The sequence below is a fragment of the Leptidea sinapis genome, chromosome 4 (assembly GCF_905404315.1).
Source record: "Leptidea sinapis chromosome 4, ilLepSina1.1, whole genome shotgun sequence".
NCBI lineage: Eukaryota > Metazoa > Arthropoda > Insecta > Lepidoptera > Pieridae > Leptidea > Leptidea sinapis.
In genome coordinates, this window is record NC_066268.1 from 12240932 (window position 1) to 12454182 (window position 213251).

The window sequence follows — 213251 nt, forward strand, 5'->3', positions numbered from 1 at the left end:
AATTTACGTTATTGGCAAAAAGTAAACGCTATTGCCAAAAGAAGAAAAAAAAAAAAATTACGTGCGACCGATCTTAAGTTTCCCGCCCTTTCCCAACTGACATTTATGATTTTCTATCAGAATTCGGAGCGGATGGGGGATTACAGGGTTATCAGTTATCACGATTAACCATAGAACAATAATAAACCTAACTATATAAAAAAGAACTCATGAGTACATAATTTTATGGATATAAAAATAAATAAATACTCTAATCAAATAAAAAGATATATGATCAGTCAAAACCACTCGAGTGCCTAACGTTTTATAAACAATACCTATTCTATTCTATTCTTCCTACTATGGCTCCTGTGGAAGGTATACCACAAGTTTGCCAATGTCACGTTAAGGTAGACCACCAAGCTTAGAGTATTCTTTTACTAATTTTAATGGTATTGATCGGTGCTTAAGATTGAAACAAGTTTTATTTTCTTATACCTGAAACAAATATACATGCTGTTAGGACTATAGACAAACACAAATATAATTACTTAAATTATTTGATATAAGTACTTAGTGCTATTTACAACTTAATCTTATTTATTTTAATATATTTACACAAAATATATACAAAAGGAGTGAAAACTAGGGAGAGGAGACATTTAAAGGAAGTTGGGCGGGGAATTTCAGGAGGTATAAAATTGTATAAAGAAGGTTGTGTTAAAGGGCAATTGAAGAATAAATGATCCACGTTTCCCTCATCTAGACCACATTCACACAAGGAATTGTCCCTAATTCTTATTTTAGCCAAAAATACTGGGGTACAAGCATGATTAAAACGTAGACGACAAATAGTTGAAATCACTGACTTGTTGGGAATTTTAAATTTCGAGAACCAAGGTTTCTGAGGAATTACGGGTTGTAGATCTCCATAAAATTTGCCTTTAGAGTTTTTGGAAACTTGCCAAATGCTGGACCAATTCTCATGCAATGTGGGTTTCAGGATGGTGCGCAAGTCATGGGAGAAAATTTTTGAGTATTGGAGGGAACCTGTTGCAATAGCTGTCTTCGCACAGGCATCTGCATTTTCGTTCCAAGAATGCCTGAATGACCTGGAATCCATGCTAAAACGATGTTAATATTGAGGTCATAGTATTCTTTCAAAGATTCCCTTATTTTAAATATAATTGGAAAATGACTTTTAGACCTAAATGGATTTGACAGTATTGATTGAAGGCAACTTTTGGAGTCTGAAAGAATAATAGAGTTGTTCATGCCATGAGCCTTAACAAATAAAATTGCTTCAAGAATGGCAATTGATTCCCCAGTGAAAACAGAAGTGATAGATGGGCAGCTGTAACTGAGTATAATTCTTGTTGAAGGAATCCATGCTGCAGCACCAACAGGGCTCATGTCTGTTTTTGAAGCATCAGTGTAGATTTTATGCCAATTTTGAAAATCAGAGTACATTATCTGAGAAAAAGTTTTATTGGCTTCTATGGAAAACTTATCTATACCTAAGTTTAAAATTACAGATGGTTGGAAAGTGAGTGCACTAAAAGGCATAGTAAATAGAGGCAATTTAGAATATTGGAAGAGGGGGTAAGAGAGGTGAGAGAATAATAAGTAACTGTGGAGAATGCAGGGTCTTTTGTCTTCAGGAATATTATTATTATTGTATAAAGCAAATAGTTGGTCTAATTTTGGAAGCAAGGGATGTCCACAACATTCAGCTAATTTGAGAAAAAATTTATTGGCAAGAAATTGACGGCGAAGTGAAAGGGGGGGTTCCAGACACTCTACTTGCATGGCATTAATCGGGCTAGATTTCATGGCTCCTAATATTATGAGCAAGCATTTAGCCTGAATTTTGTCCAGTTTATTCAGACCTGCTTTATTTCCTGGGATCAAAAACATAGTGCCGTAATCCATGTGGCTGCGAATGATTGCATTGTACAATAATTTTTGGGTGAAGGGGTGAGCTCCCCACCAGACACCAGATACAGAGCGCAGGATATTAATGTTTTTCTCACATTTCTGTGAGACATAATCAAAGTGCTTTATGCCTGATAATTTTTGATCTAACCAAATCCCTAGAAATTTAACATTGGTAACAACAGGTAACTCAACATTATAAATTTTAATTTTAATATGAGGAAAAAGTCTTTTATTTGTAAATAAAACTACTTTGCTTTTAGCAGTTAATAGTGACAACCCATGTTGCATTAAATAATCAGCAAGATATTCAAGTGCACTATTTAACTGATTGGATGAATCCTGTATGGACTTGTTGGAAGTATACAGAACAATATCATCTGCATATTGCAGTATTTGGCAGAAGGGGGATACAGAGCTATTGAGGTCATATGTATACAGATTGTAGAGAAGGGGACTAAGGACTGAGCCTTGAGGTAAGCCTTTCCAAACTGACTTAGGAGGGAGGTAAGAGGATGGACCTTTGATAGTGATTGTTCTTTCCATTAACATATTACATATGAAACGAGATAGCTTCACGGGGATACTCAGCTGGTTGAGTTTACTCCTGAGTAGAGGAAGTGATACGTTATCATATGCAGATTCTATGTCAAGGAAAACTCCCAAAAGGTGTTCTTTACTGAGGAGTGCTATTCTTATGTCAGTTGTAAGGATGCCTAAGCTATCTAGGCAACTCTTGCCCTTTCTGAAACCATATTGAGAGTTGGAAAGGAGATTATTGTTTTCAACAAACCACTCAAGTCTGTGTTTTATCATGATTTCAGAAACTTTTGCAAGAGTAGAAGAGAGGGCAATTGGTCTATAACTTGTGGCTTCAGATGGATTCTGACCAGGTTTAAGAATTGGTATTATTACTTGATTTTTCCAGGGTGGAGGGATGACCCCAAAATCAAAAAGGTTATTTATAATATCTAGGTAATATTTCTTGGATGTAGTTGATGAGTTTTTGATGAAAGAATAGGGGATTCCATCTGCTCCAGGAGCAGAATCAGCTAGACCGTCTAAAGCGAGAAGGAGTTCAGAAAAAGAGAAAGGAGACTCTAAACTATGAGTAGAGGCAAGAGGGCCTGGAGGGGATGGAAAATAGTCCATGTTTGGAGCTGAAGGGGGGGACATTCTATCTGAAAAGTATTCAAGCCACAAAGATGAATCCACACTTAAATCAAGCTCTTGAGCACAAAATGAACCTCTAAATTTTTTAATTTGTTTCCAAACCATTGAGGATGAAGTGCTTGGAGACAAATTTTGGCAAAAGTTAATCCATCCTTGCTTTTTCTTTTTTTTAAATAAATATATAGCTTTAGCTGCAACTTTTTTACAGTGAATAAAGTTAGAAAGTGACATGTTTCTGTTATAATTTTTTTCCGCTAACTTCCTTTCTTTGGCAGCAGCAGTGCACTCAGCATCCCACCAAGGAGTTGAAATTTTATTTAAAATAGGTTTCTTCAAAGGGAAGTTATTGTCAGCACAAGTAATCATAGCGGTTGTAAATTTCATATAGTTATCTACTACATTAAGATGGTTAGTGACTGGCAACTCTGCAATTTTTTTATCTAGAAAAGAAGAGTAATAAGGCCAATTTGCATCTACTAATTTATATTTAAAGGATGAGGAAGGGTTTTCGGGGGGAATTACTTTGTCAGGGATAGATATGGTTATAGGGAAATGGTCACTGCCATAGGAATTTTGTAAAATGTTCCAAGAAAGGAGAGGAGCCAGACATGGAGAACACAAGGTGAGGTCAACTGCACTTTTGGGATTTTGAGAAGGTGAAATCCTGCGGGTAGGAGAGCCATCATTGATAATACACAGATCACACTCATCAAATATGTCAGAGAGAGGGCAAAATAATCACTGTGGCTTGAGCCCCATGAAGTGTGATGAGCATAAAAGTCTCCCATAATTATAATAGGAGGGGGAATAGATGAAATTAAAAAGAGGATATCAGCAATCATGGTTGACTGAGGTTGAGGTACATAGATTGAGACAAGAGAGATGTTCATAACCTTTGCTGCAACAATATTTATACCTGGATGAGGACTAGGAAGGGTAATCGAGGAGAAGGGAAGGGTGCGTCTTATTAATAAGGCGCAACCCGCACCAACACTTTCTGCTCGATCATCTCTAAGGCATACATAGCCGGGGACCCTGAAGTGTGAACCAGGGACCAGCCATGTCTCAGAGATGGCGATGGCAGAAGGAAGGTATTTATTTATGAGATGTGTAAGACTGGGTTTTTTAGGACGTAGGCTTCTGGTGTTCCATTGCAGAATGGACACTGGGGCCATGGTTATTGACTAAGGACAGAATTTGTGAAAGTTGATGGGCAACGTTGGACGGTAAGCTTAGACTGTTTTTAGTTATCAGGGATAGAATGATGGACAGGAGAGCCTCCAAGAGGTAATCATCCTGCGCTGATGATGAAAAATTGGATTGATGGGATAGTGCAGAACCATTCGGGAAGGATGAAGGAACATCGGCAATGATGGCCTGATGAGCAGCACGATCATAGGACTTACTTAAAATGGGTCTGGAGCGTGAAGGGAGTGTTACAGTTTTCCTGTAACTGACAGTAGGAAAAATGGATGGCTGAGTGGTATGAGCTGGTTGAGAGGAAGAGGGGGGTAATTCATTATGGGGTAATGAGGGATTAAGGAGAATTTCAGAGTAAGGCTTTACTGATTTCGGGCAACGGTTTGCTGCCTCCTCATAAGATAAGTTTTCCTGAGACATGATTGCTTTAATGGATTTTTGTCTACCATGATCAGGACAAGCTTTGTTGGTGGCAAAATGTTGACCTGAGCAATTTATACAAGAAGCATCTTTATCAGTAACCTCACACGTATCACCAGTATGGGATTGGGCACATTTGAAGCACCTTGGCTTAGATCTACATACTGTTTTTATATGGCCAAAGCGGCAACAGTTCTGGCATTGGATAGTAGGGAACAGGTATGTTTCTATGGGGAGGGAATTGTGGAAGAGGAAGATTTTTCCCGGAAGCAATTGGCCTTGAAATGTTAATAGAATGGTTTGGGTTGGTACCCAAGTCACTCTACCCTCCTCAATTACTTTCCTATTGAGTCTGCGAGCCTTTAAAATCTTTCCACAACCAGTGGGAAGATCAACCGACTCCACAAACTCATTCATAGACAGGTCCACTGGGACTTGACGAACGATACCCATCTTAGTGATGTTATAGTTGGGAATTGTTGCGGTATATTTATTAGCAGCTAAAAGTGGGTTATCAAGAAAACTGTTGGCATCTTTGGCTGTTTTAAATACTACTGAAATTTTATTTCTACCTACTTTTTTTATTCCGTCAGGGCAAATATTAGCAATTTTGTGCCTGTGGAGAAGCTGGCCGAATTTAATTGGCTTTATAGTGAGACCTGAGGCAGGGTCTTCTTCCGTGCGGGAGACGTGGATCAAAAAAGGTCCTTTATCAAATGTTGTATACTGTTTGATACCAATTATTAACGATGGATCACTATATACATTTTGGATAGAGGCAAAAGCCATGTCCGTATCGATAATTGTTTTTTTAGGCACTGCGTTTCCTGAAGAACTATCTTCTAGCCGTCGTTTCGAGCCGGTTAGAGCAGGAATATCCGGTGGATCCGGAGGTTCCGGAGGAGAGATCTCCATAGTGTAGAAGTTAGTTGCTGTTAGTTAGGTTAGATGTATTATGAACTAATATCTATATTAAAATGTTAAGACCACTCACCAAAATAAATGTATAATAACAGAAAAGAAAACTGCTGCAATCAATTTTACAATAGGCTGCAGTAGGTAAAGCCTTTTTAAAAAAAAGTGGTAACGAAAACTCGACTCACGCGTGATAGCTACCCGTCAAAAACAATACCTAAAGTTTAATCCCAAATATTTTTAATTTGACAGTACTCCAACAACAGTTTTACAATGAACTAGAAAACTATAACACACTCATTTGAATGCTGCGTCAAAAAATACAGCTGACAGTATACGGGTTTGCGTTTCGTTTTAAATAGTAACCAACTTAACTGGCTATAAAAGAATCACACATAAGTAGAGTGTAACGAACCCCCGCTTTATTTAAGGCGCCAGTTTTTGTCTGATCGTCTATTTTTTCGTGCTTTACAATTTTCAAATAGCCCCTTGATAACCTAATTAAATACTCTCACGGATCTCATTAAATCATCAAGTTATTGGAATAACAAGCCACTCCCTTGTTTGGTAAAAATTTATTTGAGGTATAAATCGATTCATTACCCGATACATCGGTCTCCAAAGCTTGATTTATTTAAATGTAAATATGAAGCCTTATCTACGATTCCGACTGTTCATTATCTTGCAAATATTGAAAAATATAATGCCAATAATTATTTTAATTCTGTTGTTAAAGAAAACTGGCCAGGATGGCATCATATTTATACCGATGCGTCAAAACAAAAGTCAGAAGATTTTGTAGGAGTAGGAGTTTATCATGCCCAATAATAAAATAATAATAAATAATATTGTCCAAAAAATAAAATGCCCATCTAACACGTCAGTTTTTACTGCTGAATGTCTTGGCATCGCCAAAGCATAAGAATGTTTTAGTTTGTAAACTTCATAATAGTTTAATTATATGTGATTCCAAGAGTGCTTTACAGGCTCTTTTGCGATTTCCCTTCAAATCAAAATAATTTTTTCCTATTATAGCAGACATTAGAAGTAAACTTTGAGCGTTCAACAAAATGTCTTTCAGTCACTTTTGTCTGGATACCTAGCCACTGTGGCATAATAGGCAACGAAACAGCCGATACACTTGCAAATGAAGCTGTGGTGTGTGGTGACAAATTCCCCTTTAAATATATATACTCAGGATTTAGCTGTTCTTTCTGGTCTTTATCTCAGGGCCTCCTGGGCTAAAGTCTGGGCAGAAAGTTGCCAATTTGAAGGCAAAAATTATTGCGAAATTCAACAAATAATTCCTAACAAGTCATGGTTCTCTGTCATTAAACATGATAAAATCATTACCACCATATTGATAAGAATGCGCCTAGGACACACCACTTGTCCGGCCCACCTTGCAAGGTTTCATATTATAGATAGTCCACAATGTGAATGCGGACATGACTTTGGGGATCTGGATCACTTATTCTTTTCCTGTCCAAAATATGACCGAACTTCCTTTTTAGATAGTTTGATTTCCATCCGTGTCCCTTTCCCCAGTTCTATAAAAAACCCTCCTGAGTTCTGTTTATCCTATATTGTATAGTATACTTTCTAGATATATTTATAGCAATAATATTAAATTGTAAATAATGTATCATCTATTATATATATAAATAATCGTATATTTTGTTTTGTATATATTTATTTACCTTAACCATATCAAATTTCTCGTGTTGTACATTTTTGTAACGTGATTCGTTTCCCTACCTTAAAATAAATAAAAGCACTGTGAAGTAAAACATACAAGAAAATTTGCAATGTGAATCGATGAAAGAAAACTTGAAGCTGGCGGATGCATGGAATGTGCGAGCCAAAGTCTTCAAAAAGGAGTGAAATTAAAAAAAAATATTTCAAGTGTCAAATCTCAATGAATTGGGGAAATACCTACCTAATTTGTTTATAAAGGCATTGGAAATTGGAATCATACAGTCCAAATTGAAAACAAAGGTTTATGGTATGCTGCACATAATGTTCCTATTGGAACCACGCCTTGGTTTTGTAAAGGTATTACTTACCAAATATATAATAGAAAGTTTTACACCATTCTTTCACGGCTCCGTTTTGGACACTGTCGTTTAAATTATCACCTCTTTCGTCTCAAAATGGTACCAGCGTTCGGAACCGTACGATAATTATCGTACACATACGATAATTTTGTGCCTACGTACGATGTACGATAGCATATTATTATCGTACGCAGATTGTACGATAATTTCTATCATGATGCAAAATTTGAGAATTTATATTATTTCACTCATGCGTTGATAGTCTAAATCGCAGTAGCATGATTTTATTTTGTCCAATAAAATCTTGGGAAAATACCGGGAAATACAAGTTCTCTATTCCTATTGGTCCTTACGATCCGCTCTACTAAGTTTCACCACTGCCGATACTGTAACTTTATCCAGCGCCTGCTGTACACGCTTTCTTATTGGTTAGTATAGCATCTACCAATGCGAACAAGAGAATATAAGTTCGATATTTCGATTATGTTCACACTTCATATGTATCGTATATTTTGTGTAGAAAAGTTGGCAGTTATTTCGTTATATTATTATGATTATATGTCTGTATTCGCTCTGACAAACGGAATTATTCAAATTAAGTGAAGAAAGAAGTAATTTTCAAAAAGATAAAATATAGAGTACTTGCATGCATATCAATATTACAATTTATATGATTTATTTATCTATAATAGACATTATCCTAAAAAATACGATAATTTCGATCCATGTACGATAATTTTACGCCCCTGGTACGATAGTCAGTCCACTTCAAGTTGCTAACGCTGAATGGTACTAGGTCCACATTGTGATCACTGTAACTCCAAAGCAGAGCAAACTCTATGCCACTTATTCTTCGATTGCTCATCCTTTAACATTCAGCGCCTTGTGTTAATGGATGAGCTAATTGAAATATATGGTAATCCTGATTTGGTACCGCGGTCCATCCAGGCTCTGATTGTAAATAGTTCGACATATAAACCTTTGTTTAAATTTATTATTAATACAGTTGGACAAATTTAGCTTGTACATAAATTATATTTCATGTAATAATTATTATATAAAATCTTAAATTTAATATTATAAGTTATATTAAGTTTGTATATTTTTTTATGCCAATATTTATGTTGTATCAATATATTTTTTGTTCTATGATATTTTTTATGTAACTTTAATGTACAATTGTTCAGAATGTTCAGGTTAAATTCTGTCAGTGTTGACAAATGATTAAGGATATGACTATCGGATTTGACTTATAGCATTATATGGCTATTCCAAAATGACTAATGAAAGACATGTATTTGAGGTATTTCTTAAATTTAGTAATTATACTAATGAAATTAGTATCTAACGGACTATACTGAAATAATACTAATGACTTAAACTAATCTATTTACCTATGTAAAATAATACTAATGACTTAAAACTAATCTATTTCACCTATGTAATATAAAACTGATGACTAGGCAGCATGGTCTCTGATCTTAGCCTGTTCTTTGTGGAACAAATAAAAAAATATTAATAATAATTTGTTTATTGATTTTTCCAATAAATTGTAATGATAACATGTTCTTATATATTTTGAACACATACTGATATTGTATACACATACATATGAATTTGAGCTATAATTTTCCATGAATTTGTAAACTATCACAATAAATATAGAAATCCTCAAAACAATAATTATAATCAAAGGAGAATTTACTTTATTCAGTTTCAAATTGAACTCTGGCTTTTGTTGTTATCTTATACTGTTAATGTTTAATTTTTGGAATAATTATAACACATTAACAATGGTAGTGTTGTAAGTGAATAAATTTGTTAAACATAGAAGGTATGTTGAATAATTCAATCTCGGGAGCAAACATGCCAAGCATCGGAAACATCAATCAAGGATCAAATCAATATGTTAATAACCCTTTGCAAAGCCCTCAATTGCAGTCCACATCATCACAAGGTTCACCTGTACAGCATAGTCCTGTAAGCCAATCACAAGTTTCTAATAAAAATAACCAAAGTGGTGATCAAGGGTGGGTCATTTCTTCATATATAATTTAGAAGTAAGTTCCTATACACATCATAGCGACTGCACATACTGCTATAAATTGTATTTGAGATGTCTTATAAAAATGTTGTCTAGTTTCCCGCAGCTATAGCTACTGTAATCCTATTATGATATTTGTATATAACATATATTTTTTGTTAAAAATGTGTTTTAGTTTGTTACTGCAGTATATACACTCAAAGTTTTTTTTTTAATTTTCAGCCTCTAACTAGACCAAGGTTGCAAGAGTTACATGGTCACAATTCAGTAGCTTAACCACTGGCATTTGTAGCATCTCTGTAATTAAAACATTAGCCCAGTACCGCTAGATCTCGTATTTAACAGTCGGTATTATAAGATATTCGTTGATCTAAGTTGATTTTGTAAACCTTGGAGGAGCATTGACTATTGCGGTGCCCACATTATGTTGCTGGCTACACTCCAAAGTTGAATACCATTAGTCCATATCGGTTTTAATATTAAATTGTATAACAATAATTTGTTATCAACGGACAACATTCAGTTACATCCCCATAAGCCATTGCATATTCCGTATTTAAAGTTCACCTTGTTTCTTTTCATTTTTATATGATGTTTCCAGGTCAGGCGCCTGTGTAGATAGATTCCTATATACTTAATGCACATGGTTTGTAGGTCGGATATAGTTGCCAAGTTAAACGCACAGGCAGTTACCCCTTCTCAGAGCAATTGGCAGCTCTGTAGTCACCATTTGCAGAGCCAATTCTAAGTTTCATCTAACTGATGCTGCAGTTTATTACTGGCAATCCCAGGTTCCACATTGACAGATGGAAATGCTATATTAACAGCATATGTCAACTGTAATACCATAGGCTTCTAAGTCACAGGTGAAATTATTGTATAGCACGGGGCCCAGAACGGAGCCTTGTGTCCATCACAGACATTCTGTGACATACAAAGATAAAAGAAGGAATAATGAGTGTGGCAGTTCATTCTTTAATTTAACCACTGGCCCCTTATGCTAAGCTCGGTTGAACAACTGTTGGATGTCGAGAGATGGTGACTTATAAAGAGGGTGAACACACATTTTTTTTTAAGGTACCCATGTAGTATTAGCCTGAAAAATTATGATTATTTGTTGTTTTTGCAATAGTTAAATCTCAATGATCTCTGTCTAAAATTGAGGGTCTTATCACTGAGTGTTATTGGGATATAACCTGATGACACAGTTTGCCATTTGCATAGAGAACTCTAAAAAAAATTTTATTTCCTACCTAAATGTAGTTGAACATCCTTTAACTCCTCAGTAGACACATGTCTGTGTTTAGCAAGACAGCAAGATGCATTTACTGCAACATCCAAAAAGTTATCAGCTAATTCCAGCAAAACTTCTTCAACCTCCTCATCTAGTTGTACTGTTGGGTCAACTTCTCGGACTAACTCTTGCAACCTTGGCCTGGTTAGAGGCTGAAAATTTAAAAAAAACTTTGAGTGTATATACTGCAGTAACAAACTAAAACACGTTTTTAATAAAAAATATATGTTATATACAAATATCATAATAGGATTACAGTGGCTATAGCTGCGGGAAACTGGACAACATTTTTATAAGACATCTCAATTACAATTTATAGCAGTATGTGCAGTAGCTATGATGTGTATAGGAACTTACTTCTAAATTATATATGAAGAAATGACCCACCTGTGACCCTTGATCACCACTTTGGTTATTTTTATTAGAAACTTGTGATTGGCTTACAGGATTATGCTGTACAGGTGAACCTTGTGATGATGTGGACTGTAATTGAGGGCTTTGCAAAGGGTTATTAACATATTGAATTGATCCTTGATTGATGTTTCCGATGCTTGGCATGTTTGCTCCCGAGATTGAATTATTCGACATACCTTCTAGGTTTAACAAATTTATTCACTTACAACACTACCGTTGTTAATGCTTTATAATTATTCAAAAAAAATTAAACATTAACAGTATAAGATAACAACAAAAGCCAGAGTTCAATTTGAAACTGAATAAAGTACATTCTCCTCTGATTATAATTATTGTTTTGAGGATTTCTATATTTATTGTGATAGTTTACAAAATTATGGGAAATTAAAGCTCAAATTCATATGTATGTGTATACAATATCAGTACGTGTTCAAAATATATAAGAATGTTATCATTACAATTTATTGGAAAAATCAATAAACAAGTTATTTCCCCAATTCATTGATATTTGACACTTGAATTTTTTTTTTAATTTCACTCCTTTTTGGAGACTTTGGCTCGCACATTCCATCCACCCGCCAGCTTCAAGTTTTCTTTCATCGATTCACATTGCAAATTTTCTTGTATGTTTTACTTCACAGTGCTTTTATTTATTTTAAGGTAGGGAAACGAATCACGTTACAAAAATGTACAACACGAGAATTTTGATATTTGATATGGTTAAGATAAATGTTAAGGTAAATAAATATATACAAAAAAAATAGATGAATACATTATTTACAATTTAATATTATTGCTATAAATATATCTAGAAAGTATACTATACAATATAGGATAAACAGAACTCAGGAGGGTTTTTTATAGAACTGGGGAAAGGGACACGGATGGAAATCAAACTATCTAAAAAGGAAGTTCGGTCATATTTTGGACAGGAAAAGAATAAGTGATCCAGATCCCCAAAGTCATGTCCGCATTCACATTGTGGACTATCTATAATACCCTTGCAAGCCATACCCACCTTGCAAGGTGGGCCGGACAAGTGGTGTGTCCTAGGCGCATTTTTATCAATATGGTGGTAATGATTTTATCAAGTTTAATGAGAGAGAACCATGACTTGTTAGGAATTATTTGTTGAATTTCGCAATAATTTTTGCCTTCAAATTGGCCACTTTCTGCCCAGACTTTAGCCCAGGAGGCCCTGAGATAAAGACCAGAAAGAATAGCTAAATCCTGAGTATATATTTTAAAGGGGAATTTGTCACCACACACCACAGCTTCATTTGCAAGTGTATCGGCTGTTTCGTTGCCTATTATGCCACAGTGGCTAGGTATCCAGACAAAAGTGACTGAAAGACATTTTGTTGAACACTCAAAGTTTACTTCAAATGTCTGCTATAATAGGAAAAAACTATTTTGATTTGAAGGGAAATCGCAAAAGAGCCTGTAAAGCACTCTTGGAATCACATATAATTAAACTATTATGAAGTTTACAAAGTAAAACATATTCTAATGCTTTGGCGATGCCAAGACATTCAGCAGTAAAAACTGATGTGTTAGATGGGCATTTTATTTTTTGGTCAATATTATATTGGGCATGATAAACTCTTACTCCTACAAAATCTTCTGACTTTTGTTTTGACGCATCGGTATAAATATGATGCCATCCTGGCCAGTTTTCTGTAACAACAGAATTAAAATAATTATTGGCATTATATTTTTAAATATTTGCAAGATAATGAACAGTCGGAATCGTAGAGAAGGCTTCATATTTACATTTAAATAAATCAAGCTTTGGAGACTGATGTATCGGGTAATGAATCGATTTATACCTCAAATAACTTTAACCCAGTATAATATTAAAATACCGTACAACGTTGCATCTATAATCGATATGTTCAACAATCCAGAAACCCTTAAAAATGGCAGTACTTCAAAATATTCTTCAATGGAACTATAGAAGCGCAGTTTCTAAAAAATCTGAAATAATATACTTAATAAACAAGTATAAGGCTTGTTTATTTGCACTCTCTGTGACTTGGCTTAAGCCAGGCTCCCCTTTTAAAATCCACGGATTTTCTTGCTTAAGAGATGATAGGTCTGATGGGTATGGTGGTGCCGCTTTACTTATCAGAAACACTATCTCTTTCTATCCTCTCTCAATTCCTACCTATAGTAATATTTCTATAATGTAGTTTCTATATATATTCCTTCCGCTTCTTCTTCAGCTCTTCACTACTTTAACAGTCTTATCACACGTCTTCCTCGTCCTTTTATAACCATAGGAGATTTCAACTCCCATCATATTTTTTGGGGATGTTCTATCTCTACATATTGTGGTGAAATGTTGTTAGACATACTTGATTCTCATAATATTTGTATACTTAATTCTGGTGCTCCTACCAGACGCACAGGACCAAATGAAAATATTAGTGCAATAGATCTTTCTCTTTCTTCGCCAAGTTTAGCTTCATGTATGGCATACGTTATCAAGTTCATATGGAAGTGAACATTTCCCAATTGTTGTTTCATTTCCGACTAATGATTCGCGTTACTTACAAAATTCTTACAGAAAGCCACGTTTGAAATATAAACTCAAAAATGAAAAATAATGGGATAAATTTAAAAGTGCCGTATACATTAATATTTCGAAGTTACCCAATTTATCGCATGGAGTTAATGATTGTAGCAATGCATTTCCAAGTGCACTTACTACAAGCTGCAGATGAAACATTCCCTTTGAAAAAGTCACCTAGTCGCCATATCCCTTCTCCACCTTGGTGGGATAAAGAATGTACTAAAATAGTTAAATTAAGAAAAGAGGCTGAGAATCGGTACAATAGAGACACGTCAGACGAGAACTTAAGCGCCGTGTCTAATGCTATATCAAGTGCACGCAAACTACTAAAAGAAAAAAAAATGCAGGGATGGAAAAAATTTTGCCTATCCATTTCTCCTCATGTTAATCCATCTATTGTTTGGCAAAATATAAGACGATTTAGAAATGGTATCAGTGATAATCGTATTATATCATTAGCTCCAAATTTAAGCGAAGCATTTCTGGATCGTCTAGCTCCCCCTTCAGTTCCGGAACACAACCATTTTTTAAAGTAATATTGCTTCGTACATCTTCCAAAACCAATGTATCATTAATTCTACCTTCACTATGCAAGAACTACAAAGTGCTTTAACTTCGATCAAAGACTCTGCCCCAGGTGAAGATGGTATTCCATATTCTTTTTTAGCAAACCTTAATGAAGCTTCTCTTCAGTATTACTTGGATTTAATTAATAAAATAATTCTATCGGGCAATGTTCCGCCTTCTTGGAAATCGCAAATTATTGTTCACATTCTTAAACCAGATAAGCCACCGAATCTAGCATCATCATATCGCCCAATAGCATTATCACCTCTAATCGCAATATTTGCTGAGAATTTGGTAAAAAATCGTCTTGAATGCTTCATTGCAAATCGTGGAATACTACCCGAATCACAGTTTGAATTCAGGAAAGGTAGGAGCACTTTGGATAGTGTGGGTACTTTTACGACAGATATACGATTGGCTTTTACACGTAATGAATCAGCTATTGCAGTCTTTTTAGACTTGCAATCAGCTTATGATAATGTCAATCTGCATATTCTTCAATATAAAATGAATAAGTTTGCTATTCCAGATATTCTAACTAACTTTATTATAAACCTTCTGTCAGGTAGAACAATAAAACTTGACCAACAACGGGATCAAAGTAGACTTGTGTGGAAAGGACTTCCACAAGGATCTGTACTCAGTCCGATACGTTTTAACCTATATACTCATGACTTGGAATCTTCACTTCCGAGCTCTATTAACATGATTTAATATGCTGATGATTTAGTAATATAAGCTGTTTGCGCCAGGGAATTTAAAGTGGACTGTATTAATAAAAAGGGCGGTACTCAGGTGAACAGAACAGGAATCATTGGAGTAAAGAGAATAGCCGGTACTCACCTCTTCTGCAAGATCCTGGGTTCTTCTATATTCGCCTGAGTGTGCTGGCGAACCACAAAATATATATCGCGGGACACTTAACGAAGAAATCACTACGATCTCACGGCAGCAAATCAACAGGAATACGAGGATTTCCTGGATTTATACTTAAATGTTGCGGGAGCTCAACCTTCGCGTGCTGTTACTTTACGGAATGTGTGTTTCGCCATACGACCATAGATGTCGCGGCTCGCGGTTTTTTCTTAACTTGTACCGGCTAAGTTGCTAGGATAAAGGTGTAAAGGAAAAGGTTGTGTGATATTTGGACAACTGGCGTTACCATTTCACCCCCCTTTGATGGGTCACCATTAAAAACCCTTCATAAGATAAGATACCTGAGACATGATAGAAGTTGTCAGCCGGAATGTTTTCCGTAATCTGAACAATGCGGTTGGCGACAAATGTTTGCCACTTATGCGGTGAGCTTTTAGTCCAGTATAACGCTACCTTAGAGTCGGTAAAGGCGTATACATCAATCGGACCATAATTGGAATAACTGTCGAGGACAGCGCGGTGTAACTTAACCATTAAAACCATAGCACATAGTTCTAAACGTGCAATTGTGACGGGTTTTGTCGGGCTGACTTTAGATTTAGCACATACTAATCGAACAGTATTGCCTGATGACGCGTTAACATGAGCGTAGATCACTGACCCATAAGCCCGTTCACTAGCGTCAGAAAATCCTAAGAGTGTAACTTTACAACCAATAAATACACCAAAATGTCGCGGTACGCGGAAGTCATTAAGAGACGGCAACTCTAAACAGAATTGTTTCCACTGTTTTATAATATAAGAAGGCAGTTCATCATCCCATTGGAGCCCGAGCTGCCAAAGTTATTTTATCAATAACTTGGCGTTTACAATGGTGGGAGCAACGAAACCCATTATATCCCTTAGGCGGGCACCTGACGACAAGATGGAGCGCTTAGTACACTTCTCATCTGCGGCGGGAGTGGTAACTTTAAAATAGAAAGCATCATCAACGTAATGCCAATGCAAGCCTAATATATTGTGTTGCATGGCTTTGTCAAATTCAACATCACAGGGAATTTTATGAGTGTCAGGAATATGTTTTAAGACAGTTTGACTGTTACTATTCCATTTGATGAGATCCCACTGTGCGCCCTTGAACAAGTAAATAAGTTGACGTGCAGTAGCGACTGCTTCTCGTTCAGTGGGAACCGAGAATGCGTGATCATCCATATATTGAGATGAAAGCGCTATAGCACTCGCGAGCGGGTATTTTTCTCCGTCGTCTTCTATGAGTTGCTTTACTGTACGCAACGCATGGTACGAGGACGACGCTAAGCCGAAACAAACTCTTTGAAAATAATATAAGTGCAACGGTTCGTCAGGATGAAAGCGGTATAAAAAACATTGATAGCGGCGGTCAGATTCGCGCATACCTACCTGCAAGAACTGTAGGCGGCAGTCTGTCGTCATAGCAACGGCATGAAAACGAAAATTCAAAATAATTTTTATTAAGTCGCCTTGCAAGTTCGGCCCTGTATGCAGTATATCATTAAGCGATATCTTACTTCCAGTAGTAGGGGTGGAGGCGTCCATAACAATACGTAAACGAGTGGATATTTTGTCTTCACGGACTACACAAAAATGCGGAATAACGTAAATCGGATCGTGAATATCATAGCGCGGTGCGGGTGCGATGTAATTTCTCGTGATATACTCTCGTATAACATCATCATAAGCCAATCTTAATTTCGGCGATCCTTCTAATTTTCTTTCGAGACACAGAAAGCGCCTACGTGTGATATCGAAAGAGTCACCAAGTGTGTACACATCCCCTTTGAACGGAAGGGCAACTATGTATCTCCCACTACAGGGATCGCGGGTTGTGGTTTCTTTATAAAATATTTCGCATTCAACATCTTCTGGGTGTTGAATGGGCGGCGTGGAGGGAGAATCTTCAAGCTCCCAGAATCGCTTGACTAAGGAGTCAATAGCGACAGGCTCTTGAGCAGCACAACAAGTCAGAACATGTTGTGAATGATATGTAGATATTGTAGGTACGGAACCCATTAACACGTACCCTAAAAACGTGCGGAACGCGGAAGGTCCCGGTGAGCCACGGGGTGCGGATATTATTTCTTTATAGAAATAAATGCGGGTATATAGAAGCACCTATTAAGGCGTCAATATTATTAGATACTCCGAAGGACTCGTCAGCCAGCGGTAATTGCGATAAGCGTGATAACACGGACTGGTCTATCGCAGCGGTAGGTAAGAGATCGGTAATCTGATCAACAACGAGCGGTGAAAAATCAAAATAAATGTTGTTGTCAAAGCGGGAATAAAACCTTAAATTAATAAGCGAATTATGAATTATTTTTTGTACGCCACCGAACCCTTTCACAACAATACGTTCGGTGCTTAGCGGTTGATGCGTGATGAACTGACATTGCGATCCGGAGTCTAAAAGTATTCTATTGACTTGCGGTTTATTATTAATATCGTAAACAATAACTTGAGCGGTTGGTAATAATACAGCGGTGTTTGTTTTCTGAAATTTCTCGCACATAGTGCAACATTGTTACGCACGGCGATATGCTCGTCACCACGGGTGTCCGAATGTCGCGGTGATGGCTGTGATGGTGATATTTCTCTGGTAAAATGTATGATGGTTTGATTTACAAACGCGAGATGATGTACGAGAAGAACAATTACTAACGCGGTGGCTAAGACTTAAGCAGTTTATATAAGCCCGGTTTTCTTTCATTAATTTCAATCGCTCCTGAGGAGACATTTTATTGAGCTCCTGCCATTTGAATAAATGTTGATGAGTAATGTTCTTACACAAACATTTGCGGGAAGCAGCGGCAGTATTGAGATACGTTTGATAAGTCGGGGCGGTGTTATTGGAACGGCGGTTATTATTATTACTTCGCGAAGTACTAACAATCGCCGTAGTACCTTGCGAACGTTCCAACACTTTAACGCGGGACTGTATAAATTCGACCAACCTATCAAAGCTAGTCATCTCGGATCCACACTGGGTCTCGAATACACGCAACGTCTCAAAATCTAGCCTTTTACATGCAATATGTACTAATATTAAATCACTGAGATTTTCTAACTTTAAGTTTTGCAATTACAAAATTATCATTAAATGAATAAAAGTTAAACGCGGAACCTGATTTTATTGCTTTAAATCCTAACATTTGATTTATATAAGCAGAGACGAGCAACCTCTTGTCGTCGTACTTGTCTGTTAGGGTTTTCAAGATTATGTTATAATTCTCAGCGCTCGGAGAAATACTCGAGATCACACTAAGAACCTTTGATGACAGTTTTCCTAACAAATAATATAGCCTTTCAGTATCTGATAAACACGGATTGTCATGCACGGTAGCCTTGAAACTATAATAAAACAAAGGAAAGTCGCGAATATCACCCGAGAAGTTTGGTAATTCTATAGGCGCTAACTTAGGTCTAGACTTATGTATAACGTTCATTAGAACGCGACGCGACGCTCGATTGCACTGTGTATTGAGTCTGTAATCGTTTAACGCGACTATATAAAGATTCAAATGCTACTAGACTACTATAGTCAGGCTTTGCGGATGGCGTTAAATATAATAAGCGGGCGTTATATTTCTTTAACGTTTGTTTATACTCATTACGAAGTTCGTCAATATTCGCGGATTCATCTAGGAATCTTTCCCTAGCGGCGGTATCAATATCAATACTTTTCTGTGATAAATCGTATATATTTTGTACTATTTGAAAGCTTGCTTCGCGTTCAGCTTGTAGCATGACCAATTCCGAATCCATCTCGCCTTCGGAATCCGAAGATATACGAGGATCTTTCTTAGGTGGCATTGTTTATAATCTAAAATAATACAAATCAAATTTGAAGGTAGTTCTAATAATGAGAATGCGACGAAATTAAATATGTCGCTTTCAATCTGTGTTTGCTCTCGACTCCCTTACTCGGGTGGATTATAATGCATGACACTTCAAATGAATGAATTTTGTGCCATGTGTATGCAAATTGCAATTAGGTATTATTTGATATCAATTTATGTAATTACTATTTAATTAGATTAACAATAAACTATATAATATTATGCGGGGTTACGTGCTACTAATTAACACGGCGGGAAGTTAAATATACTATTGCAAACACGTTTGCACGCAGTTGTAACTTTTAAAGAAATCTATGGATATTTAATCAAATTAACTTATTTAAATCACTAATTGAGACCTTATTAATGTACTCAATAGGGCGGTTATAATGTTTTATGCGGAATAATTGCCGATAACTGGCTGTAACGCGGTATGATTTAATGCAGTAGGTACATAACCTTAACTATAAAATTCTAAAAGCCTCAAATCGGGCTCGAAGAACCACAAATATGGTTGCGCCAGGGAATTTAAAGTGGACTGTATTAATAAAAAGGGCGGTACTCAGGTGAACAGAACAGGAATCATTGGAGTAAAGGGAATAGCCGGTACTCACCTCTTCTGCAAGATCCTGGGTTCTTCTTTATTCGCCTGAGTGTGCTGGCGAACCACAATATATATATCGTGGGACACTTAACGAAGAAATCACTAAGATGTCACGGCGGCATTTGCCGGATTTTTCAGATTTCTTATTCGTATTCAACAGGAATACGAGGATTTCCTGAATTTATACTTAAATGTTGCGGGAGCTCAACCTTCGCGTGCGGTTACTTGACGGAATGTGTGTTTCGCCATACGACCATAGATGTCACGGCTCGCGGTTTTTTCTTATCTTGTACCGGCTAAGTTGCTAGGATAAAGGTGTAAGGGGTAAAGGAAAAGGTTGTGCGTTATTTGGACAACTGGCGTTACCAATAAGCCATGGGTAACACATTTAGTTCATTATGTAGCCAAATATCAAATTCCTTAGATTGTTTAAAACTTTGGATGAATGAAAATGGTCTCAGCATTTCACCTCTTAAAAGTCCGGTAGTTATCTTCACGCGTCATCGTTTACATCCTCCAATTTTCATATTTTAAGATAATCGTCGAATACCAACTAATAACCATGTCAAGTTTTTGGCAGTGGTTTTAGATTCAAAATTGACAAAAATGGCTCATTGTGAATACGTAGTTACTAAATGTGAAAAGCTTCTTAATTTAATGCAATGCCTCTCTGGTGTTTGGTGGGGTGCACATCCGTTTTCCCTGAAGCTACTTTACAAGGCTACAAGTACGGAGTATCCTTGATTACGGAACCTTCTTGTTAAAACCCTGTAATTTACCAGGTCTAAGGCAACTAGATTCTATCCAATCAAAAGCTATGAGAATAATAACTGGAGCCATGAAATCTAGTTCTTTGAATGCATAACAAGTAGAGTGTAACGAACCCGCGCTTTATTTAAGGCGCCAGTTTTTGTCTGATCGTCTATTTTTTCGTGTTTTATAATTTTCAAATAGCCCCTTGATAACCAAATTAAATACTCTCACGGATCTCATTGAATCATCAAGTTATTGGAATAACAAGCCACTCCCTTGTTTGGTAAAAAGTTATTTGAGGTATAAATCGATTCATTACCCGATACATCGGTCTCCAAAGCATGATTTATTTAAATGTAAATATGAAGCCTTATCTACGATTCCGACTGTTCATTATCTTGCAAATATTGAAAAATATAATGCCAATAATTATTTTAATTCTGTTGTTAAAGAAAACTGGCCAGGATGGCATCACATTTATACCGATGCGTCAAAACAAAAGTCAGAAGATTTTGTAGGAGTAGGAGTTTATCATGCCCAATATAATATTGTCCAAAAAATAAAATGCCCATCTAACACGTCAGTTTTTACTGCTGAATGTCTTGGCATCGCCAAAGCATTAGAATATGTTTTACTTTGTAAACTTCATAATAGTTTAGTTATATGTGATTCCAAGAGTGCTTTACAGGCTCTTTTGCGATTTCCCTTCAAATCAAAATCATTTTTTCCTATTATAGCAGACATTAGAAGTAAACTTTGAGTGTTCAACAAAATGTCTTTCAGTCACTTTTGTCTGGATACCTAGCCACTGTGGCATAATAGGCAACGAAACAGCCGATACACTTGCAATTGAAGCTGTAGTGTGTGGTGATAAATTCCCCTTTAAAATATATACTCAGGATTTAGCTGTTCTTTCTGGTCTTTATCTCAGGGCCTCCTGGGGTAAAGTCTGGGCAAAAAGTGGCCAATTTAAAGGCAAAAATTATTGCGAAATTCAACAAATAATTCCTAACAAGTTCATGGTTCTCTGTCATAAACTTGATAAAATCATTACCACCATATTGATAAGAATGCGCCTAGGACACACCACTTGTCCAGCCCACCTTGCAAGGTTTCATATTATAGATAGTCCACAATGTGAATGCGGACATGACTTTGGGGATCTGGATCACTTATTCTTTTACTGTCCAAAATATGACCGAACTTCCTTTTTAGATAGTTTGATTTCCATCCGTGTCCCTTTCCCCACTTCTATAAAAACCCTCCTGAGTTCTGTTTATATTGTATAGTATACTTTCTAGATATATTTATAGCAATAATATTAAATTGTAAATAATGTATTCATCTATTTTTTTTTGTATATATTTATTTACCTTAACATTTATCTTAACCATATCAAATATCAAAATTCTCGTGTTGTACATTTTTGTAACGTGATTCGTTTCCCTACCTTAAAATAAATAAAAACACTGTGAAGTAAAACATACAAGAACATTTGCAATGTGAATCGATGAAAGAAAACTTGAAGCTGGCGGGTGCATGGAATTACCAGTGGGAGGCTCCTTTGCACGGGATGCCGGCTAGATTATAGGTACCACAATGGCGCCTATTTCTGCCGTGAAGCAGTAATGTGTAAGCATTACTGTGTTTCGGTCTGAAGGGCGCCGTAGCTAGTGTAATTACTGGGCCTATGAGACTTAACATCTTATGTCTCAAGGTGACGAGCGCAATTGTAGTGCCGCTCAGTTTTTGGGTTTTTCAAGAATCCTGAAAGGCACTGCATTGTAATGGGCAGGGCGTATCAATTACCTTCAGTTGAGCGTCCTGTTCGTCTCGTTCCGTATTGGCATAAAAAAAAATGGAATGTGCGAGCCAAAGTCTCTAAATAGGAGTGAAATTAAAAAAAAAATTTCAAGTGTCAAATCTCAATGAATTGGGGAAATAATTTGTTTATTGATTTTTCCAATAAATTGTAATGATAACATTGTCTTATATATTTTGAACACGTACTGATATTGTATACACATACATATGAATTTGAGCTTTAATTTCCCATAATTTTGTAAACTCAAAACAATAATTATAATCAAAGGAGAATTTACTTTATTCAGTTTCAAATTGAACTCTGGCTTTTGTTGTTATCTTATACTGTTAAATTAAACATTAACAGTATACTGTTAATGTTTTTGGAATAATTATAAAGCATTAACAACGGTAGTGTTGTAAGTGAATAAATTAGTGAAACATAGAAGGTATGTCGAATAATTCAATCTCGGGAGCAAACATGCCAAGCATCGGAAACATAAATCAAGGATCAATTCAATACGCTAATAACCCTTTGCAAAGCCCTCAATTACAGTCGACATCATTACAAGGTTCACCTGTACAGCATAGCCCTGTAAGCCAATCACAAGTTTCTAATAAAAATAACCAAAGTGGTGATCAAGGGTCACAGGTGGGTCATTTCTTCATATATAATTTAGAAGTAAGATCCTATACACATCATAGCGACTGCAGATACTGCTATAAATTGATGAGAGTCTGTCGGAGATGTCTTATTAAAATGTTGTCTAGTTTCCCGCAGCTATAGCCACTATTACAGTGCAGTTATAGCCTATTTTGTTATTTGTATATAACATTTTTTATTAAAAATGTGTTTTAGTTTGTTACTGCAGTATATACACAAGTTTTTTTTTAAATTTTCAGCCTCTAACCAGACCAAGGTTGCAAGAGTTAGTCCGAGAAGTTGACCCAACAGTACAACTAGATGAGGAGGTTGAAGAAGTTTTGCTGGAATTAGCTGATGACTTTTTGGATGTTGCAGTAAATGCATCTTGCTGTCTTGCTAAACACAGACATGCGTCTACTGTGGAGTTAAAGGATGTTCAACTACATTTAGGTAGGAAATATAATTTTTTTTTAGAGTTCTCTCTGCAAATGGCAAACTGTGTCATCAGGTTATATCTCAATAACACTGAGTGATAAGACCGTCAATTTTAGACAGAGATCATTGAGATTCAACTATTGCAAAAACAACAAATAATCATAGTTTTTCAGTTTAATACTACATGGGTACCTTAAAAAAATGTGTGTTCACCCTCCCTATAAGTCACCAGCTCTCAACATCCAACAGGTGTTCAACCTAGTTTAGGATAAGGGGCTAATGGTTAAATTGAAAAATGAACTGCCACACTCATTATTCCTTCTTTCATCTTCGTATGTCACAGAACGCCTGTGATGGACACAAGATGATGCAAGATCAGAGTTACACAAAATTCAAGCTGGAATACCACAAGGCTCGGTTCTGGGACCAGTGCTATAATTATTTCATCTGTAACTTACGAGTAGCCCATGGAATTACATTTGCAAAATATGCTGACAATATAGCATTTGGGCACCGCAATAGTCAACGCTCCTCCATGGTTAACAAAATCAACTTAGATCCATGAATATCTTATAATACCGACTGCTAAATCCGAGATCTAGCGGTACCATGCTAATGTTTTAATTACAGAGATGCTACAAATGCCAGTGGTTAAGCTACTGAAACATTACCACATATTATAAGAAGGAGGCACGGCATTGGACGTTTCACTGTAACGTCATAGTTCCTTCAAATTTTGCTCATGGTCTTGGTGACCAATAGCAGAAACAATTAATCAAAAAAAAAAACCGGTAGGCGATATGACAGATAACTTATCAAGGAGTTTGTTTATCGTCAGTTTAAAACAAAATATAAATTGTAAACTAATATTATTAATTTGTTCAGTATAAATTATTAATTTTTGTTTACAATTCAAGTAAAATTTAAATAAAATCATTATTTCGAACTAACAAAGTAATCTTCTAACAGTTTCTTCTCGCAAGGGGAACCTAAACTCATAATAGACCGTCTCGCGACTACAATCTACATTGAAGTTGGAGGTGACAGTAAATCACGATATAATTACAGTTCACGTTAAATACGTCGATTCCTATCCGCTAACGGACTCCTGACTCAACTCTGCGCGAGGGGCAGAGCATGGTGGCTTATTGTTATGTTAAGAAGTTGTTTAAATTATCCGGACTTTCCCTGTATCCCAAGTTACCCTGATGTACCTTATTATATTCTGGTAATAAGATAAAAAAGGGGTTTTTTGTAACGAATTTTAATACAAATTACTCAAAATTCACAGACAAGCTCAGAACTAAATTATTAATTCTAAACTTAAATACATCGATTCGTTAAGCTTCTAAGAATAATGATAAAACGACAAATTAATATTCGAATAAAAATTGGGCAGAGTAATGCCCTTACTTTTTTTTTAATGGACAAAGGAGGACAAGTGAGCGTACGGGTCACCTGGTGTTAAATCACTGCCGCCCACAGTCTCTTGCAACACCAGAGGAATCACAGGAGCGATGCCGGCCTTTAAGGAAGGTGTACGCGCTTTTTTTTCAAGGTACCCATGTCGTATCGTCCCGGAAACACCGCACAAGGAAGCTCATTCCACAGCTTTGTAGTACGTGGAAGAAAGCTCCTTGAAAACCGCACTGTGGAGGACCGACACACATCCAGATGGTGGGGATGATATCCTAACTTGTGGCATGTGCGAAGGTGGAATTCAGCGGCAAGAATCAGATTACACAGCTCTTCGGAACACTCCCCGTGATAAATGCGGTAGAAGACACACAATGAAGCGACGTCGCTACGCAACGCCAAGTGATCCAGCCGTTCACAGAGCACTGGGTCCCCGACAATTCGAGCTGCTCTACGTTGGACGCGGTCAAATGGATCGAGCTGATACTGGGGTGCGGCAGACCAGAGATGACAGCAATACTCCATGTGTGGCCGGACCTGTGCTTTGTAGAGCGTTAGAATGGACCGGCTTGAAGTATTGCTGTGCTCCATTGATGACGCCCAGCTTCTTTGAAGCCAATTTGGCTTTTCTCTCCAGATGGCCGCGGAGAATTCCGATACTAGACTTGAGTCTTCTGGGGGTTAAATTGGACAAGGTTCAATTTACCCCATTCCGCGACCTTCTCGAGAGAGGACTCGATAGAAGACACATGTTTCTCCCGGCACTGGTCGACGATTTCCCGAGAGTGACCTGCATGGCCCGTGTATATGCATCACCAGTGCTGTCGTCTGCATAGCAATGTATGTTGGAGATGTCCAACATAACATTGATATGCAGAAGAGACAGTGTCGGAGATAGCAGACAGCCTTGGGGCACTCCAGCGTTCACAGGCTTGGGATTCAGCAATAACCGTCGATAACGACCTGTATGCTGCGCCCAGTGAGGAAGCTGGAGTTCCACTTGCAAAAGCTCTCGGGAAGCCTAAATGATGGAAGTTTTGAGAGAAGCGCCTTATGCCATACACAATCAAAGGTATTCGCTATATCCGGGCTAACTGCCAGGCCTTCCCCCTTGCTTTCGATAGCCGCCGTATAGAAACAGTGCCTTTTATAGTCATCTTCACCGTTGACACTTGTCACTTTCTATAGTATAATGGAATATATAATTGCAGAAAGACAATGGAATATGTGGATACCTGGATTCGGTAACGACGAGCTGCGGCCATACAAAAGAGCAGCGGTCACCGAAGCTCACAAACAGCGAATGGCTCTTATCCGGAAGACTATGAAAAAATATTAAATAAGCATTCTTAATATTGTTTTGTTTTAGTTCTATTTCATTATTTAACACAAAAAAATCATCAAAAGCCGTTTAGGAGGTAAATCAATTGTGAAACTTAACCATTGTCGAGTCCACCTGAAGACACACACCAATCTCAAATTCACTGGAACACATAAAAAATCATCAAAATCGGTCCAGCCGTTTAATAGGTAGTTCAATTGTGAATCTAAACCATTCTTGGATCCACCTGAAGACACACGGAAAGTTTCATTAAAATTGGTCCAGCCGTTTAGGAGGAGTTCAGTTACAACAGACGCACAAAAGAAATATATGTAATAAGATATATGGATGGAATTGAGAATCTAAACCAATCTCAAATTCACTGGAACACACAAAAAATAACCAAAATCGGTCCAGCCGCTTAGGACGTAGTTCAATTGTGAATCTAAACCATGTTTGAATCCACTTGAAGAAACATAGAAAGTTTCATCAAAATCGGTCTAGCCGTTTAGGAGTTCAGTTACAACAGATGCACAAAAGAAATATATATATTAAGATTTTCAGGGACCATACAGTCTTTGACAAATGATGTACATGATCTAGTTAAAATTAATATCGACAATGAGTCCCATGCAGGTAAGTTAAGAAAGTTTTTAAAGTATAGACAACTTATACATAGTTTCATCACAACTTTGACAATTATCTGAAAAGAGTACAATATTTTTCATGTACGAGGGAGCACTGAAAATTTCGGGAATCAAGGAAGTGACACAACATTACTATTTAAAAATGTATTTATTGCTTTTCGAAGTATTCTCCGCGAAATTTGACACATTTTTCCATACGATGGAACTAATCATTGAAGCAACCATTCCATTCGGAAGTTGGGGTCTCCAAAATGGCCGTTTTGTAGGCGTCCACAGCTTCTTCAGGTGATGAAAATCTCTGACCACGCAATTTATTCTCTATTTTAGGGAAAGTATAGAAACTTAGGTCGGGGCTGTACGGCGGATGGTTCTAATAATTCTGTTTTCTTGCTCTAAAAACTTTTGTTCTGTGCGCGGTGTGAGAACTCGCATTGTCGTGATGGAGGATGATGCGACGGTTGCAGTTCTCTATACGGAGATCAGAAACGACCTGTGGCAAACAAATGCTAGCATACCATTCTGCATTAACCGTTCTTTGTCCCTCAAGAGGAATAGTCGCAACATGGTCGGTTTTGGAGACAAACGTGGCCACCATTTTTTTTGCAACACTCCGTGAACAAACAATTTTTGTTGGCTTTAACTCATTTTCGAACACCCAAACTCGTGACTGGTTTTTTGTTTCAGGTTCGTACGCATATATCCAGGATTCGTCACCTGATACGATGTTGTATACAGCATTTGAGGATCCTGCGTGGAATCTTTCGAGAGTTCGGACGCACCATGTAACGTGAGCCGCTTTTTGCTCTTCACAGAGCAAATGCGGTACCCATCGGGAAAACAACTTTTTTTACACCTAATTGTTCATGCAAGATTATTTGTATTTGACTCATGCCAATATCTAAAGTTGCCTGAATTTCGCGGTATGTCACATGTCGATCTTCCTCAATCAGATTTCGCACAGCATCAACGTTTTCTTTGGTGACTGCAGTTTTTGGACGACCTTGACGGTGATCATCACTGAGCTTGACACATTCACGTTGAAATTCAGCAAACCAGCGATAAATTGTGGTTTTGGATGGGCGTTCATCACCAAGTGCAGAAATCATCCGGTCAACACACTGTTTTTGTGTTAAACCACTTCGAAAGTCATAATAAATCATCGCTCTAAAATTTTCTCAAGTCAATTCCATTTTCTCAACGACTAAACAAGTTTGAAAAGATCTTTTGACAAGACCGAGAATCTTTTTTTAAATAAAAAAATGGTATTCGATTTTTAAAACCATGGAGTTTTCAATTAAAAAGATTTTAATATGACAGGAACAGTGGAAATATTCCATTCCCGATACTTTTAGTGCAGCCTTCGTATCTTAAATTTTATCAGTTGAAAGATGAAATATATCAACATCTAAAAGAGTGCTGATGTACCTACTATTGTTGTATGACACATATCTATGGAAAATATTGCGGCAACGAGATGATTTGCTTGGAACTCTAATGTTTATTTTATTTATCAGGGAGGGTGAGTCGACAATGTTATTTAATATTTTATATTATGGTGTCTAAATATCTACGCCGACTGTTGAGTGATGGGATATTATGACGTTTGGCAGAAACATGAGAGTCTTTGAATACATTTCCCGTGCGGTAATCAACTTGTTTCAATAATTTATTGAACTTTCTCAAGTGTAGTAACGTAAACCTGATAATGCGGGCTACACACAACTGAACCGAATTCGAGTATGTTTCTTACGTATAAAAAATATAGTATTTTAAGAGTAGAAGGCTGAGTGAAAAATTTTGTGATACGAAATATTATGCCGAGTTGTTTAAACGCTTTTTTAATAATATTATTAATGTCTACCTAGATTATAATCGAAGATTATCTTATTCTGTTTCCTTGTGAATGAGATAACATGACATATTTAAAGGTTAAGGTAGAGGTGAAATGAAATGAAAATGAAAAAAATGAAATATATCATTATTGCACACCACAATAATTAAACATAAGAAAAATCGAGACTACAAAAAGCAATAGGCGGCCTTATCGCTTAAGAGCGATTTCTACCAGGCAACCTGTTATGAAGTAGTTTTAGTTGTAAAGATAACAGAAGGTGGTGTTATTGATATGCATATAATTTAAACATACACATACAGTAAATAATTCGAAGAAAAGAACTAGAAATGAATTTGTCACAGTAAAAAATAATAATGATGGAGCATTGTTTTGAAAGATTGGAGAGTTTGAGCCTTTCTGATTTCAGAGGGAAGGAAATTCCATAGGTTAACAGCTTGCACAGCAAATGAATTGTTGAAAAAGGAAGTTTTATGAACAGGTGTATAAAGCAAGAGATTATAGACAGACCGAAGATATAGTTGGTGAGAACTTAATGCTGAAAATTTTTCCTTGAGATATATAGGAGTTTTAGGATCAAATAGGACACGATAGAGAAGTATAAGTATATGGGAATTTCTACGCAAGCGGATAGGGAGCCATTTGAGCTTTTTGCGAAATTCAGACACGTGATCATACTTACGTAGTCCAAATATAAAACGAATACACATGTTCTGCAATCGTTCAAGCTTATCCAACTGGAGTTCGGTTAAATCGACATATGAAATGTCAGCGTAGTCAAGAATGGACAGGAGAAGGGATTGAGCGAGTAAAGTTTTCGTGGGGATAGGAATAAAGTTTTGGAGTTTTTTTAATGAGTGAGAGGCAGCATAGAGCTTCCTACTAACTTATTTTAACTGATGGTGCCAAGACAAATTATGATCAATGAATACGCCCAAGCTCTTGACAGAGCAGCTAAAAGGAATAAGAGTTCCACCTACACAAATGGGAGGTAGATTACCCCACTCAATTTTATGGGTTAGTTGTGAGCTACCAACAATAATACATTGAGTTTTCGACGGATTCACTTTTATACCATGGGCAGTACTCCATTTCACGATTGTAGTTAAGTCTTTGTTAGTGTTTTTAATAGCTAAAGGCAGACCCTCGAGAAAAGATTGTGAGTATATCTGGAGATCGCCTGCAAATATGATACCAGGAAGTTAAATTTTTAGTTATAGAGTTAATAAAAATTGCAAAAAGAAGAGGACACAGTACACCGCCTTGTGGAACCTCCAGCGGAAAGGTTAGACCAGGTCGAAGTGTTATCATCAATCTTAGTCCTTTGCCGACGCCCACGTAAATAGCTTCGAAACCACCCTATCACTGTTGGAGATACGTTAATGGAACTTAACATGCCCAGCAAAATATCAAAGTCAACAGTGCAGAAGGCATTACTGAAGTCAAGTAGTGTAAGTATTGTGAGCTGTTACTTATCCATGCCAGATCGGATATCATCGGTAAGTTTTATAAGCGCAGTAGTTGTACTATGTCCTGGACGAAAACCAGATTAGAGAGGGTTAAGAGTACTGTGCTTATTAATAAATATAGAGAATTGTTGATGGACTAAGCGTTCAAGAACCTTGGAAGGAAAGTTAGTATAGATATGGGGCGATAGTCAGAAAGATTATGTGGTTTAGAAATTTTTGGTATTGGAATAACATGAGCGTCTTTCCAGGCTACAGACAATTGGCCAGACGTTATGGAAAAATTAAGAATATGAGAGATAATAGGAACTAGGATATCTATGATAGGAAGGATCATATTACGACTAATGCAATCACTACCAACGGCCTTAGATGTATCAGTGAAGGGAGAGAAGTTGAACGGTGGAAAATCAGGGGTTAGGATTAAGCTTTATTGAGCTTAAAAGCTCAAACGCTTTAATCCCTTTCCTTTATTATTTTAACATTAATGTTATTGTCAAGAAAAGATGAATTTTGAGAGAAATGTTGATTAAGTTGTTCAATATTTAGATTATTGGAAATTGTTTGCTGTTGCTTCCCAACTCCTAGCGTTCTTAGGAATTTCCAAACCTTACTGGTTTCGCCGTTCTCAACAGACGAGTAGATGTGGCGTCGCTGCGCGTCCCTGCACATTGTATTGCAACGATTCTTTAGTCTTATATACTTTTCCCGGTTAAGATCAGAGTCATTCTGCTTATAAATAGATTTAGCTCGATTTTTAGAAGTTTGCAGTTTTTTAATATCATCAGTAAGCCAAGGAGCAGGTAAATGCTTTATCTTCACGGGTTTAACTGGCGCATGCTTATCATACAGCTGTAATAGCAAAGAATTAAAAAGATCAACTTTATCATTGATACTATTAGAATTAAAAATGAAATCCCAATCAATAGTTTGTGCGTCTATAGAAAGACGTTGCATATCCATCCCAGAAAAATTCCGCTGCATCAGTATTTGGAGTTTACGTTTAGGGGGGCGTACTTTATAGGAGAGAAAAATGAGATCATGGTAGAAAAAAGCATCCGCAGAGGATTGCCCATACGAGTTTACATACTCGGGCTTAGAGACTATGATGAGGTCAAGAAGGGATGGAGTGGAGTGAGGAAAGAAGTGGGTGGCTGTAAGAGAAAGGATATGGAGATTATAGGAATCAGTAACGGACAAAACCTTTTTTAAACGATGGTGATCTTTAAGAAGACAGGTATTAAAATCACCCATCAAAATCAAGTGATCATATAGTGGTACAAATTTCTCGAGGATATGATCAAAGGAAGTGAAGTAATCGACATTAAGTGATGGACTGTAGAATACTCCAAGAAGGATTTTTGTATGTGAAAGGGTAACTTCAACAAGTAGATACTCAACTTCATTCTGTGACAAGGAATCACTAGAAGAACTTATGATTGTAAACCGAAGTGTGAGATCGAAGATAGATTGCAACGCGACCACCAACTCTACCCATACGATCGTTGCGAAGGAGGTGGTAGCCTGGAAAGTAGTAAGAGGAAGAAGGGAGGCTGGGAGATGATTTGTTGTGCAATAATCATTTAATTTATCTAGATCATATTGTAAATGCTGACAGTCAACTAAGTTTGTAATAATTTCAAAATCTTTGTGTCATCATCGTAAAGCAAATGACAAGATTCATTAAAAACGTGATCAATATCGTTTATATAGAGAGAAAAGTATAGGACCCAAATGGGAGCCCTGAGGAACTCCGGAGTAATATTAAGAAAATTTTCATTTTGCACAAATTTATACGTACTGTGTAGTATTAGTTAACTGGGTCAAGGGTTCAATGAACTTGAATATTTCAATAGTGTCATAAGACGGCCTTGCCGCCAGTGGCGGTTTTCTTTGGCAGCGTACACGTGCCTGCGGTGTCTCTTTGACGGTCGCAAGCAACGATAAGCTCGAAATTCGTACGCGCGGAGTAGTGTAAAGATATATTTTTATTTATTTATTTATTTTATTTTATTAGGAAAACAAACAGTATTACATGACATAAATAGGTTACAAAAAATGTACATCTATTAACCATTTACAGTTTTCGCATATAAGAGACTATAAGCGTGTTACAAATAATTAACAAAAATACAATAAAAAGATCAAAAAGTAATACAATAAAAGTATATAGATATAAATACACGAAGACAAATTGAATGGATATTATAGTATTCAGGTATTTAGCAATCAAGAGAATACACACTCATCCAACGCCTCGTCAATGTACCTCTTAACGCGTTTGGTGACGTATTGAATATATCGAAATCTGGCAAGTCTACTGATATCTGATTTATTCCTTGTGGACACCTTATAAAATATGAACGTTGCCTGTAATTCGTACTGCAATGAGGAACGTATATAGTACATTTTGTCCTGGTGTAGTTATTGGGCGCTTTGATACCAATTTGTGATGTTAATTTAGAAGAGTCTATCTTAGAGTGAAGTAACTTAGAGTAAAAAACAGTATCAGCTATTTGACGTCTTATTTGTAATGGAAGTATGTGATGCCTTTTACATCTTATTATATAATCTGCATCATATGTATTACACTTATATTGTAAATATCTTAAAAAACTTGTTTGAATTTTTTCAAGTCTATTAATGTGAACTTCATATTGAGGGTTCCAAACCTGAGAACAATATTCAAGGGTGCTTCGAACATATGAACAGTATAGTATTTTTATGAGTTTTATGCTAGAGAATTGAGAACATATCCGTTTGATGAAACCAGAAGATTTCTTGGCCTTTTTAACTATGGTATCGATGTGTTTTTCATATGTAAGTTTACTGTCATGTGTAACACCGAGGTCTCTAATTGCATTAACAAATTAAGAACAACGCCCTTTATTTTATATTTGTATTCTATATTATACTTACGAGAAAAAGTAATGGAATGACATTTTAACGCGTTTAGGTCTAGTTTATTAAGAATACAGTATGCCTCAAATCTTTCTAAATCCGCTTGAAGAAGCTGACAATCTGAATCTCTGGTGATATTTGAGAATATTTTCATATCATCAGCATACAGTAAAAAATTGGATGTTTCAAAGCAACCGTCTACATCATTAATAAATATATTAAATAATAGAGGGCCTAGTAATGAGCCTTGTGGCACTCCAGAACATACAGTAATCCAAGAAGAGGCATAGCCTTTTACAACAACTTGTTGAGACCTATTTTCAATGTAAGAGGTGAACCATCTGAATAGATTTCCATGTATTCCAGTAAATTGAAGTTTCTGTAATAGTATGCAGTGATCAATTCGGTCAAATGCTTTACTAAAATCGGTGAAAACAGTATCTACTTGTCCACCTCCGTCCATACCTGCAGTCGTGTAATCAATAAATGATAACAGATTAGTGGTGGTCGACCGATTCTGCATGAAACCATGTTGTTCAGGTATGAACGTAGATTTTAGAGAGCTGTAAACCTGAGTGTGAATAATACGTTCAAAGATTTTGGCAAATATACATAGCTTGGAGATAGGCCTGTAATTTTTAATGTCATTTTTATTTCCATTTTTGTATACAGGAGTAACGAAAGCGGATTTCCAAATTTTAGGTACTATACCTTCATTAATTGATCTGATAAAGAGTATTGTCAATGGTTTAACAAGGCTATTGGAACAAGAGGATATAAATAATGGGTCGATATGATCTGGTCCTGATCCTTTTGTAAGATCAACTGACTTAAGGTATTTCCTAACTGTAGAATCATCAATATATACGGTGCTGATAGTGCTGCTATAAACAGAAGGACAGTGATTAACTGTATGTGAGCTTTGATGAGGCTGTGACGTGGGAATGAGGAAATTAGACTGAAAGTATTGAGAAAAGAGATTACATATTTTAACACCTGTATCAGCTACATGACCCTCTAATGTTAATGTGGATGGTAGGGAATTGGAGCCTTTTTTATTTGATTTTACGTAGGACCAAAATAGTTTAGGATTTGCAGCAATAGAAGTTTCCATAGTTTTAATGTAATTCCTATGACATTCATCCTCCAATTCCTTAGCTCTTTTCCGTAGGATAGAAAAGGAAACATAATCATCGGTATTGCCATATGTGTAATATTTATTTATATATTTAAATTTTTCTTTAAGTATTTTTTTCAGAAGTATAGTGTACCACGGTGGAAAAGATTTCGTATTTATATATTTTTTCGGTATATAGTTATTAATTAAGTTATATAAGTGATTATAGAAACAGTCCACAGCTTCATCCAAGGTCCCACAATTTAGACATACATCCCAATCGATCTCTCTAAGTGACGAATTGATATTTACATAATCACCTGATCGGTACAGATATTTAAACCTAGGGCTAACCTTAAGTAAATCAGTTTCACTAGGAGTTAATGATATAAAGAGAGACTTGTGATGAGCATCTTCCGGTACTAAGGGGTCTAGACAGGTTTTAACGGATAAGGTATTATTACTTAGAATCCAATCTAGTACTCGGTTGTTGATATTATAAAAAGAATTGAACTGCCGCAAGCTTGCTTCTAGTAAAATATCAAAAAAATATATTTGCGCGTCTCCCTTAATACCTGTGGGATCGGGGTGATCATCATTATGGTACGTAGTCCATTGGATATCTTTCATATTGAAGTCCCCCGCAATAATAAAAATGTCATCAGGACAGATATCAACTACTAAGGATAGTTTATCTGTAAAATTTGATAGCTGAGAATTAAAATTGTAGCCAAGATGTTCATCACATAAATAAAGTACACAGAAATGTATTTTGGTCATACCACTCTTAGATTTTATCATCACCGTGACCCACAAGTCTTCGGCAGATGAATTCCATTCAGGCTGAACGACAGCTGTTAATTCACAGCGAACTGCAATTAAAACACCTCCTCCGTATAATTCCTTAGTAGCTGAGTAATTTCTGTCTCGTCTCCATACTGTATAGCGATCATCAAATAATTCGCTATCGCTAATACTCTCTAACAACCAAGTTTCCGTAATAAGTACGATATCATAATTACTTAAAAAAAGGTTCCGTTTAAAAGCACTTGCTTTAGTTCGAAGCCCCCTTGTGTTCTGATAATAAATTTTTAAATTATTAATAGCCATTTGATATTAATAATTTGAAGCACAATTATTACATCTAAGCTTAAGAAACCTACACCCTTTAAAGAACATTTTATAACATTAGTGACTACAGTTTCCAATAAAAAAATTATGATAATAAAATAAGCAATAGGAGTAAGTAAAGGTATTATTGAGCAATACACGTCCTTTAAGAAATTTACAAACGACAATTCACAGTCAATATTCAGAATACGTCTTGAAAATGGGATAAAATATTGATGAATGCAAATATTTAAGCATATAATATATCTGAGAAAATATAAAATAACAAAAATGTATTTGAATAATGCAAAGGTGTAGAAGTTAGTTACTATTATACAAAGATAGTTAATTGGTAATTCAAAAGTACGCACAAATTTAATTATTATAATATAAAGAACAGCACTATCTAAGTAAGATGCAAGCGATAATAGTCCCGAACTATGCAAAGCGCTCGCAAAAATGTGCCATAAAACAACGCTGTGTACAGCGAAACGGTGTGATAAATGCGTGTTACCTGATTGACTTACGTGCCGGATCCGTCTGCACACATCACTTCGACCGGTCTTGCGATAACAAGAACAAAGGACATCGGATCTGTATGCATTTTTCAAGCTTCTTGCAGTGAAATATAAGTGTGTACTAAATATCGTAAAGAAAAAACAAATTAATAAGTGTAATACTAAATACATAAAGTTATTATAAAGAAATACGATATTAATTATTAAATAATTTTCCCTAAATCCTTTTCTTCTTTGATAAAAAACACGGGAGATGTATCGGACTTTCGGGCCATTATCTTACAATGTCTAACCCATATATAACGAAAGTTCTTCTCCTTTGCTAACAATTTTGCTTTACTGAGTAGATTTTTATAAAATGGAGTCAAGTGGTCGTTAAGGTAGAAGTTACCTGGATTGTCTTTGTAACCAAGATCCGATAGCTTGTTTGCTTTTAGTTTACGAGCTGAGGCGATAAGCTCTTCTTTCTTATACCGGTTATTAAACGCAATTAAGATCGGTTTCTCAGTGTTGGGTGACCGGGTCGGTAAACGTGCGATATAGTTGATTTCACTTCTTTCCAAAGGTATGTTGCACAACAGGCCAATCTTTTCCGCTATATCGTATAAATGTTCGTTTCTCTTAAGTGGTATGCCCCGTATCTCCACGTTATTCGCCCTTGCAAACTGATCACGATCATGTAGCTCCTTTGTAAGTCTAACCACCGCCTCCTTTAATGTTGGAACCTCACGAACCACACTCTCAACGTTCACTATTCTGGACTCCAAGCCCTTGATAGTTCCAGAGAAGTCACCGATCAATTGGTGTGCCAGTTCTAATGAGTCCTTTAAGTTATTAACGTCATCTCTGATGGACTTAATATCCACCGCTAAAGAGGACAACGGTGCCAGTTTAACCATAATATTGTTTAGTTGTTCTTGCATACTGTCCAGTTGAGTGGGCTTAGGCGAGCTTCCACCTTTGCAATATGTGCACCTCCATGCAGCTCGACGCTCTGGTCCAAGTTTGCGGTACCCGGTCTCCGATATACCCGCACAGCTATAATCGAAATTACGCTTGCATCCCGCACACTGTACTCCGTCATTTAAATCTTTTTTACAAGTATCACACTTCATCACTTCGACAAAAACTTAAAAATGTTTGTAATAAGAGTATAAATTATAAACAAAATGGTATTGAAGATGAGTTAATGATTGCATAAACAAAGTGATTAACAGAGGAATTGCGACACTATTATTGTATAAATAAGGTTCAGTTTAAGTACACTTCTTAGGACACCGACAATTGTACTTATTAATTGAAGTTCTAGCTAACTAGCGTAGCAAGTAAAAAGTAATTGTATTTGATAATTTAACTTTTAGCTATTAAAATTAATAAATGCAATTAGAGAAATAGACACTTATACCTAGTTAAGGTACTTGACTTTGTGTATGTGTAAATTGTGTTTTTAAGTTAGTTGTTATTGTTATTATTCTGTGAATTTGACATTTATTTTTCGGGACAACATTGTACGGTGATGTAACTTGTGTATTCATCAAGAATGTGGTGGACATTTAGAAAATTTGAAAATTTACGTTTCCATTATTATTCTAATGCGCAATATTCAATTTAAAGTTCAGTTCAGAGAGGTATCCCGAAATAAAAAAGTGTTCCTATAAATGAACATAGTGAATTTAAATTACGTCGCAAATTATCAAACGAATCAAAGGTAAAGCCGACAACTTGCCGCCTTCGCACATCGTTCCGGGGTCAAGGTAAGTTGTCTATATAGACTGTTAAATTTTACTACATTTATTTGAATATTTATTTTGTTTGAAAATTTCACTTTTTCAATTTAAAGTTTTTAATTATATAATTAATTTTGCGATGGTTCTGTGGACTAGTATTCCTTTTATTTTTATTTATTTCATAGGTATGCAGACCATACTGTATATAAATCTCGAATGTTTGTTTGTTCATAATTCTAGTAAGTATCTGATTTCTATATTTTTTTCAAATTATAATTGCTATTATTTATGAATTTATTTAAAAATACATAAATAACAGTATTATTTTTATAATTTGATTTAAAAAATATTAATTTTTTAGTTAAGGTAGGGTTAGCTATTTATATTTAGGTGATTTGCGTGAAGTAAAACAAATACTGTAAGGATGAATTATTCATTTATTATTAATGTTATAATGAAATATTTTTAATCCCCAGAATGAGCTTGATGGAAATATTTCTTACATGGATCAACGCATAATGCAATATTACAAATTTCACATACGTATTTTGAACACTTTTCTTGGTTGCGCGTACTGCAGAATCTGCAACGTTTGAACGTCGTCAATTTTAAAAAATGTTGTCCTCGCCGACTCAACCTTATCCCGTCAGGCACTCCAAAAGCTCCGCCTTTCTTATTTTTGAACAGCACTGGATCTTGTTTTTTTAGTGATAGATGTGCTGACTTCAGACTTCTCGCCAATCGCAATCTAAAATCCCGGTGTATATTTTGTCGGGTTTCATAATTGTACCAAATAATCCTAAACCAAGATTTTTTATTAGACCTGCGACCAATGCTATAGGAGCTGCGGAAGTTATCGAAATGATCTACTCCACCCATGTGTCTGGTGTATTCTGCAATTGCAGATGGGCACATCATGTCCTGTTTTGTCCGTCCTTTTGGGTTCTTTGGATTATTTCAGTCCTTTTAAGATCTACTGCAGTGGTAATTACATAAACGTCTTTTTGTGTCTCCATTTTATAACCACTGAAGGAGGGCAAACGCGGATGTAAATTCACCTGGTGCGAATTTATTTTCTTTGATCTGTTGTCGCTCTTCCGGAGTTCGAACTTTTTGAATAGCCAAATTCTGGGGAGGACCTTTACGCTGCATCCGAACAGTTGCAATCGCGAAAAGTCCTCTGTTTTAAAGGCATTCCATGAGAGCTACGGATGAAAAAAAATTGTCAAATACCAATAGTGTATTTCTTGGTAGCCCTTGACTTAATTTGTTTATGACTCTATAACCCAGCCCTTCTTCGGTGGGTTCCATATCTTTGCCTACGTATATGTCGCTTTGATAGACATACCCAGTGTCAGAATCACAACGGAATCATGCTTTGAACACCCGTTTTATTTGGCATATATTGTTTTTTGCTATCACGTCCCTTGAATTTAATCATGCTTTCGTCTATAGACTGCTTTTGTGAATTGGTTGCATTCTCCTGAAACGTCCTGTTTAGTATGGTCAGCATAGGTCTTATCTTTTGTAGTTTATCGTGATATCTGTGATTACGGGGTAAATGAGTTGTAATATCACATGCGTGTATGTTCTCCTGAAGTTTTTTGAATCGTTTGCAAGTCATGGTACTACTAATTTCAACATTGTTGTAAAACGGATCAGAATTCCAATATAGTTCAATATCTGGCAATGGGTTTAGGCCCATGAGAATAATTATTATAACAAGAAATGCTATAACTTCATTTACGTTAGTGTCCTTCCAAAATTTGCTCCGCTTTACTGCTGCATATTTATTTGTATACAATACAATCATTTCAAAAAGTTCTTCTGGAAATATGTTATTGAAATAATGAATAGGAGTACTTCTATGATCATATTCTTTAGTCACTTCTAAACCTTTGCTGAACTGAGGTTCCGCCCCATTTTCTGCATTGGTGGTCCATATTCTGTTTCGGGATTGTAACTGAGAATATGTTGGAAATACAAAAATATCACGCACTGCTAAATCAGCATTAGCAGACAAAGAAGGCAACATTTCCTCATCAGCAACAGGAGCAAGGATTTGAGAAGGAGTGGCAGAAGCACGGGCTTGAGAAGGACCATGTAAAGGCGGCGGCATCTCTTCATCGGCGGCAGAAACAAGGGCTTGAGAAGGACCAGGTAAAGGCGGCGGCATGTCTTCATCGGCGGCAGAAGCAAGGGCTTGAGAAGGACCAGGTAAAGGCAGCGGCATCTCTTCATCACCGGCAGAAGTAAGGGCTTGAGAAGGACCAGGTAAAGGCGGCGGCATCTCTTCATCGGCGGCAGAAGCAAGGGCTTGAGAAGGACCAGGTAAAGGCGGCGGCATCTTTTCATCGGCGGCAGAAGCAAGGGCTTGACAAGGACCAGGTAAAGGCAGCGGCATCTCTTCATCAACGGCAGAAGCACGGGCTTGAGAAGGACCAGGTGAAGGAGGTGGCATCTCTTTATCAGTACCTTCCAATATACGTAACAATTGGGCGGATGACATACCTTGCATGTCGTCCAACAACATATCTATTGATTTGTGTACATAATCTGAAGTTGCACATTCTTCATCCTCTTCATCATCTTTTCCAGGATATCTTCTATTTCGTTATCTCTAAGCGACGGCAGCCAATGTTGAAAAAAAATAAAGGTGCTCATTTCTGGGTTTCTAGAGAATAGATTTTGCAATAGAATCCCGATTTTAGTATAATTTGTGTAAAATAAATCTTAATCATGGGTAGTTTTCAGTAAAAAAAAAATATTTTGGAAATCACAAACTCCGTCGGGTGAAAAGTCTAGTATAAAAAAGTTGGTAATTTGAACAGGCAATGGATATATTATAGCCCACAAAATAATACGACCCAACAGGCTGTGGTCACATGTTGATGTTCCCCACATTATTTGCCTTATTTAGACAATTTAGCAAGAAATCAACTAGAAATAATGTAAACCTTGATAGAAAAACTCAAAATCTGTAATGTATCAAAAAATTGCACGACTTATCTTTCTTTGTTTCGCCATAATCTAAATAAAACTTGCACAGTCACAAAAAAAGAATGCCGTAACAGACAGTCAAACCTCAAACGGCTGTCAGTGTCAAATACTTTCGGATACACTGAGTTTGCAAAATCGGAACCACAGAGTAAATATTTATGATCAAATTATGATAGATTATGGGCTTTCCGCTACCAAAACCTGGCTACGGCATCGAAAAATCTGTGTGGGAAGCATTCGTCCGCAGCCTGTTAAAGGGTTAAAATAATGCTATCCACTAAAACAATATTGTCATGTATGTGTTTAGGTTGTCTATGCGCCACGAATTAAAAAGTAATTATAGAAATGTCAATCGTCCATGACAGTTGGAGAATAGACTTGTTTGTTGATTGAGCGTTGTCAATTTTACTATGGCTCCTGATCTAGAAATCCTGAAGGTGTACCTGAGGTCTACATATACAACAAACTGACGAGGAGTCGTGATCGAATCGGCATCTTGTGCGAACAGAATTGGTGACAATGTCGGTTGGCAAGATGGACGCGTTCGATCGGCACAAGGACAATTGGTCGACCTATATCGATAGACTGGAGCAGTAAACGACGTGAAAGACGAACGAAAAGTACCGTTACTGATCACGGTAATGGGAGCTGAAAGCTATGATCTACTGGTGACACTATGTACCCCGACTAAACCATCACAGAAAACGTACTCAGAGTTAGTGACGCTCATGCAGGATCATCTGCAGCCTCGGCCGAGCGTGTTAGCAGAAATATATAAGTTTCGGCAACGTAAACAATCTAAAGTCGAAAGTATAGCCGATTTCATAGCGGATTTGCAGAAATTGACAAACTATTGTGAGTTTGGTACGTGGCTGGAGCAAAGTTTACGTGACCAGTTTGTCTGCGGGCTCTATAGCGAGAGCATACGATTACGGGTGTTTACGGAAACAGATTTAAAATTTTCAAAAGCCAAGGATTTGGCAATTGCGATGGAGGCGGCGGAAACAAACGCGGCAGCTGTAGAAAATCGCGGCAGAAGTGACAACATCACCCCGTGCTTCGTGATGAGCAGTGCCTGTAAGAGAGGCCAAGGTTTTAGAAAATGGCCAGAGCAGACGAGAAACGAAGTAAATGGTGCGAGCCTGAGCGAACAACAAAGAAAAAAGGTGTCGTCGGGACCAGCGGATAACAGCCAGCGACCAGGTCAAGGACATACGAAGTGCCGGGCGTGCGGAGGCGGACACGCATCAGAATCGTGTAAATTTCGGTTATATGTGTGCCGTGTTTGTAATCGAGAAGGACACTTGTAGAAAATGTGCCCCAAGCTGACGAACATTACGGAACATAACTATGTGGAGGATGAGTATTCGGAGGAGGAAAAAATATATGATATAGAGGTAAATCTTTCCTTTGTAAAAAATGATAACCTCAGTAAATATAAACCATTTCTAATGACAGTCAATGTTAACAGAAAAGATATTTGTATGGAGGTTGACACGGGTAGTACGATATCTTGCATTAGTTCAGATGTGTATCATAAATACTTTGCAAACTGTGAATTAATACCTAGTAATTTAAGATTAAGGTATTATACAGAGTAGACTGTACTTACACTAGGTAAAATTAAGGCTCTTATTAACTACCAGGGCAAGTTAACTTCACTGGATTTGTATGTTATTGCTAATGGTAAGAGAAATTTACTTGGCAGGCAGTGGCTAGCAGAATTGGAGATAAAGTTGTCTACAGAACTGGAAGTACCAGAAGCGATCAATTATGTTAAAATGACAGAAAATTTTAACATATCCAATTTCAGTTCCAGGTTTAAAGAGGTGTTTGCGGATGGTTTGGGAAGATACAACGGCGGGCTGGTGTCATTGCAGGTACGGCCGGACGCGCGTCCCACTTATCTGCGCGCACGCCCGGCACACGCTTCTCGAGTGCTAAATAGCGCTGAAAAGGTTTACTCGCAAATTGAAAAAGAGGCACTTTCAATAGTGTATGGGGTAAAAAAATTCATTAATACTTGTACGGTCGCAAATTTGTTCTGAGGACCGATCACAAGCCGTTGGTAACAATATTCGGTGACAAGACTGGAATTCCAGTGATGGCGGCCAGTAGGATGCAAAGATGGGCCATCATATTAGGTGGATATCAGTATGATATCGAGTATGTACATACATCAAAGAATGGAGCGGACGCCCTGTCGCGGTTACCACCGCACAGACCGGCCAGTCAGTCACAACAGCAGGAAGAAGTAACATATTTAAATTTTGTACAGGATTTCTTACCAATTACCAGTCAAGAGGTAAGGAAAGCAACAGAAAAGGATACAGTTTTAAGACAAGTTTTAACAAATATTAAGGCTGGTTGGTCATTATATTGTCAACAGGATGAATTGAAACCGTTTTTCGCGCTTAGGCAGGAGCTGTATGTAGAAGGCGGTTGCATCATGTGGGGCTATCGTATGATTATTCCACAAATATTGAGATCAACTATATTGAAAGAACTGCACAGCAGCCATCAGATATTGACCGGGATATAGAATCAGTCAGTCTATTGTGTATGGTTTGTGCAGCGGAGGGCTCAGCGCCTCCACGAGTAACATCTCAGCCCTGGCCATTCTGTTCGGAGCCTTGGTCTAGACTCAATATAGACTTTTTGGGCCCCTATGAAGGCAAAACCTTTTTTGTTCTGATTGACTCCACAACGAAATGGATCGAAGCTTTTTTGATGGCTAGGACAACGGCATCCGCAGTTATCAAGATATTGCGAGAGACTTGCCAGGTTTGGATTGCGAAAAGAAGTCGTCTCTGATAACGGCCCGCTGTTCACAAGTCAAGAGATGGATTATTTCATGAAATTAAATGGAATACTACATACCTTTACACCACCATACCATCCAGCATCGAATGGAGCCGCGGAAGGGGCAGTCAAATTATGTAAGAATGCTATTAAAAAGGCGATCAGAGAAAAGAAAGACGTAGAGGAAACGTTGCAAACTTTCCTTCTAAATTATCGTATCTGCGAACACAGCACTACGGGAGAAACGCCCGCCATGGTCTTACAAATACGCCCCCTTCGGTCGAGGTTGGACTTGTTGAGACCGCACAGTTTAGTAGAAAGAAAAGTGCAGCACAGTCAAAGGAAACAAATCGAATCAGCAAGAGGAAATCAGGCAAAACAGATGATAGAAGGCGACCCCGTATGGATGCAGGAATTTAGCGGAAGGGATAAGTAGGTACCCGAGATGATCTCTAAAGTGACAGGATCTCGAAATTTTCTAGTGACTAGGGAAAACGGTACCACATGTAGTAGGCATTTAGACATATACTGTATTCCAAATGAAGTTCCGTCAGACGACAGACCGGAGGTCTGTCGCCCTCGCGCTCTCCGCGCGCCGCCCGCCCGCGTCCGCAGCCCGACCCCGCCCGAGGTGACACTAGCCCCCGTTCCCATTGTCTCGAAGCGCATAAGGAAACCGTGCGTTACGGTTTCGAATCTGATTAATTAATCGTGGATTGTTATATATGATACACTATTATGTAGTTATAAGTTTATTTTGTTTGTTACTAAAACTAGTTAATGCTTAATAAATGGTCCACTCCTACTAAGCAGATGATGATCATATGTGATCTTACAGAGATAACTTTAGAGCTCGGCGAAACAGTATTTAAATAAATATTATACATAAGTATTAGTTAAGAAGGGGGATGTCATGTATGTGTTTAGGTTGTCTATGCGCCACGAATTAAAAAGTAATTATAGAAATGTCAATCGTCCATGACAGTTGGAGAATAGACTTGTTTGTTGATTGTGCGTTGTCAATTTTATTGTGGCTCCTGATCGAGAAATCCTGAAGGTGTACCTGAGGTCTACATACACAACAAACTGAAGATGAACCATAAAATCCATAGAAAAAACAACTACAATACTATAAAATAAAATGAGAAATATTAGACTACCTTACAGTCAATCAAATTATTAGGACAATATGATGTAGTTACAATAATTATTGTAATTTTTGGAGTCGGTGTCAGCTAAGGTAGGTTCGTAACTACCTACATACATATTTATAAGTGAGATGGCTTGTGTCGCACTTGTGCGACGTGCCGAGGTGAGACCGGTAAAATTATTCACTTAGTTGAATAAATAATAACTACATCTTCAAAGAACTGTTTGTTTACATTTTATGTTATTATTTGTGTCGCATCTAAGTAGATTGAAGAAATTCTCGCATGCTTATTTAGTTCCCATGAATCTTTTGGTCCTGTTGCTTTTATCCATTTTTTTTAGGATCTAAGGAAACCTTAAATAGATAATTCTTCATTGCCAATGTTCTAAATAAACAAAATTGACATATGACATTTCATTGCAGTCTGATGGATGAATATGAACGTAGTGTTTAAATTCTCTTTGGATGAATATTTCAAGTGTCAAATCTCAACGAGCTAAGGAAATAATTTGTTTTTTCAATAAATTTTAATAATAACATATCGTCTTCAATATATTTTGAACACGTACTGATAAGATGTACATATGAATTTGAGTTGAAATATCCCATAATTTTGTAAACTATCACAATAAAATTGAATTTCTCATAATAATAATTATAATCAAAGAAGAATTTACTTTATTCAGTTTCAAATTGAACTCTGAGCCTTTCTTGTTACCTTATACGGTTAGTGTTTAAATTTTTTGTTATAATTATAAAGCATTAACAACGGTGGTATTGTAATTTAATAAATTACTTATACAAAGAAGATATGCCGATTAAATCGATCTCGGCAAGGAAACGACGACAACGAAGACGAGCAAACATGCCAAGCAACGAAACAAGCAAAGAAGAAGGTTCACCTGCACAGCATAGCCCTGTGAGCCAATCACAAGTTTCTAATAAAAATAACCAAAGTGGAGATCAAGGATCACAGGTGGGTCATTTCTATATATATATATATATATTTAGAAGTAAGTTCCTATACACATCATAGAGACTGCAAATACTGCTATAAATTGTATTTGAAATGTCTTATAAAAATGTTGTGTCTAGTTTCCCGCAGCTATATCCACTGTAATCATATTATATTTGTATATAAAATATATTTTTTTTAAAAATGTTTTTTGTTACTGCAGTATATACACTCAAAGAATTTTACTTTTTTAATTTTTAGCCTTTAACCAGCGCAAAGTTGCAAGAGTTAGTCCGAGAAGTTGACCCAACAGTACAACTAGATGAAGAGGTTGAGGAAGTTTTGCTTAATTTAGCTGATGACTTTATGCATGCTGTGGTAAATGCAGCTTGCTCTGTTGCTAAGAAGAGACAAGCATCTGCTGTGGAGTTAAAGGATGTTCTACAACAATTATGTAAGAAATACAATTATTTTTTAGGGTTCTGTATCTAAATGAAAATCTGTGTTATCAGGTTATATCTCAATAATACTGAGTGATAAGGGCCTAAATTTTTGACAGAGACTATTGAGATTTAACTATTGCAAAAACAACAAATAATCATAATATTTCAGGTTAATACTATATGGGTACCTTAAAAAAATGTGTGTTCATCTTTCTAAAAGTCACCTATCTCTCAACATCCAACAGGTGTTCGACCGTGTTTGGCCTAAGGGGCCAACTTAAATAATTAACTGCCACGCTCATTATACCATTTATTATCTTTGTACCTCACAGGTTTTCATTATACAGAGTAGTTTTGTGAGAAGGGCCAAGTCGGAAACTACGAGTCTTAGAGAAAAGTCGTGAAAGGAGTCATGCCCTCGATTTATGAGAAAACAATATCTGACTATTTAGTTTTTTTAATTTCTTGAACTTTTGATGGAAATCGACCTGAATGATTTTTCAAAAAAATTACATCCTGTATTATTGAAGCAATGGACTCTGTTGCTGATAAGGATCAAACTTAGAAAAAATATGTATCGAGCGGTACCGGGTGTAACACAAAGACTGTCTTGAACAACATCCTAATGTTTTACTTACAGAGATGCTACAAAAGCCAGTGGTTAAGCTACTGAAACGTGACCACAATTATAAGATTGAGGGGCGGCATTGACCGCTCCACTCTAACGTCATAGATCCTTCAACAATTCCGCTTATGGTCTTGGTGACCGATTGCAGAAAGACCGTCGCGAGACTACATTGAAGTCGGAGTCGAAAGTCAATTACGATATAATCACAGTCCACGTTAAATACGTGGATGCCGCTTCGTTAGCTGAGTCCTGACTCGAGGGGCAGAGCAAGGTGGCCTATTGCTATGTTTAGAAGTTTTTTAAATTATCCGGACTTACCCTGTCTAATCCAGGGGCTTGCATTCAATATATGCCAAGGAATAGCCTACCTACCATATTTAGAGTCTAATTAATATACCTACACTAGATTCCAAGATAATTCAGATAAATTTAGTTCTTTTATTCTATAATCGAAATTCTATTGAACACCCAACCAGTAAGTTTTTCGTTACGCGATATACTAAATACGTAAAGTAGGCAGTTCCGATAATGCTTACTGAGGGCTAGTAGAATACGTTCACTTTCTATAACAAAATTTATTTGTCAAGGTAATACAACCACAGCAAAAAATATACAATTACTATGTATATTGTTCTTAAATATGACCATCGCAATTTGTCATCTTTAACACATCCGGGGTAGGCAAGATTATGACACTTCGAAATGACAACCGCAGCTGTCACGAAATAAACCAATGAAAGAAATTATACCTACATTATGATTTATGAGTCATATTTCGTCGGGCGCCGTACGTAACACACGGATTGTTAAAGTATCGAGTTATAACAATTATATTTAAATAGTTACCTTGTGATTTAGTGGCTTAAACTTTGAAATTATTAAAGGAAGTGTTAGTTCTGTGTAATTAACAAATAAACAGTGTAAATAAAAGTTTATAACAAGTATTTTACATCGAATAGACATTATTATTTCAATTATAATTTTACGAATACCCTCAATATTCACGCTAAAGTTAATTTTTGGACTTGGCGCGTAGTTATTATATTTAGTTGCCGTCCAGTGATATTTATTCATTCTTATTATCACCACTCGTTTTTATATAAAGTTTTAAACAACATGCTAGATTCACCCAATATCCTGAGCAAAATAACATTAAACATACCGAGATTAGGGTCAAGAAGCAAACACAAACTTTTCTATCTACCCACCGTAAGAACTAACGTTGGCAGCAACGCGCCACTATATCGTGTCTGTCATTCATTAAATAATATTTTGGAGACATCCGGGGCTGATCCACTATGCGATAGCCTCATAGCATTTGAACGTAAGGTATTGCAACTATAGTATAGTGATTCTTTAATTACTTACATCATATTTTTTTATTACCATATATATATTTTTTTACTATCATATTTTTTATATACTGTATAAGTCTCTGTGTTATATAAGTGCCCAATAGAAATGATTCTCATTTATGTTGTGTGCACCTGTAATTGACTCATACACTGGAACTATTTATGTGCAATATTTAAGTTTAAGAGTGTATTGTGTATGTGTTGTTGGAGCACCTTTAAATAAATAAATGAGTAATTATTATTACGTGTCTCGTTCGCTTAGTGTCCGAGTTTCAACCTTATTGCGCTCCCATAAGAGTTTTGACGTGATTCATGATTGTGAGATATAAAATATGACATTTCCGGAAATAAAAATATATTGTTTACTAATCAACAATGACAGCGCCATTTTTAAGTTGTTGTGTTTTCTTCATTCGTGTACTTATACGGGCGTGAATAATTAAGCTAATTACATTAGTTATTAGTTTTGTGTTGATTTGTTTATTGTTAATTATATTTAGTGTTTATATTGGAAAAAGAAGTTGCTGTTTGTTTTGTGTTTAAAATAGGTAACTAGTAAGGAATTAAAACATAATGGAGGAATTCCAGTGCCTGGATTGTGGCGAAAAAACGTTTTGTTTACATAAATTAGGTATGTATCCTTTTGCACAATTTTCGTTCGTAGATAAAATAAAAATTGTTTCTCTTTATAGACCAATGCAAAAATATTAGTTTAACTCAACAAAAAGGTAAAATTATCAATTTATTGATCCCCTGCTGTTTATTTTCTACAACGAAAACTGTGTGGAATGATACTGGTTACGGTGACTTGCATAATTTGACAAAATTGCTAAAAAACACGATCAATCTGACAGAACGGCAGAATAATGTTGGTAAGTGAACTTATATTTATCCTTATACCTAACAGGAACAATTTTTTTTATATTTTCGAGTGCCTACCGCGCTGGAAAACCAATGCACGTCCCTGCCTGTATCCCAAGTTACCCTGATGCATCTTATTATATTCTAGGAAATAAGAGTTTTTTTTTGTATGAAATTTTAATACAACCTACTAAAAATTCACAAACAAGCTAAGAACAAAATAATTAACTCTAAAATTAAATGCATCGATTCGTTAAGCTTCTAATAATAATAATACAGCCACAAATTAATATTCGGATAAAAATTGGGCAGTGTAATGCCCTAACCGCCTAACGGTTAGGGCCTAACTCGTCATTGGTTGCGGCAGAAATGTCGACACCATGCCAGGGAGACGGCGCCTTTTATAGTCATCTTCACCCTCGACACCTGTCACTTTCTACAGTATAATGGAATATATAATTGCAGAAATACAATCGAATGTGTGGATACCTGGATTCGGTAACGACGAGCTGCGGCCATACAAAAGAGCAGCGGTCACCGAAGCTCAAAACAGCGAATTGTGAATGAATCCGGTAGACCATGAAAAAATATTAAATAAACATTCATAATATTCTTTTCGTTTTACTTCTATTTCATTACTTATATGTATAAATGCCAACTAAACTTATGTACCTACCAAGTAGGATAACTACAGCATTATTTTGACGCATCGGTATAAATATGATGCCATCCTGGCCAGTTTTATTTAACAACGGAATTAAAATAATTATTGGCATTAAATTTTTCAATATTTGCAAGATAATGAACAGTCGGAATCGTAAATAAGGCTTCATATTTACATTTAAATAAATCAAGCTTTGGAGACCGATGTATCGGGTAATGAATCGATTTATACCTCAAATAACTTTTTACCAAACAAGGGAGTGGCTTGTTATTCCAATAACTTGATGATTCAATGAGATCCGTGAGAGTATTTAATTTGGTTATCAAGGGGCTTTTTGAAAATTAGAAAAACTCGAAAAAATAGACGATCAGACAAAAACTGGCGCCTTAAATAAAGCGGGGGTTCGTTACACTCTACTTGTAAGGACTAGATTTCATGGCTCCAGTTATTATTCTCATAGCTTTTGATTTGATAGAATCTAGTTTTCTTAGACCTATAAATTACAGGGTTCTAACAAGAAGGTTCCGTAATCAAGGATACTCCGTACTGTAGCATTGTAAAGTAGCTTCAGGGAAAACGGATGTGCACCCCACCAAACACCAGAGAGGCATCTCATTAAATTAAGAAGCTTTTCACATTTAGTAACTACGTATTCACAATGAGCCATTTCTGTCAATTTTGAATCTAAAACCATTGCCAAAAACTTGACATGGTTATTAGTTGGTATTCGACGATTATCTTAAAATATGGAAATTGTATGATGTAAACGTTGACGCGTGAAGATAACTACCGAACTTTTAAGAGATGAAATGCTGAGACCATTTTCATCCATCCAAAGTTTTAAATATTCTAAGGAATTTGATATTCGGCTACATAATGAACTAAATGTGTTATATTACTAAATCATCAGCATATTGAAGCATGTTAATAGAGTTCGGAAGTGAAGATTCCAAGTCATGAGTATATAGGTTAAAACGTATCGGACTAAGTACAGATCCTTGTCGAAGTCCTTTCCACACAAGTCTACTTTGATCCCGTTGTTGGTCAAGTTTTATTGTTCTACCTGACAGAAGGTTTATAATAAAGTTAGTTAGAATATCTGGAATAGCAAGTTTATTCATTTTATATTGAAGAATATGCTTGACATTATCATAAGCTGATTGCAAGTCTAAAAAGACTGCAATAGCATCAGCTATTGCAGTCTTTTTTGACTTGCGACGATTGGCTTTTACACGTAATGAATCATCATTACGTGTAAAAGCCAATCGTATATCTGTCGTAAAAGTACCCACACTATCCAAAGTGCTCCTACCTTTCTTGAATCCAAACTGTGATTCGGGTAGTATTCCACGATTTTCAATGAACCATTCCAGACGATTTTTTACCAAATTCTAAGCAAATTTTGCGATTACAGGTGATAATGCTATTGGGCGATATGATGTAGCATCATCATTCGGTGACTTGTCTGGTTTAAGAATGTGAACAATAATTTGCGATTTCCAAGAAGGCGGAACATTGCCCGATACCATTATTTTATTAATTAAATCCAAGTAATACTGAAGAGAAGCTTCACTAAGGTTTGCTAAAAAAGAATATGGAATACCATCTTCACCTGGGGCAGAGTCTTTGATCGAAGCTAAAGCACTTTGTAGTTCTTGCATAGTGAAGGTAGAATTAATGATACATTGGTTTTGGAAGATGTACGAAGCAATATTACTTTAAAAAAAGGTTGTGTTCCGGAACTGAAGGGCGAGCTATACGATCCAGAAGTGTTTCGCTTAAATTTGGAGCTAATGATATAATACGATTATCACTGATACCATTTCTAAATCGTTTTATATTTTGCCAAACAATAGATGGATTAACATGAGGAGAAATGGATAGGCAATTTTTTTTCCATCCCTGCATTTTTTTTTCTTTTAGTAGTTTGCGTGCACTTGATATAGCATCAGACACGGCGCTTAAGTTCTCGTCTGACATGTCTTTATTGTACCGTTTCTCAGCCTCTTTTCTTAATTTAACTATTTCAGTACATTCTTTATTCCACCAAGGTGGAGTAAGGGATACGGCGACTAGGTGACTTTTTCAAAGAGAATGTTTCATCTGCAGCTTAAAGTAGTGCACTTGTAAATGCATTGCTAAAATCATTAACTCCATGCGATAAATTGGGTAAATTCGAAATATTAAGGTCTACGGCACTTTTAAATTTATCCCATAATTTTTCATTTTTGAGTTTATATTTCAAACGTGGCTTTCTGTAAGAATTTTGTAAGTAACGCGAATCATTAGTCGGAAATGAAACAACAATTGGGAAATGATCACTTCCATATGAGCTTGATAACGTATGCCATACATGAAGTTAAACTTGGCGAAGAAAGAGAAAGATCTATTGCACTAATATTTTCGTTTGGTTATGTGCGTCTGGTAGGAGCACCAGAATAAAGTATACAAATATTATGAGAATCAAGTATGTCTAACAACATTTCACCACAATATGTAGAGATAGAACATCCCCAAGAAATATGATGGGAGTTGAAATCTCCTATGGTTATAAAAGGACGAGGAAGACGTGCGATAAGACTGTTAAAGTAGTGAAGAGGTGAAGAAGAAGCGGAAGAAATATATACATAAACTACACAAATATTATTGATCTGTGCTGCTACCACGGAAAAATTACTATAGGTAGGAAGTGAGAGAGGATAGAAAGAGATAGTGTTTCTGATAAGTAAAGCGGCACCACCATGCCCATCAGACCTATCATCTCTTAAGCAAGAAAATTCGTGGATTTTAAAAGGGGAGCCTGGCTTAAGCCAAGTCTCAGAGAGTGCAAATAAACATGCCTTATACTTGTTTATTAAGTATATTACTTCAGATTTTTTAGAAACTGCACTTCTATAGTTCCATTGTAGAATTTTTTGAAGTACTGCCATTTTTAAGGGTTTCTGGATTGTTGAACATATCGATTATAGATGCAACGTTGTACGGTATTTTAATATTATACTGGGTTAATGTCTGAATGAGAATTTGAATGATATCTGATATTGGACAGTCATCTTGGGCTACAGGAGTGTGAAATTTTTTGATTATATTTTGATAAGCCTCTTGGTCATAACCATTATTTGATTTAGGGGGTGTACGACGATTTCTAAAGATAGTTTTCCTATACTTATGAACTATTTGGCTGTGACTGATGATCTAAATAAAAGCTATGAGAATAATAACTGGAGCGATGAAATCTAGTCCTTTGAATGCATTACAAGTAGAGTGTAACGAACCCCCGCTTTATTTAAGGCGCCAGTTTTTGTCTGATCGTCTATTTTTTCGTGTTTTACAATTTTCAAATAACCAAATTAAATACTCTCTCGGATCTCATTGAATCATCAAGTTATTGGAATAACAAGCCACTCCCTTGTTTGGTAAAAAGTTATTTGAGGTATAAATCGATTCATTACCCGATACATCGGTCTCCAAAGCTTGATTTATTTAAATGTAAATATGAAGCCTTATCTACGATTCCGACTGTTCATTATCTTGCAAATATTGAAAAATATAATGCCAATAATTATTTTAATTCTGTTGTTAAATAAAACTGGCCAGGATGGCATCATATTTATACCGATGCGTCAAAACAAAAGTCAGAAGATTTTGTAGGAGTAAGAGTTTATCATGCCCAATATAATATTGACCAAAAAATAAAATGCCCATCTAACACGTCAGTTTTTACTGCTGAATGTCTTGGCATCGCCAAAGCATTAGAATATGTTTTACTTTGTAAACTTCATAATAGTTTAGTTATATGTGATTCCAAGAGTGCTTTACAGGCTCTTTTGCGATTTCCCTTCAAATCAAAATCATTTTTTCCTATTATAGCAGACATTAGAAGTAAACTTTGAGTGTTCAACAAAATGTCTTTCAGTCACTTTTGTCTGGATACCTAGCCACTGTGGCATTATAGGCAACGAAACAGCCGATACACTTGCAATGAAGCTGTGGTGTGTGGTGACAAATTCCCTTTAAAATATATACTCAGGATTTGGCTGTTCTTTATCTCAGGGACTCCTGGGGTAAAGTCTGGGCAGAAAGTGGCCAATTTTAAGGCAAAAATTATTGCGAAATTCAACAAATAATTCCTAACAAGTCATGGTTCTCTCTTATTAAACTTGATAAAATCATTACCACCATATTGATAAGAATGCGCCTAGGACACACCACTTGTCCGGCCCACCTTGCAAGGTTTCATATTATAGATAGTCCACAATGTGAATGCGGACATGACTTTGGGGATCTGGATCACTTATTCTTTTCCTGTCCAAAATATGACCGAACTTCCTTTTTAGATAGATATTTGATTTCCATCCGTGTCCCTTTCCCCACTTCTATAAAAACCCTCCTGAGTTCTGTTTAGTCTATATTGTATATTGTACATTTCTAGATATATTTATAGCAATAATATTAAATTGTAAATAGTGTATTCATCTATTTTTTTTGTATATATTTATTTACCTTAACATTTATCTTAACCATATCAAAATTCTCGTGTTGTACATTTTTGTAACATGATTCGTTTCCCTACCTTAAAATAAATAAAAACACTGTGAAGTAAAACATACAAGAAAATTTGCAATGTGAATCGATGAAAGAAAACTTGAAGCTGGCGGATGCATGGAATGTGCGAGCCAGTCTCCAAAAAGGAGTGAAATTAAAAAAAATATTGTGTGTAAAAATAAAGTGTCAAATCCCAATGAATTGGGGAAATAATTTGTACTGATTTTTCCAATAAATTGTAATGATATCATTGTATTATATATTTTGAACACGTACTGATATTGTATACACATACATATGAATTTGAGCTTTAATTGTCCATAATTTTGTAAACTATCACAATAAATATAGAAATCCTCAAAACAATAATTATAATCAAAGGAGAATTTACTTTATTCAGTTTTAAATTGAACTCTGGCTTTTGTTGTATACTGTTAATGTTTTTTTTTTTTGAATAATTATAAAGCATTAACAACGGTAGTGTTGTAAGTGAATAAATTAGTTAAACATAGAAGGTATGTCGAATAATTCAATCTAGGGAGCAAACATGCCAAGCATCGGAAACATCAATCAAGGATCAATTCAATACGTTAATAACCCTTTGCAAAGCCCTCAGTTGCAGTCGACATCATTACAAGGTTCACCTGTACAGCATAGCCCTGTAAGCCAATCACAAGTTTCTAATAAAAATAACCAAAGTGGTGATCAAGCGTCACAGGTGGGTCATTTCTTTATATATAATTTAGAAGTAAGATCCTATACACATCATAGCGACTGCAGATACTGCTATAAATTGTATTAGAGATGTCTTATTAAAATGTTGTTTAGTTTCCCGCAGCTATAGCCACTATTACAGTGCAGTTAGAGCCTATTATGATATTTGTATATGTCATATATTATTTATTAAAAATGTGTTTTAGTTTGACTAGATGAGGAGGTTGAAGAAGTTTTGCTGGAATTAGCTGATGACTTTTTGGATGTTGCAGTAAATGCATCTTGCTGTCTTGCTAAACACAGACTTGCGTCTACTGTGGAGTTAAAGGATGTTCAACTACATTTAGGTAGGAAATATAATTTTTTTTAGGGTTCTCTATGCAAATGGCAAACTGTGTCATCAGGTTATATCTCAAAAACACTGAGTGATATTATATATATTATATTGATATATTATATACATATTATATTATATTGATAAGACCATCAATTTTAGACAGAGATCATTGAGATTTATCTATTGCAAAAACAACAAATAATCATAATTTTTCAGTTTAATACTACATGGGTACCTTAAAAAAATGTGTGTACAACCTCTCTATAAGTCACCAGCTCTCGACATCCAACAGGTGTTCAACCTAGTTTAGGATAAGGGGCTAATGGTTAAATTGAAAAATGAACTGCCACACTCATTATTCCTTCTTTTATCTTCGTATGTCACAGAACGCCTGTGATGGACACAAGATGATGCAAGATCAGAGTTACACAAAATTCAAGCTGGAATACCACAAGGCTCGGTTCTGGGACCAGTGCTATAATAATTTCATCTGTAACTTACGAGTAGCCCATGGAATTACATTTGCAAAATATGCTGACAATATAGCATTTGGGCACCGCAATAGTCAACGCTCCTCCATGGTTAACAAAATCAACTTAGATCCATGAATATCTTATAATACCGACTGCTAAATCCGAGATCTAGCGGTACCATGCTAATGTTTTAATTGCAGAGATGCTACAAATGCCAGTGGTTAAGCTACTGAAACATTACCACATATTATAAGAAGGAGGCACGGCATTGGCCGCTTCACTGTAACGTCATAGTTCCTTCAAATTTTGCTTATGGTCTTGGTGACCAATAGCAGAAACAATTAATCAAAAAAAAAACCGGTAGGCGATATGACAGATAACTTATCAAGGAGTTTGTTTATCGTCCGTTTAAAACAAAATATAAATTGTAAACTAATATTATTAATTTGTTCAGTATAAATTATTAATTTTTGTTTACAATTCAAGTAAAATTCAAATAAAATCATTATTTCGAACTAACAAAGTAATCTTCTAACAGTTTCTTCTCGCAAGGGGAACCTAAACTCATAATAGACCGTCTCGCGACTACAATCTACATTGAAGTCGGAGGTGACAGTAAATCACGATATAATTACAGTTCACGTTAAATACGTCGATTCCTCTCCGCTAACGGACTCCTGACTCAACTCTGCGCGAGGGGCAGAGCATGGTGGCTTATCATTATGTTAAGAAGTTGTTTAAATTATCCGGACTTTCCCTGTATCCCAAGTTACCCTGATGTACCTTATTATATTCTGGTAATAAGATAAAAAAGGGGTTTTTTGTAATGAATTTTAATACAACCTACTCAAAATTCACAGACAAGCTCAGAACTAAATTATTAATTCTAAACTTAAACACATCGATTCGTTATGCTTCTAAGAATAATGATCAAACGACAAATTAATATTCGAATAAAAATTGGGCAGAGTAATGCCCTAACCTTTTTTTTTAATGGAAAAGGAGGACAAACGAGCGTACGGGTCACCTGGTGTTAATTGATCACCGCCGCCCACAGTCTCTTGCAACACCAGAGGAATAACAGGAGCGATGCCGGCCTTTAAGGAAGGTGTACGCGCTTTTTTTGAAGGTACCAATGTCGTATCGTCCCGGAAACACCGCACAAGGAAGCTCATTCCACAGCTTTGTAGTACGTGGAAGAAAGCTCCTTGAAAACCGCACTGTGGAGGACCGACACACATCCAGGTGGTGGGGATGATATCCTAAATTGTGGCGTGTCGTGCGAAGGTGGAATTCGGCGGCAGGAATCAGATTAAACAGCTCTTCGGAACACTCCCCGTGATAAATGCGGTAGAAGACACACAATGAAGCGACGTCGCTACGCAACGCCAAGTGATCCAGCCGTTCACAGAGCACTGGGTCCCCGACAATTCGAGCTGCTCTGCGTTGGACGCGGTCAAATGGATCGAGCTGATACTGGGGTGCGCCAGACCAGAGATGACAGCAATACTCCATGTGTGGCCGGACCTGCGCTTTGTAGAGCGTTAGAATGTGGGCCGGCTTGAAGTATTGCCGTGCTCTATTGATGACGCCCAGCTTCTTTGAAGCCAATTTGGCTTTTCTCTCCAGATGGCCGCGGAGAATTCCGATACTAGACTTGAGTCTTCTGTTAGGTATAGAAACAGCGCCTTTTATAGTCATCTTCACCGTTGACACTTGTCACTTTCTATAGTATAATGGAATATATAATTGCAGAAAGACAATGGAATATGTGGATACCTGGATTCGGTAACGACGAGCTGCGGCCATACAAAAGAGCAGCGGTCACCGAAGCTCACAAACAGCGAATGGCTCTTATCCGGAAGACTATGAAAAAATATTAAATAAGCATACTTAATATTGTTTTGTTTTAGTTCCATTTCATTATTTATAACACAAAAAAATCATCAAATGAAATCATTTATTAATAACACCATGTTACAAGTCAAAAAGCAAAAATAGGTCAATTTAAAATTCAAATTATCATTTTACATAGGTAGGGAAGTCCTACCTCACAATAATACAGTACTATGTAATTATAAATTGTTATGTGTATAAAGAAAATAAATATTTTTTACGTATTGTAAAATAAGTTTTACCTAGTCAAATAACTGGCATCTTGTAGAACTCCTCAACTGAGTAAAACGTATGTTCGAGAAGCCATTTTCGGAGTTGTGTCTTAAACAACGTTGTGGAAGTTGCATCTTTCTTGATCGAGTTCGGCAGCCTGTTATATACAGATGGACCCATTATGTATACTGATCTCTCCGATTTACGCAGCTTATGGTCTGGTGTGACCAGTAAATGTGCGAGATTGTTGCTGCGTAAAGATCTAGATGTATTAACACCTTTCTGTCGGAAGAGGTTTATATTATTATACGTGTAGTGCTATTTGATACATCAGCTCGCAAGGTAGAGGTATGATTTTAAGTTGTCTAAACAGCTCTCTACAAGAAACATCGTCCGAGACGCCCACAATGGCGCGCACGGCTCGTTTCTGCATGACAGACTCGCCCAACGTCCGCGGCCCGCGCCCAGAACTCCGCACCCAGAACTCCGCACCGTAGGCGAGATTGCTGTGGACGGTAGCGTGATAGCACTATCACGCTGCGAGATGCGGTGCTGGCGAGCCGGCGTAATGCAAAGCAAGCACGACCAAGTCTAGAGCAGAGCTCATCAATGTGGACGTCCCAGGTGAGGCTACTATCTAAATAAAATCCGAGCAATTTTGTTGATTGTACCATCTCTAGTGGGGCATCGCCCGCGGTGACTGTGATATGCGGCGGTGGTGTACCATTTAGATAGAAGGACATAAAGCAAGTTTTATCTCTATTCAGAGCGAGTCGGAACCACTGCTCAAGTTTTTGAACAACTGAGTTTAGCCTCTGCTGCAACTCGTATGTTGTCGGTGCGGTGACAATAGTGGCGACGTCGTCTGACGACATAAAAACCTCTGCGTCGCCGACCGCCTCGGGCAAGTCGTTTAACAGAAGGCTGAACAGAGTGTTGGACAGACAAGAGCCCTGGGGGACTCCGAGGGTCGTGACCATCTCAGATGACCTTAAACTCCCGTTTTGCCCTACAACAGTCTGAGATCTCTTGGGCAAGAGTGGTTTTGGATGGGCCTTCATCACCAAATGCAGAAATCATCCGGTCAACACACGGTTTTTGTGTTAAACTTCGAAAGTCATAATAAATCATCGCTCTAAAATTTTCTCAAGTCAATTCCATTTTCTCAATGACTAAACAAGTTTGAAAAGATCTTGTGACAAGACCGAGAATCTTTTTTTAAATAAATAAATGGTATTCGATTTTTAAAATCAAGAAGTTTTTAATTAAAAAGATTTTAATATGACAGGAACAGTGGAAATATTCCATTCCCGATACTTTTAGTGCAGCCCTCGTATCTTAAATTTACCAGTTGAAAGATGAAATATATCAACATCTAAAAGAGTGCTGATGTACTATTGTTGTATGACACATATCTATGGAAAATATTGCGGCAACGAGATTATTTGCTTGGAACTCTAAAGCTTATTTTATTTATCAGGGAGGGTGAGTCGACAATGTTATTTAATATTTTATATTATGGTGTCTACGCCGACTGTTGAGTGATGGGATATTATGACGTTTGGTAGAAACATGAGAGTCTTTGAATACATTTCCCGATTTAATCAACTTGTTTCAATAATTTATTGAACTTTCTCAAGTCTAGTAACGCAAACCTGATAATGCGGGCTACAAACAAATTATTTCCCCAATTCATTGGGATTTGACACTTGAAATATTTTTTTTTAAATTTCACTCCTTTTTGGAGACTGGCTCGCACATTCCATGCATCCGCCAGCTTCAAGTTTTCTTTCATCGATTCACATTGCAAATTTTCTTGTATGTTTTACTTCACAGTGTTTTTATTTATTTTAAGGTAGGGAAACGAATCACGTTACAAAAATGTACAACACGAGAATTTTGATATTTGATATGGTTAAGATAAATGTTAAGGTAAATAAATATGTACAAAAAAAATAGATGAATACATTATTTACAATTTAATATTATTGCTATAAATATATCTAGAAATGTACAATATACAATATAGGCTAAACAGAACTCGGGAGGGTTTTTATAGAAGTGGGGAAAGGGACACGGATGGAAATCAAACTATCTAAAAAGGAAGTTCGGTCATATTTTGGACAGGAAAAAAATAAGTGATCCAGATCCCCAAAGTCATGTCCGCATTCACATTGTGGACTATCTATAATATGAAACCTTGCAAGGTGGGCCGGACAAGTGGTGTGTCCTAGGCGCATTCTTATCAATATGGTGGTAATGATTTTATCAAGTTGAATGACAGAGAACCATGACTTGTTAGGAATTATTTGTTGAATTTCGCAATAATTTTTGTTTTTAAATTGGCCACTTTTTGCCCATACTTTACCCCAGGAGGCCCTGAGATAAAGACCAGAAAGAACAGCTAAATCCTGAGTATATATTTTAAAGGGGAATTTGTCACCACACACTACAGCTTCATTTGCAAGTGTATCGGCTGTTTCGTTGCCTATTATGCCACAGTGGCTAGGTATCCAGACAAAAGTGACTGAAAGACATTTTGTTGAACACTTAAAGTTTACTTCTAATGTCTGCTATAATAGGAAAAAAATATTTTGATTTGAAGGGAAATCGCAAAAGAGCCTGTAAAGCACTCTTGGAATCACATATAATTAAACTATTATGAAGTTTACAAAGTAAAACATATTCTAATGCTTTGGCGATGCCAAGACATTCAGCAGTAAAAACTGACGTGTTAGATGGGCATTTTATTTTTTGGTCAATATTATATTGGGCATGATAAACTCTTACTCCTACAAAATCTTCTGACTTTTGTTTTGACGCATCGGTATAAATATGATGCCATCCTGGCCAGTTTTCTTTAACAACAGAATTAAAATAATTATTGGCATTATATTTTTCAATATTTGCAAGATAATGAACAGTCGGAATCGTAGATAAGGCTTCATATTTACATTTAAATAAATCAAGCTTTGGAGACCGATGTATCGGGTAATGAATCGATTTATACCTCAAATAACTTTTTACCAAACAAGGGAGTGGCTTGTTATTCCAATAACTTGATGATTCAATGAGATCCGAGAGAGTATTTAATTTGGTTATTTGAAAATTGTAAAACACGAAAAAATAGACGATCAGACAAAAACTGGCGCCTTAAATAAAGCGGGGGTTCGTTACACTCTACTTGTAATGCATTGAAAGGACTAGATTTCATGGCTCCAGTTATTATTCTCATAGCTTTGGATTGGATCATCAGTCACAGCCAAATAGTTCATATAGGAAAACAATCCTTAGAAATCGTCGTACACCCCCTAAATCAAATAATGGTTATGATCAAGAGGCTTATCAAAATATAATCAAAAAAATTCACACTCCTGTAGCCCAAGATGGCTGTGCATTGGAAAATACTTCCAAATTGACTATATCAGATAATATCATTCAAATAATAAAAAATAATAACCCAGTATAATATTAAAATACCGTACAACATGGCATCTATAATCGATATGTTCAACAATCCAGAAACCCTTAAAAATGGCAGTACTTCAAAAAATTCTACAATGGAACTATAGAAGTGCAGTTTCTAAAAAATCTGAAATAATATACTTAATAAACAAGTATAAGGCATGTTTATTTGCACTCTCTGAGACTTGGCTTAAGCCAGGCTCCCCTTTTAAAATCCACGGATTTTCTTGCTTAAGAGATGATAGGTCTGATGGGCATGGTGGTGCCGCTTTACTTATCAGAAACACTATCTCTTTCTATCCTCTCTCACTTCCTACCTATAGTAATTTTTCCGTGGTAGCAGCACAGATCAATAATATTTGTGTAGTTTATGTATATATTTCTTCCGCTTCTTCTTCACCTCTTCACTACTTTAACAGTCTTATCGCACGTCTTCCTCGTCCTTTTATAACCATAGGAGATTTCAACTCCCATCATATTTCTTGGGGATGTTCTATCTCTACATATTGTGGTGAAATGTTGTTAGACATACTTGATTCTCATAATATTTGTATACTTTATTCTGGTGCTCCTACCAGACGCACATAACCAAACGAAAATATTAGTGCAATAGATCTTTCTCTTTCTTCGCCAAGTTTGACTTCATGTATGGCATACGTTATCAAGCTCATATGGAAGTGATCATTTCCCAATTGTTGTTTCATTTCCGACTAATGATTCGCGTTACTTACAAAATTCTTACAGAAAGCCACGTTTGAAATATAAACTCAAAAATGAAAAATTATGGGATAAATTTAAAAGTGCCGTAGACCTTAATATTTCGAATTTACCCAATTTATCGCATGGAGTTAATGATTTTAGCAATGCATTTACAAGTGCACTACTTTAAGCTGCAGATGAAACATTCTCTTTGAAAAAGTCACCTAGTCGCCGTATCCCTTACTCCACCTTGGTGGGATAAAGAATGTACTAAAATAGTTAAATTAAGAAAAGAAGCTGAGAATCGGTACAATAGAGACACGTCAGACGAGAACTTAAGCGCCGTGTCTGATGCTATATCAAGTGCACGCAAACTACTAAAAGAAAAAAAAATGCAGGGATGGAAAAAATTTTGCCTATCCATTTCTCCTCATGTTAATCCATCTATTGTTTGGCAAAATATAAGACGATTTAGAAATGGTATCAGTGATAATCGTATTATATCATTAGCTCCAAATTTAAGCGAAACATTTCTGGATCGTCTAGCTCCCCCTTCAGTTCCGGAACACAACCTTTTTTTAAAGTAATATTGTTTCGTACATCTTCCAAAACCAATGTATCATTAATTCTACCTTCACTATGCAAGAACTACAAAGTGCTTTAACTTCGATCAAAGACTCTGCCCCAGGTGAAGATGGTATTCCATATTTCTTTTTTAGCACACCTTCGTGAAGCTTCTCTTCAGTATTACTTGGATTTAATTAATAAAATAATTCTATCGGGCAATGTTCCGCCTTCTTGGAAATCGCAAATTATTGTTCACATTCTTAAACCAGACAAGCCACCGAATCTAGCATCATCATATCGCCCAATAGCATTATCACCTGTAATCGCAAAATTTGCTGAGAATTTGGTAAAAAATCGTCTTGAATGCTTCATTGCAAATCGTGGAATACTACCCGAATCACAGTTTGGATTCAGGAAATGTAGGAGCACTTTGGATACTGTGGGTACTTTTACGACAGATATACGATTGGCGTTTACACGTAATGAATCAGCTATTGCAGTCTTTTTAGACTTGCAATCAGCTTATGATAATGTCAATCTGCATATTCTTCAATATAAACTGAATAAACTTGCTATTCCAGATATTCTAACTTTATTAAAAACCTTCTGTCAGGTAGAACAATAAAACTTGACCACCAACGGGATCAAAGTAGACTTGTGTGGAAAGGACTTCCACAAGGATCTGTACTTAGTCCGATACGTTTTAACCTATATACTCATGACTTGGAATCTTCACTTCCGAACTCTATTAACATGCTTCAATATGCTGATGATTTAGTAATATAAGACATGGGTAACACATTTAGTTCATTATGTAGCCGAATATCAAATTCCTTAGAATGTTTAAAACTTTGGATGGATGAAAATGGTCTCAGCATTTCACCTCTTAAAAGTTCGGTAGTTATCTTCACGCATCAACGTTTACATCACACAATTTCCATATTTTAAGATAATCGTCGAATACCAACTAATAACCATGTCAAGTTTTAGGCAATGGTTTTAGATTCAAAATTGACAGAAATGGCTCATTGTGAATACGTAATTACCAAATGTGAAAAGCTTCTTAATTTAATGAGATGCCTCTCTGGTGTTTGGTGGGATGCACATCCGTTTTCCCTGAAGCTACTTAACAATGCTACAGTACGGAGTATCCTTGATTACGGAACCTTCTTGTTAGAACCCTGTAATTTAGCAGGTCTAAGAAAACTAGATTCTATCCAATCAAAAGCTATGAGAATAATAACTGGAGCCATGAAATCTAGTCCTTTGAATGCATTACAAGTAGAGTGTAACGAACCCCCGCTTTATTTAAGGCGCCAGTTTTTGTCTGATCGTCTATTTTTTCGAGTTTTTCTACTTTTCAAAAAGCCCCTTGATAACCAAATTAAATACTCTCACGGATCTCATTGAATCATCAAGTTATTGGAATAACAAGCCACTCCCTTGTTTGGTAAAAAGTTATTTGAGGTATAAATCGATTCATTACCCGATACATCGGTCTCCAAAGCTTGATTTATTTAAATGTAAATATGAAGCCTTATTTACGATTCCGACTGTTCATTATCTTGCAAATATTGAAAAATTTAATGCCAATAATTATTTTAATTCCGTTGTTAAATAAAACTGGCCAGGATGGCATCATATTTATACCGATGCGTCAAAATAATGCTGTAGTTATCCTACTTGGTAGGTACATAAGTTTAGTTGGCATTTATACATATAAGTAATGAAATAGAAGTAAAACGAAAAGAATATTATGAATGTTTATTTAATATTTTTTCATGGTCTACCGGATTCATTCACAATTCGCTGTTTTGAGCTTCGGTGACCGCTGCTCTTTTGTATGGCCGCAGCTCGTCGTTACCGAATCCAGGTATCCACACATTCGATTGTATTTCTGCAATTATATATTCCATTATACTGTAGAAAGTGACAGGTGTCGAGGGTGAAGATGACTATAAAAGGCGCCGTCTCCCTGGCATGGTGTCGACATTTCTGCCGCAACCAATGACGAGTTAGGCCCTAACCGTTAGGCGGTTAGGGCATTACACTGCCCAATTTTTATCCGAATATTAATTTGTGGCTGTATTATTATTATTAGAAGCTTAACGAATCGATGCTTTTAATTTTAGAGTTAATTATTTTGTTCTTAGCTTGTTTGTGAATTTTTAGTAGGTTGTATTAAAATTTCATACAAAAAAAACTCTTATTTCCTAGAATATAATAAGGTGCATCAGGGTAACTTGGGATACAGGCAGGGACGTGCATTAGATTTCCAGCGCGGTAGGCACTCGAAAATATAAAAAAAAATAGTTCCTGTTAGGTATAAGGATAAATATAAGTTCACTTACCAACATTTTTCTGCCGTTCTGTCAGATTCATCGTGTTTTTTAGAAATTTTGTCAAATTATGCAAGTCACCGTAACCAGTATCATTCCACACAGTTTTCGTTGCAGAAAATAAACAGCAGGGGAAGCAGATCAATAAATTGGAATGGCGGCATCTAGCTAGCCAAGTGTATTTTTCGTAATACTTGGTATTGAAATATCTTATAATTTTACCTTTTTGTTGAGTTAAACTAATATTTTTGCATTGGTCTATAAAGAGAAACAATTTTTTTTTTATCTACGAACGAAAATTGTGCAAAAGGATAGATACCTAATGTATGTAAACAAAAAGTATTTTCGCCACAATCTAGACACTGGAATTCCTCCATTATGTTTTAATTCCTTACTAGTTACCTATTTTAAACACAAAACAAACAGCAACTTCTTTTTCCAATATAAACACTAAATATAAATAACAATAAACAAATCAACACAAAACTAATAACTAATGTAATTAGCTTAATTATTCACGCCCGTATAAGTACACGAATGACGAAAACACAACAACTAAAAAAATGGCGCTGTCATTGTTGATAAGTAATCAATATATTTTTTTTTCCGGAAATGTCATATTTTATATCTCACAATCATGAATCACGTCATGTGCGATGTCAAAACTCATATGGGAGCGCAATAAGGTTGAAACTCGGACACTAAGCGAACGAGACACGTCATAATAATTACTCATAAATCATAATGTACGTATAATTTCAGTCGTTGGTTTATTTCGTGACAGCTGCGGTTGTCATTTCGAAGTGTCATAAGCCTGCCTTACCCCGGATGTGTTAAAGATGTCAAATTGCGATGTTCATATTTAAGAACGATATACATAGTAATTGTATATTTTTTGCTGTGGTCGTATTACCTTGACAAATAAATTTTGTTATAGAAAGTGAACGTATTCTACTAGCCCTCAGTAAGCATTATCGGAACTGCCTACTTTACGTATTTAGTATATCGCGTAACGAAAAACTTACTGGTTGGGTGTTCAATAGAAGTTCGATTATAGAATAAAAGAACTAAATTTATCTGAATTATCTTGGAATCTAGTGTAGGTATATTAATAAGACTCTAAATATGGTAGGTAGGCTATTCCCATTGGCATACATTGAATGCAAGCCTCTGGATACAGGGTAAGTCAAGATAATTTAAAAAACTTCTAAACAGCGATAGGCCACCTTGCTCTGCCCCTCGAGAAGGGACTCAGCTAGCGAAGCGACGTATTTAACGTGGACTGTGATTATATCGTAATTCACTTTCGACTTCGACTTCAATGTAGATTGTAGTCTCGCGACGGTCTTTCTTCAATCGGTCACCAAGATCATAAGCGGAATTGTTGAAGGAACTATGACGTTAGAGTTGAGCGGCAAATGCTGTGCCTCATTTTTATAATTGTGGTCATGTTTCAGTAACTTAACCACTGGCATTTGTAGCATCTCTGTAATTAAAACATTAGGATGTTGTTCAAGAGGGTCTTTGTGTTACACCCAGTACCGCTCAATACATTTCTTTGATCCTTATCAGCAACAGAGTCCATTGGTTCAATAATGGATGTAATGTTTTTGAAAAATCATTCTGGTCAATTTCCGTCAAAAGTTCAAGAAATTTATAAAAACTAAATAGTCAGATATTGTTTTCTCATAAATCGAGGGCATGACTCCTTTCACGACTTTTCTCTAAGACTTGTAGTTTCCGACTTGGCCATCACCTCCCTTCTAAAAAAACCACACTGTATAATGAAAACCTGTGAGGTGTTCTGTGAGGTAAAAAGATAATAAATGGTATAATGAGTGTGGCAGTTAATTATTTAATTTAATTGTTGGCCCCTTAGGCCAAACACAGTCGAACACCTGTTGGATGTTGAGAGATAGGTGACTTTTAGAAAGGTGAACACACATTTTTTAAGGTACCCATATAGTATTAACCTGAAATATTATGATTATTTGTTGTTTTTGCAATAGTTAAATCTCAATAGTCTCTGTCAAAAATTTAGGCCCTTATCACTCAGTGTTATTGAGATATAACCTGATAACACAGATTGTCATTTAGATACAGAACCCTAAAAAATAATTGTATTTCTTACATAATTGTTGTAGAACATCCTTTAACTCCACAGCAGATGCTTGTCTCTTCTTAGCAACAGAGCAAGATCCATGTACTACAGCATGCATAAAGTCATCAGCTAAATTAAGCAAAACTTCCTCAACCTCTCCATCTATTTGTACTGTTGGGTCAACTTCTCGGACTAACTCTTGCAACTTTGCTCTGGTTAAAGGCTAAAAATTAAAAAAACAACTAAAATTCTTTGAGTGTATATACTGCAGTAATGAAAACACATTTTTAATAAAATTATATGTTATATACAAATATAATATGATTACAGTGGATATAGCTGCGGGAAACTAGACACAACATTTTTATAAGAAATTTCAAATACAATTTATAGCACTATGTGCAGTCTCTATGATGTGTATAGGAACTTACTTCTAAATATATATATAGAAATGACCCACCTGTGATCCTTGATCTCCACTTTGGTTATTTTTATTAGAAACTTGTGATTGGCTTACAGTGCTATGCTGTGCAGGTGAACCTTCTTCTTTGCTCGTCTTCGTTGTCGTCGTTTGCTTGCCGAGATCGATTTATTCGGCATATCTTCTTTGTATAAGTAATTTATTCAATTACAATACTACCGTTGTTAATACTTTATAAATATAACAAAAAATTTAAACACAAACCGTATAAGGTAACAACAAAAGCTCAGAGTTCAATTTGAAACTGAATAAAGTAAATTCTTCTTTGATTATAATTATTGTTTTGAGAAATTCAATTTTATTGTGATAGTTTACAAAATTATGGGATATTACAACTCAAATTCATATGTACACTATATCAGTACGTGTTCAAAATATATTTAAGACAATATGTTATTATCAAAATTTATTGAAAAAACAAACTATTTCCACAACTCTTTGATGATTTGACACTTGAAAAATTCATCCATCAGACTGCAATGAAATGTCATATGTAATTTTTTTTATTTAGAACATTGGCAATGAAGAATTATCTATTTTAGGTTTCCATTAGATCCAATACTAAAAAAAATGGATAAAAGCAACAGGTCGAACAGATTTATGGTAACCAAATAAGAATTTCTTCAGTCTTCTTTGGTGCGGCACATAATAACATAAAATGTAAACAAACAGATGTTTGAAGGTGCAGTTAAAATTTATTCACCTCGTCACAAGTGCGACACAAGCACATCTCACCTATAACTATGTATGTAGTTACAAATCTACCTTAGCTGACACCGACTCCAAAATTTACAGTAATTATTGTAACTACATCATATTGTCGTAATAATTTGATTGACTATAAGGTAGTCTAATAATTATCATTTTATTTTACTTAGGAGTACTCTAAAAATATTTTTTTAGATACGATTATTAATATGTAGAAGAAAACGCAATATTTTTTTACTTCCTAGTGCCTTTTATATTGTTATATTGTTTTTTAAAGATTATTTTGAAGTCGGTTGTTTTTAGATTTTTAGTGAATCTTAGGAACACCAACTTATTCGTCGGAATAATATACCAAGACCTACTAAATATGCTTCCCATATGAGACAGCGCTGTTTTAATGAAACCAACGAAGTCAGGGAGATTCGCCTATCTCAATAGAGGAAATCTTCCTCGAGGACAATTTCAAATGAACCTGCGAATAACACAAAAATAGATAGTACGTTACGTTATGGTGCAAAGCAGCAACGATACATAAGCGCATTGCAATATGATAGACAGTTAAAAACTCTGCCACAGATAAGGAGTAAAGTAAGCCGTTCAGGGGTTCCATTATATTAATAGCAATATATATATAGCAATCTCCTGCACATACAGTAAAATAAGCGACAACCATAATTTAAACACTATAAATAATTACAAGCTTATATTGCCGCTTAATAGGCTCTGTAAAATAAATAATTCTTTTGCATGCAATGGTATTAACTTTTACAATAAAATGCCAAAAAATGTATATGAATTATCAATAAATAAATCTCTAATTAAGTGCAAACTTATCTCGAAGGCTTATTACAGTATTGAAGATTACGTAAACGATAGTACAATTTGGAATTGAATAGTATTGTAGTTGTTTTTTTATGGATTTTGTATTGTTTTACGGAGATAAATTACAACCTTCTACTGTCAGTAATTAGCTGCCAATAATCTGAAGCTGTCCCAATATACCTGATAAGTCATTGTTATCGCGTTATATTGGGACGCGTGAATTGCAATTTCCATACAAACTTCTATCGGTGGTAAGCTATACGTCGTCCCATTGACAGACAGTGTGTACGGATTTAACTTAATGTAACTTATCGACGGTAACTCACCTTGAGTGTCGGAACTCACTTTTGATGGATACCATAATGAGAACTTAATCAAACTCTTGTGAAAATCCCTTGAAGTTTATCCTTTCGAATAAAAATAATAATCAAAATGGGTTGGCGTGATATTGAATTAATCGTCGCACACATACTTAACGCAAATTTAAGACTGAAATGGGTTTCTCGTGGATGCCATCGTCAGAACTAGACCAAATTAAAATGCGACCAGACCACACGGGAAGCACCAGCTCTCAAATAAAAAAGGGGACCAAAATAATTGGTTCACCCAGACGAAAGTTCAAATACAGATGCCTCTGTCTGAGACCCTGACATAGATAGCTGTGCCCTTGGGTTTGACTCCGCTGCTAGCGGCACTCCAAGTTTATGATATTTTGTTTTTGTATCTATCTCATAATAACGCAACACATAGTTTTTATACATATTTTTAAAACTTAAATTTATGAAAGAAAATAATTAGATTTGAATAGTGTTAGAAATAATAAATAACACAATACATTACCTGATCATTACTGAGTTCTGACTGTTGTATATTATAATAGGCAGTGATAAGTGTTTTTATGAAATTATTTTTATTTATTATGGTCCTATAATAAATAAATAATTATCATTATATTGTTTTCATATGCTTAATTCCGTGAGGGGCAATTTTAGTCATACTACTAATATGACAACACCTAAAACTACTGTCAAAACTATTGCTATCGAAAAGGGGTCACGGGGAACACTTCTATAGTGTCAATATTTTAAGCCATTAAACATTTTTTTTTGGTTCTGTAACCCCATAAACAACAAAACAGTGTGATAAGTATGACATTGATTTGTCAAATGTCAAGAACATGTGCCTAAAATTGTATTTGTAAACAAAAGTTTTATTACGGACCTACTCTTGCAGTTTGATTGTAATAGTAAATTGTAGTTATAAATTAAAATGAATCTTCTACCTAAAAGCCATAAAGAGTTCAGTGATAAAGATTATTGGAATAAGTTTTTCAAGAAACGTGGAAACAAAGCATTTGAATGGTAGGTTAACGGTATTTTTTTTCCCTCAACGGTTGACGATTTAACTAATTTTATTATTCAGGTATGGGGAATATCTGGAATTAAGTGAACATTTACACAAGTACATCAAATCAGCTGATAATGTTTTGATAACTGGTTGTGGTAACTCAAGTCTTAGTGCAGACCTTTACGATATTGGATATAAAAACATAACAAACATTGACGTATCAGAAGTAGTAATAAGGCAGATGAATGCTATAAACTGCAGTAGACACACTATGAAGTTTACCTGCATGGATGCCACAGACATGTCATTTAATAATGAAGAGTTTAGTGTAGTTCTTGATAAAGGTACATTAGATGCATTGATGCCAGATGAATCAGAAGATACTTTAGCCAGGATAGATAAATATTTTAGTGAAATAAAAAGGGTTCTGAAATTGGGTGGTCGGTTTGTTTGTATATCACTTCTACAGAATCACATATTGCGTAAATTGGTTGAGGTTTTAAGTGATAAATCATGGATGCTCAGAATAGTCAGATGCCATGAAGCGGAGCAGAAGAATCTGGAAAATGGTGATGGAATGTCACTACCCGTGTTTGTTGTTATTGCCACAAAGTTTCGTGAAATGCCAAAGCTGGTAAGGGTTACTTGCAACTTACTATTAAAAATAATGCATCAAGTTTGAAAAAATGCCTACCATATTTATTAAACAACTTGCCAGAGGATATCCAACTAGAAACCATTAACAGCCATTCCCAATATTCAGTCTATCTCTGGTTGTGGCCTAGTAGAGATATCTCTGATATAGAGAATCATAACTATTGTTGACTTTTCTGTCCCAATAAAGTTATTAAAAGTCACTCACCTTATCCATACACACTCTCCAATGGGAGGACATATAGCTTACCATCTACCACAACAGAAGTTTGTATATAGAAATTTGTAATTCATCCGTCCCAATATATAGCGATAAGAATGACTTATTGGGTATATTGGGAGAGCTTCAGATTATTGTCAGTAGAAGGTAGTAATTTATCTCTATCTATAGATAGTATATTGGGAAAGGCTGTAAGAGAACATTAACTTTAGAAATATTTATTACCAACACTGCCTTAAAATTAGATTTTTTACTATATTGTTATTGATATCTTTTTGATTACACTCATATAAAATTAATGTTCATAATATAAGCAACAATGTATTACAAGAGACTAGCTACTGCAGACAAGCTGTCCATATAGTTTTGTTGGGCTATTTTCAGCTTAAGATTATTTCTGTAAATGATTAAAAATATAAATAAATAAAATAAAGTGAATTAAATATGTTGCCCTAAATTTTATATTATTACATTTTATTTGTTTTCATATCAGTTATTTTTTTTACAGCTACTTGAAGTTTGCTTGGCAGGTGACAGATTGATTAGACTGGAAACTAAAGAGGAATTACTAGAAAGTGTTAAATCATTGCAGGATACAGCATTCATCACTAATGGTCTTGCCAGAACTAACATAGATGGTGATGATGAGGTAATAAAAATATATTTATATACCTTGTCTTGCTATTAATATTGTTACTAGGAAAATAACTTTTTTTTCTACAATATGAACTGTTTACAGTTGCAGTGCCCAAAAGTTTGTATAAAAATGAAATAGCATTAAAACTATAAAGCTGATTCAAATCGATCTCCATATTAGTCTTTAAACATAGGGGCTGTAAATTGCATCTACAACAGTTACAAATTGAAAGACTTGTTCTCCCTTGAATAATGCTTCACAACCGATCATGTGGTATGTTATATGAAACTATAATATAATTGTATATTCCTTGAAATGATCATGGAGTTTACAGTTATATAATAGATTGGGCAAAGATGACAGTCAGTCTTCAGCTCTAAATTAAATCAGAAACAATTGTTTTCATACACGCTTGAGTGGATAGTCTTGCTGAAAAAAAAACAATTTTGGTAATGGACCATGGCTGAACAAACTTCTACCACACAGCATAATTGTTGCTCACATGCTGTGTCAAAATTCCACTAATTGTATTTCCTATTATGTGGTAAAAGCCATTGTTAGAAAGTTTTGCTCTGAACGTTTAAATTCTATTGATTTGCGAAGAAATGAAATACTGTTTAGTATTTATTATATCCAAGGGCAGATTGTTTAAGACCAATAAACACACATCACAGTATTTACTTAAACTGTGATGTGTGTATTTTATTTTATTTATTTGAAGAGGGTAGCTATTTGATGAGTCATAGTAACACCACATCCAGTATTGAACATATTGTGTTTGCCACTTATAGCTTGTTCTCAAGCCCTGCCGCCTTTACGAACCGCAGTGTCTTCTTAACGCTAGTATTAAAAACAGCATCTGGTGTAGTCGCCTATGATGGTGTTATGCTTATGCATTAACAGGCTGCAATTGCAGAGATGAAGAGGCATTTCATCAGTGTCAAGGCAGAATCTGCAAGTGTGTATTTTGGCATGAGGGAATTTGAAAATCCTACATTTACCTCAATATTTACTTAGTTAAAAATTTATATGTGTATGTCTTCACATTTTTAATGAAATAAGGTAAGAATTTCTTTAATTAAGAATAAATTTAACAATTTGTTCAGGTGTCCATAGATCTGATGACCCCTGGTGAAGACAATCCTCGCTACACTCTGTATGTACTTGATCAGAAGAAATTTTACACAGTCAATAAATATGCAGTCTTCATTGTGCCGCAAGGAAGGTTAGATCTGAAATGTGTTTTCGAAAAATATCATTTTTTTCTTCAAAGATTCACATTTTATGTTCCCCATCAAAAAAAGAAATATGCCTAAATATCTTTTGTTTTACATGTTATATAAAAGTAGGTACATCATTGAATACAGCATGGCTGGTTAAACACTAATAATTCAAATACAGTAATAATAATAATAGTGATACACTTTTACACAAATTACCTCCTGTTCGACCCATTTAAATAATTTCATGTTCATAAATCTCATTTATCTTCCCTCTCTTTCCCGCAAACGCACTATTATATATATATCCGCTTCATTTCTCATGGGACTGAAGATACACGAACACGCGTCGTCGACTAGTTGATTAAACCGATCATTCGATGCCCATCGCCCAATCACCTTTTGGTCGCCAAGGCATACGCAAGTGACATTCGCATCGCACGGCAAATCGTACCCACCTAAATCAACGCACCTCGTGGGTCCTCGACCGCTCGGACAAAATTGCCGCATCACCGCATTTACTTGAGATAGTATGAGATTATGGTAGTAGTGATTCAACTAATATATAGGTACCTATAGTGAGTATGAGGGAACAGTTCCCGGGCAAGAGACGATGAGATTTCATATGCGCACGAGCATACCATCTGCAACCCCTGTGATATTCCAGGTTAGTACACTTGCTCCTTTCGTTATTCCTTAACTCATCCCGCAATCTACAGTCTATTATAAATTATTGCAACAACAGCTGATCCTAGAACCAGATCACCCACCCCCAAATAGGCATAGACTGTGTTATGGGTGCAAGACAATGATATATCTTTATATGCAGGGTGTCCCAGAAAGAATGGATAATCCTTGAAGCCCCCGCACGGGACAGCTCTCCAGCGCTCAGAAAAAAATATCTAAAAGAAATAATTCCAAGTGATACCCAAAATATATTTTTTTTAGAAACACATACATTTTTTTTACTTTACTTCACATTCATGTGCACAGCTGGTACTAGCTGACCCAGCAAACGTTGTATTGCCGATATTAAAATCGCGATGCAAAAGTAGCTGTTGATCGTAGATGGGTGAAAATTTGAAGTTGTATGTATTTTTTAATGCTGACTCATAATCAAACAAATTAAAAAAAAAATGTGTGGACCACCCTTAACATTTAGGGGGATCCATAGAGCGTACTCAGACTTTAGGTACGAACTTAGCTGAGTTTAACCTTAGCATAATCTTGGACTTCGTTTTTATCATAGGTTTTTACTTTTTATAGTCATTTAGCAGCTGATATTATAATGAGCTTAAGCTAAGACCAGGGGCGGGCATCCATATAGGCAATTGGGGAATGCCTACCTAAATTAATAAATACCACTAGTATTAGAGTTCACTTAGTTTCGTTATTCTATAATCAAACTTCTGTTGAGTATTTTACCAGTGGGAGGCTCCTTTGCACAAGATGCCGGCTAGATCAACGGCGCCTATTTCTGCCGTGAAGCAGTAATGTGTAACAATTACTGTGTTCCGTTCTGAAGGGCGCCGTAGCTAGTGAAATTACTGGGCAAATGAGACTTAACATCTTATGTCTCAAGGTGACGAGCGCAATTGTACCTAGTGCCTCTCAGAATTTTTGGGCTTTTCAAGAATCGTGAGCGGCACTGCATTGTAATGGGCAGGGCGTATCAATTACCATCAGCTGTGCGTCCTGCTCGTCTCGTCCCGTATTTTCATAAAAAAAAGAATACCCACTCAGTAAGTTTTAGCTGACGCTAAATACCTACTTAAAACCATTGCCTCGCGAGGTAACGTTAACCTTTTCGCACTATGTGTGCAATATCTCCGGAAACTATATACGAAGCACAAACAACTTCAATACTTTGACCTCAAACACTAGCGCTGTCGGACTAAAGCGCAACCACAACTAGTTAGATAGATAGAATAGAAAACCAATGTACCAGTGGGAGGCTCCTTTGCACAGGAAGCCGGCTAGATTATGGGTACCACAACGGCGCCTATTTCTGCCGTGAAGAGTAATGTGTAAACATTACTGTGTTTTGGTTTGAAGGGCGCCGAAGCTAGTGAAATTACTGGGTAAATGAGACTTAACATCTTATGCCTCAAGGTGACGAGCGCAATTGTAGTGCCGCTCAGAATTTTTGGGTTTTTCAAGAATCCTGAGCGGCAATGCATTGTACTGGGTGGGGCGTATCAATTACCATCAGATGGGCGTCATGCTCGTCTCGTCCCTAATTTTCATAAAAAAAAAACGCCCCTAGCTAAGACAGCCCAATGCAAAAGACAAGTTCGCGTTTTATCACACTCAGTTAAGTACCACCGCTCTTCGACAACACTTCCCTAAAAGCCTCGCCTAGTATCGGAATACTGGGTCTCGAAATCTCGAGCGATTGCCAATTCCGTGGCCATCTGGAGGGCAAAGCCAAATTGGCTTCAAAGAAACTGGGCGTCATTAATAGAGCACGGCAATACTTCAAGCCGGCCCACATTCTAGCGCTGTACAAAGCGCAGGTCCGGCCACACATGGAGTATTGCTGTCATCTCTGGTCTGGCGCACCCCAGTATCAGCTCGATCCATTTGACCGCGTGCAACGCAGAGCAGCTCGAATTGTCGGGGACCCAGTGCTCTGTGAAGGGCTGGATCACTTGGCGTTGCGTAGAGACGTCGCTTCATTGTGTGTCTTCTACCGTATTTATCACGGGGAGTGTTCCGAAGAGCTGTTTAACCTGGTTCCTGCCGCCGAATTCCACCTTCGCACGACACGCCACAAGTTAGGATATCATCCCCACCATCTGGATGTGTGTCGGTCGTCCACAGTGCGGTTTTCAAGGAGTTTTCTTCCACGCACTGCAAAGCTGTGGAATGAGCTTCCTTGTGCGTTGTTTCCGAGACGATACGACATGGGTACCTTCAAAAAAAGCGCGTACACCTTCCTTAAAGGCCGGCAACGCTCCTGTGAGTCCTCTGGTGTTGCAAGAGAGTATGGGCGGCGGTGATCACTTAATAACAGGTGACCCGTACGCTCGTTAGTCCTCCTATTCCATAAAAAAAAAGTACGCTTTTTACATCTCAGCCTTAGAATCACTTGCTACGCTCGTAACTCAATTATAGAGTCGAATTCCATTCCAATTTATTGCAATTCCATACATTCCTTAAATATAACCTTTGGAGTAAATACTATAATTGTACAAGGCAGTATTATGGACACTCAGTTTGGGTGGCGCAATTTAGTCTGAACAGCATTTTGTAGAAGGGAGACCCATATTTTTATTTATTAGTCGTTTGAGTCGTTTAGGAAATCATTAATGGCATAGTAGCACTTTTCTAATAAAAAGTTTTTAATATTTTAATAACTTCATTTTTGTTATCTATGCTTCGAATTTTGTCTGGTAGATTATTATATATTTATATAGACATTACGTAAGGACTCGAGGTATGTAGTACTAATTTTGATTGCGGGAGGTTTAATTTATTTGTATATCTTTCGGGAAATTTCTTGGCATGCTCGGGATTAAAACTCGGCACTCGCAACAAAAATTAACTTTGCTCTCTGGTTGAACAAACAACTATTGAAATAGTCTAGATCGATAAAATTATAGAAGGACTTTACATGTAGGTACATTAATGTACCTACATTGCGTAACGATCAATCTCCTTGGATGAGTGCCCGACTAGGATATCCGTGGAGTGGTTTTGTGGTGAATTAAGTATTTACAGTGCGGCACCTATGGAATAACAGGCTAGCTTGAAACTTTATGATAGTAAAACTATAAAATCGCTAAAAAAGAGTGGAGTCGATTTATCCTTTTTTTAATCTGATAATGATGGATGGACATGTCAAGGTGCTCTTAATCGCATATATTTAAAATTGTTTAAAACGGTACAGGCGTTACTTAACCACGTGGTAAATTCTCTCATGTATAGGTAACCGTAACCGTAAACGACATAGCAAGAGCGCTAAATCGTCCATAAGCAATTTCCGTAATGCATAAGCAACTGCCCTATATTTTTTTAATTTGTGATATGTTTCAATATTTTTTTTTTGGTCAAGAAGAGTACCAAGTTTGATTTTTCTCTAACTTTACTGTTTAATAATAAGTCTGGTTTAGTATTTTTTTCACTATACAATAAATATTTTATAAATCGTGTGTCCTCCCTGTAAAATATAATTTTGATGATATTGTTAAGATACCATTAACTTTCACCGTAGGCCGAGACCGATATAGACGATGCTTAATTTCTAATAATCCCAACATAATAATGATAATGCTATTTGTATAATATGTATCTACAACGTTTTGAATATCTGCTTCGACACAACTGTAAAAATCAATTTAATAATATTATCCGCTCAACAGTTTTCTCTGTTCCAACATGCGTATCCCGCCCATATCCAACTACGTCATATATGTGGAGGTGTGACCATCAAAACAATATGTTTACATCAGTGGCCCGTTTCATTCGAAACGTTGTCTGTAAAGTGAACTGCAGTTTTCCTGGATGAGCAATATTTTAAAGGAATTTTATTTTATTTGCTGACTTGTGATTGAGGTAAAACTTTGCATGATATATCCGTGAATAGATTGTGGGGTTCGTTACCAGGTGTGCCATACGACGTTCAGAATTCAATTATTAGTAAATCTCCTTTGGTGAGAAATAAGAATAAGTGAGAAATTATCAAATTGCAAGTTAAGTCAAGGATCAACATGTTTGTTATGTGATCAATACGTTGTGTATCAGAAAAAAAGCTGTGTAACTTCATATCTTTCCTTGTGCGGTGTTTCCGGGACGATACGACATGGGTACCTTCAAAAAAAGCGCGTATACCTTCCTTAAAGGCCGGCAACGCTCTTGTGATTCCTCTGGTGTTGCAAGAAAATGTGGGCGGCAGTGATCACTTAACACCAGGTGACCCGAAGGCTCGTTTGTCCTCCTATTCCATAAAAAAAAATATCTACGTGTGTCTCAGTAAGTTAATATTTGGAGCTTTCAGAAAAGTAAATAATAGCAATTTGTTTACTGTTAGCATGTAATAAATAATACCAGACGACGCATCCGTAGATCCCACGACCCTTTGGTAAACCAAAATTGGTGCAGTAAACTGTACTTACGTACTTTCCTATTCAAATTTCGAGAACGATCTAATTTCAGACATTTTTATTAAGCACTAGGTGACTCGGCAGACGTCATACTGCCTCAATCTATAAACAAAAGACTTAAAATTTTGTATAAAATAAACTTAAAATAAATAAAATAAGAAGAAGAATCCTATTTTTATTAAAACAAATAAAAAACATGCTCGGTATGAATGGTATGATCTCGATTTTTCCTGAAATACTTGTTGTTAAATTTCAAATAATATTGTTTGCGTTCTGAGATTTAATCTATACTAATATATAAAGCTGCAGTGTTTGTTTGTTTGAACGCGCTAATCTCTGGTACTACTGGTCCGATTTGAATGATTCTTTCAGTGTTGGGTACTCCATTTATCGAGGAAGGCTATAGGCTATGTTTTTTTTTTCAAAATTAGGGATCCGTAATAAAATTGCTATTTTGTAACACAAGGTGTAAAATCGAAAACCTATTTTTGCGTGAGCTGCAAAAACTATTGACAATAGAACAAAATGATGTACAGGCTATAATATAGGCAATATTTTATTACTTATAAAACTATCGCGTGAATTATACTTTATATGGCAAAACAACGTTTGCCGGGTCAGCTAGTTTGTTATAAAATTTAAGATTTATCATAAAATAAATTATACATAAAAGTAATCTGATAGAAAGTTAACACAGTTGTTAATCTACCAACTATAGTTACCTAAAATTAAGTTTATATTTTACCTCCTGATAAAGGTAGAAATCATAATTAGTTATTAAATTTAAATATTTTTTTAATTTGATTTCTGAACGACGGGGGACACAACAAATGAAAAATCAAAGTCGTTGTTTTTATTTAATTACGAGTATTTTCATATATATTCCTTTTAAACCTTCTCTGGACCTCCACAAATAATTCAAGACCAAAATTATCCAAATCGGTTTAGCCGTTCTCGAGTTTTAGCGAAACTAACGAACAGCAATTCATTTTTATATATATAGATAATAAAACACTTATTACTCAAAAGGAATTTTATCTGGTAGATACAATTATATTAATTTATTTATCATATACGGGCGAACCCTCTTTACAAAATTAAAACTATGAAAGTGATACAATATTTACTTAACTAATTAATAATAATATTTAACTAACTAATCAACACATCTTACTTTCTAATTATAAACAGACATGGTTTTAGTGTGTCTGGCCACAGGTAGTAATTCTATTATATATTTATCTCGTAATAAATGATGGATACTAAAAAAAAGTAATAATAATTATTTATTATATTAAAATAAACATTATCAATGACTGACTAAGTAGTAAATTAGAATAGTCCACATTTAACCGTTGGTAGCAAACTAATAATGTTTGTTTTGCTACCAACAGAGTTTCCGTTTTCAGAATAAAAATAAATCGGGAGTTATTATCTATACTTCTATACTATCACTACTAATATTATAAAATGGAAAGATATGATTGTTTGTTTGTTTGCATTGAATAGGCTCCGCAACTACTGAACCGATTTGAATAACTCTTTCACAGTTGGTAAGCTACATTATCCCCGAGTGTTAAAGGTATATTACATTTTCAAAAAATTAGGGAATCCTACTAAAAGTCCAGTAATGTAACCCAAGCTGCTTATTATGCATATGCACATTCTAGATTATCATATGGAATATTAATATGGGAAACTGTAGTGAAATAAAAGATATATTTATTCAACAGAAAAAAATGTATCAGAATTTTAGAAAATATTCAGCAGATGGATTCATGTAGACCATATTTTATTAAACACAAAATTTTAACTCTTACTTCAATTTACATCCTAGAAGCATGTAAGTTTGTTAAAAAACATTCGGACGTATACTCAACACTACCAAATAACAAGCGAAATAATAGAAATTTAAACAAATTAAAAATTCCCCAAACAAGTATGTCATTAGTGTCATCGAGCCCTCACCACATGGCAATAAACATTTATAATCACATCCCAAACGAAATTAAAAATAAAGAGAAGCCTTCTCTATTTAAAAGACATCTTAAAATTTTTTTAGTTTCAAAATGCTTCTACGATGTACCCGAATTTTTTAATTACAAGTGTGAGAATTAGTTACAATATAGTATAAGAATGTATAAGACTTATTTATTTTATGTATAAGTCGTTGCTGTGCCCTTGCAGGGCGTCACATATATGTCTACCCATTAATGTACCAACCATCCTACTGTAAAATGTGACTTGCAATAAAATATTTTGATTTGATTTGATTTGAAGGTGTAAAAATATGTACGCGAACGACGTCGCGGGGTATCAGCTAGTAATTAATAAATAGGGAGATGCTATTTTTATTTGAGTGTTTATGAGATATGAAGATACGCGAAAGTTGTTATATTTAGCCACACCCACGAGAACCTATTTCAGCAACAAACATTAATATTTTGCAGCTTCGAAATAACAAATGTATTTGGCAGATATAAATGCGTGTTTACTAAAGCAACAGTGAACTGCATCGCTAGCCTCATTTCAGGCCGTAAATGTCTGTGAATTTTAATTTACACAAGAACATTAATTTATATGTTAAACAAGCTCAAAACTATTTATTCGACGAAATATAAATAGTTGTATGACTACTATTCATTGAGAGTTGAACAAGGCAAAAATAATTTTATAACGAGGCGGTACTCGAACGGTTAGCTCAGTTGGTTAGAGCACCGGCACGCAACGCCGTAGGTCGTGGGTTCGAATCCGGCATCGTTCATAAAAAAAAAATTGTTTTTCAAATTTTATTTGTGTACTATTCATAGAGTTTCGTTTCCATATGGTAATCAATGGAAAGTATCACTAATCCAAATTTTATTTTTTATTTTATTTTATTTGGGAAACTTACAGCCATTTTTACAAAATTTTACACAACAAATAGATTACTTAATGCTAATTACAAGCTTCCACATATGTTTTTAAATTTGTTAAGTTCAGATTAATATATATAACACAAACAAACGGAAGGGCAGCCTTAGTAATAGTTGAAAAATATATTGAAGTAGGCGTTACTTTGCGGAAATCCATAATTATCCAAATGTTTTTAGTTTTCTTTACTTTTAATTCCGACAATATTCGTCTTAAAACAATTTGACACGTGCTTTGCCTCTACACGATGCATCCTCAGGAGATGTTGACTCGCACCTAGACTCAAGGTCCACCCTAAAATAAAGTTTAAATTGCAATTAGAATCAAACCATTATCTAAACTTTTTGGATGAGTCTCGTGCCCGAGTGCCAAATATTCATAAATATTATTATTATTATAATATAATAAGTAGGCGTTAGTTTGTAGAAATCCATAGATTTCTGCAAAGTAACGCCTACTACAATACATTATTCAACTATTACTCAGGCTGCCCGATTCCGATTTCATGTATTATGAATATCACGCCGGTCGCCGAGCATTGAATGTTGGCAAGAGTTAAAGTACTACATAGGAACTTAAATAAAGATTAAAGCAATCTCAACCTTGACATACCTGGGTGAATCAACTATTTTACCCACACTTTGCTGTCCCCAACCAATGTCTTATTAAAATACGCTTAATTATTATATTAACATACATAATGAGTATACCTATAGTATCCCAGATTATTCGGCACAATGGGAACTTGGTTATGTTCTCGAAAATATATAATTTCCATGAAAATTTATGGTAACTCAGTACACAAAAAACTGGCACCATACAAAATATCCCTGTCCTAAGAGCACATTCACCATTGAACTTTCATTCTAAATTAACTTATACGTCTGATTTCCGGTTAATTTTAATTATACAAAAAGACATTAAGTAACGTTTTAATGTGTTCATAACAAAATAGAGATGGACTACATTACATTTTTATAAAAAAATCTCTAAGCCGTGTCCCTTACTCGAATAATTTTACCTACGTATGCTGAGTTACATTTGTAAATTTTACCCGGAAACACTTAGATGGCACAATTTGCCGTAGGTAATTTCATTTGTGTGTGCTTTTGCCCGCATGGTGCGGCGGTGTCCTTTGTCGATAGAGTCGTCGAGTCGCTAGTCCGCGAAAAACGTTAGCAGGGTGTGCGTGTCTTTTTGTGTCGCCTGCTGAGTGACCGCGATTTCTCGATGTAAGTTTATTATTTGTTTAATATAATCAGATGTATTTGTAGTACCTATCACATGGTTTCGATTAAAGCTAACGTTTAATACCATAATCAAATTATTATGTGCTCTTCTCATAAAAATACGCCGATTGTCTGCGGAGTTACTTGTATACTGAGTTACATTGGTGGTAACTCCATAGAGAATCTTGGTAACTCCTAAGACATTTACGTACTTAGAGAGACTGGCTTGTAGCACATTAAGTAAAATTGATTTTATTTTGTAAATTTTGAGAAAGCTATTTGCATTATCAACTAATATAGGTACAAAGTACCTATCTACCTACACCATGTCAGCTAGATTTGATGAGTCAAATGTACACCATTTAATTTTTAATGAATAATGATATCTTTAATCCTTTGTTTGATTATTAACTGAAAATTAGTAAAAAACTAACTTAAACTATTTTAGTAATTAAAACTAAAAAGATCAAAAAAGGCGATACAGGGAAAGACTCAAAAAGAACCCCGAAAAATACGAAGAGGCTAAAGGAAAACACCGTGAGCACTATTAGACATAGACATAGACATATTTTATTTCACATCATCATCACACAATTTAATTTACAAAGTTTTATTATACACCTTAAAGTAAAACATAACAATATCGCTTAAAGTTAAATAATATTTGTGAACATAATTATATATTTTACAATAGAATCGATAATGATGCGAAAATGGACACCGCTCAGCGTATGCTGTAGCAAATGCTACAGCGCTGGTTTTCAGCGTAGCCCATTACGAGACAAACTCGCGCTGTGGTTTAGAAACGTTTAAAATTTTTTAATTACTTACAGCATAACACATACTTACTTAAAACTGAAAACCTACCCAAATACCTTATACGTAGAAAAACCAACATTAAAGAATAAAGAAAGACAAAAATTACCAATATAAAAGATACAAAATATGCAAAACTTGATAAAAAAATATAGTACACAACAAAAAATACAAACGCTGCGATTACAATATAAAATTAAAATAAAATGAAGCCAGTTCAGAAAATATATATATTATATTATATATATATATATTCAGTTTACCTAAGATAAGTGGGGACTATTTTGCCACCTATTTGTAAATCTATTACAAAGTTCAAAATTACAAAGGCTCACAAAAGACCTAACCAAAACAAAAGAAGCAAGCAAACGTCATCTGGAAATTGAGACAAAGAGCATAAAGAAAGAATAGGAAGAATTTACAATCAGTCTTGGATAAGAAACCACCTAGTTCCCCGGTATGCGAAATCAATCTCTTCAATGATTCACCAGCAGTATCTACGGCATCAAAAGCATCCCGACAAGGTGGACGAAAGAAAGTAAGAAAATATATAAGTAAAGTGTACAGAGAGCGAAGTATAAGAAAAGACTGAATAGAAACAAAATAACAGAAAGGGAATCTAAGGATTAGAAAGAAAATAAAAAGTATAAGCTATTGACAAATTCGATTAAAGAGCGATATGAAATATAATTAAGAGCTAGAAGGAAAAAGGATTGTTTAAGAGACTTTTTAAAAGTGCTGACATAGAAAAATGTAGATAAAAGACACAGTTACTAAGGGAAACATTGGGAATAAACAGACAGTACGACGAAACGAGACTTCACCCTGACGTGCTTAAGAAAAAAATTCATCAGTTTTTCCTACGTGATGATGTCTCCAGAGATACAGATGGGAAAAAGAAACAGTACGAAACCGCGAGAAAGCACAGTAGAGGAGTGGACTCAATGCGAAAACTATACAGAGACTTTAAACAAGAAAACCTTGACATTGCTTGCTCATATTATTATTTTGGAAATCTTTTGGCGAAGCCTTTGTCCAGCAGTGGACGTCTTCCGGCTGATGATGATGATTATTATTATTATTTTACAAAAAAGCGACCGTTTTACGGCAAAAGTGCATCAGTTGATGCTAGAAAAACGTGCTTTTGTAAAACACACGCAACAATCACGTACAAGGCTCAGGCATTGAAAAAACAAGGTGTCCTCAAACTTAACGATTTGGATGCAATAATCAAAAGCACAGTTTGTAGTGACCATTCTAAGGATTGTATGTACAATATTTGTGAGACATGCAAAGGCAAAGAGAGAGAGAGATGTTAAAGAAAAAGTAACCGGTATTGTAAAGTACAGTGAATGAATAAGAATGGAAGAAAATTATGAAAAAGATGGGAAAAATTTAAGTCAATGAAGAATATGAAAGAAGACCAATGTGCCGATGCTGCGCGCTTATTGCAAAGATTTCAGGAAGATAGTATCGGCTTTAAGAAACATATCATTAACATTTAAATCCAGTTTCTCAATTTTTGCAAGTGCCTAAATGATCTACAAAGCTAATGAGTGCGCATTTGTACTCAACACCTATAAAAGAAGACGGCGAAGTAAAAGTCATGTTCCTACGGGTGGTAAGTGACGATGCAAAGACGTCCAGAATTGATACGAATGATATTAGCTATGTCGGATATGAAGACATTATAAAAATCTTTCCAACTCCGGCCTTTTTAGGAAAAGGGCAATGTAAATTTGAAACAACGATTGATGTTTTCGAAATGTGATGTAATATCTGAAATTATTGTTATTGTTGATTTGTTATGATTATTGTAATATTTTATCCCATATTATTGAGTTTAGTTTTTTCATTTATGTGTCGTCCATTAGTTAAACCAATAGCCTAATACTATGTCTCAGACGTAACCCAAATTTGTCTTTGGAGTTACTATTGTCTCCAATATAAATTTTTTATATCCGATCATAATAATCTATTTTTTTCTATTACATTTTTGAACTTACCAGTCCGTCATTCTAACAATTAGCAAGCTTTCATACATAATTCATTTGCATTTGTAACGTTTATGTATTAAGTTTTATTAAGAAATATTTGTAATTATTTGTCTAAAGGTAACGCAAGAGACCAATGTCTATTAGGTTTTTACTTTAACTTAAGAATAATACGTAGACAGATTATGCCAAATTGTTTGATTATGCATCCCAGGGTAAATAAACAAAAAAGATTAATAGTTTAGTGTTTCATTTACTGTTTTTGTAACATTGAATGCATGTAACTCAGGTGACAGTTTTTGAGAGTTTGAGTCGTCGTTTTCTCAAAAAACTATCTAAAATATAAATACACGTCGCTGCTCTTCAAGGCTATTTAAGTAGATGATATTTCTGATATCCTAAGCAAATCAGAATAGGGGAATATTAATGTGATTTTTTTTTCAAAACAATATCTCTGACCTGTCATTTGTGTGGGTAAAATAGTTGATTCACCCACCTAGCAGTTTTGTAAACAACTTGTTTATTCTTTCTAGTTGTTTATTGTAACATTTTCTGACGTCATTAGAGAATAATCCTTCCCGGTATATATAAAGACGCATTTCATACATAGGGTCATTCAGTAATTGAGCGCTAAAGTGAACATTCAGTGCGTTATTTCAGATTGGGAATGGAGCGACCGCCCTCAGGCTATTAAATAAGAAGTTTAAGAATAATAAGGCTATTAAGTACAATTTTACTTTGTAAATATATTTTTTTGATGAAAAAAAAGCCCATTCTGGGCGCAACAAACTCTGCGGTCTCAGGTCAGAGGCATTCTTTTTGGAATGGGTGGTAGTTGTTTTGAATTTCAATAAGTGATGTCACATCCTGTTTTGAATAAAATTATTTGAATTTAAATTTGATAGCTATTGCAAGTAATACAACTATAAGATAAAAAAATATATTTTTGATGGCCAGTACCTCTTACTGATACCTAGTTAGAAGTATATTACTGACTATTGCGATGTGTAATAAATTATTTGCGAAGTCTCGATACAGAATTCCCTACTAAAGTTACGCTTCGAACTGGCCTTAATTGTTATGCTATATATAGAATTGTACTTAAAACTTCTATATCTACATCTTTTCATGCAAATTAAACCTTACCTGCATTAACGGAAGGTTCAATTGAGAAGGTTATTCATAAAAGCTTCGAGCAATGTGATACGCTCTTCGCTCGACACAATCACTTAAAGTGATATAAATAATTATTAATAACCGAAAACAAGAAACTTCGACCATTTTGTTTGTGCTCACTGAAGCTTGTCCGTTCAATACCTTTGCAGAGGACATTATGATTGATGACTTATTAATATAATGGCAAATAATAAAAAACCAATATGGCTGTCATGTATATTTTTTGTTTTACAAAAAGAGGTCAAAAGTCGTGTTATATCTGGTACGAGCCCTTCATGCGTGTTCGATTCGTATACTTGATCTTTCTTATATTTCCGCCTGTCTATGTTCCCAAGTATTATCTGTCTGTATATTAGTCTGATATATATAATCTATCTCAGGATAATGTTTATAGATAATTTGTATGGATTTGAAGTGTACTGAACCTAGGGGCATATGGTTAAAATATCATGAAATGAAAGCCTCGTGAGATTTTATTTTATGAAGAGTCAAGACAATTTTATTTTTGTATTACTATCTTTTACTTCTTATGATAATACATATCGGCATAGCCACTAGTAAAACGTGTTTCTATAAAGTTGTTACATAAGCAACAGACAATGATTGCCACGTGAACTAATGTGTTATAATGAGTGATCTATCCTATGCTGAAAAGAGGCTTATCCTTTCCAGAGAATCCGAGTGGCTATTTGGTACACCAACTGGCCGGCGGCAATTGCAAGATTCGGCAAAGTACGGCCGTTTGGTGATCGCAATCCTCAGGCGTGGTCACCACTTCGGCAGTCTTGACGCTGTGAAGGAGGAGCTAGCGCACTCAGCTAAGATGCTGATACCCCATAACTTCACTGGACAGGTACCTACACATATAAATGTTCAAAGTTAATAAGATATGTTACATTACTAAGATTACATTATATTTAAACTATCTTTACGGGGAAGGGTACCAAGAATACTGGCACCATTTCTACGTTGGATATCTAGACTGATCCGTTGGCCGAAATAGCTGCCAGTGCATGGGTTTCCCCTATTGAGGCAAGTAAATAGTACTTTGTACATTCTCTGTGCCTTTAGGCCCCACGGGCCAAGTTTCTCGACACCAAACAGCACAAAGATGTTCATTGGGACCAACATTTTGGCGACGCTTGCTGTCTTCGGCAGTCGAAGCAGCAGCTCCAGCACCAAGTGAAATAATTTGGACTTGACAAGCAGTCAGAGTCGGCGCAAGTTGCGTCCCACACCAGCACCCTTGCCCAACTTGTAAATTGAACATCAAAATCGTCTATAAGATATCCCTCACACCTGAGAAGAATGGGCGCACAAAATCATCAAATTTTGTTACGATAAAATTTATTCATTACATACATAACCTGGGGACGGCCGTTCCAATCCGATCTGTGGTATCATTAAGAAAGTCAGTTATGTTATAGTAACCTTTAATCACATCAACGTATTTAACAATTCTTTTGAATTTCGCATCACATATTGTGTTTGGAATATTCAGGGGATTGCGTTGTAAAACGTACGTGGGTCATGCATATTTGCTGTTTAATTACAAGACTAAGCTTTTTCTATCTAAGATGATATAATAAATAATATTGCAATATTGCTTATGTATTTTGTGTCTATTTTCTATATGAAATACCTTAACACATTGTTTCATGTGGGGAGTGAAGAGACTTTAAAGAAAGGTTTGTCGAAACATGAATGCCAAAACAAAAAATTTTAATAATTCAAGTTGATTGTTTGCATATAAATAAAGTCAGACAAAACAGCTAATCACTGTTTATACTATTTTATTGAAAAGAGTGGCCGTTGGGTATCTTGTATGTTCTTCTCACGAGCTCTACTTTTTCCGAACACACGGTAGATTCAGTAATTGAATAAGAAATATTTATAGTGACGATTTAAAAGCGTTTAGATTAAGCCTAATTGAATAAAGTTTATTTGACTTTGTTATAATTTTCAGATTCCATTCCTGTCTCTGGGCAGCGACGTGGGAAAACGTGTGAAGGTATACGAGGGCACGTCGAAAGTGTCCGGTGACTTCGTGATCGAGGACGTGGACATCGATGGAGTCACCTACAGGCGGCTGGTGTTCTTGGATAATCAGTTCCTTGTGCAGTCCGAGGCTAAACTTAAAACAGGTGCGTAAAGAGGGTACTTGCCAAAAGTAAATACATCTTGCCTTAGGGTTGATGACTCACTGTAATATCTGGCCAAGTGCTAAGTATAAGTAGCTGATAAATACTTATTACAAACATAGCAATGAAGCAAAGTCGAGTAGACTACGAATACCTATTCTCTCAATGCAAAAAAAAAACAGTATCAATCTGTACCGTTGTGTGTAGCGAAATAAAGCTCTGGAGATGTGGTGCTGGAAGAGAATGCTGGGAGTTTCATGGACCGAGTTTCGCACCAACGTCTCCATTCTCCAAGAACTTGGCATAAAACAACGCCTTTCGGTGTTAATACAGAGTCGCAGACTTAAGTTCTTCGAACACTTCTCCCGTTGCGAGAGATTTCATCGAGCGCCTTGTCGTGCAAGGCAAAGTGGAGGGCACCAGAGGGCGAGGAAGGTCGCCCATGCGATGGACTGGCAAAATTAAATCTGCTGTGGGAGGTCCATTGAACGAGTATACCAGACTGTCGGCCAGCAGGGAAAAGCGGCGAATGCTGGTGGGGCGAATCACATCTGCCCCAGAATATGTCACTACCTGAACTGAACTGAACACGACCGCTCTGCCGAGAGTGTCACGAAGAAGAAGAAGAAATGGCCATTATTTTTACTTAACGAAAAATCGGTGAGCATATTCTGGTGAATAATCACAATAGTTAAGCAGCTTAAACCGATATTTGTTGTGTTTCTGAGTCGTGACAGCGCACAGAGTTTTGTTGAAAGAGATATATGTGTCTATCATTGTGGCCATTTTTCCACCAGTTACATTATCGCGGTCATTACTGGTATCAGTCGCCATTGCTGGGAAAGCGTTTCCCAGCTTGAAAACGATTTTTGATGTTACTGAGCTGTCTACCCTTTTCGGGCGTATAATGGCGGAGACTTCCCGTAGGCAATACTCAGCATTCAATTCTTCTTTTATTTGTGTAGACGTATGTCGGAGAGAAATTGACAGAAGTTATGTGCCTGAGACTAAAGACAGTAAGAAACATTGCACAAAGATTATCTGTTTAACGTTCAAAATGAAAATGGCTTGGACATTACAAATGACGTCGGAACAAACGACGAAAGACCAAAGTAGTAAAGGAACTGGGACGCCAATCATAAGAAACGTAATCGAGACGGTCCTCATAAGAATTGGAGCGATTGTCAAACAACAGCTGCGTGTCCTAAATGGCTTAATTTTATAATAGTAAATCTGTCACAAGATGTGAAACCATCTTTAAGTATTTACTGACGAGTGCTGTAAAATGTCTTGTATCTTTTTATACGACGATAAGAGTCTCGTTCTTCGTGTAGGTCGTTCAGCTGTTGGTAATTGATACGCCTTGCCCATAACAATGCAGTGCCGCTCATGATTCTTGGAAAACAAACAATTTGAGCGTGTTCCTACAATTGCGCTCGTCACCTTAAGACATAAGATGATAAATCTCATTTGCCAAGTAATTTCACTAGTTACGGCGCCCTTCAGGCCGAAAGGCTATAGTACCCACAATCTAGTCGGCATTCGGTGCAGTCTTACTATACGCTTGTTCCTTGGACTTCTCTATTATTTTTATGCCCCGGAGGAGCATCTTCTTTTTTTTATGAAAATAAGGGACGAGACGAGTAGGACGTTCAGCTGATGGTAATTGATACGCCCTGCCCATAACAATGCATTGCTCAGGATTCTTGAAAAACAAAAAATTCTGAGCGTAGCCTACAATAATTGCGCTCGTCACCTTGAGACATAAGATGTTTAGTCTCATTTCTCCAGTAATTTCACTAGCTACGCCGCTCTTCAGACCAAAACACAATAGTATCCATAATCTTGTCGGCATTCTGTGCAAAGTCTTACTATACCCTTGTTCTTCCCTATTCTTTTTATGCCCCGGGGAAGCATAGGGAAAAATCTTCTTGTAATTTTGTCATATTAAATGATTGAAACGTTATGCTTTCCAGTGAAACGTAAGGGTAAAACTAGAGCCGTGGTAGACTTCGGCCACATATCGCAGTACCATACGTTCATGTGTGTGGGTGTGGAGCTAGGGGGGGCCCGTGTGGCAGTCTTGGGTGTGGGGGGAGGGGGGCTCTGCATGTTCCTAAAGAAGTGCTACCCGCTAGCGCAGATAACGGCGGTAGACCTAGACCCCACTATGTTGGAAATCGCTAGAAAACATTTTGAGATGGAAGTGGATGAGAAATGTGTTGTACTTATCAAAGATGCGCTGGATTTCCTGAAGGAAGGTGCTGAGAGAGGTGAGTTGGTAATATAAGTGCCCACAGGAGTTTCATAATTCGCTTTTGGGATTAAATATACAAATTAAATTTGTACCAAAATTCATGGATGATGCGGGACTCGAACCCGCGCCTTTCGGGTTCCGCCAAAGCGCTCTTACCGACTGAGCCAACCGAATGACGCATCGAGCAAAATTTTGGCATATCTTGTTCAACTCTCAGGTTATGGCTCGATCTACTTTACAGTTGATAAAAATAAGTGCAATTCACTGGGACTCTCACAGTCATGTCCCAATCTCAACTGTCACATCTCAAGCTGCTCAACCCCAACAATTTTCTAAAAATTGTTGGGGTTGAGCAGGTTATCAACTGTAAAGTAGATTCAATAGATGGATCCTGATAGTTGAACAAGACATAATAAGATTTACGAAGGATATGTCACTCGAACGGTTGGCCCAGTTGGAAGAGTTTTCGCACGGAACCGAAGAGGTCGTGGGTTCGAGTCCGGCATCGTTCATAAATTTTGGTTACAAATTTAATTTAAGTAACCCCAGATAATAATAATAAATAGATAAGTGACGGATATCACTTAAAAAATAACATATATCGAAAAACATCTCCATATCTATATGTCATATAGATATGGAGATGTTTTTCGATAGCAAGTGGTGATGGAGCTGGTCGTGTTCCAGGGTCACAGTACGACGCAGTGTTGTGCGACGTGGACAGCAAGGAGTGCGGGGCCGGGCTGTCCTGTCCGCCGAAAGGATTCCTGACGCCCGCCGCGCTCGAGCACACCAGTGCGCTGCTCTCTGAACGAGGTGAGACATATTCTCCGTGACAGCTGCAACCTTTTAGAAGTTAAAACTTCTTTTCGCATACACACATAGATAATATGTTAGGCTGATCCGTCACGCTCTGAGGTGAATGGCTGGATCGGTTGAACTCAGGAGCGGTGAGTGTACCCGAGTGAGAAAGATACAGTCAGCTGCTCTTCGCTGCTGAACGGTGAAAGGCTCGATCGGGTGAACTCAGCCGAGTGTAACCGAGCGAGAAAGATACAGTCAGCTGCTCTTCTCCCTAACGTACGTAACACATACCCCGGCATGAGGCAAAAATTGTGCTCAAATTAAATTGAATTGTTACTCTTTGGAACTGATCGATATTATGTATCTATTATTAAATATTTGATACTCGAGGTGATCACGTACTGTACCCTCGTTTTTCGATGTCAAAACATAATTAGTTAATTATTATTTCAGGACACTTCATTCTCAACTTGGTATGTAGGGACACAACACTACGGGACTCCATACTGGAGACTTTGAAAGGTCATTTCAAACACATTGCGTCCTCCAAGCTCTACGAAGATGTAAATGAGATTATATTTGCCACAAACAGTGGAGAGTACACGATTGACATTCTGGAAGCAGCGGCCAAGTCATTGAATGCGGAGGCTAGAGGAAGAAACCTTGTCAACGCTAAGTGTGTGGATTTGAAGGACTTTTTGCAATCTGTTAATATTATTTCGTAATGTTAATATATGTATGTTTTAATTATATAAGTTTTATTATAAATATACAAATGTTTATTGTAGTCTTATTATTACTATACATCCACTAAACCAAAATGTTATGGACAAAAATAACATACAACATAATAATTATGATTTAAGCGTTAAATCTGTGATTTTAAATTATTATAATAGAATATAGTTATAAGAAAGCAAATTTCGTTCTCCTGAGTTCAATATCTATTAATATCAGTTCTATCAATACAATTGTTGAGTTTGAGATCCTTTTTCTTATGGAAGAGAAGGGCAAACGAGCGTACGGGTCACCTGATGTTAAGTGATCACCGCCGCCCTCATTCTCACAGGATTATAACCGGCGTTTTAGAAACGAGTACGCCTTTTTTTAAGGTACTCATGTCGTATCGTCCAAAAAACACCGCACAAGAAAGCTCATTTCAAACCTTGGTCGTACGTGGAAGAAAGTTCTTGGAAAACTGCACTGTAGACGCACGCCACACATCCAGATGGTGGGGATGATATCCTAATTTGCGGCGTGTCGTGCAATAGTAGAATTCGGTGGCAGGAACCAGGTCAAACAGCTCTTTGAAACACTCCCCGAGATAAATGCAATGGAAGACACCTTGAGCCGAAGCCTCTCATCGCAAACGCTAGGTGATCTAGCCGTTCACAGAGGACTGGATCACCGACGATTCGAGCAGCTTTGCGTTGCATGCGGTCAAATGGATCGAGCTGATACTTGGGTTGCTATATTTCATATTCTAGAATTTTGGCCGACTTGAAATGTTGCTCCTTTTATGACACCTAGATTCTTCGAAGCCAATTTGGCTTTGCCTTCAATTCTCCCCAAAAATAATTGTGATGCAAGTGTTTTTTATAAACCCACTTGAATAAAAATATTTGATCTTGACTTTTGGATTCAAATTTTCAAAAGTCGTCACAAGGGGCAATATCTCTCCCAGGTTGTTAGAATAAGTCATGCAACTACAATTTTAGGATGCATTACACAATCAGCATTACCAAATAGCAAATGAAACAACATATTAAAATAAAACGCATTTAATGCCACATTGTATCCAACACTCGATCACTGAACATACACAATTTTAATAATAATTGCAATGGTACTATTATTTCATTTGAAAAATCATAACAATATCATTAGGCATCTTAATTTATCACAATTGGCACCTACACAGCTCTAACATAATCTATATAATAATTTAAAATGATAACACATTAAAATATAACATTCACAATTAAATAAATTACAATAGCCGAATACTTAAAATAAGCAAAAAGATTACAATTTAAATACATAGTATAAAGTCTTTAAAATACTTTTTTAAGAATATTTTTTATGCTTTTCTTCTTTTTGCCACCATTTTCTGTGAAATGTGGGCCATTCTGCGATAGCTCTGTTGAGTTTGACCAAAGACTGCCAGTAGGAGATTCTGATGCAGCCTTCTTACTTATTTTCCCGTTATAGATAGGTTGTAAGGTACTCATCACAGGACTTGGATTGCTTCTTAAACTTTGTCTGTTAAAAGTTCTCAAGAAAGCTGGTGATGACAGACGTCTCGTCTTCAGAGTCTTGTTTTTCAAGTTGTTGAAAAAAGACCCGTTTGACTTTGGTAACTCTTTTCTTTCGACCTCATTGAACACGACAGGATCGGTCACGGGCGCGTAGTACTCCGCTTCGTCTAATGCTATTGTGTTCTCTGCAATATTTCGTATTTCATTATGATTAATATTTACAGTTTCGTCTGGTTCCATACTTTTGTATATTATTGAAGGTTTTCTTCTTCTATTTTTCTTAGCGACTTGCCATTCGCCATCTTCCTTTGCCATTTCTTCCGTAGACTTCCGTGTAATTTGAAATGCTTCCTCACTAGGTCTTCTGACTTTAACGGCTGGTGTTGCGTGCCCCGACACGCCGTCGACTGATCTGCGTCTCACCCTCTCTTGTTTCTTTTTCACCTTTTTCGGTATCGGCAGCACTATATGGTCAGGTTTTCGTCTTTTAGAGAAATAGTATATCAGTGCGTTTATGATAATCGTTTGAAATATAACAAATTTGAAGAAAGTAACGTTTCCCCACCAACTTTCGCGCTCCGATAGTAATACTTCTATATGCGAAGTCATTGTTTTTAGTTGCTCTTGCATATTCGTCACTTGATCAAGATACTTTTGTTCTCTATCACTACTTTTCCGGCGTTCTTCAGTCATTTGCACGATTGTCTTTTCAAATGATTTTTGCATTTCTTCAACTTGTTTTTTATATCGCCTGCTCAGTTCCTCTAAATATTGTCCAGACAATGACATGTTGCGTTCAAGCGTCTGCAATTTCAAAAGGAGTATTATTAAAATTACTACATGAAACGTAGCATAAGGATACGACGATACAACTTAGGGATCATCAAACTTAGAGCATTATAAAAAGGCCTTAAGACCGGCAACGCGTCTATTTACCTCTGGTATATCGTATATCCATCGGCGGTTGGTTTTTCACGTCCCTTCACATGAGGTTTATATTTAAATGTATTTGTTTGTAATGTATAAACTCAAATACTATTAAATTATTTTAACTGTTACTTTCGCCTACAGATATTCTATACTGCAAAAAGAACTCTATTTTGCAATAATAAGCCAAGGAATCAAAAGTGCCGGCTAAAATCACTAGGTATTTGGGAGTGTGCTGCGAAAACTATTTGTGATACATAAAAAGCGAGGTTGAGTTGCTCGTTTTAAATATTAAAGTAAAAGTGAGACAATGCAAATTATCGCGGTGGCATCCATTAACATTCGAAGTCGAATCCCTCAATAATACTTTTTTAATTATTGAGAGTTACTATCTTTTGAGTAAGTAAACGAAAATTATGGGTCAATATACAGAAAACAATTTGAAGTTAAATAACGAAACCAATAGTATATATTATATACACACCTTCACTCTATTTGAAAGTCGTAAAAATACTGATTCTTTTTGTATTGTATTTTGGACTTGGTTGACATTTATAGAGTTCTGTGTTCCAGCCGGTAGCGGATCGACTGCCATTTGTTCAAATTCTGTTATAAAATTGTCGTTGTCGATAACAATATTGGTATCACTTCCATCGTCATTTCCATTATTTATAGACTCTTTGGGCTTTTCTGGTATTATATCAATTTTTCCATTGTTGCTATCTCTTTGAATTGTTTCCTTTTCTTCTTTTTCCGTGTTATCGGAAAGTTTATTATCAATTTTATTTATATTTACGTCTTCTTGTGTATCTATTATTGGAGTGTCTTCAATAAATGTCGTTAAACCGTCGTTGACATCATCTTTTTTTCTATTCTCATCTTTGGGAAAATCTACTAGTTTATTCTCGATATTTTCGTCAGGTACATTATAATTTTCTTCTGATAATTCGGTCTTATTGTTTTCTTCATCAGTAGGGTCATTTTTGGGTATCACTTTAACTTCTTGTTCACTGTTTGTTTCACCATTTATTTTGTGCGTTGAATTATCCTCAGTAATATTAGTGGTAACATTTAACTCAGTCTCATAACTAGTATTCAACACTACTTTCTTCTCTTTGATAGCAAGAATATTACACAAAGCCGCTATATATTTCGGCGGAAATAAAGCATTTAAGTAAGCGTTGCGTTCCTCCGCAAATTCTAATGTTTTTGTACTTTTAAAAGCTAAACCATATTGTTGACATATACCAGTACACTTTAAAGTATCTTTTAGGAACACTTGCCGCACTAAGTTTGATAATTTGTCCGAACTACAACTAAGAAGTTCATACACTTCACTATACAGAGTTTCACTACAGTTATCGCACACAATAATATGGCTGGGAGAGCAACACCGCTTGTACTCCCGCTCTGACAATGTGTCGTTTTGTTCACTGGACGCATTATTAGTAACATCTGTTTTGAAAGCTTGCGCAGCTTTTTTAACAATTGACATTACTGCATCTCTTGCAGAGCCAAACAAGTTCTTAGAAGGTTCAGAATCCGGCGTAAGTATACCAGGAATATCTATTATTTCATCGTCTTCATCTTCATCATTGAGCGCCGAATGCTGCGAGCTCTCTTTTTCTAAAACTTCAAATTCTGAAGTGCCGTAAACTTTGAATAAAGAAATAGGGCAGTAATGTTCTGATCCGTGATGTGAAAGCATTTCAACTCTAATGAATTTTCCAAACAAGTGTGGATATAAATCAAAGCTTTGCACATCTCTCATATCTTGGGCCGTAAACTGCCCGACACTCGCCCATTCACGTGTGGGGAATCTATCACTAAAATATACAGCGATGTCTTTGGGAGTAGAGGAAAATAATTCAAAGTTTGCTAATTCTATTTTTTGAGCTTGGACAGGTTCACATAGCTCGACAACGAACCATATTCTGCTGTTGCATGTATTGAGCATGTATTCGTCTCTGTTAGGAGACAATATTGAACTCGCTGACCCCGACTCGGGGTTGACAGCAATCACTTTTGCACCACACGCGGGCGAAGCGTAATTCTTTGACCGCAGCTTGGTGCTCTTACTACTAAAATTCGTATTGCTATGACTAGGTTGACTCGAGTGGTTTAACACCGTGTCTTTCTTCTCCGCTTCTGCTAATTGTTTTTGTGCCCACTCCGAAAATGACGGGATGTCTTCTTGTGGTTGCGTTTCTGGTTTTAGGGTTATGTCATCTTCAATTATCGTATCAGTTTGAGATTCTGTACTTTCTACTTCCGGCGCATGTGTTGTACTTGGAAATGATTCTTCAACTTGTCTTGTTTCGTGCATGGGTGTTGCTTTTACGATCAATCTTGGCTCGGTGCTTTCTTTGCCTTCATCCTCTTGTTTTTCACTGGTCGATGATGCATCGATGATAGAGAAGCTTTTGGTATCATTGTGTTGCTCAGATTCATTCGCGAACAACAGATCGTCTGCTTTCAAGTCCAATTTCGCATTGTCTGTTAAAGAGATGAGTATTGGAGGCTGTCCTGTTTCAGGTAACCTGGAAAGAGAAACCTTTCATTAATACAGTGTTTATATTTTTTAGTTTATTTGTGTATTTTTTACGTAATACAAAGAACACTAAGGGTAATAGATAGTAACCCGGCTACCCTCCGAAATTCTGTTTAGATTTTGACAGAAATGGCAGATAGCCGGCTAGTATAAAGTATAACTTAGGCTGATTTAAGACAATGCAATTAGGGTTCTTTTATGAAAAAATCATACAGGCAGATTGCCATATGAACGCATGACTACGCGGGCGACGAGTTCGTGTTCATGGATCCATGAACGTTATTACAAATCATGTTATCAAAGCAATCGGGTGTTTTGAATAACTGATCAATGATGTAATTTTATAGATATGACACATCAGTAACATATTATACAACATTCAGGTATTTTGGTAAACTCTGAAAGTTTGAATTATTTTAATTTCTATGAATATTTAATTTTTTTTTAGTTGACTTCATAAAATAAGACAAATTATGCTCTTTGTTGAATAATCAGCTCTTAGCACTATTCTATTATATTTATGTAATGGTTCTGATAAGCTACAAGAAGTAGAAACACAATTTTCATCCACAACTTATAAATATAAATTTGGTTTCTTCTATAATAATACTATAAATTTCGTACAAAAGTTACACTTCAAACACAATTGTTTACATATTATGTACTTATAACTATATTATATACACATATAAAATGCAAATTAAACCTTACCCTGTTTAGTTCAGGGAACCAACAAGCTCTTTTTGAATAGCTATAAAAATATCGGCTGTATTGCACGTGGTTATAGCACCGATACAAAACTCGTTCAATATATCAGCTGATGTTATACTTGTGAACGCAATGCGTACACGTCGTTTATATCAATTGAAACAATCAACTTCAATTGTAGCGAGTGAAGATAATATAGATTTATAGATAATGAACACTAATAGTACTCCTTCTACTATACTACTGATACTAACAATCCTGTGACGTGAAAGATAAAAACCTGACAAGTATGATTCGCATAAGAAGGGACGCACTCCGTATGATCGTACAAGATCTTACTCTCTACTTAGATCATTTACCTACGGCCGTTCCCAATATACTATCTACAGATAGAGATAAATTACTACCTTCTACTGTCAGTAATTAGCTGTCAATAATCTGAAGCTGTCCCAATATACCCGATAAGTCATTTTTATCGCCTTACATTGGAACGCTTAAATTGCAATTTCCATACAAACTTCTATCGCTGGTAAGCTATACGTCGTACCATTGACAGACAGCGTGTACGGATAAGGTGAGTTACCGTGGATAAGTTTATTGCATAAAGTCAACGATAGTTACGATTATTATCTCAAGTAAGAGATAGACTGAATATTGGGAACGGCCGTTATACGTCTAGATAGACTATGACTGCTGTGAAAACGTCGAAAAAAAAATGAATTTAGAACTAACTTCTATTTTGAGCAATTCACGCACACTAACACCAAGTATCATACAAATCGCAAGTGTAAGACGTAGCTTGTCACGCACACTAAACTAATATTACTGGCCTGTTTTTTCGGTATTCTAACAGCAAGAGACCTATCTAGACGTAAAAATTATCAAAGATTAACACGTTTTTTTGAAGTAGTACTTTCATGATTATAGTCACTAAGTCGCATGTTAAGCAATTTATGAATAAATAAATAAGATACTAAATAAATTAATACCTACAGTTTTAGTTTATTAGATTCAGAACATATGACTGAATAAATAACACTTTATATGGTCAAACTTATCCTCTCACAGAATTTATTTAATTTTTAAAATATATACAATTTTTTTTCATGGCGGCCATTTTGGAATTAGCAACCCTGTTGTTTTATTATTTGTTATTATATCAGCAATAGCAAGCAACTAGGACCGTATATAAGTTACAGGAGACTTTATAGAGTCACCGATGGATACGTACCTTTCGGGTTCGGAACCCTAAAACGTCTTAGTGATTTTTAGATAATTTCGATGCAGGCAGATGATTTCCGGCCTTTCACGTAGGAAATTTGCTTAAATAATAGCAAAAAATAGAATAATCTTGTTTTATTGCAAAAAATCTATGCATAAATTTGTGGCCTAGCTCGCTTATCTCTGTTGACGCGAGAGGTCGTGGGTTCGAGTCCCGCATCGTTCATAAATTTTATTTTCAAATTTTATTTGTGTATTAATCGTAGAAGCGAGGGTTATCACTTTCAATCAAAAACATTATCAGTCCAGCGGTTTAGGACTTGCCACAGATGTTCACAGATAAACATAAAAATATATAAAGATATATTGGAAAACGTTATTTTAAACTGTTAACCCAAGCTAGCTAGAGTTTTGCTATCCGACGGACAGTTTTATGAACTAAAACCACGAACATCGTGATACTATTTCGTAGAGATTGTTTGGTTATTGGATATTGATAACTCGATATGTCCAGTCCATCTATATTCTCTATACACTTCTTTATTTACCGATGCAATTTCTGGCCCTTTTGCGGAATATCTATCTATTTTTATAGATCACAGAGTAATAAACTCTTCGCATAATATATTTTTGATTCAGTTTGAATAGTGTAAAATAAGTTAAGCCCTAAACCGACGAGAATATAAAGCCGAGTGTGTAATTGTGTTGCTTACCGTCAATAACATGTACATTGTACGGTCACCCACAGGTGCAGACCGAAATTAATGCTCTAATGTCGTCCAACACTATTTCGAGAAGGGCACACCAACAATAATATATCATACAACATTGATGACGATTTCATAATTTCTGAGCGCATTGACGCACTCCATCTGAATACTGTTCACTACGACTACAATGATATACGTAAGGAGAGCACTCGCAACTCTGCGGTGGGGATCTGCTCCAACACGGAATCTGTAGTCATATTTTGGATGTTTTCAAAGAGTCGTCTCTGCGGAACCGTTATGGGACCTATACAGGAATGCGTAGATTCACGCAGGGGCGTGGATACCATGTAGGCAAATAGGCAATGCCTACCTCGTTAAGTACCTTAATAAATGTAGCACTAATGTTAAAATTCATTTAGTTTAATATGGTTTTGTTATTCCATAACCAAAGGTCTATTCAAAACCCCCTCATTAAGTTTTGTGCCTACCTTGGTTACCGTGTTCTATCCTTCAAGGATACTTAGACATCGAGAACAGACAACTCTCCTGACGTATCTATATACTTACTATACATGATGGGCATGAGGTAGTTAAGTAAGTAAGTGTGAAATTTTACATAAAGAAGTGGTGAGAGCTAAAATTGAAAGATAACAGTTTAGTAACTGATTCTTTTTAACAATGTCCAACAAGATCATAATAGCAGAAGACTAAATTCAATACAAATCATTCCTTGCCCGCTTGTCGAGACCGGATACATCCATAATAATTCCGTGATACTCTGTTTTCATGTATTCAATCTATTCAAACAACTTCTGCCGGTAAGGGAAATAAATCTGTTTAGGCAACGCGATAAGCACAATGCTAACATTTGAAGAACGAGAGAAGAAAACATTTGAAAGTTTTAAATTATTTGCAAAGTTTCGTTATAGCATCAATATTAAAAATTCTAGCTAGCAATCTTATCTCAATATGTAATTGAATTGACAGAGATTCGGTTATCACTGCCATGCCAAGTATATTATTTAATTATATAAAAGCCTAGCAATTATTACTAACATCGTAATAATGTGATAAGACATTTCTAAAGCCTTTTAAATTATGTGAATATTTTGAAATGTTGAAGGTGACATTGACAAGTCGGTCTTAATATACACAATATATTATTAACAGTACATAATAATATATAACTTTTATGTTTATATATAAAATGTCAGTATGTATGCTCGTAAATATTCTACTTTATATAGTCATGGGGGGGGACGTGGGAAAAGGTAGATGACGTCATTGGTCAGAGTTTTATAATAATAGCCTTTAATAACAATCTTTAGATAGTTTTAGATTTACATTTCAGTAGACATCGGCACAGATTGTTTTACTTTCGCATAGGCCTCTATATATGGCCTCTCCAGGCTCTTCCAGTGTTCTCGGTAATGACATGATCTGGTCATACTTCTGATTGCGGACGTATCAAAAACTATTAGTAAACTGAAATGGCAATGGGCAGGACACCTAATACGAGGCAAACAAGAAAAATAGGCCAAAATAGTAACATAATGGTATCCTAGAGAAGGAAAAAGGCCCAGTCGTAGATGGGGCGACGATTTAAAAGATGCCGCTGGCATGACGTGGTCAGAGTTTAATAAAATTGAACAGATTTTGAATGAACTTGATTTAAAAGTGGGACTGACTATCTTTGCTTTGACGCGTCCACTTGTAATCACATCAGCTTCCACACATAATCATTGAAATGATGCCTTTAAGTGGGAATAGCATGGTATGTTGTTGATTTAAAACATCCTTTCCAAATGAGAAATGCTCAACACAACACAACAAAGATCAAAATGTTTAAAAAAGCCAGAATGTCGTAAACAGCGGGTGGTGGAAATAATGTTTACCAATTAAATCATCATCGGAATAATTCACAGAGCCTTCAACCTACAGGCCGTGATATGTAGATTGCACGTTTCGGTCTCTCTTTATCTTATATCTTTAAACGAGCAATTCTTGTATATAGGGTGGTTTTTTCATAAGGGCGGTGATTGCCAAGTCGAAAACTACGAGACTTAGAGAAAAGTGGTGAAGGGAGTCATGCTCTCGTTTTATAAGAAACCCATAACTGCAAATTTAGTTTTTAAAAAAATTCTTGAACTTTTGACGGAAATCGACCCGAATGATTTAAAAAAAAATTACACCTGTATTATTGAACCAATAGAATCCGTTGTAGATAAGGATTAATCTTTGCAAATATATGTTATACTTAAAATGGAAGGAAATAGTAAAACATTACTATTTTTTTTTCATATCTCACTTTTATCTAACTAATAAGTTGCTCAAAATGGTGTCATAAATTCAAGAAATTAAAAAAAAAAAACTAAATATGCAGTTATTGTTTTCTTAAAAATCGATTTTATTCTCAAAAACCCATCCTATATATAATCTGAATCTCGGAAAGGGCTTCAACGATTTTCATTAAATTTAGTATAAAGTATTAAATTTAGTATTCGGGGGCGATAAAAAAAATTTAGTTTTATCCGTGTTTTAATGAGAAACAGCTACAATAACATTAGAATACAAAGGTAAATTTCGCCACTATATACAAGACTGTAATAGCTCAAATGGGACAATGGGTGATCCGGAAAGCAAAAGACCCCGGTTCGAATCCAGATGTCCTATTAGTTTTTTTTGTTAAAGTTTTGTACATTCTTAAAAATCCGAGCAAGGCTCGGTCGTCTGGATATTGAATCTATATTATATATAAAAGAGAATGTATGTTTGTATGTTCCCTAATAACTCCTAAACTATTCACCCGATCTCAATGAAATCTTTTGTAATACATTCGTCGAAGCTCAAGGAAGGCTTACATATTTGTCGTGTCACGATCCCACCCACGCATTTACCATATCTCTCGAACTGTTTATTGACAGAACAACGTCTGTCGGGTCAGCTAGTTAATAATAAAGCCCTCCCCGAAGAGGAGCCACCGTCATTACATCACCATAGCCCATATAACGTCAAAAGACACTAATATCCCCCGAGTAAGTAGACCATCAATACATGAACAGCAATCCACCTAAATAGAGATGTTTCTATGGAAAATGAGCGATCCTTACGTGTAGAATATGGTGAGTCCTTGGTGGCCGCCGTACGACAGCAGTTGGCACAGCAGGAGACTAGCTAGCAGCGCCCGTGCCGGCGACATAGCGCCGACGACGACGCCGCATTGGCGAACACCGCGCACGGAACCCGCCAGAAACCCACCCACCGACCGTCCCACAACGACGAACACTTCACAACTCACAACACAGTCCAAACGCTGCGTGCAACGGAACGCTATCTAACGTTCCAAATTCAGACTTATTTCTTAGCACTTTTCACAGCCGACAGCGCGCGCTTTCCGTTGGCATTTACGACCGATACCTCTGAAGAACTACAATACTCTGGTTAAAGCTGGGCATGTAATACGGTTTTGGCAACTGATTAAATAATTATAGTAAGTTAACTAAGTACTTATCTATTGTTCATTGTTGTCATTAGCTAATTATACCATTATTTATTTATGAAAATAAGGGTCGAGATGAGCAGGACGTTGAGCTGATGATAATTGATACGACCTGCCCATTACAATACAGTGCCGCTCAGGATTCTTGAAAAACCCCAAAAATTCTGAGCGGCACTACAGTTGCGCACGTTAAATAGACATAAGATGTTAAGTCTCATTTGCCCAGTAACTTAAATAGCTACGGCGCCCTTCAGATCGAATCAAACAAAGAAATCAATTTGTATAATTAGTATTCCTAAAGCAGCTGAGGTGAAATGGGAAACACTATATATTATATATAACTAGCTGACCCGGCAAACGTTGTTTTGCCATATAAAGTATAATTCACGCGATAGTTTTATAAGTAATAAAATATTGCCTATATTATAGCCTATACATCATTTTGTTCTATTGTCAATAGCGCACGCAAAAATATGTTTTCGATTTTACACCTTGTGTTACAAAATAGCAATTTTATTACGGATCCCTAATTTTGAAAAAAAAACATAGCCTATAGCCTTCCTCGATAAATGGACTACCCAACACTGAAAGAATCATTCAAATCGGACCAGTAGTACCAGAGATTAGCGCGTTCAAACAAACAAACAAACAAACACTGCAGCTTTATAATATTAGTATAGATGACAAAGGTATGTTCACAGAATATATTTTAGTTCAGTAATATCTTGGGCTATTTACCAATATAAATGTATGATACAATTATCTCCTTGAAACTACGCCTGCATCTCAAAAGCATCTGTCACTGGACATTTGCCATTTTAACATAAAATGTAATAATCTCTGATCGGTTTTGTGTAGGCCGTTTTACGCCGTTCCCAATATACTATCTACAGATAGAGATAAATTACTACCTCCTACTGTCAGTAATTAGCTGTCAATAATGTGAAGCTGTCCCAATATACCCGATAAGTCATTCTTATCGCCTTATATTGGGACGCGTGAATTGCAATATCGATACAAAACTTCTATCGCTGGTAAGCTATTATACCTCCTCCCATTGACAGACAGCATCTACGGATATCTTGAGTTACCGTCGATAAGTTAATTGGGACCGAAAAGTCAACGATAGTTACGATTTTTATGTCAAGTAGGCCTCAACCGGAGATAGACTGAATATGTTACGTTCAGGTCTGAGGCAGTCTCTTTTGAATGGGTGGTAGTTTTTGACGTTCAATAAGTGATTTTAAATCCTATTTTGAATAAACATATTTGAATATCAATTTGAATTTGAATTGGGAACGTCTGTAACAATAACAAGCTCGTAGAAGAAACGTAATTAACCTAAAGAAGCTTATACACTGGCCTGCAAAAGTAAGTATCACACTTTTCAAATTAATTTTTTTTCTTAACTGTAGAAGGTAGAGATTTAAGATTAAAAACGTTTTGTTGCAAATTTTATAGGCTTTAATTCTTAGAAACTAAAATTATACATTAGTAACATTTTTAACTTAAAAAAGATAAAACAATGAAAATAGACATTTTTAGTTTAGTGTAAAAAATTCAACTAAAATGTATTACATGTTATTAAATTTTTAATAACTGGTATTGCCTTCTCGAGCTCTGATTACAGCTTCGAGCCGGTTTGGCATACTGAACACTAGGTTTCGGAGCCGATGTTGGGGAATATTCTCCCATTCTTCTACCAGGGCCTGCTTTAGTGCCCTGAGGGTAGTAGGTGGTGGTCTGCGATTTCTGACTAGCCTCCCAAGCTCATCCCAGGCGTGTTCAATCGGGTTGAGATCAGGACTTCTTGATGGCCAAGCCATCACGCTTATACCGACCTCCTGAATATACTCTTGTACGATATGAGCCGTGTGTGGCCGGGCATTATCATGTATCAGCATCGATCCATCACCCATATTTGCTAAATACGGCCCTGCATACTCATTGAGAATCTCTTGAGCATATCTTTGCCCAGTGAGAGTTCCATTTTCTATGGCTACTAGCTCTGTGCGACCTTCTGAAGATATGCCAGCCCATACATGTACACTGCCTCCACCGTATTGGACTCTTTCTGAGATGCAGGCTTGAAGGTATCGCTCACCAGGTCGCCTGTAAACACTTCGCCTTCCATCAGAAGTGTAAAGGGAGAATCGAGACTTATCTGCAAACAAAATTCTTGACCATTCTTCTTCATGCCACTGCATGTGTTCACGGGCGTATCGCAGTCTCGCTACTCGATGCTGTCTCTCGAGTTTTGGGCCACTCGCTTGTCTTCGAGGTTTCAAATTTGCTTCAGCAAGTCTTCTTCTCACTGTACTGTCACTAATGTAGTCCCTCCGGGTCTGAAGTAGCTGTTGCTGGACTTCAACTTCTCGGGCACTGGTACACCTGGGTCTGCCATCACAAGGTCTCCTCAGATGGTGTCCAGTCTCTTCGTACCTTCGCTTTATCTTCTGGACCGTTCGTACCGTCACACCCACCATTCTTGCAGTGCGACGCATACTGATGCCTAATTCCAGAAAAGCCATGATCCTAGCACATTCTTCAACTGAAAGAGGCATGATAAATAAATGTTATGTGCTTTTTAGCATAAATTTTTAAAACAAGACCCATCGATCATGAAAAATTTAAAACAGAAAGAAAAATGTGAATGGTAAAATTGTAATTCGTAAACGTCCACTTTGAAAAAGGAATGGTTTTGTTTTTGAAGTTTTTTTTCAGCCAATTCTTAAAAGAAGGTTACCGACTACAAAGTTTTTATGTACAAAATTAAATTCTCTTTTGAGTCCTTTTTATTTCGAAAGTATATCTTGTGAACTTAAAACGTTATCTCAATTTTAAAAGTGTGATACTTACTTTTGAAGGCCAGTGTATATACATTCGGCCAAAGTTTTAACGATTTTATTTATTTTGTTACACAGAAACGAGTTTGTTTTTATTATGTTTTTCAACAACAATAAACAGTATTCCAGAGTTTTAAATGTATTATTTCAACGGATAACTATAATTAGTTTATTTTTTTTTTGACAGAGCCTGTCTTATGTGCGACGACTCATATAGCCCAGTGGTTAGTGACCCTGCCTACTGAGCTTAGAGGTCCTGGGCTCGAATCCCGGTAGGTGCAAACGTTTTTATGATAAATGTTTGTTTTCGAGCCATGGGTGTTTATATGTTTTATGTAAGTTTATCGTTGGCTTGCAACAATGCCTAGTTTGGGGCAAGATAATCTGTGTAAAATTGTGTCAATATCTTTATATATAATTCTTCTGTAGGTACGTGCGTTGACAGTGAACTCCTCCTAAGCGGCTTGTCCGATTTGAAAGAAATTTTCTGAGTGTGTTTCGAGGTTTAGATTCACAATTGAACCTCCAAAAAGGCTGGACCGATTTTGATTTTTTTTAGAGTGTTCCAGTGAATTTGAGATTGGTTTAGATTCTCAATACAGTCCACATATAATTCTACTACGTATGATAATGATCTCCTCCTAACGTCTGGGCCGATTTTTCAAATTTAACACATGTGCACAGCACAACGTCTGTCGGGTTCACAAGTTATTTATATAATATCACTGGAGTATGAAATTGCCCGCCGATACAGCACACAGTACTTCACGGCCTGTCATCGTTTAATATAATAAACGATTAATTGTGTTCATGATTGATAAATACCTCGCGTGAGTTGGCACGTGCTGTTTGCGTCACATTTATTGATGCAAAATATAGCTGCTGTATGTACTAGTGGGCCCGACAGAAGACCGGTCCAACCGTTTGACCGGTGAAACGAGTGACAGTCACAGTCCACGTCTTTTTGTGTGTGTGTGTTTTTTATGAGAATAAGGGACGAGAAGGACGTTCAGCTGATGGTTATTGATACGCACTACCCATTGCAATGCAGTGCCGCATCTTGAGACATAAGATGTTAAGTCTCATTTGCGCAGTAATTTTACTAGCACGGCAACCTTTCAGACTGAACCACAGTAATGTTTACACATTACTGCTTCACGGCAGAAATAGGCGCCGTTCTGGTTCCCATAATCTAGCCGACTTCCTGTGCTAAGGAGCCTCCCACTGGTATGTAGGTACTTGAGGGGCCGACAGAAGACCGGTCAAAACGTTCACTAGTAAACCCAAAACATGTATGTACAAAGGTAGGTAAGATTTTTTTTTTGGTATCTTCATTGGGCCTGAATAACAGCTGCGCTGCAAACAGTCCACGTTTTTTTTATGTGGCATTAATACAAGGTACTTAAATAATATATGAAGCCGAACTACAGATTTACACTTGAAGTAGAAGAAACAGTTTAAAAATAATTGATTGCATTTCAAGAGACAAAAAAAAATTTTTTATTTAAAGATTTAATGCGTGTTCTGGTCATGGAAGTCGCTACATTGAAACCTTTTACAGAGTAATGGAATGAATAAATAAGTTCAAAATATTTCGTAACTTTAAAATTACCCTCATACTAACTAGGTGTACCTCGTTTTGTGTATCGACACTACTTTTTGCAACACCCTGTACATACAGGCAATAGAAACATGTAGCATACACTCTCCGAACGACAACAACGTCACTTTTATGATATTTAGAAAGGCAATAATATAATATTATATAACACATAATATCACAGCCATTAAAATATGTTAAAGCCCTTTTCACCTTTCGAGTATGTACTGTAAAAGGTAAACATAATATTATGAGGCAAAATCGAAAGTTCTATCATTAGAGACATATTATTATTTTATTGTAACTTTATACCAAGGACGATACACTAACGGCCTTACAAATAAACTCGGTATAAAGTTATAACTGATGATAAACAAAAAAAAAAAAAAACGCAAAATGTTTACAATATCGTTGACAGCTCTGTCAATACAATGATAATTCTGAAGTTTTCCGAATGACAAGCTGCCTTGCAAATAAACGCGGGAAACGTTATACGTCCGAACAAACCATTCGTAAGCGAAATGTCTATTTGTAAACATTTTACATATTCTTGGTTTGTCCTTAGTTATAACTTTATGCCAATTTTATTTGTAAGGCCGTAATAGTTTAATACCCCATCCCCGCCACCGTCTGCCACCCCGTGCGACGGTCGCGCACGAAGTTGTCGGACTATAGTGGAACAATCCAGACAAGTATGTCAATATTGTGGCACCTGGAGAGCTATTCTGTCTGCTCTACCTCTACTATATATCTACTACTGGACTGGCGGCTGTCAAAGTGCTTTTGTGCATGTTTGATATTCGACATTGTGGCGCTGTTGGCCATGAAGCGAGAGTCTGCGGTACTAAAACTAGTGATGACAACCTAGTGGACAACATAGATGGTGGGAAACTATTAACAAAAAAAAAATTGATTTCTTTATTACACTGATTCTTGATGTATAAATAACAGGAAAAATTAACGAAATAAATTCAAAAATACTTCAGTGTATTGTACGTTCCTTCGCAGCCATTTGTATGATACGTCAAAATTAGTTCTCTGGACGCTCGCGAGTGGCGCTTCAAATAGGCACAAAAATTTGCTGTCAAACATATGGAACAGCCTGTGTGGTGGTATTTATACAGGTCAGTGTTCTACAATTGATTGATTGATGATGAGATTGACAGATGTGTGTATGGGAAATTCTTCGCGTCTCTCTGCTCCCTAGCGATCCGATGCTTTATGGCAACTAATCGTAGCAATAATAAATAGTAGTTAAAAAATATTAAAAATCACGCTATTTATACAAAACCGAACTAAAAAATTTAAAAAAAATATTATGAAATTTTTAATTAACATTATTTCCTGCCGTATACACGATAGATGAAAATTATATATATATGTTTTTAGATATACCTGAATGATTTATCATTCATTATCATTTCATCGGGTTAACTAAAATAAAAATGTAACTTTTACGCAAAAATCGAATGTAAAAATAATTACAATTACACGCGTTTTAATCCTTGAAAAGTGTTTTATTTAGATTTAAAAACCTATTTCAAACAAAAAAATATTAATGATTTTTAATTTGATCGACATTTCACCCGCCTTTTCTTAAGAACTACAACTGTAGTATTCGGCTGCCAAACAACGCGGTAAAAGTAAACTCGGATAATGAATGCTTGAATGGATTAATGATCAACATACATACATCACTTTCCAACATGATAGCACCGCGGCAATCATCGCTGACAGCCCGGGCGAAAGTTGCAATCATCTGCCGAACGCATGAATCAATAAATCAGCAGGCACTCGGGCGAGGCGGTACCATCACTCCACCATACATCAATGTCGCGGTAATGTTGCCGCACTCGGATCAATTATCGACCCGACCCGCTACCAAACTGACCACACGTACGTAGACAGACACAAAGTCTTGCAAAATAACAACGCGTCATTCAACATTACCATTGACATGCCAGATGACCCATAGGCGGTGCAAAAAAAAAATTATCTGGAACTTCAATGGTATATAGAATCTTGCGTAATATACATAAGATGCCTTACAAATAAACTTTGTATAAAGTTATACCAAAGAATATGCAAAATGTTGACTATATCGTTGACAACACTGTCAATACAATGATAATTCTGAAGTTTTCCGAATGTCAAGTAGCCTTGCAAATAAACGCGGGAAACGTTATACGTCCTAATAAACCAATCATAATAAATAAATGTCTATTTGTAAACATTTTGCATATTCTTGGTTTGTTCTGAGGAATAACTTTATACCAAGTGTATTTGGAAGCCGATGATGTGTAATACAATTCAAATATTTTTATTTAAAATAGGACATCACATATTGAAAGTCAAAAACTACCACCCATTGCAAAAATAATGCCACAGACCTAAGAAGAATGGGCGCAACAAACTCAGCGGGCTCTTTTTTTCATCAAAAAATATGTTAAAGTAATATTGTGCAATTAAACTTATTATTTAATAGACTGAGGGCGGTCGTTCCATTTCCAATCTGTGGAATCATTCAGAAAGTCATTTATAAAGATGTTTAATGGATATTATACATGCATACATACAACTGGAATTTGTATTATCCATCTAAGCCGCTTTTAATATTTGAATTTTGATCGATTTTATCTCTACCTTCCATCCCGACCCTGAATCTTCATTTCAATAATATAGCAATCTAATTACAAATCCATATAGTAAATAAAATAAAAAGCTTATCTATTACATTGATACTCATACTAATACCGATCTAAAAAAAACAAACCGTCTTCCGATAGATGATTTTGAAAAACAGAACGGATATTGAAATGCTAAAAACAATATATATAGAATAACATATTAATCCCGGATATCCAATATAGTCAAGCGATAGAATAAAAAATGACCTATTTAATCATAACAATCCTTTATTGAATTAGCAATCATCAACAATGATGATAAGAATTCTCGTGTAGTTCATACTTCCTGAATACAAATTTCATCACGCTGTTTATTAGTAGTAGGAATTCAGAAATTACAACATACTTATTAACCGCTAAACAATAATTTTTCTCTACAATAGATCTGAACCGCTTATTATAATCAAACATTGGTGCTCAGTCTGCTATTCCACATATCTTCGATCGTGGTGCCGCGCTCCGAAACCATACATGCTTGCTTCCTAGAGTAGCGGAAGTGAATGCAATATGCACCAGGGAACGTGACCCACGCTCATTATAATTCGCACCGCCCGGTTCACTCAGAACTAAATCATAATACGGAGGTTCAGTGCTACAGGGAAACGTTACGAGTAATTGTTAAACATAGATGTGGCAATCTGTAGATGGAGCGTTCAATTGAGAGCATTTATGTTAAATTTGATTGCAACAACGAAATTTTAGCATTCCGTATACAATCTGTAACTAGGGGTTACCCTATTACCACTGGTCTTATAACGTTCTCGGTCCATCTTTCTAATTGCTGTACATCTCATAAACCGCATTACACTACACTGCTGAAAGAAACAAGTTGGCGATTTACAAAACAGCCAACATGCAAATTAATGTAACTTTTACAAAAGAACATAGTGTTTTTTGCCCATCAGAAATAAAAAATACAATCAGGTAAGAGTCGAATTAGAAAATTACCATTTGTCCAATTACAATTCGTATCATTTTACAAGACTGTAATATATAAATACATTTGTAAAAGTGACACTTTTTAATTTGCATGGCGAATATTTTGGTATTCAGCATCTTGGCTTTTATTATTTCTTATTTTAACGAAAATGAAAATGGAACCCTAAAAAACATAGTAACATCGGAACTCTGTCTAATAGCGAACAGATTCGGAGTATTTAGCGACGGCAACGCCCGCGGCCCCAGTGAACGCGGGCGCTCACGAGTATAGCACTGTTATGTAAAAGAATTAAGTATTAACCCGGCCTAACCCGCAATTAAACCTCGTAGACGTTTCAGGACCGAACCGACATTTAAACGAAAGGTTGGTTGCTGCAAGAGGTTATCGCGGATCTCAATGGACATTTACTCCAATGTGAAACTGGGTGACTTTTTGCTAGTTAAAAGTGCTTTCGTTCAAAAGGTTTAGGGTTGTTTAGATTTGAAAGAGCGACATCTCAAGTCAATTTCCTAATATGTAATTATTAGGGTTGAGCAGGTTATCAACTGAAAAGTAGACTTTTTACTAAATTTACGATCCATGTGTTCTCGAACAGTTGGAAAGAGCGCTCGGACGGAACCCAAGATGTCGCGAATTCGAGTCCCGCATCGTTAATAAATTTTGGTTATAAATTTAATTTGTATAATTAATCCCAGTAGTGAGGGTTATCCACTTTAAAAATAACAAATTGTTAAGGTATAAAGTTTTCTATGCTATATTCATTAGGCGTTTTTACTGACTAAAATTCATAGATGTGTAACAAGTTCACCTGGTGGTACATGATAATCTCTGCCCAGCACTTTCAATATCTACGGCACCCTTCAAGCCAAAAGCGTCTACAAGCCACTTGTATTAAAAATTCTGCTATGTGTATACAATATTAGAAATTTAACAGAGCTTTCATCAGTCAATTTTAAGTTTTAGAGTTTTATGTATAACTCAATCGGCCTTACAAATAAAATTGGCATAAAGTTATAACTAAGCATAAACCAAGAATATGTAAAATGTTTACAAATAGACATTTCGCTTACGAATTGTTTGGTCGGACGTATAACGTTCCCCGCGTTTATTTGCAAGGCAGCTTGTCATTCGGAAGACTTCAGAATTATCATTGTATTGACAGTGTTGTCAACGATATTGTAAACATTTTGCGTTTTCTTATTGTCAAGTTTATTTGCAAGATGTTTAAGGTGTAAATTGCAACCGAATCTACATAAGTAGAGTACTTCTATTTGCGCTGAGCTGAGCTAGTTAAAATTAAAATCGTTCACTGAATAAATGTCAAAGCTTGGAATAGGTACACCATATTTGACTCCGATCATAATCACCACACAGTATCTCAGCATTTCATTGGACGCCTTAAAAACTAAATCGTCTCATCCGATAGGAATGAGTTACAAAATTAGAAAGTTGTCGATAAAATTCTCTTACATTGGTGAGTGTCCAAATATTCCATTAAACATTATTTAGCTATTTTAGTTTTTATATATTGGAGTTGCTGAAAATTTTTAGCAGCGGCAACGACGAGCACCTAACTATCTCGACCTCGACACTGTAATTAAACAAACTAATTGAGATGAATACAGAGTATATTTAAAACAATCCATTGAATTACAGTTGTTGTGTTGTATTCAGTTCATTACCGGTCATCAGCATCATAACGTTTTACTGAGTTACTATATTTGCAAATTTGCTGAGTTGCAACAGCAATTGTTAAAGTCGCAAGCCACTAGAATTAGACTTTTAGCCGCGCCAGGCCTGTCTCACTCCCCGCGTAGGTATCGAAATCGTATCAGTGAAGTACGCGCGAGCTTTGTTCGTCACGTACTTCACCGATCCGACCGATCTTTTAAAGATGGAGAAACTTAAAAAGAGCAAATCATATTAAAGGTCAATGCTAACCAAATTAAAAATTAAGCTTCCTAAAGACTCTGAAACAAACTTATTTAAGAGTGATAATGACATAATAGCTCCCTATTTATCAGGTAAGGCAAGGCAATTAGGTTCAATGGTGTTGTTACGGTATTTGCTGTATATAGACCAAGAGCCGTCTTGTACTATTATATATTATAACAGCGACTACAAAATCGAACTTGAGAATGGCAAAGCGATCGATTGAATAATTTGATAAACTAGTAGGATGCCCACACGTAATACACAAAATGTTCTGAGCAAACATTGCAAAAACAACTTAAAAATTTTCGTCACCTGTATAAAAGTGGTAGCGGTGCGGCTATTTTAGGCCATTTGTGGGTTAAGGTATTTCTAAATCCACCTGGGATTGCAGCGGTTTTTGATGTACATACAAGAAATACTTAATCATAAGCCAACATGGAAATTAAATATTGGTTGGTAACGTTATTCTGATTGGGTTTTCCTTTTGCACTTAGTGTATTGATATCTTTGTACAAAACAAATTTAGATTAAACTTATGCAGAAATTTATGATAACTTATAAATGGATTACCTGCCGGCTTAAATTTAAAATGTTACATAACATTAAGTGCTTTCACTACAGTAAAATACAATGAATGAAGACTGCGGGTCCGAGATAAGAACCTTGCAAGACGCCATGTAGGAGTTTGCTTTCCCTGATGGTGCAATGTACCACGTGGGCGTACAGCGGTACTGGTGCTTACGTTTTGTAAACAAATTATAACTTGCACAAACCAAAACGCGATAAGATCTTTAAAAACCGGTGTAACTTGTTGGTGCCGCCGTTAATTGCAATGTTTGAAACTGAATCGAATCAAATTTAATCTTCGCTTGCTAAAATATTTTGTTGATGATGATTAGTCTTTGTGTTGCAGTCCTAATTAACATATTTACAGCAGCCTTTATAACATAAAACTTTATAGCTTTAAAGGGGTATATAAATATTTTACGAGCACATAACATAACTAAATGGCGATGTTTAATGTGCTCATTGAAACAACGCCATAAATGACAAAACTAGCATATTTATTTATATTATGATTTTTAGAGGCCACTGGTAAGAAAATTTTTAGGCTCTTGCACAGGATGCGAGCTTGATTATAGGATTTAGATACTACTGCTGCCAATACCAAGCAGTAAGCAGAAGGCAAAAAGCATATTTTTGAGTGTCGCTAGGACGCTATAGTTAGGTAAATTACTGGGCTACTGAGACAGCACTTGTCGTCATTTGATAATAAAATTAATAAGTAGTGACACACTGTGTATGTGTGCGTCACATGCTAAATAAATATTTCGAATATACTAGAGGGACATTCATCGGCTAACTTCACGGCGTCGCTGTGTGCGTAAGAAATTCACTCATACAATTTTATCCCAAACTCGTCATACGAAGTATAACTTCATTAAATATCACATTACGACCAAGTTGCACCGCAACACGAGACAACTTCGATGTACCGTGCCGCACACATGTCGCATGTGCCTAAAATTTATGACAACATTAAAAACACCAATTGATGTAAGCCTTCTTGAGTATAATTCCGAAGATTCTTATTTAATCAATTCGACACGTGTTTCGCCTCTACACGAGGCATCCTCGGGAGATGTTGACACGTCAGAAGACGAATCTTAGCGGAATTCACACTCAAGAAGGCTCACAACACATGGATGATTATCCGCAAAATAAGGCCTAATTCAATAAATTTTATTAAAAATATTGCTAAAGCAGCGTACATTCCTTAATATAATGTCATTGACGACCCATATAGCCGAATGGTTAGTGACCCTGACTACTAAGCTAGATAGAGGTCCCAGGTTCGAATCCCGGTAGGTGCAATCATTTATACATATAGATGTTTGTTTCCGAGTCATGAATGTTTACATTTATTTATGTATGTGTAAGTAAGTATATTCAATATTGTATTAAATATATCATTGTCTTGTACCCATAGTACAGGCTATGCCTAGTTTGTGGCAAGATAATTTGTGTAAAAGTGTGTCAATATTGTTATTATTTTGATTGTGATAATTATTAGACGCGAATTAGAAATCCGAGTAGGTTGGAGCCGGTATTGTGGGCGCAATGTATAATATACTCACGGGCCCTGAGACTTGACAGTTCACAGTCGCAATACGCTGGATATTTACTGTGCAATGTGCATTGTCTCACCGCAGTGTCGTAAGCGGAGCCGGTCTTCGGTTACTTAGAAACCAGATATAATTGAAACAACTTTTACGATATGTTCTCATATATTATTGAAAGCACAATTACTTGTATATCATGTTAATTAATATTAATATGGACAAGCCTTGTCAGAAGTCTCAAAGTAGGCTTTTCTCACCCTACCTCTTAACGTACTAAGTCCAGTTTACCACTGGGACGCACCTTTGCACAGGATGTCGGCAATGATTATGAGGGCGCCTTTATCTGCCGTGAAGCAGTAATGTGTAACCATAATTGTGTTTCGGTCTAAAGAGCGCCGTAGCTAATGATATTACTGGGCAAATGAGACTTAACATCTTGTTTGACTCTTAATTGTAGTGCTGCTCAGAATTTTTGGGTTTTTCATGAATCCTAAAAGGCATTGTATTATAATGGACTGGGCGTATCAATTACCATCAGCTGAACTTCCTGCTCATCTCGTCCTTTATTGTCATAAAAAAGTCAAATTTACTTAAATTATTTCATCTAGAAATATTTTTGCGACCGTTGACTCACTACCGCTGCCCCGAATACGGCTTGGCTTCTCTTCTGATAGATAAAATAGGACAGAAAACACTAACAATGCTCTTATTAAGGCTCTTTAAAAAAACCCTTTTATGGAATGCTTTACATAATTAATTGCGCAGATAGTCATAATGTCTGTGTCCCTGTCTACTACCTTCGAAGCTTCGGCCAATATTATAGTTGTTTTTTTAGAAAGCTATACAATAACGGCCTTACAAATATGTAAAATGTTTACAAATAGACATTTCGCTTACGAATGGTTTGTTCGGACGTATAACGTTTCCCGCGTTTATTTCCAAGGCAGCTTGTCATTCGGAAAACATCAGAATTATCATTGTATTGACAGTATTGTCAACGATATTGTAAACATTTTGCATTTTCTTTGTTTATCATCAGTTATAACTTTATACCAAGTTTATTTGTAAGGCCGTAAGTGTCTAGAAGACATATTTCAATTAACTGGCAACTTGAATGTGACAATACAGTACACGGTAAGACATTCACTACATCAAAAGTTATTTCGGTAATAAGAACATATTTATCCCGCAGGTCCTGCTCTCCTGCAAACCTTGAAATATAACAGGAGCATTGTCATTCACGATGGGTGTAGTACATACATATAGTAGGTAATTACTTATAAATATACTTATATGCTTTTAATTATTATATTACAAGAAATATAGACTCCCAATTAATAATAATAATATTGACAGACCACAAATTATCTTGCCCCAAACTAGGCATAGCCTGTACTATGGGTACAAGAGAACGATAGGTATATTTAATACAATATACTTAAACATACATAAATACATGTAAAAATCCATGGCCCGGAAATAAACATCCGTATTCATCATATAAATGATTGCACCTACTGGGATTCGAACCTCTAGCTTAATAGTTAGGGTCACTAACCATTCGGCTATTTGGAGATTAGAAATGACATCATAAAGAATTCTAAAGGAATCAATTTTGAGAAAATAAAATGCCTTTATGCCTTTAAAGGGTCTAGGTTCACTTGATGGTAGCTGACAAAAAGCCTTGAGGGATATCAGCACAGAGGAGGTTTTTAATCGGTATGGAGTGCCAGAGCCAGACATATGGGCCCCGTTTCAGGGTCTTCAACACGTAAATGTATAATCCTCTGCTCCAAAAATATATATATATATATTATTAATACTATTGCTACTACTAAAAAATACTATTAATTATAACACAAGTATGCAATGTTGCAAACGGCTATTACTTCTGCGTACATAAAATATTAACATTATACCTAAATAGACGATAACTTATAGAATTGATAGTTTATAGTTATAATAATATTACCATATGCTACTCGGTAAACGGATAAGAGATAGAAGAAGAATTGTAATTTCACTTTTAGGCCTTTATAACAATATCATATAAGTTCATTTATATCGTATTGCCACTGCCAAGCCTCTGATTCGATTGCGATGAAACTTGGCCAACTTCTTGCTGGCACTAGCGATAAGGTCGTAGGCATATTCAGGGTGAAAGTCAAAGTCAAAAATTCAATGAAGTTGTCGAAATAACACGCAGGTATGAATTATGTTTTTCGTTGAGAACTTTTTTATTCGCTATGCTATCCATGTTGTCGTAACACAACACCAGATAGCGTTGCACTACATTTTAATGAGGGAAATTAACTAGACGAACAATAATTTTACCTGAGGGAAAGTGATATGACCTGCCCAACATAATATGCCGCTCAGGGGATTTTCTGCTATATTTCGCTCGTCTCTTAAAGACTCCTGCTTCACCGCAGGAAAATGCGCCGTATCCTGTGCGAAGAAAACTTAGTAACGTTCCCAATATTTAGTCTATCTCCGGTTGTGGCCTACTTGAGATAAAAATCGTAACTGTCGTTGAATTTTCTGTCCCAATAGACTTATCGACGGTAACTCACCTTATCCGTACACGCTGTCTGTCAATGGGAGGACGTATAGCTTACCAGCGATAGAAGTCTGTATGGAATTTGCAATTCACGCGTCCCAATATAAGGCGAGAAGAATGACTTATCGGGTATATTGGGACAGCTTCCGATTATTGTCAGCTAATTACTGACAGTAGAAGGTAGTAATTTATCTTTATCTGTAGATAGTATATTGGGAACGGCCGTTAACCATCTTTAAATTTTAACCTTTAAAAAATATTTTTGCCTTCTGCAGTTTACTTTAAACTGTCGTAAAGAGAGGGTTATCATTTAGTAATTTGAAAAGTCCTAACAAAAACCCTAAAATTTCGATAAAAGTCCGGACTTTAAGTTGATCTCGTTTAGATTTCGTTTCTCGTAAAGATTAAAGATTATAATTATGATATTAGTTAATATGTAAGTTATTATAACTATATTCGAAAATCCAAACTAGAGTCTAAAAGTCCGGAAATGTTTGAATTAATCCGGACGAATGGTAACCCTTATTAAAGACTAGCAATACTAGCTGCTATAGGGTTGGGATAAGTAGTGTTGTGGTTGAGCTGAAACGGAATATCGAAATTCAAAATATCTACGAGCGAACTGGTGCACAGATCAATGTAGTTTTGAATATACCCATATACTTACTCAGTAGAAATGATGAAACCTAGCATACCTATATAATTTACGAAAATAACTTTTACACTTCTCATGCTCTGAAATTGCTTATTTGTGCACGATTATAGGCTGCAAACAATCTACTCATAAATGTATCTATATTAAGGCAAAGAAAATGAGGCATACAGCCAAATACAATAAAAGTTCAGAGATAGAATTTGTTATTTTTTAATATTTACTTTAATTTATTTGCCTCGTGTGATTTTTAATACATGAAAGATATTAAAATTTTAATCAAAATACGGTAGGTTATTTAATTAATTAAAAAAATATACATATTACCAAATTAATTCAATAGTAGGCTGTATAGTACTGGAGCCCAAGCCTAATATCAATGTTGTAAGATTTAAAAAAAAGCGGCGGAAAAAAGGTCTTGTTTTTTCGTGCGTTTATTAATTTCTTCAAATTTGCTAAAATTGTTAATAATGTCCATGTTATACTACTGTTTTATTTCCTCGCAATCGAAATGAAAGCAGAGTTTATAACTCGTCCACAAAATCTTTAATTTAATTTAATAATTGGTTCGTTTTGTGCACTCGTTGTAATATCTACTATAGATTGTTGTATAGTGTGGGTACCTATACTATTATAACGCCAATGGGTGGAAGAGTCGTCATGGTAGTCATAAAATACGTATGACAATGAAGTTAAACCTAAAAGATATTTATGATAACATGTATTAAAATTATAAATTAAATGAAATAATTAATTTATAATAATTCTCGTCATACGATATAGTGTCAAACAAACTAAGCCACCTCAATAAATATAATTTTTGTTGCAGTCCTTTTTCATTAAAGGAAATGTTTTTTATGAAATAGGAGGACAAACGAGCGTACGGGTCACCTGGTGTTAAGTGATCACCGCCGCCCACATTCTCTTGCAACACAAGAGGAATCACAAGAGCGTTGCCGGCCTTTAACGAAGGTGTACGCGCTTTTTTTGAAGGTACCCATGTCGTATCGTCCCGGAAACACCGCAAAAGGAAGCTCATTCCACAGCTTTGTAGTACGTGGAAGAAAGCTCCTTGAAAGCCGCACTGTGGAGGACCGCCACACATCCAGATGGATGATATCCTGACTTGTGGACTTGTGTCGTGCGAAGGTGGAATTCGGCGGCAGGAATCAGGTTTAACAGCTCTTCGGAAAGTTTTTGTTAAGTTATAAATATATTTTTAAATTATCGTAAACATAATATAATTTTATTTATTAATTAACTTACTTACATTCAAAATTTGATATTTATTTGAACGGAACGATTTTAATCATCTTGGTAACGATATTACTACAATCAAATATATAAGCACTTATTTACACAGTATTCCGAGTATCAATCATCATTTTAAATGTATACATATATTCGAACTCCTTTATCGTAATCGCACTGGCCTCGATTTAAAAGCAAAACCGAGTGTAACAAAACATTGACCGACATCATCGGAATCTTGCGATAACACCGCAAATGGCACGCAAAAAATCCCATTTCATCAGCTACGATCAATTTCATACGCACTGCTATTTTTTTTTAATGAAAATAAGGGACGAGACGAGCAGGACGTTAAGCTGATGGTAATTGATACGCCCTACCCATTACATTGCAGTGCCGCTCAGGATTCTTGAAAAACCCACAAATTCTGAGCGGCACTAGAATTGCGCTCGTCGCCTTGAGACATAAGATGTTAAGTCTCATTTGCCCAGTAATTTCACTAGCTACGGCGCCCTTCAGAGCGAAATACAGTAATGTTTACACATTACTGCTTCACGGCAGAAATAGGCGCCGTTGTGGTACCCATAATCTGGCTAGATTCCGCCGATTCTGGTAGAAGCCGGCTGGCTTCCTGTGCAAAGAAGCCTCGCACTGGTTCTGTTTGTACCTACTATCGACATTCTGCTACAGTTATAATAAACAACTAATGGCCGTTTTCAATAACGTATCTCTAGTTACGGATACATTGCTATCACCCTTTTAATGACAAGATCTTATCTATCCAAAGTTATGTAATGTTATATAGTTATGTCGATAGGTTAATGAAATGTATGTAAGCGTAAAAGGATAGATTTGTCTACCTCTAGGAAGTTAAACTAAGGATAGTTAGGTTCCTTGTTATCATTTTATTAGACACACAGTCAGACATACACCCCCTTATTCATAATGGTCCGCTAACTTTAAACAGCCGCTAAGGAGTGTCTTTTCTCATTCTGACTTAGGTCAATAGAATAAGACAGAGTGCGAATTAGCAATGCTTTAAGTTAGCAGACTATTATAAATAAGGGGTACATTCTTTTTGGCGCAAATAGAAACCAAATTGTTTTTATGATTTTAAAAGAATCATCACCAAAGTGGGTCATGAAACAATTTTGACGATGGTACTTTCATGCAACAAAATACGCAACAGACAAATCATACTGAAGAGGAAAAAGTTAGCGACATCTGACGAGAGTACAATTTGTGAGAGACGAAGTCAAGAGCCTAAATACACCCGAATAGTGGAATTGCACTTTAAGTTGAGTCACCATAGTGCTTTAAGCTACACCTTTATGATACCAGTGGGTGGCTCCTTTGCCCACTAGATACGGGTAGTTTAGCTACTTCACGGCAGAAATAGACGCCGTTGTGGTGTATTTATGTGTAAGCATTACTGTGTTTCGGTCTGATGGGCGCCGTAGCTAGTGAAATTATTGGGCAAATCAGACTTTTCATGTTATGTCTCACAGTGACGAGCGCAATTGTAGTACCGTTCAGAGTTTTTGGTTTTCAATAATCTTGAGCGGCACTGTATTGTAAAAGGCAGAGCGTATCAATTACCATCAGCTGAACGTCGTGCTCGTTCAGTCCCTTATTGTCATAAAAAAGATTCTACAAACAAATTATTTTAAGGCTCTCTTCTATTGCATTTTTTAATCTTCATACCTAATAGCGACACGTTTTGAAATGAGATATTCACTTAAAGCCTGGTATATGAGAAATAACTACGAATTATAATAAGGAATGCAAACCAGCTAAATCTGCGTACAACGAAACGTGTCGCTTATACAAAATTCCTGAATTTACGTTATTGAAAGTGGATACCGTTTGCCGCTGCCTGCGATTGGTATTTTAACAAATAACATAAATTAAGTTGGGCGTTATTTACGATCAAGTTTCAAAGTTGCAAATTTCTAGCTATTGAATAAACGTGGTGTAGCTAACTTACATCCTGACAAAGTGAATATATACCGTAGGTTCGCATTATCGAGATTAAACAGTAAAATATATCATATTTATTAAAAAAAACGTAAAGGATCGAAAAGGAATTAAAGAGGGAAAAGAAATTTTAAATTAAAATTTATAAAGCTCTACTAATATTATAAATGTGAATGTAAGTTTGCTTGTTACCGGAGCTACTGAACCGATTTTAATGGCATTTAGTACAGCGATAGACTAGAGCTTGGGAAAGGATTAGGCTACATCTTACACTTTATATACATACATTTTATTATCATACACTTTATCCTGGAAAAATCCATGATTCCAGCAATCTTCCTCGAAATAACATTCATATAATATGTTGGGAACGAGAGCGAAAACGGGAAATGGAAATGGTCACCCGAGTAACCATAGCCCGTGGATTTACTAGCATTACGATATTAGTTGGTGTGTCAATGCTGCCACATACATGTTATAAACAAAACAATCATATCAATCCGACCTATGGGTCAAAAGATAAAAATATCTGCCACCAGCGCCACCTAACCGCGCTAAAGTAATTATGTTTGTCGGAGTGGTTATGTCGACCAAAGATTCATCATAACTGTGCAAACTGTTCTCGAATTTTAAGTAAATATATTTAATTTTCATATCAATTTTATTTCAAATTAAATTAATATCAAACGGCCAACGGAAACACAATAGTGTTACGCCAAAGTCACACAATTTACTATATTTATATCGTGGTATTTAATAATAATAATAAAATAAATATTTCACATTTATTTTCAAATATCAAAATAAAATCTAATTCCAATTGTAACAATTTTTTTTTAAATATGGCTCATTATTTTTGGTTCATCAACAAAAGGCTCGCTTTCAAATTACACCGGTACCTACGATAATATATATAAAATTCTCATGTCCCGATGTTTGTTACCAAACTCCACCGAAACGGCTAAACGAATTTGTTTGAAAATTTGCGTGTATATCTGATAGGTAGGTCTGAGATTCGGCCAACATCAATTTTTTCAATTTTTAATTTTTTTTTTTACAAATTTTTATTTTTATTATAATAATAGATACAACGCATTAAAAATTTAAAATCGCGATTTTAATATTATTCTTTTCTATCCACAGACAGAGTTGAAAGATGGCAATCGTTTATAATGATTATTGTAGTACGATAAATTTGGTAGGTCTGAGAATCAGTCGTCAAAAATTTTTTATACTCCAAAAATTTTAATTATTGATTTGTTTAATACTTTATATGGCAATACAACGTTTACTGGGTCAGCTAGTATTTAAATATTATTCCTCTTATCAGTTTCTAGCAATTGTATCGCTTGTACCCGGGGTAACCTTACATTTACACAATGCAAATGTTAGATTGCAAAAATAAATCGTGCATTGCCCCGGTCGGCCGGTCGCTATGGCGCCTTGTTCCCGAATTATATCACATCGGAAATGTCACTAGCTCTTTATATACACCACTTCAGCCACAGTGCGGCTATGAAAGGAACATAGGAATTTTCACCGACGTAAAACAAAATGCGAAATGAATTCTCCACGCGATGATTTCGATCAAGGGTAGGTCCTAGGTCCTAGGTACCTTAAAAAGCTCGTGCACCTTAGGAAACGTAAAGCCAACAGGGCTTCGTTGTTCCACTGGTATTAAAAAGTGTTTGGTTTGTCCTCTCATTCCATTAATCCCGTATCTTAATTGTCAGAAGTTTTATATTACATGCCCTACAAGAGACTTGACCCTATCCGCACCATCATCATCGAACATGGTTCCCTGCTGAAAGTCGGAGCAGCTGGTGGCAGAATATTTTGATACAGAAACAGACACCATTTCACTATCGTTAAGACACCCAATCGGTGACATCTTTGCAAGAAGGAAGGAAGAACAGGATTTTTTTTAAAGGAGATCCTTTCCTAATCTCAGCGGAATTCTCGACGAGAGCTACTTTGGGTACTACTCGCAAGGTTCTGAATATAGTTTAAACGCTTGATAACGATGGACGCAGAAGTAACTGCTGCGACGAGCTTATTATTATCAATGGATTATTCTATCAAGGTGCTATTGCGTTGTTATACGCATCGTGGATTTTTAGTTTATCTTTATAATCTTTAAAACTACATAAAAAAGAACACAGTAATTATGTTACTACTTAACGAAAAAGGAAAACATTTGACAGCCGGGAGGTTTGTAATGTATTGCTTTTTATATTTTCTGTTAAAATATCGAAATTACGTTAGCGTCAAATTTACGAAAATATTGGGCGATATACTTGTATTATTTTCGTTCTTGCCTATTTATTAATTAGAATTATTATTTTTTGAGTAATAAATAAGCAGTAACAGAATTAAATAAATTATTGATTCTAGTGTCTGTAAATTAGTTTTAATTTAAAACGAATGCAATTTTAATTGTTACATAAATATAATAAAAATAATTCACCATTTCGCTAGTCCCCACTGGCTAAACATTTTATTATATAAGATTAATACCTACGTCATATACTAGGACGATATAATAAATAGAGATACTGTTTATTAAAGGCCCAACGGCAAGGAAATATTTATCAATGAAGTCATTATCTAATGCCCGCGGCTAGCAGGCAAGTAAAAAATAACTACTAAAAGTGATAACGTTAGCTGTAATTAAGCAGTAATCAATCATAGTAATATATTCCCAGTTAACGGAAACGAAACTTCGGTATCCTCGGGAAACTTCGCATAATTTCATTTATTTTCACATCACGCCAATGTCATGTAAATATAAAATAAGCCAAGCTTTTGTCATTCTCAGTGAAACGAGAGAAGAATATTCAAATAAACTCGTTAGACACATTATTTAGCTAAACAAACATAGAGACAATATTATACAAGAAGATAAATAAAATAAAAAAATCTTTACAATAATGTTAGTAAAATTAACAGCTAGAAAAGGAACATAAGAAAAGTATGATTTTTCGTATCCAGATTTCAAAAACACAATATTTGCCAGACTCTGAAGTAATTCAAATATCTTATATATATTTTCCGGTAAAGCTTAAGCATCAAGTAATTAAAAGGAAGGAAGCGTAAGGAAAAAATTCTTATTTCTATTAATAAAACGAAAAGGATGAAAAACCAAAATAAAGAAAAGATTAACCACCTTCTCGAAATTTTGTAGCACTAGCAAACGAAATAAAGAGGCATTCAACTTGTGTACAACAAAACAACGTATAAGAATAAACTCTGAACGTAAAGTACAATATCCATAAACGATTTCATCGAGCTCCGCCGCATAAATTTCAAAACCGCATTATTTGAAACTACTAAAGCGTAAACCTTGAGTTTACAACTCTCTTACCGGTAGCCCAGAGTAAGATTTTCAAGAATTAACAACACGCCTCAGTAATGACAAAAAACACTGAAAACCAACCGAGGTTTCGGAAAATTTTGTAAAAAAAAATGTAATTAGATGTAATTTTTTCATTCATTCAAGTGCATTTCTTGAAAAATAGAAGTAGAGTTAAATATCCTGAAAACTTAAGACTCAGCACGCTTTATTCAACACATAGGTACAATAAATGCCAAGAATTTTAACAAATGCCCTTGTCGAAATATCAAAGCAGCAATTAGTTTGATAGCAACACATCTTTTGATTGCCACCAATATAAGTGTGACAAACCGTGTAACATGCCCAACTTGATGACTTGATTGTCCAAAGCGCCATAAAGCAGAAACCATATTATTATATTTAAAAATAACCGAGACAGACACGATAAACTCACAAGCACATACACTGAACACGGTCGGAAAATTTAATTTCAGTCGCGTCTAACGCGCATACTTCACGCTTAATTAACGCGTGCGATCGATGCGCGATCGCTAGCAATACTAAATAATATCCGAACAAGCACTAGGTTCAACTAAGAGCGAAATTGTTTTCCGAACGATAACAACGCAACACCTATTGTGGACTTTCTACGATTCAGTTAGAGTTAGATATCGTTCCCGCAGGTCAGAGTTTGTTCAGTGGAAACTGGAAACAGGTTGGTCGAGAAATCTGCGCGTTACAGGAAGCCGATAAGTCTCCGGCTAGATAAATATTGTGTTCAATTTCTTTTGTATCGTTATAAACAACTAAATGAAATTGATTGCACAATTTCTAGCCTTATTGAATTGTTCATTAAATTAAATGGTATTCAATAACCCCCTACTGTTTGAAGTATCAATAGTACGATCACATTTCTCTCGTAAATAAGATTCAATTTTGTTTTGTGTAAGAATTTTGAAGACTTCAGAAGAATTGTTGTTCATTATCACGAACAATCATAATCTTGATGACATTCCGCTTATTGTGTAATGTTTTGGTTTCAACACTGAAGATGAATCGGAAATATGTGGTTACGTTGGAATTTTGCATATGACAATTGGCAAATGTATTAGTCTGACTATAAGTCTGAAAATTACCCACTTGGGTATGTACGTAGAATGCATCTTTGAATGCATTTTGGAAGCGGGCACGCCCGCAACGAACCCGCTTGTAGAATTGTGTCGAAGGGTCTGACCGACAAGGATGGCTTCATTAAGGTGGAGCGGAAGAAGAGGAGACCTCCTAGTCATAACCAATGTGGCACAGCACCGATAGGACAGAACCAGCTCCTGCGTCCCGTAATCCCAGCGACGTATATCTACGTCTCTCGCTTTCACCACACCACCAAGGCATCCGACATTGTTCAGTACTTGGTGGAGAAGACAAGGTTCCGGTTGGGGGTCAAAAAGTTGGTGGCGCGTCACGCAGTAGACTTCAACTCTTTTGTTGTTCGCGTCCCGACAGAACATATATCAACCTTCCTGGACGTCCAAATATCGCGGACGGCGCCGACCGCCGGAAGCTACCGAACCCGCGCCTCACATCGCCGCGAAAATGTGACGTAGATTTAAGTTATACATCATATGTATGTTAGACTATAAGGTATTTATTTTATGGGCCTTATAGCCTGAAATAAAGGAATTTATTATTATTATTATTATTAGAATTGAATCGACTATTACACTGAAGGGCCGAGATCAAGAGTTGCATTACCTAGTTCCATGATTGTCAGAGCATCGAGAAAGCCTCATTAATTTTGCAACAAACTTGCCTAATGAGCGCGCAATTAAATGTAGCAACCCGCAAGCGTTAGAACAAGAGTTATAAGTTATAACCAATAACTGCAATCTGTTAAGACAATAATAACTATAATAGCGATCTTTATGATAACGATCTTGATATTAATTATTATTTGTTTACTGATTATTTCCGCTTACAGACCATGATGTTTAGTTTTGCTAAATAAATACACCCATTCTCTTCTATTTCCAAAGATACTCAAAGTTTAAAATTACTTCTCCCTGTTGTGTAATTCTGTAGTGACAAAAGTAAGGTAAAGACTATCGATAAAGCAAGAATTTGCAAAATGCTTCCAAATAGACATTTCGCTTATGATTGGTTTATTTAGACGTATAACGCTTCCCGTGTTTGTTAGCAAGGCTGCTTGATATTCGGAAAACTTTAGAATTATCGTTGTACCTGGTGACGTTGTTATCAGCGAGATAGTTAACATTTTGCATATTCTTGGCTTATTCGCAGGTAAAACTTTATATCAACTTTATTTGTAAGGCGGAAAAGTTTTAAATTTGGAATAATTTTACTTTGCGTTATAATACGATCAGGTATAAGTATTATCGAAAGAGAAATTATGAAATTTGATAATTATCATGTCGATTTCCTTATAACCGAGAAAAAATTGAGATAAAAACTACATTTGAGATAAACTTATCATCTCTCATTTACAATTATATAAACCATCTGTTACCCGCAACTACGTCCGGATTCACCAACCATATTTGTTGGTGTTCCAATAATGCTGCGACAAGGATATATACAAAACAATAATAATTATGTGTCTCATCGTTAAAACAGGGTTCGTAACAAACGTTTTCGTTTGACCGTTTTTCTCTGACTTAATTTGCAAATTTGACTAAGTACCACGGAAAAGCCTTTTCATAGAGACTATGACCGTCACAAATTTATGTTCCTAACCATTGGTAACATAATTTTCAAAATCAGTTACCCCTACAACCTCTCAAACTTCGCCTTTTAATTATTATAAAAGCATAGAATATTTATTAATTTTCAAAACCTAAGACAGTAAAGTAGGCGGTATTTATACTGAATTGACAATATCGCCATAAATATCACATAGAAACAATGCCTCGGTTTGTACCATTCGTATACAGTGATTAGACTCTTACGATTCGTATAAAGTGATGAATCTATAAACAAGTGTAGATTAAACTTAGGGCCGGATCCACACAGATAAACACTGTGGATTGTTGACTTGAATTTTGTTGTGATACGGACTTACTAAGAACCACGCGACTAAAAGCGATCGACAGATGTTCTTTCAATTTATTTATGCGAAAATCCTGCATTACTGAAGAGCGCGCCAAGGGAGAGTGGCAGGACCAGGGCTAATAGATGAACGTAATCCTTGCCTTCCTTTCTGGAAGAAAGCATTCAATGCTCCAATCAAAATAGATTTTGCTATTGATTAAACTAAAATAACCCAGGATTTATTTGCACTAACTTTTACATTATTTAGCAAAGGAGGAAAATTAAAAGATTATTATAATGCCGACGATGATTATTACATCACGTCTGTTGCTCATTTCGCGCTAGAACGGCGCTACGCCTAGCAGACTGAATCCGAATCGAATTGCAACTCTAAAGTATGTCGTAAATTATCAACATTTGATGATTTATAATTGAACTTATATCACAGTTTAACTTGCCACGTGAGCGTGTATATCTTCTTATATATAAAAATAAATTGCTGTTCGTTAGACTCGCTAAAACTCGAGAACGGCTGGACCGATTTGGCTAATTTTGGTCTTGAATTATTCGTGGAAGTCTTGAGAAGGTTTAAAAGGTGAATAAATATGAAAATGCTCGGAATTAAATAAAAAAATACCATTTTTGTTTTTCCTTTCATGTGTCCCAAGTCATTCAGATTGCAAATTAAAATAATAGTTTAAAATGAATAACTAATTAGAATTTTTATATCTTTCTAACTTTCTCAGGAGGTTAAAAATAAACTTGATTTTAGGTAACTATAGTTGGTAGATCACCGACAGTTGTTAACTATCTATCAGATTATTTTTATGTAGATTGATAATTCTTAAGTTTTGTCAAAAAATTAAATTACCTATCCACACAAAAAAACAAAACAAAAAATATAGTTTATCGGAAAGCTTTAAATTGATTAACACACTGTATCATAACTGTGTGTGTCTGTCAATATATAATTGAAAACTTTTAAACTTTTTTAGGAAAACTTATTTTAAACGTTTTTAGGAAAAATCTGTTTTGTACTTATTCGTGTGTAATTAATCGAAAATAATAAAAAAAATTCATTGATACCGAGCATTTTTTTTATTTGTTTTAATAAAAAAAGGTTACCGTTTGTTTGTTTTAAGTTTATTTTATACGAAAAGTTTAGGTCTTTTATTCACCCACATCATCCATAGAGTACGAAGTCTGCCGAGTCAACTAGTTTATAATATAAAATTCTCGTGTCCAGGTGTTTGTTAAATTTTTCAAGTTTAGTTAGTTTCAATCTATTTTTCATAACCCTAAATGATAAGGGCCACCCACCCCTAAATATTATTTTTAATTTTTATTTTATTATGATTCAGCATTAAAAAATACATACAACTTCAAATGTTCACCCGTCTACGATCAACGCCTATTTTTGTATCGCGATTTTTATATTATTCTGTTCCATCCACAAATCTGTGATATATATATATAGCAGCTGCAAGATAGCAATCGAATACAATAATTGTACTCGTAGTACGATATATTTGGTAGGTCTGAGAATCGGCCGTCACCTATTTATTATACCGGATTTTTTTTAATTTTTGATTTTTTTATTATTGGGTACTTTAATTGGCAATACAACGTGTGCTGGGTCAGCTAGTACATATAACAAAATCGTGATCGATAATATAGTTCACTTAGTGTTGTAACTATCGATAGCTGCTATTATACAATATTAGTCTTGATATTAGGGTTACTAATGGGAACCCTATATCTAAACCATCACTGTCCGTCCGTCAGTCTGTCTGTATAAGAGTCTGTATTATGTAATTTTTGTAAAAGTGTCAAACAAAAGTTAGAAAATATCGTGCTGTATGTCCGATGTTGCTCTCTCTCGCATGCGTTGTGTATACGCCAGTATATCGTAAGTCTGTACATAAAACTAATAATAAAGTGAATAATAACTAATGGGCCATCCACAACGAGCGCCTTGTACACTCGATACGCTCGTCGCCCTTGAAACAAATTCTGTCGAGCAAAAACTTGATATACATGCGATATTTAACGCTCTAGACTCATAACTATATAGATGATACACCGAACACTGATATTAGCATTATAATAATATGGCGTGCACGCGCCATTAATATAAATTATATTAATATTGAGCGTGTTATACCGACAGATCTATTTAGCACTTCTTCGTTCGAAACAAGGACAATACAAACCCAAGCTGTTATATTTTAAAATGTCTGCTTTAATAAACTGAAAAAACCGGCAAGTTGTGAAAGGGGCGGGCATCCATCTTGATGAAGTGATGTACACATCACCAGTGGGAGGCTCCTTTGTACATAATGCCGGCTAGATTATGGGTACCACAACGGCGCCTCTTTCTGCCGTGAAGCAGTTATGTGTAAACATTACTGTGTGAGTTACTGAAATTAGTGAAATTACTGGGCAAATGAGACTTGACATCTTGAAGTCTCAAGGTGACGAGCGCAGTTGTATAATCTTGAGCGGCACTGCATTGTAATGGGCACGATTGGCTGAAAGTCCTGCTCGTCACATCCCTTATTTTCATTTAAAAAAAGACCCTTCCAAAATCACCAATCAAGAGTCAACTTGTATTGACGACTGTATGCATACGTCCGTTTCTATCCCCAAATTTACCGCGATGAATGCGAAAAAGAAAAATTGTATTCTATATGTATAATATAATGAAAATTGTCTTTTTTTGAGGTGAAAGTCTTTCACGGCTAAACCACTGATCGTATCGACATGAAACTACCACCATTCGATGCGCAATTTATCCTATTGGTTTATGGCAATATATCGAATTCCGACGTTCCTTCATTAATTTATTTCCTTTTTAAATTCGCCCAGCGAAGCGCGGGAACGGCTTGTTAAATAATAAAAATATAAATAACAATTTAAATAGTGTAGAAAAAAACAAATGGGAATATAAAAATTAATGGTAAAAAAGTAAATTATCAATCTACCCACCTAGGTTGAAATGTAAACATTTTTCGGCAGATTAAGTGGAGTAATCATTTATAATTCCGATTATAACGATAACACTGATAGAATATTCTAGATCGTTCATACCGTGACGTTTGACCTGTTTGTACAGCTGATGTTACGACTATAATCAATGCTTATTATATGGACCCACTAACTAAACTATTGTTTCAAAGTGTTTACCAATTAATTAACAAGCTGTTTCCAGTGGATTTGACCCGAAATATTCGGACTATCCTAGTTGTTATGCTTAACAATTATTGTCAATAGTAAAACCTTGAGACGATGAAATAAAGGAATTATTGTGTTGCAATAATCCATTATTGGTTGTCGCGTGACACTGTTTGGAACTTTATAGTTTCAACAATTTTTTTACTTTTTTTATATAAATATATTATGCGAACACAATTGTTCGTTAGAAATTTATCACAGTTTAATTAAACTAATGATTAGGTACTGAAAAAGTACATTTAAAAAAACAACTAATATTACAGAATAAATTATAATCTTCATTATTGTAGATCATGTATTGTACTACTTCTCTTGTTTATTATATTTTTAAAATGTGTTAATTGTAACTGTGTTTTTAGTTTTTACATAAGTTTTTCGTAAAAAGGGTTTAAGTCCCCCTGAAACAGTGATCTGGAAAGGTCACGAAACAACTTTTACACAAAAATTATTTAAAAACACAAGTTACAATTACACGAGTTTGAATCCTTTAAAGAGCGTTTTATATTTAAATGTGTCACACTCGTGATAATGAAAGAAAATACTATGTTAATATAATTTTGCCACGGATGGTATTCAGTAATATTATATTTATACATTCTTTCAACCTATATATAGATTCCGTTTGAAGGCATACAAAAATGTTATCATTCTTTATGAGAGCAGGACAGTTTCCGGCAGAGATTTTTAAGAATTTTCAATATTTGAGTTTTGTGTAGAAATGATCAAATAGGTTACATATCTCCTAAAAGTATAAGAGGTATCGTTTGAACACAACTCGTATTATTAAAGTGAAACTTTTATTACATCGTCTCAAACTTTTTCGTCCGTGTGTTGCATGTCGTGTGACGGTCGGGCGGCGCCTATAGTTCGCAGCAGCTGACCGTGTAGTGTATATACTATTACTCATTTGTGCCAGTGCTACACGCTATTTTGTTTGTTTTTGTCAGTGTTTAATGTAAATGTTGTTTGTCAATGTTTAATGTAATCCTTTTCAATCAATATTTTTAACCAGGGCTAAGACACAGAGTTTAATAAAAATATTAGTTGGAGACTTAATCTACTTTTATTATTATTTCCCACTTTCATTCCAATATTCCAAGTATAAAATTAAGATTGATAAAGCGATTTTTATACCCTTAATGGAATATTATTTCAAAAATTTTTAGTTAAATGTCTATAATGTGAAATAAAGTTTCACTTTTACCGTGGTTTCATAAAACCACACAATCCTTTTTTGTTATTGTGTATTACGTAAAGCGGGAGTAATTTCACGAGCCGTCGCTTCCAGCTCACACACGTACACGGTGTTCAATCCATTCTTCACAAGTACGGTTCACGGATAGCTCGCCGCTAATTAAATTATATCGTAGCGTCATGTCGCACGATAATAAGGAAATGTCAGACTTATGCGATCCTGGTAATGGAAAGGCGCTCGTATAGGTTTAAAGTTAAGTTAAAGAAAGAAAAAGGAAAGAAATAGGAGATTGTTAACCGAGGGTCGAAAGAATCAATTCACGAGATATTTAGACTATAGTCCGAGTAGGAATTGATTTTTTTTACCCGTGTTTAACACTCTACTTTTCATTTCGAATATGAGCAAAATAAAACTATTTATTTATATTTGTTTATCTAAACTATTCATAGATAATATGTAATAATAGTAGTAGTACCTTATTAAAATTAATTGTCAAATTCATGTCGAATTTTTGAATTTTAAATATGGAACTCACCGCGTAATTGTTGCGGCTTATTCCGCTCAAAGAAGTTTGTGCTAAGTTCACACTGGCTGTTTGAGAAAGTCACATGGCCGCAGCAATTTTTTTTTATTAGTTTTTCTTTTACATAAAACTCTACACAGCTGACAGCAGTTCTATTTTTAAAGTTCATTCCGGCCCTTGGGTGGGAAGTAATTTGTATGAGTTTTTCCCTCTCTGTGGAGGGAAGCAACATTTTCTACCCAATAATCAGATCATAACAACAATACTTTCAGAGTATGAGAAATGAAAAAATAATTGCGTCTGTCTTGAAGCTACCGCCATCTATAATTGATTATGAGCGAACGTAGCACCATAATATCTAATATATAAAATTCTCGTGTCATTGTGTTAAGCTTTGAAACGGCTAAACCGATTCTCATGAAATTTTGAGTGCATATTGGGTAGGTCTGACAATCGGACAACATTTTTCATCCCCCAAAATGTTAAGGGTGGTCCACACGATTTTTTTTTTAAATTCTTTTGAATTTTTTTTTAAATTTGTTTGATTATGAGTCAGCTATTTTAATATCGGCAATACAACGTTTGCTGGGTCAGCTAGTAAGTATATAAAATTCTCGTGTTACAATGTTAGTTACCTTACTCCTCCGAAACGGCTGTACTGATTTTTACAAAATTTTATATGCATATTCAGTAGGTCTGAGAATCGGCTACCATCTATTTTTCATCCCCCTAAATGTTAAGGGTTGTTCACCCTTAACACTTTTTTTTTTAATTTTTGGACAAAATCTTTTATTTTTATTTTATTATGATTCAGCATTGAAAAATACAAACAACTTCAAATTTTTGTATCGCTATTTTTACATTATTCTGTTCCATTCACAAAACAGCTATAGGGTTGCAAGGTAGCAGTCGAATTCAATAATTGTATTACGACATATTTGATACGTCTGAGAATCGGTTGCATCTATTTTTTATACCTCAAATATTTTTGTTATTGAATGTTTTTTCATTACTTTATATGGCAATACAACGTTTCCTGAGTCAGCTAGTCATGGTATATATATTTGAAGCTATACTACTTTTATATACACCCAAATTCGACACCTGTCGTTGGTCAACTAGACCATCGTATATTTTTATTGGTTGTTGGTATATGTATTACAATATTGTTCTTTAGACAAACTTCTTGCGTGCGTATTATAGTTTGATTTTTCATCATTTATGTTTATTCCTATATTGTTTATCAAGTATTAAGCTAAGGAAGTTTCGAGGTATTCCCAATACAAATGTCATAAGACAACTTACTGGGGAGTTTATAATCACGCCTCTTTCCCGTAGGGGTAGGCAGAGACCACTTCTTTCCACTTGCAACGATCCTTACATGCTTGTTTCGCTTCGTCCACTTTCATTATTCCTTTCATACATGCTCTTCGGTTTAGGGTACTCTTGGCCTGGCCTTTTTCCAAGACGTCCCTGATTTGATCTTGAAACGTCCGCCTAGGTCTTCCCCTTCTAACACTTTCATTCACACTGGCCTTATACACTTTCTTCGTCAATCGTTCTTCATTCATTCTCTCGACATATCCAAACCGTCTCAGCATTTTTTATTATATAATAAATAAAATTCTTTATTAGTTTTAACAAATTCTCCATAATAAATAGTGGCAAGAACCTCCTTTTAAGCATATAAAGAATGCTTGTGCCAGGAGACTCCGCTCTTTCTTAGCCTTAAAATAACATGTTTAGAGAACTTAATAATATTTTTAATGTGCGTGTGTGTGTGTGTGTGTGTGTGTGTGTGTGTATGTGTGTTTTAGCGTATGTGTCGTAAGAGCAACTCAGTATCATCATAATTTTGTGGTAGTATCCAGGCGATCAGTGCAATTTTACATTCATGGGCGTTTCTATTATATATACGTATTATATTCAGGTATACATACATATATATAGGTTCATAATATTATCAAACGACAGACAGAAAGATTAAATGTGCTATTTTGTGTCACTTTTTCGCTTTTAATGTTAAGCATCCAGAACACATGCTGTTTCATTTTCTTTTGGTTTTATAGCATTTATAAATAACTTGTGGTTGGATTAGGTCTAGCTTGTGGTTGCGACCAAGACTGGCAAACATTCGACCCAAATGTAAGTAAGCCCCATTTAAGTGTTTTAAAATAAAGTTGTAATTATATACGCTAGATATTTGTAGAAGATTGCAGTAAATATCTTTAAATTACTATAACTTCTTTTCAGTTATTCAATTTTAATAAAACAGGAGGTCTACAACGAAAATCGAAAAGCGTAGTTTCGGTCCGAAACGAAAGAACGACGAATTTCGAATTAAATCCTTGCACCAAAGTACTTCGGATCCGAATAGTGCGGATGGATTTCGTTTCGGAACCATACACATAACCATAAAAAGTGAAGTAGTTACGATCATAATAATGTCAAACAACGAAAACGTAAGTATGTCAAAAATGAATTTGGGAATAAGGTAAACGAAAGACAAAATGTCTAATCGCGAACTTCGTATCGATCTTCGGATCCGAAACACTTTCGTAATAGGAAAATGTACGATCCGTGAACCGAAACTTCATATTATTTTATTAATTTACATTTACTTTTTTGACTTACTCGTGTAAGACATTGATTTGACGACCCATATAGCCGAATGGTTAGTAACCCTGACTTCTAAGCTAGAGGTCCCGGGTTCGAATCCCGGTAGGTGCAATCATTTATATGATGAATATGGATGTTTGTTTCCGAGTCATGGATGTTTATATGTATTTATGTATGTTTAAGTAAGTATATTGTATTAAATATATCGTTGTCTTGTATCCATAGTACAGGCTATGCCTAGTTTGGGGCAAGATAATTTGTGTAAAAGTGTGTCAATATTATTAAATTGATTATTTGACGTTTGAGTGTGTTTGTTGCATCATTTTACATATTATATTGTAATTAGAAATGATTTGTAAATCGATGTACTTAAATGTAAATCTTGATGTAAAAGAGTGGCAATGAGTTTCTTGCTACTCCTTCTCATTAGCCTTTCTTCTCATTTAACCCTTTACGCAGTAGCGGTAGATTCAATAAGATTTTTTTTTGACATTCTTAAGTGTCATTTTCGTGACCTACGCGAATAAACTGATTTTGATTTATTTCGATTTTCGTTATAGGTGTCCAGAGAGTATATTATTACGGTTATAGTTATAGTCTGACAAACCGTGAAATATAGTCTAAAAACAGACAGAACACAATTAAAAAATTTGCTGATTTATGGTTTATTGTTCTTCTTTAGCAACTCTCTTTCTTTTTTATAAATTTTTTTCCATTTTTCCGTTTTATTATATGTTTGTATTAAATATTTTCCCTATAGGTATCAGTTAAATCTTGGAAACTCGAACAATCCTCCTGGTCTTTTGACCATTTCAATTTTTCTTAATCTTTTGATCAAAAGACCAGGATGCGGTTCAAAATATTTCACACGAAATCAGAACAATGCTACATCCGAAACTAATAATTATGTATTTCTTGTGATAGAGTCGAGTACATTACAATATGCGGCACACAGTCATCCTAATTTTAATCCCACGAAATTGTTTTTACACATTAAATAATTAAAATTAAAACACCATTTGTTGTATCTGGTCAACAAACGGCACTTATGTATGTCGCAGATATGCATCATTATATCATTTACGGCCGTTGCCAATATTCAGTCTATCTCCGGTTGTGGCCTACTTGAGATAAAAATCGTAACTATCGTTGACTTATCTGTCCCACCTCCGTACACGCTATCTGTCAATGGGAGGACGTATAGCTTACCAGCGATAGAAGTTTGTATGGAAATTGCAATTCACGCGTCCCAATATAAGGCGATAAGAATGACTTATCGGGTATATTGGGACAGCTTCAGATTATTGCCAGCTAATTACTGACAGTAGAAGGTAGTAATTTATCTCTATCTGTAGATAGTATAGTAGTACTTCGGAAAAGTTGAGCTATAATGAGAAATAGCAAGAGACTCATTACTTTAAATCTAATTTACATCTTCAACAATTTTCATCGAAACAATATATGAAAATACCAATCGATTCAATCTATTTATGTTAAAAAAATCAGAAAACCTTATGTTTTGACATTCCTGTTTCTGCAAAACGTGAGCAAATATCTGTATCGCCTCATTGCAAACATCTGGCCGGTCGTTAGTTGAATTTAGTGTTAGTGTATCCAGATCTCGATAGCAATCTGGTAGACCTGTCTGTCCGTATGCAGGCGACGCGGTTATCTGAGGGCGTGGCCGCTTGACGAATTTGTGTAACTGTCTCACAGCTACCATACATTTGCCGCACCGTGGAAAGTTGCCTCGCATAGCAGTTGTAATTATCAATTGCAATATTGGTTGTGGCTTAATTATTATGTATACAACTCTCATAAATTGGGGTATGTTTACAATATTTTAGGTACCTATATTTATTTTCAGGCAGCCCTAAAATTTCGTAATCTACACGAAGACTAAACGAAGATAAACCGTATCTAGTACTTAGCCACGTACACGTCTGCTCGATTGGGTGTAAAAAGTTTTTGGTTTTGTAAAAGCCAAGAGGTCAGTTATAAGTTTTGTGATGCCCAAAATTCAATTATTTTCTCACCACATTGGAAATATTTACTGTCTATAGGGAAGTTAAACTTTTATAAAATACTAGCTGACCCAGCAAACGTTGTATTGCCGATATTAAAATCGCGATACAAAAGTAACTGTTGATCGTAGATGAGTGAAAATTTGAAGTCGTATGTATTTTTTAATGCTGACTCATAATCAAACGAATTTAAAAAAAATGTCAAAAAAATTAAAAAAAAAACAAAATCGTGTGGACCACCCTTAACATTTAGGGGGATGAAAAATAGATGTTGTCCTATTCTATATATTGGACCGGCTATACGCAGAGGGCATACAACGCGCTGCGAGTGCAATATAATGACGCGTTTAGGGTAGTGATGGGGCTGTCTAGGTTTTGTAGTGCATCCGGCATGTTTGCGGAGGCGCGCGTTGATGATTTTTACGCGATCATTAGAAAAAGATGCGCATCATTAATGAACAGGCTCCAGGCTAGCCCCAACACTATCCTAAGCGCGTTGGCATGTAGGTGGGACTCCCCACTGCTGAGGCATTGGATAGGTTTGCATGCGCCTCTAGCTAGGTGCAACTTATTGTGAAAATAACTAACCTTACTAACATAATTTTTAAGAAAAATTGTAACTAACATACAATTACTAACACTACCACTAACATTACTAACTTAGTCTAAGAATAATTGTTACTAACTTAATAACTAATACTTATGGATGTATAGTGTCCGAAATAAATGATTATTATTATTATTATTATTATTATTCTCAGACCTACCCAATATGCATTCAAAATTTCATGAGAATCGGTCAAGCCGTTTCGGAGGAGTTCAAAGTTTAACACCATGACACTACATAATAGATTATAACATTTCTTATCCTACCAGTGGGGAGGCTTCTTTGCAAAAGATTCCGACTATATGGGTACTAAAGCGTCGCCATATACTACCGTCAAGTAGTACATAATTCAAATATTCTTACTCAAAATAGGATATTAAATCACTTTTTGAAAGTCAAAACCTACCGCCCGGGCCCATTCGAAAAAGTATGCCTCAGCCTGAGAAGAACGGGCTCAAGAAGCTCAATTGGCAATTATTTTTTATAAAAATATGGTTACAATGTAATATCGAACAATAAAATTTATTATTTAATAGCCTGTGGGCGGTCGCTCTATTCCCAAACAGTGGTATAACTAAGAAAGTCATTTATGTTATTGTAACCTTTACCACACAAACGCTGTTTAACAATTCTTTTGAATTTGATAACTTACAATCATTATTGTTTCGGTTTGAAGGGCGCCGCAGCGAAAGCTGTCAATGGTAAACAGATGTTTACATTTTTAACCTATTTATGTTATATAATACTGTTTGTTTTCCTAATAAAATAAATAAATTAAAATAGTCCAATAACTGAGTTTTTTTTAAATGATAATTGATACGCCATGCCCATTACAATGCAGTGCCGCTCAGGATTCTCAAAAAATCCAAAAATTCTGAGCGGCACTACAATTGCGCTCGTCACCTTGAGACATAAGATGTCGAGTCTCATTTGCCCAGTAATTTCACTAGCTACGGCGCCCTTCAGACCGAAACACAGTAATGCTTACACATTACTGCTTCACGGCAGAAATAGGCGCCGTTGTGGTACCCACAATCTAGCCGGCTTCCTGTGCAAAGGAGCCTCCCACTGGTAAGTTAATGAGACTTAACATCATATGTCTCTTGATGAGGCTTTACGAGCTCAGTTCTTTTATTACTTTTGCACGATCTCAAATGCATGAAAGGTTATGATGATATGGTATCAAATAAACAAAAGATACCCAAAGTAAAACACAATGAACTCTGTAACAGTATAATGAGAACAAAAGCACGCCCCCGAAAACTCGTTGTCCAGAAACCCAATTCTGAAATAGATCATGAATCATATTATATTTGCAAACCGTAAACGTTTACGCGTCGCCGATACGAAGCACATTATTTATTGGGCTTAGTTATCCACAAAGAACTTTTTCATAACTTAGTCATAATTAAGAATTTACCAGTGGGAGGCTCCTTTGCAAAGGATGCCGGTTAGATTATGAATACCACAACGGCGCCTATTTTTGCCGTGAAGCAATTAATTAAGTAATGTGTAAGCATTATTGTACTTCGGTCTGAAGGGCGCAGTAGCTAGTAAAATTACTGGGCAAATGAGAAGTAACATCTTATGTCTCAAGGTGACGAGGCAATTGTATTGCCGCTCAAAATTTTTGGGGTGGTCACTGCATTGTAATGGGCATTGCGTATCAAATACCATCAGCTGAACGTCCTGCTCGTCTCGTCCCTTATTTTGTTATATGTTTAAGTAACATTTGAGAGATGATTGATTCTTGAGCATTGGTCGTCCTTATATACAATAAAACGACGTGATAGCGTTTGCGGCCATTCTAAAACAATGTCTCCTTTGGAGTACTTTTCATAAATTCCTGCTATATCAATAATATTTCATAACATCAACAAAACTATGAAAATATGCTCCCTGCTGTCATAATGAAATTGTTTGGCAGCAGAACTGTCAAACCGTGCGTCAATAAATTCTCTCATAGAAAATATGTCCATACAAAACAAATAAGTCGATACGAAATAAAAGCTATTCTATCTCCTCAAGTTAGACTACACTGCACTCCACGAAGTAATCCCCATTAAAATCCGTTCATTAGTTTAGGAGTTCACTGGGAACAAACATCAGGACACTGGATTTATTATTTTATGATTTATATATTTTTGAATGAAAATAAGGGACGAGACGAGCAGGACGTTCAACTGATCGTTATTGATACGTCCTGCCCATTTTAAGATAGTTACAAAACCCAAAAATTCTGAGCGGCACTACAACTGCGCTCGTCACCTTGAGACATAAGATGTTAAGTCCCATTTGCCCAGTAATTTCACTAGCTACGGCGCCCTTCAGACCGAAACACAGCAATGCTTACACATTACTGCTGCACGGCATAAATAGGCGCCGTTGTGGTACCCATAATCTAGCCGGCATCCTGTGCAAAGGAGCCTCCCACTGGTAAATATATTAAGATACAAAAGAACAGGATAATCGCCACGCCGCCTGAGACCCAGTGAGTAGATATCTTATATCAGCAGCGGTGGATTAACACCAGGGGCAGTTGGGGCAAGTGCCCAGGGCGGCAAATTTTTTAGTGCGGCAAAATTTTGATAGTAAAAAATTTTTATTAGTCTTATCAAGACTGCTCAATATAATTAATTAATTCTATTTAATCGACCAATTCGCAATTCAAAAAGTCAGACGTGTGACTTAGTGCCAAATTTATAATTGTTAGTAAAAAACAAATATTAATTATACATGTTTTCAGAATATATAACATATAATAAAGTTTCTGCAATAAATTAGTTATTTTAGTTTTGAAAAATAAAATATATAAACTTTAAGTTTATGTAAAACTAGATGACCCGGCAAACGTTGTTTTGCCAAATAAAGTATAATTCACGCGATAGTTTTATAAGTAATAAAATATTGCCTATATTATAGCCTGTACATCATTTTGTTCTATTGTCAATAGTTTTTGCAGCGCACGAAAAAATAGGTTTTCGAATTTACACCTTGTGTTACAAAATAGCAATTTTATTACGGATCCCTAATTTAAAAAAAAAAAACATAGCCTATAGCCTTCCTCGATAAATGGACTACCCAACACTGAAAGAATCATTCAAATCGGACCAGTAGTACCAGAGATTAGCGCGTTCATACAAACAAACAAACAATGCAGCTTTATAATATTAGTATAGATTCCAGTATTGGGGCGGATTTTTTTGCGGTGCCCAGGGGCGGCATTAAGTTTAAATCCGGCCCTGCATATCAGTAGTAGTACAGTAAGCACAACATTAGAAATAAACATTCAAGTGTCGTTATCTCACAGATCAATGCACCCGCTAGCACGGTCATCGTCCACTTATAATTAGAACAAGGTCACTGACACACTTCCGGTACTTAAGTCTCAACAGCACCATCCTCGTAGTGCATTTTTTTATGTTTCCGGCTCTATTTTAGATATTTTACTATTATGAAACTAAGATTCAATATTGAATATTAAATAGGCTTGAAAATATTGTTAATCCTAATGCAAAAATGCTGTTTTCAATGATATTTACAAGAAAAAAGCATGCATATCCTAATGGATTTAATGGAACCCTATTAGTATTTATGTGAAGTTATTACACACATTTTTCAATATTATAACACTAGAAATAAATGATTGTTTGTAACTTATTCTATAAGCCTTGATAAGATAGCTTTAGAGGGAAATGTGTACACTTTTATAATAAAGTCCCAGCCACTGTTCAGGCATTATCTATTTAAATAAATTTACATGTTTTATTAAAAAATAGCTCAGTCTTAAATCCTACTACTCCACAGCTGAATATCTAAGTGATCCGGTAGCCTGGGACTAGATTATAATTATTTTATAGCAATAGCAATGACAGTACATTCTTGTAAATTGTATTAAAAAGAGTGCAAAAAAATAATGCTGGCAGAATTTCTTGCGCCGCTTCTTCTCTCTCAGAGCGCCATTTGTTTCCGAAGCGGTAGTAGTATCCAGTATATTAGAAATGACATCAAAAACAGTTCTATAGGAATCAATTTAAAGTCATTTTATGCCAAATCGTTTTAAAGAAACAGTAACCGGCTTCAAGATACCATGGGTTGCAAATCTTAATTTAATACACAGGTTTAAATAGCACACGTAAACATAATACTTTTAATTGTTACTACTCGTCGTGAAGAAGATAAAAATTACATGACGAGGTAATAACCTCTGTATTGTTTTTAAAATGTGTGACGTCATTACTGTTGACATCACAATAATTGCTATCTTGCTGAAGATCACTCATTGGGTCTTCCAAAGAAAACTACACGAGTAGGTATTTTATTACTTTCGTTTATTCAACGGACAGCGTTACGACGTCCCAGAGATCCATACCGTACGACAGCCCGAGCACGACAGACCCAAGTGTCGATCGTGCGGCTGTATTTATAGGACTCGGTGAACGTGCACGTGTTTTCAATTCGTGTTGTTTTTTACAATAATTTCACGTCACAATGTAATTAGAGGATAAATTATAAACTAATTTTAACTAAAATTAGTTAAACTGAATTATTCTCGTTTTTATAATAGGTGTGTTGTAGTATTTGCGCCGATATACACGATAGTTGACTTATTTCTTTAAATATAGATATCAAACTGTAGCTGTCTTATTAATAAACGCATTGTAAAGTTACTCCAAGCTTAAAATTACTTCTCACTATGTCATGTAGTTCTGTAGTGACAAAGGTAAGGTAAATGAAAAGGTTTTAAAGTTGGGATAGCTTTAATTCGGGTTTATTAATAACACAGTGGGTGTATTAATAGACAACCTGTTAAGCCACAATTAATTACAGGCTGCCTTGATTCAAAGAACTTTAGCACGACATAACACATCCAACGATCCGACCAACGTAACAATAATTATTATTAATAGTAATATTTGTTTTTGTTTAGAACACAATGCAAGAACACGACTCAATCGCGGCCAAAGTCCAAGCACAAATAACCAATGAACAGCTTAGCAATCGTTACCTTGTCGGATGACATATGCAGTGTGTTGAACTTGGCAATGCATCTGTAGTCCCCGCGCAAGGACAATGCAAACGCAATAGTTTGGTATAACAGACAGGTCTGTGATATTATAAAATAACTATGTATTAGCTATTAGTCTGCATGATTTTTTTTTGGGTTGGCGATCGCAGTTGATGGTGGTGCTCTCTTGGAAAGATCCTCCATTCTTTATATCCCTAAAGGGCGCTCCCAATATTCAGTCTATCTCCGGTTGTGGCCTACTTGAGATAAAAATCGTAAGTATCGTTGACTTTTCTGTCCCAATAAACTTATCGACGGTAACTCACCTTATCTATACACACTGTTTGTCAGTGGGAGGACGTCTAGCTTACCAGCGATAGAAGTTTGTATGGAAATTAGAATTCACGTGACCCAATATAAGGCGATAAGAATGACTTATCGGGTATATTGGGACAGCTTCAGATTATTCAAAGCTAATTACTGACAGTAGAACGTAGTAATTTCTCTAGCTGTAGAAAGTATATTGGGAATGGCCGTTAGTTGCCTCTTACGACACCCACGGGAGGAGATGGTGTGGTGGTATTTTGGTGCGACATCGTGTCGTGCGATCGTCGTGGAGATCTTTGGGGATGCCTTTGTCTTTCCTTTTTGAGGAAGCCAGATAAGCTACACATATCGTAATTAATCATTTTGTAGTGCGCAATAAGCAATTGATTTAAGGTAGCTGGCATGTCGTCGCATCGCAGGTTTGTACGGTAGGTACGGCACTACGTAGTGTTGTGACCTTAGCGATAGGCAATTGTATAATTTTAACATTTGGGTTTACTGTTTTTATCTTACTATATTATGGAAACATAATACAGTATAAGTTCATTACCCTCACATGAGGGCGTTGGCATCTGCGACACAGTTGTATCGCCAAATATGAAAACAACTTTTCTTATTTAAAAATGATCATCAATTCTTATCCTCAAAATTGGTATTTTCATGTTATTGTCTTTAAAGTACTATTTTATATGAACATTTAAATTGCAACTCTGCATTCATTCTGTGGTGACTTGTTCACATTAAAATTTTGCTTTTATTGAAGAGGAGGACAAACCCATCGGATCACCGCCGCCCACATTCTCTTGCAGTACCAGAGCTATCACAGGAGCGTTGCCGGCCTTTTAGAAAAGTGTACGCGCTTTTTTTGAAAGAACATATCGAAGCTTATGTACACAGCTTCGTTGTATGTGAAAGAAAGGTGGGGAATTCGGTGGCAAGAATCAAGTCAAACAGCTCTTTGGAACGCCCTAGTCCCCGTGATAGATGCGGTAGAAGACACACACAAAGACGCAACGTCTGTAAGCAACGCGCAGTGATCTAAGCTTTACACAGAGCACTGGAAACTCAAACAATTCAAACAGCTCTGCGCTACAAGCGATCAAATGGTTCAAGCTTATTTTTATGGAAAAGTAGGACAAACGAGCGTACGGGTCACCTGACGTTAAGTGATCACCGCCGCCCACATTCTCTTACAACACCAGCGTTGCCGGCCTTTAAGGAAGGTGTACGCGCTTTTTTTGAAGGTACCCATGTCCCGGAAACACCGCACAAGGAAGCTCATTCCACAGCATTGTAGTACGCGGAAGAAAGCTCCTTAAAAACCGCACTGTGGAGGACCGCCACACATCCAGATGGTGGGGATGATGTCCTAACTTGTAGCTTCTTTCCTTTCTTTACTTCCTTTTAAGCTTATCTTAGGGTTGTGCCAATCCAGATAATATGACATTAATAGTCGTATGGGTGTAAGCTGCGGTCACCATCAGGGGAGCAAGTCAATATAGAATGCATACAATATAAATCTGACTACACGATCAAGTGATAGCAGATCAACTGAACCATACACTCGCTAGTAACATCATACAATCATACAGCAGATAAGCGCGGAACTGCTTGTAAAGCAAACAGATAAAATACACATTTATGTCAGACGCCACGTTTGTGCGAACTTTATGCAATAATTATCAGCTTACGTTGCAACTGGCAACGTAATCTGAAAATAATTAAACGGCTTGTTTATCTCGAGCCAGCGAGGAAACACTTACTGATAGAAAATGACATTAATATGTATTAAGTTTCTTCGTTACATGAAATGATCTTATAATTCCAAGTATCCGTGCACCACGAAACTATTGGTAAAACAGCCCTTAATAAATCAAATAAAATATTGATGTCGCAGATACTAAACCACATTTAGCACCTATACCAATTCGGAAAACATGCAACACGATAAAACAAAAACATTAAGACTAACATCATAGATGTGGATGTAAGTTTGTTTGTTGCGCTTTTACGCCGAAGGTACTGAACTGATTTTGTTGAAATTTGAAACAGCGATAGACTAGAGCTTGGGAGAGGACGTAGGCTATATTATCCCGGAAAAATCAATGGTTCCCGCGGGGAAAACTGAAATAAGATTCATATAAAATGTTGGGAACGGGAGCGAAAATGGGAACTGGAACTGGAATAGGACATGAGATAATATTCAATTTCAAACTTGCTTATTATTATTACAAACCCTTTATCTACGCGGGCAAAGTCGCAGGCATCAGCTAGTGACTTAAAAAAATGTGAGTAAATAAAAAAAAACTTAAGTTAAGAGTTAAAAGTTTATTTAAAGTTATGTATGACAAAAAATATTTTATCAATACTGTGAAGTATTTTAAAAGTCAGGGAGATAAATTTAAATTTAACAATAAAAATGGTATTCTCCCAGCCACCACAATCAGAGCACTTTTATGGCTATGGAAGATGGATCACCGAGTGAAGAAGCCTGCCACAAAAACTCAAACAAATAGCAAAAAATTATGTTTATATTGCACGAATAGAATAATTATAATTATTGTTGTCCTACAGAGGTAAAATCTATATATATATAAAAGAGAATGTATGTTTGTATGTTCCCTAATAACTCCTATACTATTCGACCGATCTCAATGAAATCTTTTGTAATAGATTCGTTGAAGCTCAAGGAAGGTTTACATATATAGTTCATATGGCAAAACAACGTTCGCCAGGTCAGCTAGTTAAATTATAGAATTTTACGACTATTTAATGTCCTTTGTAATATGATTAGATAAGCAAAAGCTATAGCCTAATCTGTTCTACGTTTAAAATGGAAATTAGCTGGACATATACAAAAACAAAAGTCGAAAGATGGTCCCAAGTAGTAATGAACTGGTACCCTATAAATATGAAACGATATCGAGGCAGGTCTGATAAGAGATGGAGCGATGACATAGTAGTAACAGCAGGAAAGTTGTGGACAAGAATTGAAACGTTACAAATTTCCTTTTCCTAAGACAATCCAGGTTAGACACTCGTTAACCGACTATTTAAAATATAGATTAAGGGCTCGTCGATAGATCTATAGCACAAGCAATCCGGCACTGCATATAAATTATCAAATGTTTCTGGCCTTCCATTGGGTTTTCCTTAAAATATTCATCATATAGCACGTATGATTGGCATTCGATACAAACAATCGTTATCAGTTATCGACTGGTGGATCGTGTCTTCAATACGCAACGCCACGTGGTTCGTTCAGGCGTATGTACGCTATCAATTTGTTCTCATTGGACGTGTCAATTCCGTGTGCATGCGATTATGACGCGAGACTACGTATCGCTTACGTCAAACACTGGCAAACAGAGTGCTTTAACTATTTGAATACACAACACTTCATAGAATTAACATGAAAAATCATTTTTGTAGTTTGCTGTGGAATTTTTACAATATAATGCAGCGTCATGGAAGATATTCGTAAACTATTCCTTCTTACATTATAAGCTAATTCAGCATTAGTTAGTTTCCCAGCCACTGTTCAGGCATTATCTATTAATAAATTTTAATGTTTTATAAAAAAATGGCTCTGTCGTAAATCCTCTTACTCCACTGCTGAATATCTAAATGATCGGACAGCCTGGGACTAGATTGTGATTATTTTATAGCGATAGAAATGACTGTACAATTTTGTATATTTTTATTGAAAAGAGCGCAAAAAAAGAATGCTGGGAGTTTCTTACGCCGTTACTTCTCTCTCAGAGCGCCATTTGTTTCCGAAGCGGTAGTAGTATCTAGTAGTTATTAGAAATGATATCAAAAATAATTCTAAAGGAATCAATTTTGAGAAAATAAATGCCTTTTATGCCTGCCTTTTTAGTAGTTTTTGAACATCAAAGAAAAGTTCTATAAAGAATATTAGTATTAGTAGAATAATTAACGGTATAGCCTTTATTATTTTAAGGTCTGGGTGTAGGTAGATGATATTTTTATGACTTTTGAATTGCCTCTCACAACGTGCGAAGATCAAAAAGTACGTACGCGCAGTCTTCGGCCAGGGGGCCCGCTACTGCCACTTATTTCTGCCGCAAATTCGAGAAGAATTTGTTTTAGAGAGTTCCGGCTTGGTTGCATCTTTTCTTGCGTGTGTTTGTTGTTTTAAGCGTTTCTTTCTTGATCAAGTTAATAATTAGTATCAAGTAATTCATAATCTCACCAAGAATATTATTTCCACGAGTCAAGTCAATGCAAATGCGCCACTAAAACATCATTAAATTATTTCTCATTTCACATTCTCCTAAAACACTTCGCACTATAATTATGAGATAAAAAAAAACACAGAATTGTTCAGAACACAGTGCACTTTCACCATGTGCGAATTGTCCGTCTGAAAGCTTCGTTCGAGAAAGTTTTAACAGTTTGAAACCGTCATGTTTAATAGTGTAACAGGCAGTCTAATATTATTACATCCCATGTATGGAGATGAGGACGCATTAATCATTATTGTCTACTCGCTTTGTAACAAATGAATGGAAAGAAACAGCAAGTGCAAAGACATTAATTTATTAACTAGATGCAGTATGATGTGAGACGAGGATTCAAAATTGAAGATTATCTATTAATATTTTATGGTATATCTCCCATGGGGTACAATGCCGTCTATTTTTGACGGTCCCACGTAATGAGAAGATAGCCCAGTGACGTATATGGAGTAAATAATAAGACTTGTGCTACTACTGAGAATTTCCTCACAGAAAAGTCCACCACCACTGCACAATCCTGCGAGTATGCACCTGAGGCTGAGATATATATATATATATATATATATCTCAGCCTCAGGTGCATATATATATATATATATATAGAGAGCGAACTAAGACTGCTCAGAATTTCATCTTCATCATTTCAAGACCGGAAGACGTCCACAGCTGGACAAAGGCCCCCCCAAAGATCGCAACGACGATAGGTCCTGCGCTGCTCTCATTCAACCTATTCCGGCGATCTTGACCAGATCGTCGGTTCATCTTGTGGGGGGCTTACCAACACTACGCCTTCCGGTACGTGGTTACCATTCGACTGCCCCAACAGCCATCTGTCGGTGGAGCTATGTGCCCTGCCCACTGCAACTTTGGTTCATTACAGACTATATTTACGTAAAACTTAAATGAGTGTGATAAAACGCGGACTCGACTTTTGCATTGGGCTGTTTTTTTTTTCATTTTCAGATTTCGATTGAAAATTAAAACGTAAAGTACGTACTCAGGTAAGTTTTACGTAATTAAAGTCTGATTAAAGTATAAGTATGGTCTATAAATATAGATCTCACCCTGAGACCGATATTTATATTTACCAAAACATTTAACGTTTATTCAGCGTTGCTTTGAAACTTTTAAGCGAATATTTTAACTTGTATGCGAAGTTTGATTCCATTTCACTTTTGCAAGATATGACTTGCTCTTGTAAGAGGAATGCGTGAAACCGCGAGAGAAGGTGGTTTATGAAGAAAAGTTTCATTTTGACTTTAGCCATTCAATTTTTGGAACAAGAAAATCCCAATTTTTTTTAAATAGATTAATATCCTGACGATTATATATAAGCTTAATGTTAGTCCATTATTGTAACAAATTTATGATAAAATATGGTTTGAGCTGGACTGGGCTTGTCATACTCCCCAAGGTTGCTGGTCTCAAAGTCAATCTCACACAATCGTTTAGCGTATCCGTTCCGTATTTGGAGTTTGCGGATGCACGCTTTTCATAAATGTGTTTTTTTATGAAAATAAGAGACGAGGCGTGCAGAACGTTCAGCTGATGGTAATTGATAGGCCTTGCCCATTACAATGCAGTGCCGCTCAAATTCTTGAAAAATAATACAATTACAATTGCGCTCGTCATCTTGAGACACAAGATGTTAACTCTCATTTGGCGAGTAATATCACAAGCTAGCCCTTCAGACCGAAAACAGTAATGTGACCGAGTAGCACCAATTCGTCGCCAGCATTTGTGTTTTGGACATTACTGCAAATTCCGTGAACAGAAGAACTGTTACAAGATAAAGATTAGACAAGATAAAAGAAGAAAAAAAATTACAAAATCACCCGAAAAGCTATTGTATGTTATGAGGAAGGAAATCCATTGAAGCAATATTATTGTACGGAATAAATTGCAGCTACAACTCTCTTAATCCATCGCGTATCAAGAAATGCAAACATCCGACGGACAGACAGACGGACAGATAAATAGACAGCATAATGTGACTGATATATATTTGTAATGCGCATTTATATTCAATGCGGTAGGGTAATACGTCGTGTTGGACAAGATTTACGGGATTTTCAAGTGAAATTCGTCATCGATAATCGAACTGTGATCGAGCAGTAATCGAATAGTCGTGAGGAATCGATATTCACCGATTACCTATTGGTTAGTTTATGGTTGAAACCTTTACATATTTATATAGTCACCACATAAAATACAGTACAAAAAAGCTTTACAAGAGTCTTTCATGTTTTTTTTAATATAATGGAAAACTTTAGTTTTCTGTTAAACGAGCACTAATTATTGTACTTATGAATATATTTCACGTGGGTATTTTGGAAATTGCTATAGAGATTTTGATGAAATCTACATACCACAGGTAAATGAGGGGTGAAGCATAGATCCTACCAGGTCTTATTCCTGGGAAAAAAAGCTGACCTGAGATTACGCCCACCCCACTCAAACAGTAATAAGAATCTTAATAAATAAATTCCGACGAGGCAACGGACTACCCATTACAAGTGATACATATTCTGCTTCTACAATATGATCCCAGAAAATTTACAAAGCAAATGTGTTACGAAATTTAAAAGAATTGTTAAAAAACGTCTGTGTGGGAAAGGTTATTAAAGCATAAACGATTTTCTTAATGACACCACGGACTGGGAATAAAGCGAACACCCTCAGGCTCTTTAATTATAAATGTTTATTGTACGATATTACATTGTAATCCATATTTTATATTTAAAAAAAAAAGCCCTCTGAGTTTCTTGCGCCCATTCTTCTCAGGTCTGAGGCAGTCTCTTTTGAATGGGTGGTAGTTTTTGACGTTCAATAAGTGATTTTAAATTCTATTTTGAATAAAAATATTTGACTTTGGATTTGATAAAATCGTGAAATGCGTATTGTACAAGTAGACCACAGTTAATCCCTGCAGTGTTCAGAGCTAAAATAATGTCGATCGACGGGCGAGAGAGCATCAATTATCCGCCAACTGACATGGGACTCTAGTATCAATGAAGCGTTTCCGATTGATTTATCTATAAGCATTGAGGACATAGACAACCTTAGGCCCATAAACTCAATTCGCACAACACCAATAGGTACCTACTTATAGACAGTAGGTACTTGCCTACCGGGTCACCTGAACAAAATTATAAACTATGCGGGACTCAAACCCGAGAACTCTCGGATTCCGCCCGAGTGCTCATACCTACTGAGCCAACCGATCATGTGACACATGGTTTGTAAATCTTGGTATGTCTTGTTCAACTCTCAGGTTGTGGCTCCATCTACAGGATCTACTTTACAGTTGATTACCTGCTCCACGCCAATAATTGCATGTTTCTTAACTGAGTCGTCGCTCTTTCAAACAATTTCGGTGCGGCTTCGAGTCCGGCATCGTTCATAATGGTTACAAATCTAATTTGTATAATTAATCCCAATAGTGAGGGATATTACCAGTGGGAGGCTCCTTTGCACCGGATGCCGGCTAGATTATGGGTACCACAACGGCGCCTATTTCTGCCGTAAAGCAGTAATGTGTAAACATTACTGTGTTTCGGTCTGAAGGGTGTCGTAGCTAGTAAAATTACTGGGCAAATGAGACTTAACATCTTATGTCTCAAGGTGACGAGCGCAATTGTAGTGCCGCTCAGAATTTTGTGTTTTTCAATAATCTTGAGCGGCACTGCATTGTAATGGGCAGGGTGTATCAATTACCACCACCTGAATATCCTGCTCGTCTCGTCCTAATTTTCAATAAAAAAATTCTTTAAATATAACAAATTGTTTAATTTACAACTAATCAGCCAATCAGCGGGCTATTATAAACAGATCACGTCCAGCGAGTCACCCGACTCCGACCACGGTTAGGTCTTAATCAGAACAGGTACGGCTGTGGGAAGTGCAGGGCGGCTGTAAATCAGTGGTTATTGTTTTCCATAAACAGAATAACAAGTGACCGCGCCGCACCGATATCGTTTCACTCGACCCTACTATCTGTGCTCGATCTCATCTATAACTCATCGATCTCGTTAAGAAATCCTTAAATTAACTCCGTATCGGCAACTATTCGATACGCTTCTAGTGAACTAAGTTTTTACTTGAACTAAAAATGTTTGGTCGAATGTATGAAACGTGCAGTCATTGATAAATTGACATATGACGGCTATAATCTTGAAAAAAACCGGAAATTAGCTGAGATCCACTACGTTTTAAGGCGAAGAGTAAGCAGAAAACATGCAAACAAGGTGTTTTTAGAGAAGTTTTGTGGTGAAAATATAGCATTTGGAGCTATAAACACTACTTTATCCTGTTACACATACCCTTAAGTCTTACTTGTACGTTGCAAATGCTTGCTGTTAAACTTAACACTCCAGAGCTATTATGAACTACCAGTTTTGTTTGCAATTATTTTTCTCGGCATGTAGCATTTGTTTAGTATACTGCTCTCATAAAAGTTGTTCTTATAGCTTTTACTTTTTTGTGTTGGTACATTTATTAAGATTAGTAATCAATAATGAGGATTGTAAGCAATTAAACTGTTTGCGCCTGTTAAAATGTTAAATTTTCGACGCAAGAATTTGAAAATATTGGCTTTGTTACATAGGAGCCGTGAACTCATATCGCTCAAGGTCGCCGGCATTTAGTGTCGCCTTAAGTAACTGTTCGCTTTCAAACAGCCGGATTATACTTCGTCGCCAATCGCCATACTGTAATTACTACTATTTCAAACTTATGTTAAACTAGCTGACCCGACAGACGTTGTTCTGTTCATAATAAAAAAAAAAACTCTTGCGGATGGAATTTTGGAAAATCCGTCTTAGCTGACCTCTACTCGGTGAAAAGAATATTCCTACCAAATTTCAAGTCTTTAGCTCAAATGGTTCCAGAGATATCGGTGATGAGTGACTATATACGTGGAAATCTCTTATATATATAGATGACTGCACGTTTCATACTACACTAAATTTCAATTTTGACTTAGGCAGTCCTGCCTCTTACTAAGCAGTATTTAATTTTCTTTGGTCTAAACTAATAATGATAACAATTACGTAACCTTCAAGATTACAACGCAATTTTGTACCTAATAAAAAATTATCTAGTTGTTATGCAATTATATGAGATAAGTACCACTTTTTAACTAATATTGTACAAGTTAAAAGTAGGTAGTAAATTAATTAATTAATTAAAAAGTAAAGTAATACAACATTAATTAAAACAAGCGCGTGCTCTTATATCAGCCCGAATTTCTTCTATTGATCTAAGTCAGAATGAGACAAAACACTCCTTAGCGGCTGTTTTATGTTAGCGGTCCATTATGAATAAGGGGGTTAAAGAATATTTTTAACGATTTTACGTTTACAGAGCACTGAGGAGTAAAGGAAAAATAATGTGTGGCCCCGGCACTGTAAGTACATGAAACAGGGGTACGATCGCGTTCATTGAAATTGCATTGCGCACATACACGCGACAAATGCTGATAGTATGTTGGGGTCAACTTTTAATTTTTTTTATGGAATAGGAGGACAAACGAGCGTAAAGGTCACCTATTGTTAAGTGATCACCGCCGCCCACAATCTCTTGCAACACCAGAGGAATCACAGGAACTTTGCCGGCCTTTAAGGAAGGTGTACGCGCATTTTTTGAAGGTACCCATGTCGTATCGTCCCGGAAACACCGCACAAGGAAGTTCGTTCCACAGCTTTGTAGTACGTGGAAGAAAGCTCCTTGAAAACCGCACTGTGGAGGACACATCCAGATGGTGGGGATGATATCCTTATTTGTAGCGTGTCGTGCGAAGGTTGAATTCAGCGGCAGGAATCAGGTTAAAAAGTTTTTCGGAACACTCCCCGTGATAAATGCGGTAGAAGACACACAATGAAGCGACGACTCTACGCAACGCCAAGTGATCTAGCCGTTCACAGAGCACTGGGTCCCGACAATTCGAGCTGCTCTGCATTGCACGCGGTCAAATGGATCGAGCTGATACTGGGGTGTGCCAGACCAGAGATGACAGCAATACTCCATGTGTGGCCGGACCTGCGCTTTCTACAGCGCTAGAATGTGGGCCGGCTTGAAGTATTGCCGTGCTCTATTAATGACGCCCAGTTTCTTTGAAGCCAATTTCGCTTTGCCCTCCAAATGGCCACGAAATTGGCAATCGCTCGAGATTTCGAGACCCAGTATTCCGATTAAAATTAAAATGTCATAAAGTAGTTATAGTGACGTAACTACAGTAAGTAGTTGGACATATGGTATCGCGGACTTTTTTGTAGATATTGCTGCGATCTATAATACTGTAGAACATATTTTATTCTAAGATCAATAGTTTCCGCAGCGCACGCGGTGACAGAGTTTTTTTCACCAATTTTTTTCACACCTTGGGTTGTAATATTGAATTTTTGAAGGATCCCTATTTTTTTTTTGAAAATGTAATATAGCCTATGTCACTCAGTAAAGATGCCGCTTTCTATTGGTGATAGAATTTTTAAATTGGTCCAGTAGTTTTTGTGTGAAAAATTTATGTATGTATGTATGTACATACAAAAACACAAATGTAGGCAACATTTATTTATTTGGCTTTATAACATTAGTTAAAATTAGAGGGAGCAAGCTGGCAAGTGATGAAGAGTGAAAGCGCCATCCATGAACTTGGATATTATGTGTTGCCAGCCTTAAGAATATGCTCAACATGTTCGCATAAGTTTTTGAGATCGATTGTCTAGATTCGGTTATGCAATATAAATACAGCCACCACATTATACCACAGTGAGAACGTGCGAGGTGAAAATATATATTGGGAATTGGTCAATTTCAGGTGTTGATACTAACACACACAATTCCTTCAAACGCTCCCCCGTCATAAATGCGATAGAAGATCCAGAAGCCATAAAATAAATAATTTTTTCTCAAAATCGATTCCTTGAGAATTCCTTTTATGTCAATATATCACTATAACTATTCACCAGTTCGGAAACAAATTTCGCTCTGAGAGAGAAGACACGGCGCAAGAAGCTTTATTTATATATATACTAGCTGACCCGATAGACGTTGTTCTGTAGTTAATAAAAAAAATACTGTTTTATAGGAATTTGCCAATGACGTTCTATTTACCAATAATATTTCAAGACATCAAGAATTATTTCGTTCAAAAAATGCTCCCTGTTGTTATAATGAAATTGTTTCACAGCGGAACTGTCAAACCGTGCGTCAATAAATTCTCCCACAGAAAATATGTCCATACAAAACAAATATAATTATGGATCCCAAATCGAAATAAAAACTATCCTCTCTCTCAAGTTGGACTAAACTGAACTTCATGCAGTAATCCCCGTTGATTAGTTTACGAGTCCATCGAGGACAAACAACGTGTCACGTAATTTATATATATTTGGATATAGCTTTTGAACTGAATATGTAATATGAAACAGTCCCTTTAACAATCTTTCTGAAAGAATAGGATGAAGCCAAAATTCTCTATTTCTTCTTCTATTTTTATATCTCAATTACGAAATAATATACCGCAATCTCTGTACTTCCATTGCGTGTATTGTACATCGGAAAGTGTACGTCGTGCGCGTTGAGTCTGTGTAATATCTGCCAAAGACATTTTGCAATGCAGACTTTTTGTGTGCCGCAGACTCCATAGTACAAAAAGTGTGTCATCTGCGACAAGCCTTACTCTTATTAATAAAGTTACTTTGTTTATGTTAACAGACATTTGAATAAACATTGATATATTTCAGACGCAACTTTACATTTATTTTCAAGAGTGGGAACGCAATTATACGCATTTAGATTACATTAAGGCGACACTAAATGCCGGCGACCTTGAGAGATATGAGTTCACGGCTCCTATGTAACAAAGCCAATATTTTCAAAATTCTTGCGTCGAATATGTAACATTTTAACAGGCGCAAACAGCTTACAATCCTCATTATTGATAACTAATCTGAATAAGTGTACCTACACAAAAAAAGTAAAAGCTATAAGAACAACTTTTATGAGAGTAGCATACTAAACAAATGCATCATTCCGAGAAAAAACTTGTTTAACTGCAAAGAAAACTGGTATTTCATAATAGCTCTGGAGTATTAACTTTAACCAACAGCAAAACATTAGCAACCTACAAGTAAGACTTAAGGGTATGTGTAACAGGATAAAGTAGTGTTCATAGCTCCAAATGCTATATTTTCACCACCAAACTTGTCTAAAAACACCATGTTTGCGTGTTTTCTGTTTACCCTTCGCCTTAAGTTAGGACGCGGGTAAAAGCTAGTATAATAAATAAAGATGGAAAAAATGTAAAAAAAAATATCATACCCAAATAAGTTACAAGATTCAATTTAGTAGATATTTAGCAACGGTATGTATAAATTCATTAACGACATTCAATAAAACAAAATTTCACATTGGTCGATTCGTAAAATCTAAATTTCGTACACATTTTTTGGAAAATCATATCAATTAAATTAGCTTACTCAACCTTGTTCCGATCACGGCAATGTAATGACACAGCATTTACAAGAGAAATACGCTGTTTATTAATTAGCCTCAATATAATTCCACTCTATAAAAGGAAAATCCGAACACGCCAGTAGCACTGGGCAGTTACAATAATGCCTACATTTTCCTCTCAAATAATAATCAAACTAATGAAGCGAGCGTGCAGACGACAATCGCCACTGGCCAGTGGCCATTCCGACGACAATTCCTTGACATCTGTTCTATTTAAATGCGTCGGCGCGTGTAGCGAGATTTATTATCGCGTCCGTGTCGCAGTTATCGTTTCACTTTCGAGGCGGTGCGGTGTTAGCTTCGAGAAACATGTGGGAGTCGATGGTAAGGTCCGCGCTGATTGTCGGGGGCGCTTTCCCTGACTCTCATAAATATATCATTGATTTCGAATAATATAAACGCCCGGGTTGTTTATGCGCCCGTATTAGATTAAAGATCGGCACTTAAACTTTAATAGGCTCACCTAGGGAGATATAACGGAGTGGCATCGGTTAGCTTCATGTCATTCTACACTTAGAAAGTCGCGTTTCCTCGCCGGCCGCGGCACGGGCGCATTGTGAACGGAAAATCGTGTGTTTAGCCATTTATCGAATTGAAAGCTCAGTCGCACCCAGCTGTCATATTTTAATATAAATTGTATGGAAACATAGAAACGCTCGAGCGAGCCATAATAATGCGCGTTTTATGGATGTTTCCGCGGATTTATAGGTGTCACGGCAAATAAGCTGCTTGTCGGGCGGTGCATGATTTGCAGTTTCAGTTTGTGTAATCAATGTTCGTTTGTTCACTTAGAGAACGAATTGCTAAGTGTTTATTCAAATAAAATTGAATATTTATAGAGCTATACCGTTGATTTAGTTACATCGACATCGAAAATTTTTTGGATAGTAGAAACTGTCAATCAATATGTCAAATGGTTCTATAAAAATATGTGTTGATGACTGTGTCGATTGATACAAAGTTTAAAAGAGCATTTTGAAGTTATTTCCTACAATAAGTGTTTAGGACTCTTGGTGCTCATGAAATTATAGATGGGCTTGTTTCGCCTCCAATTCCCCCGCCCAGCTTCGCTGTAGGGCTAAGCCTTTAGGGCTATTAGCACAGAGGAGGTTTTTAGTCGGGAGGGGATGTTTACACTCGAGCCCGACATAAGGGCCCCGCTTCGGGGTTTTCAACCCGTATATGTATTTTTTTCCTCTCAAAAAAAAAAAACGATGGGCTTGTTGTGTATAATGTAATTTATATGTCACAACGGTCACATTTGCATAGTACTCAGATCGCATGTAGAAGCACACAAAAAGATTCCTTCAATTGTTACAATATAACAAAAACAACGAAGAAAATATTTATGTTATGAAAAGACGAGTCCATGTAATAATAATATATCTACACATATTACATTAACAAAAGCCTCTTCTCTGAGTAACGCAACCTTCTCAATTCCACCTTCGCACGACACGCCACAAGTTAGGATATCATCCCCACCATCTGGATGTGTGGCGGTCCTCCACAGTGCGGTTTCAAGGAGCTTTCTCCTTCGTACTACAAAGCTGTGGAATGAGCTTCCTTGTGCGGTGTTTCCAGGACGATACGACATGGGTACCTTCAAAAAAAGCGCGTACACCTTCCTTAAAGGCCGGCAACGCTCTTGTGATTCCTCTGGTGTTGCAAGAGAATGTGGGCGGCGGTGATCACTTAACACCAGGTGACCCGTACGCTCGTTTGTACTCCTATTCCATAAAAAAAAAACTATATAATAGCATCCTGTGCAAAGAAGCGTTCGGATTGACTAGCTTCTGCTACTCCAATTTCAATCTAACTTCTATGCTGAGTTATTATAATAGTAAGGGTTAATTTAATTCCCTGCACAGAGTATTTACAATAAATTTATCTTAAAAATTCTAAATTATTATCTACGGCTTGTATGCACTTTTGTCTAAAAGCCTCCTCCAAAGAATTCTATTCAGTTCTGTTCATTGCTATCTCTAACCAAATTTGCCCCGCCACTATTATCTGAACCTTGTATTGTACCTTCTTCGAACTTTTTTTATTATCGCCTATACCTACATCAGCTAGATGGCGTCACATAAACCACCACGGAAGCGCGTTAGTGCTACCACTTTCTCCACATCGCCTGCAGACATCTCGGCCGGTATTGATAGCCATATACGTGTAAATAGGATGGTTGTAACGCATACCTGCTCGGCTACTATGCTGCCCTAGTACTACTAAATACATTGCGCTGTTGATTGCGAGATATAAATATTATGATTAATTGGTAATGTTTGTCATCGACGTACGAGTTTGGGGCTCACTTAGCAGTAGGTGATCACCTAGGCCGGAAACAGTACTCAACCAATAGCAACAACTCAATCGATAGCAGATTTCCTAAGTGCGGCACGTGTAGATTTGTTCCGCAAATTTAAATTTATGACGAAATATGAGTAATTAACGACCGTAATAAGTAATTTTAAATTGTATTCTCACAAATAATAATTTGGAACTTCTTAACTGAATTAATTCTTAACTGTTTAATATTATGTTTATTTCAAATTCAAGTTTCAAGACTTTTTGTGACAAGTGGCAAGACAATTTTACTATCAAATATAAGACAAATTCATATATTAAGACCTTAGATTAAGGATTGGTCTCCGCTGCCCTCCACTTAGATACCGCAGGCGTAGTCACAAAGTCCGGCCACTAATACTATGTGTGACGTTGACGTGCCACATGTTCTGTTAAACTTTGCTAATAATTGAAACTAAAATCCCGGCTTGCGTAGTAAAACTTTGTAAAAATAATAATACTACAAGAAATAAGAAAGACACTGGGATCACATATCATCAGTAAGTATTTTGTATTTTATTTATTTCAATGTAAATTAACACGAAGCGTATGTTACAAAATTTGAAAGATGCCACGCACACAAGCATCTAATAGGTGCCGTAATAAAATAGTTATTGTTCTTAGGTAGTGCGGTATTTAGTTGGAGCACAGTGGAGACCAATTGTATTCTAAGATAAAGACATATTTAAAAGGCATATTATGCAGGAAGACTCACTGCAAGCACAAGCACAAGAAAACCTTACGTTGCGCGCCATAGTGGGGGCACCGCGTTACGTACGAAACGCAACAATCTCAAAAGATTTAAAAATTGAAAATATAGACGCCTTCGTAAGAAGGCTTACAACAGATATGTTCCGGCGAACAGACGCCACTTCACACCCTCATCTGGTGGGATTTGCCCCGCTACACGCAAGACCCCCAGATGAGGAGGGTAGAAGAAAAATGAAGGCGTATTCAAGGGACTGTGTAATTGAAGAGGATGATGAAGCTCCACAAGACCCCGAAAAAGACGAAAATTGACAGACTGACAGACTAAGCTACGAGCTAAGGCATAACGAACAAAAAAAAATCTAAAACCAAAAAAAATCGTTGTGCCCCAAGCAAGTAGCGACGACCCCAAACATACCCAATGACTCTCTCGGGGTCAGGGCTCCGCCCTGACACCCTCCTTCCGCCCTCACACAGGGGGTGAAAAGAAAACTTGACAGCAGACTCACTGCAAATGTTTAGTATTACCATTACCTGCGGCCATGTATAATACCTGCCTAACAGAGGAGCCGTCTTTCCAACGCGAACAAGCGTTTCAGTCAGAGATAGGTTATCGCAATAAATCACACCGGCCATTATCATATCAATAGAAATCACTATTCCCACGTTTGTCCCGTGTAGGCAGCGCTGTGCACTAACGCGATTGTCTTGTAAATATACAGAGAAACGGCGCAGCGCTACCAAAAAAGGTGCGATTTGTAGACGATGGACGATAGATCTTTGCAGATAGTGAGTACATCTTTGACTTTATATTAAGGCGAAGAGTAAGCAGAAAACACGCAAACATAGGGTTCTTAGACAAGTTTTGTGGTGAAAGTATAGCATTTCGAGCTATGAACACTACTTAATCCTGTGACACATATCCTTAAGTCTTATTTGTAGGTTGCTAATGCTTGCTGTTGGTTATAGTTAACACTGCCGAGCCTTTTGGAACTACCACATTTCTTTGAAGTTAAACAAGTTTTTTGGCATGACGTGACGCATATTTTTGGTACTTCTCTCAGAAAAGTTATTCTTATAGCTTGTACTTTTTTGTGTAGGTTCATTTATTTAGATTAATAGTGAATAACGAGGATTGTAAGCATATAAACTGTTTTCCACGCACGAATTTTGAAAATATTGGCTTTTTTACGTAGATGGCGGGCCGGCAGCCGTGAACTCATATCGCTCAAGGTCGCTGGCATTTAGTGTCGCCTTAATAGATGAAGCGACGTGGAACAGTGCAACAAGCGGGCGCCCGCGACTTTGCCCGCACAGAATCCTGCGTATTATACATATAAAATGCGGGATTTGAACCCGCGACCTCTCGCGTTCCGTGCGAGTGCTCTTCCAAATGAGCTAACCGTTCGAGTGACGTATCGTCATAAAATCTTGTATGCTTTGTTCAACTCTCAGGTTGTGGCTTCATCTACACGATCTACTTTACATTTAATAACCCGCTCAACCTTAGTATTTGCATATTAGGAAATCGACTTGTTATGTTTTTATAAAGTGATAACCCTCACTTCTAGGATTAATACACAAATAAAATTTGAAACCAAAATTTTATGACGATACATCACTCGAACAGTAAGTTCATTTGGAAGAGCACTCGCAAGGAACGCGAGACGTCCGTCGTGGGTTTGAGTCCCGCATCGTTCATGAAATTTTGTTTTCAATTTTTTTTATTTGTGTATTAATCCTAGAAGTGAATGTTATCAGTAATTGTTTAGATCTGCGTTTTATTTCAACTTACGTGTCTTTGTTTATGAAACTGCTGCCAATCGAATTTAATTTACCGAGCAATAAATGTTTTCAAAATTGGTTTATGGGAGTCATTGACAGGGCGTTAGACGACTTACGTTAGAGCACGTTAAGTGGATATCTTAATATAATATATAAATTACGTGACACGTTGTTTGTCCGCGATGGACTCCTAAACTAATGAACGGATTTTTATGGGGATTACTTCATGGAGTGCAGTTTGGTCCAACTTGAGAGATAGGATTGTTTTTATTTCGATTAGGGACCCATAATTATTTTTATTTTCAATATTTGTTTTGTATGGACATATTTTCTATGATAGAATTTAGTGACGCACGGTTTGACAGTTCTTCTGTGAAACAATTTCATCATAACAAAAGGGAGCATTTTTTACGAAATAATTCTTGATGTTTTGAAATATTATTGGCAAATTTCTATAAAACAGTATTTTTTTTATTATCTACAGAACAACATCTGTCGGGTTAGCTAGTATCTTATAAATGGCAATGTATTCTGTTAATACAGACCGGCGAGGCACGGCGTTATTACAATATAATAGCGTATAGACAAACAAAACTTGCGAAAGAGAAGAATATTTGGAAAAATAAATAAAGAGAGAAAAATCTGTAACCTAGGTACAGCAAGATAGAAAAATAAAAGTAAGCTAATCTATTGTTATTGTAACCGATTTAATTGACAAGTCGTAAAAAGTCAGCCACGCTTGATTAGAGGCTGCCAGGTCATATATATATATATATATATATATTATCCGGATTTTTAAGAATGTACAAAACTTGAACCAAAAAATCTAAAAGGACATCTGGATTCGAACCGGGGTCTTCTATTTTCCGGATCACCCAATGTCCCATCTGAGCTATTAGGGTCTTGTATATAGTGGCGAAATTTACCTTTGTATTCTAATTTTAAACCCAGCTAGATCGATTTATCGCCCCCGAAATCGCCTGTTTACTAAATTTTATGAAAATCGTTGGAGTCGTTTCCGAGATTCACACTATTTTTATTATGACAACTTCATCCTGTAGCAAACGCAGCCACCGGGCATACCTAGCGGAACACTGACAGGACTGTCACTTACGGTGTAGTGTCACGTCAGAGTCCTGTCCAGATTAATTTCAGTCACGTATGCAGCGACCTTCACGGATAATCATTAATCTTAGCAACAGATACTCAACGAGTTTCAACCTGTTTTTGCATCGAGCTCCATAAACAGTTGGTGATGTACACGAATTAATTAATCCTATTTAAACCTATTAGGTAAAACAATATGATAATAAAGACCAAGCTTACGCGTATTACCCGTCCAACGATTTAAAAAGGGTCTTTTTTTTGCCATTGCTTATAGATAAATGTTTTTATTCCATAAATGAAATGTTGACACATCAGATTAAATTAAATTGACTTTAAAATATATATTAATTCTAGTCTTTAAATAATGAAATTTAAAAATAATAATTATAATTAAAATTGACCTAAGTGCTTAAAATATAGAGTTTATTAATGTTAAATCAATTATAATCATAACTAGAATTTTGTAATTAAACGAAAAATGGATTAATAGTTTATAATAATTTTGCATGCCAGAAATGGCCGATAACTTTGATACATTAAAACTATTTTTTACACCCATTGTTACATGTTTTCTAGCAAAATAAAAGATTTACTTATTTATTTATAAGAATGTTTATTCTATACGTATATAAATACACGGGTCTTTGTTTCATTTCAAAATATAAATTAGTTAAGATTTTACACACATCTAAAGTTCCCATGAATAGAAGCCGCCGTGTGACGTCACAGGTCAACACTCACTTCTTTATTTCCTTATTTAGTGGTTATTTTTTTTTATATTTCAGAACAAGACTCGACTTTCTTGTATTTAAAAAAAACATTCCAAACAATATTTGTGTAATCTCCTACTGACCCGTAACGGAGCTCGCAAAGTACTGCGCGAGTGTTGACTTATTACAAAAAATTATTGAAATAGGCGTTATTTTGCGGAAATCCATAATTATCCAAATGTTTTGAGTTTTCTTTAGTGTTAATTCCACCAATATTAGTGTGAAAACAATTCGTCACGTGTTTCGCCTCTATACGAGGCATCCGCAGGAGATGTCCACTCGCCAAACTCTGGCACGAGACACCGAAAGTTGATTTATGACGTCACACGTCGCGAGCACCGGCCTATCTCGGAAACTAATTATTGAAGTATCGAAATAGTATTTAAACACATTTTTTATATTTTCTATAGAGAATACGAAAAGCTAAAAATCACAACGAGTGAACAATCTTAATTGCTGATTATTGAGAAGAGCAAGTTGAGATCGCGCATGTTCTGAAATGGGTCAAGGTATCGTCAACAAGACAGAAAGTCGAATGGAAGTCCATAAGCTCTGCCTTATCAGAGACGAGACAAACGCGTCTGTTTGTATTGACACACTTTTACACAAATTATCTTGCACCAAGTTAAGCATATATAGCCTGTGTTATGGGTTGCAAGACAACGATATATTTAATACAATATACTTACTTAAACATTCATAAATATATTTTGAACATACATTAATACATATAAACATCCATGACTCGGAAACAAACATCAATATTCATCATATAAATGCTTGCACCGACCGGGATTCGAACCCGGGACCTCTAGTATAGTAGGTAGGATCGCTAACCACTCGGCTATACAGGTCGTCAGGTATTAAGTAGACGATGCAAAATGTCGATCAATCATCAATTAACTGCATCGTTTCATTAAACATTTAGTGATGAACAGGATTCGAGCAAAAAGATAAACGGGAATTATGTAAGAAATGTTAGAATGCGCGAGCACGACCCTTACTTGTTGCTCAATTAATATATAAACTATGATTATTTATAGTAAAATAAACAATGCGCAGTTCATTAGACATAAAATTATCAGAAATCAAAACATATTTGTAATTTTCGTAATAATCAGAAATAAATTTCCTTTCAGTTTTTAGAAAATCGAGTGAACGGGTTACCCGATGTTAAGTGATCAGCGCCCGCTATACTCTCTTTTTCTTTTTGAAAGTGTAAACTGAACAATATTTAATTTAACTCTCATTTAAAATTTTTTATTCCGAGACCTTCACAGGAAAGATGCTTCGATAGAAGATACAAGTTTTTACCGGCATTGAATGACACCTGCATGACCGGTTTTAATGGCTTCTCGTGTACGTATTGAGTATACTCGAACTTCTTGAGAATAACTTCCAAGAGTCTGAGACCTCGACTATCAGGAAAATGCCAGAATACACGCATTACCACCGGAGCCAACACTCAGGGGCACACGAGTTGAAAGCACGGTGCGAAAAAGTCATCCAGTCCGCATGAATTCTTAACGTCCTAAGTAAAACAAAGCTCGCCGAATAGTTTTCAGTCTGAACTGTACTTTAGGTAATTAACCATGGTAGTAATTAGGCAATTAATTGACTGTAATGTTTGCTTTCTCAACCCTTAGAATTTATAATGACTTTTTTGTTCAAAACATTGATCAATAATGTTAAATCACCAAGTACTGTAGAAAACCACAATCATAGAAACCGAGGCCCTTTGGTAGAGGGACACTTTTGAACTAATGGACTAAACATTTCCAAAAGGTCTAGCGGAGCTTAACCTATTATGTAATTGGTGACCTAGCCTCGACAGCCAAGTACCCTGCAGATTAATTTCATATCGCAAATCTATTTTACATAATATTACACAACATCACAATAGAACAGTGGGTGTTACTCCAATTAAAGTCTAGACTCGAACGAATGTCGATTACATCTCGATCAATCATCGCGAACTCATGGTAGTGGCAATAAGTAAGTGTAGAGTATTTAACCAAAACAAGACGGCATGCGAATTATGTTTGAAATATGACACACATTTATATGGGAGATGACGACAAACGCCAACAAATAAATATCAGTTAAAAATACAATCACGTAATATTAATTACAATAAAAAAAACACTAAGTATGTGTGTCACTGCAGTACTTGAAAATCTTGAATCCTATAATTGGATTCGGGAAATCACATTTCAGTAGGATTTAATAAAAAATATTATTTTTACTATCCGCCAGACAGTTTTGACAAAACACAGGACGTTTCGAGATCCAATCAGGGACGTCTTGAAAAAAGGCCAGGTCAAGAGTACCCTAAACCGAAGAGCATGTAAGAAAGGAATAATGAAAGGATCGTAGCAAGTGGAAAGAAGTGGTCTCTGCCTACCCCTACGGGAAAGAGGCGTGATTATATGTATCTATGTAAGAGTCATAGTGTACGAACGTGGACGAGTCTCCCTTTTCTTTTCAGTTGCCTCGCAACACAACACTTTTTCTCTCGCCGTCGTTCGTTATTCTTATATCCGGCATTAGAAACCCTAAGCACTTCCGGGAGAGTCCGTTTGATCTTCCGACAGTATTAAAATAATTAAAACATTTGCGTGTAAGAGATGTCATAATAAATGTTTCAACGTTTACAAACAACGAAAATGACACGGCACAAACATAAACCGTAGTACATAAATAGCAGTATTTTTTGACTTTCAGTAAGTGATTTTAAATCGTATTTTGAATAATAATGCATGAATTTGAGCTGCCTTCCAGCACTTTTATGTTATGCGTTATGAAAAAATGATGACAGTGAAATTTTAAGATGCGCGCGCATCACTGTAACACAAAAGTAACGTAGGTTGAAGTTGGTTAGTAAATTTTTTGACGTTTGCGTCATTCGCTATTTTTTTTTTGTTTCTTCGTCCATTATTAAGACAGGCAAAGGGTTCAAGCCCATACAGCCGTATTCATTATTTAATAAGTAATTGTCAAAGCCATCTTTGCAAGATTTTAACAATATTGTCCTTTATAAAAACGTAGAATAGCACGAGGAATAAATAATTTTAATGATTTTTGCTTCGTTAGGCCAAAGAAATATAATTTCTTGTGTGCATACGTAAGTACACAAAAATTCTTTATAAGTAAGAAGAAGTCCCATACCGTCTCTGCTTGATTAAGCGCTCTATGGTTGAGATAGACAGTGAATGACCGATTGCGCGCGATTGGCGAGCGGCACTGAAAGTGAGGGCGCGGCCTGAGTACGAGCGTCTGTCCGTCTGTATAATGTCTGCACGTAACGAGTCGCTGGGCACCACCAACACGGGCTGAGATAACAGCCTATTATAATACCAATTATAAGCAGACACAGCTTCATTTCGCTGCTATTTATAGATTATGTAGCTTTCGACACGTGGCTTTGGTTGTCAAGAATCTTGCTGCATTGCACAATGTTACAAAATAATGCGCTTGCAATACTTAGATTAAGGATTGGTTCTCCGCTGCACTCAAACGAGATACTCCACTACCTAAAAACAATAGCTTTTTATTGCAGTGTGTTTTTGCTATATGTAAAGATCAAGTATCTTTGTGAGTGCCTGACATCTTGACAGTCAATATCATCTTTCAAATTTTGTAACTTATATACGCTTCGTGTTATTTTACATTAAAATATAAAAAAATACAAAATACTTAGTGATATGTGATATTAGTAAAGTTTAATAGAACATGTGGCACGTCAACGTCACACATTGTTCGAGACTAGCTCGAGTACGCCCAATTGGGAGTCGTATTAGTTGCCGCACTTTACGACTACCCCTGCGGTATCTACTTGGAGCGCAGCGGAGACAAATCCTTAATCTATGTTGCAATACAACTTTCTATGTAAAGATCGACCAAAAAGCTGGCAGGATGGCAGTTTCGCTATAAACGCTTTATGCCACACCCGATTGAAGGCCTTGGCTATGCAAACTCACCGCCAACGCCTCTACATTCGACTCAAACGCTTGCACCCATTTATGGGTGAGTTATTCTAGAACATCTGGTGATCTCCCAGCTGAGCGACCCTGACGGAAGCCGTACCGGCAGTCGCTGATCAGCTGCTGCTCCTCTAGGTATCCCAAGAACTTCTTTGTTCTTCTCTTCCTCTATATCTATTCGACTCCATTGGTAAAAATGAAGGTAATGGCAATGGAGCGATAGTTGAACGGATCCGAGCGTACACCTTTCTTATGTATCGGATGCACTAAATAATTTAGGACTCCGCGCATATTATTAAAACCCATGCAATTGCGAACAAAATAAAACCCAGCAAAATTATTAAAATATGCCTTATGTAACATAGTCAAAGCTAATAAATAGCCACAATGTAATGTTGGCTATTAATTACGACGAGAAGAAACAACAGAGTATATATTGTTATTGTTAAACAACGGCCATTAACAATCATGTAACACGAAATTCGAAAGTGTTGTCAGTTCCAAAAAAGAAATCCAGTGCAGGATTTAGCTAGGCTAGGTCTAATTTGAGCAAAAGCTATTTAAATTGGCCCAGGGCGCAATACCGAGCGATAACCCTGGGGCTGGGCCGGCCGCGGCCGTTGTAAAGTTGATTCGTTCGAGAGATACCCAATCAACATCTCGCCGGGTCCTTGTGCAATCTGTCAATTAATTGTTCCTCGGTGAAAACGCATTGTTTGAATAGTCGCCGTCTAATTGTTGGTTACGTGAATACTAAAAATCTAACCCTAGGCTTAGATTATTTCATCGACGAAAATACCCCATATAGGGGGTTAATTCCAAAAACCCTACCAGTCTGCATACCTGTATTTTTATCTTACTAAAATTCACCTTAATTTGTAAAACAACAGCGCGGCGGTTTAAGTTCTACGTCCTGTATAGGTTTAATGAGATTCTTATTTTAAAGGCAAAGGTAAAAGGCATAAAAGGCATTTATTTTCTCAAAATTCGTTCCTTTAGAATTCTTTATGGTGTCATTTCTAATATACTAGATACGACTACCGCGGAAACTCTGAGACGAGAAGCGGCGCAAGAAACTCTCAAAGGTGTAGAGTAACTAATATTATTAAAAAAGCTGGCAAATAACTGAAGGGAGAAAGTTAATTTTTTTACAGTATTTGAACACATGTGGGTGCTTATTTTGAAATTGTGCTAAAACAACATAGTAATATTTGAGTTGCTGGTGATTTAGACATATTAAAAGACACCGGGTTGTGGGTTCCACCGTCCGCGGTTACCACTAACGCCATTGCCGGTAATATACGAGTGTAATATGAAATATCATCCACCACCCACGAGCACTTCCTAGCTGATATGATTTCGAAATACATTATTAATTGCGTTATCAATCAACGGGAATTATTCCAAATTAATTTTTTTTTATTCTTATCTTACCTTTGTCACTACAGAACTACATGACAGGAAGAAGTAATTTTAAACATGGTGTAACATTGGAGTAACTGTCTTATTAAGGCGAAGAGTAAGCAGAAAACACGCAAACATGGTGTTTTAAGACAAGTTTTGTGGTGAAAGTATAGCATTTCGAGATATGAACACTACTTAATCCTGTTACACATATCCTTAAGTCTTATTTGTAGATTGCCAATGCTTGCTGTTGGTTAACACTGCCGAGCCTTTTTCAACTACCACTTTTCTTTGAAGTTAAACAAGTTTTTTTATTGGTTCATATTCAGATTAGTAGTGAATTACGAGGATTGTGAGCATATAAACTGTTTTCCACGCAAGAATTTTGAAAATATTGGATTTGTTAAATAGATGGCGGGCCGGCAGCCGTGAACTCATAACGCTCAAGGTCGCTGGCATTTAGTGTCGCCTTAATCTTAATATATATATTTCTTTTGTTGTAACTGAACTCCTCCTAAACGGCTGGACTGATTTCAATGAAACTTTCTGTGTGTCTTCAGGTGGATTCGAGAATGGTTTAGATTCACAATTGAACGAACTCCTAAACGGCTGGACCGATTTCGATGATTTTTTGTGTGTTCCAGTGAATTAGAGATTGGTTTAGATTCTTAATTCCGTCCATATAATATAATTCTCCTGCTCATGTGTATGTTAGTGAGCACCTCCTAACGGCTGGACCGATTTTTTTAGACATGTGTACAGGACAAGGACTGTCGGGTCCACTAGTATATTATATATTATAAACAATGCGTTTATTAATAACACATTTACAGTTCTAGGCTTTCAATAATGCTATGTTATGCTATTGCTATTTTGAGTAAAGCTTTTATCTGAGATTGCGACGTATGAGAATGGTGGAACGAAATTCAATTATTTTTAAGGCTTAGCTAAAGCGGGCAAATGGCCGAGCGAATTTCCATATCGCATTAAAACAGCTGCTTATATATCTACCTTGAGTAGTGTTTTGAACACGATACAATATGGGTATGTAACACTCGCGCTGGTAACGCTCATGTGATTTCTCTTCTATCTAGCGGCGGTGATCACTTAACATCAGGTAACTCGTAATAGTAGTTAAACTACTACTACTTACTACACTACTAAAAATATACAATGCATGGTCTTGAACATGCAATTCCGGCCCTTGAGGTTACAGTACTATGCTCTTAGCTTGAATAGTCTACCTTAATTGTCAATGTCATAATTAATTTATATTGTTGCCGGTTTCTCTCATCGTACACGTTTCCAATTATATGGTGTGTAAAACAGCTTTAGTATAGTGAAACAGAGTATAATATTGACACACTTTTTACACAAATTATCTTGCCCCAAGTTAAGCATATATAGCCTGTGTTATGTGTTACAAGACAATGATATATTTAATACAATATACTTACTTAAACATACATAAATACATTTAAACATCCATGACTCGGAAACAAACTTTCATATTCATCATATAAATGCTTGCATTCGAACCCGGGACCTCTAGCTTAGTAGGTAGGATCGCTAACCACTCGGCTATACAGGTCGTCAAACAGTGCAACCCTGTTTCACTGCGACATGACATGAAGATATGCATTTTATTGGCATGACCGCCATTTTTAAGATATCCGAAAGCCCTAATGGGAGCGTTGGGTTGGACTTAGTATCCCGTAATACGAATTTGGAGGTAAAAAATATTTTAGTTGATAGAGCTTTAGTCCACGATTATAATGATACCACTCTTATTACAAGGTAATGCACCGTTTACAAGAAAATAACGAAAAAAATTCTATCCTAAAACAGGTATACCACGTAAATAAACACTACATGAGCGCTGACATCGCGGCGAGAGGCTAAAAACTGTCATGAAATGATTTTGATATCTCCGTAAAATATTAGGACATGCAAAGGGTTTAAGCCCATACAGCCATAAATTGTATGAGAAACAATGAAATGAATTGTAAAAAATAGTCTATGACAGATTAGACGGCTTCATCAATAATTATTTTTAGTTAAAAGGAAAACATTTATAAAAAGGTTCATCGTTCACGTTCATCAACCCCCAAAGCTCTATCATCTACAATCTATTAAAATTGGTTAGGTTAGGTTATGTTAGAACAGTTAAAACAACGCACGGGGCGAGCGTAGCGGGCCGCGGCAGCGGCCGGCGAGTGCCAGAAACGAATTCTAGGCGTTTCCCTTTCTTTCCTCCCCATAAAAATGTCCCAATCCTTATCATATATCATAATTTGAGGTTAGGTTATAATATTTATAATGCTTTTTTCTCTGGAACGGTGCATTAGCTTGTAATAAAAGTGGTAGCATTATAATCGTGGACTAAAACTCTATCAATTACAATATTTTTTACCTCATAATTCGTGCTACGGGATACTAAGTTTTAACCGAAGCATTTATTAATTAAAATAATTATAAAAAAATACATATTATTTTCTGTAAGTCGTGCTAGATTTCGGCCCCTACTTTAAAATAAACTACAATCATGTTGGCCATCAAAATATAACGGAGTAATATTAAGATCAATAACATCATTATAATACGTTAGTGAGACCAGTTATTTTACGTTTACTTTCCATTTCTATATATACGTGGCTCACGGTCGAATGATTACGCCGAGAACAACAAAAAACTGTGCCTATTTTTAACGCGCAATTCGACCAGTCCACGGACGGGTAAAAAAAGAAGGACTCCGCGCCGTGATATAAGCAAGTAAAGCACCGTTATGCTAGTGTGTGTGCGGTTACGGGGGATATTAGTTACACAATTTTTTCATCTTTAAATTATCATATATGGCCACAAATACTTATATAGTATCGTTTTTACACTTTTTCACAACGCACGACGGCATTTTTAAAATATATTATTGAGACGCAAACTGATCTGTCACAGACGATGAAAATAATTCTCATAATGGCCGCCTATCGGCCTGTAGTAGTGTAAGTGTGTGCGTGGGGCTATGTATTTACACGTAAATCGGCTTGTTTTGGTGCTACACTGTTATGTAAGGTGACACGGAGTCCTTATTTTTTACTAGTCCGTGGACCAGTCAACATATTATTGAGTTGTATTCGGAGATGTGGCAGTAGAACGAACAGATTTCAATACAGTAAAAATTAAAACAAATATTTGTTGAAATATTTATGGAGTTCCTATAGATAAATATTAAGGCCAGGCCGTTGTACAATCCTTATCGGGGAGCAGGATGCCATTAAACTGGTTCCGTACAAATAGTACTATTCGAAATGATTGCATAAAACGGCGCTCCGATCTACATAACCCGTGCTACAATGACATTCCTGAACAAATTAATTTGACTATTGCTCAATCAAATACCAAAGGTTAATTTCCACTGAAAGTAATCTACAAAAAATTAATTGTATTTTACAAGTCCATCTGACCCCAAATTTCCGCAGTCATTACATATTATATTTTTTAAGTTTTCGTTTATGGATAAAGTCTAAAAAAAAAATTAATAGTATTTCAAATTTCAATATGATTTACTGACTTATTGAATGCATTTTCCACATTTCAACAGCTTTAGGTATAAGTTCGCCCTGGGGTTACTACTCAAAAATTGTAAACAATATATTTACTGTCCTGAGGGCTGAGACCGCAATGCAACGCAACGCAAAACCATAATGCATTACCGCATACCTTTTTTTTATATATAAAGAGGGGCGCAACAACCCTCATGTGATGGGCAGTGGTGAGGCTCATGGACATCCGTAAAACCAGTGGTCAAGAGATGCGTTGTCGCCTTTTAAGTTGGGTGAATGCTCATTCCTTGACGGCCCCTTAGTCGTATCGGTTCGGAAGACAGAGGCCCGTAATTGATTTCACAAAGTGGCTATGTGAGGCAAGAAATTTCTTGAAAAACAAAGCAACATAGCTGTCAAACATTACACATAGTATATAAGTATAAGACGACCTGTATAGCCGAGTGGTTAGCGATCCTACCTACTAAGCTAGAGGTCCCGGGTTCGAATCCCGGTAGGTGCAAGCATTTATATGATGAATATGGATGTTTGTTTCCGAGTTATGGATGTTTATATGTGTTTATGTATGTTTACATAAATTTATGTATGATTAAGTAAGTATATTGTATTAAATATATCATTGTCTTGTAACCCATAACACAGGCTATATATGCTTATCTTGGGGCAAGATAATTTGTGTAAAAAGTGTGTTGGTTGCGCATTATTGTTAAAAAACTTTTATTAATATTTTTTTCCAAGATACACAAAATGTTCTAGTGCTTAGTAATACTTAGACTGGAAATTGAATTACATGAAAAAGATAATAGGAAATTAATTGCTTATGATGACTCTTCGCTCAGTTATACAAGTTCATTCATAAGAATTACAGGGAAGGATCTAGGTATGCATTCCTATTAAAGTGATTGATACGCGGAAGGAAGTTTAATAATACGCACGCGGACATTTGGCACCACGAACAGCTTTAACACCACATCTTTTTTATTGGAAACGGAAAAAATGGAGTCGCACATTACTAAAATCATTTTTTTAACCCCTTCTTTACCTATCGTGTTTATCTAGTCTTGCCATAAATACTGAAACAAAAACTACATTTTAATATCGCAAAATATTGTAAAATGTAGTGGCGCCAAAATGAGAAAACTCAATGAACAATCTTAAAATAATGACAGATTCCAAATTCAAATGTAATATTTTGTTTATTTTTAAATGGATGTAGTTTCTGAAAAATGTTCCAAGCCACAAACATCACATTTTAAGGAATTCGTGTTTAAAGTTTAATAAATATTAATACATATGGGTTGGGCTATTGATTTAAAAGAGTGGCAATGAGTTTCTTGCTTTTTCTCACTAAAGCTCAACTTTTTTCGAAGTTTTTCGTATTTCGACCTGATTGATGAAACCAATGTTGATATAAAAATTCCACCCTATTATAAAAACAATTAATTGTGCAAGTAGGTACTACAATAAATCACTTCATTCAACAAAGCGCTGCATATTCGCGCTCTACGAGATCATTTTCTGATCATTACCACAAAGTCTGGTAATACTAATATAAAGTTAGTAAGATAGTAAGGTAACAATGACAATGCACATTTTTTTTTTATTTAAAAGGAGGACAAACGAGCCTATGAGTCACCTGGTCTCCGCCACCCACATTCTCTTGCAACACCAGAGGAATCACAAGATATTGTTTCGGAAACATTGCACAAGGAAGCTCATTCCAAAGGTTTGTAGTATGTAGAAGAAAGGTCTTTGAGATGATGAGAACCACACTGTGGAGGACCGTCACACATCTAGATGGTGGTCACGATATTGTAGTTGTCCAATGTTACGGAGTACTGTGTAATATCACCTGATATCTCTGGTCTTGTGTAGGGCAGATTTTTGCCAATGAAATTTGAAAATAAATAAAAAACCTGCACGAACATTCAAGACTATTTTGAAAAACAAAAAAGCTATACACTGCTACTTATTAATCTATCTATCTACTTATTATTATAGTGGATCTATCTAGTCGTAGTTGAGCTTTGGAATAAGCAAGGATTGCTTTCCGTAGGTAACTTTATGAGTGGGTGTTCAATAGAAGTTTGGTTATAAAATAATGGAACCAAATTAAACTAAATTAACTTTAACACAAGCACTACATTTATTTAGGTTCTTAATGAGGTAGGCACTGCCTAAATGCCTAAACCTAATGAGCACCCCTGCTAATAACACTAGTCAATCATAGAAATCTTAGGAGCCCTGTACAGTTTGTCATTGCTTTTCTTGATTTAAAAAAAAAACAACCTGTAAGTACCTAGTTAGTAAGTTTTGTTTTTGAATGAATCCCTGATATGTAAACTAGGACCATAACCTCAAAAATCTCAAATCCTACAACAAATTAATGTTTATATATTTATTTATGTACATCACAATGTCTTTTTGTACTATTTAATAGAATTTTAGGTGTTTATATTTAATTAATTGGTTTCTGTTAGTATGAAATACAGAGTTTATTTTAAAAAGTTTAGGACTGGTTCTTTTTTTTTTATATAACTTGCACACTAAGGCTCAGATTTATAGAGCCAACTTAGACTTTGCTCAAACTTTACTTAAATAATAGTTAGCCGAGTTTTAGCTTCACATAATCTTTGATTATGCTTTTAAATTATGAATAACATCTGAAATTATGGTGAGCTTACAGCCCAAGACAGCCCAATGCAAAAAACAAATTTGCATACAGTTTGTTTACACTTAACTAAGTTTTACGTAAGAAAGTAAGGCTGAACAAAGTTTAACTTTGCCCTATAGATCTCAGCCACAAAAAAATATATGCCAGGTAAATAGTATTGCTTAGGATTAGACAGGAGCAAGTTGTATAATCACTTCAGTAGTTATAAATTTTACCATAAATATATTTTGTCAAAATGTAATTGGAATCTCAACAATTCTCTTGAACACATAAATAAGATAAAACTCTAAGAAAAATATTATTTAAAATCAAGGCCAACCAGAGGCTTATCATCAGGATCAAATATGATATAAGAATCAAATTTAATAAAATTTGTTAAACTTTGTGCTATACTTGTTCTATCATAACCATAATAATGTGTGATAAAGACATGTTAATTCAGAATTTAATTAGAATCAATTACTTACCCATCTGTAGTCACAGAGTTCACAGACAGTGTGTCCGGGAAAATCATCTTTTTATCATCTTCCATTGTTTCTTGCGTGGTTGATGTTTCTGGTAATTGCTGCATTTCATATTGAGGCTTTTGTGGATCAGATTTAGCAGTGTCCGGTGACTTGGATACATTACCAAGCCCTGAAAGATCAGCCTTAGAGTCAACATCCTCAGTGTGTAAGGCCTCTGACACTACAAATATGAAGAGGGCACAGCTGAAACAGAAGTTGTTACCTTATGTGTGTTGTGATTTAGGATACAATGTTATCTTACAAAAACTTCTTACGTTATCTTACCTTGACAGCACGGATATTGTCAAAAGAGACGTGTATATAGTACACAGCCCGCCCTTCATCTTACTTTGAAAATATAATCCAGAATCCAGTACATTTTGTGTAATATATTACAATAAACACATAGCTCCTATTTTAACTTTGGAACAATTGGACACAACACACATAACACAACACTAAGCACTTTTCAACATTACTAACACGACAATAGCATGATGAATGGACAGTAATTGCAATATTTAAATAAGAATTCAATTAATTTGTTATTCAGGACAAAAATTCAACTGACGAAAAAATCGCGAACATTTCGAAATGAATTTGTCTGTTTTGACAACCGAATTGAATTTTATCTGTCTGAGGACTTGTCGGTATAAAATATAGATACTTCATTTCCTACCTACAATTGGTCAATTCTGTATAAAAGTGTTCGACATTTTTCCTGTAGCCAATCAAAGCAAAACATTTAATTCTTCACCACACCAGTAATTGGTAGAAAAATAAATATAATCTATACGCGTTATAGACCTAGATAATGTAGTGTGAGAATTTTGACATATTTTAGAAAATGTCATATTAATACCCAAAATAGTACAAGATTCCACCGCTCGATTCTGCAGGTACGTGTTTTATTGATGAAATTAATTAACTAATGCACGTTTAGGGAGTATGCATTATATAGGTTGCCTATAAAAAAATTGGCGGCAAGTACCTATAACTTATTTTAGACTAATTTATATATAATTTTCTGGTGTAAATTGCACTTATATGTTTTTTTTTTAATAAATTATTCATCATTTTGAAGGAAATTATGGGAAAAATTAAAAAAAAATATGGCTGCCACCTCTCAGTCCGCTGCAACATACCTGTTTTTTAAATAATTTTAATACAAAACTGAAGTTTATTATTTACTACCTACGATAAACCACGGTTGCAGAGGCTGCCATGATTTCAATAAACGATTCACGCTTTAGTTAAGTGTGAGCAAGTATATGTTTTTGAACTTTAAAATTATACGTAATTTGCAAAAAGTATTTGCCAGCTCTCAGTCAGCCACAACTTTAGGGCTGCCAGTGGTATTTAGCAGGTATCTATTGTTAATTATCAACAAAAGTTGCGTAATAAGCTTACAAAAGGTAAGCTTATTAAAATTATTAAGTCTAGTGACATCTTAAAGCTATTGAAAAAAAAAGCATTTTAGTATAATGTAAAGACACCTTCATATAAAATTATTTTATTCCTCAAATAATACTTAATAATAATAATATTGTGGGTTTTATCCTCCTTACTTGCTAACATGCCTCCAAAGACTATAATAATATATAGGGATACCTCTAAGGACTCTACTAAAGGTCTTAGTTACAAATTCATAAAATTCCAAAAAAAATATGACAATTTGTCATTGTCACTGTTAGAAATTAATTCGCTTCGGTAACTGACTAACCGGCGTGAAGATCAGACATTTCATTAAATTGTAAACTGAATATTAAAATCGACGTTTATCGTATATTTTTTTTTGTAGCCATTAAATATTCAATAAGATGGAAGCACTTTATGCAATTCCGTTCTCTGTGCTCGAAATACCAAATATAAAAATAAAAAAGCCATCGTGGCTTCAACCGCCATCGGCGATGACAACGTTCTCGCTGGTTTTACTATCATATTTTCTTGTGACAGGGGGTAAGTTATTGTTGGATTCTTATAAGAAACATTAAATTTAATAGGAATTCCACTTTAAGTTATACTATTTACTTAGTACTTAGGTACAATATGCTCTTAGCTGAAATTAAATGACCCATACCTGAAAATGGCTTACAGATTACAGTGTATACTGCACAATCGTGTCATGCACATCATGGTAACTTACAGATTACACAAGATTTGATATACACACTAGAGGCAAATACATATTTTGACAATCTTAGCAAGAGAATCTGTTATCATAATACTGATCTATATGCGTGGGTTACTGATTACCAGGGGCCTGCATATCATATAGACAATTAGGCAGTGCGTACCTAGTTATGAACCTAAATAAATATAGCACTAGTGTAAATAAGTTAATCTGGTTTAATTTGGTTCCGTTTTTTGATTACCAAACTTCTATTCAATTCCCACTCATAAAATATTTCCTTACGAAGCAATATTTGCTTATTCCAAAGCTCAACTGCGATGTCAGATCCACAGAGCCTACCTTGCTAGAAAACCAATGCAGGCCCCTCCAGAATACCTACATTAATATAATTCTTAACTATTTTTACTATACATAATTATTAACTATTTATAATACTCAAAAAGAATATCTTTTCTTACTCTTTGAATAATATTTCATATTTCTGTTTTTCAGGTATTATATATGATGTGATTGTTGAACCACCAAGTGTTGGGTCAACTACTGATGAACATGGACACAGCCGCCCTGTAGCATTTATGCCAAACAGAGTAAATGGGCAGTACATCATGGAAGGACTGGCATCTAGCTTCCTGTTCTCTTTAGGTGGTCTTGGATTTATAATACTAGACCAAACACACAACCCCTCAACACCCAAGCTAAACCGAATTATACTCATTTGTATTGCATTCCTGTGCATTCTTGTTTCTTTTTTCACAACATGGATATTCATGAGGATGAAGCTACCAGGATATTTACAGAATTGATTTTTTTTTATAAAATATAATGTTTCTTTTATTTGAATAGATTATTTTTATACATCAATAAATTTATTTTTTGTATCAATGTTAAATGCAATTAGCACTTTTGTAACCATATCAATGTGCCAATTCTATGCCTACTACTCATTTCTGTTAGTCTAGTATTGTTGAGTGAAATTATGCTTAAAGAACAGGAACAAATGTGGAAAATACAGTGTGCACAATATTAGTATAATAATAATATGCTTGAAACTTCAACTTGCCTTAAATATTTTATTTTTTAAATCTTAATTATCATGTGATCATTTTTAGGTAATTTTTTATTTATTATTTCAACCCATAAAATATTTTGTTATAAGTAGTGAAAAATAAAGGGAGCAAAATTCAAACACAAAACATGTTACTATTGGTGGAAATGAAATGTGACATCAAATGACACATTGTATAATCAGGGTCAATATTCATACTGTTCTATTGGTGTTTGTGAGAGAAATAAATGAAACTATATTCCTGTGGTGATTTCTAGTGAATCTATGTGTCTAGGACATTGACTGAAACAGGTTTTGTCAATGCACAATCGGAAAATCTAGCAAAACTAGATGCATTTATGATGACAGCATACTTTATCTACATTATTATTAGGTACATCTTGATTTAATGGTGGCCATATACGCTACGAGAAATCGTTATGGTCAGACTGTACAGTTCGAACGGTGCACTTTATCGTAGCTGGCATATATGCGTATATAGCGTGTATAGCTTATAAGCTATACACGCTACGAGAAATCGTTGCGATCAGACGGTACAATAAGCGGCGCCGACGCACACGTGTCAGTGATGGCTTCGACGGACGACGGTTTAGCAATTATTGGATTAATATTCGCCCTGAAGGAAAAAAAAGTGAAGCGGAAAAATCGTAGCATCTCGTGTAAAGAATGGCTAATGAAAAGAAGAGTTCATTCTCATATCAATTTGTTGGCGGGATTAAAGCTTTTTCCAAAAGACTGGCAATTTGACTGAATTTTCTAAGAATGGATCACGATACGTACTTACATCTACTGAATTTGGTAGCACCAATTATCGAGAAGCAAGACACTATTATGAGAAATGCTATTCCACCCCACGACAGACTTGTAGCTACTTTGAGGTTTTTATCAACAGTAAGAAATTATGAAGATTTAAAATTCTCTAGCATCATTTCATCTCAAGCCTTGGGTCGCATAATACCGGAAACCTGTGAAGCTATATATAAGGTTCTCCGCAAAGACTATTTTAAGGTAAGAAATAAACAACTACTAATTACTTAGAATGTAATGTTTATTAATTTGTACTTATAATGATGGTGGATAATAAATTGAGTAAAATTAGACAAAAAAGTAGCCGCTGAATTTTGCACTTGTTGGGACTGATCTTGTTGAGAAGTTTGCATTATTGGGGTTTGGAGAATTGTCTGGGAGCCTGGATGTGTTTGGAAATCATAATTTGAATTCTGATAAGGTACTGGGCTAGGATTGTTTCCTACAGGGCTGGGAGTATGTGCAACGGGGCTGGGAACGTTGTAAACATAATTATTAAAACGCACACTGGTTATTCAACCATCATATTCCATCACTTGGTGTGAAATAGTCAAATTTTCCATCTCTGCCAGAAATAATGTTTCGTTAATTATTTTTTCGGCCAAAATACGTTGATGTTTTGTGAGGTCTCTCAGCTTAGCTGCGACGTTTGCTCCATAAATATCAAATCGATCATTAGTAATTGCAGGCCTTTTAAAATGGTTTTGAACAGACTGTAAAAATTGAGTAGTTAGGTTTTCATTTGCATTCCTTTTTGGCCGACTCCTATTAAATAATGTGTTTGTAATTGAACGAGTATCGGGAGTTGACTGTGAAGTTGTTTGTGTGGCTGGAGGTGACTGTTGAGTTGACTGCGTGGCTGGAGGTGACTGTGGAGTTGACTGGGCGGCTGGAGATGCTTCACTTTCAATTTCCTGAAACAATTAATATTTTTACAGTTCCCACGCTCGGAAGAAGAATGGAAGGATGTGGCCAAAGTGTTCGAAAAGAGATGGAACTTTCCGCACTGTCTAGGCGCGATGGATGGAAAGCATATAGCAATTTTTCTTCCTGATGGCTGTGGCTCAGAGTATTTCAACTATAAAAACCACCATAGCATGGTGTTATGTGCAATCGTTGATGGAAATTATCGATTTCTTTTATGTGATTTTGGAACAAATAGAAGAATTTCAGATCGTGGCGTACTCACAAACACTAAGTTTTTTGAAAAATTTGATAATAATCAGTTGTGTATTCCAACCGACACAGTTGTCGCAAATAGCACTAGAAAATTGCCTTATGTGTTTGTGGCTGACGATGCGTTTCTACTTAGAACAGATTTAATTAAGCCATTTCGACAAGCAGACTTGACCACAAATAAAACCAGAATTCTAAAATACCGCGTATCACGAGCAAGGCGCATTGTCGAAAATGCGGGATTTTGGCATCTCGATTTAGAATTTTTCACACAAAAATTAGTCTTGATCCGAAAAGAATAGAGTCTGTCGTGATGGCCAGTTGTGCTTTACATAATTATTTAATGAAGACTTCAGAAAGTTCTTACTGTCAACAAGAATGCTTCGACGTAGAAAATGTTGATGACGGGTCAATAACCCAAGGATATGATACAATGAATTCAGCGATAGTTAATTTGCAACGAAGAAATCTTGGTAATACTTCGATTGCCGCAAAAAAAGTCAGAGAAGAGTACATGGAATATTTTGCAAGTGAAGGCAGCGTTCCGTGGCAAAATAATTTTATACGTTAACTCTTTGAGAATAAACGATTTGATAAAAAAGTTATTTACTTTTATTTATTATTTATTCATGTAATAATATAAATAACTATGAAGCATTCTCAATATGGCCGGATTTACTTATCATATTCACATAACCATATTAGTGCTATTCTACTGCTGGCACCACAGTATAATAACACGCAAATGACTTACCTCGTTGTCTGTTGATTCCTCGTCCATATTAGAGCGTGAACGCCTTGGTTCTTCTTGGTCATCCAAAAACAGCAACATAGAGTAATACCATAGTTTTGGTTTATACACTTCTTGGGTTCCTGCTCCTGATTTTTTTGAATCAGCGATCTTCTTACGCTCTTTTTTGTAAGTAGAGCGAATGTTGTTTATTTTTTTTACAACAGCTTTTTTTTTCAGCCCTAGGGTCTACTGTTTTCAATTTTTCAACCAGCTTAGTATATGCTGAACGTTTTAAGTCACGATTGTGATACTCTTTGCCATTAATATTCCAAAGACAAGGTTCACTACGATATAACTCAATAAATTCTTCAAGCCATTCGCGATAAGTTTGAGACGCCATGACGCGTGCGCACGTCTACCCGAATGTCGATCGACGACAAAACTGAACACGAAAACGGAACGAGCGCATACACGTTTCGATCAGTCGGCACAGTTCGTCCGATTCCGATAAATCAATTGAAATTTTTGTATTGTTCCATTCAACTGCACAGTGCTAAAAAATCGGACAAAACTGCACAGTTTTATAACATACACGTAGTGATTTATCGGTACCGTTCGAACTGCACAGTCTAATCGTAACGATTTCTCGTAGCGTATATGGCCACCATTACTCACAAACAGAACAAACTAATGAAATCTGCAAGGTAATTAATATGTTGATTAATTAAGATTGAGGAGCATAGTGCTCCCTCCAAAATCCATAAAGTAAAGGGAGTGTTTGTTTATTTTGATGACGAGATCATCTTGTGGTAGGGCGTGGTTGCGGCCATGCTACTCATGATCTCCATGAGGTTGACATTCGTCGTTGGTAACTGCAATAATGGCAGCCATTGACCATGGAAAAAATAGCCAAAATTGAGTATTTTAGCTAACTAAATGACTTAATTCTTGATATAAAATTAAATGTGTAAAACTATATGTCTTACGATACCTATGTTGGTAGTGAAATTTAAGAGCCAAGGTGTGATGAATGACTTACAATACTCTGTTTCAAACAGTGACCCTTAAACCTTTATCTAAGGCACAAAGGGAGCAGTCGGTAGGCCCATCTCTAGACACATTTAAATCATTGATTGTAGTTATGTGAAATATTTTCTGAATTAAGTACTGCCTGTCCTCTTGCCTATCAATCTCAGTTGCTCTTTGTTAAATGATTCAAAGGCACATTTTAGTTGTGAAACCCCAAATGAAGAGGTCTTTTTAAAGTTATTGTGACCCTCAATGGTGACAGATACTCAATGAGAGCTCTTACGGGTAATACGACTTATAACTAAGCACATGACTGGTAAGACTGACATCTTAAGGTAATATCTGAGAATCAAATCCCATAGGAAGACGATGTGGAGCCTGTAGAGCAAGACTCCACTGATCCGTTGATACTCTACCACAGTTCATTTCCTTGCTTTATGCTTTTGGTGATGATAATTATTATTTGAAGAGGGTGGCTATTTGTCTAGTCCTAACGATTCCTAGTTATCCCGCGTCCAAAATTCAACTATTGTGTTCCACTTATAGCCATATTCCCACTCATACTTATAGCCCGTCGTCAACCCTGCCCCTGCCGCCTTTACGAACCGCAGAGTTTCTTCTAGACGCGAGTATTACAAACAGCATCTGGGAGCAAGGTGTAGTCACCAAGGATGGTGTTACTTACGCTTATGCTTTTACCAGTGGGGGAGGCTCCTTTGCACAGGATGCCGGCTAGATTATGGGTACCACAACGGCGTATATTTCTGCCGTAAAGCGTTAATGTGTAAGCATTACTATGTTTCGGTCTGAAGGGCGCCGTAGCTAGTGAAATTACTGGGCATATGAGACTTAACATCTTATGTCTCAATACTGAGCGGCACTGCATTGTAATGCGTATCAATTACCATCAGCTGAACGTCCTGCTCGTCTCGTCCCTTATTTTCATAAAAATAAAAGCATTAGTGGGTCGCAATCGCAAAGTAGATGAAGAGGCGTTTCATCAGCCTTTTTTGTGATGGGTAAACGCTGTTGTTTTCTTTCTTGCTATGGTTGGTTGAGTGATAGTGGCAGAGTGTAGTGTAGTTTGATGTGAAATGTGGTAGAGGCAATAATCATTTTTATTTAGCTCTCTTCCGATTGATTTAATTTCAGTCTGGTTATCATCTTAATCAAGTGTCATGCATGAGTTAGAATTGTTAATTTTTTCTGTACTTTGTTGATAATTTATTTTGTAAAGCCGATCTGTGTTAGGAAGACCGAAAGGTTAAATTACTTTCGATGTATATCACTTGTTCCAGAGACATACAAGGACTCATGACTGGTCAGAATGGCCGTGTCGTGGTCAAGCATGTCTAGCCACGAGCGCGTACGAAGATGTTTCGATACTCGTCTTTTAGGGTGTAATTAGCGTGTGGTGCGAGTGTGGTCGAGATCGGTCGCCGAGCAGGTAGTCAGCGAAGAACTAAATTAATAGGTAAAAGATTAAAAAAACATTACAAGATGTTCTGCTAAGACAAATTCCCTCTGAATGTATTTTGAGTGTACCAGGAGCATGCATAAAAAAAGAGCGAAATAAAATGCAGTTCAATTTTGGAATTTTATATTATACTTATTTCTTACAATTTTATTAATATTATTCAATGAAATGAACATCAATAAAAATGTTTGAAATCATTTGGCTATCAACTTAGAATAAAATAATACTAGAAATTATATAGTTACATTGAAAACAAATAAATACAACTTAATGATATAATTTTAGGAAGACAAATATGACTATATATGTATACAGTATGTATGTTCTGTTAGTTAGTTCTGACTTGATACCTACTACCACCTTTGCTGGACCTTTACTTTGTCATAACCCCTAAAGATCAAGTAAATTTGGATTAGGACTATGTAGTGACCACAAAATAATGTTTCCTCGAAGAATACAGCGATTTGCGTAAGACTCGTTTAAAAATGTTACGTTTGATTTAAAAAAAACAAAGAATACCAAAAATACAGTATCTTCTTCACGAAAACACCGTTCCTATAACTAAAGTATCAAAAGTTGCAGAGTTAAAAAAAAAAGATCTGCTCACTCCCACCGGTTTTTGTCGATCAACTGACGGAGTATCAATGGAATGCCCTAATAACAATTAGTTACTACCGAATGGTTTTAAAGTGGTATGCAAGTTGTAATCCTTTCAGAATTGTTATGTAAGTAAATGTTTATATATTTCTTTATCAGACTCAATCATACTTTCGTACACCTTCCTTAAAGGCCGGCAACGCTCCTGTGAATCCTCTGGTGATGCAAGAGAATGTGCCCACATTTGGCGGTGATCACACACCAGTTGCCATAAAAAAAACTAGGTTACACTAAAATAAAATTTTCTTTATGTTTTAGCTTTAAGTTCCTAAGCTGCATCAACTATAATTTGATCCAGGATGTTTCTTAACACTTAACAATAACAAGATGTTGCAAAAAAATAATCATATTTACAAACATATTTTTATGTAGGCATGGGAAATAATTTTTCATTATAATGATAAACTTAACTTCAATGTGTAAAGTGTTCTATTATGTAGAAACCCGTCTATCGCCACCATTTTGTTGATCCACTCCTTAAGTGACATCAGCTACCTACTTAATTTCATGAAATGGAATATACCTACTACGTATGTTCAGTCAATAGTTAAATTGAGTATCTATATCTTAGATTAAGGATTGGTCTCCACTGCCCTTCAACTAGATACCGCAGGCCTAGTCGCAAAGTGCGCCTACTATACTATACTACGCCTAAGTGGGCATACTCGGGCTAGTCTCGGACAATGTGTGACGTTGACGTGCCACATGTTCTGTTAAACTTTGTTAATAGTTGAAACTAAAATCCCGGGTTGCGTACTAAAACTTTGTAAAAATAATACTACAAGAAATAAGAAATTCACTGGGAAATCACATATCATCATTAAGTATTTTGTATTTTATTCATTTCAATGTAAAATAACACGAAGCGTATTAAATTACAAAATTTGAAAGATGCCATTGAGTGTCAAGATACCACGCACACAAGTATCTATAGTTGCCGTAATAAAAAAGCTATTGTTCTTAGGTAGTGCGGTATCTAGTAGGTACGCAGCGGATATCAATCCTTAGTCTAAGATCTATATTATATTAATAAATGTTGCCAATTTCAAAATGAATGAAAAAAAAATTTTACTGATGTATATATATTATGATATTGCGTAAATCTGAAATGATTTAAATACGTACCTACCTAATTAGAATAAATAAATAAAATTTCAAAAAATCTGAAAGTAAGTACCTACCTACAAAAATGTTAATATCTTAACAAAAAAAAACCATAGATCATTTATAAATGAGAGACTTATACGTCTAGATAGACTGCTGTGAAAACGTCGAAAAAAATTCAGTTTAGAACTACCCTCTATTTTGAGCAATGCACGCACACTAACACAAAGTGTCATACAAATCGCGAGTGTTAAACGTAGCTTGTCACGCACACTAAACTAATATTTCTGGTCTGTTTTTATCGGTTGTCTAAAGCAAGAGACTATCTAGACGTATAAATAATCTAAGCAAGAAACATATCACACAGTCACGTGGACTCATATTGTACATAAATCTTATATCTTTAAATGAGCAATTCTTGTATACATATATATATATAATTGGAATCTCGGAATCGGCTCCAACGATTTTCATAAAATTTAGTATATAGGGGGTTTCGGGGGCGATAAATCGATCTAGCTAGGTTTCAATTTAAAAAAAATGTAGTTTTATCCGTTTAAATGAGAAACAGCTACAATAACTTTAGAATACAAAGGTAAATTTCGGCACTATATACAAGACTATAGTAGCTCAGATGGGACATTGGGTGATCCGGAAAGCAGAAGACCCGGTTCGAATCCAGATGTCCTATTAGTTTTTTTTTTAAATTCAATTTTGTACATTCTTAAAAATCCGAGCAAGGCTCGGTTGTCCGGATATTATTTTATTGAATGGTATACTTAATAATCATGAAGCCATTACAATATTATTATTTTAGTTGACCACAAGAAAATGCTTCACAATAAAAATTCATTTATTAAATGGACCTTATCATTTTTCAGTCAGCCATAACAATGTTAACATAATAATAATTATAACATTTATTATCAATCACTTAAGTTTGATGCTTTTTAATTACTTAATAAAAAAATTTAACCTATAAATAAATACTAATATTATAATAATAAAAATATAAAAACTTTTTTGGCACTTAATGGATCAAAACAATTACTTAAACATTATCGGCCTTGAAAATAAAATTGGTATAAAGTTATAACTGAGAAGAAACCAAGAATATGCAAAAACAAATAGATATTTTGCATAGGATTGCTTAATACGGCAGTATCAAGATTCCCGTTTATTTGTAAGACTGCTTGACATTCGGTATACTTCAGAATTTTAATTTTTTTTATTTAGGTATTTAGTGGCACGGGTTGCAATCCATAGGCTCAAAATTACAATTGTATTGACAGTGTTGTCAGTGATATAGTCACCATTTCGCATATTCTCGGTTTATTATCAGGTATAACTTTAGGCTTAGTTTATTTGTAAGGCAGTAAAATTTTAAAATGTAGGTATAGCAAAGTTATATAGTAGTAAAGTTAATATAAGTATTATAAACAACATTGGAAAGCTACTGGCTATATAAATGTAAAAAAGTGCAATATTTAAATAACAACACCCAATAATATTAATATTCATGAAATTTTTGAGTAAAAAGAGATGGCAGTTACTGAATTTTCATTCACAACCTTATCCGGAATGAGCTGAAATAAGACAAGATATAATAATTATTCTATTAGCGGTATAACATTGCAAGTGAGACAGCAGTGGGAGGCTCCTTTGCACAGGATGTAAATTAAATTTGTAAACAAAATTAATGAACAAATTCATGAATGAAATGAAGTGATCACTTAACACCAGGTGACCCATACACTCTTTTGTCCTCCTATTCCATAAAAAAAAAATATATATAAATTCTTTATTATAAAGGAAAATACCACTTAGAGCCTAGCTACTTATCCTCATAATTCAAATTTAATGATAAGTAATACATATTATATGGATCATAGAAAAATGTGTTGTTTTATCTCATTCCCTTCATTAATATTTATTATGGACATGGTCTTAGCGCGACATTTTATTCTCGAATATGTCCACACTCACTATCTGTTACAGCGCAACTGCCTTTGTTATATGTAATCCGCTGGCTAAACGGATATAATATTCGCTCGCTAACCCCAGATGGAATCACGCCCATAATCCAAGGATGATGAAGGTAATATCAATATTTGGTTGACATCTGCAGTCTACATGGATGGCTAAGCTAGGTCACCCCTGATGTGATGCTGGATTACATCCTCCTGAAGCTAAATCTAGACATGTACATAATTCTAAAAGGGTAGCGACACTCCTTTTATTCCTCTGGTGTAGCAAGAAAATATGGGTGGCGGTGATCACTTAACATCATGTGACCCATACATTCATTTGTCCTCCTCAACCACAAAAAATCTAAGGTGCTATAACAAAATAATTACAGTACAATATCACAAGCCCACATCATCCGAGCTCTAGGAGCGACCTCAGCCTACCAAGACTTAGTGCCTGTTGGTCGACCCATACCCTCACATTCTAGGATTATGTGGACTATGGTTATGTTCAGACTATACTATACTTGGCTGCTATTTTACACAGGTTTTCTGTTCAAGTGTGGTAATAAACAGGTGACTGGTTTAATATACTCACTGACAAAAATCTGAACTCTTATCAATTATATGCTCAAACTCTGCAAATGAGAGTGCCCCATCATCATCCAAGTCAGCTTCTTCAAGAACATTTTGCACCAGTTGCTGTATTTCTGAGTCGCTGAGTTTTAACTCAGCTCCGCACAGTCTTTCAATAACCTCCCTTAAATCAGATACTCCAATCATGTCATCTCCATCAAAGTCTGTAAGAAATCACATAAAAGTCAATCAGATTACTTTATTAAAGTGTTTGAAATGATAATATGTAGGTGTTAATGATATTAGAGAGAGATATATTAAAGAGTGGATTTAGTCTTTTAAGATATAGCTTGGCATTAGACATACACATAAAACTGAAGTGTCTGCTTATGATATCAAATGAATGAACATTGTAATATGATAGAATTCCAATAAAAAAGATGGTGGCTCAAAGGCTAGAACTCAGGGTGTACACACAACAGTTATCTCTCAGAAAAATCAGCTTTCATCGGTCATTTCAACAACTGTCTTACGAATTTTCGATCAGGTCATGTATCAAAGAAATATGCTCAACACTGCTAAAGAAGTTTTCTCTTCAAAAAAATATTTCATGACTGCGATTAGATCCCTCCATCCATCCAATATGTTATATTGGATGATAAATTCAAATATTTTTATTCAAAATAGGATGTGACATCACTTATTGAAAGTCAAAAAACTAACACCCGTTCCAAAATGAATGCCTCAGACCTGAGAAGAATGGGCGCAACAAACTCAGCGGGCTTTTTTTTTTTCATCAAATAAATATATTTACAATGTAATATTGTACAATTAAACTTATTATTTAATAGCCTGAGGGCGGTCACTCCATTCCCAATCTGTGGTATCATTAAGAAAGTCATTTATGTTATAGTAACCTTTACCACACAAACATTTTTTAACAATTGTTTTGAATAATGTTATACTTTTATTTTGAACATTTTCTGGGATCTTGTTGTAAAAGCATATACATCGCCCCACAAAAGACTTACTAACTCGACTTAGCCAAGTAGTAGGCATCATAAGTTTATGTCTGTTCCTGGTGTTAACATTATGGTTATGACAGTTTCTGGCAAATTCACTTATGTGCCTATAAACATACATTACATTATCAAGAATATATTGAGAAGCAACAGTCAAGAAGTTAATTTCTTTGAATTTTGCTCTCAATGATTCTTTAGGACCTAGGTTATAAATATCGCGAATAGCCCTCTTCTGCAGCACAAATATTGTATTAATATCGGCAGTGTTGCCCCATAGCAATATATAATAATAATATAATAGATGATGGGTCATAGCTCTTTCAAAAACCTAAGATCTTTAATATACATGTTGCTGACAGTTACCTGTGCAGAACTGGCATGGATGTAAAAGAGACAGCCACTCACATTGGATGGGTGTCTCTTATACCTCCATGCCTCTATACCAAACACTGGGGTCTCCAAGGGCACACCCTGAGGCTAGACATCTGTAGATTACCTTGAGGAGTTAGGATGTCAAAAATAGCCAATTATTGTAATATAGTCCAGGTTGAGTTAGAGAAAGTAGTTTAAATATCAATTTTTGCTCTAATTTGATTTAATCATCAAGTAATACACAAAATATATACATACCAAATATTCTGAATGCATGTTCGGCTTTAACACCTTTAGGAGCACTCTCACTAAACACAGACATCATATCAAGAAAATCTTCAAAAGTACAATCACCATCATTGCTTGAACTAAATACTTTACAGATTCTGTCCCTGAATGGATTCACTCGTAGTTCTGGGTACTGGAGGATTTTTGCCATTGGCAGCTTTGCATTCTTATTGTGGCCAACTTTCTCAGGTGCTAAAGCTTTAAATTTTTGATGAGCACTACAAAATAAATTTTAAGTTCAAATATCTGTACATTTAATCTATCAAACACTAAATAGTATTCGTTGTAATTATTATACTTACTATAGAACTTCTTTTTTAGTGAAGTAGGTAAGGTCCTAGAAGAAACGTACCGAATTATCAATTACTAGTGCAAGTACAAAATAAGACATTTTCAATAATAAATACTTAGGTAGGTACCTCATAATCTTGAAGTTCATCTTCAGTAAATTGACTTTTTCCTTGGCCCATTCTATGAAATATTTTGAAGACAATAATGATATTATGTAGTTTAATATCCAAACGTATTTTATTAAGTATTAAATTTTATCAAATAAAATCACGCCAGAAACACAATTATACTCAATTCTTATTTATAACTTTCAATTATTATTGTCTACTATTACTGTTTTGTTTATTTATATTAACTAGTTTTGGTCTTTGCCCTTTGGAAACACAGAAGAGAAGCTCTATCAACTAACACTCTCTAATCTCTATCAAATTCAGTCTTATGTGTCAGTGTCAAATGTCAGTGAAGTGAATTTATAATTATAAACATAAATTATTAGCATTAGTCTCTCTCAATATTGTAATGTATATTATGATTATATTATCTTATCCTTTACAAAACATTTATAATATTAAACTTTGATTGAGTATGTAGGATGAGTATCTACCTATATTATTACTTCTCTGCTTGGTCATATAATATTATCTATATGATACACGTACCTACTCGGATAAAAATGTAACGCCTTAATTATTTCACTGGCAAACATCACGCCATGCAGACCAGTGGTGCGGGTCATTCGTTTTCCTAAATTATGGTCGAAGGAGGCGATGGCTGGTCCATATGTCATGCTACAGGCGCTACTTGTAGTAGCTGGTTGGATGGTCTTGTCATTAGGAACTCCATGTATAATATCTTTTTAATTGTTAAAACTCGGATAATGCCTTTATTTATTTACTACATGAATGACTACTGTAGTACTCTATAACTAGAGAGGTTTAATTTACTTAATTTAAATTTATTTTTAAACTTACTCGTATTGAGTCATGTCGTTTGATTTTATTAGGCATCACTTTACATAAATTGTAATTAATATTATTATAAAACGATGAAAGTTTTTATTTAATTTTATAACGTGAATTGATTTGGTACTAGAATATCAAACTGAAACTACACACCTACAAGAAAACCTATATAATACTTACTTGAACAAAAAAACAACTTTGGGATTGATGTGATATATTATGCAGACACATAACTGACCCACACCAACGAGTGGGACTAAATAAATATTATGATTAATATTAACTGGCAATAAAATATCTTTACAATCTACTTTACGAGATGCTAACAAATGGGTAACTCATAGAAAAACGGCCATTATTTTACAAATAATTATTATTAATCAATTATATTTTTCAAAGCTACAACTTGCATCAAATTTTTAATAAGTAGGTAAGTATAAATTGTATTTAAAAGTCAGAATTCATATAATTTATTATCCATGGCAAAGGAGATGGCTGCGCGCCAGACCCATTGCTATGTCCCTTCTTGCTGTACAATGACCCTGGTTCATAGGGCCCACCAGGCATAATCTCGCACAATGATGGTAGTGTATCTTCGCAAGCGACAGACCGCCACGTGTGTTGATGAGTTAGAACAACGCAACTATACGACGAGTTCCGTCGAGGGTGACCAGGGGACCATGCGCGGTAGCTAGTACAATCAAGTGGATCACCTAGAAGTGACAGATAAATACATATAAATAAAGGTCACGTAAGTTACTTATTTTCTCAAAATTAATTCCTTAAAGAGGTATCCCCAACCCCAACAAGGTGTCCCCAACGCGTTACTAAGAAATAGAATATTGACGGATACCCAACCGGAAAACGTAGAGAAATGTTTAGTCTTCTGATACTTGAAACCGGATCCTTACCGGTATCTCGTGCACACCGCATTTATTTCAAATTATTTAGGAAAGCAAAGCAAATCATTGGTAACGAAACTATTAAGTCGTATGCTTATAGGTAATAGAACAATGTTGAACTTATGAATACATCATGATAAAAATATTCAATTTTTATTTTTTTTTCGCATGTAAGCATGAAAATGAACCAGCCTACACGATTAGTCCGGCCCCGGTGCGGACACGTTGCGGTGCTAATCCAATCCTTAAAGTGTCTTTTGAGTGTAATATATCGTACCATTTGTTGCATAAAACTTTTGGTCACTCCTCTGCATGCCCACGAACGCACTAGGCACCCCAGCTCCGATCAACAGCTGCGACAGTGCATCAGTTCTGTGCTCGCTGCTAACGTCGGCGAGTACACCGCCCTTATTGCTGCAAGACAGCTGAGACTGCGAGCTGTTGAGCTGTAACTGCAGGAAGTAAAACATGCCAGTTGCTGGAACGCACGTGGCGTTTGCGTCAGCTGAAAATATTCGTAAAATGTTGTGAATATTCTCATATTATTCATTCTTCGGCTCTCGAAATCAAGGCGAAATTAACATCAAATACTTAATTATTCCCGCGGTCCCTTGAAGCTGTAAAGAAATACTAAAACTTATACTAAACCTACCTATTATATCATCATTTTATTTTTTAGCAATACAGCTGGTAAACATAAATTTATAGTGTACTTCCCATCCATACAACATTTCTGAGCGGCATCTTCATGGGGTGTCAAAAGTCTCATGAGCCCAGCAATGATATTTAAAAGTATAGATAGGTTACGTCAACAACATTCGGTGTTTGAAAATGATACACTAACGCACACATGAATAATTTAACATTGCAATAGCACACTACATTACGATTACATGTCAAAGAAGGATAGTAAATGGAATGATCGCAAGCGAAAAAGAGATAACTGTAATTTGCTAATTGTTTCGTATTTGTAAAGAAAAAATACAGTTAATTCATCACATATGATTTGTTACCGTAAACCGTGATTTATGCCTAAATTACGATTCATTTGTAAGTTCATGTTTGTTGAGGGTTTATTACAATAAGGTAATGGGAGAAGAAGAAAATGATCCAGTGATTCTTATGCAGTTAGCAAGGGATATACTGAAAGGGACAGTGTTATTGAAAAAACTCCTACGTTAACAAATAGCACTCACTGTCTACATCCGCTACCCACTCCAAAACTTATTTAGTAGTTTGATAGTTCAGCTACCTATATACGCGCTTGTTTATTAAAAATTATTACATTTCGTATTACATTCACTGCAACAACGACTTTTTAACATCATTTCCTAAAATATTCTACCTCGATCATCCCGCAACAGACAGCATATAATTGTCATTTCTGTACGTTGATCTATGATCGGCTTGGCGGCAATCGGCGTTGTCATGGCGACATATTTATTTTTTTAGATAAATAATGAGATCAAATAAAATTTTATAATTCATTATTTCTTAACTGTGGTATGTGCTATGATTTTTTTTTACTTTCGTAATTAGTGCATCTTCCTATAACTCAAGACGGCATTTTAATGTTTTACCTTTATCAAATTGTAAGCAATTCTGTCAACAAAAACGCGTGTCTACCGTTTTCGTATCGAGAGAGCGACTACGACCAAAGGAACCAATTGACTCAATTTAGGCGATTGATTTTCGGCGCGCTAGTGACCTCATCTGTGATGTATTATAAGTGTTTACCTCTTTTTATACTATAATATCATTGGAGCCCAGTAATGTCATTAGCTACAGCTGCGCGCTTTAAATTGAAACACAATATAGCTTGCACAGAAGAAGAAAGAAACCGTCAACGATGAAAAAGATAGGATATAAAGAAAAGGAAAGGGTTATGAAGAACAGAAGCTTTGCCGGCGAAAAATGCCGAAATGGCCGATTTTACGAAAAACAAGTTGAAGAGAAAATAGAAGTGCTGATATTTTCTCTTAAACTATTTTTCGTAACATAAAAATACGTATATATCAAATTCCTACGTCAAAGACAGACAAGGCATCTCACCTTTGTATTGCAGACGTCTTCCTGAATTTCACTTTTTTTATGACAATAAGGGCCCTGCCCATTACAATGCAGTGCCGCTCAGGATTCTTGAAAAACCCAAAAATTCTGAGCAGCACTACAATTGCTTTCGTTTCCTTGAGACATGATGTTAAGTCACGATTGCCCAGTAATTCCACTAGCTACAGCGCCCTGTCCGAAACACAATAATGCTTACACATTACTGCTTCACGGCAGAAATAGGCGCCGTTGTGGTGCCCATAATCTAGCCAACATCCTGTGCATAGGAGCCTCCCACTTTCTATTAGATAAGCCACTTGCCCGATTTCCCTTTGTTTCCTAAATGAGAAACAACGTGCATACTGAAAATATTATATGAGCAGCTGATATACTCCTCTCTATCCACCATATTATTGTGATTTGCGTTCAGTTTCTCGCAATGTAATCTAATATAATAAAGCTGAAGATTATTTTGTTAGTTTATATGTGCTAATCTCTAGAACTGTTTTTTTTTAGAAAGAGGATTTGATAAACTCTTTTTTTTATAAGGAAATCAAACAGCATACATCAAAATACTTATAATACATCACAGATTACACGATTACTTTTTAAATTTTGCGGGTAAATTGCTTACTAATATTAATTGCGTTAACATCATAAAATTCATAAATAATATGGTACAAATGCACTTGTTTTTTAATGTATAGCATTTTTACCTTTATTTTAATAATTTTATAAATATATTAATAATCATTAATAAAATCTAAATCTTCATACTTTCTATTGTATCAAGTCACAAGATCTTATTAAAAATCTAGTATTAACTTTTGGCAAAACAATAACTTTTATTTTACGCGTAGACAGTCTGGGTACATAGTGTGTAATTTTTGTGCTTGACATTTACGGTTTTTATTTTGTACAAAATAAGACAAATTAACAATAATTATTGGTTCACTTGATGGAAAATGAAAACCTATAGCCAAATTAATAAGGAAGGCTATCTAATTATTAATCCTGCTAAACTGGTAAAGCAAGCTCAAAGAAACAAGCGATCCCGAGCTACTTTGTAGAGTTCCGTATGGCAACTTCATAGTAAATACTGGATGGAGATGAATGCTAGTGCTTTCTCGCAAGGTGGTGAAACTCACGCGAAGGTTACGTGAGAAACTTCATGTGTCCTGTGGGTTCAGCATAATTATAAATTCAGGGTATTTTGTGGCTGTTAATACTGTGTATTGAATAGGAGTCAGCTTAGGAAAGTAAAAACAGCACAGCAAAACATGGAAAGGTTTTTTTAAACATGCTAATAGATAAAATACCAAATAAAAATTTAAGAAAAAAGAGTAAATTGCAAGATGTAGCAAGTATAACGAAAAGAATGAAATGGAACTGGGCAGGACATATAACAAGAAGATCTAGCAATAGCTGGAGTAGTATGTTCACATTATGGTATCCGAGGGACGCAAAACGAAAAAGAGGCAGACTTATCAGGTGGATCGACGAATTAATTGCCTTTGAAGGAGTACTCTGAACCCGAGCAACAGCCGACAAAATATTGTTGAAGAAGGTGGAGGCCTTCGCCCAGCAGTGAGATGCAATATAACTAGAATTTATATTAATTAAAATTATTAATTATGATCTAATTATAGACCAACAGTTTTTTATAATTAATAGTAGTTTAAGGCTTAAATATTAAATAAATACTGTGTAGCGCATTCGAGGATATTTGCCGAAACGTTTGTTTGTACGCAATAATGTGAAAACGTTTCACGTCCTTGATGCGAAGGGTGTGGGGCAAGTATTCTGAATTAATTCGTAAATCTATTTGTCTGCCAGTATTTGAACCATTGTAATATGATCCACCTATTGACTCAAAGAAATACCTGTACAATTTTGATATTGCTGCTACTATTATAGAAATTGACGTAATTATTATTAGAACTTGCTTATTGACTATTTATCTGCTATTAATTTATTCTGCTGTTGTCAATATAATGATAGTAATAGCTGATACTTTAACAGATTACAATTGGCGCTAAAACAACAAATATTGACATGGCGAATTATAAAATTTCCAATTTTGTTTAAACTGTAACCGTAGGAGCTGATAGCTTAAGCATAATATATAATTTTGTAATATAGTTAATTAGGTATATAAGCTTTTGTTACTCACCTATCGGCTTCGCATAAATGCTATAGTAATCATATCTCGAATCATTTGTCAGGGAAGTCGCTCCGCGTACCTCCGGGCACTTTAATACCTCGCAAGTAAACTCATCTTCTTCGAGAGATTTATAAAGGGGGCTAAAATTGAGCGCCAAAGCTTTCTTCTCGATACCAAGTCTGCGACAGCTGGTGAGAGAGATAAAATTCGCTCTTGCTGCGACACTATGCTTAGAACGATGAAACTTTTGCACTAAATGGTATTTGGGGACATGCCGCTTGCTATCCGACGAACACATCGTCGCTGAGGCTGTTATTATTTGCAGAGCAACTGCAGTTGTGATTACCATATTTATTTTAACTGGCCCTATTCTGGACATTTCTTCCATATTCACTTGAGATTCAATGCTTCCGACAAACTAAAATTTGAACAAATTATAAAAAAATGTATAATTTTATCAATTCAATTTTTTTTATTTCGTGCAGTACATACTTCAACGTTACTGAATTTGTTATATGAAAACAAATGAAGGCAGAAAACTCCGCATTTACTGTAAAAAAATTAAGATGACTCAATTCCTAGCGTAATTAAGTAACATACTGTTTGAAACAGCCAGTCGCGGAATACTGTCTTCAGCTTGACATCTTCTGGCACGAGTCTGACTCGCTACCCAGATTGTCCTAAGTGGTTCAACGAGTGTCTTACCTATTCCAAAAATATTTTAACAATTACAGAATTCCGAATGAATATACCTTGGCAGTAGAATTTTTGAGTGAGTAATATAATAAATACTAGTTGACCCGACAGACGTTGTTCTGTTCATAATAAAAAAAACTCTTGCGTATTGCGTAAAATCTTTGCTGACCTCTACTCGGCGAAAGGAATTTTCCTAACAAATTTCTAGTATCTACGCCTTGTGGTTCCAGAGATATCGTGATGAGTCAATATATAGTTGGAAATCTCATATATATATATAATTACTCACTCCACAATAATGTGTTATTTGGCTGTTAGTTAATATCAAATTATTGGTAACCTTTTTGTACGTTCCGTTATTATCGAATTAATGTCCTTTCTATTTTAAACAGCATTCAAACATAATAATGAAACAGCCTAATAAATATTGTGGTATAAAGCGGATACAATTATACCGCAACGGATACGTCCATCTTCTGGACGGACTATTTGCTATGACAGAATAATTGTTGTAAGTATTTTAAACCACACACAAAGCTAGTTAGATAAGGGATCAATTGTTTTTAATGGCCGTGAGTGCTGTTAGTCGTATTATATTATCTATCTTCAGGACTTGAAATAACATGAATTGCATGCAAATAAGTACAAAAAGTTTGAAAGGCACATAGTTTAACGGACAAACGGCCTTTGGGGCAGAAAAGTCCTCGAATGGCGACCACGTACCGGAAGACGCAGTGCTGGTAGGCCCCCCACAAGATAGACCGACGATCTAGTCAAGATGCCGGAATACGTTGGATGAGGGCAGCGCTGGACCTAACGTCGTGGAAATCTTTGGGGGAGGCCTTTATCTAGCAGTGGACGTCTTCCGGCTGATGATGATGATGATCAAAAAAAAAATCAAAAATCAAAATCAAAAATTTATTTATTTAGCATTTTAGTAAATAGTATTTGTAGGACTTCCCTTTTAAGTTCGCAGAACCTGTGTTAGGGAAGACCGCTCTTTCCAACGGATAAGAATGCTTACACATTTAACAAAAACATGAATTATAGTTAAATAAACCAATCTTAGGCATAAAATAAACAAACTAAAAATTATTTCAATATTGAAGAAGTACAAAAAGTGTTTATTATTTATACGCTAACTTCACCATTGTGCCTTTTGTTTGATTGCCATATTGAGTAAGATCTAGAAAAAGGGACCTAAATAAAACCATTGAACAGGTTTAAGGCATTAGGCGCGAAAAAATCGGTATTCGAAAATGATTTTCCAGACTTTGCAGAAGAAATAAAAACGAGTCAGGCAGTACAATAATGAATTAAATTAAACTAGCTATCTGAAAACCAAACTCGAAATCGCATAGAATTAATTTTAATTAGTTCTTAGTTATTAACATAGTATTTACTATGTCCTACTGAAAGGTTTTGTTATACGTCGGCTTTAGAATTGAGAGACTAATAACATTATTAATTTGTCTTTGATCATATCGGTGTATTTTCATAGTTAGGTAGGCTGAGCACGCACTGCGATTAAATGCATGCTTTTAAACGTAAGTCTGAAATCGGAAAAAAATTAACACATAGCTTTCTATACATGCGCACGCATTAGCGACTTTTTTCAGTGACTGATTTTAAAAATGCAACTTGCTACATTTTGATAACGGTTTATAAAGGCGCGTTTTTTTGTGCCCCATAGTATTAGTATAGTGGCGCATTCGGTTTTCTATTCATTCTCGACTGGGCCAGCGCAGAGGATAGATCTTTAGGTGATATTGCCTTATGATTTATGAAATGCAGTGTCTTTATATTGTAGATACTGGCTCACAGATTGTAATCTTCTTCTTCTTTTGCCGTTCTCAACCTCTAAGGTGTAGGCCTCCTTCAGCTTATGCCATCTTTTCTGGTCTTGAGCAGTTTCCAACCACTTTGTTCCCACCAGTCTTTTGGTATCGTCGTACCAACGCATCTGCGGTCTTCCTCTCCGGTGTTTCTCACCCGACGGTCTCTATTCTATCACTGCCTTGCACCACGAGCCATGCTTGCGGGTGACATGGCCAGCCCACTCCCATTTCAATTTCGCAACACGTTTGGTTACATCGCTCACTTTGCTCTGCTCTCTGACCCATTCGTTTCTTTTACGGTCTCTCAGTGTAACTACTACTAGTTTTCTCTCAATTGCCCTCTGAGCCACCTGAAGTTTGTGGAGGATCTCCTTAGTAAAAACCCAAGTCTCAGCCCCATACGTAAGCACTGGCAAAATGCACTGGTCGTGAATACGAGCTTTTTGGTCGGCACTGATTTTCATGTTGAACGCGAACTTGAGTTTGGAGTAAGCTGCCCACGCCAGTTTTATGCGCCTGTCAATTTCGTTAGCCTGATTGTACTTTCCCATTACGACCTCTTGACACACATACTTTTCCACTTTGTCGATGAAAGTGCCATTTACGCTGATGTTTTGCGGTACTCTTTAGCATGTTGGTCATGATCTTGGTTTTGTCGAGGTTCATTTTTAAACCACACTCCTCAGATGCTTGATTGAGATCCTGTATCATAGCTTGAAGGTCGTCCGGGTTGTTCGCAAGCAGTACTATGTCATCCGCAAATTGTAGGTTACTGAGTCTCTTGTCCTCTATATTAATTCCACGTTCTACCCAATCCAACTTCTTGAAAATGTCCTCCAGTACACAGGTGAACAGTTTTGGAGAGAGTGTATCTCCCTGTCTAACTCCTCTCTGAATCTTGACAGGTTGAGTTTCTGGTGGTAAGTTAACCTTTAAAGTTGGATTGTTGTAGATATTTTTTATGAGGTTAGTGTAACGGTGATCAATACGGGCGTTCTGAAGGGACTGAACCACTGCCCCAGTTTCAATGCAATCAAATGCCTTCTTCTAGTCTATAAATGCGACCCACAGTGGTAGTTGATATTCGGTGGCTTTTTCAATAATTACTCTCATAGTTAATATGTGATCCATAGTGCTAAAACCACCCCTGAAACCTGCTTGCTCAACTGGTTGGTAATAGTCGAGTTTCCTAGTCAAACGAATGGTAATAATTTTCGTAAACAATTTATACAGCTGTGATGATAGGCTGATAGGTCGATAATTGTTAAGGTCTAATTTGTTCCCATTTTTGAATAGCAGAATGATCGTTGCACTTTCCCATTTTTCCGGTACTCGGCACTTATTAAAGAGTTTAATAAGGAACTGTAAGACCACATCCCCACCTTCTTTGACCATTTCTACGATGAGATCATCTTCACCAGGGGCCTTGCCATTTGACATCTTGAGTATTGCGGCCCGTATTTCAGCTTTTGTTATCTCCGGTATGTCACATCACATGGACATTCTGTAGTAATTAATATACTCGTCGGGATGCTACAGCACGTCGTTGTACATTTTGCGAAAATACCCTTTCAAATGTCTTTGATCTGTTAATGAGTGTACCCAGTACCTTTGACGGCGCTGTTTTCGTTTTCTTTTTTCTATTTTGAAAACCAAAGCCGCAACACATGCTGCTCGCCAGAAATCCATGGTGATACTGGAATAAAATTAAGCAAAACGCCAACCGCAGTGCGAGGTTGTATGCTGTTTTGTGTTTTCAGCTATTTCTAAACCGCTCGCCTTTAACCGCAGTGCGTGCTAAGCCTTATACAATAAAGACTACTTCTAAATCTAATTCCTAACTCTAATTGCAGCAAGTATAAAAAAGCAAACACACTACTACTGATTGATTGATCCGTTAATTAAATCTAGGCCTCAGGTCTATATTCCAGTTAGTGTCTCTATACGTAATCGTAAACGTATCCGTGATCTAGTGGTTTTGTTACTGTCTTCATATCTATTATAAGATAATACGAACTCAACTATAGCAAGCTGATTCTGGATTAATTTAAAAAGAAATTGCAGATATTATCTGCAAATTCGTTATTTGTGTATAGAAACATCACGAAGAGTTCTTGACTTGGTTCATGTGGGACAAGGTTGCGCATTTACGTTTTGAAGCGTCCTAAAATGTGTACACTACATTAACCCATAAACCCTAGTATATGGGTAAATTTGCGCAATTACATAAATCCGGAATTTGAGCTCTTACGTAAGCAGGTAAGGTATATCATCACCCCATACTTTTGAGCCGTTTCCGTAGAGCGCTTTCATTTATCTTAACTGATATGCAGCTCTTCGTTTACCGAATTAATTTCATTGAAAACTTCATAGATTCTATAACTGGTTATCTGAGACATTTCCAGCCGGGCCTTTCCTAGATCTGGTATTTTCAATACATAATATTCTTAAGCAAAAGTTGCAAATAAAAAAAATCCATATAGGGCAATTGAACGCATTAGCATACTTATACGAACAATTTATGCGGATTATTACCCTTAACCATCAAACAAGAGTTTATCAAAATCGTTGACGATTGGATCATCCTAACTGTTTAATCATTACCATTAGTCACCCTAGATAATATAAAGAAGTACATACGTTAACAAGCTTACAAGCAAATTTTAGTAAAATATCGGATAAAGTTAAGCAAAAACCAATTCAAATAATTCGTGACAAAACAACGTGACGGTGCGAAAGCCACGGAAAAGATACAAGATTTTTAGTTGTAAATTGTTTTTAAAATATTTTGCATGCACACACTAACTGCGTACATTTACCCAACGAGACGATATGCGATTACAGGCTCAACCAAAATCGTAATACATAATTTTCAACAATAAATACTGCTTATCTACTGTATAAAAGAAAAAACGGGCTAAATATGACACCATCAAAAACCGTCATAAATCTAGACGTACCTACCATTTCAAAAAAATTGACATAAATTTGGTAATGCTTTTTGTTTGGATTGAGAATTAATTTACATTATTAGCCTCATAATGGGTTGTTTCTACTCTCGAAGAACGGAGGAAGTAAGTTGTGGTTTTTGGTATGTAATGTATTAGAAATTGTTGCAAAATACTAATGTAGAACAGCATATTTCAATGTTTGCAAATCGAAATAGTGCAACTCTGGGATTAGTCAAGGTAATATTACCTATTTTAAATAATCTGGAGAGGTTCTACTATTCTTTTACGGTAATTTATGAAACTGAAAAGTTTTCCGCAAAGTTTATTTAATTTGTAACTTAGGGCTGAGTCCTACAGCTATGGCTCAACCGTCTTATCTTGTTCATTTATTTCAGAGTTGATTTGACTTAGAATAATATCAAACGGCAAGTTTTTTGTTTTAACAGGAAGATGGATTATACGACATGACACCAATTAAACATCTGCCAGTAATCTTTGTGAACGGCGTGCCAGGTGCCGGCAATCAAACTGTGGCAGAGACCATCTCCAACATCACAGGCTACATGATGATCAGGCCCGGAGAGCTGGTGCGCGCAGAATCTGAGAAAGACACGGCGAGGGGTCGCCTCATTTGTGATAAGTTGCAGGCCCAAGAAGAATTACCAGAGGTATTGAGTAAATTTTAAAAGAATTTTCTTAAACTACACTTATTTTTGTACTTATATGGTGTACTTCTATCGAGGGTTGATTGATTGTTTCGCATTGTTCCATTTTTATATGCGTTACCGGCGTAAGTTGCGAGTATGCTCTGCTTTAAGATCCGTAAGAATTCATCAAAGTTGTTCCAAACAGTTTGAATTTGTTTTCTATGAATTACAAACATGTCCATGTCACTCCAGAGGTACGATTCTATTCATAGGTAGGTGTAGGCACTTTAACTTTGGAAACTTAAAGAAATTATGTTTGAAATTAACTGTAACTATTTCCTCGCAGCAATTAACGGTGGACCTGATCAAAGAAAATATGCTTATGAACAAGGATGCCTCGGGATTCATCCTGGTTGGTTTTCCACGGAATCCTCGCATGTCCAATATATTTAACAGACAAGTCAAATGGCCGGAGAAAATTGTAGCACTTGAAGTGGACAACGAGGTTAGAAATTTTATTTATGTAGCGAGAGCGAGATGCGTAAATACTAAGATATTCCAAAATTATGTGAAATACTGTCAAATGTTCTGAATCAGCAGTGTTCATTTAATTTCTTATTTGTAGCAAGAGAGCAATGGCAGATAATGTTAATAGCTTAGTTAGCTTAGTAATAAGTTGATAGAAAGTCATTAAATGTTTAGGAAAAAGTACGAAGTTAGTACACGATCTAATACGATTTGCATCTGACAAGTTTTCAAAAGTATAGTTGACAAAATAATAATTTGAAGCAGTTACATGCTTAAACTGTAGAAAAACTTAATTTAATAATTTAATTTCCAATTAAAAGGAAATGACAATTTCTTTCAGCTAGCAGCAACAAGACTACAAAACAAGTTATCAGAACTAGGCAGACCAGAATCGGAGATCAATGCAGCTCGGCAGATTGTGAGAGAAGCTGCGCACAAAGTGAAAAGCGTACATAAGAGATTTGGTGGCCACGTTATCAGGGTGGGTATACCGTCTGAGATTTTTACAACGAATGCTTTGCAATTATTTGATGGCAAATAAATTGCGGTGAATATGACTTCTAATATTGTTGCTTTTTGATCGAAATGCCAAAACGAGAGATATGTTATTGACACGCTCAAACTGTCATTTTCGAACAGAGGTAATCTGTAATCCTTCCTCCCAAAGATATATTGATTCTAAAGATTACAATTTTGATCCATGGTTTGTTTATTGTTACACTTAACCAAAGACTTGGATTATATCTTTGATCGAAAAACCGAAGATCAAAGATTAGATTGATTATTAATTTGGGCCGTAAATGATTAACTTTAATTAAGAAATTTCATGTTTTGTTTAAACTTTAAGGGGATCATCAAAAATATTTGGATGAAAAACTGAATAAAACATCGGTCATTCACTAGAAATTTCATTTGTAATTCTAGACAACTTATGCAAACCGATTGTTTATTCATCCGAGTATAATTCCCACAAGTTGAGAGAGGGATAGACAGCCAGCGAAGGTCCAGGACAAAATTTTGGTTGGACAAAAATTACCAACCAAAATTCCCTTTTGCAAACTGATGATTTCGCGGGGTTATAATGTTTATGTGACGTTTTCAGTTGGACAGCAGTGGGAACCCCACAGCCTTGGCCACAGCACTCAAGGAGATCCTTTCCGACACCATAGACAAGAGCCGGAAACAAGAGCACGCCCCCTCATCAGTGTCCGCACCCGCCATGATCCAGCCTCCCGATGAATCGCGAGACACCACCGAGGAGCGTGAAATAGTTTCTACGTGATTTGATATTAATATGTTAATTGTTATGTTTTTAAATTTTATTATATTATGGTTTAAATATTTGGAATATTTTGTCTGATAAGCTCGACTTCTCTTTAACTGTACACTGAACTTGTAATGTCACTAACTACGGCACCCTTCAAAGCAAAACACAATATTGCTTGCACCTTACTGCTTCACAATAGAAAAAAGCGTCGCTGTAGTACTTACGTACCTACCTATGCAAGGAAGACTCCCACTGGTAAACAGCAACTTGGCAACGATTCACTTATTCCTCTGGTGTTGTAGGAGGTATTCTCTGGTTTACTATCAGGGGTGTACGTCGTCATATCCAAAATAATGTGTTGAAAGAAATGAGGTATTACTTTGCAATCAATAACACCACTTAACACCTTATCTGGGTCCTTTACGGGGTCGTAATTTTTGGTGGCACATTATAAAATATTGCAGAATTTATTATACTCACGCAGCTTTTTGACTGTATTGAAATTAACAAAATAATGCCCGCAGAAAAATCATTTAGAAGACTTACAAAATACAACTTCAATCTCATTCAATTTCTACCTTAAACAACTCTTACCATTTTTCTGATAATTCTATAAGCATATAATGTAATACACCTATAATTATACCCTATAATAAATCGCCAGCGATCTTTTTTTTTAATTTGTCTTATATGTGTATTAAATGAGACTTAAAACTTCAGTAGCTTTAGTCTCGTTGTCGCTCTACTGTTAAAAAAACTTAATAGTAACATCAGCCCCACAGAAATATGTGCATAGTGCTTCTGGAATCAAATTCTTCTAGAGTTCAAAAATCCGGCTTAAAGTAAAGCTTGGAATTCTTCGTTTATAGAGTTTTCATTAAAATTCGTTAAAAAATAACGCTTGGTAAACTGAAGTCTCCCAATTTGAACGGCTCCACTTAAGAATGAAGAAAGGAAGAACAATAAGCTGAGGCTAATTATCTGGAAGTCACATTCGGCCAGAAACTCACGTGGAATTCACACATTCGACAAAGCAGTAAAAAAGGTTTAGATGGTATTCGGTGTAAGTCGACGTTTGGTAAGGAGACGGGGGATTGATTGGGGAGTCCGCTCTAAGCTCCTCCTATGGCTATTCATTGTGTACGCCCCTATTGTTTGATGGATGAAAGCCAGCCAGAAAACAACTGCAAACAGATTAAGCAGCTTGCAGAGACTTGCTGTATATGTTGGTAACCGGGGCTATGACGTCCACTCTACGGTTGGTCATTGAGGTGCTACTAAACCTACCACCTCTTCCACTGTTTATACAGCAAGAGGCGAAGACAAGCATGTTGAGAGCAATCCCCCAAGGGGGTCATGTAACTAGATGTCGCAAATGTTTAGGGCTTTAGTAGACTCATACATTAATATGTGCAAAACTGAGTCTGTACCTAATGGCATGAGACCTGGTTTTGATTCCACAATTAATCACTGTCAAATACTATATTGTCAAATAACCTCCTTGGGACGACTTCTAACTACAAAATATCGTAGAAGGGCGTGAGCCTCTTACGGTTCACCGATGCTTAAGGCGACACTAAATGCTAGCGACCTTGAGCGATATGAGTTCACGGCTGCCGGCTTGCCATCTATGTAACAAAGCCAATATTTTCAAAATTCTTGCGTGGAAAACAGTTTATTTGTTTACAATCCTCGTTATTCACTACTAATCTGAATAAATGTACCTACACAAAAAAGTACAGGCTATAAGAATAACTTTTCTGGGAGTAGTACTAAAAAAATACATCCTGCCATGCCAAAAAACTTGTTTAACTGCAAAGAAAAGTGGTAGTTTAAAAAGACTCGGGAGTGTTAACTGGTGGAGTATAACCAACAGCAAGCATTAGCAACCTACAAACAAGACTTAAGGATATGTGTAACAGGATTAAGTAATGTTCATTGCTCGAAATGCTTTATTTTCACCACAAAACTTGTCTAAAAACACCATGTTTGCTTGTTTTCTGCTTACTCTTCGCCTTAACTTGTATTAACATGCAAATAGATAGAACTTTAAGTAGTAGGTTCATTAATAGAACCGTACAAATATTGTCGCTTTAAATTAAATGGATAAAAACAGTACTTAATATATATCAAATTGCTATTATTTTGTATTCTGAGGCAAAACTATTTGAATGGACCTGGTAGATTCTGACATTTTATTAGCAATACTAAATTCTTATTAATATGTAATACAAAATTATTATAATTTTATATTTTATTAAATTGTATCTCTCAAGTTTTTGCTTATCAGTACGGATAATATTGCAAACATGGTGCACCCAACAAGCAACAACTAGCGGGTGAGATAATTTGATGGCTAGTCACATTACATAGCCCACAATATCTTTTATATCCTATCCGTAGATATTCAGAATCTAACATCAAAGATCGTTGGGTGGATATTAAATAATTTTACTTTTACTTTGTTATTTATGTTTTGATAGAAAAATAAAAATTTTACTAATGGTAATCCTTGTATTATTATTACTAATTTTAATTTTATTTTAGAAAGAATAAAGCATAAACTAACATTTAACTTAGGTAAATCTAGTTTAGTAGTCTTGTACTTAGTATCAAAACCTCAGCGTATTCTCCTCATAAAATGTAAATAAATATTTAAAAAATTACATAACTTTAAGTAATTTAATAACATTTATATAATAAAATGATACTAAAAGTTAATTATAATTATGTATGTAATATTATATAATTGGGTTATAATTACTTTACTCATTAAATATTTATAATCATTTTTGTAACCTCATTACAAGCTGAGGATTGAAGCCGCGTTGACGAAAAAGTTACATTAAAACCTCCTTACTTTCAAATCAATGTTAAAAACACTGCTGGCCCCAAAGAATGTATTTTTCGAAATTTCAAATCAAATCGCGACAAGCGACACAAGTCGTTGTCATTTGTCACGAAAATGCATCGAATTTCAAAATAAATAGCCAATCAGTTTGCCGATAATCGCCAGCGGGAAGAGTGGCGAAGAAATTTTTTCCGGCTTCAAGAAAATAATAAAACAAAATCGCCACGCTGCGTAAATCAGTGATAAAAGTTATGAAGATCAGATTGCGTGAGTATCTGTAATGCCATTTTGAGCGCTTTATTAAAATATTCATACGGCAATAGCCTTCACTTGCTATGACAAAAACTAATGACTCAAACTTTTCTGACAATCCAACAACTTCAGAAAGTAAAACGTATTGTGGTACTTCCAGCACGGAGTAAACTTTATATAACTAGACATTATAAAACAAATAAGTTATATTATTGATGTGTTTTTGATCATTAATCCAACGATTATATGCTTAGAAGGACACTTATTTTAGCAGATACGTGAAATCTACGTACTGAGATGCATTAATTGAGGCCGATATGCGCGTCCTCACCTGGGGAGCATTGGTGATATCCTCTGAATTATAGCAGGCAGACTAGACTCTATATTCATTAATAACAGTAACGCCATCTCGGCGGGGCCTATATAAATGGTCATAATATTGTAATATATATTTAAATTGATGAAATTTTAATGAAAAATATTGAATCTATTGATAAATTATATCATCATTAATATAACTGCCGAAAGTTACCAAAAGCACCATTACATAGATAACGGTCCCGTTTCCTTGATTTACAATGGATTAAGTTTGAGAATTAATTTCTTTATAAAGAATTTAGAAAGAAATTAATTCTCAAAATTATATAATACTTGTCAACTCTTTATATTTATGTTTAGCACTGGGTATGTAATTTAACATTGTTCTGTAAGTCTCTCTTTGGTAATAATATAACATTAAAATTGTAATTTTGTGAAATTTTGATGCCAAAAAAATACCGGGCCATAACCTCTTTACACAAGATGTAACACGTTTGTCCGACTCACAGCTCGGGATCGATTTCCATCGACATCGTCAAATGAAGACATTATCGACTCTGGCAACAGCTGGATGAACGATGCGGATGTGCGCCCGATGATGCCCCGGTTACCCCCGCCCCAGGGGATATTGGTGGGAGGTGTAAGGAAGCGGCGGGGCAATCTGCCCAAGAACTCCGTGAGGATCCTCAAGCGATGGCTCTACGATCACCGATTCAACGCGTACCCGAGTGACTCGGAGAAGATGTCGTTGAGTCAGGAAGCCAACCTGACCGTGCTACAGGTTAATATAATAGTTTCTACACTATTACATCACCACTAAATGGGGCCCATATTAGCCCTCCTCCCGATTAAAAACCTCCCCTATGCTGATAGCTCTAAAGCTTTTCCAACCAAGCCGAGCGGGGGCCGTGGTGGCCAAATTTGCCAGACTGCTCGCTGGGCTGGATGAAAAGAAGATCACCAACGATCTAATATATCTGTTAGTCTGTTAGACTCTAGGCTAACACCTATACGTACTTATATAATATTAGTATGAGCGATCATTGAAGGTATGCAACTGGTTCATCAACGCGCGCCGTCGGATCCTGCCCGAGATGATCAGACGCGAAGGTCACGATCCCCTGCAGTACACGATATCGCGGAGGGGTCGGAAGCAGCCACCGGGCATGGGGCCCATGGTGGGCATTCCCTCTACCTCAGGCATGATGGGCATGGGATACCAGTCCGTAGGAAACATCAACGTTGTGCCGTGGAGTGAAGTTCATGTAAGTCGACATAATTTTCTTGGTTGATTTGAAACTATGTACTTACATCTATAAACGTACTCCATCACACAGTGACGTCTCATTCAGCTAGATCATAGGTTCTCAACGTGGGCGATAACGCCCCCTTGTGGGCGTTTGAGACTTTCGGGGGGCAGTAGAAGATCCAGAGAAAATTAGGGGGCATTGAGATGGTGCAGGTGGGGCGTGGGTAGATTAAAAAATATAGTCTAAAAAGGCAAAAAAATACACGAAAATACTCTAGAAAAAAACATATTCTCAAAGTGGGCGGTGAGCAGAAATAAGGTTGAGAAACTATGAGCTAGATCTTCAACTAGAATAAGCAAAGCTTTATTTGATGCCAAACACAATAATGGTTTGCATTAAAATTTAAGTTTTTAAATTTTGTTTTCAGAACATGATGGGCCCTAATCGTTCTCATATAGACTACGGGGAGGGGTTGTTGGTATATCGTGACGTTGATGATTTTGGGGAAGAGGGATACTCCAGTGCAATAAGCGAAGAGGAGATCAAGTACGATCCCTCAGTCTGGCAGAGCACCATTCGTTATGGCTCTGACGATAGAGACATGCATGTGGGCCCCCCCAGAATGTAAGTAACTCATCATTAAACTTAAATAACATGTTACACTTTTCTGCCAATACTTTTCTATCCATCGGTACTTTTAATGAACTACTTAAATTGAACAAAACCTTGATCAAAGACTGTAATTAATAATAATTAACATTTCGTTTTATTCTTATCTGTTTTTTGCCTTGACTCTCAAAATGCTTGCCTTCGGGTCTTGCTTGTTATAAATTACATTGTACTATTCTACGTCAAGGAAATTACATAGGTTATAGCTTACGTGGGTACTAATATCACACGCGTAATAATTTTGTTGTGGTTTCTTTCACATAGGGGCCCAGCTGTGGTGACGGTGAGCACAGAGGAGGTCCCAGAACTTGGTGGCGATGGCGCTGTTTGGACGCAGCTGACGCCCGTTCCTCCACGGAGACAGGTTAGCAGCACTCCACCGCCTCCCGTTGCAGTGGAACTAGAAGTCGCCACCACCGACATGACTTAATGTGATGTGCTCAAACTATAAATTGTGTGACACTTTTCATCGAAGCAGATGGTGCCGGGTTCGTTCTCTGTCAATTTAAGATGCAATGAAACCAAATAGATTTATACCATAAGAGGGCCACTTTGCAATTACCATTTCTGACATAGCTAACCTAACCTAGTTGGGGTAAGTATCTATAAATATAGCTGACCACTGCGGTTATTATTCCCATATATAATGACAGATAATTTGAAGATATTTGCGATTATTTAATTTGGGCACAGATTACGCACGAGTTGAATGCAGAGTTGAGCAATGTTTAAGGTTACATTTTAACCTAATAATTATATCTCAAATTTTCTTCTGCCTTCCTTCAACACACATATCGAAAACATTTTTTGCCATTTCCCGTGCTTGGCGATTAATAAAAACTCGTGTTTTTTGAACAGTCATCACAAATAATATAAAATAACACGTAATAAGCGACGGCTACGGCACTGCACTACACTGAAGGCCCGTGAGGCGAGGCGTGCGGACAGCGGGGGGATATGCTCCTGCTCTTTAGCTCTCTTTCTTTCTTACGGGGGTAGCCCGACTGCATTCAACTCACGCGCTTCTAAAGTTTTGTATAATACTACGACAACATATTGAGCACACGTCTGACTGTTTAGCTTTAGGGAATAGTTACTTAATTCAGAGGCTGAATAACAAAATTAATGATATCGCTATATTAAAGTGCGAGATGGATTTTATTGAAAGTGACCGAAATAGGAACTGACGTCGCCATCTTGTGACACGTACAATTTGATTGTTTTATGTTTGTATTGAGATACCCCAGCTGTAACATCGTACATATATTGTGATAGTGATTTAATTACCATACCCAATTGTAATTAAATTTATAATGAGTTATATATATATAGTGAATTATGTCAGGCGCATGAGATATTTACGTTTGTTTTAGGGCCGTATGCCAGAAGTATTTATTACGTAATGTATGGTTGTCTCCGTCTTCATAACTGTGCATAAAAGAGACAAAAATACACTTGATAGTGGATTTCGTATTGAGACGCCTTCTGGAATGACCGACCCTAGTAAGACATGCGTTGTGGTCGCTATGTGCACATTGACTAATCAGTTTTAGGTGGTTTAAGTTATCATTTTAGGTGGGCATTATTTACAAAAAAACCCATGATAATATAAATTGCACCCATTTTATGTCTTTAGTGTTAACAGTTTTCTTGTCACAATAATGGATTGTTCAGTCATAATGCAATTGCAGTTTTGTCCATTCGGATGTGTAGAAATCATTGACGTTCAATAGATAACTAGACTTCCAATCGCCTATTATTTGCTAATAATAATCGCTTATTATATTGTATATACGTATACAATATAATAAGCGTATACATATACAGATAAGACATTAAAACATTCATTAAAATTAACACCACATTTCATGGCAAAGTTATTGTATACGCTCATTAGATACTTGGACGCGAACACGAGGCATTGGGAGGCTTTGTCATTGCGTGGCTGTGTACTCAAAGCGCGGTCGAAGCAGAACTGAATGAAAACTCTCCCTAATAGACGCGTAGGGTTTTGCTTCAGACAATTTTTATGCGTGATCGTTAGTCTAGTTGTTTATTGTACGTTAATGGTAGCAATTCAAAAGTTAATACATGTTTATGCATTTCGAAGATCCTTGAAACGTTACATGGAAACATATATTATATTGCCTTTATGTCTAACACACTTCAGTTAATATGAATATTAATATAATCACTTCAATGGCTTGAATCCAGAAGCCCATAATTGTATGTTTGGTACATACCAGACATTGTTACGTTATTAACAAAATTAAGCTTTAAATGGTTGTACAGTCCTTGTTTTGTATAAGAAAATATTATGTTATGTTCTTCGAATGGAACTTTAGTTTGCTGTTGAAATAAATTTCTAAAAATATATATTTCTTTTATTGTAGAGTTATCAGTCGGTTCGTCTTTGATATGGTGTATTGATCGTAAAAGGGAATTGTTAACCTGTATCTCGCTTATGTTTTGGATCTTAGGACTTGTTACGCCGGCAACACCTGACCGAAATGGTTCCATGTTTATTTTACTGTATTGCCTTTTACTAAAATGGAACATTTCAATTCAGGTGGTGCCGGCAGAGAGTGAGGACAAGTTCAAATGCTTGTATCTTCTTGTTGAAACAGCGGTGGCTGTTCGGCAGCGAGAAATGGAACAGGAGGAAATGATTTTACCATAAGCAACATATCGTAGGTGATAGCCTGAAAATAATGCATTACTTTGTTCAAAGTATTCAGAGCAAAAATATCATTTAAGAATAAAACAATTTCTACCCTCTTAATTAATGATAGCAAAACACAATGAATCAATAATTTAGGAGTAAGTTTTACATTGAGTAAGTTGTTTTAGATTAGATATCTGCTATTTTACCATTAGATGGTATAAGTATAAATCTTAGTTTTAAAGTATAAGTGATTTTTTCTGAGTCTTAATTGCTCCAAAGATATTAAAGATCATTATTTTGTATTGTCAAGTCGATTCAGCTGTTTTAAGCACGTTAAATTTCTACTCATTTGTTTTCAGTGAATAAAATGTTTTAATGTAAATTTTTGTGTAAATATAGACAATATTTATAAAATTCAGATAGTCTTGTTGATGGCGTGTGATCACGGAACATTGTCGTTAAAAATACTAGACAGGCTTTCAGTCGTGTTTAAAAAAAACGATTAGGTTATAAATGGCAGGTTACTAAAAACAAAAGATCAGCACCTTATTTATCCAACAAGCTATATAATTTTTCTGATGAGAAATGTGATTATTTATTCTATCAATTTAAAAAACGACACATCAACACAAGCAATTTATTCAGATAAATAATGGTTGATGTATAAAAGTTATAATTTGGTAATATGGGGTCCGCGTTTATCTAAAAAAAATAAAAAATGTCCGACTGAAAAATTATCTTCTAGTGAAAAAGTATAATATATATAGTAGTTATGGACCCAATAAAGTACTTCTTGGGAATAGGTTCAGCTGTTTAGTGCTATGACCGCTAACAGAATACTGGTGTTTGTTATTTATAAAAAAAGGCGGTAACACCCAGCTTAACTTTACCATTGTGAAATTTAAAGCTTTTTGAACAAATCAAAAAGATTCGATCCCACACCACATAAGAATAGAATGTGAAAAGTTATCCTCGAAAGTGTTTGTGCATGCCCTTTTACTAGAATAAATTTATTTTTCTGTCTATCAAAGGACAGAAGCGTCGATAGAACTTAGGGCGCAAGTTGCAAAAGAAAGGTTTTGTGTGAGGCAAGTTGATGATTTGGATGAAAGGATATTTTAAAAATGATTAGAAAATATGAGTGAAGTAGTGAGGATTGATTCAAAACCTGAATCTGATCAGTCTGGAA

At 35.9% G+C, this 213251-nt stretch overlaps 9 protein-coding genes, 4 long non-coding RNA genes and 1 pseudogene across 26 annotated transcripts; 9 read left to right on the top strand and 5 right to left on the bottom strand.

The window, feature by feature from the left end:
* Window positions 1–9194: 9194 nt before the first annotated feature.
* On the bottom strand, window positions 9195–11932 carry LOC126979950 (uncharacterized). The gene is made up of 3 exons (XR_007732922.1): window positions 11405–11932; window positions 10977–11169; window positions 9195–9657 (listed from the first exon to the last, which is right to left on the bottom strand). It is a non-coding gene; the product is annotated as an uncharacterized LOC126979950 (long non-coding RNA).
* LOC126979945 (transcription initiation factor TFIID subunit 12-like) lies at window positions 9232–26336 on the top strand. 2 transcript variants are annotated; one of them, XM_050829543.1, is made up of 4 exons: window positions 9232–9636; window positions 23057–23136; window positions 23388–23580; window positions 26193–26336. In XM_050829543.1, the coding sequence occupies exons 1-4, from the start codon at window positions 9516–9518 to the stop codon at window positions 26318–26320; spliced, it is 522 nt and encodes a 173-aa protein (XP_050685500.1). In that variant the 5' UTR covers window positions 9232–9515; the 3' UTR covers window positions 26321–26336. The 2 variants fall into 2 exon arrangements, with proteins under 2 accessions (XP_050685500.1, XP_050685499.1); XM_050829542.1 differs by having other exon boundaries at window positions 9241–9513; window positions 22934–23136.
* Window positions 26337–41159: 14823 nt separating this feature from the next.
* On the top strand, window positions 41160–42241 carry LOC126980066 (uncharacterized; annotated as a pseudogene).
* Window positions 42242–44667: 2426 nt separating this feature from the next.
* LOC126979949 (uncharacterized) lies at window positions 44668–49446 on the top strand. Of its 2 annotated transcripts, none has more exons than XR_007732921.1 (4): window positions 44668–44682; window positions 45016–45568; window positions 45809–46001; window positions 46631–49446. It is a non-coding gene; the product is annotated as an uncharacterized LOC126979949 (long non-coding RNA). The 2 variants fall into 2 exon arrangements; XR_007732920.1 differs by having other exon boundaries at window positions 49300–49446.
* Window positions 49447–53971: 4525 nt separating this feature from the next.
* On the top strand, window positions 53972–57333 carry LOC126979953 (uncharacterized). The gene is made up of 3 exons (XR_007732926.1): window positions 53972–54761; window positions 54964–55104; window positions 57323–57333. It is a non-coding gene; the product is annotated as an uncharacterized LOC126979953 (long non-coding RNA).
* Window positions 57334–64157: 6824 nt separating this feature from the next.
* LOC126979952 (uncharacterized) lies at window positions 64158–67405 on the bottom strand. 2 transcript variants are annotated; one of them, XR_007732924.1, is made up of 3 exons: window positions 67308–67405; window positions 66878–67070; window positions 64158–64304 (listed from the first exon to the last, which is right to left on the bottom strand). It is a non-coding gene; the product is annotated as an uncharacterized LOC126979952 (long non-coding RNA). The 2 variants fall into 2 exon arrangements; XR_007732925.1 differs by having other exon boundaries at window positions 64158–65004.
* A 2624-nt stretch (window positions 67406–70029) lies between these two features.
* LOC126979887 (eEF1A lysine and N-terminal methyltransferase homolog) lies at window positions 70030–92158 on the top strand. Of its 4 annotated transcripts, none has more exons than XM_050829457.1 (9): window positions 70030–70219; window positions 70281–70839; window positions 71588–71728; window positions 72823–72941; window positions 86842–87022; window positions 88136–88313; window positions 90287–90583; window positions 91225–91383; window positions 91825–92158. In XM_050829457.1, the coding sequence occupies exons 1-9, from the start codon at window positions 70128–70130 to the stop codon at window positions 92094–92096; spliced, it is 1998 nt and encodes a 665-aa protein (XP_050685414.1). In that variant the 5' UTR covers window positions 70030–70127; the 3' UTR covers window positions 92097–92158. The 4 variants fall into 4 exon arrangements, with proteins under 4 accessions (XP_050685414.1, XP_050685415.1, XP_050685416.1 ...); XM_050829458.1 differs by having other exon boundaries at window positions 70031–70219; window positions 91240–91383; XM_050829459.1 differs by having other exon boundaries at window positions 70034–70219; window positions 91255–91383.
* Window positions 92159–93136: 978 nt separating this feature from the next.
* Window positions 93137–175969, bottom strand: LOC126979875 (SUN domain-containing ossification factor). Of its 8 annotated transcripts, none has more exons than XM_050829432.1 (4): window positions 175640–175969; window positions 175316–175558; window positions 95041–97096; window positions 93137–94433 (listed from the first exon to the last, which is right to left on the bottom strand). In XM_050829432.1, the coding sequence occupies exons 1-4, from the start codon at window positions 175696–175698 to the stop codon at window positions 93426–93428; spliced, it is 3366 nt and encodes a 1121-aa protein (XP_050685389.1). In that variant the 5' UTR covers window positions 175699–175969; the 3' UTR covers window positions 93137–93425. The 8 variants fall into 8 exon arrangements, with proteins under 8 accessions (XP_050685389.1, XP_050685393.1, XP_050685391.1 ...); XM_050829436.1 differs by lacking the exons at window positions 175316–175558; window positions 175640–175969 and adding exons at window positions 102857–103173; window positions 125615–125734; XM_050829434.1 differs by lacking the exons at window positions 175316–175558; window positions 175640–175969 and adding exons at window positions 102857–103173; window positions 125605–125716.
* Window positions 175970–177073: 1104 nt separating this feature from the next.
* Window positions 177074–178353, top strand: LOC126979946 (oligosaccharyltransferase complex subunit ostc-A). The gene is made up of 2 exons (XM_050829544.1): window positions 177074–177313; window positions 177981–178353. The coding sequence occupies exons 1-2, from the start codon at window positions 177175–177177 to the stop codon at window positions 178289–178291; spliced, it is 450 nt and encodes a 149-aa protein (XP_050685501.1). The 5' UTR covers window positions 177074–177174; the 3' UTR covers window positions 178292–178353.
* Window positions 178354–178870: 517 nt separating this feature from the next.
* LOC126979922 (uncharacterized) lies at window positions 178871–181139 on the top strand. Its single transcript, XM_050829516.1, is given in 3 exon segments — window positions 178871–179296; window positions 179299–179562; window positions 180300–181139. Coding segments are annotated over 3 exon segments (978 nt in total). The 5' UTR covers window positions 178871–179122; the 3' UTR covers window positions 180840–181139.
* A 2743-nt stretch (window positions 181140–183882) lies between these two features.
* Window positions 183883–190427, bottom strand: LOC126979943 (calcium and integrin-binding protein 1-like). Its single transcript, XM_050829540.1, has 5 exons — window positions 190182–190427; window positions 190065–190099; window positions 189733–189980; window positions 188103–188304; window positions 183883–187123 (listed from the first exon to the last, which is right to left on the bottom strand). The coding sequence occupies exons 1-5, from the start codon at window positions 190230–190232 to the stop codon at window positions 187102–187104; spliced, it is 558 nt and encodes a 185-aa protein (XP_050685497.1). The 5' UTR covers window positions 190233–190427; the 3' UTR covers window positions 183883–187101.
* Window positions 190428–191149: 722 nt separating this feature from the next.
* Window positions 191150–196428, bottom strand: LOC126980067 (uncharacterized). The gene is made up of 4 exons (XM_050829686.1): window positions 196140–196428; window positions 192195–192422; window positions 191524–191728; window positions 191150–191168 (listed from the first exon to the last, which is right to left on the bottom strand). Exons 1-4 carry the CDS (start codon window positions 196426–196428, stop codon window positions 191150–191152), a joined length of 741 nt encoding a protein of 246 aa, XP_050685643.1.
* Window positions 196429–201596: 5168 nt separating this feature from the next.
* Window positions 201597–204131, top strand: LOC126979938 (adenylate kinase isoenzyme 1-like). Its single transcript, XM_050829534.1, has 5 exons — window positions 201597–201738; window positions 202062–202283; window positions 202609–202767; window positions 203131–203271; window positions 203893–204131. The coding sequence occupies exons 1-5, from the start codon at window positions 201706–201708 to the stop codon at window positions 204070–204072; spliced, it is 735 nt and encodes a 244-aa protein (XP_050685491.1). The 5' UTR covers window positions 201597–201705; the 3' UTR covers window positions 204073–204131.
* Window positions 204132–207052: 2921 nt separating this feature from the next.
* LOC126979926 (uncharacterized) lies at window positions 207053–212444 on the top strand. Its single transcript, XM_050829521.1, has 6 exons — window positions 207053–207175; window positions 207988–208259; window positions 208528–208743; window positions 209156–209352; window positions 209662–209761; window positions 211967–212444. The coding sequence occupies exons 1-6, from the start codon at window positions 207160–207162 to the stop codon at window positions 212075–212077; spliced, it is 912 nt and encodes a 303-aa protein (XP_050685478.1). The 5' UTR covers window positions 207053–207159; the 3' UTR covers window positions 212078–212444.
* Window positions 212445–213251: the final 807 nt, after the last annotated feature.

Coding starts and splice junctions, on each gene's coding strand:
- LOC126979938 (XM_050829534.1), top strand. CDS start 201,706: ATGGGTTGTTTCTACTCTCGAAGAACGGAGGAA. Junction 202,284..202,608: donor CCCAAGAAGAATTACCAGAG/GTATTGAGTAAA, acceptor ATTTCCTCGCAG/CAATTAACGGTGGACCTGAT. Junction 202,768..203,130: donor CACTTGAAGTGGACAACGAG/GTTAGAAATTTT, acceptor AATTTCTTTCAG/CTAGCAGCAACAAGACTACA.
- LOC126979875 (XM_050829432.1), bottom strand. CDS start 175,698: ATGAAGGGCGGGCTGTGTACTATATACACGTCTCTTTTGACAATATCC. Junction 175,559..175,639: donor ACAATATCCGTGCTGTCAAG/GTAAGATAACGT, acceptor CTTCTGTTTCAG/CTGTGCCCTCTTCATATTTG. Junction 97,097..175,315: donor AACTCTGTGACTACAGATGG/GTAAGTAATTGA, acceptor TTCTCTTTCCAG/GTTACCTGAAACAGGACAGC.
- LOC126979926 (XM_050829521.1), top strand. Junction 208,260..208,527: donor CCAACCTGACCGTGCTACAG/GTTAATATAATA, acceptor CGATCATTGAAG/GTATGCAACTGGTTCATCAA. Junction 209,353..209,661: donor CATGTGGGCCCCCCCAGAAT/GTAAGTAACTCA, acceptor TCTTTCACATAG/GGGCCCAGCTGTGGTGACGG.
- LOC126979943 (XM_050829540.1), bottom strand. CDS start 190,232: ATGGGCCAAGGAAAAAGTCAATTTACTGAAGATGAACTTCAAGATTAT. Junction 190,100..190,181: donor ATGAACTTCAAGATTATGAG/GTACCTACCTAA, acceptor CGTTTCTTCTAG/GACCTTACCTACTTCACTAA. Junction 188,305..189,732: donor ACATGCATTCAGAATATTTG/GTATGTATATAT, acceptor GATTTCTTACAG/ACTTTGATGGAGATGACATG.
- LOC126979887 (XM_050829457.1), top strand. CDS start 70,128: ATGAATCTTCTACCTAAAAGCCATAAAGAGTTCAGTGATAAAGATTAT. Junction 70,220..70,280: donor GGAAACAAAGCATTTGAATG/GTAGGTTAACGG, acceptor TTTATTATTCAG/GTATGGGGAATATCTGGAAT. Junction 72,942..86,841: donor TTCATTGTGCCGCAAGGAAG/GTTAGATCTGAA, acceptor TATCCTTTCCAG/AGAATCCGAGTGGCTATTTG.
- LOC126979946 (XM_050829544.1), top strand. CDS start 177,175: ATGGAAGCACTTTATGCAATTCCGTTCTCTGTGCTCGAAATACCAAAT. Junction 177,314..177,980: donor ATATTTTCTTGTGACAGGGG/GTAAGTTATTGT, acceptor TCTGTTTTTCAG/GTATTATATATGATGTGATT.
- LOC126979945 (XM_050829543.1), top strand. CDS start 9,516: ATGTTGAATAATTCAATCTCGGGAGCAAACATGCCAAGCATCGGAAAC. Junction 9,637..23,056: donor GCAGTCCACATCATCACAAG/GTTCACCTGTAC, acceptor CATCATTACAAG/GTTCACCTGTACAGCATAGC. Junction 23,581..26,192: donor GGATGTTCAACTACATTTAG/GTAGGAAATATA, acceptor ATATAATTGCAG/AAAGACAATGGAATATGTGG.
- LOC126980067 (XM_050829686.1), bottom strand. CDS start 196,428: ATGTGTTCGTCGGATAGCAAGCGGCATGTCCCCAAATACCATTTAGTG. Junction 192,423..196,139: donor CATTTATGCGAAGCCGATAG/GTGAGTAACAAA, acceptor GAATATTTTCAG/CTGACGCAAACGCCACGTGC. Junction 191,729..192,194: donor AAAGTTTTATGCAACAAATG/GTACGATATATT, acceptor TGTCACTTCTAG/GTGATCCACTTGATTGTACT.